The 223,553-nt window shown below is 50.9% G+C and overlaps 2 protein-coding genes and 1 non-coding gene across 6 annotated transcripts; 2 read left to right on the top strand and 1 right to left on the bottom strand.

Annotated features, from left to right (window-relative positions):
• The first annotated feature begins 23,486 nt into the window (after positions 1-23,486).
• On the top strand, positions 23,487-145,132 carry ZNF609 (zinc finger protein 609). 4 transcript variants are annotated; one of them, XM_005280945.5, is made up of 10 exons: positions 23,488-23,724; positions 43,929-44,806; positions 109,631-109,856; positions 131,855-131,942; positions 132,672-135,021; positions 139,118-139,484; positions 140,299-140,474; positions 141,678-141,894; positions 142,443-142,521; positions 143,071-145,132. In XM_005280945.5, the coding sequence occupies exons 2-9, from the start codon at positions 44,060-44,062 to the stop codon at positions 142,514-142,516; spliced, it is 4,245 nt and encodes a 1,414-aa protein (XP_005281002.2). In that variant the 5' UTR covers positions 23,488-23,724; positions 43,929-44,059; the 3' UTR covers positions 142,517-142,521; positions 143,071-145,132. The 4 variants fall into 4 exon arrangements, with proteins under 4 accessions (XP_042707577.2, XP_005281002.2, XP_042707576.2 ...); XM_042851642.2 differs by lacking the exon at positions 23,488-23,724 and adding an exon at positions 38,275-38,640; XM_042851644.2 differs by lacking the exon at positions 23,488-23,724 and adding an exon at positions 47,280-47,376 and having other exon boundaries at positions 44,792-44,806.
• Positions 145,133-163,797: 18,665 nt separating this feature from the next.
• On the bottom strand, positions 163,798-189,971 carry OAZ2 (ornithine decarboxylase antizyme 2). Its single transcript, NM_001290064.2, is given in 5 exon segments — positions 163,798-165,553; positions 168,758-168,843; positions 171,123-171,298; positions 182,740-182,888; positions 189,795-189,971. Coding segments are annotated over 5 exon segments (564 nt in total). The 5' UTR covers positions 189,815-189,971; the 3' UTR covers positions 163,798-165,419.
• TRNAK-UUU (transfer RNA lysine (anticodon UUU)) lies at positions 176,231-176,303 on the top strand. Its single transcript has one exon. It is a non-coding gene; the product is annotated as a tRNA-Lys (tRNA).
• Positions 189,972-223,553: the final 33,582 nt, after the last annotated feature.

Below are 223,553 nucleotides of genomic sequence, written 5' to 3'. Positions count from 1 at the left end.
TCTCCTGTGGGTGTAGGTACTCTACCTCCCTGACAGGCAGTAGCTAGGTTGATGGGAAAAGCCCTCTGTCTCTACTCAGGAGTGTGGATGCAATTATACTGACATATGTTTGTAGCATTGACCAGGGCTCCAGGTCAAGCAATAGCAAACATTGCAGAGCCCCAAAGATAAAGAAACTCAAAGACTGCAGGCATGTTGAATTGTTGGTAAATTCCCACTCCCTGTACTGCTCAAACAACTCTAAGAAAACTCCTTCACAAATAACCAGAATGGGCATAGAGTATCAGGGGGTAGCCGTGTTAGTCTGTATCTATAAAAACAACAAGGAGTCTGGTGGCACCTTAAAGACTATGGCCTGGTCTACACTACGGGTTTAGGTCGACTTTAGCAGCGTTAAATCGAATTAAGCCCTGGACCTGGAACCAGTAACCCCCGAACTCACCCAAGACCCTCAGGGCACACAGGAGACCTCTGGTGAGTGTACCTTTGTAAATATTACACATGGTTTAAAAGCAAGCGTGTTTAATGATTAATGATTAATTTGCCCTGGCAATCGCGGCCAGCACATCTACTGGAAAAGTCTGTTAACGTGTATGGGGATGGAGCGGAAATCCTCCAGGGACATCTCCAGAAAGCTCTCCTTCATGTACTCCCAAAGCCTTTGCAAAAGGTTTCTGGGGAGGGCTGCCTTATCCCGTCCGCCATGGTAGGACACTTTACCACGCCAGGCCAGTAGCACGTAGTCTGGAATCATTGCATAACAAAGCATGGCAGCGTATGGTCCCAGTGTTTGCTGGCTGGCATGCAGACACTATCCATTCCTTATCTCTCTTTGTTATCCTCAGGAGAGTGATATCATTCACGGTCACCTGGTTGAAATGGGGTGATTTTATTAAGGGGACATTCAGAGGTGCCCATTCCTGCTCTTCTGAACAGAAATGTTCCCCGGTGTTAACCACGCGGTGGGGGGAGGGGTGAAGTGATCATCCCAGAGAATCGGGTGTGTGTGTGTGGGGGGGGGTTTACTTGGGTTTGTGCCGCATGTTAACCGGGAAACCACAGCCCCTCCTTTTACATTGAAAACCCATTTTCAATGGCCAACCCAATTCATCCTTGATATGGGAAATGCGCTGCTGTTTGAAACCTTTCCTGCATGTTAAGAAGGTTAAAAAAGCCAAAAGATTGTGGCCTACCATGGCTGCCTGCAAGCCAAAATATGTTGCCTGGGGCACTGCGTGAGTGATCTCTCATACCAAACCGGCAGGCAGAGGAAAAATGCGACCTTGTAATGAAAGAGTGTACCCATTGTTCTCTAAAATGTGTCTTTTTTAACCACCTCTCCCTTCTCCTCCACCAGCTGCAAATGTTTCTCCTTCGCAGAGGCTAGTGAACATTAGAAAGAGAAAACGGAGGACGCGGGACGATATGTTCACGGAGCTGCAGATGTCCTCCCACGCTGATAGAGCACAGCAGAATGCGTGGAGGCAGTCAATGTCGGACATGAGAAAAGCACAATATGAACGAGAGGAGAGGTGGCGGGCTGAATGGCGGGATGAAAAGAGCAAGTGGCGGGCTGAAGATGATAGGTGGCGTCAGCTTGCAGACAGACGGCAAGAGTCAATGCTCCGTCTGCTGGAGCATCAAACTGATATGCTCGAGCGTATGGTTGAGCTGCAGGAAAGGCAGCAGGAGCAGAGACTGCCGCTATAGCCCCTGTTTAACCAACAGCCCTCCTCCCCAAGTTCCATAGCCTCCTCACCCAGATGCCCAAGAACACGGTGGGGGGGCCTCCGGCCACCCAGTCACTCCACCCCAGATGATCGCCCAAGCATCAGAAGGCTGGCCTTCAATAAGAGTTAAAGTTTTAAAATGCAGTGTGTCCTTTTCCATCCCTCCTCCCCCACCCATCCCAGGCTACCTTGGCAATTATCCCCCTACTTCTGTGAGGAATTAATAAAGAATGCATGAATGTGAAAAAACAATGACTTTATTGCCTCTGCAAGTGGTGCTTGAATTGGGGAGGGGAGGGTGGGGTGGGGTGGTTGGTTTACAGGGAAGTAGAGTGAACCGGGTCGGGGGGGGGGGGTTTGGAGGGTTCATCAAGGAGAAACAAACAGAAGTTTCACACAGTAGCCTGGCCAGTCACAAAACTCGTTTTCAAAGCTTCTCTGATGCGCACCGCGCCCTGCTGTGCTCCTCTAACCGCCCTGGTGTCTGGCTGCGCGTAATCAGCGTCCAGGCGAGTTGCCTCAACCTCCCACCCCGCCATAAATGTCTCCCCCTTACTCTCACAGATATTGTGGAGCGCACAGCAAGCAGCAATAACAATGGGGATATTCTTTTCGCTGAGGTCTGAGCGAGTCAGTAAGCTGCGCCAGCGCGCTTTTAAATGTCCAAATGCACATTCCACCACCATTCGGCACTTGCTCAGCCTGTAGTTGAACAGGTCCTGACTACTGTCCAGGCTGCCTGTGTACAGCTTCATGAGCCATGGCATTAAGGGGTAGGCTGGGTCCCCAAGGATCACGATAGGCATTTCAGCATCCCCAACGGTTACTTTCTGGTCCAGGAAGAAAGTCCCTTCCTCCAGCTTTCGAAACAGACCAGAGTTCCTGAAGACGCGAGCATCATGTACCTTTCCCGGCCATCCCACGTTGATGTTGGTGAAACGTCCCTTGTGATCCACCAGGGCTTGCAGCAGCATTGAAAAGTACCCCTTGCGGTTTATGTAGTCGGTGGCTTGGTGCTCCGGTGCCAAGATAGGGATATGGGTTCCGTCTATGGCCCCGCCACAGTTTGGGAATCCCATTTCAGCAAAACCATCCACTATTGCCTGCACGTTGCCCAGAGTCACTACCCTTGATATCACCAGGTCTTTCATTGCCCTGGCAACTTGGATCACAGCAGCCCCCACCGTAGATTTGCCCACTCCAAATTGATTCCCGACTGACCGGTAGCTGTCTGGCATTGCAAGCTTCCACAGGGCTATCGCCACTCGCTTCTCAACTGTGAGGGCTGCTCTCATCCTGGTATCCTGGCGTTTCAGGGCAGGGGAAAGCAAGTCACAAAGTTCCATGAAAGTGCCCTTACGCATGCGAAAGTTTCGCAGCCACTGGGAATCGTCCCACACCTGCAGCACGATGCGGTCCCACCAGTCTGTGCTTGTTTCCCAGGCCCAGAATCGGCGTTCCACGCCATGAACCTGCCCCAGTGACACCATGATTTCCACATTGCTGGGGCCTGTGCCTTGTGAGAGGTCTATGTCCATGTCAATTTCCTCATCACTCTCTTCGCCGCGCTGCAATCGCCTCCTCGGCTGGTCCGGGTTTCGCCTTGGCATGTCCTGGCTCTGCATATACTCCAGGACAATGCGCGTGGTGTTCATAGTGCTCATAATTGCCGCGGTGATCTGAGCGGGCTCCATGATCCCAGTGCTAGCTATGGCGCCTGGTCAGAAAAAAGGCGCGAAACTAGTATCTGACGGACCAGGAGAAGGAGGGAGGGAGGGAGGGAGGGAGGGCTGAGTGACGACATGGCGTACAGGTACAGGTACAGGGAATTAAAATCAAGAAAGGTGGCTGTGCATCAGGGAGAAACACAAAGAACTGTCACACAGAATGGTCCCCCCAAAGATTAAACTGAAAACCCTGGGCTTAGCAGGCCATTGATTTCACGGAGGAAGGGGAAGCAAATGAATACAGAACAAATCTATTTTTTACATCTTAAGCTGGCAGCTGACGGTGCAGCATGACTGATAGCCTCTGCAGTACGATGACGATGGATACCAGTCGTAATATACCATCTTCTACCAAAAGGCAAGGGGCTGCTGCTGTGTAGCAATGCAGTCCCACGTCTGCCAGCCCCACGTCTGCCAGCACCCAGATCGCCCTCGGCCTCTTCTGGGTGCTTAGCAGACAATACTGGGCAATTGGCAGAAAATAGTATACTACGACTGATAGCCATCATCATCGAGACAGTAGCATGTCTGCCCAGGTGCCCATGATTGACAGCCACTGCAGTATGACGACGACGGATATCAGTCATAATATACCATCTTCTACCAAAAGGCATGGGGCTGGTGCAATGCAGCCCTACGGCTGCCAGCCCCACGGCTATTAGTCATGCTACACCGTCTACCGCCAAAAGGCAGTTAGCAGCTGCTGCTCTGTAGCAATGCAGTCCCACGTCTGCTGGCACCCAGAGGACATATGGTGACGGTGAGCTCAGCTGAGCTGAGTGGGCTCCATGCTTGCCGTGGTATGTTGTCTGCACAGGTAACCCAGGTAAAAAGGCGCGAATCTATTGTCTGCCGTTGCTGTGACGGAGGGGGAGGGGCCTGACGACATGTACCCAGAACCTCCCGCGACACTGTTTTGCATCATCCGGGCATTGGGATCTCAACCCAGAATTCCAATGGGGGGCGGAGACTACGGGAACTGTGTGCAATGCTCCGGAAGTCGACGCTAGCTCCATGATCCCAGTGCTAGCTATGGCGCCTGGTCTGAAAAAAGGCGCGAAACTAGTATCTGACGGACTAGGGGAAGGAGGGAGGGAGGGCCGAATGACGACATGGCGTACAGGTACAGGGAATTAAAATCAAGAAAGGTGGCTGTGCATCAGGGAGAAACACAAAGAACTGTCACACAGAATGGTCCCCCCAAAGATTAAACTGAAAACCCTGGGCTTAGCAGGCCGTTGATTTGACGGAGGGAGGGGAAGCAAATGATAACAGAGCAAATCTATTTTTTACATCTTAAGACGACGGTGCAGCGTGACTGATAGCCCTTGGCATCTTTCTGGGTGCTTGGCAGCAAATACTGGGTGCTTGGCAGTTAGTGTATTACGATGGCTTTCAGGCCTATTGCACAATCTGCTGCTCAGGGAAGATTCTGCTAATGTGCGATGATCCAACTTGTAATAGGACGGTTACCAGTCGTAATACACCATCTACTGCCAAAAGGCAAGGGGCTGGTGCAATGCAGCCCCACAGCTGCCAGCACCCAGATCGCCGATGAAGACTACCAGTCTACTGCACCGTCTACCGCCAAAAGGCAGTTAGCAGCTGCTGCTCTGTAGCAATGCAGTCCCACGTCTGCCGGCACCCAGAGGACATATGGTGACAGTGAGCTCAGCTGAGCTGAGCGGGCTCCATGCTTGCCGTGGTATGTTGTCTGCACAGGTAACCCGGGTAAAAAGGCGCTAATCTATTGTCTGCCGTTGCTGTGACGGAGGGGGAGGGGCCTGACGACATGTACCCAGAACCTCCCGCGACACTGTTTTGCATCATCCGGGCATTGGGATCTCAACCCAGAATTCCAATGGGTGGCGGAGGCTGCGGGAACTGTGGGATAGCTGTGGGATAGCTACCCATAGTGCAATGCTCCGGAAGTCGACGCTAGCCTCGGTACTGTGGACGCGGTCCGCCGACTAGAGCACTTAGAGCATTTTATGTGGGGACACACACAATCGGCTGTATACAACCGATTTCTATAAAACCGGCTTCTATAAATTCGAACTAATTTAGTAGTGTAGACATACCCTAACAGATTTATTTGGGCATAAGCTTTCGTGGGTAAAAACCTCACTTCTTCAGATGCATAGAGTGAAAGTTACAGATGCAGGCATTATATACTGAGACATGGAGAGCAGGGAGTTACTTCGCAAGTGGAGAACCAGTGTTGACAGGGCCAATTCGATCAGGGTGGATGTAATCCACTCCCAATAATAGATGAGGAGGTGTCAATTCCAGGAGAGGAAAAACTGCTTCTGTAATGAGCCAGTCACTCCCAGTCCCTATTCAAGCCCAGATTAATGGTATTGAATTTGCAAATGAATTTTAGTTCTGCTGTTTCTCTTTGAAGTCTGTTTCTGAAGTTTTTTTGTTCAATGATAGTGACTTTTAAATCTGTAATAGAATGACCAGGGAGATTGAAGTGTTCACTTACTGGCTTTTGTATGTTACCATTCCTGATGTCCGATTTGTGTCCATTTATTCTTTTGCGGAGGGACTGTCCGGTTTGGCCAATTGTGACGGGTTGGATCACAGAAACCCCCCTGGGAGCTGCCACCCGATGTGCAAAGACTACCCCTGCTTCTGTTTTCCCTGCCAGCTCAGGACTCCAGCACCCTGTCTTGCTGAGCCAGACACTCCTGTTTGGCTCCAGACACAGACCCAGGGTCTGAACCACTTGTCCCAAAGCTGCAAGTTTACCTGAAAACAGCTCACAGTAGTGTGCTTGTCTTTAGCACTCAGATGCCCAACTCCCAATGGGGTCTAAACCCAAATAAATCCGTTTTACCCTGCATAAAGCTTATGCAGAGCAAACTCATAAATTGTTCGCCCTCTATAACACTGAGAGAGAGATATGCACAGTTGTTTGCTCCCCCAGGTATTAATACATACTCTGAGTAAGTTACTAAATAAAAAGTGATTTTATTAAATACAGACAGTAGGATTTAAGTGGTTCCAAGTAGTAACAGACAGAACAAAGTAAGTCACCAAGCAAAATAAAATAAAATGCGCAAATCTATGCCTAATCAAACTGAATACAGATATCTCACCCTCAGAGATGCTTCGGTAAGTTTTTTCTCAGACTGGACACCTTCCAGGCCTGGGCACAATTCTTTCCCCTGGTACAGCACTTGTTGCAGCTCAGGTGATAGCTAGGGGATTCTTCATGATGGCTCCTCTCTCCTTTGTGTTCTCTTCCACCCCTTTATATATCTTTTGCATAAGGCGGGAACCCTTTGTCCCTCTGGGTTTCCACCCCCCACCCCCCCACTGGAAAAGCACCAGGTTAAAGATGGATTCCAGTTCAGGTGACATGATCAGATGTCACTGCAAGACTTCATTACTCACTTGCCAGCACACACATATACAGGAAGACTCACAGGTAAATACAGCTATCTGCAGACAATGGTCCTCGTTAATGGGAGTCATCAAGATTCCAAACCATCATTAATGGCCCACCCTTTACATAATGACAATAGGCCCTCAGAGTTATATTTCATATTTCTAGTTTTAGATACAAGAGTGGTACATTTATACAAATAGCATGATCACACTCAGTAGATTATAAACTTTGTAATGATACCTAACAAGAGACCTTTTGCATGAAGCATATTCCAGTTACATTATATTCACTTATCATATTTTTATAAAACCATATAGTCTGCACAACGTCACACCAATGTACATGGCAGAGGGGCATTGCTGGCACATGATGGCATATATAACATTAGTAAATGTGCAGGTGAATGAGCCCTTGATGGTGTGGCTGATGTGGTTGGGTCCTCTGATGGTGTCGCCAGAGTAGATATGGGGACAGAGTAGGCAACGAGGTTTGCTACAGGGATTGGTTCCTGGGTTGGTGTTTCTGTGGTGTGGTGTGTAGTTGCCGGTGAGTATTTGCTTCAGGTTGGGGGGTTGTCTGTAAGCAAGGACTGGCCTGCCTCCCAAGGTCTGTGAGAGTGAGGGATCATTTTCCAGGATAAGTTGAGAACATAAGAGTTCACAAAGCTGAAGCATATACTGACATCAACACCACTGCTGCACATCTTTGATCCACTGAAGTGATCAGATTCTCCACAGACACTTCTGAAAGAGAGCTGGGAGCTGCATTGCTACAGGGACGTGGGGCTGAATGGCTGCTTGGGTATGGATGCTGCAAGAGTCTGAGGCAGAGAAAAGAGGAGGCATATGCAACGTGAATGCGAGACAGTAGGGCCTTGCATATGGCTATATAGAGTTTCATGACTTTCTCTATGGTCTAGCTTCCGGGATTGAAACTGACCATAAGCCACTGATTGCAATCATATGAAAAGACTTGAGGAAACAACGCTTAAAACTTCAATTACTCTGAAAGCATGATATGGCCCTGGAGTTCCAGCCAAGGCCTCGCCTAGTAATTGCAGACACACTATCAAGAGTGATGACACACAACCGGATCCTCTGGAACAGTAATTCTCAACATGGGGTACGTATACCCCTGGGGGTATGCAGAGGTCTTCCAGGGGGTACATCAACTCATCTAGAGATTTGCCTAGTTTTACAACAGGCCACATGAAAAGCACCAGTGAAGTCAGTACAAACCAAAATTTCATACAGCCAATGACTTGTTTATACTGCTCTAGATACTATACACTGAAATATAAGTACAGTATTTATATTCCAATTGATTTATTTTATAATTCTGTGGTAAAAATGTAAGCATTTTTCAGTACTAGTGTACTGTGACACTTTTTTATTTTTATGTCTGATTTTCTAAACAAGTATTTTTTAAGTGAGGTGTAACTTGGGGGCATGCAAGACAAATCAGACTCGTGAAATGGGTGCAGTAGTCTGGAAAGGTTGACAGCCACTGCTCTGGAACAAGCTGGAGAGAGAGGTAGCTAAGGAGTAAACCTTCCAGCAGTAACACAAAATAATGGATGGAGAGAACTACTCCTTACCTGCACATTTCTGGTATTTGCCTCTAAGAGCCAGGCTCTCAGGCCAGACTACACTTCCCATGACACCCTTCTCCAAGAAGGGAGACTGTGGTGCATCATGGGAGATGTAGTCTGACCAGAGAGCCTGGCCCATAGCGGAGAATGGGAGCGTGAAGCACGCGGCAGGGTTTCCAAATCAGAACAAAGTGGGTGGGGTGGGGTGTGGGGTTGGCAGAAAGTTTTTGATATTTGAATTTTAACTGAAATTTTTTTTTCCAGGGGAAAAACCGTGCCATTTTCTGACCAGTTCTAACACTTAGCTCTAGTCAGCTGCAGACTCACACCTTTGTACTTTCTCCCATGTGCTGCCCCTCAGCCAGAGCCTATAAACAATGACCACCTGCAAACCCACCTCATTGCTCTCCTTCAGTCTCTCCTTTGACAAAAGGCCAACAAAAACCCTGACAATCACTTGGGAGCCAGAGTGCTAAGATCACGGCCCAATGTTGTCTCATTTCCTGGGGCTCCCCTGTCTGCCTGTCTCTGCTGTTACCTCTGGTCTTCCACTTCATCCCTGCTTGAAGGGCTTACAATTTGTCTTTTTATTAGGTGTTCCTAGGTGCTGCTGCAATACAAATATCCATAAACAATAACATCCCACTGCAGTGTAGAAGAGTCTTTCTATGTAACAGCCACGTACCTATGGGATTATCAGCTATGGAAAATAACCAAAGCATGACAAATAACTGATCATGACAAAAAGATCAGGCAGAAGACATTTCCCACAGTTAAAGTACAGGCTGTTAGAATATGACAAGTTGGTCTCTGGCCAGAACAAGCCACCGTGAATGGAAAAAAAAAAAAAGTCACCTCATTGACATTCAGCTATCACACAAAGTGGAAACATTTTATGTGAATTGTAAACCTGTTAAAAAGCACCTGAGAAAGGAAATGAGCAGCTAAGAGTGAAGTGAGAGCAGATACAAAAAAATTTGAAAGAACAAAAAACTTCCTGGATTGACTTGGTTTCAGACTGGGTGAAAGAGACTGGGCTGTTAAAGGGGGTGGCCATGTCTAAAAGCACTTTGCAGAAGACTGCTGTGCATCCAAGAAAGCTGAGTCCTGAGGATACTGTGGTGATATGTTCAGTTGCTGGGTTCAACCAGGGCATTTAGGGAAAAAAATTGCAAAGGCTACAAAGAGTTAAAGCTTCAGCAAGAAATTTAAATGCTCTGAGCCCCACAGCCTGCAGGCCCCACTTTGCACCCAGACAGTGTCAGGAAGCAGTTGCAGGCAGGCAGAGAATACAGCAGCCAGGTTAGATCACAGCAGCACCGTATCCGAGGTAGAAACCAAACTTGAACACCTTAATGGGACTAAGTCGGGCGGACCGGATGATCTTCATCCGAGAATATTGAAGGAATTGGCGCGAGAAATAGCAGGCCCCTTAGCGATAATTTTTAATGAATCTGTAAACTCGGGGGTTGTTCCGTTGGACTGGAGAATAGCTAATGTGGTTCCTATTTTCAAGAGAGGGAAAAAAAGTGACCCAGGTAACTACAGGCCTGTCAGTTTAACATCTGTAGTGTGCAAGGTCCTGGAGAAAATTCTGAAGGAGAAAGTAGTTGAGGACCTTGAGGTCAATGGCAATTGCGACAAATTACAACATGGTTTTACCAAAGGCAGATCGTGCCAAACCAATCTGATCTCCTTCTTTGAGAAAGTAACGGACTTATTAGATAAGGGAAATGCGGTGGACCTAATATAACTTGATTTCAGTAAAGCGTTTGATACTGTACCGCACGAGGAATTATTGGTTAAACTGGAAAAGATGGGGATCGATATGAAAATCCTGAGGTGGATAAGGAACTGGTTAATGAGGAGACTGCAGCGGGTCGTATTGAAGGGTGAACTGTCAGGTTGGAGGGAGGTCACCAGTGGAGTTCCTCAAGGTTCGGTTTTGGGACCCATTTTATTTAATCTATTTATTACTGACCTCGGAACCAATTGTAGGAGTGGGCTGATAAAGTTTGTGGATGACACAAAGCTGGGAGGTATTGCCAATTCGGAGGAGGATCGGGATATTCTGCAGGGAGACTTGAATGACCTTGTGAATTGGAGTAACAGAAATAGGATGAAATTTAATAGTGAAAAGTGTAAGGTGATGCATTTGGGGATGACTAACAACAATTTTAGTTACAAGCTGGGGACGCATCGGTTAGAAGTAACGGAGGAGGAGAAAGACCTCGGGGTCCTTGTAGACCACAGGATGACTATGAGTCGACAATGTGACGTGGCGGTGAAAAAAGCCAATGCGGTCTTGGGATGCATTAGGCGAGGTATATCTAGTAGGGAGAAGGAGGTGCTGCTTCCGTTGTACAAGGCACTGGTGAGACCTCATTTGGAGTACTGTGTGCAATTCTGGTCTCCCATGTTTAAAAAAGATGAACTCAAACTGGAACGGGTACAGAGAAGGGCCACTAGGATGATCAGAGGAATGGAAAACCTGTCGTATGAAAGGAGACTCGAGGAGCTCGGGTTGTTTAGCCTGACCAAACGAAGGCTGAGGGGGGATATGGTTGCTCTCTTTAAATATATCAGAGGGATAAATACCAGGGAGGGAGAGGAATTATTCCAGCTCAGTACTAATGTGGACACGAGAACGAATGGATATAAACTGGCCGTGGGGAAGTTTAGGCTTGAAATTAGACGAAGGTTTCTGACCGTCAGAGGGGTGAAATATTGGAACAGCCTTCCGAGGGAAACGGTGGGGGCGAAGGACCTGTCTGGTTTTAAGATTAAGCTAGATAAGTTTATGGAGGGAATGGTTTAATGGGATAACATGATTTTAGTCAAAGGAACAGCGTGCCATGGCAGGTAAATAGTATAATGGCTAATGAGGGTCAGGCTGGAGAATCTTGCCTACGTGCTCGGGGTTTTACTGATCGCCATATTTGGGGTCGGGAAGGAATTTTCCTCCAGGGTAGATTGGCAGAGGCCCTGGAGGTTTTTCGCCTTCCTCCGCAACATGGGGCAGGGATCGCTAGCTGGAGGATTCTCTGCTAATTGAAGTCTCTAAACCACAGGATTTGGGGACTTCAACAGCAGAGTCAAGGGAAAGGGTTGCGACGGCTTTGTGGCCTGCATCATGCGGGAGGTCAGACCTGATGATCATAATGGTCCCTTCTGACCTTAAAGTCTATGAGTCTATCACTGCGGTGGGTATTTTAAGCGATTTCTTGTTGCCAGTGAAATTAGCATGAAACCTAACTCAGCCATGGTGGAAATACTATACAAAGTAGGCTGAGGGGGAGCTAGGCTGGGAACCCCAGCCCTTCAGTGCCAACATCCCCAGGCCCCTACTACTTGAGCTACACAGTTGATAGCAGTAACAGCAGGTCCTTTATCCCCTGTGTGGATCCCTAGGATACAGAGCAGCCCACCCCCAGCTCAGAGGGGTGAGACCTAGAGAAAGGAACCTAGTATCTGGATCAGGGTCTGTGTCCATTTGCAGCAAAGTAAAACATGATGACAGGAGGCTGCCAGGCAACTCTCCAAGACCACATTCTACAGGCCACTATCCTCTGATCCCACTGAGGAATACCAAAAGAAACTACACCATCTGCTCAAGAAATTCCCAGCTACAGTACGGGAACAAATCTACATGGACACACCCCCAGAACCCCGACCAGGGGTATTCTATCTGCTACCCAAGATCCATAAACCCAGAAACCCTGGACGCCCCATCATCTCAGGCATTGGCACTCTTACAGCAGGATTATCTGGTTATTTGGACTCTCTCCTCAGACCCTACGCTACCAGCACTCCCAGCTATCTTCGAGACACCACCGACTTCCTGAAGAAACTACAATGCATTGATGTTCTTCCTGAAAACACCATCCTGGCCACCATGGATGTAGAAGCACTTTATACCAATATTCCACATGAGGATGGACTACAAGCTGTCAGAAACAGTATCCCTGATGAGGCCACAGCAAGCCTGGTGGCTGAGCTTTGTGACTTTGTCCTCACCCACAACCACTTCAGATTTGGGGACAACTTATACCTTCAAGTCAGGGGCACTGCTATGGGTACCCGCATGGCCCCACAGTATGCCAACATTTTTATGGCTGACTTAGAACAACGCTTCCTCAGCTCTTGTCCCCTAGTGCCCCTCCTCTACTTGCGCTACATTGATGACATCTTCATCATATGGATCCACGGAAAGGAGGCCCTTGAAGAATTCCACCCGGACTTCAACAATTTCCACCCCACCATCAACCTCAGCCTGGACCAGTCCACACAAGAGATCCACTTCCTGGACACTACAGTACAAATAAGTGATGGTCACATAAACACCACCCTATACCAGAAACCTACTGACCGCTATACATATCTACATGCCTCCAGCTTCCATCCAAGACACATCACACGATCCATTGTCTACAGCCAAGCCCTAAGATACAACCAAATTTGCTCCAACCCCTCAGACAGAGACAAACACCTACAAGATCTTTATCAAGCATTCGTAAAACTACAATACCCACCTGGGGAAGTGAGGAAACAGATTGACTGAGCAAGATGGGTACCCAGAAATCACCTACTACAGGACAGGCCCAACAAGGACAATAACAGAACACCACTGGCCATCACATACAGTCCCCAGCTAAAACCTCTCCAGCGCATTATCCATGATCTACAACCTATCCTGGAAAATGATCCCTCACTCTCACAGACCTTGGGAGGCAGGCCAGTCCTCGCTTACAGACAACCCCCCAACCTGAAGCAAATACTCACCGGCAACTACACACCACACCACAGAAACACCAACCCAGGAACATATCCCTGTAGCAAACCTCGTTGCCTACTCTGTCCCCATATCTACTCTGGCAACAGCATCAGAGGACCCAACCACATCAGCCACACCATCAAGGGCTCATTCACCTGCACATCCACTAATGTTATATATGCCATCATGTGCCAGCAATGCCCCTCTGCCATGTACATTGGCCAAACCGGACAGTCCCTCCGCAAAAGAATAAATAGACACAAATTGGATATCAGGAATGGTAACATACATAAGCCAGTAAGTGAACACTTCAATCTCCCTGGTCATTCTATTACAGATTTAAAAGTCACTATCATTGAACAAAAAAACTTCAGAAAAAGACTTCAAAGAGAAACAGCAGAACTAAAATTCATTTGCAAATTCAATACCATTAATCTGGGCTTGAATAGGGACTGGGAGTGGCTGGCTCATTACAGAAGCAGCTTTTCCTCTCCTGGAATTGACACCTCCTCATCTATTATTGGGAGTGGACTACATCCACCCTGATTGAATTGGCCCTGTCAACACTGGTTTTCCACTTGCGAAGTAACTCCCTGCTCTCCATGTGTCAGTATATAATGCCTGCATCTGTAACTTTCACTCTATGCATCTGAAGAAGTGAGGTTTTTACTCACGAAAGCTTATGCCCAAATAAATCTGTTAGTCTTTAAGGTGCCACCAGACTCCTTGTTGTTTATGATGAGCACTGTGAGCCCCGCTCAACAGCCTCGTTTCCCCACGCAGGGGAGGGAAAACGTCTCAGCAGTAACCAAGGGGCACAGAGGTCCTGAGTTAGGATATGCTCTGTATGTGTGGCATCTCTGGATTAGCGCATCACCCTGGTATCTGAGCATCTTCTCCCAGGCGTTAGCTGGCAGAGACTGATTCTGGCACTGAGCTATGACTACTGGGTTTGGTTTGTCTTTTCTTAAATGGAAGCAGGAGGCTCCAATTCCAGTATCACGCTCCAGGGTTTCCTTCTCTGTCCAGCTAGCTGGATCCTAATGCAGGCTTTGGATTTCTAGAATTCATGCCTCTCTGTGCAGGTGAATGGGTCCCAGTTTATTGTCTGCTTCTGGCTTTGCCCTTCTCTCTCTGCAGGCAAGTGGTTCTAGGTTAGGTGCTGGGGTGTCCTTCTCAGCCGGTAGGCAGAGCTGTGCTAACTGGGGGTTCAGCATGCTTTGCTCATCTCTGAATCATCAGAGATCCCATTATTGCCCTCCTTCCCCTGCAGAGGCGACTCTAATCCTAGTTCGCCGAGTTTCTGAACCTGACAGCATTTCTCTCTCTGTGCTGAGATAACTTTTGGACACTGCATCCAATCAATTCCAAAATTTCAGGAAATGTTTGAGGCATCAATGGTCAGAACTCGGTTGATTTGGGGGGGAAAGCGGAAAACTAAAAGGGGGGAAATGGAGGCGGAACGGAGACCCTGCGCAACCACAGATGTTAGATTGGCTATAGCTCAAAGAACCATTAACACCTTCACCATAATATCCTTGCTCATCTATGCTTGTCCTCCCACTAGCTTAACGTATTGACACCCTGACTGACTTTCCTCCCAGACAGACAGAAGAGCAATGGCAGGGAGAGAGAAAAGGGAATGGAGGAGTGCCCACAGCCCCTGGAATGTGAGGGGAGAATGGAGGGCCCTGGTATGGGAGAAGGGGGAGACAAAGAACTCCCAGTATGGTGGAGGGAGGAGATTGAGGGACTCTGGTATGGGGGGAAGGGGAAAGGTGGGCACTCAGAGCCTCCTTCCTGGGGGGAAGGGGGTAATGAGGATTTGCATAGAGCCTCTGCCGGGGGTAAATAGCACAAAGAGCTCCTGCCATGAGGGGCAGAATGGAAGATACTGGAGGGGCATGGAGAGGACTGTGGAAATAAGAATGGGGGTGTACACAGAGATGCTGGTATGTGGGGAGAACAGGGGACCCTGGTATGGGAGGGAAGAATGGGGCAGCACACAGGTATATCTCCATATATTATCTCATAGTGCTGGAAGGGACCCTGAAAGGTCATCAAGTCCAGCCCCCTGCCTTCACTAGCAGGACCAAGTACTGATTTTGCCCCAGATCCCTAAGTGGCCCCCCTCAAGGATTGAACTCACAAACGTGGATTTAGCAGGCCAATGCTCAAACCACTGAGCTATCCCTACCCACTGTGTGGCAGTGAGGATATTGGGGAGAGCTGCAGGGAGTCCCTGAAATAGAGAAGGCTGGTAGTGTGGCTTATAGAGAGTCTGTGGGGAATGGAGGGCTGCAAGGAGCCCCTGGGGTGTGCAATGAGCTATGCTGATACAAGCTAGGAAGAGCATGATCCCCTAATATGACCACCCCAGCGCCATGTTTTGTGTCTGTCTGTCTTCAGGCTGGCAGCTCCAGATCCCCAGAGTAAAACTCCAGTCTCCGAGTCTGGCTCTTTCCTTGTACAGATTGCACTGCGCTAGGCTCTGAATACCGCAGCCCTTCAAAGGCCGCCTGCCCTGCCCTGTGTGCTGAGCTGCAGGGATTCTCCCTGGCTGGGCGGCTGAGTCCTGACCCTGGCACTGCAGTTCTCTCTCCATACACAGCTCTTCAGCCTGGTCAGAGTAAGGCCCTTCCTGGGACAAAGGCCTTCTGACTTCGGGAGGGATTCGCTCTCCAGGTTTTCACCCTTGTGCAGGGCCGTGAGTGGTTCACGCTCCAGGGTGCACAAGTGGGCTGTGCGCAGTGCTCCCTTCTCCCCCAGGCCTGGCAAAGCCTGGCACCAGCTCTCCACTGGCACGAGATCACGCAAGTACAGCACCTGGGGAGCCAGGCCAGGTGCACAGCTTTACCAGCCACAGTGGAACCAGCGCCCAAAGCGGGGCACTCACAGGGCAGACCCTTGGGTAGGACTCTCAGGGCTCGCCCCTTCCCTTCCTCAGGCCTTTCTGCCAATCAGCCCCCAGGAGTCTCCTCCCCCCACTCTGCATATTCCACATGGAAGCAAGCTGGACTCCAGCAGCCCCCAGTCTGTGGTGAGGGGAGGAGCCCAACCCCCTTTTGTCTCAGGAACAGCTGGCAGAGCTGCCCCATCGCCCTTAGCCCATTAACGAGGCTCGCAGGTGATGCTGTAGCTGCTGCTGGGCAGGAGTGGCGCCAGGATTTTTGCCACCCTAGGTGGCAGCGCTCCTCCTCTGAGCATTTGGTGGCGGGGGTCCTTCCACTCTGCGTCTTCGGGGCACTTCGGCGGCGGGTCCCGGAGCGAGTGAAGGACCCGCCGCTGAATTTCCGCCAAAGACCTGGAGCGGAAGGAACCCCACCGCCGAATTTCCGCCGAGGGCAGCAAAATGATGCCTCCCCAAATCCTGCTGCCCTAGGCGACTGCCTAGGGTTGCCTAGTGGAACTGCCAGCCCTGCTGCTGGGATCCTCCCTCTGACAGGTTCCCATAAGGGGCTTCACCCCCTGTGAGGGCACCTCCTAGTGGCCACATCTGGGATTAGCTCCTTTCAGGCCTGACACCCTCTTCGGGCTGTCCCCCTTCACTCTCCAGGACCCTCAGTGCTCCAGCCAGGTTGCTCTACAATCCTCCTCCTCTGGGGTATCAGAGCCCCACTGGATCCATTGTCCACATGCTGTTCCAGACAGTTTTCTGGGCCAAGTCCAGGTCCTGTGCCACTTTCCCAGTGGCTGGTAGGGAACCTGGGCCTGCCCATTACTGCGGGTTCCAGCCCAGGACCCTGTGTCCAGCAGCTGTGGACTGCTTGCTCCTAGAGCCTTTGCTATTTCCCTGGACTCATTGTCATTCCTATTTCCTTTCTCTATCTTCTGCACCCTGGGTTTACTGGCCCCAAAGCCTTCCTCCCATGGATTAACTGTAGACTACCTTACTTCTTTGACTCCTTTCAAATGCTGTAACCCCCAACAAACCTCCCTCCTCCCAGAGAGTGATTGCAGGATACTTCCCCTGCAGCTCCTTCCTTTCTTTGCCAGTCATTTTATGGCGCAGCAGTCTCAGCATGTTAGGCTATGACCACCATTTGCCACACTTATCACATAGAATATAGATTTTTTTTTTTTTTTCTCACCCAGCCATGTATCCTTCAAAAAATGCACTAATGCTTTCTTAATGCTACCCCACTTCCCCGGTGCCCTCACCAACCCTTTCAGACGCTGTCCTTTCACCTTGAGTAGTCTCAGTTCTTCATAAAGAGTCCTTCTTTCTGTGTTGTAATTCTCTCTGCATTGCAACAGCAGATGCTCAACTGCTTCTTGGATTTGCATGTATATCACAACCCATATTTGTGCTTGTTTAGTAAATACTAGTTACCATTCAGGTCACAGTGACCTGTTAACCCTCTAAATAGAGTTATTTCACTTCTTCTATTAAGTGTGCCACTATCCTCAAGGGTAAGACATTTCATAGACTCTTTGTCCTTTGTTCTCTTTGGTCCATAGTTCTTGCCATTCCATCTTATGTTCTCTCTTAACCAAGCTTTTGAAGTCCTATTTACTTGGTGGGATCTTTATAGCAACTGCCTCATTTTTAAAGCTTTTTATTTTTGCTGATTTTTCTGCCATTTCATTGCCCAGTATCCCAACATGCACTAGAATCCACGCCATTACTATATGTATACCTAATTGTACTATCTCTGCAGTTAACTACTATATTTCATTGACTAAATCCTTCCTGCTTTCTGAGGTGCCCTTTCTAATCCTCATTATACCTGATAAAGAGTCATGGATGGCAGTCATAGTTGGGCATATATTCCTTATGCAGGTCAATGCCAACAATATACCCATCAAGTCAGCTGTCATAATGGGCACAAAACCAGACAGTTTCATAGATCTCTTAATTCCAGATAGAGAGATACGAAAGGCCAGTCCCCCTCTACCTGTGTTTGCCTTGCTAGAGCTGTCAGTAGAGATTTGGCAATGCTGACCCCATTTGTCATTTATAAACTCATAAATCTTAGTTGTCATGTTTGATAGTCCTACTCTTCCCTTTGCTTTATTGTATAATTCCAAATCCACAACTGGAGAGACAACCATCCAGATAGAGTTTCATTTCCCATAACTAAGGATTTTAATTTTTTCCCTGCCTGCCTTCCTTCCCCCCCAAGTCTTTTACACACCTTTAGGCTTTTGGTAGCCCCCTTCTGGTCTCAGCTTCATCCCTTTATACAGGCCCAACGTGCTCTACCCAGCTGAACTTCTTTCATGAGGCTGTATTGATCCTTGGCTCTCCTCCAGGTGCATCATATAAGGTTAATTGATGGATTTTAACCTGCTCTGCCTTGGGTGGGGGTGGACACGGCATTATAGTAATCCATGAGGAAGCAAATACTGGGGTGAGGCCGTTGTATGCTGCTGAGCTGGGCCTGACAGATACTCTGATATCCCTGTGCAGCAGGTGGCTTGGGAGCCTGCCACTGGACTTTGTGCTCTGGAACTTCCTCTCTCCTGGTGCCAGGATTCCCAATCCATGGGCAGGCTACACCCCTGTGCTGTGTGATGATCATGCTGGCTCCATGATTGGAGTTTTCACTCTATGTATGTGGCTAAAGTAATAGGAATGGCCATACTAGTTCAGATGAGGGTCCATGGAGTCTGGTGTTCTGGTCTCTGACAGCATCCCCAATACCAGCTGCTCCTGGGAAAGGTGTCAGAATCTTTGTAATGCATAATACACTCATAGAGAAAAAGCTACTAACCCCTTCAGCCTCTTGTTGGCTTAGGCCTGAAACAGGAAGGTTTATATCCCTTATAATGTTTGATCCAATCCAAACTGACTTTGAGTGTTCTCACTAGCCATATAAGTGTCTAATCTGTTTTTGATCTTGCCAAGCTCTTTGCCTTACTGTGGCAGTGAGTTCCACAGGTTAATTGTGTTGTGTAAAAGTGTCTTTCCCCTTAACAGTCTTAAATTTTTGCCTCTTCACTTCATTGAATTTATCTTAGTTCTGGTATTATGACAAAAGATAAATGGAAGTGCCCCGTTTACCTTCTCTAGTTATTATTTTATAGGCAACTATAATGTCACTTATTTATCTTCTCTCATCAAAATAGACCTAACATTTCTGTTTTTTTCACATAGGGGAAGTCTTTTCATGTGTCATCAGTATCATAGAATATCAGGGTTAGAAGGGACCTCAGGAGGTCATCTAGTCTAACCCTCTGCTTAAAGCAGGGCCAATCCCCAGACAGATTTTCACCCCAGATCCCTAAATGGTTCCCTCAAGAATTGAGCTCCTAACTCTGGGTTTAGTAGACAATGCTCAAACCACTGAGCTATTCCTCCCAAATGTGTTACATTTCTGCCATATTTATAATTTTGAGATGGGTTGAGCAGAACTGAAAATTAGTGAAAGTGAGTACATGCTATCAAATTACATTAACAGGTTTTAAGGCCAGAAGGGATCATTATAACCATCTAATCTGGCATCTTGCATGAGGCAGCCAGAGTGTAAGGTGATGAGTCACGCCTGTGCTAGGCTACAGCCAATCCACAAGCCAAGAGCTGGTGGGGTGATTTTCAGGGCAGGTATTTAAGCCTCACAGGAGTAGCTCACTCTGCTTGATGTAATTCTACTTTTGGAACTCTATCCAGCCTGATAGTGGCAACAGATGGCCTAGGCCCAAGCCTGCGCCTGCTCTGGTCTTGCCCGTGCCCATGCCCTGGTCCTAGTCCTGCTCCAGCCTTGCTCTCACTCAGGCCTCATCCAACCCTGCTCTGGACTCCTGTGCTGACCACTAGGCATGATGATCCCTATTATGATTTCTGATACAGAGAATGTCATCCACTAATTCCTGCAGCAAGACAAATAATCCAAGGTTGAACTACAGCATGTGTTTCAGAAAGACTCCCAATTTTGTGGGAGAAAATGTGGCCTAGTAACTAGAGAATTGAAGTTGGACATAGGAGACCTGGGTGTTATTCCTGGATCTGCTGTTGAGGTACTTTGGACAAGTCACTTCACTGCTCCGTGCCTCAGTTTCCCCATCGGTAAAATGATACTGACTTCCTTTGTTATGCGCTTTGAGATCTATGGATGAAAAATCTTATATATTATTTGATATAAAGATTTCAAGTGATGGAAAATTGATTACATTCCTAGAATTTACTACATCACCACAACATTCCTAGATAATGTATAATCTGCTCAAATGCTTAATTACTCTCACTGCTAAAAATGTGCATTGTATTTCCAGTTTGAATTTTTGGGGGATAAATTGTGAAGGGCTTCAAAAGCAAGGGCCAAACTGGAAGACAACATGAAGAGTGCATGACACAGTCAAGGCGATGGACCAGAAAGATGACCTTGGTGGTAGCATTTAGAATGAACGTTAGGGGGGCGAACTGGGAGTATTTAGATGAGTCTAGAACAAGGAGCTGCAATAACCAAGATGATAAGAGCTTGGCCAAGGATTTTAGCAGAATGGGCACAGAGGAAAGGTTGGATCTTGGCGATGTTACGCTGGAAGCAGCAGCATGGTTTAAACATGGGCTGGATGCGTGAGTCAAAAGAAATGGATGAGTCAAAGATGAAGCCAAGACTGAAGGCCTGAGTGACATGGAGGATGGTGGATGACACAGAGGATGGGTGGGTTTAGAGGAAGATCAGGAGATTGGTTCTGGCCATGTTAAGTTTCAGTGGGTGACTGGATATTCATGTGGAAAAGACATAAGAACAAGAGCGGCCATACTGGGTCAGACCAAAGGTCCATAAATAAATAAAAAATAAATAAATTAATGGAGATCTCTCATCTCCTGGAACTAGAAGGGACCTTGAAAGGTCATTGAGTTCAGCCCCCTGCCTTCACTAGCAGGACCAAGTACTGATTTTGCCCCAGATCCCTAAGTGGCCCCCTCAAGGATTAAACTCACACCCCTGGGTTTAGCAGGCCAATGCTCAAACCACTGAGCTATCCCTCCCCCCCAAAATTTTTACCTCAGGAGATCATCTAGTCCAACCCCCTGCTCAAAGCGGGACAAATCCCCAGACAGATTTTTTTTTTTTTTACCCCAGTTCCCTAAATGGCCCCCTTAAGGGCTGAATTCACAACCCTGGGTTTAGCAGGCCAATGCTCAAACCACCGAGCTATCCCTCCCCATCGAGCTCAGTACAGTGGCCAATGCCAGGTGCCCCAGAAGAAATGAACAGAACAGGTAATCTTCAAGTGATCCGTTCCCTGTCGCCCATTCTCAGCTTCTGGCAAACAGAGGGTAGGGACACCATCCCTGCCCATTCTGGTTAATAGCTATTGATACACCTATCTTCCATGAATTTATTTAGTTCTTTTTTGAACCCTGTTATAGTCTTGGCCTTTATAACATCCTCTAGCAAAGAGTTCCACAGGTTGACTGTGTGTTGTGTGAAGAAGTACTTCCTTTTGTTTGTTTTATTCCTGCTGCCTATTAATTTCATTTGGTGACCCCTAGTTCTTGTGCTATGAGAAGGAGACAGACCATGATTTTGGTTTGGATGAAGGGAGGCAGGTCCTGAGTAGTGATTTGTGAATCACCTGCATAAAGATGGCTTTGTTCTTCTTTGTTCTCTCTTGTAATCAGTTTACAATCTGTGACAGAACTATACCACTTCCCCCAGGACTACTTAATTTCCTTAATAGCTTTTCTGAGGAACTCTATCAGAAGCTTTTTGAAAGTCCAAATAAGATCCACTAGCTCTTCTGCATCCTCTGCTTTGTTGAGTCTTTCAACAAATTCTAATGGACTGGAGATGCTGATTTCCTTCAGAGAGCTTCTTGTTGTTTATGTCTTTAGCTTATCTGCTCTTAACATTTCCATCTCACACTTTACCTATTTATCTACTACAGCCCTCCTAACAGTAGTCTCAGAGTGCCTCACAAGTGTTAATGGATGTTAGCTTTACACTCCACTTGGGGGGAGGGAGGAAGTGTTATCCCTGTTTTATGGATGGGGAACGCAGGCACAGTGTAGATTATGGGCAGGTCTATACTAGAATCATTACAGCGGTGCTGCTGTGCCCAGGGCCGGCTCCAGGCACCAGCTTAACAAGCAGGTGCTTGGGGCGGCCAAGTGAGAGAGGCAGCACCTGCGGCAATTCAGGGGCGGCAGGTCCCTCACTCCCTCTAGGAGCGAAGGACCTGCCGCCAAACTGCTGCCGCCGATCGCGGCTTTTTTTTTTTTTTTTTGCTTTGGGCGGCAGAAATGCTGGAGCCGGCCCTGGCTGTGCCGATGTAGCTGTGCTGCTGTAGCGGTGCTAATGCAGACGCTGTATGTCAACAGGAGAGATCTCTCCTGTCAGCATGATTGCTCCACCTCCCCGAGTAGCTCTGATGCTCTCCTGCCATTATAGCACTGTCCACACAGGCGCTTACGTTGGTGTAATTTATGTAACTCAGGGTGGTGGCTTTTCCACACTCCTGATTGACTTAAGTTATATGGAAGTAAAAGCTAGTGTAGACCTGCCCTAAGTAACTTTCTCCAGATCACACAAGAACTGTGAGGCTAAATTGGGACTTGAATACGGGTCTCTTGGCTTGCCTTTCCCACCAGACCAGCCTTCCCATCCTGTTATCGTTTTTTTTTGACTTGGTCTGAATCAGTGGCGTAGCTAGGAGTGGAAATTTGCGTGGACAGGCAATGCCAGACTGTGCTAGCTCACCTGATGCCACGCCCTCTTCCTGGCCCTGGTGCCCCCAGACATAGGGCTTCACCTGCCAAGTCGGGCATGCGCATAGGGTGGCTCAGAAAATGGCAAGGCAGAGCTGCCAGAGTGTAACTTTCTGAAGGGCGGGTGCATAACTCCCACCTGGATTTGAATGTCCAAGTGACACTCCAGGGTGGGCCTGGATGCTAAGTGCATGGGCCAGCCCACTGGTGGATATGCCCCTGGTCTGGATTTCCCTTTCCAGCTCAGCAGTGGTGTCCCCTATGTCTGTGTGGACGCTCTGGTGCCCTTCCTGCTGAGGTTCATGCTTGTCAGAGGGTTTGTCCCTCTGCCTTTCTCTGAGGGTCTGGCTCCATGTGCTCTGGGTTTCCCTGCCCTGTCCTGTGGGATCCCGATCTCTGGGGGGGATCCCGGTTTGGGTCAGTGTTCTGGGTTTGCCCCTCTGGGTCTCCTCGTCCTAGTTCTATCTCCGTGCTCCCCGCCTGGGCCCTAGGGCTGGACCCCGCGCCTCCGGCGGTCTGTGTGCACCGGGCATCCCGGCTCCGGGTTTTCCCTGCCTGGTGGCGGCGGTTCCGCGCGCCGGGTTTTCTCTCCGCCCGGCTCAGTGAGTCACGGCGGCTCCGGATCCGGGCTCCGCGCTCCGGGTCCCCCGCCCCGTGCGCGCTGAGCCGAGCCCGGAGCGCGGCGGCCGCTGAGAGCCCCCGGCCGGAGGCGCGGAGCGGCCTGCACTGAGCGCGGCGTGGCGGGATGGCGGCGGCGGTCCCGGGCCCGTAGCCGGCGGCGCTGGGAGCCCGGCGGCTCTATGGAAGAGACTTAGTAGAGCGCCCGGGACGGGACCGGAGCCGGGTGAGTCTGGGATCAGCCACAGGGCCTGGCGGGGGGAGGGGCTCCCGGAGTGTGACCCTCTCCCCACAGTGAGTCGCGGGGGGCGGCGGCGGCCCGGGAGTGTGACCCCCCGGTGAGTCGGGGGGGGGGGGGCGGCCCGGGAGTGTGATCCCCCTCCCCCCGGTGAGTCGGGGGGGCGGGCGGCCCGGGAGTGTGATCCCCCTCCCCCCGGTGAGTCGGGGGGGCGGGCGGTCCGGGAGTGTGATCCCCCTCCCCCCGGTGAGTCGGGGGGGCGGGCGGTCCGGGAGTGTGATCCCCCTCCCCCCGGTGAGTCGGGGGGGCGGCGGCGGTCCGGGAGTGTGATCCCCCCTCCCCCCGGTGAGTCGGGGGGGCGGCGGCGGTCCGGGAGTGTGATCCCCCCTCCCCCCGGTGAGTCGGGGGGGCGGCGGCGGTCCGGGAGTGTGATCCCCCCTCCCCCCGGTGAGTCGGGGGGGCGGCGGCGGTCCGGGAGTGTGATCCCCCCTCCCCCCGGTGAGTCGGGGGGGCGGCGGCGGTCCGGGAGTGTGATCCCCCCTCCCCCCGGTGAGTCGGGGGGGCGGCGGCGGTCCGGGAGTGTGATCCCCCCTCCCCCCGGTGAGTCGGGGGGGCGGCGGCGGTCCGGGAGTGTGATCCCCCCTCCCCCCGGTGAGTCGGGGGGGCGGCGGCGGTCCGGGAGTGTGATCCCCCCTCCCCCCGGTGAGTCGGGGGGGCGGCGGCGGTCCGGGAGTGTGATCCCCCCTCCCCCCGGTGAGTCGGGGGGGCGGCGGCGGTCCGGGAGTGTGATCCCCCCTCCCCCCGGTGAGTCGGGGGGGCGGCGGCGGTCCGGGAGTGTGATCCCCCTCCCCCCGGTGAGTCGGGGGGGGGCGGCGGTCCGGGAGTGTGATCCCCCTTCCCCCGGTGAGTCGGGGGGGGGGGGGCGGTCCGGGAGTGTGATCCCCCGGTGAGACGATGGGAGGGAGACTTTTCCTCCCACCCCGGAATATGCCCTCTTGGAAGCGGGGGGGGGGGTAGAGGGAGCTTAGGATCTCTCTTCCCTTGTGCCTGTTGTTGCTTGTAGGGCTCAGTGTGTTGGTGGCTGGGCTGGGGGCACCAGGGCCTGCGGGATCACAGGGGTGTGCTGGGCAGGGGGTGTAATGGGGTGCTAGGGTCTGAGGGGTTACAGAGGTGGGTGATGTGGGGCAAGGTTAGTGCTAAGTTGGGGAAGGGTGTGGGGGGCAGGACCAGGACAAACAGGGAGGTGGCACAAGGACAGATCTTTAGATAGAGGCTGGGTGCTGTGTCCTGGCTGGATATGGGGCATAGGATGTTAAGCACCAAGTGTTAGGCATGTGGTTGCTTGGGCTGGAGAGGGTGCTGGAGCAGGTGGTTTAAGGGAACCGGGTAGGGGGAAGGGATGAGGGCAAAGGGTAGACACAAGTGGCAGATTGGTTGGGAGAGTGATCTCAAATCCCAGCACTCAAGCCTCAGCGGAGTTAGTGTTCCCTTCTTCACCCATGTCCTTCACTCCAATCCTCACGCTGCCAGGAATTAAGAATTTGGGGAAACAAGTGAAGTGTCCCTTGGGGAGGTTTGTGGTGTCCTGTGCCAGGCTGCCTCCTGGCAGGCTCCTTCCTAACCTCCAGGCATTGTGCTGGCACTGCGGCTTTCTCCATTTCCTTTATTTGCAATGTGGGTTCGATCACTGTGCTTTCTGATGACTGATTTCCTTCTCTCCCCTTGGGCCTGTGCCTGATGAGGAGGAAGAACATCTGACCCGTGTGTGTGTGTTGTAGGGGTGTGTGAGAAAGAGACAGGCAGCAGCCCACAGCAGTTTCACGTCCCCAGTGTTGGGTTCACTGAGGGGAAAAGGACAGAGCCCTTCTGGGGGATTTTCTCAGCACAGATCACAGAGAATTAAATCCTCCAACAGACTCTTCACTGAAATGCAAACAGTCAATGTGGGAAGAAATCTTGCCTCTCCAAACACTGTTTCTCATGGGCGCCAGAGGCAGTGGCATCTGTGGGTCACAATCCTAGGCAAGGCACCTCAGATCACCTTAATTAAAGGCGGGTTTGATTGTGTTTTTTGATCCTCTGCTATCACTGCTTGGCTGTTCAGAGAAGTGCTACTATCTATCCTTGGAGCCCTGGTGCTGTTGTTCTGAAGCCTGCCCCCTCCTGCTGGGCCACAGGATCAGCTTGCCCTGCATGGCCTCCATCTGGATGGGGGCAGGGGAATGCTGTGAGTGGTAGGTGCCTAGAATTGGACTGAGAGGGTGAATCTGTTTGACTTCAGTTGTCTTCTCTCTTTTTCTGGAATGGGGCAGGGCCCCGAAGGGAGCATGGTTCCTGGCCGGAGGAAGAGTTGGGATTGGAATGTAACCCGTGCAAGGTTTATCTCGGCTGCTCTGGGGCCGGCTCCCCAAGAGGGGGTTATTTTCATTCCTTGATTGCAGGAGAAATGGCAAATATCTCTGGGTGACACCAGTTTGGGCTGTGGTGAGGAACAAACTAGCTGTGCTGGGAGCCCACAGTAATTGGTCTGATTTTATCTGAGTGAAGCAGAGGGGATAAAGCTGCTCTCTCTTGCCTGCCCATTGTATACACAGGGAAGGTCACGGGTTCAAGTCTTGTCTGTGAGACTTAGCTCTGCTCTGTCTGGGGAGCCTCCCAGCAGGCCATTTTGTCCCTGTACCAGGCAGGCCATTGCCACTGGTTGAGAGGTTGTACACAGATTTTTTTTTTTTTTTGCAAGGGACAATGAACATCTCATGGGCACATTCCCTCCCCCCTCCCTCCCCCCAGAAGAGTAAGGATGCCAGTGTCTGTGCTGAATCATCTGCTCTGCACAGCTGGCCATTGTGTGGCCAGCCCTGCAATGGGAACAGAGCACTGTGGGGAACAGGAGATTCCCTTCCGTAGTCTTGCCTGTCTGGATGTATTTACGTAAACCTGTTTCCATGCTCTGTGCAGTGACTCTGGCACAGGGTTATTCTGCATGTTCTCTTTGTTGGCTCACAGTGCTTGGAAAATCCAATCCGCTTATTTATTGATTAGCTTTCTTATAGTGTGATTTACAAGCAAAATGTTACCTGCTTCGGAATGAGAGCATTTTCATAAAAGTGATGGTTCAACATTTTCTCCCCCCTTCCATCCTCAGACATTCATTTGCCTCCCAAATCTCTGTGGTTGGGTATAAGATGTGGGAAGTGACCCATGTACACCCTTGAAATACTGCCACTTCTGGGGTGGGAAACGACAGCTGTTTAGGATTGCACAACATTGCTTTCCAACAGTTTAGGACAAGAATGCCGCATCAGTTAAAACCACCAGAGGAAGTCAGCAGGCAGGCTGTAATGACCTGAACTGGAGTTTAGCCAGGACACATCGGGAGTATCCCAAGCTGGATACTTTCTGTTGTTTGTTTGCATCTTGGAGACACATCTTTATGTGACTGTTATTTGAACTGCTCCTTATTCAGTCTTACATGCTATATATATGAGCATGCATAGACATGTCTATATTACACATGTGCACCTTCGTATTGCTCTACCATTCATTTAGGAAATAAACACTGCTCTTTGCAGGTGGTGTCATGGGATGGGACCTGTGCTGCTGTTTGGATTAATGTCCCAGACAAGGGCAGTAGCAGTTGTGAATATAGCAAAAGGGACCGCTCCTCCTCTAGTGGGATCACGGGGTAGCAGGTCCCCTCAGGCTTCCCCCAGCCTGAATATTGGATGTGTGTGTGATGCACTCATTTTCCTATACTTCCTGGCTCCTGGGAGAAACCCACTCTGTCTTTGATGTATTTATTGCTCTTCGATCATTAATCTACCTAAAAATACATTTTTTTTAATGAAAGAATAGGCAGAAATAGCTAGTAGTGAAGTATAAACAGCCAGTAGTCTAGCCTAAGAAATCCCACTGCGTGAGAGCCACCAAACAGGCAACAAAGTGAACGCAATAAATGAACTTTGAGAGGTAAGGGCCTGTGTTCATTAAGAATCTGATTTATTCTCTCTCTGTGCATCTCTCTTCAGGGTGAGGGGTGATAGCAACATATTGGAGTATGTGATCCAACCAGTACACTGGAAATTTTAACTGGACGCTGTTGAGATAGGTCAAATTTAATTTGGCCCAGCTTGGCCCAAGCTTTGCTTGCAGTGTCCAAATTGCTTTTGACAAAATTCCCTACATGCTGCAGTGCTATTTTCCCTTTTAATACCCCCACCCTCCTGAAAACCTACCACTAAGGCAGTACATACTTATGGGCAACCCTGCAATAACTGAGCTCTGTTGTTGGGCTGGTGTGGAGTCGTATGTTGTGTTACTCATTGGTGAGTGATACAGGTGTGACAGCTAAGAATGGGATTCTTTCCCTACGTGTAAGTGGAGACAGGTCTCCTGGGGTGATCTGAGGCTGTACTTGTGTGTTTTGGGTTCAGTTGGCGTGTGTAACTGTGATACACCCAGCGTTCATTGGCTTTGGGCTGCCCACTGTGCTTCTGAGCAAATGTTCATCAGGGAACCAGACAGAGCTGAGCCAATTTATGTCTCTTTTGACCTTGCACTTTGGCACACTTGAGCCAGGATTTCTGTAAATTCTTCAGGGCAGGGACTATGTCTCTTTGTGTGTTTGCACAGTGCCTAGCACAATGGGTCTCTGATGCTGATTGGAGCCTCTGGGCACTAGTGTAATAGGAATATTAAATACACTGTATTAAGTCTCTTTGTCCCTCTGCTACTGAGTATTATGTAAATAGGATGGTATTTATGGTTCCAGGTGCACTGTTTCTGGGATGCAACACATGGAGTGTGTGCACAGTTGCTTCCTTTAAGGCTTTTATGCCCCGATCCTCATTGTGGTTGGATTATCTGGCATTAGAAACAGCCCTGCCCAGAGAAAATTGTGGGCACATGTTTACACTGCGCAGATCACATGCCTATTCAGACAAAGGGAGGTGAGGCCTGCTGGTGAGGGTTTCGCAGGGAGCAGTTGCTTGTACACACAGAACACCCGCTTTGGCTGACCTGCAGAGCGGTGGTGCCAGAGGCCTGGGGCAAAGCAAGGTGAATGCTTGGCTGCAGTGGAGTGTATTCTGTTGAAATCCTTACACAGAAAATCTGTGTGTGGCTGTTGTCCCTAGTTTGGCTGATCAGTGTTTCCTTTATAAATTTGTAGATTACATGGGAACTCCCAGGTCAAGGGGAGATTTCAGGCATCTCTTTGGAAGATTCACTGGAAGATATGGACCGATGTTTTCCTAACCTTTGATCCATTCCTCCACTTCCGTGTTTAGAGCTCCTAAGAGCTTGTTCCTACAAATGCAGCCAAGTTCCCATCTACTGCTCTCCCCTTATTCTCACAGTTGCATGTAGGGTCAGGAGCCCTGGCTCCCACTCTTGTGCCTTTACCATTAGGCCATCGTTGTAGTGTATAGCCTTCCTGTTTTACTGATATGTTTATGCACATTTAATGTAGATATCTAAGTATCATGCTGCTTGCATGTCTAGAAAGGAGTACACATTGCAAAACCTAAAGCAGTGTTAAGGTTTCAGATCTGAACACAAAGGAGCCAGGAAGTTCAGTTGCCAAAAGCAAAGTTAACTCAGCTGCATGCATGTACTGTATATTATGTTCTGCACCCAAGTCTAAGCAATAGTTGAAAATAGTATTTGTGGATGAGTCAAGGTTCATGCCTGAGAATCTTGACTTTTGTGTTTTAAATTGGTAAGTTTTTTGCATTTTATTTCCTTCTTTTATTTGGGGAAAAAAAACTGCAAATGACTCTTTGTGCCTTCCCTGCCCTCAGCACGGTAGAGATGTGGAATGATTTTGCAACATCAGATGTTAAATACAACCACTGGTGTACATTACTTCTATCTGGGCCAATACATCTGTGCTGTTAAGTGGCTGGAAACTTTAATACATTTTATACAGTGCTTTTGTAATTTAGTTATTTTGTCTTTGTGTGCACACAGCGAAGTGGTTCTTACTGAAAACTGACCACCTGTGCCGCATGAGTGTGTGTAATGTGTTTTATCTTTTTTGTTTATAAAAATGAGATATTATCCTGCTTGGTTAATTTAGGACTATGGAAGGATTTTATGCAAAACTACCTCAGAATCTTATTTCTGTGATGAGACAAAAAGAATAGGCAGTTTTAGTCTTCCAAGAACAGTCCTTTGCGAACTTTCAAATGAATGAAAATGGGGCATTACATAGTGCTACTGTGAATACCGCTGTAGAGTAGAACTTCGCTAATCTGCACAAGAATTGTTGGTCTCTCCCCAAAGATTTAGTAGCAAATGCTGTAGTGAGATTTCTTGTTAGCAAGATTTCATTATTTTTGCCAAACCTAACATAGAACCTTTCCTAGCATTTGCAGTATCACCACAAGTAATTAAAACGGAACTACAGCTAACAAAATAAATGAGCAAAGTACATTTCAATGCATTATTCTTGCTTTTTATTGTATTCCTTTATGTACTTGCTAATTCACAAAATTGTGTAATTTTCAATGGGTCATTAGTGTGAATTAGCCAGGGTCTGATGTATATCATGGCTTTTCAAATGTGCTTTATTAATCTATAAAATACACCTATTTATTATCCCTCCCTAAAAAAAATCGCTGAAGGGGTTTTGTTGTCTAGTATTCCCTGCACTCGGATTTGTTCCTGCATGTCCGTAGACCTTGCTTTGCAGTCTGATTGGCCTCTCCCAAACTGCTCCTGGGCTGACGCTTGACAGCAAGAGAGATCATGAGTGCAGGTAATATACATTCTACTCCTGCAGATGAAGCCCTTGCTAGCTTTAGCCAAGGTGCACTAATTGGTTATTGAATGAAGGGAATTAAGAGCATTAATAGATGAAGTGGCAGCCCCTTCATTTTTGGAATCAGAGACATTTTCCTCTTCTGCTAAAGCATTTGAGGCTGCCAGTGCCGCGCATTTGTGGTCTCCCTAAGGAGGCCTAGAATTCTGCGTGTCTGCTAGATTGAAAGGCCTGCAAGCAAGACAGGCAGACAGGCAATCCTGTGACCTATTGAGAGGGGCAGGCCATCAGGGCAGTGGAGAGGTCACTCCCAGGGCAGTCTGGGGCTCTTTGCGCTGCACTGTACCTGGCCTGTGCTACTTGACTCCAGGATGTTGGGATCAAAGCAGAATCGTGGCTGGAAGCCATTGCTTTGCTGGTCACATGACTCATTTTGATCAGTCCAGTTATTTTCCCTGAATTTGGTGATGAGCTTTTGAAGTTAGAAACAAACTTCCCCTGTCATGTTTCCCTTCACGCCAGTTGGTGGTGTGAGCACCAGTGCTGACTCCAAGCTGCTTTCTCCCTGAATGTGGTGCTCACTGAGGCATGCTTGCTTTATCCTTGGCCCTCCCTTCCCCTGCTGGAGTCATCTGCTTGGGGAACAACTCCAGTAGAACAACAAGCAGTCTGGTGGCACCTTAAAGACTAACAGATTTATTTGGGCATAAGCTTTCGTGAGTAAAAACCTCACTTCTTCGGATGCAACTCACGAAAGCTTATGCCCAAATAAATCTGTTAGTCTTTAAGGTGCCACCAGACTCCTTGTTGTTTTTGTAGATACAGACTAACACGGCTACCCACTGATACTTAACTCCACTAGCCACTTGGAAACACTCTAATTACTGCAGCTATTATAATCACTGCCCAGATCTACCTCCCCCACCCCTTCTGTCTTCCTTCCCCCTCCTCTCCCTCAGGCAGCAGGAGCTGAACTGGAATCTCAGAGCACAGCCAGCTTGAAACAAGCCCTAGATCTTGCCAAGGCAACTGGAGCTGACAAGGCTGGTTTTTCATGGTAATTTTGCTATTTGCCTGAAGAATCCCATAAATTAAAGGTGAGAAGAGCCTATTCAGTTACACCCAGTTCGTCCCCTCCCTGCTCCAATACCAGCCAGGGCAAAGTTGAGCTGTAAAGTATGTGAATTGCTTCCTGGCTCTTTGAGCTGTGGTCAAGTGACCTTTGCCGGCGCTCCCCTGCCTGAGGGGCGCGCTACTGACCTTTGCCGGCGCTCCCCTGCCTGAGGGGCGTGCTACTGACCTTTGCCGGCGCTCCCCTGCCTGAGGGGCGCGCTACAGACTCTGGCTGGCGGCCGCCCCGCCGCTAATTCCCCGCTGACGGAGGCGTGACCCAGGCCGGCCAGTGACCTCGTAGCTCCCCACCACCCCCTAGCGGGTAGGTGGGCCGACGCCGATCACAGGTACAGAGGACAGGCATGGTAAGAGGACACTGGTCTACATCCGAAGAAGTGGGCTGTAGTCCACGAAAGCTTATGCTCTAATAAATTTGTTAGTCTCTAAGGTGCCACAAGTCCTCCTGTTCTTCTTTTTGCGGATACAGACTAACACAGCTGCTACTCTGAAACTTTTCATGGTAAAACAGAGTACTTGTAACAGCCAAGGCTCTGGCTAGGGCTGCCATGACGACTGACAAGGTGTTAGCCATCAGGTGTGCAGACACAATATTTAGAGTACAGCCATAGTGTGGGTTGGGTGTTGGATTTAAGAACCAAGACCTGTGAGAAGGAAACTGGCTCAGTAGTTCTGCACCCTGAAAACCTTTTCGTCCATGGTCATTGGGCTTCTCTGTGGGGTTTCTTTGTTTGAGCTAAGGCCTAGAGGCATTGCAGGGGGTTGTGGGGGCAGGGGAAGTTTGTGTTTTAGCTTAATTGCAGCTTTGGGGCTTTGAACCTCGGGGCTGCTCTTTAAGTGCTTTACTATGTTAAACTGTCAGGGACTTTAAAAGTCTGGCAAAATTCACTGCAGGACATTTGGGCCAGTGTAAAATTTCTCCCAGATGAGGAGGCAGTACCCTGCCAGAGGCCATGTTGTCTAGAGGTATGGTCACCTGCAGTCTATGACCACTTGCTCCTGACTGGCCTCAGTAATCCTCTCAGCTCCCTCTGAGGTTGAGAGCTATTGCTCATCTCTGTTTGACAGGCAGGAAAACTGAGGCCTGAAAAGGGAAGTGACTTTTTCAGGGTGACAGACTAGTGACTGTCCGAATGGGGTTAAATCACAGCTCTCCTGTGTACTAGGTCTGCTGGATCCACCTCTAGCGCACACTGCTGGTTAGCCTGTGTGGCTCTCCCACTGCAAAAGGGAGCTATTAATACAGTACCTACTGACCTTGGTTGCAGGCATGCCCTTGGCCCTCTTGTTTAATGCTAAGCTGACACTCGGTGTCTTGTTTGTTGGCTTGGGGTATCTGCACATGGGAAGCACAGGTCACATCACAACAGGAAAGGACCAGTCATATTGCCATGGATACTAGTGAGCCAGCGTTAGTGGAGAGGGTCAGTATTGCAGCAGCATCCAGCATGAGGTTCCCCAAAATCCCACACTGCATTGCACCAGGTGAAGGGTGGACCGTCTCTTGTGTCTCCCCTGACGCTAGGGCCAGTGAGCTGCATGCAGTTTGGGGTTGCTTTGGAGGCACTCTGGGTTGGGTTAGGCGTGGGCCCAGCAGACCAGAGACTTCTGTTCTGGTTTTGATGCTGGCTTGCAATGTGACATAGGGCATGTCACTTAACTTCTGTGCGTGCATGTCTTCCTAGCTGTAAACTGATGACAGTATTTACCAGTGTGGGGTGGTCTGCGGGCAGTAAGCAGTTAGTGTTTGAACAGCATTTTGGAAATGGAAGTGCTAGAGCAGGGGTCGGCAACCTACGGTACGCAAGCCGATTTTGAGTGGCACGCTGCCTGCCCGGTGAGAGGAGGAGGAGGAGGGGCGGAGGGGCCGGAATGCATCAAGCTGGGGGAAGAAGCGGGGGAGGAGGGAAGCTTGGCTGCCGCAGGCCCAAGCTTCTGCCTCCTGCCCCTGCAGGGGAGAGTGGTGGGGGGGGTCTCGGCCCCCCGCCCCACTCAGCCCACCCACCCACCGCTCTCCCCTGCAGGGGCAGGAGGCAGAAGCTTGGTCCTGCGGCAGCCAAGCTTCCCCCTTCCCTCGTTTCTTCCCCCAGCTTGGTACATTACGGCCCCTCCTCCTCCCCCCCGCCCCCCTGCTGGCGATGGCCCTTGCGAGGGGGAGGGGGAGCGGAGCAGAGCCGAGCGGCAGCGTGCTCAGGCAGAGAGAGGTAGGGACGGGCCTTGGGGAAGGGGATGGAACCCTGCACTTCCACACACACCCTAGCCCTCTGCCCTGACCTCCTCCCAACGCCCAGCCTTCTGCCCTGCACCTCCACAAACCCTCTGCCCTGACCTCGAGTCGCTTCCAACGCCCAGCCTTCTGCCCTGCACCTCCACCCCCCCGCCAGCCCTCTGCCCTGACCTCGAGTCACCCCCAACACCCAGCCTTCTGCCCTGCACCTCCACACACACCCCAGCCCTCTGCCCTGACCTCTCCTCAACAGCCAGCCTTCTGCCCTGCACCTCCACAAACCCTCTGCCCTGACCTCGAGTCGCCTCCAACGCCCAGCCTTCTGCCCTGCACCTCCACCCCCCCGCCAGCCCTCTGCCCTGACCTCGAGTCACCCCCAACACCCAGCCTTCTGCCCTGCACCTCCACACACACCCCAGCCCTCTGCCCTGACCTCTCCTCAACAGCCAGCCTTCTGCCCTGCACCTCCACAAACCCTCTGCCCTGACCTCGAGTCGCCTCCAACACCCAGCCTTCTGCCCTGCACCTCCACACCCCTCCCAGCCCTCTGCCCTGACCTCGAGTCGCCTCCAACACCCAGCCTTGTGCCCTGCACCTCCACACCCCTCCCAGCCCTCCGCCCTGACCTCTAGTTGCCTCCAACACCCAGCCTTCTGCCCTGTACCCCCACACACCCCCAGCCCTCTGCCTCTACTCCTGAACCCCCCACACATCCACCCTTCTGCCCTGCACCCCCACACCCGCCAGCCTTCTGCCCTGACCCCTGAACCCCCCCCACACCTCTCTGCCCTGACCCCTGAATCCCCCCACACCACCGGCCTTCTGCCCTGAACCCCCCACATCCCCACTGCCCTCTGCCCTGACCTCTGAACCCCCCCCACACCCAGCCTTCTGCCCTGCATCCTCTGCCCTGACCCCTAAACCCCCGCCCAGGTCTGGGGTCCCGGCTGCCGGCCCCTTGCCAGCCGGCGTCCCGGCCACAGGCCCCGCTCAGCCCACTGCAGGCCTAGGTGAACAAAACCCCAGGCTGGAAGCGGGCTGAGCAGACTGGCGACGTAAGATCAGCATTTTAATTTAATTTTAAATGAAGCTTCTTAACCATTTTGAAAACCTTGTTTACTTTACATACAACAATAGTTTAATTATATAATATAGACTTAGAGAGAGAGAGAGAGACCTTCTAAAAAACGTTAACATGTATTACCGGCACGCGAAACCTTAAATTAAAATGAATAAATGAAGACTCGGCACACCACTTCTGAAAGGTTGCCTACCCCTGTGCTAGAGAGATGCTGTTAGCTATCTCTGCAGCTTGGAGGAGCAGTGAGCAAATGGGCACATCCCTCTTTGCTCTGCTGCCTTCTCTAGAACTATAAGGGGAGCAGGAAAGCTTGGGAAGGGGTGGGGGGGGCATAGGGAGGGAGCAGTGTTTGGAAGAAGCACTTCCTTCAGCTAAAAACTGATTTAGAAGGAAAATGAGATGTTCCAGAGAGTAGAGATGGCATTTTTAGGTTCTCCTGGAGGGTGTAGCTTAGTGGTCTCCTGAACACAGGATTTGAAATATTCCCCTTCCACTTCTTTGGAGCCATAGGGTCAAATCTAGCCAGTTTGGCTCAACCCTTTGTTCTCCTCCAGATAATCTGTTTTGCATATAAACAATGAGGAGTCCGGTGGCACCTTAAAGACTAACAATTTTCAGACATGATATTTTAAATGGATGCCCCTCTTTGTGGATATTGGAGGTTATGATGCTTTTATTAAGAGCAGATGTTTGCCCCAGTGGTGGTGTTCTTTATACTGTTTGGCTGTCATTCTCCACCCCATAGGCTACTGAGGTGGTGTTGTATAGATATAAAGTATATAATATATAATTAATACAATATTTGATGCCTGCTTAATTGGAACATCTGCCGTAAAATTGATTAAATCTAAATATCATGTATGAGGATGATTCTTGCTCAGTTGTGTCAATATTAGCATAAATTCTGCTGGAGAATGAATTTAGTTAGTGACAAGTAATTAAAAAAAGTTTAGCTAGGTGTTAAATACATGTGAGATGCAAAACTCTGGTCTTCTGCCACACAGATTGCCAGATAAGGCTTAAGAGGTATATTTTGTTCTGTACACAGTAGGCTTTGGTCAAAAATTCCAGGGCTTAGGTGAAATCAAAGCCAAATAATTGCAAATCTAAAGAGCTATAAATCCCAGGAGCAACTTTTTTTTTTTTTTTAAAGGAAATTCTGTGCCATGAACTCAGGTTAAAGGCAACATTGAGTGACTTGCTGACGGTTAAAAGAAAAGTTTGTTTGTGCCAGTTTTTGCTACTTCATAATATATAAAGAAGGCCTGAAGGGGTAGGGTATATGTTTTTATGGTCAGGCTTGACAAAGCCCTGGCTGTGATGATTTAGTTGGGAATTGGTCCCGCTTTGAGCAGGGGGTTGGACTAGATGACCTCCTGAGGTCCCTTCCAACCCTGATATTCTGTGATTCTATGTATGGGTTTTTAACTCCAGCTTTAGTTCTTACCTCAGAAATATCAGCAATGTCAAGACTGGTCTTCCTTGGTTTTGTTGGAGGATTTCTTGGGGGTTATGTATTGGGAGTTCTTGGACCTCAACTGAAGGGATGAGGGGGGTGGGGTTGTGTGTTGCAATCTTTAAGCAAGAGAGTCTGCCTACTGTATTTTTCCACTCTATGCATCTGATGAAGTGGGTTATAGCCCACAAAAGCTTATGCCCAAATAAATTTGTTAGTCTCTAAGGTGCCACAAGGACTCCTCGTTGTTTTTTCTCTCCCCAATGTCTATTTGACATTGGAGTTAAATAAACTAATAAAAACAAGCTTAGAATTTTTAAATAATCTGACTAAGTTTTTTCTGAAGCTTAGACCAGACTGGTTCTGAAATGACTGTATGTTACTGGATTTGGTGTTTAATAGGAAATTCCTCTTTGTATGGATGTAATTGAATGTGGCTGTCAGGAATGGCCATATTTGAAAGTTATAAGCCTGGGAGGCAGACTCAAGGTTAAGTTTTTAACCTTAACTCTGCATTTTCTGACTTGATGCTGAATTTCTCAGCTGAAAGTTGCATTAATTTTTTGTGTGTAAAACACTAGTTGATGTTCAGGGGAGCTGTAAGTTAAAACTTCCAGCTGACATCAGTGTGGACTTGGCTGTGGTTTCCTCCCAAAGCAGCCTAGTGATCCATATGCAGACAAGGTCTTCTCAGAATGACTGTGCTGGTCTTTATCTCCCCCGACACCTCCAATTGCTTCCAGTTATCTGCTGCTCCTTGTCAAAGGGGTGATTATAACCAGAGGTGGAGGGAGACAGTAATGCCATATTCTGCACTTCTATAGCGCCTTTCATTCCAGGATCTCCGTGTGTTACAAATCAGACCCAAGAATGGCTTATGATCCAAATGCCATCCAAGGTCAGATTCCACTTCTAATATAAAGGTGCAGCCAAAGGAAACGATAGGTTCTAGCATGCATTGTTTTACTTCCAGCCAAAGGATCCGGCTGCATTGCATGCTGGGAGCTGTAGTTTTCATGGAAGTGCACCTCCATATTAAAAGAGGAGGGTGGCTCCATTTTATTCAAAGTGGGTTCAGCCTTCTTGCTCCTGGCAGGTTGCCAGCGTGGCCCTTGCTTGGGCAAACTTTGGTGGCCCCTGGTCGTTTGAGAAAAAGCAAGTGACATGTTAGCTTCCACTTCAAACCGAGCTTAATTCCAGAGATAACAGCGTGTTTTGAAACCTGGACTTCAGTGTGTTTTGGAACATCTTGGACACCCACTGTGTGAATGCGACACAGGAAACTTGCCCCAGTTGGGTGGCAACTCGCAGGGGTGTCATAGTAAATCTCCTTTGTCTGCTCCAGCTGGACTGATGTGTGGGGGAGAGCAGAACTCCCTCCCCTGCACTGTTCTTGATCTGAAAGCAGCAAGTGAGTGAGGAAGCTCCTTTGTGCAGATTTCTCAGTCTCCTCTTGTGCGTGCCAGCTGGCTCTTGTTCAACATTTTTTTCATCGCTAGAGAGAGGGGGCGGGGAGAAAGAAATATCTTAAAAAGAAATCTACAAAAACGACATGGGAGTTACTTAAAAAAAAAAATCCAACCCAAACAAGCCAGGCTGGGGGATTACAGAGGTAGCATTAGGAGTCGAGAGCAGAGAGCTGGCACTGCAGCTCTGGAAAGGAAGGCGAGTCCCCTCTTGAGTTTCTTTAGTCGTAAAAGGAAACAAAAAAGGATCTTGTGTGGAGGCAACATATGGGGAAAGCTGTAGGCTGGCTGCCAAAACTAGATGGCGGGAGAAAGGGCCTGCAGTACAGCATCCTCTCGCATTTCTGCATTGTCCCACTTGGAAAATTGGGCACCTGTGGGGCTGGATGGGGTGGGTAGTTGTTCCGTGCAGCGAGCAGCAGTTCCTACTTTGTTCTGACTGAGATTTTGCTCTTCTGATTCTACTCCTCCCTCCAACCGGTGCTGGGATTGCCTCCCACTCCTATCGTTGGGGCTGCTCTTGGACAGATGGGTGCGTTTGCTGGCTTGGACTGGGTCCAGTGAGGGCGAGCAGTTATTTGAAACCCTCCTCTGCTTTGGTCTGCTGTAGAGTGGCAGCCGTCTGGCCAGAGGAAACACCTCGCACAGGAGATTTCCCGTCGTCTTTGCTGTTCCTTGTTGCGGGCATTCCTGAAAGTTAATCAGGGTGAAAATTGCAGTCAGTCATGTCTGGAAGCCACCAGAGGCTAATCCCGGAGTGCTGCAGATTCGAGCACATGGGTAGGAGACAGTCTCTTTATGTGTGGGCTGGCTGACTTTCTGCCAGCGGAATAGCTTGCTTCTGGTTTTTGTCACCCTTGGGCGTTAAATCATTCCCTGTTTAGGTTTTTCTGCCTCTTGCTCCACTACAACAGCTCAGAAGGAATGCAGGCTCCTTGGGTTTACAGAAGATCCGCTGGGGTGTGTTCCAGCACAAAGAGCCCTGGCTAATGTGGTTTCCCAGGTCTCCGGCTGGTGCTGGTGTGTTTGAAATGCTCTCTGTCTGTTTGAATAGCTTTCTCTGGGTGTGTTTGCCAGTGGCTGTTAGCTCAGAAAGTGAACTTTCCGGTTTGTCTCTAATGCGTTGGCTTCTTCCCAGTGCATAGATGTGGATTGTGGAGGTTCCAGCACCAAATGGAGCTGAATTATTCATGTCTATGTGTGTGCAGCATTCCCCAGTGGATAACTGTCTCCCTGAAGAACCTCTGCTCCAGGCCCTCTCAAAATGCCTTGTTGGCAGGTTTCCAGCCTCACAGGTGACCGCATGCCTTTTCTGTTGTGTAGGGATCAAGCCTGCAATGGGAGGAGGTGAGGGGAAGACTAGCTGTGGCTGCATAAGCCTCTTCACTGTTTTCTGTGGTTCTGTGATTTCTTTGTCTCTTATCCTTCTCCCAGAGGAGGCAGAGTTTCTGATGGGCACCTAATGGGGGCAACTTGCCAGGAACCAGAGGGCTGTGCATAATGGGCATCAGTAATTAAGTTGTAATGAGTCTTCCTGAGTATGGAGGTGCAGCCTGTGATGAGTACAGGTCCCGGCATGCACCGCTTGCTCTGCCTCAGAGCGTGTGTTGCAGCCTGGACCTGTAGTCTGCACAGGCTGCATTCTCTGTGTCGGTAAAGGTGTCCACAGAGCCAGGCTGTGTTAGTGTCTCCAGATGTGTGTACTGGAGTTAAGTTGTCAGCCAGCACTGTGTGAGGGGTGGACATGATCAGCGCCCCCTGAAGTTCTCTGCTTTGTCTTGTTTACAGGGGTTTTCTCTTCTTTCTCCGTGCTGGGGGACAAGTCGTGCCTTCAATTACACTAGTATAATCTCATGGGCGTCCCTTGGGTTGCATGGGTGAGGCAGAGGGCACGGTGTGCATTGGGTAGTGTAGCTTGAAAAGGAGCATTTTCATGTGGGCAGACCTGTCCCTGCTGGGCACCAGCTCATCAGCTTTTGCAGGCTGCCATAGATAAATTGCTAGTGGCTCCTAGTTGCTTGGCTGCTGTGAGTCTCACTGAGCGACTGACCCTCTGAGGGCTATGTGTGCGTTCATTCCAGCTCTGCCCTGAATCTGTGATACTCTTCTTAGGCTGAGAAGCCACATCAGTGAGCTGGCAGCTCTTCATCGATGGATTGCTCTGTTGGAGTGGGACCAAATCACTTACCATCTGATGGCTAAGGTTGAGTTGGAACCTGGAGGGTAGAAATTGGGGGGTGATTGGGACTGAATGATCGTGCTGAGATGAAGAGGGCTGCTTTAGTTTAGCTGTCAAGTCATTCTGTGTACATAAGAGATAGTGGTGCAGGATAGCATAAAGGGATCTCAGGCCGTGTGAATTGCTCCCCTGGGGTGGCTCTAAAACATCCCTGCTGTTGGATGCCGGGGGAGAGTTTCTCTAGTGAGTGAGGTGTCTCCATCTCCCTTTCAGCTGGGTTCTTGCCTGAATAGCACTTGGAGTTACTTTGCTTTTCCTACCTTTTAAAAATACAGTTGAGAGGGCATAGAAATGAATCAAGCAGGAAGCTTTCTGATCCCATCATAGTCGCCAAGAGCAAAGCACAGGCTATGGAGCTGTACATGCGCTGTCCTTATTGTAACATGGCCATGTGAACTACAGGTCCCAGCATGCAATGCTCACTCTTGGTTACATGGCCTTACCCTCGCATCAACATGGAGTGTTGCATGCTGGGACTAGTAGTTTTTACAGGCTGCACCTCAGTATCAAAAGGAGGGGGGACAGCTACTATGTAGTCTGTTAGACATGAATCAGGTGCAGTCCCTTGGAGTCCAGACAAACTGTTTAAGAGGCCGTTGGTGTAGGGTAACTATTGGGCTCCCCGATTGGGAGGCTGGTCTGTATTTCACCAATAGTGCCCCATAGCCGTCATCACCCAGCAAAACCTTGGTCTGCATGTGCCGATAGTGCCCCATAGCCGTCATCACCCAGCAAAACCTTGGTCTGCATGTGCCGTTCTGCACGTGGGAGGAACAGAGGCTTTTGGGCAAAGGTCTGTTACTATATTTGTTATCTCTGAAGTGACCTGGTGGGATATCGTGCCCCCGGTCCTTGGGCTGATCCCATCCCCAAGAGGATTCTTTGTGGTCTAACAGCTTGGGCAGTCAAACTCATTATTGGCCTTGTGCATCTGGACAAAGAAATTGCTGAGGGCTGGCAGTACAAAGGCGATTCTCTGCACGTGGCGCCTGTGGTGGCCAGGAGCTGGGGGCTGGCAGGGAGGTTTTGTGCCGCTTTGGATGTGAAGAGCTTCTCCTTGTTTTGGAGGGAGGCTGGGGGGAGTGAGGTGAATTGATCATTGCACATCTCCGTCCCTCCCCCCAAGCTGATCCCTGCAGGGAGCAGCCTGTTTGTGATCTCAGCTGGAGGAACAAAGCACAAATGGCACTATCTGGCAGGGATGGATCGGGAAAGTGGCTCTAGAGAGGCAGGTAGATCTGAGCAGCTGGTGGGTTAGAGCTGAGGATGCTGACTGTTGTGCATGCTCCAAGCTGGGAAGTGGATTACCCGGGGGTGGGGGGGTTGGGAGGGCTGGGGCAAGGGAAGAGGGAGGGAAGAACACACATGGCGGCTTTTGAAAGCTGTTAGTGACTCCAATGCTGCATGCAGCGTTCTCCTGATTCTGCACTTTCTCTTCCATTGAAACAAGAGGTCAGTGCTTTTCATTTCCAGCTCGCGTGTTAGCCCCTGGCTCCTGGGGTTAAAAATCTCTGTAATGACCTGTCAGAGAGTGGATTATTAGGTGTACAGAGCCAGGGATGCTGTGGGGAGCAGATGGAAAATGGTCTGGCTGCTGCAGCCCGTCTGATGAAAGACTCCTTGGCATTTTTACAGTGTTTGTGTCTCTGAAAATGCACCACGAAGCTGCTTTCCAGGCTCCTGCCTGCTGGGGTTTAAAAGAGAATGTATTTTTTTAAGTCACCTGCTTTTGGAGTGTTGCTCAGAAATAATACAGTGGATCTGTGGGCCGTGTGCTCAGCAGGAGGAGGAGGAGGAGGACAATGGCACTCGAGAGGAGCCGCATTGAGAGGGGCGGCCAAGGGTTTCTCAGGAGAGCCTGGAGAGGGGTTTGCTGGGGCTGAGAGCCTGGCTCCTGGGAAGAACACTGTTTCATGTGTTAATTATGTCTGGTAATGCAATTGCCACTAGCTACTTTCCATGAGTGACTCGGGGGCTTTTTCTCCCCTTGCTACACAATTGCTTCCAGGGAAATGTGCAGTGCAGAGGTCTGAGTGTCTGCCCTGGCTTTAGGGCGTTCTAGGGATGAGGGAGAGAATGTTAGGTCTGAGGGGGGGAGGGGAGGGGGGCAGCAGTGTGTGGGCAGCAGAGTGTGGGCATGTGCAGTGACAGCTTCCTGCATGCAGTGCTGCTAGTGCCCCTCAGACCTGATTTCAGCCCTGGCTCCTACACAACACTGCCCATGCCCCTTAATCCTGACCTGCAATCCCCCTGCTATTCCAGCCCTGAGCTCCCCCTACCTCTGCTGCAGTTCTGCCAATATCCTTCAGTCCTCACCTGGAAGCCCCCACTCCTCTTCTGGCCTTGGGCCTCTCCTGATCAGTAAGTTTTGTTGGGTATTGTGTGGTGGCTTTTGAGTGTGGGAGCTCTAAAGTGAGCTGACATGTTGTGGTCTGTCACTGGAGATCGGAGGTGAGCTCTGGGGACAGAAATCTAGTCCCTGCCATTTGGCCCCGGTTGATCCCGATGGCTCTCACCTGGCTTTAACACTGTGCTCATTCTGAGGCTAGATGTCGGATTCCCACCAGGGCACTAAACTTCCCTGGTAGGTGACTCTGGTCTCATGCTGCACAGTGTGTGTGGGGCACACTGCTCTGATCAAGGTCCCCAAACCCCACCGCTGGCCCTGGGGGGGGGCACAGAGGGGAGGGGTCTGCCTCCATCCTGGGGCTGCGTGCAGGGAGTGCTCAGTAATTCAGAGGGAAGTGGCAAGCAGGGAGCGAGTGAGTAATGTCTTGTTGATGCTGAGAGCTGTGACCTGCCGGGGCCTGTATCAATTGAGGGAGCAGTGCCAGATGGTGGCTTCCACAGGGACAGCCAGGGTGCTAGGGCCTCTTCCGAGGAGCCCCGCTTTGGGACCCTGTGAGGGGCCAGCAGGATGGCGTGATGGGGCTGTGGCAGCCAGAGGGCAGGCTGGTGAGTTTCATGTAGCAGATCACTTTTCCAGGGCAGTGTCTGTGGTGGGGGCTGGAGGGAATGGGGTGTTGCGGATTGTTCCCTGCACAGGCAGTGGGCTCTGGTCAGCTTCAGTGTCTGAAATTGTGTACGTTCATGTGAGTGTTTCTTTGGGGTGAAACAAGGTAGGTGTGGGCAGCTGTGCCCATGGGCTCGCGTGGGCTGGTAATAGAGCACAGGCCCCTGCATCTGTCATGGGGTGTGTTTATGTGTGAGAGAGAGAGAGAGTGTGTGTGTGTGTGTGTGTGTGTGACAGCGTGTGAGGGCGAGTTCCGCTCCCTGTGTCTGTGGTGGTGAGTGTGAGTGACCGTGTGTGTGTGTGTGTCTCGAATTCAGGCTTCCTGTGTCTGTGGTGGGGTGTGTGTGTGTGAGAGAGAGAGAGAGATGGGAGACAGGTGAGATCAGGCCCCATGTATCTGTGGTGGGGTGTGTGTGTATGTATGTAAGAGAGGGGGTGAGTTCAGGCTCCGTGTCTGAGGTGTGCATGTGACTGTGTGTGTGTGTGTGAGTGGGTTCAGACTCTGTGTCTGGTGGTGGTGTGTGTGAGTGAGAGACAGCGTGTGTGAGAGTTCAGGCTCCGTGTGTCTGTAGTGGGGTGTATGTGTGTGGCAGTGTGTGTGTGTGTGGGGAGTTCAGGCTCCATGTGTCTGTGGTTGTATGTGAGAGAGAGAGAAAGAGGTGGGGGGGAGTTCAGGGTCCATGTCTCTGTGGTGGTGCACAGGTACCTGTTGAGCCCCTGTAGTGGTGAAGGTGTGTGTGCCTGTTCCAGGAAGATCACTCAAACAGGCTTCCCCGTGCTGCTCCGTGTAACACCTGTTCTTGCTCTCCCTTTCAGCGATGATGCCCTCACCTGGGCAGACCCTGACCACTGGAGGCCTGAGGACATAGCTGCAGCTGCTGCCTGGGATCCAGAGGTGTGGAGGCGGGGAAGAGCCTGGAACTCTGAGGTGGGCTGTGAACTCTAAGATGTCCTTGAGCAGTGGAGTTTCCGGAGGGAAAGGAGTGGATGCAAACCCTGTTGAGACGTACGACAGTGGGGATGAGTGGGACATTGGAGTAGGGAACCTCATCATTGACCTGGACGCTGACTTGGAGAAGGACCAGCAGAAATTGGAAATGTCGGGCTCCAAAGAGGTGGGGTTGCCGGCGCCCAACGCTGTGGCCACGCTGCCTGATAACATCAAGTTTGTGACTCCGGTGCCGGGCCCTCAGGGCAAGGAGGGCAAGTCCAAATCCAAGAGGAGCAAAAGTGGCAAGGACAGTGGCAAGCCGGCCCCAGGAACCTCTCTGTTCACTCCAGGCGAGGGGGCCAGTGGCAAGAAGGAGGTTCAGGGACGCTCTGGGGATGGCGCCAGTTCGGGCGGCCTGGTGGCTGCTGTCATCCCGAAGAGCACTGAGAAGTCGGCCAAAGCATCTCGCAGCGTGGCCAGCTCCAAAAAGGAGAAGGAGGGCAGCTCATCCAAGAGCAAGAAGGAAAGGAGTGAGGGTGTGGGGGCTCCATCAGAGAAGGAGCCCAGCGTGCTCCAGCCTCTTGCCCTGGCTGTGAGGGTGGGACAGTATGATGCGGGCCAAGGGCCAGAACCTGCTGCAGCTGAGCAGCTCGGGAATATAGCTATTGACACGGGAGCTGCGCTCAATCCTTTGGGAGTTAAATCGGAGATGGAGGATGGGGAAAGTGAGTGCCGGCAGCCGAAAAAGGTCAAAGCAGAGAAGGTAAGAGGCAGGCGAGTTGCCACCCTGCTGGGGTGGGGTGGAGGGACATTGCTGTGGAGAACAGGCAGCCTACGCAGCCCCATGTCTGCTCCCCATTCGAGTGGAGCGGTGCTCTGTACATGTTCTTCCCCTAATGCTTTGCCAAGAGCAGTGGGACTGCTCCCCTTCAGCAGCAGGAGATGGAGGCAGTTGCTTCCAGTGTCCTCTAGAATGCACAGGACTTGCTGCGTGTGCTACACTAGGTTCTGGTGAGCTGTAACGGGAGGAACTGGGAACAGCAAAACATAGGCTGTATTTTGGGCAAGTTGCTTGCCAGCAAGATGCGTTGGGCCATGAAATGGCTCCCTGGGCGAGGGGTGGAAGCTGGTTCTGGCCTCTTTAAAATGGACTGTACAGTGAAGAACTGTCCTTAGCCTCTGGGAAATGGGACTCTCCAGTTCCCCAGTCCACAGCTTTGAGTCACAAGTGTTTGAGATGAGGGAAGAGCATCTTACCATCCACTGGTCCTGTGTAGGATTGTTACTGACAGTCAAGGTCTGGTGTACTTTGCGGCAAGCGGGGAAGCCAGGGTACGTAGTTTGTGTTTTGTCAATGAGAAGAGGATGCAACTCTTTGCTTCCCCCTTTGTGGGAGGGCTGAAGGTGGCTTGAGCTCCTAGCTCCCCAGGAATCCTCAACAGCCATGAACTGCATGCCTGAATGCACCAGAACCTGTGATACTGGAGAGCTGTTCTGGGCAAATGGCTGCAGTTGAGGTCTGGAGCTAAGCAGGCTCTGCTGCTGATGGTACCACATGGGTGCTGTGTTGCCCTGGTCTCTGCTCCTCCCACAGATGAGCTGGGTTAATTGGTAATAAGGTATGCCAGCTTGTGGTGGCTTTGGCTTGGGGTGTTTGGGTGCAGGGCCCTGCGCACTCCATTCCTCCTGCAGCCGAGCGGGGCAGACGGACTGGCTCTCTGAGCTGTCTGATTGGCCGGGGGCGCTCTGTGCGGGCTCACCTTGTGTGGAGCTGGTCCCAGCAGCTGATGTATAAATTGATTTCTCTATAATTTCATCAGTTGCAGCAAGGGAGACGATGTCCATATGTAAGTGTTAATAAGGATAGAATCTGTCCCAGGGTGTGGCAGAGAAGCTGGAGCTGGCCTGTTCTCGTCCCTGCAATGCCGGGTGGGGTCATGGGGCCTTGTTCTCCCTCTACCCAAGCCTGCAGTTTGTACATTGGCCTAGTGGTACCTGTTGTCATCGTCAGCATGTGGGCATCAATATGTCTGTGGCTATGGGCAGTTTTCCACGTTAAATGCTATTTCGCATTGGCCTACCCTTGTGGCAGCTTTTAGAGATTATCATGGGTGAGTTGGCAGGGCTGTGCTGGGGGTGGGTAGGTATTGCCCCAAAACTACCCCCTTCTCTTTCAGATCAGCCTTAGGTGCTAAGATTCTGTTGCTGCTCCTGGCAACAAACACGTCTGGCTCTGGAGCTAATCCATCCACAAAGTGGGGCTGTGGAAAATTGCGGACTTTCTTCCTGCGCAGTTCCATGATCCTGCTGCCTTGTTCCTGCTCGTATGATCTTAGATTGCTGTGACACCAGTGGGAAAGCCGCTTCTTCTGGCTGCCATATGCAAGTAGTTTAACTCTTGAGTGGCCTTGTCCTTGCAAGATCTCTACTGCAGAGTGCAGGATGAGCTGATACAGCTTTTTGAAGGCATAAGACCATTCCAAGACCTGGCTCTAGAGGCTTGTCTGCACTAGACAATTTGGACGTTACCATCACTGCTGCAACCCTCTAGCACACCCATAAAGCACCACATGGCCGCACACAAGCACTTGCAGTGGTGGTGGCCAAGCCTGTGCACCACCACTGGGCTTGTGCTGACCCTGAATATCCAGTGGAAGAAACTGAATATGGTGCAGAAAGATCATATAAACCACACGCTTCACACGCCAGCTCCAGGGAGCGGTGCCATGGTTTGTAGACCAGGTGCAATGGTCCCAGGCCTGGCAGTGTGTGGAGGAAGTGCTGCATGTGGGTTCAGTGTGGGCACTTGGAGAAAGAGGCCCACTGGAGTGAGTTGGCAGTGCTCCACTTCTAGCGTGGCTGCAGCCTCCAGTCCCCAAGCAGGTGTTTCTGCTGATCAAATCCATGCTCTCAAAACTTGGCTATCTTCTTTCAGGAGCATGGGTGCATGGGGGGTGGGAGCAGCTAACGCTAGGTGGCTGTGAGAGCTGCTGAGGCCCTGCCTCATTCAAAGGGCTTTATGGAGCAGGCTGCTTGGTGCTACTGGGGAAATAAGTCCCAGGCAAAACCTTTAAGCTGGAGCCCAGCTTATCAATGCCTCTGGTACTGAAGGATGGAAATGTAAGTGACCTACAAGGGGGAAAAGACATGGGGTTGTGCCCTTTTTTATGTCCCTCTGATGGATTAAGCGGCCTAAAATGTTTCTCCTGAACTTTTTTTCTGATTGTTTCCATTAGGAGTTCAGCCTTTGAGTCTGCTTGCAGGGAATCGTCCTGGTGAAAAGCTCGTCCCTCTAGACGAGAGTGGCTGGGGACACAGGCAGGAGCAATGGCTGTAAGACGGGGGATATTTTACTGGGATAGCAATGTCAGTTGTGGGCGGGGAGAGGGAGTTTACTGATCTAATTATACTGGTACAGCCCCTCAAGTGGGTGCATTTATATCCGCATAGCTCATTCCTCTCCCATACCGGGGTAAGTGATCCCAGTATAAATGCTTATAAATGGATGTAACTGCATCCACACTATGGCGGGGTAGGGGGTCCTAATTAGAGTTAGTCTTTTGGCTGTAGACAAAGCCTTGGGAGCTGGAGTTCCATTTTCAGAAGTGACTTAGGTGCCTCAGTCTCTGTGAATGTAGGTGAGTTTAGGCGCCTAGGTCATTTAGGGACATTAGAAAATTCTACCTGGTCTCATTTGGCTCAGACTTGCCAGAAACTCCCCAGTGCAAGGCCTCAGCTGTGAAATGTTAGATGGTTTGGTTTAGGTTTGGCATTGCTGGAGGGAGGGTAAAACACAGAGGCTTAGAATGGGAGGTGCAGAGACACCCCTTAAAGCTGGGAGTGTGGGTGGACAGATGGCTGGGCAGCCTGCTCTCGGAGTCCCATCGCTATGAGTAGCTTTCCCTGGCCAATGACAGTCAGTGTGAAACAGGTTTGGCCCAGCAATTGTCAGAGGCTCATGTTCTGTGGGGTGAAGCCTAGGGCTGGGGATCCTATGGGCGATGAAGGTCTTGAAAAGAGGGCTGCAGACAGCATGGGGAGAACATGAGAGGGTGTCTGCTCCTGAGAGAAGGGAGTGTGCCCGCGATGGATGAGCAGGGCCTCGGGAACTGGCTGTCCTCAAAAGCTGCAAAGTTTTGCAGTAAAAGGCCTTGTTCCAAATCAGTGTGTCAGGCTCTGTGGAGACTGAGTGGAGAACAGAACCGACTGAGGGGGGGACTGGTGGGTAGCAGGAACGGGTACGTGTTCCTACCGGACCCCTGTGCAGCTCCCTGCATAGCAGGGGCAGGATTGGGAATGTTATATTGCCCATTTTGCAGGATCAAATGAGCCCAGGGGTGCTCTCCCAGCATCCTGTGTGTCCCCACGAGCCGCAAGTGTGGAACCTTTGTTTATTCTCCCAAATGCACACAGCCCGGACAGGGTTGGGGTATGGTGTGCTGTTATGGTGTGCTCTGTCCGGGCAGCAGCCAGCCTTCATGGGCAGGCCTGGACAGCTTGGGAACGCATGGTTGTTCTTGGGGAGAGGGTTTACCCAGCAGAACAGCTGTGCACAGTGAGAAATGGCCTGCAGGCTCTGAGGGGTTGTTTGCCGGGTGAGCTGCTGCCCAGTCACTGGGGATGGCTTGCTGGGCTGGGAAGGATAGTGAATGACGGATGTCTGTGTGGCACTGCTCCCTCTGCCCTCCCTTTACTCATCACTCTGTCCATGGCAAGCCCTTGCCGCTCTCTCTCTCTGCCCCTGCTGCCGTGGCTGGTGGCTGCTCCAGTGCAGAGCTCTCTGTTCTGTCTGCACGGAGCCCAAGGGGGAGGGGGAGGCACATCCCGGCAGATGCTGCCTGCTGCCATTGTCAGCGCAGCCCTTTGGAGCTGCCTCCTTCCTTCTGCTCCCCTCTCCACACGGGGGTTGGGGTGGGAGGGGATATTGAGCATTAAACAAAAGCGCCTCCCAGCTCTGGGCTGCTGCCCCGGCTTTGTTTTGTTGGAGAGCTTGTTGAGCAGGATGAGTGGCCAGATGTGACGCTGCTGCAACCGAAGAAAAGGCAAACATCAGCGGCTGGGAAGTCCGCGCTAGAGAAACCCCTCTCCATATTGTGTGTGGGGTGTGTATAGGCGCAGGGTGGGGGCTCATCACCCTTCCCTTCAAGGCCTGTGGTTACGGGGCTGCAGATGGATGTGCCCCCCCTCCCCCCCAGGTGAGCTCCCATGCTGTCAGAGCTCAGGTGGCATCTGCACTAGCCTTCTCCCCCCAGGTCCCCCACCATTGCTGATACTGAAGGGATGGAGAAATCTTACAGTGCGGGAGAAGCTGGAGTAAGCAAGGCCTATAATACATTAGCCATATGAACACATGGCTGAGGCTCAGCTGTGCCATTGCACGATTCCCTCTTGCCAGCATGGGGCACCTCCGTGTTCAGGGGCTGGGGTGGGTGCGTCTGTTTTGGGAAGCTGAGTGCCCATCTTACAGGAACAGCTAGCAGGGGTGCACTGGAGGGGACGTATCTCTGTTAGGTGAATTTCTCAGTTGTGCAGTTGGGAATGGGCTGGCAATGTTAGCGTTAGATGGTTAGCTGCAGTGGTGCTAAGCAGCTAGCTCGGAGCAGGCTTCCTTGACCCATGCCCAGTCTACACTAGGACTTCCATTTGTTGAACTGGCGGCCTCAGGCAGCTGTTCTGATACAGGCAGCTTTTCTTTCTAATATATACACACAGGCAGAAAAGGTGCTTCCTGAACATGGCTGTAAAGCTTTGTTCTTGTCTACACTGCCAGGAGTAGCCATTTTAAAGGAGAATGTAGCACAGATATTAGCAGCGGCACTCACAGAAATGTTTCTGTTGATACGCTCTTGCCCCAGAAATCCATAGCACGTGTCTCGGACATTTGTAACAAGGTGCCAAGTGTGGATGCAGATGCAGCTCTGTCACCACTGAGTTTGCTGGACCCGATTGAAAATATTGCACAAGCTCTAATGTGGACAGGGCTAGACTGAGACTGGAGAAGAGCGAGAATCCCAAATCCCAGTCTCTTTCCCAGACCTCCTCCCCTAAAAATTCCCACTATTGATACCAGTTTTGTTATCAACATGGGCTGCTGGTGCTTTAACTCCCATGATCAGAGAAGAACCGCTAATCACTTCCAAGGAAGCAGCGTAGTGCAGAAGGCTGTGGAGTTGTATCCTGCAGTCCTGTGGTGGTCCCTCAGCTCATCCTATCAGCAGGTGAAGGCCACTCCTGCCTTGGCCCTTTCTGCTGCTATATATCAGCAGCCTTCAACTACTCACTATCCTCTGGGTGTCTGTTGGTGCCCTTGAGACCTGCCCTGCTCTCCTTCACTAGCTCACAGCAGTGGCAGGAAAGCAGCGTAACAGAGTCAAATACCTCTCAATAAGAGTTTCCAGGTTCCCTATTCCAGCCAACTCCCCATCCCCATCTGTGTGTCACCGGTAGGACTTGATGTTCCACTGCATGTGATGGGTTAGTTATTCCTCTGAACTGCGCTCGAGTACAGGATGGTTCAAATGGCTTCTCTGCTCCAATCCCCACAATTCCCTGGAGAACCAGGCTGGTAACAAAAGAAGCAAATGGGTTCTCTATCCTGCCAAGTACTAGGCTGTGGCTCCTCATCTGTGTCTGTTCTGCTCTGAGTCCTGGAGGCCGCTGTGTCTTAGTGGGCACTCTGTAGCTAGCTGGGCTGGTTGCATATCCTGTGGGTTCCAGAAAGCGCTCCGGAATGCACTCATGTTTAGCTGCTTGTTTCTGAGGCATCTTTATAATAAAAGAGCAGTTCTAAGGGCTGTTAGCCAAGCTTTGGTCTTGCTGTGTCCATCTAGCTCTGAATTTACTTAGCAACAATGCTGCAGTATAGCGTAGATGTGATATCCTTAACTTGTCCAAGGCATTTGACTTGGTATCACATGACATTTTGATTAAAAAATTAGACTGATCTAAAATGAACATGGTATACATTAAGTGGACTAAAAACTGACTGATAGGTTTCAAAATGTAACTATAAATGGGAAATCATCATCAAGTGGGTGTGTTTTTGTTGGGATCCTGCAGGGATCAGTTCTTGGCCTATGCTATTTAATATTTATCACTGACCTGGAAGAAAATCTGAAATCAGCACTGATAAAGTTGGCAGCTGACACCGAAATTGGGGGAGTGGTAAATAATAAAGCAGACAGGTCACTGATACAGAGCAATCTGAATCATTTGGTAAACTGTGCACAAGCAAACAATAGGTGTTTTAATACAGCAAATGTATACACCCGGGAACAGAGACTGCAGGCCACGCTTACAGGATGGGGGTTCTCTACTGGGAAGCAGGGACACTGGAAAAGATTTTGGGGTCATGGTGGATAAGCTGCTGAACATGAGCTCCCATCGTGATGCTGTGGCCGAAAGGGCTAATGTGATCCTGGGATGCATAAATGGGGAAACCTTGAGTAGGAGCAGAGAGGTTATTGTACCTCTGTATTTGGCACTGGTGTAACCGCTGCTGGAATCCTGTGTCCACTTCTGGTGTCCACACTTCAAGAAGGATTTTGATAAATTGGAGAGGATTTAGAGAAGAGACAGGAGGATGATTAAAGGATTGGAAAACCTGCCTGATAGAGAGAGACTCAGAGTTCAATCTATTTAGCGTAACAAAGAGAAGGTGAAGAGGTGACTTGATCACAGTCTGTAAGTACCCACATGGGGAGCAAATATTTTATAATGGGTTCTTAGTCTAGCAGAGAAAGGTCTAACACGATCCAGTGGCTGGAAGTTGAAGCTAGACAAATTCAAACGGGAAATGAATTCAAACCACGGAACAATTTACCAAGAGTCATAGTGAATTCTCTATCACTGACATTTTTTAAATCAAGACTCGGCTCTTTTGCTAAAAGATAGTCCCTAAAAATTATTTAGAGGAAGTTCTCTGGCTTGTTCTATACAGGAGGTCCGTCTAGGTCATCACAACGGTCCCTTTGGCTTTCGAATCTGAGTGTTTCTATATGCCTTTGCTTTGCAAATTGCCCTGTGTAATGCAAAACCAAGACAAAAACAGAACAAAGCATGACTGCCCCATGCTCGTTAATATACCTTTGAGGGACCAGGTTAAGCAGATTAAAGTTGGGGAATTTGTAGCTAGGCCTGCGTTGGATCAGGCTGTGTTCTGAGTCTCCTGCAGAAACCCCGAGTGGTGGATGGAGTGGCCCTTTGAGTTTGGGATGCTCTCTTGCCAGCATCCACCGGCAGTTTGAATGAGGTACCCCCAGTGCATTGCAGAGCAGCGGCGTCCATCCCATGTTCCAAACGCATGCTCGTAATGTTGACTGAGACTTTGAAACCTGTTGGCACAAGCTGCCTTGTCACGTGATGGGCAGTGACTCTCGGACTGCTCTGTTAGGGGACACATGCAGCTCTCAGTTTAACAAACCCCTTGGAAGCTTGAATCTCAACTCTCTTGTATATTTCCCCGCATTGCACGTGTGCACTGGCATGTCACTGTCAGTTTGTTGTGGCTAAAGGGCATTCCCCTCTGGCTGCGGGATGCTTGTTCACAATGGATTAAGGGCACATGCTTGCACCCAGAAGATTTGGTCTCATGGTGACTTAGGAGGGTGTCCTTGTCCCCAGGGGAGAGGAGGTTGGCCTTATGGACATTTGGGGTTTCTTAGTTATGCCTGTGGGCTGGGAGCTGCTGGTGGTGGTTGGGGGAGCTTGCTGACCCTACTGATGGGTGCCAGTTATTATATGATAGGCCTGATCTACCAAAAATGTAGACAAATGTGATGGCCTCCCTGATAGGAGTGAAAGCCCTATTTTGAGTTCCCCATGCTGCTTTTGTCTCTTGAGCTGTGCTTGGGGAGAGGGGCTGCGCTTCTGGGGGACTGGGACCAAGATTTTTCAGTCTGAGCCGTTTCCCACTCCCTGCTTTGTGTAGATCTCTGCTCTCTTCCCAGGGAATGGCAGTTGGAACGGCTTTCACAAACCCAGCCAATCTGGCCAAGCAGGCAGGGCCAAGGGTTTCCGGGAGGCGTTGGGGAACATGTATCAGCAGCTGCTGGCTCGTCCCAGCTCCTCTCACTGTGGTTTCCCTCTTCTAGCCACGGTTGAGTAAGCTGCCTCCAGAGCTGCTGACAGGGCCGCGTTTGGAGGCCTTGGAAATTACACTGTTCATTTCCTTATCATTCCCTGACCTGCAGTGCAGAGCCTTCTGGTGCAGGAACAAGGCAAGAAAGCGGCATGCAGCCAACATGTGTCAGGAGCTACAAAGGAGGAAATTGGACTTGCTCACTTAAAACCATGGGGTTAGGCTTTGATTTTTGGCTCCCACCGAGAGGTTATTTCTATGTACTGCTTTTAAACTGCTAGATGTGGCAGGCTGCGGATTTCAGCAGATCCCACCTCTGGAGTTTTATAAGCAAGGAAGGCAGGGAAAATTGCATCTCTCTCATGTTAATTTCCCAGTTGTGCAATTGGAAATGGGCTGGCAGTATGTGCATGGGGAAGGGTAAATTAAAGGACCAGCTCATCTTAATACGCATTTATTCTTTACTGCTGTACCCAGTTAAACTGTCGTCAGCCCTGCAGTGTGGTGTTGCCTTTGCTGGAGCAGCAGCCTGCACCCCTCTGGGAACAGGGATTTGGGGACACCCTTGAGGGCACTGGCACACAGAACAAAGCTGACTGGCAATGTTGAGAAAAGGGATCAGTGTTTGCCAAGAGGGAGAGTGGAATGTTGCATGCAGTGGAGAGGAGGATAAAAGAGGCATAAAATCTCCTTGTGACTAAGTTTACACTCTGGTTCCAAGCTGCTTCCTCTCCTTGGGGCAGCTGTAAATCTGCACCATATGCATGCTTTGCAGCTCCCTGGAGGAGTTGTGATTAGAGATTTGAATGAAGGGTCCAGCTTCCTAGTGTGTAACTCGGCCTCTGACTCTCCACACCAAAGGAGATTTCCCCGCCAGTGGGGACTGTTGGAGAGTGGGTCAGATTGTGAGTCTGAATGGCTTCTGTGGCCCCTCAGTGTTCTTTGCTTTGCTTCCAGTCTGGTGGTGGCTGTGTGTTTGCTTAAGGACCCCATACCATGCAGGGCACATCTGTCTGACTGTTTCCCTAATGCTGGCAGCCCCTCCCATCCCTCTAGCACTGGGAACCCCAAAAGACTTCAGAATGAGACAGGTTGGTCTTACAGTGCTGCGGGGGAGCAGGAGGAATATGCCAGGTCTCATCTGCCAGTGACTAAATCTGCTCTTAGAGCCGTGCTCCTCAGGGACCTTGGAGTAGTTCCCACACTTACTAACGGAGACACAGCCTCATCATTGGGTGCAATGAGCATGCTGGTTCACCTTTCTTGTTCTTAGCTGAGCCGATGGAAGGGCTGTGATTCTGTTTGGGCCATTGTTGCCAGGCTGGGTTGCAACATAAAGAGTGGTGCTGGTTTGGGGGACTTGTGATCTGATGACCTATAATCAAACAGCATCTGAGTGTTTGGGGGCTATAACAAGGTGTGTAGAATGCGGGGAGGCCTGTTAAACACTCACTTGTTCCACGGAACAAACTCCCGTCTTTCCATGCCCTAACACAGAGCTACTTCTGCCGCCGGGGCACGGGAGCATACTACTTCCCTGGATTCTCCATTCAGCAGAACGCCTTACCGTGTGTGTCTGGGAGGGTGGAACAGCAGCGTAATGTACAATGCCTCTTGGGACTCTGCTGTCTCTGTTGGTGGAGACCAGGTACTTCAGAGGAGTGGTGCGTTTGCTGGGAGTGGGTGGCTTACCTCATGCTTGCTGACAGAGCAGGGTCTCTGATGCTGGCTTTGGAAAGGACTGTGCCTCCTCCCAAACAGCAAGCAGGTCTGGGGGCCTGCGTAAGAAAGTGGCCATCCCACATTGACTTGGTGGGTGAGAGGAAGCGATTCTCGAGCGCCGGAGCAGCTGCGCTAGAGTAGATCCTACCTCATTTTGGGGCATGGGGGAAGCTGCCACCTGGATCCCGCTTCACAGAAAGGGGACTCTCCAGTGGATCATGTTGGAAGGAGAAACCTCTTCCTTAACCAGGAGATGCTCATCTGTCCTTTCATCCTCTGAGGCTGGTTCCTCTTGGGCCAGGCTTCTCTTTCTCCAGGCTCACTGCAAGCACAAAGCCTACTACGTCCTCTGATTCCAGGTGTTTGCTAGGCTTGTACTAATGCAATTCTGTGGGTCCTCTGCTCCAGGCCTCTCATCCCCAGACACCAGTGGAGGGGTGCTGTGGGAGAGCCTGGTGGGGAGGGGAAGGTGTACCTGGATTCTTTACTAGGGGAAGGAGAAGGCCACAAGCCCCTTCCATGTCTGGGAGAAGGGGTGGTGCGTGGAGCACAGCTGGGATTGGGAAGGAGGCAGGAGAGGTATAGGAGACCCTGTGGCAGCGGGTGTGGCTGTAGTGGTGGCAGGGAGAAGAGCTGTGCCAAGTCATTCAAGGAGTGGAGGGGAGGGTACTGTCTGGGAGGGAGGTTGCAGTGCTGAGTTGGGGGCCTCTTGCCCCTTTCTGTGGCAGCAGCGCCCTGGGGATGGCCTTGCTGCATGGGGGGAGCTTGGAGTGGAGCTGCTTCAAGAGATGGAGTAACAGCGTGGGCGGCACAGTACGATATCCGTCACGGGAACTAGTGCCTAGAAAAGCTCTCCTCTTCCACAGGGACTTGCCTGTTGGGGCCCTGGTTGAGGAAGAGGCAGAAGCCGCTGCTACAGTGTTTGCTTTGGAAGGGGTTGTGTTTGGCTTTTGGTAGATTGATGTTTGTATTGGCTTCTGTGGGCTCTGGGGGTGTGAGTGGGGTGCATGGAACTGTGAGAGGGCCTGACTCTGCCGTTGCGGATAGATTTGCCTTGTGCAGTTGGTTCCTGTGTGTTTAGTTCTTGGCTGGCTCCTGTATTCCCATGGCCCTCCCAGAGTTCCCAGGGACTGCTGAGCTGACCAGAAGGGCTCTCTGCTTCCTCCTGCTTCCCGCTGCACTTGTCCAAGGAACTGCTTGCGATTGCTTTCTAGGCCAGTGGGAACTTAGTGCTGCGTGGTTCTCTCCTTGGTGCATGGCTGGTCAGACAGTTCTTCCTCCCACCTTTCCCCATTGCAAGCAGGGTTCTCCTGTCTCTGTCTCGTCCTCAGTGTTGGCTGCCTCTCAGCCAGCTGGCCTGGTGGGAGAGAACTAGCTCTCTGATCTCATAAAGGGCTTGGGCCTGTAGGGCTAAACCCACATGTGCTGGCTGGAAGCAGAGCCCTGGTGGAGATTTTCAGACCTGGATGCAACTACTTAACCACCCATTAACCTGGGGCTGGGGGGGCTGGGCAGCCCAACTGATTTCAGGGAGTAGGTTTAAGAGCTTCTGTGTGATGCCACTGGGGAGAATTAACCTCATGTGAGTTGGAGGAGCAGGGCATGGAGCCTGAACTGGTTTAAAGTCCATGCCGGGAGGTGCCTGTGCAGAGGCAGTGCTGGAGAGTCCTTTGCCCTGCACAAGAAAGGGGCAGATGTGTGGCCATTTTATCTGGCGTCGCTTTCCCTGGAAACCTCTGCTGTGGATGTCTTTAGTCTGGCATCAGGGTGAAGGACCTATTGACAGGACTCAGACTCGTCTTGGGCGTCATGGGGGCAGGTTCCCAATAACGACTCAGAGGAGGAGCCAAGAACTGCCTCACTTTATTTCTTCCTCGGGTGACTGCCCTCCTGCATATCCTCCTTCCCGGTGCCCAGCAGAAAGCTCTGTCTCTGGAGTAATGGTCTTGTGCTCTCGTTGGGATGGCCCCCGTCCCTTGGAGTTGCCAGTGTGTCCTGTGCTGTGAAGGCCACGCTCCCCGCACCTAACAATGTCATGCTCTACTGCTTGAGTTCCCCCTTCTCTTTCCTTCGCCGCTGCCTCTGCTCTTGACTCCTCCCGTGCTGTGTTTCTACCCTGGTGGCAGCAGTTCTAGTGTCCAACGCTAGGGATGCTGCCCCTAAATGCCAAAGGCTGAGCCGCTGGGTGAGGATTGTGCCCCCAGATGCAGTCCTATGGCCTGAAACAAACGCTGCATTGGCATGACTTGGCTTTTCCCCAGGCAGCTAGCACCAGGAGTATTTGGGAGAATGCCTGGGATATGCCACTGGATACCTGTTGTGTTAGCTGGGCAGCTTGCGGCTGTTAAACCCTGTGTTCTGTGGGAGCTGGCACCAGATGGCCCTGAAGCCGATGCCCAGGGCTCTGTGTGTTAGGCAGAAGTCACTCTGCTTGGAAGGGTGAAGGCTAGAGCTTGCCACATCTGAAACTCACCTGCAGCGGCTCACCAGTGGCAGGTGTCTGTACAGCCTACCCTTGCTGCTTCCTCCTTTTCTGGTTGGCAGTAGAGGGCTGTTGCTAATGGTGGTGGCCTTGGCTTCTCATAAAACATTCCCGTTTCTGTTATCTATTCAGTCTCTGATCTGGGGGCTCGAGAAACCCACAGTACCCAGTGATACAGAACGTAGCCAGACTCACCTTAATACACACAGTGTTCCTGCTGGCTTATCGACCAGTGGCTCGAATTCTGGCCGCTATATGACAGGTCCCAGAATGAAGAAGCTGGTTTCAATGTGAGAAGCCCTGTTACCTAGTGCTTAGAGCAGGAGACTGGCTGTCCGCACTCCTGGCTTCTGTTCCCAGTGCTGACGTACGTGCTTGAGTAAATCCCTTCATCTCTCTGTGCCTCCGTTTCCTGCTCTGCAGTGTGCAGTGAGCATCCTTGCGCCCCCTGTGGGGTGTACGGGGCTTGCTGAATGCTGGGGAATTGCTTTGCAATCATGCTATAGGTGGGTAAGGCATTACTATAAATACAAGCATGTCTTTCTTTGCCAGGCTGGACAGGAATTGAATTCCAGGGAGCCGGCTCCCACAGTTAGCTATGGAAATGAACTGTTGTGAGTGTCCCCAGAGCTGCTCTCAGTCTCCCTGCTCACTCCTAGTGCAGGGCCTGCTCCAGTTATTCTTGCTCCAGTTATTCTTACTCCAGTGAGCTGCCTTCACCTATGTCGGGAGCAACGCCTCCCCTTTGTGGCACCCTTGGCTGTGGCTTGCTCTGGAGTGAACTGGGTGACTTGTTTGTGGCTGGCTGCCTTTCTCAGGCTATCCTCCTCTGCACAGCTCCTGGGGTGGCTGGGAAGCTCTGTCCTTTGGCTTTGCCTCAGCAAAACAGTCTGGGTGTAAAGTCTGCCCCCAGATGGGGCAGACCAGGGAGATCTCTCCGCGAACTCTTCAATGAGAGGAGGTGGTGGGGAACTTGGACTGTGGCTGAACAGCTTCATCAGCTGCCCCTCTCATCCCAGCTCCAGTAGCCAGGAACAGTCATCCCTGTGTTGGTAAAGGGTCGCTTGCTCCCTCGGTCTGGGTCCTGGAAAGGGCCCATTATCAGAGCTTCCAGGGACATGCTGGAAGTTAGAACCTAAAGCATGTTAGCTTTGGGAGGTGCTGTGAACTCCACTCCTCGTCTTGATCTGCACAACAACTCCTTGGGGGTCTCCACACCCTCTGCCGTGTGGACCCAATGCTGGAAGAGCCTGTGCTGTGCATGTTCCCAAGCGTGTGTGTAAAAGAGGCTGGGAGAAGGAGCAGGGCCGGCTCTAACTTTTTTGCTGCCCCAAGCAGCAAAAAAAAGTGCTGCCCCGCTGAGCGCCGCGCCACTGGAAGCCCCCGCGCCGCCCCCCCTCCCCCCGCTGAGTGCCGCGTCGCCGGATCCCGCCCCCCCGCCGAGCGCCGCGCCGCCGGAACCCCTCCCTGAGCGCTGCGCACCGCCCCCCAGCCGAGCCCCGCGCGCCGGAGCGCCCCCCGCCGAGCGCCGCGCCGCCAGAGCGCCCCTCCCCCCCCGCAGAATGCCACGTCACGCTGCCCCCCGCCACCCCAAGATTGGCCGCCCCTTTCCAGGTGCCGCCCCAAGCATGTGCTTGGTTGCCTGGTGCCTGGAGCCGGCCCTGAGAAGGAGACGTTATTTTTGTAACTGTTCCTGTCACTTGGCTGAGTAACTGAGGGTGGAGGGGTAGGAGAAAGTGAGAAGGGGGAAAGCAGACTGGAGACTGTGATCCAGGCCCTAGCCTTGAGATGAGGGACAGCTGGGCCAGGCTTGACCTGTGAGGAGGCATAGGGAAGATCCGTTTGGAAGTCTGAAAGGTTCCTGTAGGGATAGGACTGGCTGCATGCCAAGGCACTCTTTGCGGTGGTAACTGACTCAGAAACAAGAGCTGGCATGTGCCAGCGACGTCTCTCACGTCCCAGCTGCGGGGAGACAGGCAGATCTATAGGGTGCCTTGTAAGTAGAAGGGTGTTTTAGTGTTTAAAGGGCTGTTGGCTGGCCTGTGGCTCGGAGGGAGGAAGGGAACCGTATATATATCCTGGGGCTCAGAAGTGTGCTAACAGGAAGGCTGCTTCTTTGCTTAGCATTACCATTTCAAGGTCCAGGAACTGCTGAGGTACGTAATGTTTCATGGCCTTTCCAGGGCTGGCTGTTAATATTCCATTCTGCCCACAGGGCCAGGGAGCTGGGTTGAGCTACTGCATCTCCAGAGCGGGGTGGGGAGCCCTCGAGCACTAAAAGAAACCAGTGTTTTCTCTGTAACCCTGCTGTAACCAGCATCACTGGCCTGTGACTGCCAGCGCTGAGAGCTGGAATGCCTGGCCTTGGGGAGGGTAAGCTCTGTCCTGGGGCATGAGGGGGCTGCTCTCTGCAGCCATTTCTGTGACTGTGCTTCAGAGATCAGATCCTGCTTTTGACAGTACCTGTGGTGTTTGCAGGTTTGGCTTCTGGCCATCAGGGGTCCTGACTATGTCCCGGACTCACTGGGTGACCTGGCATAAGTCACTTCCCGCTCTGTGCTGGTTGCTCTTACTGTGGTAATCATTTAATGATTGCAGATGCTCTGTGCAAGTGCCAGCTACCCTGCCCACCTCCCTGGGAGGCAGGCAAGTCCTGTTGTCAGCCATGCTCAGCTGTTCTCTCTAGGGGTGCTCCTCGGACAGTGGTGGAAAGTGATGAGGCGGAGGTGAGCTGACTTGTCTCTGGGTGCACCAGGTGCAAGGCCATGCTGGGATCAGAATTCAGCACCGCCCATCTCCAGCCCCCTGTTCACTGCACTCTGTGAGATGGACATAGCCTCCAGGGGCAGGGTCGCTGACTGCTTGCGCTCTGGTAGTGTCTTTCGGGTAAGGATTTCAGAGTCCTGGATTGCCTCTGCTCTGGCAAGGACAGCCTGGCACTGCTGGGGTCGGGTGTGGTTTTATAGCTGCAGAGGCTGGTGCAGTTACAGTGAGGCTCGTGCAGGGTTCCCATTGCCCTCCTTCCATTGAGGGATATAAATCTCCTTAGAGTGCTGCGATGTCGCTCAGAAGCCTCTGTAGCAAAGATGCCAGCCCACGTGAGAGATTGGAGCAGAAGAGGAACATGTCAAACGCTTACAGGGGAATCACCCTCGTCTCATTGGTGTCTTTGGGCTGCTCCGATCCCTGCAGCCAAACACCCTGAGAACGGAGGAGCCGCTAAATCCTTCTGCTGACCGCTCCGTCATTCAGCCTTTCCATCATGTTATTCCCACATTCCAAGTCAGTAGCAGGAAATGCCTGCTCCTTCCTGAGAAAGTGCTCCTGCCTGAGAAAGCGCTTAAGGATCTGTCCCTTGGTGAGGATTCAAGGCAGCCTGGAGATAGAGTCTGGCTTCCAAGCTTACCATGGCATCACGGTGAAAGCTCCCGTTAAGGCTGCAGCAGACTACTGGCCTACACGTTTGCCTGGCGAGAAGTACTGGTCATCTTGGATGCTGCTTCTTGGTGGTGGAGTTCCTCTTCCCTTTGGCCCGCTAGATATTTTGGGGTGTAGTGTAGGTATTATGTGAGCATGTTCTTTAGGCTGCTGAGCTTTGGGAAACCAGTGCCCCACAGCCTGGGAAATCTCTGAATGGAGAGGAAGGGCCTGCAAGAACCAAGCAGAGTGTCTCAGCGTGATTCGTCTCTAGGTTCTCATAAAATGGTGTGTATCTGCCAAAGATACAATTGAACTAGGATCCTGAGATACTAGAAGGGGAACCAAGGGTATGTTCTCAGGCAGGGAAACTGCCTCCTCGTCCTGGGGCTGTACTTGCATTTGTGACTGCATCATTCAACCGGGCTCAGTTCTGCCCAGACTCCACTTCCCTGGCTTTGTTTGGTCATGGCACAGAGGATGTGGTGTGCTGGGGGAGCACTTTGGTTGTGATGAGCATTACGCAGCATGTTCCAGTATCAGAAAGGGCTTGATACCTTCCTGAACTTATGCATGCAGCAGTATCAGAACTGGGGTCTTGTAATCTTCCTTACCACAGGTCACCCCCATTCTAAGGCTGGCAGGAGGCAGTGCCCAGGGATCTATCTTAGGGTGTGTTGATAGGTCAGGGATTGGAGGAATCATTACCAACAGGGCCATTAAGAACAGTCTCTCTGGGGAATTGATGGTCTATTAAGGGAGACAGAGAATCTCTTTCCATTTGCCATTTGTCCTAACAAGCGTGTGCGTGGGAGACACAGATGCCCAGCCTGTGTGTGATTATTAAATCTCCCACTCAGTGCCGATATCTGATCTTTGAAACTCAGCGTTTCTCAGTTTCTAGGAAATCAAATAAAGGAAAAACTACTTAGAAGGATTTTAATCAAAACTTGGCAGAAGAATTTAAGGAAATCCAAGAAAGCCTCTGACAGACAGACTTCACATGACTGACTTAGATTGCGGATGAAAGGAAGTTCAGAAAGCGGTGTCAGGGCCTGGGCTCTAAGTGATTGGGTGGGTAGGATTTCAGCTTCTGGCATGTTAATCTGATTATGTTAGTGTTCCTGCCCCTGCTTGCCATGTGATAGAAACAAGAAAACAAGCCTTTTTCCAGAGCAGTGGAGACTGGCTGCCAGCTAGAACTATGAGGCATAGCCTTGGGGGCGGGGGCTGGTGAGGAGAGGAACCCCAGATCCCTTAGAGATGGCCAGCCAGGAGTTTGGGGGGAGCTCTCACTTCCTTTAAGTTGCTGTCCTGTGTATGGGGGCAGGGGGTACCTTACACTTGGCTTTCCAGGAAGCAATTAGGAGTGATGTTGAGCATTATTGGCTATGGGGGATCTTGGTGTGGGGGTTCCATGTTCAGCAGACTATTGGAAAACAAATTGGCTCAAAGCCAGGAGTTTGATTGTAACTGCAGACTCTGTAAAGGGTGTCCCCTTACAGATCAGTTTGGGAACCCTTGTTTGTGTCACTGTGACACTGTTCATTGTGTAAATGGCTGTTCCAAGCCCTTGTTTGTAGTTGATCGTGACTTTTCCAGAATGTCTTTGTGGCTGAAGTGTCTCATCCTTGGTCTTGGCTAAGCTGTGACTCTGTCAATTTTATTTTGGAAAGTGATTGAAAAGCCATTGAGCAGCCTGAGCCATTTGACCATTTAGGGGCAGGAGGGATGCTGCAGCATTTTTCAGATGCCTCGCCTACAGATGGGTAACCCAGACGAGCTTCTGTTCTCAGACCAGGTCTGGACAGAAGCCTGGTTCAGGAGTGTGGGCTTTGCACTGTTTGGGAGGCGGGGCAGGGGAGGAGGGGTAGGGGAGAATAAGTTGTGGGCATTTGCTTAATAGCCTTCTGAGTCTGCCTGTACAGTTTTCCTATTGATGTACCAAAATGGGATTGCTTCTCAAAATGCCTTTTCACCCAGGAGAGGGGTTGGTAAGGGAGTGGGGACTGCTCCTGTATACCAAAGAAACCTTTGCTATCTGACCTCTGCTCAGTACCTTTTCCTGTAAGGCGCTCGCTACTATAATGATGGGAAGAAGTATAAACCCCGAAGATAGCATCCGTCCTTAACTTTCCAACTTGCCATCTGCGTTGGAGCTTATGAAAATATGAAGCAAGCAGTATAACCTATGCAAAGACTCTTGCATATCAAAAATGCTTAGTTGGGTGACCGTATGCTAATCAAAGAAGTCTCATTAAGTTGCTGTTGAAAGGGCAGTGGCTGAATGTTTGAAAGAAGGTGGCTCAGGGCTTGTCTACGCTTGAAATGCTACAGCATCAGCGCTGCAGTGCAGACACTACCAACAGAAGGGGTTCTCCCGTTGGCATAGGTAATCCACCTCCCTGAGAACTGGGAGCTAGGTCAACGGAAGAATTCGTCTGGTGATCTAGTGTGGTCTGCTCCAGGGGTTGGCTTAACTGTGTTGCTCAGTGGTGTGGATTTTTCACACCCCTGAGCGATGTAGCTTTGTGTAGATCAGGCCTCAGTAAGCTTGATCTGATTTTAAAGGGGGTCAGCAGGCTGCAGCCTGGTAATATACATTGATGTTCAGCTTACCATCTACATGCAATGAGTTGCTTTTTGCTGAATGAGGACAATGAGACTCGGTTCCCGTGAGTTAAAACACGGAGTAGCTGACATAATGTGTAGCTGGCATAGTTCTGGGGCGGTGATGAGGGTATAGTGATGGCTGCAATGGTGTTTCCCTTACTTATCTTTAAAGTAAATTGTATGCAAAAAAACAGCAGTAAAGCTTTGCTTTCAGCCTCTCTGAAGTCGGGATATGCAGAGTTAAGATGACCACAGACAGCCTTAATTTCTCTGATCCCTTCCTTGGGTGCCTTTCAGCAGTATTTTCACTACAAGAACTCACAGCTTCAGGCTGTGACTGTGCTTGGCAAGTACAGTGCACCGGATAGGAACTGCACTTTTTTCCTGAACTAGAAATGTATGTGCGTAGCGCGCATTCTTCCTACATGTTGTGTGTTCATGAAGTCAAGTACTTTCTTCATGCCCTATGCCAAGGGGGCAGACTTAGAACTGCTGTGGGGAGCTTGACTCTTTCCTGGCCTCTTCAGCCTTGCACTATATACAGTAGTTCCTTTACATAGAGGCAGGGAAATTGCCACATCAAGTCACCCCATGGCCTGTCTAGTACAGAATTTGTCTTTCATAGTAGTGATCAGAACCATGCTTCAGAGGGCAGTGCTAATGCTAGACATTTAAGGAATTACCTGGAATTCTCTATTTGTATGGTGGCTGAGATATGGCCTGGAGGCTGAGGGTTCATGTCCCTTATACTTATCTAATGTAAATGTTCATAAATCTAATCCTTTATTTAATCCTGCTGACTAGTTTGCAAACCAGTGCATGGAATATCTAAGGTGAGGCCTGTAGTTTCTTCCCTAGTGCTCAGACACAAAGCCGCAGGAGCACTCTGGGTATGGAGATGCAAATAGGCACAGCAGGTGTCCAACTTGACTTCAGAATCCTGCACTCAATGATATCCGCTGAGTACGTGGGAAGAGAATCCAATCCTCAGTCGTTCCCTGTTTCTAGCCTCATTACCGTGCAGGGTCCTGCTCAGAACAAGGAGGAACATTCCATGCTGGGACCTTAGGAAACTACACCTCCATAGTAAAGGTGAGGGGCAGGTCCTATTGTAGAAATCTGTGCACAGTGCTGTAGTTACCCCTTTCTTAGATTATTGGGGATGGTGCGAGCAGAAAATGGATACAGCGTGGCACCTCATTGCAAAATCATCAGGGCGGGAAACCAAGAACGATTGCCATATCACATGGAGCTGTTGTGCAGCATGCAGACCAGGGATGAGACACTGATAAATTGTGTCTGCAGCGGCTTTAATCATAACACAACCATGGATGAGCAGCATTTGTGTGCCCACGCCCTCATGCTGCCCAGCTGCATGGATCAGTGCACAGTGGGACAATCTGGACAGCTATGTTCTAGAGCAGGGTTCTCAAACTGTGGGTCGGGACCCCTCAGGGGGTCATGAGGTTATTACATGGGGGGTCGCGAGCAGTCAACCTCCACTCCAAACCCCACTTTGCCTCCAGCATTTATAATAGTGTTAAATATATAAAAAAGTGTTTTTAATTTATAAGGGGGGTTGCACTCGTCTTGCCATGTGAAAGGGGTCACCAGTAAAAAAGTTTGAGCGCCACTTTCCTAGAGCCTTAGGAGCAAACCGGGCACTGTGAGGGCACCTCGTGCAGCAGCACTGCGGGTTATGTCGTTGCGCGGAGGCTGGGAGAAAGGACCAGCCAAGCTGGGCACACAGGCACCAGTAGGGGGTCCATCTGTGTTGCACAGAAGTGTTAGTCTGGTTCCAGGGCAAATGCTGCTAGCTGCCATGGTTACTGAGCATGGGGTGAGAGGAGCGCAGAGTCACTAACTGGTTACAAACTCAGGGATAATCTCGCACATGTGGGGCCTACTCTGAATGAGAGAATCCAGCGCAAGTCTGGTGCGAGGCACTGTGTGAAGGGAAATGTCCCACTGAGTCCTGGCCCTGGCGGTGCCTGTGGGAAGTGGGGAGAGAGGTCTGGGAGAGCTGCTTGTTGCAATGGGAGTTGGCAGCATGATCAAATGGGAGGAGATGGAACCTGGGTAAGATTCACAGGCAGCCCCGTAGAGCTGAACAGCATGAGGCAGGGCCAGCGAGCACAGTCAGGTGGCACCAGCACCCAGGGGATCCCTAGTGTGCTAACCGTTCTAACGCAAAAATGTCTCTTCCCTACCAAAGCCCTAGTGCAATGGGGGCAGGGCTTGAACTAGTAACCACAGGACTGGCCAGGAGAACGTGTGGGGTTTATAGCAGGGCCCTAGTGAGAAGGCCATTAACGCTGCTGCCCCCCACCACACACACACAGGGGCTCTTGCATGGGGTACATGAAGCTCCCCACTAGGACACTGCCTGGACCCTACTCTGGGTCTCTGTTTTGTGAGTGTGCCGTGTCTGCCGGATGGCTGAGGTACCTCTCTGCCTTTCTTGGCTGCTGAATGTAGAAGCCCTGCCCTGTTGCTGCGAGGAATCTTCTCTTCCTCCCCACAGTTGCTGTTAGGGGAAGTGTCTGCCTTTCCCCTCCCATTCCCCCTCAGCTGCCAGGGGGAGGAGCTTCACTGAATCCTGCCCCAGTTCTGCCTTCTGAAGCTGGTGAGGGGAGAATGGAAGCAGAGTGGAAGCTCTCATCTCTCCCCTCTGGTTTTTCATTATTCCCACTCTTTCTAATGCTGTGATGTTTGTGGTCTCACTGGGGATCTGTTGTAGCGTGCAGCACCTCTGTTACTGGAGATACTGCACCAGACAGAAAGAATCCCATGTGGCTCTCAAAGCCCAGAGGGAATTTGCATATTTTTCCTTGTAAAGTGAACAGATTGGATGTGTAAGTGACTGTGACAATAAATACGGAAGGTGACTTGCAGATTAGAATGACACTGTAAGGATGAGGATTGTCTTGGGTCAGGCAGAGCTTTACAGGCTGTGTTTAGCCCGTAGGTTGCTCTTCCCCAGCCCCATCTGCAACAATGTGGGTTACCTTCAAAATGCCTGCTGACTGGAAGTGAGTCATCCAGCAGCAGGTCTCCAGATTGCGTGGCCCCCAGTGCCAGTTACTGTTACCTTTTGGTATCGCAGAGAAATGCAGGATGGGCAGCCATTCCCCCACACATCAGTGAGGAAGGACTAGGGAGAATTGCTTCTATTAGACGCAAATTGGTGGCACTGGGAGACCAAATCCTATTTCTCCTGACTAGTGAGGATGGATTTAAAGCTTGGTTGCATTGATGATCAGAGCACATCACCTGAGACCCACAAGGAGAGCTCTGTCTCCCTGCAAATGCCACCAGAGAGCAGATGAACTGGGTGCTTTGCCCCCAGCCGCCATGTTTGTAGATTCCTTCCCAGGCTCTGCTCACCAGATGCTGCTCTGTGGGAAGGCTGCATGTGGTGAACTAAGCACAGCTACAGAGAGGCTTGTGGTAACCCTGTTCTCTTGTTAGCTACATTTGAGAACCAGATTGTCACTGGGTGAATAACTGTGAAGTGGGTGGTTTTGTCTTGGAGTAATTCCAATCTTCTCTCTCACTTCCTGTTTCCAGACTGAATTGATCAGGGTTCCTTTCTCTTCTTCAGCACCCCTCCCCAAGGGGGGCTGTTCTTCCCCCCTGCTGGAACTCCACCTCCACGGACTCTCCTCTGCCTGGTGGCTCTTGGCTTGTTGGGAAAGCACAGGCCTGGACGGAGGGGTTGGGTCCAGAAGAGGGAAGGCGGAGGGAGCTTACCCAGTCTCATATTTGACCCACCCTTGCATATCTACAGTGTACAGGAGTTCCATTCCCCGCCCCCCCCCCCCCCCCCCACTCTGCCCCAGGCACTAAGGAATCTCTTGTAACAGCTCCCTGGGCATTGGTTAGTAGTTGATTTTGCTCTCCTGGGAGCTGGAAAATTTTCTTCCAGTGTCAGTGGAAGGGTTTGGTGAGCCCTCTCCCTGTCTGGGGTCCCAGAGCACCCTCTCTGCATGCCCGGGGCCACGAATGGGGTGGGAATGCTGCTCCTGGTGTTTTTGGGCCGTGACCCGGGGAATTCCATGGGGGCCTCTGCCAGTTGATCCATTTCATTTTACTACTGGGAAGCCCAAATTTGTTGTAATGGGAACAGCGCGGGGGGCTGTGGTTTTCAAGGGTGCAGTTTGGTGTGGAGAGCTGCCTTTCCCAGCTGTTCTCTCTTGGGACCCCTGCGGTGCAATAGAAAGACTCCGACATGCACCCCTTTCCTGGGCTCCTGCTGCCAGTGGGTTTGTCTTCAGTAATCCCTAGTAAGCTGTTAATCTGTATCAGCACTGATAGTTATTACAGCGGCAGATAAAACTCAGAGCTTCATACCCGGCAGGGTCCCCATGCTCTCCAAAACAAGCGGTGTGGCTGTGCCATCTTCTGAGGGACTATGCTGGTCTGATCCAACACCTGGAGGTGGTGAGGTCTCTGCTACCAGCAGATGGATCAGCCACTGACTCTGGAGGAGGCATCTCCTCCTGGTCCATAGACTCTGCCATGCCTGATTAGATTATTGGTCCACCTAGTTTTATGTTGGCCCTGGCTCCTCATGTGCTAGGGTCAGATGGATCACCCAGCCCAGTCCCTTGCTTCTGGCAATAACCAGTATCTCGTGCTTCTGAGGAAGGTGAGCCCCCAAAATGCAACAGGGCAATTATATGCTCCTCTCTGTGGAACTGAGTGGGGAACATCCTCGCAGGCAGGAGATCTGCTTCAGGATGTGAGCTGGCGGCTGGAGCCCGTGTCCATGGGTTAGCTGACATTGCTGCAAATGTTGTGACCTGGGTCCTGGTGCATTTACCAACACTTTGGGCAACCTAGTTCTTGATAGCCTGGCCCTGGACAATGGGGGGACAAATGTGATGCCTTCCTTGATCAGAGGAAACTGCCAGAAGGAGAACTATAAAATATAACTAACAAGAAATAAACGTAAAACCATCCGCCCCTGCAAACCAGGTTTCCCCCCAGCCCAACCACCCTGCCTGCGCTCTGCTTTGTTGCTAGTTTTGTTGGTGTTTACAAGTTCAGTTGTAAGCTCCCCAGGGCAAGGACCTTTTTTCTCTTGCCTGTCCAGTGCCCTGACACACCTGTGGCACTCTACAACCTGCTATGTCATATCCCAGCACTGCCCAGCAGGTTGGGGACTCTGCCCAGCAGGCTGCTGTGGCACTCGCTGGCCAGTATATAAAGGCTGTTAGCACCTCGGAGAGTTGCACCCCTGATTGAGTTACTGGCTATGTGCTTTCCATGTGCATAGCAGGCAGTGCACTTAGGTTCTTGTTGTCTTTGGTTCTCTCCCATTCGCCCCCACAGCTTCTCCCCAAGTGCACAGGTCACTATCAGGGTTTGCCCACAGTTCTCTCATCAGCAAAGCCACAGCTAATCCTTCCCTTAAATCCTTTAAGCTGTCAGCAAACAAACCCTTTCTTAAACTATTGGCACGCAAGCCCTGTGCCGGGAGGGAGCTTGGCTCACAAGCCCCATGTTTTGTTCAGCTCCTGGTCCCCCTTCCTGCCAGCACTTGAGCCTTGCTCCAGGCCATCCTGGCAGAACTGAATGCAAAGGGTTGGTCCGTTGCAGCATGGCCCAGGGTGATGTGCCCGATGCAGAGAGATGCAGACTCCTTATTGCCTAAGGACAAGTTACCCGAGCGCCTTGCTCTTCCAAGTAGCAGGGAAAGAGATTCCTTACAACGGTTAAATGGGGCTGAAGTCCCATCCTTTCTGGAAGCCTTAGAGCTCCCTATTGCAGAGATTGCAGGAGTAAGCTTGCATCGCTGCTGCCCAGCAAGGCAGCATGGCCCAGTGAATAGGGTTTGGGAGTGAGGAGACCTAGGTCCTATTTCTGATTCTGCTTTTGACTTGGTGTATGATCTTGGACGAGTCATTTCACTGCTTTGGCTGGAACTTTCGAAAATTGCTGGTGAGTTTTGGAGCATCATTGTTCAGGTGTCTGATTTTTCTGAAAGGGCCAACCACCCGCTCTCTGAAGATCCTGCTCCTCTAAGGCAATTCTTGTTGGGCAACCAAAAACTGAGGCACCAGAAATCACTAAATGCTACTGAAAATGCAAGGCCTTTATGTCTTGGTCTCCACATTGGTACAATTTAGCTTCCTTTGTAGACTGCTTTGATATCTGTGGATGAAATGCTTAGAAGTGCTGTGATTTGTTATTTATATTTAGTTTCCAGTGCTGTCAGTTAAGCACTGTGAACAGTCTCCTAAATTTTCCATGTGCCCCCCATCTAGGGAAAAAGCAGAGATCTATCCCAAAGAATATAAAATGGCACCTTGTTTAGAGCAGTGTCTCTCAACCTTTCTAAACTACTGTACCTCTTGCAAGGAGTCTAATTTGTCTTGCATACTCCCAAGGTTTTACCTTACTTTAAAAACTACTTGCTTACAAAATCAGACATAAAAATACAAAAGTGCCACAGCACACTGCTACTGAAATATTGCTTACTTTCTCATTTTTACCATATACTGTAATTATAAAATAAATCAATTGGAATATAAATATTGTACTTACATTTCAGTATAAACAAGTCATTGTCTGCATGAAATTTTAGTTTGTACTGACTTTGCTAGTACTTTTTATGTAGCCTCTTGTAAAGCTAGGTAAATATCTATATGAGTTGATGTACCCCCTGGAAGACCTCTAGTTACCCCCAGGAGTATGTGTACTCCTGGTTGAGAACCACTGGTTTAGCGCATTTGTTTCTGGAGATATATCAGTGAAACAAAATGAAGTGAAAAGGTTAGGATAGATCTCTTATCTCAGTAAATTAAGCTGTGCATCCAGGACCTGGGGAAGCAGGTACCAGCTCTCCTCCCCTGCTGCCCTAGTGCACATATGTGGGGTTACCTGGTGGGCTGCAGACACAACTGCTAAAGGGTGGAGCTCTACAAAAGCAGAAGTGGGTAATGACCAGAGGCCTGCTTCTCCAGATGGAGACCCAGCTAGGGACATGGACCAAACTGAGTGTAACCTCCCTATGGACACCTCGCAGGGAGACTACTGCCACATGCATTAGGAACTGCCCCTTCCTCCTCCACCAGGAGGTGGGGAATTGGGTAAGATGAGCCTGCTACAGCCAGGATGCTCAAGCAAGGTCTGCTGTGGCTTGGAAGCACTTCTGCTGAGCTGCACAGGGAAGTCTCTGCGATCTTTGAAGGTCAGGTAGTGGGGGAGTAGTTCTCTATTACAGATGATCCACTCAGCAGAGGCATCACCTAGATGACTGCTCCCTACATCCAGTTGTGAGAGTTGCCAGATGTACAGCACACTTCACAAGTGAACAAGTTACTGGCATCGTACGCTGGCTAGGAAGCTCATGGAGTGACCTTCATGGATGCCTCCCCCACCTTTTAGATGTTACCAGTGCCATTAGTGGAGCCCAATAACTCTGTGAGCCAGTGCTCTCTAAACCAAGATGGCTTCGTTCAGTAGCCACTGGCTGAGATGGGTGGGTAGTTTGTCATCTTTCCTTGGCAGTTGTCAATCTTGTCCAACAGATCAAACAAGATTTGAAAGGAAATGCTCTGAGCCTCAATCCCTCCCTCCCCACCCTCCAGCTGTTCATGAGAGTTAGGGAGAGGGCATGTGAAGAGGGACCGGGAGGGGGAGGTTTGGGAAAGCAGCTGACCCTTTTTTTTTTTTTTTTTGCATACTACCGATTTGTTGACTAAAAAGTTCTGCAGAAGTGTAAATACTGCCCCTCTGACTCTGTTAGTAGCTGGAAGGTTGATTTTTATTTTGCCCCTTAGCGCTGAGTGTCTGCTTTTCACACCAGGTATGCCGCTGCTTGGTTCCCTGCCTGGCTTGTGGCAGCAAAGCCCAGGAGATAGCTCTCCTGGTGCCAGAAGTTCAGCTGAGGGCAGGGTCAGTTGGCATCCAATGGAAGCAGTCCCTAGAGCAGCCTGCTTACGCTGCGAGGGCAGTGCTGCTGTTAGTGGTGAGCCAGGCCGTGCTCGGGGAAGAGGTGACTGCTCTGGGCTCTGTAAGCGCCCTCTGCCTGCATGGAGGCCAGGTGGGGCCGAGGAGCGGCTCTGGAGTTCCCGTTAGACATCCTCTCTCCTTGCCAAGAAGGCGAATGTGGAGTAGCCTCTCTGGGTGACGTTGTTAATGCAGGCTGCCAGGCTTGCTCACCTGCCACAGGCAGGCAAAGGCTGAATAAAGCTAACCTTGTGCATCGCTGCTCTTCTGCAAAAGAGCTGGCTGATCTTGGCTCGTTGGTGCGGCTTTGCTGTTGGCACTGCATCTCGCGGCGTGTGACAGATAATCAGCCTGGCTCACAGCCCACCTATCAATAGGTGACCTGGGCTGGCATGTCTTCCTCATAAATCATCACCCTGCTGCTCTTAGTGTAATAATAATGCTGTGATCTCCTGGGGCCTCTCATCCAAGGATTTCAGCGCCCTTTGCAAAGGTGCGGGAGCATTATTGTCTCTACTGGACATGGGGATGCTGAGCCACAGGAAGCTGGAGTTATTTACCAAGGCGTGTCATGACAGCCCTGACCTCTAGTCTCTGCTCCAGCCATAAAGTCTGCTGCTTCCCAGGGGGTGTTAAGCCACAGTTCATAGGAGGCCTGCCAAGGCACTCAGGGCCCTGTATGGAGCAATAAAATACCCAGCCTCATGGAAGGAGCCCACCTCATTGAAGTGAAATCCACCCCCAAGAGAGACTGAGCAGGAGGGTAAGAACTGAGGGGCCATCGAGGTCCTTCTGAAGCCTGGTCTGTCTTTGAGGGGGCAGTGGGATGAAGAGAGGAGAGAGCTTCTGGAGGGGCTTTGTAGACGTGAGGAGCAGTAGACTGAGGTGGATGTGAGGAGATGAAGGTTCATACCCTAGGATTTGATACAGCAAAGGGGGAGAGTGGGACCCTGAAAAAGCAGTTGGTATGTGAGCATGGATCCCCATGAGGCAGAGGAGGGAGGTTGCTCCAGCGTAGCCAGGGCCTACATGCTCATGTCAGGATTGTTTGTAGCCTGATGGAAATGTCCTGGATAAATCCCCACTTATCTGGAGTCCGCCTGGGGTTCCCCAGCTTTCTGCACTGGACAGGAACTTGGAGACTCTTGACTGGTTGGAAGGAGGGACAGATTCTCAATGGGTTTCTAGAATGTTAGAAAGTGAGGATCGTAATAAACGCTCAACCCCCTGGCCTGGCTGCCCTTGTCTCCCTGGGAGAGTACAAGTGTCTTGCTTGATGGCACCACCGAGAAGAATCGGGCAACTCCTCCAGAGCTCAGCAGGGCCAGTGACCCAACCAGAATCAATAGCTTAGTAGAGATGAATTGTGATTGGTTAAACAAACCATATGATGCTCTGTAGATGAGAGGGGAGGGGGCTGCTGAGGATGTTTGGTGGCGGTTTCACCGTAGCTAGGTTGATGGTGGTAGCTCTTCCCTAGTGCTTAGCTTTGGGAAATCCTGAGCTCCCTGAACTAATGCCCCAGCCCTGGGTTGGTTCTGAGCTGTCGTTCTGCAGTGGCAGGCAGTGACCCAGCTGGGACGGATCTGGAAGGCTGGAGGTGGGATTGTTGTGAACACTACAAGCTGTGAGTGTTTTCCCACTACTAAAACCAAGGGAAATCAAGGGAGTAAAATGACCTGCAGCTTCTTTATGGTTGCTGGTCAGGCTGTCCCTGCAGGCTTCTAGGAAAACAACCCCCACCTGCAGCATAGCCTAGCTCAGGCTTTTAACAGGCCACTTCCTGATCCAGACAGATTGGGGCACTTCTCAGAAACTGGCCATGGACCTAGTGCCCAGCTGCTTTCAGTGGTCCTGAGCCTACTTCCTCTGAGGTCAGTGCAAGTTTCGCCATTGACTCCACCAGGAATGGGCTTGGGCCCAGTGTTTAGCGGGCCCCATGAGGCTCCACGTACCATCCAGTACTGTGTGCACCGTTGCTGTGAACTGCTAGGCCTGAAGGAATTAAGGAGAGCCCAGTGTAACACGTGAGTACCTTACCTTTCTGTGCATGCCACTGAGGGCAGCATGGAAATAATCAGTGAGCCAGGCTGAGCAGTTGGAGCGGTATAAATATTGCATGTGCCGTCTCCCAGTGCTAATATAGGAGCATACGTGCTTATAATGCCTAAATTAAATGGGGATGTAGCAGCTTTGTCTTCCCTTCATCTTGATAGGTCTGTGAATGAGTTGAAAGCCAGTTTATGCCGCTGATTGAACTGCAGAGGGGTTTGTGGGGAGGGAGCGCAGTCAGGCCCTGAGCTTCCCAGGCACCCACACAACCTAAACAGAGCAAGTGTAGCCATGCCAGTCCCAGGGCATTAGTGAGGGAAGGTGGATGAGGTTCTGCCTTTTATTGAACCATGGAGCTCTTCTCTGTGTAGCTCCAACGTTTCTCTCTCACCAGCAGAGGTCAGAGCAAGGACTGTCAGTGCTTTTGTACTAGAGTCACCCCAAGGTCAGGAAGTGAGGCTGCCTGCCTGCACTAGGCTGGGGCATGGGAACACCACTGCAGAGAGAGTTGGCTTTGCTGGGGAGGGAAGCTGTGTAATGCTGGAGTGAGGAGTCATTTAGCCATGAGGGGGAGGGTTAGCTGAGGACACAGCAAGCCAGCTGGTGGACAATTACCACAAATGCTTCCCTCATCTGTGTCTGACTTCCTTCCGCCTGGCTCTTCCTGCTGGGAATCTGACACGCAGTTACCGTGTGATTTCCCTTCTTTTAAGGTTTTCTTTCCAGCTGTCACTGCTGCTGTGCGAAGGCTTTTCTTTGAGCATTCGCTCCTCGTTGTTAGCAATGCCAGGAACCTATTGGATAGTTTGGCCCCCACGGAGGCCGTGTTCAATCAGAAACTGGTACTGCATTCCATCTTCTCCTCTCACGACAGCTTCAAGAGTGAACTCTGGTCATGCAGCTCCTTGTGGGGTGAGCTCAGCCGTGGGAATTGCAGCCCCTCACAGAGATCTGTTAGCTCTTGTACAGAGTAACGTGTTGGGCTTTAATCACGAGGATTGCAGCCCCTTTCCTCCAAGGGAATTCTAGACACGGGCCAGAGCCTTCAAACCTGGGTGCATACCTTGTTGAGTGCCTGCAGCTCCACTGAGAGACAGAGCAGGGGGCCTCTGGGCCATCCCCCCTGGAGAGAAGTTAGTCATCCAGGTCCCCCCTTCTCTAGAACCATTGAGAGGCTGGGGTTTGAAGAGGCCCCAGCTGCGTGGCATGCTAGAGCCTGTACAGCTGAAGGGGAGGCGGTGCACCTGGGCCTGGGGTGAATGCCTGAAATCCCACCAGTGGGGGTGGAACTGTTGTACTGAAGACCTTTGGGAGCCCAGGGGGTGAAGGTAGCTGCTGTGCTTGGCCTATGATTGTGAATGAGGCAGGCCAGGCTTGTTCTTGGCTGCACAGCAGCAGGAGACTTTGTTCCCAGCATCCACCTCAGTCTCTCTGCAGGCTGTCCCTGGGGGTGTGTGTGTGTAGACCTGCCGTGCCTCGCTGCTGGGGGTCGTGCCAAATTTGCCTCAAGTGCTTCTGAGAGTCCCACTTGACACGTTTCTGTGGGAGGAGGGGTTGGGGGTTGACAGCTCTAAGCAGGAGGAGGAGCCACTCCTGGTGCTCTTGGTGCTGCGCTGGAAATGCTCTGGGAGTTCAGGTGCAGCGGGTGTTGCTCTGTCCAGCAGCAGCTGCTGTAAATAATGCTGCTGTCCTTGGGGAGAGAGTAAATTGTTTCCCCTGCCTTGCTTGTGTCCCTTTCTCTCTGCCCTGGTGCCCTGTCCCTCCTCCCTCTCTCTTCCATTAATTGCTTAGTGATTGCTGATGCAATTAAAACAAGATGTGTCTGCAGCCTCTGAGCTCCGCAGTCAAGTCCCCCTCTAGGGTTTTCATCTTCCTGCTAGGAATGGCTGAGCAGCTTATTCAGGAGGGGGGGGGGAAACCTGTGGCTGAGCACTGCTGCCTTCCAAAAGGCATCTTGTGCGCTTGGATTGAACGTTCTGCATCCTGATCCCTCCTGAGCTTCAGCAGTACAGGCCGCAGGATCGAGCCTGGGGAATGGTGCGCGTTAGTGATCTGTGATGCGGTGGGTAGGAGAGGGCAGGTGAAGTAGCTGGCCTGCAGCTCCTGAATTGTGAGGGTTTTTCCTGGCCAGAGGAAGAGTGGTCCTTACCCCACCCCCAAAGCAGGTGGCAGTGGGGGTGTCTAGCTGGACTCCAGCCAGTGTCCAAGGGTGTGCTAGGTTTGTACCCTGCCTTCATCTGGAGGCAAGGAGGAGGGTGGAATCTCGGTGCGCCAGCACAGGTGGCGTCTGCATTCTAACACAGCTCCTGGGAGAGACCCGGACCGGGCTGAGCTTCCAGAGTGGGATGTGCACATGTAACAAGCTCCGAGTGCGAAGTGGACATAAGCCTGGGCGTGATGCATCCTGTTGCCCTGAGTCGTGGGGCCCAGATGGAGGAAGGTCTGTGGTGATGCAAGAGGCTCACAGACCCCACTTAGGCCTGTAGCCAGGTAGGACAGCCCCAGCGTGTCATGAGGTACATGTCTGTGCTACCGTGTCTTCCAGCCCTGGTGGTAGCAGTGGCATCTGCACTAGTGTAGATGAGGCTCTGATGTCTTCACTGCTACCATGAAACCACAGTGCTGGAAATGCTGCTAGTGCCAGCGCAGCTGCAAAGCGGGTCCAATGCTGCGTAGGCTGGGTGAAGCTGGGGAGTTCAAGGGCTGTGAACAGCGGGGAGGGATAGCTCAGTAGTTTGAGCATTGGCCTTCTAAACCCAGGGTTGTGAGTTCAGTCCTTGAGGGGGCCATTTAGGGATCTGGGGCAAAAATCAGTACTTGGTCCTGCTAGTGAAGGCAGGGGGCTGGACTCGATGACCTTTCAAGGTCCCTTCCAGTTCTAGGAGATGGGATATCTCCATTAATTATTAATTATTATAACAGGGAGACTGCTGGTCTCCCATCCCTGAGGGAAGTGAGCGCATGCCAGGGCTGGGTGAGTTTTTGGCCAGAGGGAGAGATGCTTGAGGCCAGTTGCTCTGACTGCTGGAAAGGCAGGGAGTAAAGCTTTCCAGGCCTGGAGTGGCAGTGACTGCATCGTGGATTTTGCATTGCAGGCTGCTACACGGCTTCCTTCAACCTCCCTTACATGCGTCTGACGAAGTGGGCATTCACTCACGAAAGCTTATGCTCCAATACATCTGTTAGTCTTAAAGGTGCCACAGGACCCTCTGTTGCTTTTAACCTCCCTGTTTCATTTGTGTCACGACCTTGCATGGGTCACTGCCTCTCCAGCCGAGCTGAAGCCTGGGGCTCTTTCCTTGTGTTTCAGCGGAGTGTGTCTTGCAGCCACTTTGAGCGGGGTCACTTGATGGCTGATAGGAGATCTTGCGAGGCTTGGTATCATTCGGATAGCAGCCCAAGCTGGACACCTGGTGAGTCCTGGTCTGCCTATCCAAGGAAGGAGAGTGAAAGGCAGGAACCATAGGATACTCTAGTCTACAAGAAGAGCACCCCATCTTATTAAGCTCCCAGAAAGGCAACTGTGGAGGCTGCTGGGATTTTATTTTATTTTTATTTTATTTCCCCTTTCTATATGGGAATAGGGAAGCTGCTCCTGCCTGGTGAAACAGACATCCCATCACTGCATTATACCCCTGCCTCTGCACATCTCCCCACCCTGATTTGGCCACACCTTGCAACCTTTCCCCCCTTCCTTCTCTTGCCCTGCTCCCCCTGCAGTACCTACTTTATCTCTGGCAAGCTCACCATAGTTGAGACTTCCTCTCCTGCTCCTCCCCCTGCTGGAAGCCTGGCTCTCCCCCTCCGTAGCCTCCTCGCTCTCAGGGAAGTCCCTCCTCCCACCCTGTGCTTACAGGTGGTCAGCAGAGGTAGTGTGTTGGCAGCATTAGGTTCTTGCATCTCACCTCTCCCCTTCTAAATTCCCCTCCCTCTTCATGTCACTGTCATCCAATGCCTCATTGGTTCCTGCCCACTGTGGTTGTTCTAGCCACGTGGGTCCCAGGATATAGAGACACAAGGTGGGAGAGACAATATCTTTTATTAGACCAACTTCTGTTGATGAGAGAGACAAGTTTTTGAGCTATGCAGAGTTCTTCCTTAGGTCTGGGAAACTTAAGCCATGTCTACACTACCAAATTGTCAACCTAAATTACATTGGCATACAGCTGCCACAGTTATTGCATCGCTTGTGTGTCCACACTATGCTGCTTGTGCCGGCGGTGCACGTCCTCACCAGGAGACTTGTATCGATGCTGAGAGCAGAGCTATTCCACTGTGCAACTCACCCCCATCCCAGTGCAGGGTGTTTTGGGAAGTTTTTGCAATGCCTTGTGGAGCCAAAATGAGTCGTGCAGGGGTGACTGGGAGCATGGGTTCAATATCCCGTAATGCACTGTTCTGCATCCCATCATATTTCACGCCTCTTTTCAAAATCTCTGCAAACCTGCATGTCCCTCCTTGCAGTCTGCCATCTGTGACAGAAGCCTGGATCCTGCACAGCTCTGCACCATTGTGATGAGCGTTGTGAGCCGAGAGGGCCTGATCCTGCAGTAGTTGCAGAACTGGAAGAGGAGCTGCAGGGAATATAGTGATTCCTTGGAGGTTAGATTGTGGGACATAGAAAGAAACAATTCAAAGTTGTTGGTAGCGTTCACAGAGCAGCTGCAGACTGTGGAGCACCGGTTCTGGGCCCGAGAAACAAGCACTAACTGGTGGGATCGCATTGTAATGCAGGCTTGGGATGATGAGTAGTGGCAGAACCACACTGACAGTGGAGAAGTGAATGGCAATTGCACTGTGGAAACTTGCAATGCCAGATTGGTACCAGTCAGTCAGCATCAATCTGGAGTTGGGAAATCCACCTCTGGGGCTACGCATGACTGACTCTGGGCAATGTGCAGGACATAGTGGATGGCTTTTCAGCGATGGGGTTCCTGAACTGCAGTGGGGTCATAGATGGCACACATATCCCTACTTTAGCACCAAACCACCTTGCCACAGAGCAAGCACTGGTAGATCACTGGAGATGCTTTACTGACATCAGCGTGGGCTGGTCAGGGGCGGTGCATGATGCGCTCATCTTTAAAAACACAGGACTGTTCAGAAAGCTGCTAGCAGGGACTTTCTTTCCCGACCAGTGGATTACCATTGGGAATGTTGAAATGCCAGTCGTGATCCTGAGAGACCCAGCTTACCCCTTCCCCCATGACTTGTGAAGCTGTACACCAGCCACCTGGACAGCACCAAGGAGTGCTTCAACTACAGGCTGAGCAGGTGCAGAATGACAGTTGCCCCTCAATATTCTCCCCTCCAGGCCCTTATCCTTCCTGTGGCCCCCAATCATCACTGCCATGATGCTGCAGCCACTTCCTCTCAGATTTACTCTATCTCCCCCACTCCCAGTCCAAACTCATTGATCTTGCCCATCGCTTCAGCCATGTCAACCTCCCCTCCATGAGTCAGGCACTTCAGGTGCAGGCGTCTTGTCTCTGCCTCAGAGGCCCTGCATCACTGCCTTTGGCTGCATCTTGGACCTGGTGCCCTGTTGCACCTGTTCACCCATTCGCTCTTAATGACCACTGCCTTGACACCCTCTATCACAGGTGTCTCTGCATCTCCTTCTGTGCTGTCCCCAGGCCAGGAACACCCTCCCAAACCCTGTGCACCAGGTCTCCTCCCTCACCATCCTTAAACCTCTCCTCAAGCCCATTTCTCACTTCCGCCTTCTGACCTACAGGAAGTGGGGAGGCGGACACAAAAGGACTGACCCAAGGAGATGTGCCCAAGGCTTATTGAGTGGGATGTAGACTGTACGCTTGTTGGGGCAGGGTCTGGCTCTTCAAGTGTTGTGAGGTGCTTGGCAGGCTTCAGGGCTTGGGATAAATAATTGCTTTGGCCCCACTCACAGAAGGATCTTGGCATGCTTTTCAGACAGGTGACTGAAGCTTGTAGCCACCATGGGAGGTTGGACACTGCAGGGAAATGACTACTCTGAGATCACACAGTCACTGTCAGAGCTGAGAACAGAACTCACATTGCCCGACTCCCTGTGCTGTAACCACTGGACCACATGTCCTGTCAAACGTAGGAAACACCCATAATGTTCAGATCTCTCCCCAGAACAATGCACTGGCAGGTTTTTGTGTTTGTTCTTCGCACTAGCTTCAAAATAGTTATGAGCAGGGTGGATTGATTTAAATCAACAAGGAGGAAACCTTGAATTAAATCATCTATTTTAATCCTATTTTACTTTTGGACTTTATTTTCCTAAAGAGAGGTTGTTTCTCATTAGCTGGTGTGATTTGGTACTCTCCGATAGCCAGGACGATATTCTGTATCTGTATAAATATATTTAAGCAATTATGTAGTTGAACATATTTTTTTTCAGATTCTTAATCTTTACTTTGTAGAAAATGCTGAATGATGCTTTCTTATCTATTAGGTGAGGATGACAATTTTTTTACCCGTGATGTGTGTCATGTTGCATTTGGTTGGAAATTGGAATTAAATTAATGCACAAAACCAGCATTTTAAAATTGTTAAATAAAACTACCTTACATATGTGAGATACATGAGAGATCAAAATATGTTTTGCAGTTAAAAACTAAGCAAGTATAATTTGTAGTTAGTGAATTGAAGTGATTGTTTCTGGTCGTCATGTCCTTCAAGATTTTAGAACTTGTAGATCTCATCCTCTCTTACATAGCTTTTAGCCACAGATTAGAAGAGGAAGAAAAGCTTTTCTACTTTTTCAACTTCCAACTGGCTTCTTAACTTTGAAGAGCTAGTCATTGAACTGAACTAATTGAATATACTGACTGAGATGAAGAAAATGTTCTCTCTGCACCTGAAGAGGAGGCTACTGCTGTCAAAAGCTGGTTTAGCCCTTCAACAAACTCTAGTTCTAGGTGCTTAACCAGTTCAGTGGCTTGATGTTACTTAAATCTTCAGCAGCAAACATTTACTGCTTGAATATTTAATTGAATTGAATTTAAATTATGTTAACAGATATTACATTTAGGGCTTAACATAAGTCATCATAATTTTAAGTTTAATTGTAAATAGTTTATTTAAAAAAAGGTATTTAATTGAACTTAAATCTGATTTAAATACAAATTTATTAATTTTTTTAAAGAATCCTGGCTTTTCATCTATCCTGCTTGTGAGTAATGACAGATGAGGAGCCTGCCAAACCTGCTTCAGAACCTATATCCAATACAGCCACAGCAACACAGACAAAGCTGCCCATTAGTAAATCTATACATGCATTTGTTACTATCTAATGTCGATGGCTAGACCTATTCCTAGCTCCTTTTTAATCAGCAGAACAGTACTTTTAGCCAGTAAGCCTGTCTCTGAAGCCATGATGAATGGGGGGCAGGGAAGGTGCAGTAGGAAAGTGGGAATACCTCACCATAGAATATCCCTCCCCTTGCGGGCTGGATAGAGCTGCTTTCTCTTAGGGCAGTTATCCCCAAACTTTTCACATCATTCCCCCACTTGCCTCTGTACACACTCCCCCCCCCCCCCCCCCCGAGCCTTGGTCAGGAACCGGGAGTGGGTGAGGCATGGGCAGAAGTAATGGTAATGGGTCTGAGGCTGGGGGCCAGGAGTAGCAGCTTGGGGTGGGACAGGAGAAGAGCTGGCAGCAGAGCAGGGCTGGGTGGCGCTCGCTGTGCCCTCCCCCCCCTGAATGTTCCCTCCCTGCCCTCTAGGCGGGCGTGCCCCACAGTTTAGGGACCTCAGTCTTAGGGTATGTCTACACTTAAAACACTGCAGCACTTCAGTGTGGACCCTACCTAGGCTGATGGGAGGGGTTCTATCAGCGTGGAGTGGCAGTGGCTAGGTTGCTGGAAGAATTCTGTCTGCGAGGGCCTTAGTTCAGTTTAACTATGCCATTCAGGTGTGTGGTATTTTCACACCCCTGACAGATGTCACGAAACTGACCTAATTTTCTAGGGTAGACCAGCCCTTAGCTTAGACCAGGGTCGGCAACATTCGGCACGCGGCTCGCCAGGGTAAGCACCCTGGCGGGCCGGGCCAGTTTTATTTACCTGCTGAAGCGGCAGGTTCGGCTGACCGCGGCCCCCACTGGCCGCGGTTCGCCGTCCCGGGCCAATGGGGACGGCGAGAAGCGGTGCGGGCGAGCCATGTGCTGGCCGCGGCTTCTCGCCGCGGCCAGTGGGGGCCGTGATCGGCCGAACCTGCCGCGTCAGCAGGTAAATAAAACTGGCCTGGCCCGCCAGGGTGCTTACCCTGGCGAGCCGCGTGCCAAACGTTGCCGACCCCGGGCTTAGACCATATCTACAGCAGGGCAATGACCCATCCCTGACAACCACCATCAGCCCCCAGCTGCAAGGTGCTGCAAGCCATCTACCAGTTGAAGGCATTCTCAGTGCTGTTCCAGAGAGCCTGATTGAAGAGTTGGGATGCTGGTAGTGCTCTTCTCTGCCAGTGCCGAGAATGGGTTTGTCTTGTTTGCACTAGGGGTGGGATTTTCAAAAGCATTCCGCTCCCATTCGCTTCAGGGTAGACCAGTGCTGAGCACTTTTGAAAACCCCATCCTGAATGGCCTTCAACTCCACGTGGGCTGGGGGCGAGGTAGTTCATTGCTGGCAACCATTGTCAGTGCAGGCTCAAGTCCCTTGTGTAGCCAAGCACCGCCTGGGGCAACTGGTTCTCATCCCAGCAAGCTGCCTGGTGTCACGGAACTACCTCTTGGCAGTCTTTGTGCCTTTCTACCATTAATCCAGACTCTGCGCTTCCTGTGGATTTTCAGTTAAACAAACCCTGCTGCTTCTTCCACTGTAAGTTTTGGCTGTTGAACTCCCTACTCCAGACCTATCCTGTGCTCCGGTTTCCTCCCTTGTGAAGCGAGGCCAGGGAAGCCAGTGGAGAGCAGGGTGTCCCCATGCAGGGTGAGCCCACTAGAGCAGCAGTTTGTCCCCGTATGCTTGTCCCCCAGGATGCAGGCACTGAGCATGCTCATGAGCGTCAGCCTCCTGTGTTCAGTGTCTGTGACTCATGTGATAAGTGCCTTTCAGATTCTAAACTCCCTTGGGCAGGGCTCATGCCATCCTCTGTCCTGCAGAGCCAGGTATGCTGCTGGCACCCCGGTAATGTTTAGCCAAAGGGGATTGCTTTGTGGTCCAAGAGAGAGGTTTAAAGTTCAAGTCCCTGGAACCACAGCTTCAGATCCTGGCAGGGTCATTGCCCTTCACACTTTTGGGTAGAGAAATATATATCCATGTAGCTTACAGCATGGGCCTTACAGAGGAGACCTTAATAATAAAGGTCCTGTCTGATTTGTAGGGGTATTAAAGATCCCAGAGCACTTCTCGGGGAGGGTTTCCTGTCCGAAACGTCCTGCTGTGGTGTTGGCTGGCTGCTACCCTCTACCCAGAGATGACTTCATTAGTGTGCTGCAAGCAGGTGATCCTCTGAAGGGGCTAGAGAAATGCAAGCTCCGATTTGGTCAGCTGTGTGGGGCTGGGGGTGGAGGGGCAGTATGTTTGCATCAGGGCAACAAGGCAGAAATGTTACACCTTTTACAGTGCCAGCCACCTCCAGGAGCATTAGCCGAAGGCCTTTCTACACTGGGGTGCTGCACCGTCTTACGCGTGTGCCTGGTAGAGCTACCCAGTTAAAAGAATAAGCTTCCTGGCTGGCTTAGTGGTCAGTGATCTGCACTGCCAAACTGAAGAGCGGGATTTGGTCCTTGGTGCCTGTGCCCAGAGGGCTCGGAGTGCTGCATCAGGGCATCTGCCGGGGGTGTAAGGGGATCTTCATTGCTTGATTTTGACTGGGGAGGGGGCACAGCCCAGATCGCAGTGGGCTGTCCCCCCCCCCCAACAGGGTGTAACACTGGCCTGTGCCTAGCACAGAGGAGCCCTAGCTCTGACTAAGCATGGGGGGTTGCTGGTAGGATTCTGCAACCACTGGCCTGTCGCAGTTGTCAGGGGTATTCTGAGATCTCTCGGCGCGAAAGAACTTTTGTAAATGACATCGTTTGGAGGAAACTCACAAAGGGAAGTATTCAATGATGGAATTATCTCAGAGCCGGTCGAAAGTATAAAGACTGGAATCCAAAGAAGACCAGTCACAGAAACCACAATGGACCAAGCCAGGCCCTCAGTAGGGATCAAAGGACAATAAACATGTATGTGGGACTCAGTATTGCCCAGGAAGGAAGGTAATATGGTTGTCTATTTAGTTCTAGGGCAGTGAGTTTATCTATGGATGGGGTGTCCCATACTGTTACACTAGAGGTTTATAGACAGGACAGGGGGATTATGCCACCGAGCAACAATAGAAAATCTCCCAGCCAAACCACTTTATAGGCACCCTCTACATCAGAGGTGGACAAACTACGGCACGCGGGACCTTGAGCTCCCAGCCAGAGAGGCTAGTCCCCGGCCCCTCCCCCACAGCCACACCGCTGTGCGGGCAGCACTCTGGGCGGCAGAGCGGTGCGCTCCTGCGGAGCAGAGCGGCAGCTTGTCTAGCTCCAGCTGGGTGGCGCGGCTGCCAGACATGCTGCTCTGAACGGCATGGTAAGGGGGCTGGGGTTGGGGGGTTGGATAGACGTGGGAGTCCTGGGGGGCCTGTCAGGGAGCGGGGGTGTGGATAGGGGGTCAGGGCAGACAGGGGGTGGGGTCCCAGGGTGGCAGTTAGGGGCGGGGGGTCCCGGGAGGGGACAAGGAGCAGGGGGGTTAGATGGGTCGGTGGCTCTGGGGAGGCATTCAGGGGGTGGATAGGGGGAGGGGCCAGGCTGTTTGGGGAGGCACTGCATTCCTTACCCGCCCTCCATATAGTTTTGCAACCACAACGTGGCCCTCGGGCCAAAAAGTTTGCCCACCCCCGTTCTACGTACTCTGGTGCTGCAGTTTCGAGTGCCATAGAAAAGCTTACAAACTAACTACCCAGGCTGTAACCCCTTGCCTAAAAGGCAGGCTGGAGTGTTGGTTCAGAGCGCTTGCTCCGAGGCCAGGGTTCTGCAGGCTTGGGGTGGTTGGTTCCTGGAGAGCATTGCTGTGCTATTTGTGAGAAGGGACCAGAACTTTCCAGCCAGACATGCTCGTCTGAGTGGCACGGTAAGGGGGCTGAGGGGTTGGAGAAGGGGTAGGGGGTTCTGGGGGGGGGGGCAGTCAAGGGACAGGGAGCAGGGGGGGTTGGATGGGGCGGAGGTTCGGGGGGGCAGTCAGGGGACAGGCAGCAGTTGGATAGGCATGGGAGTCCCAGGGGTTTGTCAGGGGACAGGTAGGGGGTGGGGTCCTAGGGGGGAAGTTGGGGAGGGTCTCAGGAGGGGGCAGTTGGGGACAAAGAGAAGGGAGGCTAAGATAGGGGGTGGGGTCCTGGGGGCCAGTTGGGGCAGGGGTCCCAGGAGGGGGTGATCAGGGAGCAGGGGGGTTGGATGGGTTGGGGTTTCTGTGGGAGGGAGTGGATGGAGCCAGGGTGGGGCTACCCTCCCTCCCCGTGGAGTGTCCTATCTTTTGAATGTTAAAATATGGTATCTCTACCCTTCCCAGTGCAGCTCTCCATTCACAGCAGACTGCAGCTGAGGTCTCAGCTTCCTCACTCCCTCCCCCTCTTTCCTGTTGGTAGTGGCCAAGAGAATGCTGTGAAATGTAGTTCTATCCCTGCTCCAGGGCTGGCTCTATAGGCAGGGAGCTAACCAAGGAACTACACCTCCCAGGGCCCCCTGTTGGTTCTCAGCTCCCATACTGGATCCCTGCCACCCCTGCAAATGGGCTGCCCCAAGCATGTGCTTGCTTTGCTGGTGCCTAGAGCCGCCCCTGGCCACACTGAAGCACAGTTGCAGCACTCTGCTGTGAGGCCTGTGTAGACAAGGCCTAACCTTCCACATAGCCTCTTGGACAGATGCTGTTCTTGGGAATAAATTCCCTGACCTTCCTGGGGAGGGAGATGCTCTGGGCTGGGAGGTTTCAATATAGAGCTTTGTCTGCTGGTGGTCTTCATAGGGCTAGACTAGAGTCTTATGTGTGAGGGGTACTGAGTGAGGAAAAAAGGGGGTCCCTGGCAGGGGCATGGAATCTTTCCCACCTCCAAGGAAGGATGGCTCTAAACCCCAGTGTGCCAGTTGGGAATGGGCTACCTGTCAAACATAAGAACAGCCATACTGGGTCAGACCAAAGGTCCATCTAGCCCAGTATCCTGTCTTCCGACTGTGGCCAATGCCAGGTGCCCCAGAGGGACTGAACGGAACAGATAATCATCAAGTGATCCATCCCCTATCACCCATTCCTGGCTTCTGCCAAACAAGAAGCTATGGACACTAATAGCCATTGATGGACCTATCCTCTATGAACTTACCCAGTTCTTTTTTGAACCCTGTTATAGTCTGTGCCTTCACAACATTCCTCTGGCAAGGAGTTCCACAGGTTGACTGTGCATTGTGTGAAGAAGTACTTCCTTCTGTTTGTTTTTAAATCTGCTGCCTATTAATAAGAGAAAGGAAGAGATTAACCCAGCAGTGAACTCTGCAGCTCACCTCAGGAAGGCAGGTGCTGGGTCAGAGGATGTGCATTAAACAGATTCCTGGTGCTTACTCCCTTGCAGGGCACAGGGAAGTGTGGGGCAGTTGGGCTTTGCCTGAATTGTAAGGGCTAGTCCATTATTCAGGCAAGACTGGATTCCTCGCTGCTGCCTCTGTTGCTAGCTCTGAGCCCTCAGTGTTTCAGGGTGAGTCTGCAGGTTTAATTATCTGTGGAGGGACAATTAGCTTGGAAAGCCCTGGAGAGCCAGTACTGTCTCTCCGACCCTTCCCTCCACACCTCTCATTAAGGGAGGAAAGCCAATCTCAACTGAGCACAGGTATCTGGAGTGCGCATGTGGCAGGAGGGAAGCTGCAGGAGAAAACACACAGCCAGCAGGTAATTAAACCAAGCATTTGCTCCTTGTTGACTTTCTCTCTCTGAAAAGCTCCTTGCGTCAGTGGAGAGCAGCTGTGTGCAGAGCTGGCAGTCTCTGCAGGGGGCTGCTTCTGTCTGCAGTGGGGTGCTTCAGCAATCCAGCAAGTTGCTCTCACCTCTCTGGCACCGAGGTGGTTCTGCTAGCCTGCCTGGGGTACTTACAGTGCATTCCTAGCTGTGCCAAGAGCCCCTGTGTTTACCCCACAGAATTGGATTTGGAGCAGAGTGCTCCAAGAGCAGACGTGCCCATTCAGGGCTAGGCGCTCACAGACGTGCTACGTGGACATACTCCTCGGTGCAGCCTCCTGGCGTCTGCGTGTATCTTTGGGCTTAACCTGAATTAAGCAGTGCGAGCTGAATGCAGTAGGTCTCTGGTAAGGAGAACAGTACCTGGCCGATCAGTGTGTGCAGTAGGGAATGTGTTTTATACTAGTAGTGGGAGGGCTTGTCAGGCTTCCGTTTGACACCTTGGAGCTGGGTTTATAACTGGCCCGGGACAGATGAATTGCAGCTGATTTTACATGTAGAACAATGTTTGGTAGGGTAGGGTCTCATACATTTTCCTCTCAGGCCACGTTCATTCAAATCAGCTCAGCCAGTGAAACCTATTGCACTTGAGGGGAGGCTCATGCTCTGCAGAGCTGTTTGTCCAGTGGTCTGTCCCCTTGCACTCAAACAACTATCTCTGTATCTATATCTGGCCATCTTGTCTAACAATGGGACTGCTGCTTCCTGCTAGGCTAGAACAGAGATGATATTATTGGTGTAAAGGTGCTTAGTTAAACTTGAAATGAAAATTCAGGTTTCGACTGGGAAAAATTAACATTGAAAAACAGCTCAGTAGGGTGCTGGGGGAAGTGTCAGACTTATTGGTTATTAATGTAGCAGAGTCCTTGTCTTATTTTAGGGGGTGACGGCTAGAAACTCGCTTGGTGAAGTTCACTAGAACACAGCCACGTTCCCTTTTTGGTTTGACTGTCAGCAGCATCACTGTTGGTGCACCCTCTTCCACATCCGTTTATACATGCTGTCTGAATGCATATGTATAGCCCTGTGCTTGTCTTCCAAGGTACAGTGGCTGCTGTTCTTGTCTGGGGGTATCTGACACGCTGTTTCCCTCTACTTAAAATAGGAAGTGGCTATACTATTGTGGGTACCACTGTGTGGTATTTCCTGTTCAGTATGTCAGAGATCTCTGTGTAATGACTGGTAAATACTGATTCTTTGATGGCAACTACTTCCTGTCTTGTTAAAATTGGGTGTTAAGGGTTAGGCTTCAGCTCAGTGTGAAAGTGGAAGAGTTCTCATTTTGAAATGTTTGTTTCCATTCTGTGACCCATGACTATTCTTTGGGTGTCCCTGGGTTAGGGGGTGAAAAGCTGTAGGAAACTTTGATTTGACTGGAACCAAACTCAAACTTCTAGTTGTGTAGGTATTAATGGAAGCTGTTCAACTGCCCACCTTTGTTTGTGGCTAGTCCATCTAGACAAGCGACTTAAACTGGGTCCCTTGAAAAGAGCAGCCTGGAGAATTTTGCAAAGCAGCCACTCTAGGATTTAATCCATTGACTTTACAGCACGCAGACAGGAAGGCACTGTGCCTGCTTAAAAGCCTGTGCTTTTAATCTCAAGTCTGTTCTCTCCCCTTAGACCTGCTAGAAATGCATCCCCCTCATCTCCACTCTTCCCCGCAGTCTGGTTGAGTAGGCAGTCTGCAGATAACAGGCCCTTGATAGGGTGAGCTACAGCCTGCCTTTGCTCTAGCTAATTTATATCCCCACTGACACTCAGCTTCCCTATTAGCAATCGATTCTGCACAGTTGGGCTAGTTGGACTGTTGGTGGCTGTCAATTTTTAGCATTAACCCACTGAGTTGGCTGGACTAGTGAGACCCCCTCGAGCACTGAGCAGTATTTAGTTCCCTGTCCCTGGGATTTCTGTGCAGTGCCTAGGCACAAGCTCCGTGCTTGGTGCTATTTTTGTGCCCAGTGTTGCTGGCAGGGCAGGTAAAGGAGAGCCCCTTGCCAGGAGGAACGCTGGGGGCCTGACTCTCAGGTTTGCATAAGTCCAAGTGTGAGGGAAGGTGTCTTGCCCTGCATTATAATTTGTGTTCTGTGTGTTAGATTGGCTGTGTTTAATACCACAGCTCCAGGCAAAGCTATAATTATCGATTGGGGGTTCACTAAATAGATTGGTACCGTAGGAGTGTTCATTGCAAAGCAGCATATCAAACCTCATCTCACTTAGTGCTGGGACCTGGCAAAACCTGTGTTCCTGTTTATAACCATCTGCCTGTACAGAACTCTTCAGCCAGGCCAACTAAGTGAGACCTGTGGGTCCTGCTGAACATATCATGGCTCGCCTGCCCTGTCAGCTACTCTGGAGGCACCAAGAGGGATTTGATCTGAAAGGGAAAATGGAGAGCCTGGGTCAGACACTTGGCTCTCACCTCCTGAGTCTAGGATTTAAAGCCAAACTGATGTTACATGATATGAGTTTGCTGGTCTCAGTTTAGGCTCTGGTGGTCAAGTCTCTTGTGACTCCTGTCTGTTGATTTAAAGATAGTCTAGGGCATTGGTCTCCAAAGTGGGGTGTGCGCAAGCGGATCCTTGGGGGTGTGCGGCAGGAGGAGCGCTTTTTTTTTTTTCTTCGTTAGGCGGGAGTCCAAGCAACTTTTTTTTTTTTTTTTTGCTTTGGCAAAAATGGTAGAGCCGGCGCAGCAGGGGGTGCATGCTCAAAATTTTTTTCACTGATCAAAAAAGTTTGGAGACCACTGGTCTAGGGCTCTGGGGCCAGAGGGATGGCAACATGTGCAGGATGCAGTCCTTGAGACTCCCCCAGCTCTGAGCACCAAGGCTGGGGTTAAAGGCAAAGAGGACATGAGCTTCCACAAGGTGATGTTCTGTTGTAACCGTTCCTGTGGGGGAAGAGCCTCCTAGTTCATGTACACAAAAGAATGAAAATGCTGAAGGGGCAGGCAGCAGCCAGCTGCAGTTTGTAGGCAGGGAGCATGTGCAGTGTCTGAGCACGTCTTGTAACAGGAGGCAGGAGGTGCTGTCCTGAGAGCGTGGGGGATAGAGACATGTTGATCTGATTCAAGTGAACAAAACCATCCAAAACCCACCCTGAAGAGAACTTTCCACCCAAATCGCTCATCCTGCAGCGCTGCAAACCTTCCACCTTCAGCAGACAGCAACCAAAGCAAAATGCCAAACCAACTGGTTTGCTATCCGAATGCTGCTGCGAGTGCAGCAATCTACAGCCATACAGCCCCCTTCTCCCTTCGTCTCTGGTCATTTTATTTGCAAATGTGTGCACCTCGCATCCTCCACCTGATTCCTGTGGACATGTGCCTGCCTGAGGAGATCAGTGTATTAGCTCAGGCACGGCGGGGGTGGATGAAGTGTGATCCCAAGATGTGCTAATTGGTATGTAAAAATCATGTTCCTTTTTAAAAAACATACATTCCCGAGCAGAGTCTGGACTACGGATGGAGGTGCTGGAGTGCTGGCTGGAAGGCATGTCTTTGAGGGATGAGAGAGAGGTGTAAAGTGTCAGGGAGCTATTCCAGGTATAGGGCACAGCCTAAGAGAAGTAGTGAGTCCGTTGGAGAAGAACATAGCTCTCTTGAATCCCAGCCCTCTGCTTGCTCTTAGAACACAGCTTCTCTTAGCTGTGTGTGGCCGTATCTGGAAGCCACACTTGTGTGGGGTATGCACAGGACTCCCCAGTACATCATGTGATTCAGCTTATTTCTTGCTCACCCTCCTTCCCTAATCTCCCAGTCAATCAGACAGAGCTGGCTTTGTGACTGGAAACCAATAGAATCTCGCCTGGCAACTTGAGCAGAACCTACAGAGAGGAAGAGATAAGAGAGCAAGCGGGCAGCCTCCTAAATACGCAGCCTGCAAGGACTGGAACGTGCAAATCATACCAAAATTTGGCTCTTTAATATTTAATAGATGGAAGGAAGATGTCTTCTCTCGCCTGAGGGATAAATAGATCTGAAACGCCTTCTAGACTTCACCGCTTATCGCATCTGAAATACACACGTCTGCCTGCAGCTCAGAAATTATCCATCTCCTCGTTCCTAGCCATATATGTATATGGGGTGTGTGTGTGTGTGTGTGTGTCTGTAAAATACCTTTCAGTATGTTTATGCTGCACCTGCACAGTGTACAAAGAATTCTTCACGCACAGGACCCAGAGGAAATCTCTCTAATCTGCTTATAGATCTGAAGTGTGGGGTTCACACACCGTGTCTGTATGGGGAGGATGCCTCGCTGTCTAAGATGTCAGGCTGAACGCGGATATCAGGGGATCTCCTATTGCCCTTTAAAGCCAAGTTCCCCCGAGTGGTTGTCATGTCATAGGATCTCTGCCAGGTGACCTGGGAGAGAGAGAGCTTTGTTCATGAGGATTTATTTTAAATGTCTTTTTATTAATGGTTTTTCTAGCTATTCTAAGAGGCATCAGTGTTGAGCACCGATACTTGGCACCTGATGCCCTAAAGCCGCCAGTCTACAAACCCTTAAATACATGTTGTTTTACCCAAGGGCTATCAGATTTCTTCAGCAGGAAAGCCATATTTAAAATACCCCGGCTAACCAGCCTCCCTTTGTAATGTAAAATAATACATCAGGTGGGGGATTTTCTTTTGTCGTCCTCTCCTTGGGGTTTATGCTCCCCATGTCCAACCACAAAGGCATGTTGCTTTACTGTGATACCACAAAAGCAGTTTCAATGGGGTTCTGGATCATGGTTATGATGTAACATGGAAACTCTCCGAGGGTTCCAGCAGAGAATGGTCTTGCAGAAAAGCTGCCAGACGGAGACTTGGGATTCTAGGATCGATTCCGAGCCCTGTGCGTGAGCTTGGGTAAATCACATGATCACTCAGTTCTCCCTCAGTAAAACGGCAGTAATAATCCTTCCCTGTCTCACAGGGAGGGTGAGGATAAATCCATTAGTGCCTGCAAGATGCTCAGCTGCTGTGGTGGGGGTTGCAGGGGCAGAGAAGCCCCAAGATACAAGTAGGACCATTCCGCCAGTGTATTTTAGGATTTGTCCATTGTTCTCTATAAATGGTCAGGTGACGAGGGCTATTCCTTGGCCCAGCAGATTGCATGGCCACGAAGTTTTGCCTAACTTCCTTCTGAAATACTCCCTTTCTTAATTCCACCCATTTCTCCTATTTACCTCCTCCTCGCATCATCCTAAATAATTCCCTCTCTCCTCTGGTGTTTACATCCTTCCCGTGATATAGATTAGGATCACATCCCCACTTAGCTGTTGCTTAACCAAGTTATCCATATTTAGCTCCTTTAATCTTCGCTTCTAAGTCAATCTCTTCAGCATCCTCGTTATTTCTGTTCCTCTTCTCTGAACTCCCTCAAATTCGTCAATATTTTGGGTAATGAGGGGTCCAGAACTGAATGCAGGTGCTATCTCCTGAGAACCCCCCGGAGCAAGGCTGCTTGTTCTGTGCTGTGATGCTCAGATTGCATTGGCCTCCCCCCCAGTCTGTCCCAGCAGTATTGCTTTCTAGGTTATTCCCACCCAGATGTTAGTGAATGGTTTAGATAGAACATCCTATTATTTCCAGCCCTTGATCCTGGTCACTCTAGGTTTCGATAGACTCTACCACTGTTGGCAAATCTTCGCAGATCAAACTGCGGTTGAGGAGTGCTTGGCTTGGCTGAGGCTGGGTGAAGCACACAGCGGTACTCTTTGCTACCCCTGATCCTGGGGCCTCTTTGCGCTGGTCCAGTTGCCTGATGCAGACTGCTCTAACCTGGGCCAGCTGCCTGCAGCCTCAGTGGTTTGTTGTGGGCTGGCAGAGAGGAGGGTTAAGGCATGGGGAAGTGCTAGGCATAGGGCTAGTCTACACTGACAATGCTAAAGTGCTGTCATGGCAGCGCTTTAACGTGGCTTGTATGGTCGCGGCAGATCACTGGGAGAGAACTCTCCCAGCACTGTAAAAAAACACCTCCACGAGGGGCATAGCTCCCAGCGCTGGTGCACTGTCTACACTGGCGCTTTACAGCGCTGAAACTTGCTGTGCCCGGGGTGTGAACACCCCTGAGCGAGAAAGTTGCAGCGCTGTAAATTGCCAGTGTAGACAAGCCCATAGTCTCTTCCCTGGCATTGGAGCTAGTGCCAGCAGCTCTGTGCCAGTTGAGGATCCCTCTTGGCAAGGGAGATTCTTGGGGGCTGCTTTGCACTCATGGTGCTGCACAAAGGAGTGGGTGTGCAGCCCAGGGCTGGGGCGTAGCATCACCTGCAGGTGTCATTGATGTACAGTTTACTCCCCCTTTCAGATCAGGAATGGAAACAATAAGTACGATTGTCCCTAGCCCCAACTCCTATGGTGCCCCATGTGATACCTCTCCCCATACATGCCAGCTCAATGTGTCGCTGCTCAACATTCGCCTTAATCCCATCTCCCGTCCAAGTGACGGTGCAGAGATCCACCTCGGTGTAATATTTCAGCACAATCTGTATCAAAGGCATCTTGAATGCCACATACTCAGTCCACTGCATTTCCTCCACACACCGATTTGATAGTTCTATCAATAAAAGCAATGCAGGGTGTCTGGCAGACTGACTTTTTATAACCCTCAGTGCAGCCTCTTTGTCCTGGGGCTTTTACTCTCCGGAAATCTAGTGGCCTTTGTATCTGCAGTTATTTTACTAGGGAGTAGGAGTTGGATTTACAACAGAGAAACAGGACCACTCTTCGTGTGCCTTCAGAGCCAAGTTTGCCATTCCCACATCAGGCTTCCTTCAGCTTCTGCAGCTTAGGAGGCAGGACCAGGCTGGTCAGTCGAAGGGCAGTGGATACAGGCTTAGCTCCACTTACGTGAGAGGAACTCCCTGCTTATCTTCTCTCCTTGTCTGAAGACGAAATGTTCCACTCCCTCTTCTCCCATCGTGTTATCTCTGCTGTTGTCTGTCACTTCTCAAGACTCCAGTAATGGACTGAGTTCATTAGCTAGTGCCCTACGGTATGGTATGGCCTCTTGGGCTGACTTGGGTGTGCTGCAACTATCCAGGGATCCAGATTTCTAACCTGTAAGACACTGGGCTGGATGGTAAGGGGCCCGTGGAGCTGTTGACCAGTAGGTCTGACTGCAGGCCAGGTGGTAGGCTAATCATTGGCTCCTGTGTATGTGATGGAGCTGGTTCGCTGACCATTTCTTAGGGGATGTGATCGCCTCCCCAGACACTTATTACCTTTGGCACTAATTGTCCCCCTTGCAGGGGCTGAGGGCTCCAGCTGGGGGTATGGGCTCTGGGGTGGGGCCAGGGATGAGGGGTTCCTTGAGCTCCTGCATGGTGCTAATTAGGCTGTTGTGCAGCCATGCAGCTTAGAGGGAACTTAGGTCGACAGACTCGGGCTAGTGGGGCTCAGGCTAGTGCTCTAGAAATAGCTGTACAGACAGCGCTTTGCAGTTGTGGCTCAGATTCTGAGACCTAGGGAGTGGAGTGTCCTGCAGCAGAAGGGACCCTCCTTCATTTGGTGCCTTGTAGCTGTAAATGCTCAGAACTTGTAAAGGCCCCAGTTAATGCCCTCTTCTCCCACCAGCAGGGCAATGCTAGGATGAGCCATCTGTGGGTGAGCAGCCTGTGTGTGTTGGGGCAGGCCGATCAGGGCAGAGAGGGTTGTGCTGTGTTCTCTGTAACATAATGGGACCCAGAGCCGTCTGTGAGCACAGAACGTCCAGCGAGCCCTGCACTGGTCTAGGAGTTATCTGCGTTTGCCTGTGTGTCCTTTATACCCTGTTAATCCTGATGGAGATTTGCAGTTCAATTTTGGACTCTTCATCTCCAAAGAGCCAGCCTGTAGCCTTTTATAATCCTGCCTGTACTTAAAAGGGTGCTGTGCTCTCGCTGACTGCTTGAAGGTGAGCAGAGCCCAGAGCAAGGTATCTGCCAGAGGGGCGGTGCTTTCTGAACAGGGCTTAGGAGGGGATTTGTGCAGGATGCTTTAATCATGGCAGGAAGCCTGCTCCTGGGGAAGAGCAGCTCTGTGTGTTTGCCTGTTAGCTCTTTAACTGGGGTCATCGTGGAAGCACTTACAGAGTGTAAGGGGATCGGGCTTTAACTTTCTATTCAAGCGTATTATCCTCCTCCTTAAAACAGAGATTAACTGCTTTCCTCCCAGCCTCCCGGGAGTTACAGGATTACCAGCATTTCTTCACTTGCTGACCAGTTGATCTGCCTAAAGGAGATAGTGAGCCCCGTTGGGAAATGCAGCTTGTCCCTCCAGGTCAGAGGGACCCCAGTTCCTGGTGACAGTCAGTGCCTGCTGCTTCTGGAGTTAGCTCGATTACCAAAATTATTGTTCATCATTTGTGTTAGAGCAGTTGCTAGGGGTTGGGACCCCATGGTGCTAATCGCGGTACAAACATGGAATAAGAGTGTCCATGAAGAGCTTACAGTCCTAGTGACCTTGCAAGGTTTCAGCAATGGAGGGACTGTCTGCGCCACCTGGGGTTTGGGTTTATCTTTAGTTTGGCTCGTAACGAGCTTTGAATTCTTAGTCATTTCTGTTGGTGACCACAGAGCATTAGAGCCCTTCCAGCGTGGTGTAGATGAGAGAGGCTGGATCAGTACAAGTGGAAGGGTCAAACACCCTCTGGAAACCCACCCCTAACTTTCTATAAGATCCCAAAACTACCAAAGCCATTGGAGGAGCAATCAGTTTGGAGCTGGAGACATTGGCTAGAAGGTGCTTATAAAATTATTTAGAGCAGGGGGTTCTAGACATTTTCCCCAGAGGCCCCTATGCAGCTGCACTAGGCCCTGTGGCCCACTATTAACACGTCTGGAGGAACGTTATTAATTTAATTATTACAAACACATGAATGATACATACCAGCAGGGGGCCAGAACTTACAGATTTGTCTTTCCCCTTCCAAGCTGCAGCCTGGGGGCAGGTTCCACCCCTCCTCCCACAAAGCAGTGTACCCCATTGATGCCCAGCACCCCTTCCCTTGCAGAGCCAGGGGCAAAAGCCCTGACCTCATTTCCCCCCTAGCCCCCAAATCAAGCCAAAGCTCCATGTTGCCCTCTTACCATAAGCTAGGTCCCCCTGGCCTCCGCCCCCCAGGGATGCTGGTAGGGGGTGACTGAAGTCCCTTGGTGTTGCCTGTCAGCGGTGGCAGGCATGGCACATTCTGCTCTGCCCTGGGACTCCACAGCTCCAGCTCATCCTGTATGGCCCAGTTCTCCTCCAGCTGGGGAGAGACGGGAGGGCAGAGAGAGGAGGCAGAACCTGTTACCCCAGTCAGAGCAGGGGTTCAGCCCAGAGAGCCCCAGCTTGGCCATGAGGGCTCAGCCACACTCCAGAGCAGTGGGGACGAAAGTGTAGGTGATGGTGTGAGACACTGACAAAGGAGCAAGTGAGGCTGGCGCATGGTGTGTGTGGAGGAGGCATGGGCTGGTTACACCAGAGCAAGCAGTTGGCATGTTGGGGGGGGATCTTGAAGCTGAGGAAGAGAAATTTCAATGTGGTAGATTTGAATGGGAAGCCAGTGGAGGGATGCAAGAAGTGGGGAGGTGTGGTCGGAGCAGCAGGCGATGGGCGTGATCTAAGCTGCATGTTAGTTGGCTGAGGAGATCAGAGGGGACAGGGTGGGTGTTGGGGAGACTAGAGAGCCGGCAGGGGCTTGCATGGGTGTAATTGATCAGAGTTTACCAAGCGGGAATAGGCTCCAGCAGAACTGATTGCAGACTGGCTGTGCAGAGCTGAGAAGGAGGGAACAGTTTTACGTAGTGTCTCTGCACTTCAAGGATATGTGCTTGCTCCCTTGTCAATGGGAGGTGCTCATGTGACGCAGTAGGGAGCGGGGCGGACTGACCTGGGAATGTCTGTATGGGGGATGGCTTTATGTGAGGGAAGATACCTGAGCCTGTAACCTGAGCCAGAAGGAGGGTGGGGCCAGGTGACACCTTGGCCCCGGGGAAACTGGACAAAGGGAGAGGAGGAGCCGGGGGGAGGGGAGTGAGTGGGCTGGAAGGGTTTTTGGTTCCAGTTTTGGGCTGGCTGGGAAGACACAGGGAACCCCAAGTCTGGGGTCTAAGATCCTTCCCCCCCCCCCCCCCCCCCCGAGGGACCTGGTTGAGGGGTCCTGGTTGTACCTACAAGCCCTGCTTGGGTCTGTGTTCCTGTTGTCTAATAAACCTTCTGTTGTACTGGCTGGCTGAGAGTCATGGTGAATCGCAGGAAGTAAGGGTGCAGGGCCCGGACTCCCCCACACTCCGTGACAGCTCAGCACAGTGCAAGATGGGTCCAAGGGAGGCTGGGTCCCAGGAGTCTACGTGTTGGGTAGCCCTGCATTGATGCTTGCAGCACTGCATCATAGATGGCATGGAGCCGAGACCTTTGTTTCAAGAGCTTCCTCCTTTAGTGGTGTGCAGTACGTGTGCCTGCATGGGACTCCTCCCTCATTGCCAAACCTGAGTGACTCTAGGAGCAGCGGTGCTGGGTTGAGTCTGCTTTGCCCCCTTGCTGCTGCAGCCACACAGTAGTAAGGGAAAGTTAGAGAGTTCCCAGAATTCGCAATGAAGTGAGTAACCACAGTAACCAGCAGCGATGCCCTGCGTCCACTAATAGGCCTGCTCTGCCTCCAGTGTCCACACGTGGTCAAAGCAACAGGGCACAGCCTCCTTGCTGGGATGGCAGCAGGTATCTTTCCATTGTAGTTCGTGGCTACATTGGAACAGACTCGTTCACATTTTAATTTGATAAGCAAGGGAAGCCTCTGGCACCAGGGCGAGTGCTGGCTGAACCCGGAAGCCAAGAGGTGCTCCTGTTTCCCATCAGAAACTGTTAAAACTCTCCTCAGAGCAATGTGAGTTCTTCACCAGCCCATCAACTGACTGTCTGCTTCACTGAGGGTGTGTCTGCATTGGGAGTTATTCCTGATTAACTCCCTGGGTGGACGCTCTTACTTCCCCATTCCTGCTGCTGTTCTCAACTTTTGCTCTCACCTGGCAGGAGATCTCTTCTATTTTTAGGCTGATGGTGTGGTCTGCTCGATAGAGCTGGTGACATGGGTTCTATCCCTGGCTTTATTGCAGGCCCTTACACTAGGGAAGAGTTTGTGCTTCGACAGAGTCTGCCATCTGGTGTTCTCAAAGCATTGTAAGCAGTGAATTAAGCCTGTCTACACTGCAGGGGAGGAACTTATCTCCACTTTCCAGCCCAGAGAGGGGAAGTGACTTTCTGAAGGTAACAGCAACTAAACTAGGAATAGTTTTGCCCCTAGTGTAGACAGGGTTTAGCACCATTTAAAAACATGTTAGCTGGTCCCTAGGGGAGCATAGTCAGCCAGGACCAACCAGCATTTTTAGGAGTATTAAGCCCTGTCTACACAATGTATAAAGGTTTTGTTGTTTGAAAACATTGTTATGTTTAAACACACTTGTGAACTTCCTAGTCTAGCTGGGGCCAGTGAGTCAGTGCCAGAGGCAGGGATAGAACCCAGATCTTCTGGTCCCCAGCCCTGTGCTCTTACCTTAATCCTAGCCTGCCTCTCTAATAGAATGTGTGCTTCTAGGAAGTCTCTGAACCTCTCTGCTCACCGGCCCCCCACCCCCATCCATTAGAAGGTGTGTCTGCATGCTGGGAATCACCCCAGAGGATGGGCATCTTCATGTTGGAGTGTCCTAGACACTGTGTCCAAGGACAGGTAGTGTGATATGGGGTAGGATCTGTCATATTGCCGCCCCACTGACAAATCACAGACTGGCAGCTAGAGTAGAATCGACTGCCTGTGTTAAATACTGAGCTGCTCAGGGGGTCCTACTGCCTTTGCCAGGCTGTTTCCTGTGATCTTTCAGCAGCTGCTCATAGGTAGGGGATGGCCCTTCCCCCATCCCCTTCTTTCAGGTTTGAAGGGCTCGGGTGATCTTCAGCTAAGGGCAAGAGAAATCGCTGGGTGGTACATAGGGGCTGGAATGAGGAGCAACAGGATACAATGGAGAAATGTAGACTCTATATCAGGCAAATCTGCCTGCTGGGGGGATGGTCTCCCCATGGAAGGATCTGGAGCCCCTCCCCCTGGGACACTTGGAACAAAGCGAGAGAGACAGGGAGTGTAGGGTGTTGGCACAATCCAGCACTGGACATGGGCTGATGCCTGGAGGATTGAGTAGGTCTTTCCTGTCTTCAGCTCCTGGAGTTGATTCTGGCAAAGGACAATTGTTAGATCCCAAATTCAGAGGAATCATTGGTGGCAGGGATGGCTGTTCACATCCTCTGTTCACATCTGCTCCACACCCTCAAGGGACAGCTCCAGTGGAACTCAAACTCGGTAGATGTGCTTGGAGAAGAGCTTCCAAGTCATATGGTCATGGCCAGGGCTGTTCCCCTCCCAGCTGAGGCGAGGGCTTCTGTGAGACTTAGCTGGCAAGATGGAGAAATGCTGTGAAGCTGTTGAAGCAGCTTCCATTCTGGGCAGGAAGGGGTCACCTTGCCAGGCTGCTGAGTGCTGTCTGAGCTGAAGCAGAGATGTGGCTGTCACTGATTTAGAAGCATTTGATGCCTGATCCAGTCAGAGAGTCTTTCCACTGACTCCAGGATTGGATCCTTGGCACCAGCCATTCAGCACTGCTGCCCCCAGGAAGTCCAAACACCCGCCCCTGACGGTTGCGCACTGGTTGGGTTGTAGTTAACAGATGTGTCCCCCAGTGTGACCATGGCGCTGTTCCCAGTTGCAGCCAACCAGCACAGCAGTCCTGTGGCGCGATCCCTGGTGAGGACAGTGTGATGCTCACGCACGCGAGTAAGGTGGCATGTTGTGGAATTGCTAGGAAAGGCTTTGGCTTTTGTGGTTGCCTCATCTCCTACTGTTGCTGCTAAGGCAGGTTTTCCAAGGTCTGATCCCAGCCTCCTGAAATGTCTTGCCGCTTCTGACGAGTAAGAACATTGGGTTCTGGTGAGGCTATTTCCCCTGGTCTTGTGTTGCGCTGCCCATGGTATGGAGCCTGTAAGATGGGCTTGGATTGTCTTTGTTAGTGTATCTTGGGGTGGTGGAGGGGCTCTGCTTTCCCTTGGGAAAGTGGAGCTGTTTCCTTGAGAGTAACTTCCTGTGTGTGTGGAGCAGCTTTGGCCAGCTGCATCTGCACAGTACAGTCAAGCAGCTGCCTCTTACTGGGACATGCACAGAGAGAACTCTGTCTGTAGAATGGGTGACTGTGTTGTGTAATGGTTATAGTAGAGGCTCGGGAGTCCTGTGTTCTATTCCTGACTGCCACTGACTTGCTGTGTGACCTGCGGCAACTTCCTCTTTGCCTCAGTTCTCCCATCTGTATAATGGGGATAATCCCATTCCCTCTTCTAAAGTCCTTTGAGATCCTAGGACCAGAATGCTACATGTTAATTGCAAGCTGTTTCTTTTTGTTACTAAGGTTGTTAGTGTGAAAAGCTAAGTCTGTCCTAAGATCTCATCCACTCCTGCTGCTCCTGACATGCTCAGAAGGGGTTGCTCTGCACAGGTTGTCAGAGCAGGGTTCTAGGTGTGCAATAACTGTCAGTTGCAGCTGATCTCTTAGAGATCTTGTCTCCAGAGGTGAGCTGGGGCTCTCAGATGAGCTTCTAGTGAACAGATGTGCAAGTCATCAGACTCACCAGGACCGTGGGCACAGCACTAATGGCCCTTCTTGTGGGCTATCTCCATAGAGATATCTTGGAGACTGATCCCTCGTCTGCAGGTGGCCTGTCTGGGGAGGGGTATTGGTGTGTGTAGAGCCAGCAGGCAGTGCTGTCTGAGCTCGCACCAGTACCAGCTGGGTGAAGTGGAGGGTTACGACTCCCTTTTGCACAATAAACAAGAGCAGAGTGTTGTAGAAAGAAGGACCCAGGGCACAGCAGAGGGAGCTCAGCAGGAGGTGGGGATAGGGAGAGCTGGGGAAATGAATGCAGTGGGGGAAAGACCTTTCCCAAACTCTTCAAAAGCTGGTGAGCTAATTCTTGTGCTTCCCTCTGAACTAGGCAGAGGATGTGAGGAGTTGTCAGCCTGGTGGGGGATGGGAAATACAAGCAGCCTCTTGCAGGCAGGGCCCTATCATCATCCATCAGCTGCAGAGTTAATGGCCTTGTTGATGGGAGATGCTGTGAATCTCAAGCAGTCTGAGGGATTCTAGGGTGAGAGCAGGCAGTGACAAGCACAGTGGGCAGACTTCATCCAGCAAAGCCTGTGCCACAAGAACAGACGCAGGAGCAGGGAGGCAGAGGCTGAGCCTAGGTTCTGCGATAAGGTTTTTCTTTCTCCCTCCCTCTGTTTGTAAGGGAAACAGCCAGGTTCCCAGGTGCAGTGCAAATCGTAGCCATCTGGATTGGTGAGCTTAGCTTCTCCATTACAGCACGCTGAGGAATTTAGAGCTGGCACGAACACTGCTTGTGCTCTACCTGCTGGGAAAGAAATTCTGACTGCTCCCCCTTCCTGCGTTCGCTTCTCCTCCCTGCTCAGTGCACTCGGAGCAGAACATGGCAGGAGCTGGAGCAAGTGCCCTGGGTTCTGTGGTTGCAGTGCTGGGCTAGCTACCGGCACTCATTGAGCAGATGTTGTGTTCTGATGTCTATCATATTCATTTGGAGAGCAGTATTGAACTTTGCTCCATTTGTGGCGGTATTGGCATAAAAACGGCACTTTTTCTCTGACTCTTCCTTGCTGTGGTGTTTACTGCTTCTTACTACGGAAACTATGATCCTCTTTTGGAGCAGCCACAGTGAAATCTGCAGCCATTACAGACTCTCTGTTAACAGGCTTTGTTGCTGTTCAGTCCAGTTTTTAAAAACTGCATTGGAGCTCCAGCATTGCTTGTTACAGATGTAGCATAGTAAGGATATGCCTTGCATACTTGGAACATTTAAAAACTCCTGCCTAACATCAGAACTGTGCATGCTTTCAGGGTTCATAGGAATGTCTGATCCTTTTTGGAATCTTGCTAAGTTCTAGGCTCATGGTTGTCTTGTGGCAGTGAGTTCCACAGGTTAATGATGTATTTTATGTGTGTTTAAAATAAGAGGAATTTTTAAAAACACTTCCTTTCCTTTTTATTGAATGTCCCATTGCTTGTATATTGAGAGAGAGTAAACAGAAACACCTGATCTACCTTTTCTGTGCCATTCATTATCTTGTATAACTTCTATATTCTTTTCAGAGTAGCAGCCGTGTTAGTCTGTATCCGCAAAAAGAACAGGAGTACTTGTGGCACCTTAGAGACTAACAAATTTATTAGAGCATTATTCATCTTCTTTCTGAACTAAGCAGATCTACCTCTTTGGTCTCTCCTTGAAGGGCAGTCCCTCTAGGTCTCGACTACTCAGAAAATTATGACAATAATTTACAAAATTCACAGCACTGAAGCTTCTCCATTCTTATAGCAAGTAAATGATAAACTCTTTTGGTCGTGATAATTATATTTAAGGTTTCTGGCTTTATACTTAAGCTGGAATTTATTGAGAAGATCTTTCATTTGGGGAGTGAGGAGAAACTATAATTCTAAAACAATAGTTTACACCAGGGTGACAAATCTGTCACATTTCACTCCTGAATCTCTCCACCCCACCCCCACAGGGGATGGGAGACCATCAGGAGCAGTGTATGAAATGCCAAGAGGACGGGGCTTTCCAGTTATCACCTCCACCATCATGTAGCCAGCAAGGTTTCCTGTCCTTGTGGATCATGCGGAACTTGTGTGGCTGAAGTCCCAGTATTCAGTGTGCAGATGGTATAGATTTGGGGATATAAAATGTATGGGCAAGAGGCTTGTGATCTGTGCTCACGGTGCACAGGGTTCCTATGTAGGCATGGGTGAAAGTGTTCACAGCTCTGGCAAATAGTGAGAGCTCTTTTCTCTCTGAATATCCCCATACCATGGGATGTGAGAGCTCTACTGGCACTAACCACCTCTGCAGGTGGGACAAGTCACTGCATCCTTCTATGCCATGGTGCCCCAACAGGGTTAGCATTAGTGATGACATTGCTCTTTTTGGCTGGGTCAAAATAGAACATTACGCTTGTCAATCAGTCCATGAGGTTTAATGGCCTCTGCATGTATGGCGTCCAAGGGCCACGGGTTAGCCTGCCTCCGTGATGAGTTATGCAGTGACTGCACCACTGTTGTATAGTCAGGCATGAGCACTCCCAGAAGACACCGTACTTCACTGGCATTCTGTGGTGCTGACAAGCTTTGGTTGGCTGCTTTCTTGTTAGGATCTGGTGCTATTCCAGCTGCAGAAAAGATGTAGCCAGAAAACACTAATGAGGATTTATTGCACTCACGTTTAGCTCCATGTAGGGTGAGGTTCTTCTCCTGGAGTCTTTTAAATACTGCTTTGAATGATCTGTCATGTGCCTCCCAAGTGTGTCAGACGTCCTCCCTGGGGTCTGACTCCAGGGCTGCCTGGCAAAACCTGCTAGAGTGTGCTCTGGAGCACATAGGCAGTGGAACAGGTGCCAGCATTGAGTCTTCTGTGTGCTGAAGACCAACGTGCATTGACAATATCATAACATATCTTCATGTTGTTGATAAGCAATGTGGAGGTCAGGCTTGGAGTAGACTCTGGTTCCTATTTGAGGTTACTGATGGTACCATCCACAGTGGGTGGAGCTACCACCTCCCAGAAGACAGCAGTGTGGGGGAGATGAATGTCGTCACACAGTGTGACTCTCTGGGCTCTGAAGTTCTCACGGTTGGCGATATCCATGGGCTCTATGGAGGAGTCCATGTGTCCGGTGGCATGTGAGCTCAGAGTGGAAGCCTCCGAGCGCCTCGGTTTGGGTATCACTGGAGCAGTTGGTCAGTGGTAATTGCCACGTGTCTGGAGATGTTTGAAACTCCTCTGACAGTGTGAAGGGATGCGAGTGCTGAGGCCCTCATCTCTGAGCCAAGATCCAGCAGTGCCTTGCACAGTAAAAACACTGCTTTAGCGATGCTCGTTCAGTCTGGGCCATTACACGTAATGATGCTGGGAATCCATAGAGGGGCTGTCTTGCTGAGCTATGGTTCAAGCTGCTTCTAGGCATTGTCAATCTGAACACTGATATGACTCCTGAATCAGCACCTGATGGGGAAGTGGCAAATATAATTCCAAGCTTCCATTGGCTGGAACATATGGCGCTGTGTATTATATATGCATGGGCTGCCGGGGGTGGAACGAGTCATATGGTGAGTTCAGTCTTCCAGATTGTGTATCTGAACCAGGCGTGTGGTCTGGAGAGCCTGTGTTCTCCCCAGAGCACCGTGTTATCTGGAACCTCAGGGTTCCGGGGTCGTGGATGTGGGGGGGAGGGTTCTCTATGCTGTGAGAAGCAGCGGTGTGCAGTGGCCGGCCTTGCAGCAGGATCTACAGATTGCTGCTCTGGCGGGACCGGATGGCTGTCCCTCCTGGTGATGGGCGGGGTGATTACAGTTCCAGCATCCTGCCTGGAGAGAGCCTGCATCTGCCTTTTGAATTGCAGCTTGCGTTGTGTTGATGGATTGCGGCATGTTATCAATGCCTCCTGCTTGTGGGTCTGACGCTCTAGCAGCACGGGCAGCGGGTGTCTCAAAGCCGTACTGTGTTCTCTGTACTGACAGGCTGCTTGCCCCAAACCTTCCCCTCCCAATCTCTTCACCTGAGTGTCACTTCACACCTTGCTGCTCCTCTCCTTTCCCTTGACTCCCTCGCCCCCTGCTCTTTTCTTTGTATGTGGCTGATCCCCTCCTCGCTACACCCACCCAAAACAAAGATTGGGAAGTACAGTGATGTTTGCCACCATCCCAATGTTCACTGTGCTTGTGTGTTCCACCCTTCCCAATCTGTCTGGTCTGTTTAGACAATATTGTCCCATTGTTTCCTTGGACTCCCTGGTCCATCGGCCTGTATCCAGCTGTTGTCTCTTGTCTTATACTTGGTCCATAAGTTCTTTGCAGCAGAGGCTGTCTCTTTGTTTTGTGTTTGTACAGCACCTAGCACAGTGGGGTCTTGGTCCATGCCTGGGGCTCCTGGGTGCTATGGTAATACAAATACTAAGTAATCATGTGCAATTTAGGACAATCTCTGATCTTAGCTCTGGCCCCGTCCATGTTAGGAGACTTGCCGATCCTGGCTAGCTGGTCGTGGTTGGTGTGTAGTGTCTCACTTGGCTTTTGCTGTGTTCAATGCTCTTCTTGGAGTCGGAGGATTCTCTGAGGCTCTCTGTTGATGAGGAGAGTAGGTCATGTTTAGAAATGTCTTAGCTAATTCCTTTTACCTAACTGGTTTGGCACACTACTGTAGCCAGGGGGTTAACACATGTTAGCTGCTGTAGTGCTGACCACAACCAGCTATCTCATTTGAAAATGTGCTAAACTCTGGTTATGCTAGTGTGTTAACATGTGTTAACACTACCTATGTTTCTAGTGTAGACATGGCCCAAGTTTCTTTACTGACACTGCTTAATCGTCTCCAGTGTCAGATGTCTCAGACCTGTTGCCCTGAAAAGTGCCATCACACAGCTCACTTTCTGGTGTTACCAATACCTTTAATGTCTGATGCTATCAAGAAATTTCCAAAATTGGCTTGGTGTTTTCTGTTTGGGTCAATGTGATGTCGGGGTCAGGTATTATAATCCAGCCTTGATGTCAATCCTGTTTGATTTTTGTACCATATACCTCTGTTTCTCCAGGTTTAACTAACTGCTGCTGTGTGTACTGATTAAGATGTGCTGGCCCTTTAATGTGAATTATCTTAAAGACACCACACGGTAGCATGGCTGCTGGAGGCATCTTGGCATGGGCTCAGGATGGCAGACAGCTGACTTCTGTGCACGTCCAGAGATGTCTGGCCCTCCCCGTGTCAGCACCTGGCTGGAAGTTCCCCTTGCAGAGGGGTTTGGCATGTTGTCTGTGTGTGGTGAGCAAGGCACCAGAAACACCACCACTTTGCACTGGTAGCGTGTTTCCAGCAGCATGTCTGCTTTGAGCTCTAAGCCTGCTGCCAGGGAAAGGTTTCAAGATCCTTCCTTAATCCCCCAGTCCTGTTCTAAGATTTCTCTATGATCCTTGCAGCTTCTCGGGGCTGCATTTTCTGTCTTGTTTTCTCCATTCAGCAGCCTTTGTGTGATTTTCTGAGTCAGCTGTGTTACACTCTGGTGACTAAGACAAGCGTCTGAAGTTCCTGATGTTGGAGAAGAGACAGGGCTCTGGTGTTGTAAACACAAAGCGGGTTCTTCATTGTGGCTGGTGGACAGACACAGACTCTACCACTCTCTGGCTTGCGCTGGGGAGTGAAACGTATGCTGCACGGCTATCACCCAGGGACTGTCTAGCGCCTCGGCCCCGGGAGAGCAGTCGTTGAGCCCACAGACGTTAATAGCTTTAGCCTCAGGACCCCCAGCAGGCAGGATAGCCTCCCTGTACAGAGAGGAACTGAGACAGGCTTTGTTACATGGTTTGCGTGAGGTCACACGGGGAATCTGTGGCTGAGCTAGGAACTGAAGCCGGATGTGAGTCACATGCCGTGAAGCCTGCCTTAGAGGACCTGCAAGGTTTGTTATCTGCATCCTCGCTCAAAACTGCCAGGAGTCTGAAGGGGGCTTTAAAGTGGTTGCTTAAGGGGTGTGCATGTTGGAGTGCTACCTAATGAGCATGCTTCCTGCTGCAAGTCTCCCTGCCTGGAGAGCTGCGTCTAGAACCGGACTGGCTGGTGCTGAAGTGCTGGCCTTGTGGTGGGGGTTTGATGTGACTAGCTGAAGGGGAGAGAAGCTTGCAGTCCTGGCTTTGCACGGCCTTCTGCTTGCTGCTCACAGTAGGGCTGGCTCCAGCTGTATGTGGCTCTGAGCCTGGGAGGAGATTCATGGCTAGTGACATCGCTGTGCTCAGGAGGAGGACACTGTAATTACTTCCCATGGTGAGACTAATGAGTGCCTGGCTCCTTCCTTTCCCACATCAGTCTCTGTTCACAGGCTGTCCGCCTGAGGCTTGTGCAGTGACCAGCAGGCCGAGCCTCTCGCCTTGTGTCGGGCTCGATAAAAGATGCAGGATGAAAAGTCCTGTCGCTGGGAGATAAGACACAGGTGTTAGGTGAATTCAGGGACTGATTTGTCTCCAGCACTGGCCCACTTCTCAGCTCTGTTCCAAGTCTTCCCAGGACCCGGCTGCCTGGCTGCCAATCGCCTTGCTGGAGGGAGGCGTTGTACTCTCTCTCCTTTGCCTTTGTGGGTTTTTCTCTTTCTCTCTCTCTTCCCCCTAATCTAAAGCTGCTGCCCCTCCTGGTTTCCCTTTTCTCCGGATGGCTGATAAATAAGGCTTCATTGGTTCCAGTACAGAGTGAAATATGAAATCCCATAAAGCCACCTCGCTTATTAGATGGGTCTCAGCAAACTGCTTATTATGCACTGCGGCATAACGCAGATTACAAATGTGCCCAAACGATAATTAGCAGAGCTGGAACTGTAATTAAACACGCCTGTGCTGCACTGTGGTTTCTGTTGCAAAGTGGAAGGAAGCTGAACGGTTTCAAAACCCACAGGTGCCCTTCCTTTCCTCTGCCACACAAACAAGCGATCAGCCACTGCTCCCAGCGCTGACTAGCAAATGACACTCGGGGCTGAATGCTTCCCCACCTGACGCTCCATTTCTGCTAGTCCTGTGCTGTCAGCCAAGTTGTGTCAATTGCACATGGTTCCTCTCCAGCTATTTCACTGCAGGGGACTGGCGTTAATTTGTAAATGGATGGGAGTTGGAGGCAGTCTCTTTGCTTGTGCTAGGGGCTCAGGGAGAGGGGTTTTCTGGAGCTGTTTGCTTTCTTGGTCCCTAGCGATTCCCAGGGACTCGTTGTTTACGTGAGATTTGCTGAGGTGCCGAGTGAGGCCCCCCCCCTGCACATGTGGCTCCAATCTGCCCCAGTGAGGATCAGCGCCCCCTCTTGGGCAGGGAACTATGTGGAAGGCAAAATTCTTTCATCTCCGATCCTTCAGGGAGAACAGGCCCAAGGGCAGCGCCAAAAGGGGCTTGGACAGCACAAGTGCGGGGTGTGGCAGTCTCTCCAAAGGGTTGTCTCAGAAATGAAGGCCAAGGGCCTGGATCCTGAGGGATTTGGTGCTGTCAGCAGAAAGCCAGGCCTTCTGTCAGGAGAAGCCCTCTGCCGCTGAGTGGGGGGAGACTGTAGCTCAGTCACTACGGAGGAAACCTTGGGGCTGTCTTTAATGCTTATCACATTGGATTCGCTTTGATGGGCTGTTCAGAGGAGACGGGGACAAGGAGCTGACTGCAGGCCAGCGGTGCTTTGCCCTGTCTGCTTTAGTAACATGGGCAATGGCAAATCCATCCACCCAGCTTCTCCTGCCATCATGTGGTGAACTACTACATTTTACACCGGTGCTGCCCACTGCCTTAGAACACCCCTTTGCCTCCTGCTCCTCCAGCATCGGTGGCACGAAGCTTGGCCCCCTCCCCTGTTCAGCCTGGGGACGCCTGCTCCTGAGAATTCAAGGGGGCTTTTCAGACTGCTTGGTGCTAATGGAGTTGCAAATGTCCCTGAGGTGGGACTTGGGTGTGGGGAGATGCGGGAACTTAGGCCCCACAGCAGAAGTCATGTGGAGTGAGGCTGGGCCTGATATGGCAGCTGAGGTTCAGTGTGTGGTCTTGTACTCCAGCTAACAGTTTCATAAAAAGGCAAGCTTAGCAAAGGTCTCTCTCTCTGTGACAACAGGCAGCTAAGGATAATGTTTTGGCAGCTGTTCAGGGACCAGAATTTGTCTCAATGGGAGTCTGAACATTTTGTAGCTGTTGACAGTTGAGTGCCACAAATAGCGATGACTTTATGGTTGGTAATGCCGGTAGGGCCGTCCCCAGCAGGCAGGGCACCTCCTGGCAAGCAGCTTGGAGACCTCTTCTTCCTGCCTCTCTGGGGCTGAGGACAGAGGGAACAGCCAAGCTTCCCATGGTTCTAGCTCCAGGGCTGTGCCAAGCAGCAGGCTTGCAGGGGCATCTCCTGGCTAGTTCACTGCTGGATGCTGTGGAGGTCTGTCCCAACTCCCGGAGTGGCTGCGTTGCAGTTTGCTAGCTTGCTGGTGACTTGCACGGGAGTGGTTTCCTTAGTGTCTGCTGCTGCTTTGAGCTGCTCAGCATCTTATCGAGATCAGAAACCCTACCCCCGGGGAGGAGGTCAGAGCACAGCCCAACCAGCCAGCATGGGTAGTGCTGCAAATCCCCATTGCAAGGGTACGGTTGGAGGGCTGATTGAGTGTGGGTGGGAAGGCTGCTTTAGCTGGTGGGAGGTGAGAAAATGAGCTATGCTGTCTGGGCACTGGAGACACAGGCTATATACCGAAGCATTCCTTTGGCTGGCAGTCTGGACAGGGCTCTGAAATGAATCAGCCCTTTGACTTTTCTCTTCTGTCACACGGTGCTGGACCACGGAGCGTCAGCTGGGGTGACTTTCTAACCTGCTCAGCCATCTGAGCAGGCTGCTTGCATAGCCGAGAGGCTGTGAGCCTGGTTTACTGAGCTGGGGAGTTGGGGTGGAAAGGGCCACAGGGTTTGTCTGTGCTCCACCCAGTTCAGCTGAGTTCTCTGCTTTCCATGCAGACCTACCCCAGCTCTGGCACTGAGGAAGTGACTTTCATGTGCGAGAGAAGCAAGATGGCTGGGTTTCCTCTTCAACATGAGAAACCCCCTGGGTCATCCCAGCAGGGCTCTGGTGCATGGAAAGCAGAGGTGTAGGGATTAGTCTATAAACAGGCAGGGAGGTTGCTGGGGGTCAATCTGGCCTGGGATAGAGCTGGGGAGAGGCCATTGGGATGGAACAGGTATCTGAAGGCTGCCAGCTGCCTCTCCTGCCTTGCCCCAGCCAGCCTGGCAGAATTCTGTGATTCCTTCCGTCAGATCCAGGGCTGCTTTTCTGGGTGTTGACGTTCAGGCAATAGCCAAACCAGATCAGTCGCCAGGCAGAGTGACTGGCTGGCTACGGGAGACTGGGAATCCTGTGCTGGAAAGGCTTTTCATCATTGAAAGCATCCCAGCTAGAGGCTCTCCGGCAGGGCTGAGGTCCAGCAGGTCTCCAGCTGAGGAACATGGGTGGGGCCTAGACTCTGTTTGTAAAATGCTGTCCTTGCAGTGGGCTGTAGTTTATAGGCATATCGGGACTGGAAAAGACCTATTAAGTCCTAGTCCTGTGATGGAGGATGGATGGGCTGTCAACCTGCTCCGAGCAAATGGGTCAAATGGGAGAGTGGCAGGAGGGGGGCGCCCTGAGTTGTGTTCTCCAGGAAGGCAGGACAGCCTTGTTGGTGTTTGCTTTCTCCTTGGTGCTCTCCCCAGTGGTCACTGGTGTATTTCTCCTTCCCCGCAGATGGAGTCTCCAGTCTCCACGCCTGCAGTGTTGCCCTTGCATCTCCTGGTCCCAGTTGTCAATAATGACATCTCATCGCCGTGCGAGCAGATCATGGTACGCACTCGCTCTGTGGGGGTGAACACCTGCGATGTGGCATTGGCTACCGAACCAGAGTGTCTGGGTCCTTGTGAACCTGGCACCAGCGTCAACCTGGAGGGCATCGTCTGGCAGGAGACGGAAGATGGTAAGTGCCTTTGGAGAGCTTGTCTTTCCTCTTCCACAGTTGGATTGTTGTTTGTCATACCGTTGTGTTTATTGCCAGGTGCGCGCACACTGCTGCATCCCCAGCACTACCCTTCCAGGCCTAGGAGGGGTGAGGTATTCTTGGAGGACTGTAGCTGGGATGGGAGGAGTTCAGAGGGCATGTCTCAAGGGTCACTTCAAAGTGTCAATCTATACAGCAAATCCAGTAACAGTAACAAGTGTGTTCCCTTAGCCCATAGCCCAGACAGGGAATAGAAACACCCAGCGCCCAGTAGTGCCGTTGTCACATGAATTAAAACTGATAAAGAAGGGAGCGCACCAGGCTGCCTCCCTCTTCCAAACTGAGCTTTGTTCATGTTCCTGAATCTCTCCCAAGGCCACACGTAACCAGCGAGGCAGCAGGAGGCTCTTGCTGAGTAACTGATCCAGTCAAGCTCTCACAACAGGCCCTAGAGGAGATCAGGGTTCCAGGCCAAAGGAGCCTTTTTCAGCTGGGCGCTGATCTGGTCTTGTGCTCAAGGCCTGGCTTTGTGTTCCCAGTTCATGAGAGTTGATGAGGTTTAGCTGCTGTTGGACCCCTGCCAGCACCTCTGTCCCAGGTTATTTGGAGAGCTCAGAGCACAGATCTCTCCAGGTATGAGAGGCACAAACCTGTGCTCGTCCCTGAAGTTGAGACCAGTTGTCATCATGAGCTCTCTCCACAGCACCATGTGCCTCTTTAACTGCCTCTGTAGGAGTGTGTAAATCTGGAGGCTGTGAGGTGAGCACAGATCAGAGCAGTGTGTGCGCGGCATCCTGGTAGTGCTGTGGGTGAGTTCAGCTTCCCCGCAGCTGCCATTGTTTAATGGGGCAAGGGAGGGTGCTCCAAAGGCAATGCAGAGGTGCTTAGAGAGGAGAGCCATTGGCGAACCAAGGGAGTGGGCTTGGGCAAGCAGACCTTGCGAGACCCAGGGTGTGCATTCTCCTCAGGCCAGGTGCCAGGCTGGCTGAGTGATGGGATCGGCACCACCTTCTCTTTATGGTCTATTCCTAGTCTAGAATTACTACCTGTGTGCACAGGAGCCAGTCCTAAGGTACCTGCCCTTTTCCTGACTCCCTCTGAATTGGCTGTGTGCAGTGCTGGGGATTACTTTTCCGGGGTCAGTGTATTGAAAAGATCTGGAAGTAGATAGCCCATTGCTGTGTTTCCCTTGCATTTGCTTGGCTCAGAACATTCTGGATTTGCCTTTTTGAAAGTGGCCTTGTAGCTCATGAAATACAGGGGCTATTCGTGTGAACACCCATGAAATGAACGTTGGGTGAATGTCACACAACTAGTTACTGAAGGAAGCACCAGAATGTGGCTCCTTGTTGGAAACTCCTCAAGCTTCAAAATTGGGTTGGAGAGTACAGAAGACCATCCTTCTCTATGAGACTCCAACTGCCTCCTGCTTCCCGGGAGGCTGGAGGTACCTTGCGAATATCCTTTCATGTGGCACATCTGGTCCCAGCTGGAACTGGGATGTGGGAACAGAACCCAGAGGGGGTGGTGGCAGCACTTAGTGACAATCAGATGCCTCAGAGAAGCTCATTCCTAGAAATGGACACCCCTGCGTCTGCTCCTCCCTCACTAATGTCTGTTGGGGACTGCCGGGGGCATAGGTAGTGCTCTTGTGATTGCTAGTACAGAAACTCCCTTGGTTGGCTCAAATGATCATTACAGCTTAAACCTAAATCTCCATAGGCAGGGGTACGCTGTGGCAGTTCAGCCAGAGGTTGCTTGTTCCAGTGTTGCAGGCAGAGGTTACAAGCCACATCTACAGCTTGTGTGTAATTTTGCTGGAGTTCGTCGCTTTGTGTCAGTCTCCAGTACATAAAATGATACATGGGCAAAACCAGTTCTGTGCAGCCCTCAGTATCGTGTAAAGATCATGGACTGGGCCCAATTCCCCTACCATATTTTTTAATGTGTGATTGGCCCATGGCCAAATGGTGCAGCTACAACTGTGCAGCTTATTAGTATGGAGCATATTCCCACTGGGATGAGAGCGAGACCTGAAGCAGTTGGGAGAGGGGAGCTTTGTGGGGTGTCACCTTAGAGCCTGAGTCCCAGTGGGGTTTGGCCAGAGCACTGAGGCAGGAAACCGTCTGTTCCGTGCCGCTCCATCCCCTCCATGGCTTTCTGCTCAGTTGTGTGGTTGGAAAGTTTCATCAGATTCGTGGTTAGCAAGGAATTGGAAGTGGCTTTCTCTAGTGCACCTGAGGAAGGAGGGAGCAACTATGTTGCAAAATTAAACCCCGGAGGATTCCTCCTTTCTTGGCTAGTGTTGCTGGTGGGGAGGAGGAAGCAGATACAGACCTTGGGGCCTGGATTGTGGAAGTCGGTGTGTGCTGGTGGAAGTCTGTGCTTGCAGCTGTCAGTCTGTGGCATAGGTAAAACTCACTGAGAGTGCGTGAGCCAGCCGTGCTGCTGGCTGCCCTTTCCACTCTGTGCTCCTAGGATTGGATTGGGGAGACCTGCGGGAAAACATAGGGCTTTATGCTGATAAGCCCTGCTTTTGGGGTAATTTTAAAGCACTAGTCTCTGTTGAGTGTCCAATCAGCTGCCTGCCAAGGTCTCGCTCTGTGAAGCAGACTTGGCAAACAGCCTTCGCTTCCCTCCAGTCTACCCCAGGAGTCTGTGAGCCACTGCCTAGTCCCCACGCGTGTACTCTGTCGCTTTGGTCCCACGTATCTATGCCGCAGTCATTGCCTCACATTTCAGAAAAGCCGCCTGTGCCTGCAAGGCCTGGAAGAAAAGCGGCTTGGCTGCACTGTGTGTAAGATCTCTTCCCTCTCACCTACCCCAAACTTATTTCCTGTCTGCCTATAGGATCATGATCCTCCCCCTAGAGTCCCAATGTCAGGCTCTTGGTTCCTATTAGGGATGTAAAAGGTTAAATGGTTAACCGGTTAACTGGTAAGCATTAGGCTTACCGTTAACCAACCTTAACCGTTAACCCCAGCGGCCCCGGCCAGCCAGAGGAGCCCCAGCCCCCGCCGCACCAGGCCAGCCGGAGGGACCTTGGTTAACGGTTAACCAGTTAAATGATATAATTTTGATAATTTAACCAGTTAACTTTTTTTTTTAACCGATATTTACATTCCTAGTTCCTATAGAGGAGCAGGCATCTTGTGCTAGCCCTATTGTCAGCCTCTCACTCGAGATGGACTCTTCATTCAGATCAGGGCCAAGCAGGGCTTAACAAACCCACTCACTAGTGGTAAGTAGTAACCTCTTTCCTGGTGGGTGAGAGGGAATTGGGGGAAGCCAAGGCCATCGATTTCTGCCAAGTGTAAGCTTTCATAGAAAAGAGAAAAATTCGGGATACTAGTAAAGAAAACCATTCCAGTGTGTCCTGATGCAGTGAGTTCCTGAGTCTGCCGATAGCCCCGGTGCCTCTGCTGCTTCTCAAAGCTTTCCCCAGGCTACAGCAGCATGAAGCTGACAAGACTGGTTAATTCACTGCTTTTGAGAGCCCTGGGAGCAACCATGAAACTGACAAATTGGATCTCCCACTCTTGTGTCAGGAAAGCTGTGAGCAGAGGCAGCACTGGAGCTATTCACAGGGGAGGGGAACATAAAAAGAGTCTGGAAGCAGGGTTGAGTAGGGAGACCACCAACTTCACAGCAGCAGCCAGGAGGTTGAGGGAGATTAACCCACCCTGCCCCATGAATAGTCAAGAGGCTCTGGGGTGGAGAAGGAACAGATGAAAGCTCCTGAGTTCTTCCAGGGTTCAGAGGAGGGAAAGGCCTGATTGCTACCCACAGCTCTCAGCGAAAGCTGCTGCAGCAGGCTGCCTGCTCCATACAGATGGCCACTTTCTACTGCACTCATTTCCAGTCCTCTCTGATTCAGGCTTAAACAACTCCTTTAGCCTCAGTGCCTGGTATTTCTTTTTCACTCCCCCTCTGTTCCATGCCTCTCCAGTCTGTGCAGTTCTGCAGCCTGTCTGCCTGTCCTTCCACATTATTCCTTTTTTGGCAACCATTGTTTCAGATTTTGCCTTGGAGGCATTCTGCAATTCCTGCTGCTTGGCTATTTTTAGTCTGCAGTAATTCAATGAACTCTGCAAAGATTCTTCTCAGCCTGGCTCCTGCCGTCAGGAGCAACGGCTTTGCTGCGAGGGCTGTGTACCTGGTATTCAGGGCTCAAGTCCTGTTGTCTCCGCTGGCCAGTCCCAGTCTTCAGTGCAGTGCTCCCGTCGTGTGTGTAGCTAGCAGACTTCGTATAGAGAAGAACTGACTAGAACCTCTTTGGATGAAGCTCTCCCTAAGAACACACCCACTCCACTTCTGTCCCCTGGCCTCAGCCCACAGTGAAAGGGTGTAGGGGCTCTGCTGTAGGATTATGGCACACGCCTTGCTTACATGATATGTGAGGCTAGGGTTTGCAAAATGCCCTGAATGCATCTCGAGTGACTGGTCCGTGACCCCAGATGTCCCCAATGGTTAGAGGGAGCTCTTGCTCCCCTGCTGGTGGGTTGGGCAGCACCTCTCTCTCTCTCTCTTCCCCTTTTTATTTGCTTGATTAATTTTTCTCCGCTTCCCACCTCTGCTCTGTGTTTGGTGTCTCTTCTTTAGTCCATCAGTGCTGATGCTGCCCCTAGCCCTGCCCAAGTGGAACTCTCCCGCATTGACAGTTTCACTTTGCTGCTTGGGAAGCGCTCTGGGCTGCAGTAGCACCCATGGTACCTGTGCTTAACTCCCAGTAGCCACAGAGCGGGGGCGGTGCTTTTACTGTATGTCTGAAGCTAAAGTTCATGGCTTAAAATATCAGCCCCATATTTAGCTGATTGCAGGAAGTGTGTGATGTCAGCGACGTGGCTCTGTGACAGGGAGAGGGGTTTGTTGCAACATATGAACTGGTGTTCCCAGTTTCCTTGCACTGTTTCCTGAGTGGGGTTGATAGATTCGTATGTGCGTGGGCTGTTTTATGCCTGGATAAAGACTAGTCTAACCAGGCACAGGACTGAAAGGGCCTTGCTTCCTTAGCTTAACTGCTAAGCAGTTACTCCGGGGAGAGATGGCCTCTCCTGACATCCGGTGAGCAGCACTCAGGCTGTTTCAGGCACTTAAACCCGAGACAGAGGTGGAGAGAAGCTCCTAGCAGGATCACTGAAGCCTGCTTCTGTACTTGGGAGAAGCAGCCAGATGTTCCCTCCCCACAGCAGCTACAGAACATTGTTTGCTCTGAGTTCACTGTAGTCCTCCTGAAGAAGCTGTTGTGAGTTCCCAGCACTGTACACTTGTGGATTCTGACCCATGCCTTTCCCAAGTGAGTCTCGGGGCTTGTCTACCCTTGCAGCACTGGAGCTGTGCTGCTGCCATGCTGTGCTCCCATAGAGTGAGAGATGGGTGGAAGGCTCTGACCTGGTGTGTGACAAGTCCCTGGCAAACTGGCTTTGCATCGGACTTGTCCCTCGGTAATCACTCCCACCTAGGCCTTCCTGCACGCTCAAATCTCCCAACTGCATGTTTGTCCCTCCCAGTCTGAGCTGCTTAACATCATATAGTGCCAACCAGGCAGAGGGAATTTGGGCTCATCCAGTCACATAACTTCCTTCTTCCATTCCTGGGAGCTGTGTCTGCAGCCTACCACTGAACTGTCTGGGCGCTGTGTGCATGAACTCGTAGCTGGAATAGACTTTCTGTAGCATCTGGGCAGATGATACTTGCCTGCCTTGGCCACCTCTGGGAAGGACAGCAGCAGGCACACAACAATGGAAGGAGGAGGGGATGTTTTGGCTAGAGCAGCCTCCCCTTCCAAGGGAGGGCATTGCCTCTCCCTGTCCTGTGGAGTCAGGAGGTTGGTTTTAAGCGCTCATGGAACTCCTGTATCAGCCCAGAAGGGTAAAAGTTGGTGTCAGCCCTGCTAGGAGGTAACCCTGGGATTCCAGGGGCTCGGAAGGTTTTACAACTGATGCTTAGACATTCAGCCTTCCCCTCCACCTAGCACTGGCAGACACAGCCATCGCGCTGTAGGAGAGCGGCCCTTAGGAGCCCTCTGAAAGAGCTGGAAGAAACAGATGCCTGGCAAAGCAAACTAGGGCCTATAGCAGGCTGCTGAATGGCCATAGTTTACTGGCCTCAGTGTCCCTTGGAAACTCTTGGCTCGGGTTCATCCCTGTGATTTTAGCTGTGTGTGACACAGCACTCTGCTCCCTGCTGGTTGTACTTCCTGGGCTCCTCACTCTGGGTGACCCCTCTTTGAGTGGCGGCTGCCCCTCCCTGCCTCTCTCGCCTGCCCCAGGAATGTGTTGTGTTAAATGCCTTTCATGGGAGCAGCTGTCTTGGCAGTTTCCTTAATTCTGTTAGGTGTGATTCCGATCTGCCAGAGCTATTAACAGATCTAATTATACTGGAAAGCAGTGCTCTGCTTGCTGCCTCGTTAGCTGCTGGGTTTCCTTTCCCTCTCGCTTTAATTAACTTCACCTGGAGTGGAGTGCGCCAGCTGGGCAGAGCCTCCTGGCCCCCACTCACCTGGATGTGATGGGCATGACCAAGCCAACTCCCGCAGTTTCCCATCCCAGTGCCATGGCGACTTGCCGTGGAAACACCTTAGCCAATAGCAGCTTCATTTTGAGCCAAAACAAGCCATTGTCTGACATGCAAACCTTCATAGCAACAAGGCTCACCTCATGGCAACAGCAGCTGCTGCACAAAGGAGACTTCAGAGCTCTCTCCCTGATCTGTTTGTTCTGAGGGGCAGGATGGGGGCTGCTCAGAGAGGGATGCAGAGGGCTTTGCTTTCTCCCTTGGCCCCTGTTTATTGTAGGTGGCGGTTCTGTTGATATTAGAACGGCAGTGGCTCCAGCAATACACCTGGGACCCAGGTTTGAATCAGTGCTGCTCCTCTTCCCGGGGCTCTGATGGCAGGGCAGAGAGCTTTAGGAACCAGCAATGCAGGCCGGTGCAGTCAGGAATACAGCTGCTTACAGGGAGTAGTGAAAAGCTGCAGAGCCCTTGCTCGGAGCAGATTGCAAGGATGTGTAAAAACGTGTGTTGTTCTTCTGTGCCCCCACCTCCTCTCTGACTAGACATGCACCCTTTCCCCTCAGTACAAAATGCGGCTCCTCGGAGCACCTTCCCACTTCTTGGTCTGACATGGCTCTCCAGCCCCACTGGCTTCCCTTTCTCCACTGCATCAAACTAGTGTCTTGGAGCCTTCCAGGCTCAGCATACTGCTGCTTCTCATCTCCTAGTATTGCCTCCTACCCACCCGCTCTGCTAGTGATGGCAGCCTCAGCTTATCCCCTCCCCGCACTTGTCTGTCTCTGTGCTTTTTTGCCTGCTGCACCGTATGCATGGCACACCTCTCTGAGCAGGCCTGGATTGCCTTTCCCTCACTTAGATCCCCCCTGGAGACCTACTGCTTCTGCAGTGCCCACAAGGTACCAGCTGGCTCCATCACATGTCTCACCTGCCCAGCTCCTCCTGTCTATGGAGGGAGGGGCCCAGAGGGACACACAACTGGTATGGGAGAATGAGCTGAGAGTTATGCAGCAAGGCTTGGTAATTCTGAACACAAACTAGCCATGTGCCTGTCCTTGCCTTCCCCCGTATCACACCATCTGTGTGGTGGGCTACCCGCAGCCTTCCTCTGTCTTTCAGGTTTGGGAGCTTTGCAGGGGCTGGGAGCATCTCCCTCTGTGTTTGGAAAGTGGCTAGCATGGAGCAGGAGTTGCTGAATTCGAGGGCCAGCATGGGATCCCCATTCTAATCATAGTGCCCAGCAGAGATGCGGCACTTGCTCTCTGAGGAGCTGTGCTGTCCCAAGGGGAGATGGATCAAGGCAGGGAAATGAAGCACAGAGTTGGGGGAGGGACTTCTCAAGGGTCGCACAGTCAGTGAGGAACAGAGCCCAGGAGTCCAGATCCCCTCCTTTAACTGCTAAGCATTGGATTACATTCACTGGGTATCTTACAGGGAGATCCGTGGCCCTAAATTGTTGTCCCGTGCTACTAAGCTGTTGTCGCATGCTTTTCCAGTGAGCTTGCCAGGCTGGGGACTCAGCTAAGCTGCGCTGGGTTCCTCTCCGCTGCCACCTAGATTGGGTTGGCAGCTGTGGGACGGGAGCTGACACAGCCATTTGGAGCCTGCTGGGCTGCACCATGCTGCTGCTCTCTGCCCTGCCTGCAGGGCTGTGAGAAGCAGAAGGTGCTGGCTGTGGATGGCAGTGGAGGTAGCTTCGGGCCTTGTGCTCTAAATGGGTAAATGCCCTCCTCAGGATGGAGCAGTTCAGCCTCGCCCCTGGCAGGGATGACTGGCTTACTTGTCCTTCCCCGAGCCCCTCTCTAGCCCCCACTTGCCCACACCGTGGCTGTCTGCTCTAGGCAGGCGTGTGGCTGAGCCGAGCCCTCCTTGAAGTGAGATTCAATCCCAGCTTCCGAACTGGTGCTTGGCATGCGGTCACCGGATTCCAGCACTGACTCAGCTGCGCAGGGTGCAGACGCCCTTCGCCAGCAGTGGTAGGATGGAGCTCCCAAGGGTTGGGCACCAGAGAACTGCCTGTGCAGGTGGCTCCTCAACAGGGAAGCTGACTTCTGAGCCCCCTGGCCCCACGGCGACTAGCGGCAGGGTTTGGTAAGGGGTTTCCCTGCAGAAGGGAGGCGCTTGCAACCTTTCAGATCTGCCTGGTACTAAAGGCCTGATTTGTGGGCTTGAGGACTGGCAGAGGGACATGGGAGACCAATTGCCTGGGCAGGGGTGTGTGAAGAAAGGGACTCCTTTCCAGGGGGTCCCACGGGGATCAGAGCTTTGCCCAGTGCTGTTTAATGTCTTTATCAGTGACCTGGAGATCATTACTGATAAAGTTTGTGTGTGACATACATATTGGGGGAGTGGTAAATAATGAAGTAACCGGTCACTGAGTGACCTGGATCGCTTGCTAACCTGGGCGCAGGCAAACCGTTTGCATCTCAATACAATATCTGGGACACAGACAGCAGGCCATACTCACTGAATGGGGGCTCTGTCCTGGGAAGCCAGGGACTCGGAAAAAGATCTGGGGGCCGTGGTGGATAATCCGCTGAACATGAGCTCCCAATGTGATGCTGTGGCCAAAAGGGCTCATGTGATCCTGGGACGTGTAAATGGGAAGCTGGCGGAGGAGCAGAGAGGTTATTGTACTTTTCTTTGGCACGGATGTGACCGCTGCTGGAATCCTGTGTCCAGTTCTGGTCCCCACAATTCAAGGAGGATGGTGATAAATGGCAGAGGGTTCAGAGAAGAGCCCCGAGAGTGATTTAAAGGATTGGAAAACCTGCCTGATAGTGATAGGCTCAAGGAGCTCAGTTTGTTTTGCTTAACACAGAGAAGGTTAAGGGGTGACTTGATGACAGTCTGTAAGTACCCACCTGGGGAGCAAATATGTAAAAATGGGGTTTCAGTCTAGCAGAGAAAGGTCTAACACCATCCAGTGGGAGGAAGTTGAAACGAGACAAATACAGAGTAGTGGTCATGGTGGATTCTCCCAGCCCCATCTGCACAGGTCTCATAGAAGCAGCCCTGTGGTTTCCCTCAGCCCAGCCCGGAGACTGCGAAAGTGACAGTTGCAGTCACTAGCAGCAACAACTTCTCCTCAGCAGCAGGCCTGGCCCTCCTGAGCTGAAGGGGCCCTGATGGTCCCCGTGCTGTGGGCAGGTGACTTTGTCCCACAGTTGGGGGCGCCACTGATTCCAGCCCCATCCCCCTCAGATTGTGGGGCCCCCTGCTCCCCATTAAAGCTCGTAAATCTGGCAGAACATCCCGATGGCTCCTTGTCCTCGCTGAAAGCCGGGGCGCTTTGAGTGTGTCTGCGGCGGGCTGGGGCAGCTTGGTGAGGGAGTCAGCACGGGGCGCTGGCTTTGGTGGTGGGAGCCTCCAGGTGAGGCAAAGGGGCTGGTTCTGCTCTGCAGCCATCCTGTCCTTGCTGCAAGTGTGCTGCTGGGCACCAGGTCCAGCCATCTGGGTATCCTGTTTCTGCTTGCCCGGGGGTAACCAAAGCTATTCATCTCCCCCAATAACATGCCCACCCTGTTACATACAGCCCTGATTTACAGAGAGAAGGCTTGGGAGCCTGATCCAGCCAAGCGATGCTCTCCTAGCCAGGTGTATTCACCGGAGACTGCTCTGGAGGCTGGGACAATCACTTTGGCCTTTTGCTTGGCAGAATTGACATCCCCCCGCCCCCAAATCCCTCCCTGGCTCCTCGGGAAGCACCACCAAACGCCCTGCACTGGTGAGCTCCTCACTGGTGCTTTGGGGTTGTGATCCCCCTGCAGCTCTAAGGCCTCACTTACCTGCTGGTGCAGAGATACAAGTGCAGCTCTCCCGGCACACCCTCCTAGTACAGACGCAGCAAAGGAATGCTTTGGGTCATCCAGGGCTGGGTATGTGACTGCAGGGCCAGCTCATGCCTGTTCCCTCACCAGCCCTGCTTTGCTGCATCTACACAAGGGCTTTTGCTGGTGTAAAAACTGCACCCTTAACCAGCATTGCTGTCCTAGCAAAGGTGCCAGTGAAGCCCTGGTCTAAACTGTCTCTCCAGGCAGGTGAGGAGCTAGAAGGGCTCTAGAGGGGTGGATTTGAACTTGGGTTTTCATGAAACCCACCAAATAAATGACTGTAGAGCCCCTCCCCCTGGTGGGCTCGAGAAGAGGCTGGCTGCACTGGGTTACTGCTGTTGTGGGGTCTCTTGCTCTCCTCTCTGGGCGCTCGCCGGTCCTGAGTGCTGGCTTGCTCTTTCCTCCTGGTTCTGGTTACTGCTGAGGGTTTGGCCACCTGGGTGTATCTCATGTTCTTTGGGGTGGGCAGAGCACACCAGCCTGTGACCGAGGTGGGGCGAGCAGCCTCCTCTTTCCTTTCCTGGGCTAGTGGTTAGCCCAGAAGACTCTCCTGTTTGTTAGTGGTGGTACAGTGGCACCAAGGCCCCAGCTGAGCTCCAGGCCCGTTGTGCTGGGCGCTGTGCAAACCTAGAGTAAGAGACAGGGCTGCCCCAAAGAGCTCACACTCTAAATAGACACGGTGTGCAACGGGCAGGAGAGGATGGAGGTGCAGAGAGGAAGGGACGTTCACTGACTCACCCAGTGAGCCATGGCAGAGCTGGCACAGAACCCAGGGCTCTTGAGTTGGAATCCAGTGCCCCAGGGGGAGGGCTCCTACTTCGGTGGGGTGTATGTCTTCACACATGTATTGTAGGGTACTCTGCTATTTCCTAGGCCCCAGATCTCATACCCAGCTGCCAGCCTGGGCTGCCAGATGCTCTCAGCTGGCAGCAGTAGCTCTCTAGAGAGGCTAATAGATGCAGTAGCACAGGATGCCTGGACAGCATTCTCTGGAAGGGTTTTACAGCCATTCCTAAGCTTGCGGTGACTGTACTGTGGGGCCAGACTGCAGACGGGTCACGTGTGTGTGTGTGTGTGTGTGTGTGTGTGTGTGTGTGTGTGTGTGTGTGTGTGTGTGTGTGTGTGTGTGTGTGTGTGTGTGTGTGTGTGTGTGTGTGTGTGTGTGTGTGTGTGAGTGTGAAATAATGAGGGTTGGTTTGGGTTACATGGCTTTCCGGAGAATCACGGGTCAACTGTACTTGCTTCACTCTGTATTGATCTTACTTAGAAATCCCCCTCCATCCTCTTACACAGAGAAGGGGAGTGTCACGGTGACTAGAACCAAGCTGGCCTGGCCCCTAGGCCACGCTGCCTCGGACCAAATCCCTTGGGAGGGCGTCTTTAGCCTGTGCACCTGCACATCCTGCAGCAGGCCCTTGGTCCTGGAGTTCAGGGGAAGTTCTGGGGGTGGAGGCTCCTGCAAGCAGGCAGGACTGAGACTGTTGGTTTCTCCTTTCCCCTTCCCATTCAGACACTTCCATGGCCTGAGACATGGAGCAAAGCTGGAAATAACATAAGCCAAGCAGCTAGCCCCTGAATGAAGATGAACCCAGGGCCCACTCCCTCTGGTCCTGGTCCAGCCAGCTCTCAAAGCCATGGGCCCATTCAGACAGTTGCTGTTTGCAAGCTGTGAAATGATGACTGTGCTAAGTGAGAGCCATCCCCCAGGGGCTGATCCATCACTGTCATCTCACACCCAGAAATCTGCAACCCCAAGCGCAGACTCAGGTGACCAGAGATCAATTCTGCTCTCAAAGATCATTGCAGGCAAATGGAACAGTTTTCCAGGCGGGCATTGAGGCAGCTTCAGCTGTCAGTGCTGTCTCGCTGGGTGCTGGAGCCCCGCTCTAATTAGCGCGCTTTCTTCTAGGCTTATAAACCAAGCCGCTGCCTCTCTTCATCTGTACTGCCTCCCTTGACCAACGGTGCGGGGAGAGAGCTCTGCACCTGGCTTGTTAAATGCAGGCTATGCTGGTGGGGCCCCTTCATATAGATCCCAGGAGGAAAAGGCAAGTGGTGCCAGCTTCCACCTTGCCAAATGGGCAGCAGCTGTGTGCTGTAGGCGTTCTCTCCATCTCTCTTCTCTCCTCACTCACCCCCGGCCTCCTCCACTCATCTGCCATCTCACCCGGTCCTCTGTCCTCACTTCCCACCAGGCCCTGCCACCCTCTGCCTCTGCCTCCATCTCCTGTCTCTTCTCCTCTTGCTTGAGCCAGGCCCATCTCTACTGCACACAGGATGTCACTCGCTCTAAGGCCCTTTAATTGCTTAATTCTGCCCTGTAAACTCCCTGCCTCTCTGTGCTCAACAAGGACATGGGCATTGCCTTGATCTCTCTGAGCTGCTGTCATGGTTACAGGAATAGCTGCGCCTCTGCTCTGTTCTGGTCTCCCGGAACGGACCCTTGGGTGTTTGGCCTCTATCCCAGACCTGTCTGAATCTCTCCGGTTCTGCCGCTCACACCAGGGCCTGATTGTACTGACTGTGTACATCTGGCAGGCCCAGCCAAGTTCGGGCACCAGTGACTAGTGATGGTGGCCGACAACCTGCTGAAAACAAAGGTGTTTTATTTGCTAGGTTGTAGCAAAGATTCAGAGAGAGAGAGAAAACACCCACCCAAGGATTTTAAAACACCCGCCAGCCAACCTGCATATTTAACCACATCTCATCTGCTTCCCTACAAGCTATGGGAGATCGGCTACAGGAACAGAACCGAGCCAGTGTGCATTGCTGTCACAAGTCCACATCCCCTGGTTTTCTCTCTGGCCCACCTTGCCCAAACCTTGGGGGCCAACCAGGCTCGAGCCATGATGGCTCTGCACCCGCTCAGTCTCAGTGAGAACGGGCCTCCTCTCCCTTTCCTTGGGTGGGCAGGCTCTGCTCCCGTCAGCCCCCTCGGGTAACAGAACTGTTCCCATGTGATACAGACCCCCTATGCTGCCGTCCGATCCAGGGGCAACGTTCATTACCAGAGAGCACCCGCATCGACACAGCTGCTCTGTAGGCTTCTAGCTAGTGGGTGTCCTGCCTCCTGCACAGGGTGTTAGTGTTACAAGGGGATGTTAGCAGACCATCTCTGTGGAGCTGGCTGCATAGCTGCACATAGCTGGGCAGGAGGCTGCACTGAGGTGCCCTACAGAGCAGGTTGCTCAGACTCTGACTGCGGGACCATGCTGGAGCTGGCCAGGAGCCTGAAGCCCAAGCACACTTTTGCACCTCCAGCCCCCTTGTGTAAGTGGCTCTAACTGCATTGGTTGGTATCTTCCCTGCTAGCTGCCTAGCAGCTGCTTGTGGGCTGAGTTCAGAGCAGTGAAGCTAGAACAGGGCCAAGCGAGAGCAAAGGGTTAGCTCTGCAGGCAGCACTCCTGGATCTGTGCTCTGACCCTTGGCACAAGTACAGGCCTCATCAGGCCATGCTCTGGGCACCGTGGGTGGAGGGTGAGAGCCCAGCCCTGTCTCCGTCATGCTGCCAGCGCTGGCCTTAAACCAGCCTTGCCTGAGATGTACCAGTGGTGGTGGGGGGCCCCACAGTGTGAGTGCTTTGCTTTTCCTGACATGCGGGCACGGTGCCCCATGGAACGTGAGTTCTGCTGCTTCGATCGCCACCTCAGAGGTTCTCTCGGGTGTATGTGCGGGTTGCCTGGGAAACCTCTCTGATGTCATTGCTAATAAATCCCAGCCGATGCAGGTTGGGAATGTAACAGCCGAATCACAGGAGCGCTCTATTTTTGTTCCGTAACTTAATGGAAGTTCCAGGAGGCCTGATTTGCTGGGTTTGGCAGCCCCACAATCTCTCTCTCCCTGGGGAGCAGGCACTGCTGGAGCTGCCGGCTGGCACCGGGGAGTGTGATGTCATGGTACATAAGCACTTGTGTTGGAGAGAGGTGGATGCAAAACACAGCTCAGCAGAAAATATGAGTCGCTTCCTCAAGGGCTGAAATGTAGCCTGCCTTTGGGCTGGAGCGGGGCCTGAGTATACGGCGCCCAGCACCGCAGCATGCTGATTTCTTTTGTGCAGGTTGTTTCTTCTGTGCTGCAGGTGTGCATGGGTGGAAGGATGCAAACTGCCGACAGCCCCTCCTTATCAGGTCACGAACCAAAAGTGGTCGTGAGATGCTTCTCAGAAGTGCCCCCAATGGAGGCAGATTGGGCTTGGGGGTCCGAGCACAGCACTGGGACTCAGGAAGAGAGCGTAAATCTCCTAGCTCTGCCACTGCCTCACTGTGTGAGCGTCAGCATTTCACTGCCCCTCTCTGTACCTCAGTTCCCCAGCTGCAGATTGGAGATAACTCACTGTTTGAGGTCTGGGGAAGATGTAGAGAAATGCCCAGTGTTGTTACACCACTCGGAGCTGGTCATCCCTGGCACCGCTGGCTCACTTTGGGTCACTGCTGTCTCCGGGACTTGCCATTTACACTTTTTCTTGCAGACTTGCCATGTTCTGCTGCTTTTGTCTCCCGCCAGGGAGAAGCTTGCCCTAGAATCAATACCTTATTTCTAAGCAGACCCTAGACAGGGGTCTCTCCATTTCCCTTTGTTCTGGCATTTCATTCTCCTGCCAGACACAACCCTCCCCTCCCCCGGCACCAGCATTAGCACTTAGCATCTGGGAACCCCAGCTCTGTAAGCTCTGAACACTTTAAGCAAGATGTCTGTGGCGGGTGTTGTTCATTCCAGAGAGTGGTTTTGTGACCTCAGGAAGAGGAGAACAGGTGTCAAATAGATGCTTGTGAAAGCAGGAGCATCCCCGGTAATTCAGGTGTGATGCAGCCATCCCTATGATGCTAAGGAAGAGCAGCCTGGAGGACAACCGCCACTGAATGTAGACTCTGACTCAGTGACCACACATCCTTTACCTTCTGTTCCCTGCCTGGCCTCACCGGCTTCTTGTCCTGGTGTCCACAGAAAAGCACTGATCTGGAGTAAAGAGGAGGCAGAGTCATGAATTGGAACCCACTTGAGATGCCGTCAGCCTGACTTGACATTGCCTCCTGGAGCATGAGGGAGGCTGGGTAGAAGTGGGGAAGGGGATGCAGCCACTTCCAAGGGCCGGGAGCCAAGGGGCTGTGCCCAGGTACGTGGCGGGGAGGCACTGACTGCACAAGCATGTGCAGAGGCTGCTCTGCGCCCAGCCTAGGCCCGGGGAGTCTGTTGTGCGGAGAGGGGTGTGCAGTGGGGGAAAGGAGAACAGCATGACACTTCCTCTCCCTCCACTGCAGTTTTCCGACAAACAGCTGGGAGGGCTTTGGGTTACCATAGACCCCTTGTCGCCTACACTCCCCAACTGCTGAGCAGGAGGCGAGCTCATACAGACAAGCCAGCAGCCAGGTTCGCTGTTCTTGTGACCTGTCCTTTGTCCTTGTTTGCAGTGGGATTGGGGCGGGGAATGCTGTGGCTGGCCTTATTCCACTCGCAAACCCACTCAGGTGAGCTTATGCCCCCTATATAGGGGAGGGACTAGGAAACCAAAGCAACATTTCTGTGGGTTCGTTTTCCTTGCAGCTGTGGCCAGGCCTCCCATCAGTATGGGTGAACAAATGGCTGCCCTGAAACACAGCGTTAGACTATCCCTGTCTCCTGCAGAGACCGAGCCCCTGCCCGCTTGATCAGCAATGAGGGCTCACTGCTGCACCTGTCCACAAAGGGCCGGCAACTCTCCCACTGCATGGGCATGTGCTATCATCCCTGGGCCGTGTGGAGCACCTTCAATGCTGCGAGGAGGCAGCTCTGCTCCCCTGGCCCAGTCATCCCCTGGGGAAGCCACTTTAAAGTCATGAGGCTCTCCGAGGACTCTGGCAAAAGCTTGGAGCAGCTCTGCAGATGGCTCTAGTTCATGCTAAAGATGGCGTGGTCCAGGGTGTGGAACGAGTGCGAGGAGCAGGGCAGACAGGACAAGGAGAAAGGAGCATAGCGGGCGGGAGAAGTGGGGGCAGGGAGCAGCAGCCAACAGCACTGGGTGACTGTGGTAGGGCGAAATGGTGCCGTGAGAACCAGACAGGCAGCGAGATTCTGAGAACGGGGTGGACAAATCAAAAGGGAGAGCCAGGCAGGGGGAGCACGGGGCCCCGGGGCGGGGTGAAACTGGAGCCACTGTGGTGTTGGGGTGGAGGGGGAGAGGCACGGTACAGCCTGCATGAGCCACCCAGAGCGGAATAGCTCCGTTCCCCAAGGCCAGTGTCATGTCCAGGGCAGGCCCACACCTCCTGCCTGCATGGTCGCGTGCGTCACTGTCGCTCTCCATTGTGTTGACACGGCTCCACTGTGCTGTGTGCTGTTAGTGTGTGAGCAGTGAACTGTGCTGATCTCTGGGGGACGCTAGAGGGGGTTCCCAGAGAGGAGCCACCCCCTGCATGCACTACTTTTGGAGTGACCTTGCTGACCTCACAGCTGGCCCTGGTCACCAGCAAACCACGTCTGTTTTTTCCTTTTCTGTTTTTGCTTCAGGCGGCAAAAGCCTAGAGCCAGCCCTGGCAGCAGCAACGCGTCGCCCTGGGGCCGCTGCGGTTCGCGACACGGGGGAGCAGCGCCCACACCTTGTGGTGTGGCTGGGTTGGGCAGGCTCCTAGCGGGGGACACTTGGGCTGGGGGCCGCCCCGCGGGGCACACTGAGCCGCCTGCAGATACCGCAGGGCTGGGGCGGCAGGGGGTGCAGTTGGGGTGGGAGTGAGAGCCCAGGGGTGGGGTGGGGGGGGCAAAAAACCTAGAGCCGGCCCTGCTGGCCACCTGCCCTGCAGCAAAGGAACAAGCTGGAGGCCTGTAGCCAGTTCCTCCTGTTGTCAGGGCAAGACAGTGTCCCTACACCCCCCCACCCAGGTCAGGATGTATGCTGGGGGAGGGGACCCTGCTCTGAGCCAGGGGCAGGTCCCCACCTGCCCAAGACTTGCTGCTCTCTGCAGGCTGTGTGAGGGAATCGCCACTCGCTCTCTGCTCCACGAGGCCTGTGCTGTGGGCCCCCAGCAGACCTTCCTCCGCTCCCTCCCACCCCATGCAGGAGGAGGGTGCCTCTGAGCCTAGAGTCTGATCAGTGAAAGGAGCACCTACCCCCCTGAGTAGGGACTGCAGTGCTGGGCTGGCCTCGTTCTGCTGCTTTCCCGGGGCATCGCCTGAACCTACCCTCCATGTCCAGAGCCGATGGGGGGGGGGGGGGGGGGGCTCTGTTCTGTACCCCTCCTCAAGCACCGTTCCTCCTGCACCAGTGCGCAGGGAGTACTGTGTTAGCACTCATGGCCTGGGCCCCTGCACTTGCTTCCCTCTGAGCTGCTCCTATGGGGCTGATTCTCCTCCCGCCCCCTCCCCCCCCAACTGGGCCCACTCCAGGCACTCTGAAGGGGAGGGGAGGTGGTCTGGAATTCCCACACCCCACTGGCATTTCCCCTAGAAACACCCACAAACACAGAGCTCCTGCGAGCCCCAGCATCCCGCTGGGGTGGCTGCCTGGGAATGGCTCCCCGGCTGCTGTTGCCCTCATCCCATGGTGGATGGTGGCATGTGGGGCTGCATCCTGCCTTTGCCTAGCCTTGCTGTGCCTGAGCAGCCTGTCTTCAGGGAGGATTACGCTGGAGTTGTTAATGCACAGGGGAGAGCAATTGAAAGCTGTGATGGCTGGAGGCACACTAGTCCCAAACTTCCCGCTGCAATCAGACTGCCCCATGGGGCCCCGGGGACGCTGCCCTCGTTATCTGCTGGCTTGAGGGGATCTAACGAAGTACCCCCAGTGACGCTTTGCCATGGCGCTGTGCTGTGAGTTGCTGTGGAAGGCAGGGCGGGATTGATGGCACTGGCTCAGCATAAAGCTGCTAACGAGCCATCCCTGGGGTTTACATTGTCCTAGCTCGTTGCCACTGGAGGAGTAGGGTGAGTTTTGTGCAGCTGGGCACTGTGGATTAAACGTAGGGCAGTGTGTGTGAGAAGGGTTAATGGTAGCCCTCTGTGAGGGTGTCTTTGTGGAGGGAAAGGCAGCGGTTGCAGCCGCTGCTGAGGGCTCTGGCTTGCTTCAGCTCTCATCTCTCCCCTGTGATCATGGCAGCGGGAAAGCTGCCAGAACGTCCTTCCTAATCCACATGCCAGCCAGCGCAGGGATGTGAGGAGCCCCTGGCGTCTTGTCACACAATTAACTTCTGACGTTCCACAGGAGAGTGGAGCAGGAAGCCAGTGCTTAGGCCGTAAGGGGCATGTTTTCTTCAAAGAGCTCTTGAGCTGGCGTGATGAATGCCGGCTCCTCCTTAGGGACCTGTTGGGTGGGAGGCAGAGAGTAGCTGATCCTGGCTCAAAGGGACGTTCAGTTCCCCGGCTGATGGGAGGAGAGCTGGAAGGCTGTAATGAGCGGCTGGGGCAGGGTCTGCAACCATGCACTTGAATTCCAGACCAGCAAAAGGGGATCCCTGTAACTGTGACAGTGCTAGAGGTCATTCCCCTGCAGCCCTACCTCCAGCTGCCTCCACTCTCTGAAGACACTGCCGGTGTCATGAAGGGCCTGTTAACATGGCATCGGGAGCTATGTCACCCGGGTCCCGAGGGGGCTGAAAGCAGGACTCCCTCTGAGTCTCCACACGCTGACTGTGGTAAAGGGAATGCCTATGGGATTTAGGCCCCAAGCTCTGTGCCTGGCCTCTGTCCCTCCTCCTGTGCTTAGGGGTCACAGTTCCATGCAGCTGTGCTGAGGCTCTCTGCCCACAAAGGGGCCAGGGGTTGAAATCGTGCATCTAAGGCAGGGACACTGAAGTGTTTCTTGGCATAAGCCTGTAACAATGAACAGGTTAGGGGCCAGTGAGAGGCTGAAGATGGTGGTTCTAATCTCTGTCCTTGGGCCACTTGCCCAAGACCTTGATAATGAACATGGAGAGAACATGAGCGGTTCCCCACTTACACTCTTTACTCTTGCGTTTGGCCACGGGGCTGGGAAACTCAGGTGGGCAGTTTCACTCCCTCTTTCTAAGTGTCACTGCATGATTCTCAGACCTCACCAGGGTGACTTTGAACATTGAGGGACCCCCTAACATCCCCCCTTTTCCATTGAGCGTGGATCCCCCTTCCATTGAGCAGGATGGGCAAGGCAGGGTGGTTTTAGGCCTCAGGTGGAGAACCCCTGCGTTAGTGTTGTGCTGTTTGTCTGGTTTATAGGCTTTTCCCTGGCTCACATCTTTCTAGTATCAGAGTGCCTCACCAGCTAACCAGCACACCCTGGCAATTCTCCTGGGAGGTGGGGAGGTCCCCTCTCCATTTGATGGGCGAGGGTCAGAGGAGTCACGCAGGAATTAATGGCAGAACCAGTCACTGAACATGGAACTTGAGTCCTTTATGCAGATCTTTTCTCCACCTGCTGCTGCTTGCGTTGCCAGCGTGATGCGGGAAAGGTTTGAAAGAAAACTAAAAAATGGCTTTTCCTATTGCACCCCCAACCCTGGAGCCCTTTCTGTTCCTGGGTTAGGGCTTTAGCTCCTTCCTTTCTCAGGTAAAATAAAGCCTGTGTTTTGGGTCTCAGCTTTGTGAGTGTCCCTTGATTCACATAGTATTTCTCAGCTGTCTGCCGGCACATTACAGCAAGGGAAATACGGACCAAGATTTATAAATGTGCTCCAGGCACAGCTGTTCAGGACTCGCTGAGCTCCATTCATCTTCTGATGCTGTGTGGCTATATATCTAGCTGCGTTCATGTGCCCTTGTAAATGAGATTTCTATCTCCCAAGTTCTACCTTGTGCAGATAAATGCGCTCCGTTCAATGGACTCTGCTCCTGTTCAAATTAGTTATGCAGTAATCGGAGCAGGCCATTGCTGGGAGGAAATATCCACTTGAGTTCTCTCTGCTAATGGCCCGAGATTATATAGTGTAATTGCTTTCTTATGGACGGACTTGCAGCCCGCTGGCCACAAGAGACCTGACAAGATGGGATTGCTGGAGTAGACTCCAGGCTGGGAGTGAAACTAGCTGCCCCATGCAGCATGCAAGGAGAGATTGGAAGATGACAGAACGGAGTGCCGCTACCTGCAGCAAAGGCTGGGCAGCTCTCGCATTCCACAGTATTTCCTTCTCCTGCTGACTCTACGCTACCTTCTATTAGGGTGACCAAATGTCCCGATTTTATAGGGACAGTCCCGATATTTGGGGCTTTGTCTTATATAGGCACCCGTCCCAATTTTTCACACTTGCTATCTAATCACCCTACCTTCTACAGCCCCTTTCAGCCAAGGAGGGCTGAGTGCTTTCCAGTGCTTAAGCCTCCTCATCATCCTCTGAAGTAGATATCTCCATTTTATAGGTGGAGAGTCCCTCTGGAGCTGGGGCCAGGCAGCCCAGGGGTGTAGGGCCGTCACCCAGTCACTTTGCTTCACTTCTCGCCCTGTTGGGGCCTCCCTGCCTCGGCTGCCTTTGGAACAGAAGGGCTCATGAAAACCGTCTGTGGCCAGTGTGATCACACTGTGCCCATGTGATGGGCTCGGTCCAGCCAGCGCTGCTGGCCTGGCCAGGTTTAGGGGCAGCCCAGGGCACACAATGAATTACAGCTAAAGATGGGAAGCTGGCCCTCCGCTGAATTTGGTTGCAGAGCATGACACCTAGTGGCCAGAAGACTCTGCGTTCACCAGCTGTTCACAATATCCCTCTTCCTTTCAGTCCCCCAACCATTCACACGGTGTCGCCAGCCCCGAGAGATCAACAGCCAGGAGATGTTTAAGATGTTTAAAAATAACAAATGTTGGGTCTTGGTCTTTGCCTTCTGGTGTTTAAGCTATTAGGGGGTCACTTCCCAGCTTTCCTCCCCTGCCACAGGGCTAGCCTGCTGAGATTCTTGGGTATTCCCATGACTCCAGGAGTTGGGGCTTTCAGAAGCACCCTGTATATGGTGGGAGTTGTGCTAAGATGGCGTGTGTACCCCTTGGGTGGCACAACGGTGGCACCAACCCACTGAGGGCTCTGGTGTGGTTTGTCGGGTGGGAGGAGGAGGAGTCAGTGTGTTCCTAGTTGTGGGCCCTAAGGGGAGGGGCAATAGGCTCAGGAGCTGCACTGCACTCCTGTGTCACCCCCACACTCATGCTGAGCCAGTTGCTTCTCTGGGCTCTGCTCCCTCCCCAGGATGAGACCCTGCTCCCTTTATGTGTGTCCCCTGCCTCACCTCCCTATGGGGCCCTACCCCTTTGGTGGGGTCGCCTCCTCCCTGTGTCCCCAGCTCTGCTCACAGCCACCTGTGACCACTAGGCTTTGCCATCACAGCTCCAGGGTGGGGAGGGAAGTGGGTGGGCCCTTGAGCTAACTTCACTGGTGATGCAGCTGAGGCCCCTCTCCAGCAGGCCACCTGCTCCCCTCCATGGTCCCTGCTGCTGAACAGGCAGGGGTGGGCCCGAGCACCAAAGCAGTTGCCCCGTTCAGCGCCTTGCCCACCGCACTGCTGCCGAGCAGCCTCGGGGACAACAGGACCTGTGGTGCTGGCCATGGCACTGGGCGGTGCGGAGCTGGGCCCTGGCTTGGTGCTGATCCCAGCTCCCACCCAGAGCACAGGCAGGCCTGTGGTGGGTGTGGAGCTCTTTGCCCTGGCCCCTGCAGTGTATAGCCCCGGTTCCCAGAGGGGCTGAGGGTGACCCGTCTCCTTGTCTTACAGGTATGTTGGTGGTTAACGTGACCTGGAGGAACAAGACGTATGTGGGTACGCTGCTGGATTGCACACAGCACGACTGGGCGCCCCCCAGGTAAGCATCGGGAGACTCAGGTGCCGGTCCAGGGAGCCTCGACTGTAGAGTGTCCTTGCATCTCTCTGGGCTCCCCAGAAGGGCTTTGGAGCTGCAGTGTGCATGGGCAGGGCCCTCGCTGTGTGGGTCTGCTTCCCAGCCAGTCTGCAGGCCCCTCAGGCCCCTCCAAGCAGACCGACAGAGAGCATGGGCCAGCACTTCTCCTTTCAGCTGGCCCCACCACTGCCACCATCTCGGGGACAAGAACAGAGGCTTCCTCTGCTGTCTCTGGGCCACTGAAGTTAGGCTTGACTCAAGCCATTCAACCTGTTCCTGGCGGGTCCTGTCCCTTGGCATCCCTCCATCGCACACGCAGGGTGGCCTGACACCAGGCCGGCCCCCTGGAAGTGCACTGTGAGTAGCAGCAGCAGAGCTCTGCTGGCTGGCTGCAGCTCCCAGCTAGCCATTTTGGGGAAAGCGCAGAGGCAGGCTCTGGGGGTTGACCTGTGTGTGGCTGTTGCCCCCATGTCAGCTGCCCCCGCCCATGTACTGTAAGCCTCCTTCGCAGGGAGCGCGGGGTGGGGTGCGGGAGGAGCCCCCAGTGCTCCGAAGAGGGTGACTGCGCTGAGCAGAGACCAAGCTCCTTACGCAGGGTGCCCCCCCCGCTCTGGCCATGGCACTGGTGTGCCTGTGCACTGTCCTGCATGCCAAGCTCTGGCTGGTCCTGAGCATGTGTTGTTTCCTCCCCAGGTTCTGTGACTCTCCCACCAGTGACCTGGAGATGCGGAACGGCCGGGGCAGAGGCAAGCGCATGCGCCCCAACAGCAACACGCCGGTGAACGAGACGGCCGCTGCCTCGGATAGCAAAGGGACCAGCAACAGCAGCAAGACACGGGCGGGGGCCAGCAGCAAAGGGCGCCGGGGGAGCCAGACCTCCTCAGATCACCGCCCCCCGCCCAGTGGCGCTGCCGAGGACGTGAAAGCCAGCCCCTCCTCAGTTACCAAGCGGAAAAGCAAGCCCCTTTCCGACATGGAGCTCAACTCCAGCTCGGAGGACTCCAAGGGCAGCAAGCGCATCCGCACCAACTCGATGGGCTCGGCGGCAGCGCCCCCGGCCGGGGTCAAGGTGGAGCCTGTAGGCCTGGACAGGAACTGCCCCTCCCCCATCCTCATCGACTGCCCTCACCCCAACTGTAACAAGAAGTACAAGCACATTAACGGGCTGAAGTACCACCAGGCCCACGCACACACGGACGATGACAGCAAGCCGGAGGCGGACGGGGACAGTGAGTGCGGTGAGGAGCCGCCCCTTCACACCGATGTCAGCAGCTGCAACGGCTCCCAAAAGGGCTCCCTCTCGCCGGCCCGATCGGCCACACCCAAGGTGCGGCTGCTGGAGCCTCACAGCCCCTCCCCATCTGGCAAGTTCAGCACCAAGGCCCCCTGCAAGAAGAAGCTAGGCGGGGAAGGCGACATGGACCCCGGAGCCCTGTCCAACGACGGCTCCGAAGACGGCCCCTCGGTGGCAGATGAGACGAGCAACGATGGTTTTGACTCGCTAGAGAAGAGATGCCTTGACAAGGAGAAGTGCAAGAAGCCAGCTGGTGCTAAGCCAGATAAGCTCCCTTCCAAAAGCTTAAAGTCCGCCAGACCCATTGCTCCTGCTATTCCCCCACAGCAGATCTACACCTTCCAGACGGCCACCTTCACCGCAGCCAGCCCCGGCTCTTCTGCCGCCTTGACCGCCACCGTCGTCCAGGCCATGCCCAGCAGCCCCCAGCTCAAGCCCATCCAGCCAAAGCCCACGGTTATGGGGGAGCCCTTCACAGTCAACCCTGCCCTGACCCCTTCCAAGGACAAGAAGAAGAAGGACAAAAAGAAGAAGGAGTCCAAAGAGGTTGAAAACCCCCTGACTCCTGGGAAAGTCTGCCGAGCAGAGGAGGGCAAAAGTCCCTTCCGAGGGGAATCGGGGGAGCTCGGGACCAAAGGGGAAGGCCTCCTGAATGGTTCATCTGACCCACACCAGAGCCGGCTCGCCAGCATCAAGGCTGAGGCAGATAAGATCTACAGCTTCACGGACAACGCGCCAAGCCCATCCATCGGGGGGGCCAGCAGGCTGGAGAATGCTGCTGCCACCCCAGCTCAGCCCATGACCCCGCTGCACGTGGTTACCCAGAACGGGGCGGAGGCGGGCTCGGTGAAAACCAATAGCCCGGCCTATTCGGACATCTCGGATGCGGGGGAGGATGGGGAGGGCAAGCTGGAGAGCATGAAGGCCAAGGACCCAGAGCAGCTGGTCAAGGAAGGCGCAAAGAAAGCGCTTTTCCCTCCCCAGGCGCAGAGCAAGGACTCCCCCTACTACCAAGGCTTTGAAGCGTACTACTCCCCGGGCTACCCCCAGTCGAGCCCTGGGCCCATGAATCCCAGCAGCCAGGCTGCCGTGGAGAGCCAGCCCTTGAAGATGAAGAAGGATGAGGAACAAGAGAGCCCGGAGGTGAAGGTGAAGAGTGAAGGCTGTGAGGAGAAGAAGGTGGAGCTCAGCAGCTCCAGCCAGCAGCCCTCGGTCATCCAGCAGCGCCCCAACATGTACATGCAGTCCCTCTACTATAACCAGTACGCCTATGTGCCCCCCTACGGCTACAGCGAGCAAGGCTACCATGCCCACCTGCTGAGCACCAGCCCAGCCTACCGGCAGCAGTACGAGGAGCAGCAGAAGCAAAGGCAGAGCCTGGAGCAGCAGCAGCAGCCCCGCGGGCTGGAGAAGAAAGCAGAGCTGGGCCTGAAAGAGAGGGAGGTGGCTCTCAAGGAGGACTGGAAGCAGAAGCCGTCCGTCCCTCCCACGCTCACCAAAGCCCCTAGCCTCACGGACCTGGTGAAATCGGGGCTGAGCAAGGCCAAAGAGCCGGGGGCTGCCGACATGGCCAAGTCAGTGATCATCCCCAAGCTGGAGGACTCCTCCAAGCTCCCCAGCCAGGTGGCTGAGGGACTCAAGGTGAAGCTGGCCGAGGCCAGCCACCTGGGGAAGGAGGCGGCGGAGTCCAAAGCGGGCACAGAGTGCGTCAGGCAGGCAGAGGTGGACCCCGTCCTCTGGTACAGACAGGTAAACGCTGCTGCCTGGGGGGACACTGAGGGCAGCAAGATGCTGGCACGGGGTGGAGTGGTGGGCAGAGGGCTTTGGGCACGGATGGCCAGGCCAGTGCTTCCCTTCCATATCCTCCACACCACGGTCCCTCCCTGCAGCAGCTGGAGCGTGTCCCCCTTGTCTGCTCCGGCGAGGAAGGAAGTGCGCTCGTCACAATGCAGTGGGGCAGCTGCCTGGCTGGGGCCCCTCCCCCGCCAGGCCATGGGGGCCATATCTCCCCTCTCTCTGGCTTTCAGGCTGTTTGGTGGGGCTGGACCTCCCCTGCCACTTGGCTCCCCTGCAGGAGAGGGTATGATCTGATGAGAACCAGTCAAATGAAAGAGTCACATTCAGTTACATCATGTAACGACAGGCAGTTAAAAGTGAGGAGTGCTTATATACAAATGTGCTTATATGCAATTGCTAGACGTCTAAATTATAAGATGGATAAACTAGAGTGCCTCATATTAAATGAGGCTATTGATATAATAGGCATCACAGAAACTTGGTGGAATGAGGATAATCAATGGGACACAGTAATACCAGGGTACAAAATATATCGGAAGGACAGAACAGGTCATGCTGCGGGAAGTGGGGAGTGGCACTATATGTGAAAGAAAGCACAGAGTCAAATGAAGTAAAAATCTGAAATGAACCAAACTACCATAGAATCTCTATGGATAGTAATTCCATGCTTGAATAATAAGACTATAGCAACAGGGATATGTTACTGACCACCTGACCAGGATGGTGATAGTGATTGTGAAATGCTCAGGGAGATTAGAGAGGCTATAAAAACAAAAAACTCAATAATAATGGGGGATTTCAACTATCTTCATATTGATTTGGTACGTATCCCCTCAGGGTGGGATGCAGAGATAAAGTTTCTTGACACCTTAAATGACTACTCCTTGGAGCAGCTAGTCCTTGAACCCACAAGAGGAGAGTCAATCCTTGAGTTAGTCATAAGTGGAGCACAGGATCTGGTCCAAGAGGTGAATATAGCTGAACCGCTTGGTAATAGTGACCATAATATAATTAGATTTAACATCCCTGTGGTGGGGAAAACACCAGCACAACACTGTAGCATTTAATTTCAGAAAGGGGAACTATACAAAAATGAGGAAGTTAGTGAAACGGAAATTAAAAGGTACAACACCAAAAGTGAAATCCCTGCTGCATGGAAACTTTTTAAAGACACCATAATAGAGGCTTAACTTAAATGTATACCCCACATTAAAAAACATAGTAAGAGAACCAAAAAAGTGCCACCATGGCTAAGCTACAAAGTAAAAGAAGCAGTGAGAGACAAAAAGGCATCCTTTAAAAAGTGGATGTTAAATCCTAGTGAGGAAAATAGAAAGGAGCATAAAGTCTGGCAAATGAAGTGTAAAAATATAATTAGGAAGGCCTTCAAATTCTTTGTTGAACAGCTAGCCAAAGACTCAAAAAATTACAGCAACAATTTTTTTAAGTAGATCAGAAGCAGGAAGCCTGCTAAACAACCAGTAGGGGCCACTGGACGATTGAGATCTAAAGGAGCACTCAAGGACGATAAGGCCATTGCAGAGAAACTATATTAATTCTCTTTGGATTGGTCTTCACAGCTGAGGATGTGAAGGAGATTCCCATACCTGAGCCTTTCTTTTTAGATAATAAAACCTGAGGAACTGTCCCAGATTAAGGTGCCAATAGAGGAGGTTTTGGAACAAATTGATAAATTAAACTGTGATAAGTCACCAGGACCAGATAGTATTCACCCAAGAGTTCTAAAGGAACTCAAATGTGAAATTACTGAACTGCTAACTGTGGTATATAACCTATCACTTAATCCGTATCTGTACCAGATGATTGGAGGATAGCCAATGTGACACCAAGTTTTAAAAAAGGGCTCCAGAGGTGACCCTGGCAGTTACAGCCCAGTAAGTCTAACATCAGTACCGGACAAATTGGTTGAAACTACAGTAAAGAACAACATGGTTTTTGTAAAGGGAAATCATGCCTCACCAATCTTCTAGAATTCTTTGAGGGGGTCAACAAGCATGTGGACAAGGGGGAGCCAGTAGAAATAGTGTACTTATATTTTCAGAAGCCTTTGACAAGGTCCCTAACCAAAGACTCTTAAGCAAAGTAAGAAGTCATGGGATAAGAGGGAAGGTCCTCTCATGGACTGGTAACTGGTTAAAAGATAGGAAACAAAGGGTAGGAATAAATGGTCAGTTTTCAGAATGGAGAGGGGTAAATAGTGGTGACCTCCGGGTGGGTCTGTGCTGGGACAAGTCCTACTTAACATATTCATAAATGATCTGGAAAAAGAGGTAAACAGTGAGGTGGCAAAATTTGCAGATGATACAAAACTACTCAAGATAGTTACATCCAAAACAGATTGCAAAGAGTTACAAATGAATCTCACAAAACTGGGTGACTGGGCAACACAATGGCAGATGAAATTCAGTGTTGATAAATGCAAAGTAATGCCCATTGGAAAACATAATCCCAACTCTACGTATAAAATGATGAGGTCTAAATTAGCTCTTACCACTCAAGAAAGAGATCTTGGAATCATTGTGGATAGTTCTCTGAAAACATCCGGTCGATGTGCAGCAGCAGTCAAAAAAGCGAACAGAATGTTGTGACTCTTTAGGAAAAAGGGATAGATAATAAGACAGAAAATATATTGCTTCTATATAAATCCATGGTACACCCACACCTTGAATACTGAGTGCAGATGTGGCCACCCCATCTAAAAAAATATATACTGGAATTGCAAAAAGGTTCAGAAAAGGGCAACAAAAATGATTAGGGGCCTGAAACACCTTCCATATCAGGAGAGATTAATAAAACTGGAACTCTTCAGCTTGGAAAAGAGATGACTAAAGGGCGATATAATAGAGGTTTATAATATCATGACTGGTGTGGAGAAAGTAAATAAGGAAGTGTTATTTACTCCTCATAACACAAGAACTAGGGGTCACCAAATGAAATGAATAGGCAGCAGGTTTAAAACAAATAAAAGGAAGTATTTCTTCACACAATGCACAGTCAGCCTGTGGAACGCCTTGCCAGAGGATGTTGTGAAGGCCAAAAGATTAATAGGGTTCAAAAAAGAACTAGATAAGTTCATGGAGGATAGGTCCATCAATGGCTATTAGCCAGAATGGACAGGGATGGTGTCCCTAGCCTCTGTTTGCCAGAAGCTGGGAATGGGCAACAGGATGGATCACTTGATGATTACCTGTTCTGTTCAGTCCTTCTGGGGCACCTGGCATTGGCCACTGTCAGAAGACAGGATACTGCACTAGATGGACCTTTGGTCTGACCCAATATGGCCATTCTCATGTTCACTCCCCTCTGATTTGAGTGGTTTCCAGAAGCTTGGTACCAGCTGGATTTATATCAGAAAAGCAGCTGGCCAAGGAGCATGGGAACTACCAGCCGGGTCAGCAAAGCAAACCTGTGCAGTCTGTGAGGATGGGCTGGGGGCCACGGGCACCAACAAACTAGTGCCGGGACAGGAATGGCCTGGTCCCCTGCAGGGCTGCATGCCACGCTGGCCACTTGGGCCCCAAAGGGACGGTGAGGTCGGAATTGGGACATGAGAATGGAGGGAAGCTGGCAGAGCCATCTGCCCTGTGGGGGGAGACAGACAAGGCTGGTGGGGCATTCTCCTTCCACGCCCACACTCTGTTTGCCCCTTTGCCCTTTAAGGCTCCTATCACTTTGCAGGCCAGCGAGCACCAGACATGTTGGGGGGAGGGCGTTGGCTGCCTACCCTGTATGGTGGGTCAATGGCTCTTGAAGTGGGAGAGAGCTGTGGGTGCCCATGGTGCCCGGCCTGTCATTTTGCTGATGGCAGTGTGATGGCAAAGCACTTTGCTGGGAGTGGGGGTAGATGCTGGCTGGGAGAGGCCGCAGCCACCTTCTCCTTCCCTAGCCGCTGTCTGGCCCGCAGCCTGCGGTGCCCGTCGCCCTCTGGCTCGCCCCGGGGAGCAGCACGGCGGTGAATGCCGGGGCCATGGCCGCACGGTGCAGCACTGGGATGCAGCGACTCTGACGAGCTCTTTGGTTGACACAGGAAGCAGAGCCCAGGATGTGGACCTACGTTTATCCCGCCAAGTACTCGGAGCTCAAGAGCGAGGACGAGAGGTGGAAAGAGGAGAGGGATAGGAAGTTGAAGGAAGAAAGGAGTCGAAGCAAAGAGGCCGGTCCTAAGGAGGATGGGAAGGAGAGCACAAGCTCCGAATGCAAACTGACATCCCCTGAGGAGTCCCGCATGGTGGCAAAAGACCCCAGACCCAGCGTCCACGTACCCGTGTCTTCGCCCCTCACCCAGCATCAGTCCTACATCCCCTACATGCACGGCTACTCCTACAGCCAGTCGTACGACCCCAACCACCCCAGCTACCGGGGCATGCCCACTGTCATGATGCAGAACTACCCAGGTATGGGCGCAGCCGCTGTGCTGGGGGCTACCCGCTGGCCCCGGGCCCAGCCAGAGGAGTAGATTAGACAGCAGGCCAGGGAGAGTTCACTCCATGTGGGAGGCTTGCGTCTCCTCCCCTCCCCTGGGTGTGTGTCTCGGGGCCTGAGTCAACCATAGAGGGGCTGGGTGCAGCGAGCTGAGTGGTGCTTGTAGTGCAGTCCCACCATAATAACTCAGCCACCACACAGCCTCAGACTGGTGCCTCTGGGAGGGTCCCCAACGGCTGAGCTTGGCAGGGGTCCCGACAGCCACAGGAACGGACCGGCAGCTCAGGGCAAGGTGGGAAGAGGAGGATTGAATCTGACTGGAATGGCTGCAGAAGTGAATGCCGGGTGAGCGGGGGGCGGGGGAGAGGGTCGGCCCTTCTGCAGGGTGCCCATGGCCCTGCCAAAGGCCCAGTCCCAGTAGCAGGGTGGCAGAGCGATGGTGCAGCAGCTTTTGTTAGCACTGCATGTGCTGCAGGGCAGGGGCTGCAGGCCGGTCCTCCAGCTGTCCGCCAGCCGGCTAGCTGGTTGGGCAGACGTCCCTGGGCACATTAGGGCCATGCTGGCTCATGGCCCTCGTTATGGGTGGCCTGGGGGAGCGTCCCTGCCGAGCCCATGTGTCTGATTCTCTGCCTTGGCACAGTGATGCATGCTGCTGTCATCCTGGGCTCAGATGGCAGGAGCCCCCTGCCCAGCAGGCAGCCTGAGGGTGGGAGGCCTGTGGGGGGAGGGAGGGGGCTGGCGCTGGCGTTCCCTCCCCCAGGCTCTGACTGGCCTCTCCCCTCACAGGATCCTACCTGCCCTCCAGCTATTCCTTCTCCCCATATGGCAGCAAGGCCTCCGGGAGCGAGGATGGTGACAAGGCACGAGCCAGCCCCAGCGTGAGCTGCAAACCCAGCTCGGAGTCCAAGGCCCTGGACATCCTGCAGCAGCATGCCAGCCACTACAAGAGCAAGTCTCCCACGGTGAGGGTGGGATGGGGCTTCCCTGGCCTGGGGCCCTGATGGGAAGTGGGGTCTGAGCCCCCTCTGCCTGCAGCTGCCCTGGGAGTGAGAACCGCACTCAGTGCTTCCTCCTGCCCCGGCTGCGGGGGGGCTTATGGGCCCCTTCTCCTGCCCTTGGAGTTACTCTGGCACAGCCTGTCCCAGACCCGTCACGGGGACCCCTGGAAGGCCCAGGACCCCAGCGCTGCATGTGCTGGCCCATGGCGCGCTGGGCAGTAACCCCAGCCTGCAGGGCAGAAACCAAGGCCCAGGATACCCAGTGAGTCAGTGACGGGGCTACTCCGTCCCATGCACTAACCACCAGACATGGCTTCCCCTCCGGCCCTGGGGGAGGCTGGGCCCAGCTTGGGGCTGGGAGTCCCTGGGAACGCCCAGGTTTGTGGATCCCTCCTGGAAGACACGGGGAGACGTTCCTTTGGTGCGGCACAGCCCAGAGGCTCCTCCTGCGACTCATCCTACAGGGGCTGAGGGTTGGAGTCGTTTACCTCCTAGTGATGGGCTCGCTGGGGCCTACAGGCCAAGCGGTGAACGGAGGGCAGACGGGAGCTGCATTAGTGCAACCTGCCGAACGTGCCTTTGCCATGGTGCTATATGGCCCACCCGCAACCCCTTCCCCCGCCACTGGGGGGAGCCACCCACTTCACTGCACAGCCTGTCGGACAGGAAGTGGAGAATACCGTGTCTGGGTAGGGGCACTTGTGGGGAAGAATAGAATTGTCTCAGTTGGGCCAAAACACTGGGCTCTGCTGAGACAAGGCCCCACTGGACTGGCAGCTCCCAGCGCCCCCTGGCAGTGTAGCGGGACCTTTGAGAGAAGTGCCCCAAATGAGCCCTCGTGTGGGGGCCTCCCTGGCGCAGCTTGGGCCAGGCCCCACCCCGGGTGGAGTGAAATGGCTGAGCCTGGCACTGTTCTGGCCTCGGCCATATTGTCGGGGAGAGCCGTGGGGAGGGGTTTGGCTGCTGGCTTGGCTGTGTTTTGCGCTCTGAACTCGGACAGCATTGGCTGCTCCGGCACAGCTGGCTGGAATTGTCTCCCCCAGGGTGGCCTGTGCACCGTGCCGGCCCTTCTGATCTCACTGGGTGGGAGTCCTACCGCTGCCGGCTTCCCAGGCTGGGCTCTTCCTCCCCTGCCCTCCTCACTGGGGTCTGTGCTCTCCTCTCCAGATCAGCGAGAAGGCGTCTCAAGAGAGGGAGCGTGGCGGCTGTGGGGTGGTAGGAGGGGGCGGAGGCTGCAGCAGCGTTGTGGGAGCAGCAGGAGGAGAGAGGAGCGTAGATCGGCCCCGGACCTCCCCTTCCCAACGCCTGATGTCAACACACCACCACCACCACCACCTGGGGTACTCCCTGCTGCCAGCCCAGTACAACCTGCCCTATGCAACAGGTGAGAGCAGCCTGTCCGTCTCGCGCGGCGGCGTGGGCAGCCCCTGCTGGGCTCGAGTTGCGGCACAGCTCCCAGTGGGAAGGGGAGGCACGCCGGCGTGTCTGCCTGGGGTGTGGAGCCTGGAGAAGAGAAGGGCTGGAGGGAGGATGGAAGGGTGGGGCAGCGGGTGTTAGTGGGCCTGCAGCTGGGGCAGTGGAGTATGCAGATACAAGCAGTGGGAGAGTGCCTCCTCCTGGCTGATCTCTGTGAAGCAGCGCATCGGTCTGGAATTGAGCTGGGGAATGCAGTAGTACAGACCTCCCCTGAATGTACATGGTGAATAGCTCCCAGTGCGGGGCTCTGCCAGCCCAGGGCTGAAGCAGGCAGGGGGCTGCTCTTGGTTCAGCCCCAGAGCCGTCCCCATCCCGGAGCACACTTCAGAGCAAGTGGCGATGACGGGAGGGTGGCTGAGCTGCCAGCTCGCCCCCTGGCACCACCCTGGAGCTGGCACCTTCCCGTGGCACCGCTGTAGGCACCAGGTCACTTTCCGGCTCTGCTTCTTGCTGCAGGTCTCTCTTCGACAGCCATCGTGGCCAGCCAGCAGGGCTCTGCTCCCTCCTTGTACCCGCCTCCCAGGAGGTGAGAATGGTAAGGCTGCTGCATCACTCCCGCAAAGGGGATGGGGGGAGAGAAAGACCCAGGGAATGGGAACAGCTGAGCAGGGAGAGCCTCCAGCCGCTGGACAAACGTTAACATCGCAGTGGGGTCGGGAGAGCCTGGGGTCTCGGGGCAGAGGGTAGAACCAGGCAAAGTGTGGGGCAGGGGCTGTCCTAGGTCCTTTGCTCTGCTGGTGCCCCTCACTCCTGACCCGCAGCCCCCTGCTAGCCCAGCCTGGGCTGCCTGGTGCCCCCATAGCTCTGCTGGTGCCCCTCACTCCTGACCCGCAGCCTCTGCTAGCCCAGCCTGGGAGTTCCCTGGACAGCCATTCCTGACTGCTTAGTAAACACTGTTACCGGGCCTGTGTGAGTGGCAGCTGTTTGCTTTGCCCACCCATCTCTGGGTCCTGGGACTCTGCAGCTGCCGCAGGAGAAGGGAAGGAGGAGGAACCGTGTCTCCCGGTTCCTGTGGCTGGGGCGCCCCTTGGTGGATGCAGCAGCATTGGCACTGGAGTGATTTCTCCTTTGATTTTTCTGGCAGGATGCGCTGTGATTGGATGACAGAGTCTGTACCAAGTCATGTGACTGGCTCACATGAGGAAGCGCTGGAAATTCCATTAGACATCAGTTGAATGGTGTTAATTGTTCTGTTTGACGTTCCTGCCCCTAATCTGAGGCAGACTTTCCTCTTCCCGATGGGACACACGGAGTCCCCACCCACTCCATGCCCCTTTCCTTGTGAGCCGGGGAGCTGGAACCTACAGGAATATTTATTCTTCTGCTCACAGTCCCTGGAAAGGGAAGCAACCTGCCTGCCTGGTGCATATGAAGAGGCAATGGAAGCAGAGAGGGTTTCTGGTGGATTTGATTCAGTGTCCCTCTGGAGGTCACTGCTTCGCCAGGGTCTGAGCAGCACAGCAGCGCAGGACACGGGGTAGGGAGGGAGCGCCAGTCGGGCCTGCTCAGCACGCAGCCCTCCCGCCAGCTGCACTTGGCTCCGTGGGAGCGCAGCCCAGATCGCTACAGTCGAGTTGCCTGGCCACAGAGTCGCAGTCCCAGGGAAGAAAGTTTAGGGCTCTTTTCATTTGTAGTAGTGCTGATAGGATACCAGCGAGGAGTGTGGTGGGGTGTGTCTCGTGAGCGAGCCTGCATCCGCCCACGGACGTGTCAGTGCGGTGTGGGGGTGGGCTCAGTGCACAGTGTGGGGACAAGTGGGCTCGTGCGTCTGCAGTGGGGAGGAGAGCACGTGTCAGTGCAGCGGGGGGGGGGGGGGGGGGGGTGAGCGTGCGTCAGTGCAGCAGGTGGCGCATTCACACTCCGGCCGTGTACTTGGCCGGTACCCCGAGTGCCATGCCCTGTGTTGGGCAGGTTTGTCTGTGTCCAGGCAGCGCAGAGAGGTGCTGGGCGCCCAGACTAGTCCAGCTGGGGGGGGTGAACAGGCGTCACCAGCCAGGGTGACAGTTGCTGTTCTGGCCCCTCCAGGTGCTCTGCTGCCAGGGATTCTCCCCTCAGTCTCCCAGTGCCCCTGCCAGCCTTGTCTCTTCTGCCTCCTCCTTGCTGCCTCCTTTCCACTCATCTTCCTCAGACCCGCTGCAGCTGCTGGCAGGGGGCACGGGTTGCTGTGGCACAGACTAACCCTGATTTGGCACAAACAAGGCCATTGGGTGGGCTCTTCCTCTCTGAGTTTTGTGAGCATTCTGCCCCCTGCTCTGCCTGCAGGGTTGATTGGCTGGGTGGCCGTTCCTCCCTGCACAGGCCTAGCGCCCCCTATGTTTGCGTAGGCGGCAGTGTGTGTGTGTGCGAGCGCTAGGGTGGGGGTTGTGCCGGGCCTGCTCTCGGCTCCGCACGTGGGGGTGGGGGGACCGGAGGCTCCTCCGACGCTGGATGAAGTCGAGTCTCCTTCAGAGGTTGGCCAGTATGTGCAGGTGGGGGACGGGTCTGCTCCGGGCTAGGGAAGCAGCCGGTGGCAGCACCAGCATCTCTGCCTGGCTGCTGCAGGGGCCTCTGCCTTGGGCATGCCAAACTCCAGTTCGTTTGGCAGGTTTTGAATTTCGGATTCCCGAGCTGTGAGGGGCATGGGTGGTGAGAGCACAGAGCAGTGGGTCCAACACGGCTGGGCCCATCCCCCTGCCCCTGGTGTGTGTGCTGTGAACCTCTCCCGCCCATGGACGTAGATGCCCAGGCAGTGGATGTAGCACTCTTACCGCTTTGCCAGGCTCCATTAGCCCAACTGGTCCTTGCCCTCCCCACTCAGCTGGCCTTGCTGATGTGCTGTAAGGACCGTGCTCCCTGGCCTACGGGCAGCATGGGGGTGCTGCTTCGAGGGGCTGATCTCCAGGAGTTAGCAGTCACTCGAAGCTGATCCCAGCCGGCCTGTTCCACCCCGTGCTCGTTGCTTTCACTCTGAGTCTTGGGAGGTCCCCAGTGGAGCAGGGGGCTGGCTCGCTCCCCACTGTAGGCTCACCTCCAGCCTGTGCAGTGTCTGGTGAGCTGTGCTGTCCCTGACCTTGGGAGCTGTGTGCATGGTGCCTGTGTCGCCGTTGTCCCGGGCTGCGCGCCGCCCGCGGGGCGCTGTACATACTGTAAAAAGGAATTGTTTGAAAGCTGTTGTTTTGGTTTTTGTTTCTTTCCCTGTGGGAGGAGCCCAGCCCCCCACCCCCCGGGTGCAATCAAAGAGGAGCCGCTGTTCAATGTGTCAGCCCTGGTGTCCAATGAAGGCAGTGTGTCCACGCAGCCCCGCCCCCTCTGGCAGCTGCCCTTCATTGGACTGATTCTTTTAACCTTTTCATTTTGTCTGTCAAAGGAACCCGGGCGCTTGCTCCGCTTACGGCCAGACTCTGTCTGCTGGATGGGAGGTGCCAGCCCATCCTCCCCCATCTCCCGCAGGGCTCAGCCAAAGGGCCGAGGGTGGGGGTGGTCTTTCCCCAGGTTCTCGGGAGCGGGAGGCTGGGAAATGCTACGCTGCCCCCCGGCACCTCCAGGACACCCGCAGCTTGGCCGCAGCCAGAGCAGAGAATCCACCTGCCACCGCCCAGAGCAGCTGCCCTCTGGTCACTTGTCTGGTGTAATGGCCTGGGGCCCAGGCGGGTTTCCTATGGCCTGTCAGGGTAGGGAGGGTCGGATTGGCTGTGAGGGTGGGAACTGCCTGGCTGGGGTGGTTGGGAGGCAGAGCCCCATCCCTGGGGGAGTCCTGGGCCTAGCCTTTTGCTCTGCGTGTGGCCAGGCAAGCTTCTCCCAAGCTGCTGGCATGAAGTGACCCTGCAGAGCCACCGGGGGCCCATGGAGCCCAATTCCCAGCAGGGGGGCGGGGACCCATTTGTGTGTGTGTTGGTACCAACAAGGGGGTTGGATGGTCCGGGTCAGGTGGCTTCGGGTTCCTTATGGTGGGGCTGGGGGTTGGTCTGTTCCTGGTACCTTGGGGTGGTGTCACCAGCCTGCTCCCCAGCCGCCCCCCACCAGGCACCTTGGCTCTGACAGCTGGGAGACCGTCGGGCAGCCTTGCCGGGCCTGAGATCTCCTGGGGCTGGGCAGCGCCAGCTCCTGGCCTAGCCGCTCGGGGGGTGGGGGGACGAGGGGCTGGCAGAGAGGGTTCTGGCATGGTTGAAAACGGAAGGGTTTGGGCTTTTGGGATGATTCAGCACCCTGTTCCCAGCTGCTGCCAACAATCGCGGGCAAAGGGTTTCCCAGACCCCCTTTCGGAAGTGCCACCTGCCCTTAGGTGTTAATTAAAGCCACGGTGTAGTAACCCATAGTTTTGAGGTTTGACATTTTCAATGTTCCTAGTGGGCTCCTGCTGCAGCAGCAGCGCCCCCTGCTGGGGAGTGGGGTGGTCAGCTGGGTAGGACGCTGCAGTCCTGTCCCTTGTAGCAGTGTCTGTTCAGTGAGTTACTCCCCCCATGCCCTGGAGCACTGTGATCAGGGGTCCCAGCAGGGCGGTGAAGCGTTGATGTTCTAGCTCTTGTTTCGGTTGGAGTTGCTGTGTTGGGTTTAATTTCAGTCTTCCTGATTCTGCCCTTCTGTAAAGTGTACATTATTACCAAGCTCCTTGTTTTTTATATATATATATAAATATATATATACACAACCTGCTCTCCCTGCCCGGGGCCAGTCAGGCAAGGAGAGAGAATAAATCTTTTTAAGAGACAATCACAAATATATGAGGGTTGCTTTTTCTTTCTGCCCATCCCCCATATGCTCCCCCACTCTCCTCCCGTCCACCACACTCCTGCAGAGCTTGGGTGACATTTGCTGTTTGTAGCAAATTCCCCCTCCCCTCCCCTCCCCTCCCGCAGCTGCCGACCCGACGCCACGGCGAATGATCATGAGCCCTGCCGGTGGTGCGCCTCCTGCAGGTGACCATAGACAAGGCTAAAACCAGGAGCCCCATGGTTTTGTGCTTGCCAGGCCGGCAGGGAGCTTGCCTCAGCTGGACATTCCTGGCAGGACCCACATGCTCCGAAGGGGTCGTGTGACCAAGCTGGTCATCCCTGCGCAGCGGCAGAGCCAGGCTGCTCCTAAGAAAACGCTGGTCCCATGTCCAGCACGGAATGAGCAGAATGTGCCTGGCGGATTCCGGAGGCACCACTAATTTCCAAGGACTGTTGCCCACCTGCCTAGGACAAGGCCATGGACAGGGAGCCTGTGGTAAGTGGCTTAAATCCCCAGGCAGGCTGGCTGCTTTCCAAGGGCTGGTGCCTTGCGCAGTGTTCCTGAACTCCAAGCCTCCCTGCTGGACTTCCCTTCCTTTCCAAAGGCTCTACCGTGTTACAGCTGCTGCTCACCATACAGTTGTCTTAGGCAGCATCTGGAGGCCATAAAGCAAGAGCTAAATGGCTAGGCCATGCACTGCTAGGCTCGGGATGGCTTACCCTACCGCAAACTTGTTCAGCCGCGCCACCTCACCCACAATTACTTGTCATCCAAAGTAATCCCTCACTTCCACAGTGCTGCCTTCAGAGCTGGGTGGCCAGACAGCAGCAGCTGCTGGCCAGGGCATTCATGTCTGTGACGTAGGAGGACTTTTTATTTAATCCTGCCCCACCATACCCACTCTATTTTTATCCCATTCCTGCTATTATGGCTGTGGGCCCCACGGGATCCCAGTTTCTTTGTTCACCTCCCTTCCACCCCTGAGAACTTCTTGCACCCCCCAGTTTGCGCACCGCTGGCTAACCCGCCGCTCTGGCTTTGGGCTCTTCTCCTGTCACCATTAGCCCTCATTTCTCATGGGCAGCTGCCATCTAATAAATGTCAAGGCCAGAAGGGACCCTGATGACCAGCCAATCTGGTCTGCCTAGCACAGGCCAGAGAACTTCACCTAAGAATTCGTACATCTAGCATGATTGAACTTGGCTCCTTTTATAATAGATTCCAGTTCACAAACTGCCATCACCTTCCACTCTACTGCCCCTTACATAGGGCCAATACAGTGGGCATGTCATTCTTCCCCCCTCCCACCTCCCCCAGTCCTTCCCAAGTAGGTGCTGGGAAGTCACTTGCTTCCAGACCCCCAAAGAAAAAACACTGCCACCCTCCCTCTCATTCCTCTGCAGCGCTCACACACAGATGGCTATTGCACCATGGCTGGATTCTCTCTGGGGAAGGGGGAGGCGCAGCTTCTGGGACTGAGGTCATGACCATCTATGGGGTAGAGTCTCCAGATGAGACTGGGTGTTCATGAGCATCAGCCAGTGCTGGAAGGGGAGATCCAACAGCTACAGCTGAGCCCTGCCCTATCTGGGGAGGACACAGCTTGGGCAACTGCTGGCTGATCAGCACGGAATCCAAACCGCCACAGCTATGTCAGAGAGAAGCATGGGCCATGAATGCTTGGAGGAGAGAGATGCCCCCCATCCAGCCAAGGACTAGCACATCCAGCCTGATAAACCAGCTCTCCTGCCCCAAAAGCGGCTGTGCCACTGAAGGTGCATGTCACCTTGTGATGCTCTCCTGCAGTAGGGCATGCTGCACAAAGGGGTCTGAACATTAGGTCAGCCTGACCTAATGTGTCTGTGATCCAGGAAGAGACTTAGGACTTGTCTACATGGAAGCATCCAGGAAAATTAATTCACATTAACCAAAATTATGAATCTGAAGTGGATTAGTTAAACTGCATTAATAAATCTCTGTGAACATCCTCATTCAGAATTAAAGTGGCTTTAATTCAGTTTATTTTAATTCACTTGCAAAGTGAATTAAATTTAACCAATTTAAGGCCTGGGGATTACAGTGGATGGGAAGCTGGATATGAGTCAGCAGTGTGCCTTTGTTGCCGAGAAGGCCAACGGCATATTGGGCTGTATTAGAAGCATTGCCATCAGATTGCGGGAAGTGATTATTCCCCTCTATTTGGCACTGGTGAGGCCACACCTGGAGTTTTGTGTCCAGTTTTGAGCCCCCCACTACAGAAGGGATGTGGACAAATTGGAGAGAGTCCAGCAGAGGGCAACAAAAATGATTAGGGGGCTGAGGCACATGACTTACGAGGAGAGGCTGAGGGAACGGGTTATTTAGTCTGCAGAAGAGAAGAGTTGGGGATTTGATAGCAGCCTTCAACTACCTGAAGGGGGGTTCCAAAGAGAATGGAGCTAGGCTGTTCTCAGTGATACCAGGTGACAGAACAAGGAGCAATGGTCTCAAGTTGCAGTGGGGGAGGTCTAGGTTGGATATTAGGAAACACTGTTTCACTAGGAGGGTGGTGAAGCACTGGAATGGGTTACCTAGGGACGTGGTGGAATCTCCATCCTTAGAGGTTTTTAAGACCTGGCTTGACAAAGCCCTGGCTGGGATGAGTTAGTTGGTGCTGGTCCTGCTTTGAGCAGGGGATTGGACTAGATGACCTCCTGAGGTCCCTTCTAACCCTGATATTCTATGATTCTAAGGCCACTTTAATTCTGAATAGCAGCATCCAATCAGGGATTTAATGTGGTTTAACTAATCCACTTCAAATTCACACCTTTAGTTAATTTGCATTGGATGTCCCTGTGTAGACACGCCCTTAGCCTAAAGTTCGGTGGGGTATTTTAGCTGCCTTTTGCATGATGGTCCCTTCTTGAGAAAAGGCATCCACATAAAGTAACCTCGTCCTCTCTCCATGGAGAAAGTGACAGCTGGTGTCCTGTGAGTGGAGGCTCTCAGCTGGCTGTGGAGCTGGAATAGTGAAGATAAGACCTCATAGCTCAGTTCATGTGAGAGCTACACAAACAGCACTGCAGGCTCTCAGGCAACAGCAAAGGAGCCTGAGAGTCCTTGACATGCAGGCCTCGGCTGGTACTCCGCTCTCACAGTCAGTCTTGGCCACGCAGAGGCCATGGGAAACAGGAGGAGACAGAGGGAATGGATGCAGAACGTGCTGCCCTTGTAACTTTCATTTGAGCACTCTACTGCCTAGCTGGAAGGGGGGCCAGTGTGGCAGAGAAGGGCTGGGCCATGTGAGTCCAGAAGAACGGACGGATTCCCAAGGGCTTCAGCTGCTCCCTGGCAGAGGCAGAGCAGGGCTGGATCTGAGCCAGGGCAGAGATGCCTAAAGGGAAGTGATCTTACAGCAGGTTTGGAACATGGACAGGGGAGTGGGATCAAAACCTGCCCAAGCTTGGAGGGCCCTGGGTACAGCTCGAATTGGCCCATTTGTTGCAGCTTTATGTGCTGAGTTGTTAGTTCTGTGTCCTTGGCTTGGGGCATGGAAGGGGTGTTGGCTGGGAGAATGGGCTGTGAATGGCTGGAGCAAAAGGAGCAGAAAGCAGGGCTCAGGGATCTGAGAAGTCTGAAGGCTGCCCCAGAACCTGACCAGTGCTAAACCTCTACCCTCACGGAGGGGGCACAGTGTAGCCAAGCCAGGGGAAGCTCCCCTCTGCTTTTATCACCAGAGGATCCTGTGCTTCCCTTCACTCCATCGCTATCAGTAAGGGGAGGGGGCATGTCCACATTGTCTCTATGGTGGCTGGAGAAGCCGAGGGGCTCCAGGAGGGATCTGAGGAGCAGAGGGGAGTGGCCATGCATGACTAGAGAGGAGGGTCCATGGACTGGGGGGGCCTGGAAGAAGGCACCTGGGTCACTGGGCAGAGTGAAGCAGCTGAAATGGGGAGGGGCTGGTGGTGCTGGCAGAACAGGGGTCTGGGAGTGGGTACGTAGGGCTGTGAAGCTGAGCATGATGAAGTGTGAGCAGGGAGCCAGGCACGGGGGTGAAGTGATCAGATCAATGGGGCAGGGAGGTGACTGCTCTGCCTTGTACCAAGTGCAGGCCCTGGGGGTGGTGGGGAGGCTGCAGTAACACAGGCTGGAGAAGAGGGTGCAGGCTGGAATGTTTCCCATCTGGATTGGGAGGAAAGCTGGACTCTTGTGGCAGAAGGGGCTGGATTTCACCAGTTGCATGGAGTGAGGGAGGGTGCTGCAGGCCGCCCACCCGATATGGGCCTGAGTACAAGGCACATGGGGGCGCTGGCAATGACAGAGCGGGATAGGGAGTAGGAGAGACCTGCAGGTGAGCTTGGGCCATTCTGATGGCGAGGCAGCCAGGAGGGGACATGGGGCCAGGCTGGGATGTGGGACTGGATGGGGGAAGAGGCTGCAGCGAGAAGAGGACCCCCCAGGAGAGCAGATGAGGAGCCTGCAACTGGAGGGGGGGGGGGGGGAGAGTTTGCAGAGCAAGGAGAACCAGAAGCGACAGGAGCCCGGGAGGGCAATATCTTGGAGGGGGGTGTATGAGCAAGTCTCTCCCCTGCCACAGAGGGCAAAGAGCAGGAGGCTGGACTAGAGCTATCAGTAGCCTCAGGGAGAGCTCTTTCCACAGAGTGGAGAGGCTGGAGGCTAGGGTGAGGAGCTCCAGGATGGAGTAGGAGGAGAGGAACTTGTGGCAAGTGCTGCAACTGGCCTGTTAGAGGGGTTTTCAGGTGATGGGGGGCTGGAGAGGCCCAGGCTGGGGGATGCACAAAGGTGTGTTCGCGGATTATGCAAGCTATCCCCCTGCAGGTAAATGCTGCTGGCCTGCAGTGGCCCCTCCATCCAGCAATCCCCACGGACGGGCTTACAGACAGGCACAGAGCTGGGAGGCAGGAGATCTTAGGTCTGTCAGTTGGGACAAGTCATGCCCTTCTCTTGCCTTAATCAAGGAGACTATAAAGCATAGCTAGCGTGGTGGTGACTGTTGTAGCAATGCCTCTAAATAAACCGCATGCTTGTACACAGGAACTGCTCCCTGCACCACAAAATGCAGCCACCTCTGGGTTGGAACATAGCATCTTTTTAACAGCTACCTGTGATGGGAATTGTGTATCTGACTGTAATGAGCCTGCTGCATAGCTGGGCCTCCCACTGAAGTGGGGTGAGAGGTTTGGCTACTCATTCCTCCAACCCCAGCTGGTGGTAATTTTGCAGAGTTTTAGACTAGAAGCCCAGCTGAAATTGTAGGACTGGAAGCAGCTGATCTGGCCCAGGTTCAAGGGTTTATTGAGTGTAGTTTGGCAAACACACAACATTCTTGCCCTAACAGATGCCCAGATCCCTTAGCTTGGCATTTCATTTCTAAAACATTAAATTGCTCCAGGGGCCCATGTTCCTGGGTTACACTGGGAGGACTTTCAGCTCTCAGAAACTAAGGCAGCAGTTGGTGCCCAAGGGGGCCAGTGTCAGTGGGGTTGGGACCACTGGAGGTCGGCACCATGGTGCTAGACGTATGAGAGCGACATGCCCTTTCTGTGTGTACCCCTGCGCGTTCTGCTATCCCGCAAGCATGGGGGCGCTGGTGCTGGAGCCCTGTAGTCCCAGACGGCCGAGGGCTGAGTGGGTAAATGGGTGAGGGAGGTAACAGCATTTATTGGCCTGACTTCTGCTGGGGACAGAGCTAAGCTTTTGCGCACTACGGCTACCCGACCTGAACGTGAGTGGTGTCCCTCGGAGGCTAGGCCCTGTCACGCACAGAAGTTGGGCCAATAAAGGCTCTGACCTCACCCAGCTTGTCTGATCATGGCATTTGCATCCGCATCTCAGCTTTAATTTAAAAAACAAACCAAACAAAAAATCAGGTCTAGCCGGTCTGTGTAAAGAACATAACCTCAACAACCAAGACCTAAGTGTACCTGCTACCTGTGTAAATGCCTGCAGCGAAACACTGGCTGAGCGGTGTGACCAGCCCGTCAGCTCATGCAAGGGGCCACGTATGGTAATTGTGCAGCTGTGAACTGTAGCGTTTTCCAGTGTTAGCTCCGAATCCATTATGTCCCTGCACCTACCATGAACTGTACCATCAGGGCCAGGCCCTACCTGCAGCTGTCTCTTCCCTGCACCTTTCCCCACAAGGCAGAGCTACGTGGGGCTCAGTGCAGACCCTTTGCCCTGCTCCAGGGGGCTAAGCTGCTGAGGGCCCAAGCAGTCAGGATTGGGGTGGGGGACACCAGAAGTGCAGGTAGGGCATGTGGGCAGTTAGAGCAGCAGGGGCGGCATAGGGCCCAGCGAAGCTGACCTGTTGAAGCTCCCCACACTTCCTTGGCACGCTGGCGGATGAGGGGGGCGGGCGTGTGCGCTGGCTCTGGGCTGATGGGCCAGTGTTGTGATGGCTGGGGCCTCGGGAGCGGGTGCATGCAGCTAAAGAACAAAATCCTTTTTCACCCATAAGCCTCCTGGAATGTTACGTCATGGTGTAGTTTCAGCTGTGAGCCTGCCATGGGTGCACTGCTGTGTGTGTGTGTGTGTGGGGGGGGGGGGGCGCTACACATGAACTGTGCCATGGAGCAGGGAGGGGGCCTGTCCCACTTTGCCGCTGGGCTGGGGGTTGCCATTAGCACTGTGCTGCTTCATGGACACTGTGTCCCCGCTCTAGCTGCCTCCCGTCTCTGCCGCATGGCCTGTGGCCCAGCCTGGTGCACTCCAGTGCAGGCACCCGGCCGTGGGGCTGGGCTGGAAAGGGCCTGGCAAAATGGTCCATCTACCCTCAGGTCGCTCAGTCAGTCCCTGGGGGCTTTCGGGACACAAATAAATCCCAGGTGCTGGGAGCCGTGTAGAGTGCACCCTCCCCGCCCCCCATCCTGGCGCAGGTGTCAGCAGCAGAATTGCTCCCTGTGGTGTGAGCATGGGGAGCGTTGGCAGAGCAGGCTGGGAGAGAAACCGTAGCTGTGATGTAAGTTGAGCAACTGCCCTGGCATCTGCCCCAGGCATGTCGCAGTGCTCACGTGCCCAGGTCCCATTGCAGCCCTGACCTGGGAGCCCCGCCGGCCCATCCTCCACCCTCCTGCTTTGCCAGGTGTTGGGCACTAACACATGAGGGCAGGAGGAGGTGGAGGATGCACAGACCTGCCCTGGGCCGCTTGGTTTGTGCTCCAGTTCAGATCCCCCGCCCCATGCCACTCTTTTCCCTGTGTCTCTAGGCTCCCTCCCCCACCATGCGGTAGGATGAGTGGTGCCTGAGCAAGGTGCTCGGTGCATGGGCCTGTAACACATGTGGGCTCTGCCTCCTACCCAGTCAGTGATGCCGGGTGCTAGCCAGGGCCCCGTGGCACTGGTCAGTGACTAGCCGGCCCACGGCCCAACGTGCTGGTCAGCCCCCACTGACCTGGAGCACAAGCAGGACTCCGCCACACAGGAGTGCAAAGGTTAAGAGGGTTTGATGACATCTGCAGCAAGGCTTAGTGGGCTGCAATCCGGTCAAAGTGCTAGTGCTGTCTGCTCCTGAGCCGCCCCGTGGAGTAATTAAGGCGCTTACCTAGCGTTGTGTAACGGGCTGAGGCCAGCCGCTCGCCCACCCGCCTAAGTCCGTCCGTGGGGCACAGCCCCTGACGCCCTCTGTGCTTCTCACTCAGGTTCAGCTGGTGCCATTGCAGCAGCGGGAGGGAGGGCCAGCGCTTATGCCGTACTTCATGGGGGCATCCAGGCCCTGCCCTGCCCTGCCCTGCTGGAGTTGGGGGGGGGTAGCTCCCCCCCAGGCATGCACCTGGCTTACAGGTGGGGACAAAGGGAATGTTGCAGCCAGCAAGGCAGTAGAAAAACTGGCCAGTTGGCCACACTGGGCAGCAGTGGGAGCACTGGCCTGGTCAGAGCAGTCCTGGGATGTTCCTGCCCAGCCCCCACACTGCACTCACCCACCGCACTGGTGTGCCGAGCCAGCGGACGGGGAGAAGAGCAACTGGCACCCAAGAACGGTTTCCTCACAGCCCGACACAGAGGGTGAGGGCGGAGCCACCTCACCTGGCCTGCCAGTGAGCCTCTGGCAGGGGACTAGCGGCCTCATTCTGCATGTTCTCCTCAGGGCTCCCCGACACTGTCCCCTTGGCAGTATTCCCTGAGCCTCTGCGCCCCCCCACCCCCTTGGTGCTGTGCCTGTGCACCCTGCCCTCCCCCCCTTGCTGGCTAGCTGGAGGTACCACTTCCTGGGGTCCAGGAGGGACCATCCTGGCAGGCTGGTAGCATGGCTCTGTCAATGCAGCCTCCCATCAGTTTCCGCTCCCCTGGGGCACTGGGGGAGGAGGCCAGGGGCAGACACTGGAAGTCAGTTATTGGGGGTTAACTCCGCCGCTGCATTTTATTCCTGTATCTTTGCTGCTCACACCCCCGTGGGGGCCGTAGGGTTGTGCCAGCCTCTCCCCCAGAGCACCTGGCCACAGCTACAGGTGCAGACAGCTAGATGTGCACCAGGTACAGCAAGGTTAGCATCTAATGCACACTGCAGTGGTAGAGCGAGTGCCATTAAATAGACACACCCCACCCGCTCCCTTCCGAGGGGTTAGGCTCAGCACACAGAGGAATACATGCAGAAAGCAAGCCCCCTCATGCACGCCACCACTTCCCAGCTGGGAACTATCACAACTGAACCCAGTCAGCACTTTTCATAACCCCTCCTGAGCCGCTGCACAAGGTGGGTGAGGAGCAGCTGGATTCAGGACTCCACTCCACAGATCCTATAGCCAGGAGTGTTTGGAATGATCGTGGACCTGGGCTTTCATCATGGAGCTTTAGGTGCCCAAAGTTTGGCTGCCGTTGTTTAGGGTTACCATATTGAACAAATAAAAAAAGAGGACCCTCCACAGGGCCCTGGCCCCGCCCCTTCCCCACCCCACCCCGCCCCTTTCCCCCCACCCCGCCCCTTTCCCCCCACCCCGCCCTAACTCCTCCCTCCCACTCCCAGCCACCTGAAAAGGGCTGCTACCCTGCGCCCCCGGCCGGCACTTCCCCAGCACAGCTGGAGCCCAGGAGGGGAAGCGCCCAGCCGGGGGCGCAGGGTCTGGAGGCTGCCTGGCAAACCGTGAAGCCGGTAGCACTTGGGCTTCGGGCAGCCCCTATGCCTCTGGACCCTGCGCCCCCAGCCGGGCACTTCCCCTCCCGGGCTCCGGCGGCGCAGGGTCCGGAGGTATGGGGGCTGCCCAAAGCCCATAGCGCTTGGCTCTTAAACAGAGCCAAAGAGTCAGGGGAGGAGCAGAGCCGCCGTGGGAGGGGAAGTGCCCAGCCGGCATTTTCCCGGACATGTTCGGCTTTTTGGCAATTCCCCCCGGACGGGGGTTTGATTGCCGAAAAGCCGGACATGTCCGGGAAAAACCGGACGTATGGTAACCCTACTGTTGTTCCTTACCTGCTCGTGTACTGCCTACTCCACCATGACACAACCCGAGGGAAGCTCAGGCAATCCCGAGCGAGCCTGGGGTGTGAGGAGAAGGACACAAGCCGCAGCAGAGGAAGAGGCAGTAGAAGATGAAGTTCTGTTGCAATAAGCACCTTCGTTTGAGCAGTGGGAGGTGAATTAAAGCCATACTGGGGATCCATGAGCTCCTGTTTTCCTGGCAGTTGTTACGGGCTAGGACAAGCAGTCCTGTTCCTGCACACACACTAACTGCAGCCACGCGGCCCTCAACTTCTGCACACGTGCAGTTTTCTTTTGGGAGTGGCTTCTCATGCGGTCTCAGGAACTGATCAGCTGGGCTTGCCCCGTGCCCAGGACTGCCTTCCCTGCAGCTTCCGGACCTGACACTGCTGGCCCAGTCCACCTCCCTGTGATGCGTTGATGAGGTGAAGGACTCTGCAAAGGGAGGTTTCCCACTGGACAGGCTACTTCTCTGAAGGTCCCACCTTGCAGGAGTCTCAGTCTGGTGCCTGATATCCCTCAGTGCTAGTCAGGCACAACTCCCTTAGCTCTTCCACAGCCAGACCCTGGAGGAGCCATGCTAGGGCCAAGGGGAAGTGAGATATCCTCCGGGCCCAGGTCAGGTCAGGGTCTACTTTCTCCCTCGCTAGCTCAATCCATACACACACCCCCTTAGGAGCAGCGCTGCCCCCCAGATTGGAGCTCGCTCACGACACTGTGCTGACACCAAACAGCCCCTCTGGCACAGGCAGGGGAAGTGCTGCCAGGATGCCGACAGGCTCACAGAAGTGGAACTAACACACTCTCAGACTTCTCAGTGGAGGCCTCACAAAGCCAGGTGCATGGTGGATCAGTCACTAGGGCCTGAAGCTCTCTTGCTCTGTGAGCCAAAGTCACCCTCTCTAGAAAAACAGTCTTCCCTGAAAAGAGCGAGCCTCACTTGCACTGCATGCTTCACAAGGAGCCCAAATAGCCCAAGGCATAGGGGGGATTTTAATGGGGAGTTTAAAGCATTTCAAGCCCCACCAAGGGGCTGCAGTGGCCCTGCTCTGCCTTTCAGCTGTCGGGATCCCCTGGAATAGCTGCTGGTTGCAGTGAGACAGGTGAAAGGTAACACAGGCAGGCTTGCATCTATACTCAGTCTTTTCTGCTTGGAGGCATAGAGCCTTTTGGGAGATAGCAGAGGGACTAGAGCCTCCACCCTGACCTCGTGGAGTGTGGTGGTGCTGGGAGATGATCTGGAGACCAGACTCCTCCAGATATGATTGTGGCCAATAGGGGCCCAGGAGGTTCAGCAGACCTGCCACTGCAGAGTTTTGCCAGGACTTTGGCTACCAGCATGACTGGTGCACAAGCAATACCTGGTAAGGTGAGAAAAAAAAAAACTCCTGCAGCCCCAGCAACGAGCACAGAGAGGGAAGGAAAATACTTTTCTCACCTGTGCTAGTCCCCTGTAACTCTAGCAGTCAGTCGTCCCTGCTGTCTTGTCACTTGAACAAGCAGAGTGTGAATTTTATACGCCCTAGAAAAAACAGCAAGGGGCTCACAGGGTTTGGAGGCCTAACTCCAATCACCTTTGAGCAGGAAATGGGTGCCTAAGTCTCCTAGCCCCCCCAACCTTGATGCACTTCAAGTGCACCCTGGGGAATAGAAAGGAAGGGATTGTTAGTTCCACCATTGAACACTTGAGGGTTTTTTTTTTTTTGCTGACCCCCTTTTAACCCAATCACTTGTCAGCCGGTGGGAGCAGAGACACTGGCTCGCCCAGCCCTGCCCCGGGGTGGAAGTGGTTTTATTTTGTCACCTGGAGAGCTCTCTCCCCACAGTAAAGAGCAGCCATCTAGCTCACCCTACACTGGCGCAGCTGCAGCAGCACAGCTGTGCGGTTGTAAGGTGCACAGTGTAGACTTTATTTGCTTTTGCACGTCCCCTTTAAGGGGAGAAGTCACACAGAAGGTTAAAGTAGAAAGTTTTATGCAACCTTGTTTGCATTTGCTAACAACTTCCCAAAGCTTTCACCTTTCAGGCTCAGATTCTCCAGCCTGTCCCTCCGCTTCACATCTACGCTCGGCCTATGGCTTTGCTTTGGGGTTTTTGCACTAATGTACAACCCCTGAACTGGTTACACTCACCCATGTAAGTCACCAGGGCAATCACCCTCTTGCAGTCTCTCTCCCTTAGGGACTGCTCTCACTGTAGTCATTTATACCAGTGCCAACCCCCTTACTCCAGCCAAGCCCTAGCCCGGGCTGAGTGTGAGATTTCTGGGTGTTGGAAGCTGAAGTGGACACAGGCCAGCTGTTTTTGAATATGAAAAGGGGAGTATGGAGAGATGTTTCTGCAGTGTAAAAATATACCTATGACCTCTTTAAACAGCCCTGCAGCTATAGAACTAGCCTGCGGTTAGAAAGTCATGAGGTGGTTCTCGTGAAAGCCTGTTTTGACTGGACAGTGGTGAGCCGTGGTGTATTGCAGCGACACTCTCGGTCCGGGTTTTGTTCTCAGAAAGCTGACAGATTTTGAGTCGAGAGGTCTGAATGCCTGTAGCTGTATTCCACAGAGTCTAGCATCAGTGCACATGGGCCGAGGAGGAGAGAAGCTCCAGCCAACTCTATAGCATGGTGGACAGTGGAAGACACCTCACTGTTAAGCACAAGCACTTTATGGAGTTAGGCAGCAGCCGAAGATGGCGTGCAGCACGGGAGACTACACCAAGCACAGACCCTTTTACTTGGCTGTAGCTGCTCCATAGATTGTCACTGTAAATGCAATTAGGATTTGGTCAAATTTAGCTTTAATTTAAATTGGAAAGGTGAAGGCAGGAAGCTTCTACCCTTCATAGGAGAGGGGGCTCCTGCTGCAGTCTTCCAGTAGTGTGTAAGACAGGCCAGTCCCAGGGGTATAAGTTATCTATAAAGCTACCCTACCACCAGTTTTTGAAAACCAGCAGCACTAAACTCCCTTTCATACAGGTCATCTAAATTCACAGCTACGTTACTGGCCTAGTTAAGGGGCCTGCATTGTAGCTAAAGGCTGTGCTATGCAGAGCCTAGGTGAACAGCTAAGCTAGCTTTATGAAGTGCCTCCTACCATGAAATGCACCTTTGGAAGCAGGGCCGGCTCCAGCCACCAGCTTAACAAGCAGGTGCTTGGGGCGGCCAAGAGAGAAGGGCGACACCTGCGGCAATTCAGGGCGGCAGGTCCCTCACTCCCAGTAGGAGTGAAGGACCTGCCGCCGCCGCTCACGGCTTTTTTTTTTTTTTTTTTTTTTTGGCGCTTCGGGCGGCAGAAATGCTGGAGCCGGCCCTGTTTGGAAGGGCTGCATTGCTAGATACAGACCAAGTGCCTGACACTCACTCAGGTAAGAAGTTCTTGCTATTTATGTTCCAACACTCCATCCCAATAGCAGCCAGCAGGGGTGGGACTCCTTACCTTTGAGAACAGATGTTAACCATACCCTATTTTCACTGTCATGCTGACTCACTAAGCATAACAAGTTACAAGCTGCTTTGTGTTTATCTCCAGCTTGTAGAAAGACTATATTTAGGAGCTAGTATATGACCCTTTCCTTACATACAACATGGTAATGCATATGCACAAGGGGACAAAGTTGCTCCTTAATTTGTCCAAAAAACCTGCTTTAGGTGTAAGGTTCTTAGATAGTGTATGAATTCCATGTTGCTTGTCTTGACCAGGGCTGTGGCATGAAGGAATAAAGCCACAAGCAGCTGGCTCCAGGCTTGATACAACCACACCGAATGCTAGGAAGGATGCAGGATTGGAGTAGGAGTTATAAAACCTGCACCATTCTGCCTGCACATCTCAGGCCAGAGGGGGCAAGCTCCTCTAGAGCTCAGCCCAACACAATCTCATTTTCCTCCTAGGGCAGGGGTTTAAGCTGGAGTTTAGCTGCATGAGCTGAAGTGCTCCCCACAGCTGGTTTGTAACGATTCAGAGGATGCAGTAGCTAAATACACAGGTAAAGGAGCTCCCCTTTGTATCGCATCATTCCTTAGAAAGACTCCTTTACTTTGCTAAGCTCCAAAAACACATGGCTGCAATTTCTGCAAACACTCCTAATATGCTGTCAGTCATTTCCTCCCAAACAGGGCCATGCACTGATCCTCTAAAGACTAGTGTCAGGCCAAAGTCAACCCCCCCCCCCCCCTTTATTTTTTAAATGAGGGGGAAAATTTCCCCCCACTGAATGCTCAATCAACGCCACCACTCACTTTCTGACCATGAGGAGGAACCACTACCCCAATATTCCCTGCATGAGGTGTGCCCTCAGTCCATGGCTTTTAGCCAAGCATTTCAGCCATTAGCCCAACACATTTAAAGCTCTTGGTTTCCAGCCAGTTACTAGTGAACTGTAACAATACAAAGGTTGGGGAAGCCACCCTGCAGCCTCTACCACCCGGATCATGGTTTGATAGCAGCTTAGAAATAAGGCCCATTGAGCCCAAGCTGCGCCCAGGCTGCAGAGAACCATTAGTGCTCTTGGCCTGAAAGCTGGAAAAAGAATGTACTGAATTGGCACTAACCTGAGGATTAAACCCTACTGATCAGGGTGAATGCCTGCAGCCTGTTCTCCCCACCCCAATGCAAAGGAAGAAGACTCCAGCTTACCCTCACTGGTGTTTTTCTGTTTTTTCTTCCCTCTAATAAATCTTTTCCTATGTTGTCTTCATCTCCCCATGGTGTGTTCTCTACCTCCTCATGTTTTCTCCCCCTCTACATCCCCTAATTTCCACTGGACTTTTCTAGTTTAGCCCATTACACACACCCATTTCCCCTAGGATGTGGGCATTTTATTAGGTACCTTTGCCAAAGGAGTAAGCAGAAGACGGATGAGAGAGATTTGGTCTGTGGGACTGTCCAGGAGCAATCCCCAAATCAAGTCTTCTACCACCATTGTGTGAAAGGAATCCTTCAAGAACCTGCTTAGCAGCTCCAGGTTTTACCTCAGCCTCTGGCTAGTATGTATGGTAAAGGTCAAACTCCTACCAGTTACTGGGGAAGAGTGTGTTCTTCCTTCCAACGTCCCACACATCTCCCGACTGCTGTGAGAATGGGAGGTCTCCACTACTCTACCTCTCCTCCCCTGGATTCTACTACTGAGTCCTCCTTCCCAGTCAACTTACCTATGCAGCTGCTCAGCTCCATGGTACATACATAGTGGATCATTTGACGACTACAATTCTAGTCAGGAATCACAATTTTTATGCAAGGTGGCAAGTTAAAGCATGGCAGAGTGCTGTATAGAGAGACATGACCGATGCTCATTGTCAAAATGCTGCCTCAAAGCCTCCCTGATTCAAATAGTCCCCCATTGTGCCCCTCAAATAGCCCTCATATCTGGCTGCTCAAATTCAGCAGCCAGGCGATCTGCCTCCATGCTCCACCCTGGGGGAAACTTTTCACCCTTAGCCTCACAAATATTGTGGAGCACACACCTGGCTGCTATGACCATAGGAATATTTTCCTCATTTAGGTCTAACTTGCCATAAAGGCAGCGCCAGTGTGCTTTTAATCTGCCAAAGGCACATTATCTGGTCATCTGCACCTACTCAGCCTATTGTTGAAGTGCTCCTTGCTGCTATCCAGGTTTCCTGTGTAAGACTTCATGAGCCATGGGATTAAGGGATATGCTGGATCTCCCAGGATCACTATGGGCTTCTCAACATCCCCCACTGGAATCTTCTGGTCTGGAAAGAAAGTCCCTGCTTGGAGCTTTCTGTATAGGCCAGTGCTCCTGAAGATGCATGCGTCATGCACTTTTCTGGACCACACCACACTGAGGTCAGTGAAATGGCTACAGTGATCCACAAGCACCTGCAATACCATAAAGAAATACCCCCTTCTATTGATATACTCCATCACAAGATGGTCCGGGGCCAAAATTGGAATACACATGCAATCTATCACCCCTCTGCAGTTAGGGAATCCCACTGCCACAAAGCCATTCACCATCTCATGCACATTGCCAAGAGTCACCGTCCTTCATAGCAGGATGTGATTAATGGCTCTGCACACTTGCGTTAATGCAGCCCCCCCCAATGGTCAACTTCTCAACTCCAAACTGATTCGTAACTGACCGGTCACAGTCTGGATTCGCCATCTTCCACACAGTGATCGCCACATGCTTCTTCACCAAGAGGGCAGCTCTCATTTTGGCGTCCTTGCTCTGCACACAGTTCCTGGAAGGTGGCTTTCTGTATCCCAAAGTTCTACAGCCACTGCTCGTCATCCCAGACCTGCATAATGATGCAATCCCACCACTCAGTGCTAGTTTCTCAAGCCAAAAGTGACGGTTCACCGTATGCAACTGCTCAGTGAATGCTGAAAGTAATCTAGTGTTGTTTCTTTCCATGGCACACAGCAGGTCAGGCAACTCTGATTCCTGTTCAGATTCAGAGCTCATTATATACTGCATGACCATCCGTGATGTGTTGATAACAGTGACCACAACAGTAGACAGCAGCGCGGGATCCATCTTTTCACACAGAGATGGTGTGTGCACAGTAAACAGGGGCACATTGAAATATGCCGCAACACACTGTTGGAAGCCCATGGAATGCTGGGACGGAAAGAACTGAATCATGGGACAGAGTCAAAACCCATGACACACTGTGATCCACTCCGCCTTCCAACAACTCCTAGCTGCAGGTGGCGAGTAGCACAGTGGGATAGCTACCCACAATGCACTACTCTCACTGTCAATGCTAGAACACCAACTATGAACGCACTCTGCTGACAAAAGGAAGGTTGTGTGAACATGCACAAACAACATAATTATACCGATTTTTGATTGTCAGCTTTTGTCGACAAAATTCGTTACAGTAGACAAGGCCTTAAGGTGCAGTTTATCTTCCAGCTCTTTGAAGGTGATATTAGAACAATCACACATGGCCAAACATCACTGCTTACTGCTCCAAATTTGGATGCTACACTATTCACACCTACTTACAATTAAATTGTTGGGTGACACCCATCCATCACAATATAACTTTACACAGGAAGTTACCAAGCAATTTTATCAAGATCCAGAGAAAACCATTTAAGTAGCAGAAAAAACAACAAGGTTTTAAAAGCTGCCACATTTCATGCTATATGAATAAATGTAAGATACTTTTAACAGTGGAGAATTTTAGGTTTTGGAGAGAAATCTGCAATCTCCTCATTACTCAAGAAACTCTGCAAGACAAAATACATTGTTGGGTGTGCGAGTTAATACAGCGTGGAATTCCACTACAAATTAAACTGCTCTGCCTGCTCATCCAGGAGATCAGCCGGTCAAGTCTCAACAGGGACAGTGCAGGGTAGGTCCCTTCAGTACATTTCAGTGAGTTTAGTTTTACAGCTCCTACCACTTTCCTGATGGGACCATTCCACAGCTTTGTAAGCAGCCCTGGAAGGAAGTCTCATAAGAGCAGACTAAATAATAGAATAATTTTACTGTAAAATATAGATTCGAGGATGATGGTTAAATGCCTTTCAAAGTCTCACACTCAGCTCAGCCCTGGGAAAACCTGGCCCGGCTACACGAGAGAGAGAGAGAGACGTGGAAGTATCCCCTATCCCTTGTCAATACCGAAACTCAGACAATCCACACCCGGCCATGGAAGGCTTGGACATCCAAGCCAGCATCCAAACACTTCCATCTTGGGGGGGGGGGGGGGGGGAGGGGAATGAGGGAGACAGACGCCAACTTTAAAATCATTTATTCGCACACTAACAACATGTGACCCAACACCCCTCCCCGTCCTCCCCCCAATAAACAGTGACTATGAAAGTCTATGGAATGGCTTCAGCTTTCAGACAACATCCTCCACATAAACATGAAATCAGAACAAAGCATACAAGGACAATGCAATGGATAAGGCAGCCAGGTCAGCAAGAGAGCTCACAATACATCCCAAATGGAGGATTTATAAATATATATTTCTCATGTAGCAGTCAAAGAAAGCCAGTCAGATTAAAACCAAATGGCATCAGAGGAGCTTAACTCTCTTCTCCAACATTAGAAGTGGTGGAGAGAGACAGACAAACTACAGCCAGCAGTTCCACGCTCTCCCACCCCGTCCCGTCCCCAATGACAGTCACAGGTGGGGAGAATTGCAGAATTGATCTGAGAGGAGGAAGGCAGTACAGATGGAGTCTCCTTCACCATCGTGGTCCTGCTGCGCTGCATTCTGCTCCCTTTGGTATTTGATACAGAGCCTGTGTTAGCAGTGCCTGAAGTCTCCAAGGGCCTCTCTGGAGCTAGTAACAGAGGCACAGACCTCTGCTTTGAGATGAGGAAGATCATGAAGGAAGTGATTAATTAAAAACTAAAGCCTCCTTAACCAGTCTCACCAGAGACTTTAAAGCCAGTGACCCACATTCAGACCAGGATAGCTCATACCTTTCCTAAGGACTCCCAACCGCTCCACACAACTAACACACGAGCAGCCAAAGAACAGCTCACCTGAACCAGAGGCAGTGCCCCAATGCTCCTTTTATTCAATGTAAGGAGAGTACCACTGCAGCACTGCCAGAGGCCTAGGCAAAGGCTCTTCTCCTTCTAAAATAAAGCACCAGCTGGGTAAAGTTAACCTGAATGCCCCTTTGTTGAATGCTGCCATAGCGCAGAGTAAGACTGTTTAAACCAAAGCTGGAAGAGCAAGAAGCTTTTTTTAAAGAGGGGTAAGCTGTATATAGCATTGGTTACCCCAGTGCAGAAACGTATAGGGTTTTAAATGTAGTGTCATTAAGAGTTAACTCAAGCACATCCCTTCTGTGTGTCTACACCCAAAACATGCCTTACATTTAAGAGTCTGAGTGAACATAAAAATAGACAAGTCTTTAAAATGTGTGCCACACATCAGGTGATCAGGAAAAAAAACCAACACTGATTTAAAAAGTCAAGAAATTGATACTGCTTCTAGCCACTGTGTTCTCCCTGGCATGCCAGGCTTCCATTCACAGCCCAAGCACGAGGCACTGCTAGGCTAACAAGTATACCACACCGCTGTATTTAAAGAGCTTCTATGCCAGTTCATAAACATCTTCCATTTACTATTTGGAGCTTACGCGCGCACGCGTGTGTGTACGTATGTATATATATCTATATCTATATCTATAGATATATATAGATAGATAGATATAGTTCTCTATGTAACACATTTCAATGAAAAGTCAACTCTGAGGATATACAGGCCAATCTAACAATGAGAAATGCAGTTTCAGTCCAACAGAAGCTTGTTTTGCCTTTCCGCATGAAAGGAGATTTAACCCCTTCTCCCCTCAAAAGCATCTTCAGGTCACGCTGACGTACTCCACAGGGGCTATTCTTCATCAGAGGAAGAGTTCTGATCCAGAGAGTACACCATGAACATCACGTCGGGTCGCGATGGAACGCAGGGGTGGCCAGGCCTCACAATCTCAAAGCCCAAGAAGCTGAATGTCTTCAGAAGTGGAGCTACCCAAGGGGAGAAAGAGAGAGAAACCGTTAACCTTAGGAACGAAACACCTTGTTAGCTGTATTCCGCAGCACAAAGTCCAGGTAGGGAATAAACATGCATATAGGCTAACTCCACATTTTCAGGGCTGCACTGCTCACCAAAAAAGGAATTTTTCGGTGGGCTGACCTTTTAAATTCAAAGATTCATGGTTGCCTTGTCCTTTCCCTAAGTCTCTTTATCTTCACCTGTATCTCGTCTGTTCTTTATGCTGTATCTCCATTTCCCTCTCCCTGCTTCCTCCACTCCTTTGGGTATCTAGAGCTCATTGGAGCAGGGACTGAGTGTACGGTGCCTAGCACAACAAGGCCACGATCCGGACCGGGTACTCTAGGTGCCAATGCAACACAGTTGCAGAAAATTTGTGTACCAAATAGGAAGGTGGTAATATCACTGTAGCACCTCACAATGAACTAGCCCCTACTTCCCAGGGAGGCATAGAGAAATATTTACAGATGGGCAAGCGAGGCCCGGGAAGATTAAGTGACTTGCTCAAGGGTACAAGGATTCTGTGGCAGTCACAAATTCCCCAGAGCTCCAAGTCCAGCGCTCTTAGACACAAGCCCATCCTACATCTATTGGTAGACTCTAAAGTGTAGTATACACCCTAACACAGTGCAATCTTCCTACATCACCTACGAAAGCAGTGGGAGTTGTACAACAAACTAAAAGAAATCCTTTTAGCCTCTGCAGAGGGGGCAATGGGTCAGTCCCTGCTCATTTTATCTCACATAATATGTAACAAGGACAAGCCTCCCAACATTCGCTGTGGTCTTCGTAAGCCACAAATTTATTGCTAACAAATTCAGGTGTGCAGTGTTGTGTTGGTCCCAGGGTATTAGAGAGACAAGGTGGGTGAGGTAATATATTTTATTGGATCAGCTTCTGTTACCTCACCCAACTTGTGTCTAACAAGTTCAGGTAGTCATTTGCTTCTTCCAGCTGCCTGGAAGACGCTATTGTGGAGTCACTCCACACCACTAGGTACAATATTATTTGTAGACCAGACTGTTAATTGGGAGTCTGAATACATCTTCCCTGGCAGATGCAAATTTGAGATGGGAAGCAATGGCTTGAACTGTGAGTGCCACAGGATTACATAAAAATAAGCTTAACCAGCCAAGAGCATTCTTGCGGGGATGTGGGGACACAGGGCATTTGACACACACTTAGTGGGCTTGCCCGTGATGAAATCCTTTGGGCCCAGATGAAGGTCACACTCACTCTGTTGCAGTTAAGGACCAACTAATGATGGCAGCCAGAGGAACAAGGAAGTGCCCAGCATCTCCGCTCCCTTATGCGCAAGCAAGAAGCTGTTCCTCCCCCTTCCCTGGAAAGAAGGAGAGAGGACCCTGCTGCAGCCATCCCAGGCCTGGGAAAGAAAGTGAGGACCCCCTGGAGCTGCAGCAGTGAGGCTGGAGGAGGCAGAACTGATGTGGCAAGTGGGGGGGGGGGGGGGGAGAACAGGATTGATTTTAGGGGCAGAATTAATTGCTGGGCCGGGGGACAGGCAGATGTGGGGGTGATGACTGACCTCCCTTTTTTAGGTCACTTGAAGCACTGATGGCCGCCAACTGGAACTTACTGGCAATGCCACAATTACAGGGATTATTTACCATGGTTTGGGACATTCTTCCAGCCAAGCAGCTTGCTGTCTTACCACACTGTGCAGATTTTGCCACCAAGGCATCATTCATACAACTCAGGCAGAGTGGGGTTAGCCCAGAAACCCGTATTTTGACAAGTTATGGACAAACAAAGGCAGATAATTGGGTACAATGGATACACTTGTTACTAAGAAACCACAGCAGTGTTCCTCTGGCATCTACACCGGGGTGACTCCCAAGTACTCCTTAACTAACCTACCAGTAACAATTAGACATTCTAAAACCTCCGTGTGGGCTCACTCAGTTTAACTGTGCCACAGGACTTTAAAAAGAGGAAGACTCATTGTGGCAGATCTGTTCTCTGTACTGAAGTATTTAGCAACTGGAATGTGAGCTGCAGATCACATGAGATCACACGAGGAAGAAAGGGTTTGAACACTGACAGTTAATTGTTTCAGGACCAGGTAAGAAATTTCACTGCATCTCCCAGAAACCAGCTATTACTGGTCTCCACAGTGGGTAACTCAAGTGTGCTGCCAGCTTTCTATTCACGAGAACAAAAACTCCTCACTTCCAAAAAGACACTGTTCAGCTAACCTATTTTTAAAAATATTTTCCTGTGTTTAGTGCAAGTGAGGGGCTCCTACCAATCTGAAGATTAAACAGTGATGCATGAAGACATATAGAATAATCCTTTTTTGAAAAGCAGAGGATTAATATTGGACTTGTAAGAAGAATTTTGTTGCATCTATTAATTACTCCTACCATCACAAAGCTGTTTGATTACTAGATAGTCACTCACTCATGTCTGGTTCAATACTGGCTTATTCATAACCTTGTGCTTTGCCAAAATTCCCCCAGGCTTCCTTGTTCTAATCACCTATCCAATACATCTATCTTTAGATACTAGCATAGCCCCCTTAAGTCATGAGTACCTACAGGCAGGATAAGTATTACCCACAGGTCTGGAAGAGAACAGAAGTGCTGGGAGATCAACTGGTCAAACATCCACTCAAACAATGAAAGGGATCAACACCGGGGCACAGAGCCAGGCACAACCCTCACTAAAAGTGCTTTAGTTCCCCCATGGGGTAGGACAGCCACCCCACTGCAAATCACGTGAACCTGGCAGTTTCATTTCTTGGTGGGAGGAAACATTAAATGAGCCTTGACTAAAGATATTAGCGATCCTGCATTGCTACTGAAGTAGTAGGGAAAGGGCACTTTTCTGCGTGGCAGCCTTACGGTCTGACAGCTCAATTCCTACTGATGCAAGTTACAATGGACTTCCAGCCACAGAGAAATCCAATATCCCTTCTTTACAAGAAATAATCAGGCATTCAAATAAGTCAACAGAAATAATTTCCTACTGGGCAAGTACTTTGCAAGAGAGCTAATTATGACAGTGCTTGTTGTGCAGAGATCGATCACAACAGGAAACTTCCTACTGGCGGAAGTGGCCTGGTGAAGCCCTGCAGATGACAGTACTTCGTAGAGCAGCTGCTGCTTCAGTCTATTCCGAGGGAGGAAAAAAACCACAGAGGCGAAAGTTCTCACCTCTATCTTCTCTGCTTTTTCTGAAGCAAATAAAGACGTAGTTTGTTTTCATTTTCTCTTCAGCAAATTCCAACAGCGCTAGCAATCTGTCAGGGAGGAGCAAAGGGCACATCAGTCACACCAAGCTATCAGTCCCAACTGGGTGCTGTCAGCCTGACTTATGAGGAGGAATTGCTGAGGTGTTCTGAGGCACAAGAGATGCATTCACATTGATACCTGGGAATTATGCACTTTGGTTAACGCTGGAGGAAGAAATCCTGCGATGAAGCCCTGTTGAGGCAGGGCCTGTCTTTTTGTTGTTTTATTGTCCCTACATATTGGGGTCCTGATCCATAACTAGGCACCACAGTAATCCAAGTTAATAATATGAGTCACTGAGTGAGTCTTCCAGCCCTTTCATTGCACATGAGGGAAGTGTTCATGAATTTCCTTGACAATAGACAGGGTGAGCTCTCCCACATTCATGCCAGTGCACTAGGCACGGATATCTGTCCCACCAGAACAACGGCTAAAGTCTGGGAGGTAGGCCTGATCTACATTGAAAAGTTTCGTCAGCAAAGGTAGCTCGGTCAGGGGTGTGAAAAAAAGCCAGCCCCTGACTGACACAGCTATGCCAATCCCCCTTGCCCATCCCTGGTGGACACAGCTAAGTCAGTGGAAGAGGACATCGCTAACTACATTCATGGAACTGGTGTTTCTACACCCACAAGAAAAGCCTTCTGTCCGGTGTAGGCTGCATCTATGCTACGAGGGTTTGCCGGCACGGACATGCTGACATGGCTCAGACATACCTTTAGTCTGAGCTGGCAGGGAAACAGTTGGTAACCAAGAGCTCCATAGTTCAGAAGCAACAGTTCATACGTAAACTGCTATTGATCCAACCGTGCCCTGTTCGCTCCCCACTTAACCTTTAAATGATTTGTGAAGTTTCCCTTACAAAAAAGGAGGGGGGAGGAAGGGAAGGAGGCAAAGAGGAAAAATTGCCTCGCTGAGCCAGTGAGAATTTTTGCATATTGTTCACAGAACAGGTCTTCTACTCATGATGCAATTTTCCATCAGTGCCATTCTGGTGAGGTGGCAGAAAACTTTGAAATATTTTCTACCTACTAGTAAAACGTAAGTTGCGCTGAGCCAAAGTACCACAGCCCCATGGATCAGTTTAGTCTGGACTCTTCCATCAGTCACTGACCTGAGACTCTAGTACCGTACCACAGGAACGCTTACTAATAGGAATTTCAAGACCTAATTAAACAGCAGCCAGCAAGATTGGAGAACACCTACGGGGATTAACTTGGAAGGGATTTTGTTAATATGATAATCATCTATTTTAATTATAACCTCCAAGGCTTATTTTAGCTAACTAAAAATAATCTATTACAAAATTGTGGCGACTTGGGCAGACAAATACCCTCAGAGAAGAATCTGTGCCTGTGGGGGTTGGGAGCGCTGGAATATTTATAAACTACAGAAGGATACAAGGATTTCTCCAGATCCCATTTGTGCAGTATGACATACAGTGCAGGTGTACACTGAATACCCTGCTAGACTGTGTACCAACATGTTTAGATAGTATATAAGTTGGATCCAATTTTTAAGGCACACAAATCTACATTTGGGATCAAACAAAAGAAGTGGGAAGGCAAATGATGGAAGGCTATGGAGGAAAAAGGGAGATCCTGACATGCTGCCTGCTAAGGGCCAAATGAAATTTACACACAACCTGTATAATTAATCTGTGCTGTCCACTTCAACATGAAGTTATGGGATCTCAGAGTTCAGAGATACTTTAAAGGGTTCTGGGATGGCTACAGGAGAACAACAGCCAGCTCCACTAAGAGCAGGCTAACAAACTGATGACAAAGGAAAATTATGCTTTGGGACAATGTAATTATCTGTAGGGAAATAAAAACGTTCACCCCCAAAAGCTTGTCTAATTGCTCAAGAGACAAAAATTTGGGAAGATAACCCCTTCCCCATAAGCATCTACTCACCAGCCCCTGCTAGAGGCAGGTTACCAGAGCAAGTTCACTACTGGTCTGACCTGGAATGGGAAATACTATGTACCAAATAATCATGTTGATCCTTTATACTATTTGAATTCTTATGCTAAAATGGAGAAGGGCAAATCTCTTTTGATCCCTAGGCGAAAAAAAATACACGCAGAACCACAAGAATAAGGAAGCTTTGGTGTAGAAGGGAATAATGGAATATTTATATTTACAATCTAAGAATGGAGGTATAGCATAAATCCCTTCCCCCTTTATCCTGTCAAAGCAATCCCCCATGTCACATTGGCTATAAGCCATACCTACTTCCACAGGCAGTTAACCCTGCATATGCCACTCAAACATCTTCAGGATCTTACCCTTCTTTGCTCCCGTCAGCTAATAAGCCATCAGGGATTTCCACAAAAAGGCTCTGATTGGAAAGCACTGCATCCCAGGAGGAGATCTTCACTTCCGTAATCTTGTACTGGAAGTGGACAATGTGAGGTTTCCCTTCATGCACTGGGACATCTTGGTTAACAGTGAGCTTCTCGTCCTTCAGGTTTTGATGGGGGGAAAAAAAGGGAAGAGTGAAATACAGTCCAAAGGCTTTAAAGGCTTTTAAATTAACATTTATAATGAACTAAAATAGAAATGCTTTTTTAGAACTGACTGAATGGGGTCTTGCTTGAATTTTACAAATTGCTGCAGGTAAAGAACAAAATACTAAAACTGTTTGGCTCCAAATTCTTTCCAGATAGGATTTCCCCCCTGATTTCACCACTCCCTTTATTTCTAAAAATAAAGGCTCGACGCGCTAGTACCCACCTGTGAGAAGAGACACCCAGGATTACTAGCCACTGAGAAATTAAGGCCAAAAAGAGTTCTTAATCTACATTCATCTAGCACAGTGTAAAGGGGAGGGATAGCTCAGTGGTTTGAGCATTGGCCTGCTAAACCCAGGGTTGAGAGTTCAATCCTTGAGGGGACCATTTAGAGATCTGAGGCAAAAAATCTGTCTGGGGATTAGCCCTGCTTTGAGCAGCGGGTTGGACTAGATGACCTCCTGAGGTCCCTGCCAACCCTGATATTCTATGATTCTAAGTGAATGAATGAATTTGCCAAATCCCTTGGTAAACATGTGCTTAGTCTTAACTACAGAGAATTTGCTAGAAGATTCGACTCTTCCACTGAAAAGTTGTATTAGCTATGATTGGACTGGCCATGGTCTGGGCACATGTAATCAGAAACATACGCGATATCAGTACTGTAGCTAGGTTTAAAGCTCTCCTGGACACTTTAAAGCCTAAAAACAATAGTATACACCTATCCAATGCTTTTCTAGAATATTCTATTTTCAATCTAGCCTAAAATATGAACTTCAGAAAGATGAACATTTAATACAGGGTTTTTTCTACTACTAAGAATTGTGAAGTAAAACCTGAAATTCTAACTAGGAAAGAATAATTAAAAACTCAAACAGATAGAAAACAGTCATTTTGGCAACTGAAGCCTATAAATAGGTAAAGAACATGTAAATAAAAAATCCACTCTATTTTCAGGGTGTGTTTTTTTAAACATTGTCTGATCCTAGAGTAGACAGTGTGTTGACATACCATAATGATCACTGTAAAGAGAACTCAAGTTTCCTCATTCAAATTCCCTCCAGTTCAATTATAACTTGTTTTGCTGATACCACATGTTCAGAATTACACTTGTGAACAGCAGTAATGCCATTTCACTCCACAACAGGTTACACTGACAAATCTGAATAATTAACTATGTCCCAGAGAACACAGCTCTCTTCAATCCCAATACTCATCTAGTAGTTCAGAGTATCCGCTAAGGTCTGACCAGTTCTGTGCCCGGTGGCATTCCAAAATATTTGCCCAAAGTCAGATTTACAGCTCCTAAATCTGAAGTCACTGGCCAATTCCAGTGCACATGCATCTGATGGTCAATCTCTGTTGGGGTTCTTTGAACTCCTGTTCTTGCATATAACGTGAGTGAGTGAACTCAAGAGCATTTCCCAGAACTTACTGCCAAAGCAGGGGGCATCAAATGAGTATTAAATGGCACACAGAATTCTTTAGCGGTCAAATTGAACTGAAGCGGTAATGAAAGGCAGGCTATCAGAATTCATGTTTAGTGACATCTCACTGACAAAGATGTCAGGTCAGAAACACTATTTGGATGCATTCTACACTTCAAATGTATGTCCAAAAAGATGCCATTTCAAATATATCAACTGCCAGTTACAGATGTAAACAAAATGAACAATTAACAGAATTTTAATTATTAATGGCCTATTTGTCTTAAGGACTTTCCTGCGGCTGAAAATTTACATTCACTGTTCCTCTCTATTACAGATATAGTTACTGTAGCATGAAAGAGATGACAGTATTGCTTTCTTTGGATTTTGCCTAAAAAAAACCTCTTGGGAAACACCAAGAACAGCTTGAGACTAATAAGTCAGAGATGCCAATCACGTAACAAATAGAAAGGAAGCATCAGTTTTGAAAGTGAGACTATGGCAAGGCCTGGGAACATTGCATTGCTAAAAGACTCCTAGCTGATCCAGGAGAGTTGACCGGCAAGAAGGAAACAGCATCCAGCACTCCTCAGCCAGAAGGTAGCATGTCTGGGAAGAACATGTGATACCACCCCTTACAAGGAAGAAAGGCTTTTATTAAGAGGAATGTTTCAATGGCAGGGTTCTGTTCACTCTACAGCACATTAGACTCAAGTTCATCTGTGAGGTTCTACAACATAGTGCTGCTTTCTGCAGCACACAAACTCCTGGTGGTAGCATGTCAAAAGTGTATTTTTTAACTGAGATACTGCCTTGCATTCTCGGCTTCAAACAGTTGCCTTGTGTGGACAATGCAGGTATGCTAGAAATCAGTAGGGAAGCTGGAGTTTTGACAACTGGGCAGAGGGGCAGTTGGGGCTTTGGCCACTGGGAAGAGATGGGCATCAGTTTGGATTTTTATTTAATGAAATTTATTTTGAAAGTGTTCCCACCTGAAGCATGTACACATGAACAACATTTAATACAAAAAATTGGAAGCAGTCTGCAAAGTATGAAATCCTCCCAACCTGGCGCCCCACCTAATACTTTCCTAGCAAAAGACTGGGAGAAAGCGCTAGTTTTACAACACAATCTAATGGTCAGCAAATTTGGGTTCTGGAAGGACCCTCCTCTCCAAACTGTCTCAAAAACCCTCCCAACTAAGCGAGCTGACTCTGCTCAAGTGCCTCACCTGCTCTCAACTGACCCTCCTCACACAAGAAATGGTCTCTGAGGGGCTTAAGCCATTTAAGGTTATACAGGTTAAAACCAACACTGTACTGTACCCAAACATTAATGGGAAGCTGTGTTGATTATGGAATACAGGTGTCACTTGCTGTTTTCAAGCACCATCACGAAAGCAAGCAGGAGGTGGATTCCTGGTGATGTTAGTGACCAGCACCATCTGGTCTGGCAGTGATAAGGCATGGATTACCCTGGAGAGGTCCCACAACCACAGGGAATGGTCCTGGCCAGGGGTAGAAGATAAAAAGCATTCTTAGCTATTGAGGCTATTTTGAGCATCCAGGAGATGGAGGAATATTGTGGAATTGGGGAAGGTATCTTTCCCATCTCTCTTGTGGACAGGAGAAGATCGGATAGTCAGTGAGTTTTGTTTTGTTTTGTAAATGGGAATTCAACTCAGTTCTCACCCAGCAACTCTCGACAGCAACTAGCTGCTCCATGATTCCCAATCCTAATCACTTCTTCACCCCATCTGTCATAGATAACCACCACAGCTGCACTTTTCTGCTAAATGATCAGCTTTGAAATCGTTAAGGATGGCACTGAAGTCACTGTTAGGTTTCTGAGTCAACACTCCTTGGAGACAAATGGTGCCAGTCACAGCTTTGAGGGTTATTGCTTCAGTTTGTCCGGTTACAGACTCAGGAAGACAAAAACAATACCCATCAATCATGTTTGTAATATCTGTGCAACCCCAAAGGCTAAAATCTAATCTGGGAAAGAGTTTAGAATCTGCAGCCAACTTCTAATTTAGGGGGCAGACTCTAAGGACAAATCTGCTGTTGAATCACAGGAGGAGGGGAAAAAAAAAAAAGACCCCCAGAGAGACTCATGCCCCCTCACTCCCTGATGGTATCAATGGATGATGGTGTAGAGTTAGATAAGCACACTTTGAGACCATTCAGTCAATCAACAGAGTGCATAGTCCTCTGAAGAGGATGTAACCTGAAGAAGTGAAAAAACCCATTGCCAATGTCATAACTTATGCTGGACTCTTATTTTTAAAATGTCAGATTACTTCACCAAATCAGTACTAGAACTCCCACCTGCTGCTGATTCATTTTATTCTATTAGCCAGACCTAATACAGCGCACACGGCAATGAAACACAGTAATACTGCTACAAACACCATCTAGTGAAAACAGCCATTATAAAAAAAAAAAAATATTGTCAGGAGTATGCATCTATTCTAGCCAATAAGCCCATATTACAGTGGCAACTATGCTGGTGACAATCAATTTTAAGTGCTAGTATAGTTTAGAACAGGGGTCTCAAACACGCGGCCCGCGGGGTGATTTTCTGCTGCCTGCGAGCCCCCTCCCCACCCTCCCCCAGTGTTTACCAGAGCAGCTCCAGCCGGACATGCACTGGGGGCAGGGCATGCTCCCTGCCTGCCTGCCCTGCGCAGCTCCGGGAAGAGACTGGAACGTGGGGAAGGGGGGGGGGGGGCGGAGGGGCTGTGTGTGGCTGTTGCTTCAGGCAGTGCCCCCAGCAGCTCCAATTGGCCGGGAATGGGGAACCGTGGCCCATGGGAGCTGCTGGAGGCGGTGCCTCAAACAGAAACACACAGTCCCTCCGCCCCCCCTTCCCCACATTCCAGCCTCTTGCGGGGGCAGGGCAGACAGGCAGGGAGCCTGCCCTGCCCCCGGTATGCGCCAGGCCAAATCCTGCCCCTCGAGCCCCTCCTGCAGCCGAACCCACTGCCGCACCCTGCACCCCTCCTGCACCCCGACCCCCTGCCTCACCCCTCACCCTTCCTGCATCCCAACCCACCGCCCTGAGCCCCATGCCGCACCCCTCCTGCGCCTCGACCCCTGCCCTGAGCCCCATGCCGCACCCGGCACCCTGACCCCTTGCTCCCCCTGGGGGCAGGGAGGGGGAAGAGTTGGGGTGGGGATTTCGGGAAAGGGGTTGGAATGGGGGCAGGGAAGGGGTGGGAAGAGGCAGGGCCTCATGGAAGGGGTGGAGTGGGGGCGGGGCTGAGGTCAGCAGGGAGGGAGGTGTCAGTAATGTGGCCCTCGGGCCAATGTACTAGTCTTCACGTGGCCCTCAGGGTCATTTGAGTTTGAGACACCTGGTTTAGAACCAATGAGGACTAGGATATTTTCCACCTCCACATAACAAGAGCGCCCGGATAGCTCAGTAAGAGCGCCCGGATAGCTCAGTAAGAGCGCCCGGATAGCTCAGTCGGTAGAGCATCAGACTTTTAATCTGAGGGTCCAGGGTTCAAGTCCCTGTTCGGGCGCAAAAGCTTTGGGGGGAATGGATAGCTCAGTGGTTTGAGCATTGGCCTGCTAAACCCAGGGTTGCAAGTTCAATCCTTGAGGGGGCCATTTAGGGAACTGGGGTAAAAAAAAAAATCTGTCTGGAGATTGGTCCTGCTTTGAGCAGGGGGTTGGACTAGATGACCTTCTGAGGTCCCTTCCAAGCCTGATATTCTATGAACTACAGAAGCCAAACTGTGGTACATACTAATCTCCCAGGTAGTCAAGCAGCACAGTTTTAACAGTTGCTAGGGAAAATAGAACAAAATGGTGTGCATTCCTCAGTGTGACTGTGCTAGCCACTGTTCAGATGTCTTGCTAGCACAGTTTCAACCAAAGAATGGCCCAGGTCTAAGCATTACAGTAAGGTGGATGCTACAGCCATAACTCAACTGCACTAAGCCTTTGTTTACAGATGGATTTGAGGAGTGTCAGCCTTAAGTTTACATCCTGACTAGTCAGCTTCGGTCCTAAAACGGTATTAAGATCAGATCACCGGTGTTTGATTCTATTAAAACTCAGAGGATTGTATTTGATTATAGCATCCAATGCTGGATCAGATAGCCTCTCACATGTAATCAGACTGTTTTGGGTTTGCTAACTTGAGAAAAGGAATTACCATCTGTTCTGAATGCACAAAACACAGAATAGCAGTACTGAAAAATGGGTTGACATTTAGTCAGACAGACTTTTCCTATGGGGAACAGGTTTAGTCATTAGATGTGAAGGGAGAGTGCATGGCTGCACACACCTCACCACAGATACTTAAGTTTCTTTACTGCAAAACAACCCCCCATCCCCACACACTACTGTCATAACCTGGCCCAGCTCATTCCAATAGTGCATCATAATTACATGGATTAACTTTCCCCCAGTTGTTTGGGAATTAAGTTTTATATAAGCCCTCTCTCAGGTGGCTGTTTCTTTATCCATGTATATTAAAATACAATTAAACCACTATCTCCCCAGCTCAAAAACCACATGGAGTTGGGAAGAAAAAAGTTGGTTTCCAGTAATGGGAAGCCTATCAGGCGACTTCTGAAATCTGCTCAAAGTGAAGTTCTATTTATGCCACTAAAGTTTGGTTTCAGGTTAACGCAGCAGGGTACATGCAAACTGTGTTAGAGGAGTTGGTGTCAAGATAGGGATGTTTTTAAGACAAACCCTTTACCTCATGTTACTACAGTCTTGAACTAAATCTCTCAGATTAGAGGCTCAAGGATAAATTTCCATTTTAGGGAAAATTTACTGTGCACGACACATCTAATCTGGTTATATTTTTTCATTAATCCAAGAGGAACAGCAGGAAGGACCACGCGTACTGAGTTTATTGGGCAGAAAGGATGTTATGATCCACCAGAGCCAAATGACTTGAGAACCCCATGTGTGTAGTTTCCTCTTGGCATGTACAGCACCCGCATCCTCCCGCCAAGTTTACCCACCCAGAGCATGTACTTCAGCACATGTCCTTGTCTGCAATACAATACCAGCTCTGACCGCTGACTATGTTGTGCGGTAAAGCCCTCTTGATTAAAGAGTTGAATCGTTTAAGTTTCTTAACATGAAAAATGATGATAAAGAAAGGCAGTCTAACCCATTCAATTTATAATACTGCTGGATACAAATACCATGCATTTAACATTCTAGTCTCAAATGAGGGAGGGCAGGCAGATTCTCAGGAACAGATGCCCAGGGTCAGAAGTTAACATTTCATTTACAGCTACTTTGCACCAACCCAAGTGCCATACTGGAATAAACCATGTTAATAAGGAATTACTTGCTTTCAACAGAGGGCCTGTGACAACCCATAGGAGCAAAGATTAAATGGATTTTTGCCAACAGCACCCAAGGAATTAAATTTAATACAGGTACAAGAACTAAGGGTCACCAAATGAAATTAATAGGCAGCAGGTTTAAAACAAACAAAAGGAAGTATTTTTTTCACACAATGCAGTCAACCTCTGGAACTCCTCGCCAGAGGATGTTGTGAAGGCCAAGACCATAACACGGTTCAAAAAAGAACTAGATAAGTTCATGGGGGATAGGTCCATCAATGGCTATTAGCCAGGATGGGCAGGGATGGTGTCCCTAGCCTCTGTTTGCCACAAGCAGGGAATGGGCAACAGGGGATGGATCACTTGATTACCTGTTCTGTTTATTCCCTCTGGGCACCTCGCATTAGCCACTGTTGGAAGAGAGGATACTGGGCTAGATGGCCCTTTGGTTTGATCCAGTATGGCCATTCTTATGTGGGACATAAGACATGTATTCTTAGACAGCAATTAATGCCAACACCCCTGCTGGAAATCATTTCAGTATCAGTGGCAGGCGAGAGCAATTCTAAATACTAGAGCCCCCCCAAACCATTATGTTTTTCAAAAGTGTCTTCTCCAGAGTGGGCTTCATTCCAAGTGATTTTGTCAGTGGCATACACAAAAAAAGCTTGAGGCAGATTAGTGAATGAATGACAACGGCGTTGGCGAAGTGAACGCTCTTCAGAGCCCCCTGATCTCCTACCCACTGTTTTCTAGGCGACACCCAAGAATTCCTCCAAAGTCCACTACTGACGCCCTATCATTTTTCTCTTCCTCTCTCTAAACTGATATCAACTGTTACTTTTATGTTAACTATTTAAAGGTAGCTGTAATAGACATGGCCCATAGGAATCACTCATACTACTGGATTAATAATCCTAGCAAGCATTATGTTGCCTTCTCTGCAAGTACCAAAGGGCTATATAGCTTACCAAAGCTGACATTTATAGCAACAGCACAATGTTTAACCACAAAAAGCTCCTGCTAGAACACAAAAGAAAAAAAACTAAAAAGTTCACCATGCTCAAATTAAAAGAAAAGTCATCCCCAAAATAGGTCAGATAAAATGACTGAAGTGTCTTATTCTCTCAAAGATTCCAGCAGGATATTTTTGTGACTGTGACGATACAGGGCCTATTTTTCCCCCCGACAGTCAAAGTAGATGTTTCCTAAAGAGCACACAGTTAAATACCTGTCTAGCACAAAGGACAAATCAAACATTTCTGAATTGGTAGGCACAGCATGCCTTCAGGATTCCAATCACTAATAGATCCTTGCTCCTTGGGCTGATGGGAGGTGTCTTGTGGCAGGTTATCCCATAAAGGAGAAACATTTGTCACTCAAAGATAACCCCATAAAACTATTAAGGAGTATGCTATTGATGGACTTTGTAGGAAGAGACAGACAATTCTCAATGGCCGGAAGTAGAAGAGGAAAAAACAGAACTAAGGGCAAAAAAACAAAAAGATACAGATCGACTGGAAGGGACCTTGAGAGGTCAAAGTCCAGCCCCCTATACTGAGGCAGGACCATGTATTGTAAACCTAGACCATCCTTGACTGGTTTTTGTCTATCCTGTTCTTAGAAACTTCCAATGATGGGGATTCCACAATCCCCTTTGGAAGCCTAATCCAGAATTTAACTACACTTATAGTTCAAAAGTTTCCCCTAGTATCTAACCTAAAAATCTTGCTCGCTGCAGATTAAGCCCATTACTTCCTGTCCTACTTTCAGTGGAAATGGAGAACTATTGTTCATACTCCTCTTTATAACAGCCCTTAACATATTTAAAGGCTTATCTGGTCCCACCTCAGTACTCTTTTCTCAAGACTAAACATGCCCAGTTTTTTCAACCTTTCCTCATAGGTTAGGTTTTCTAAACCTTTTATCATTTTTGTTGCTCTTTTCTGGACTCTCTCCAATTAGTCCACATCTTTCCACTGGAAACAGTACTCCATTTGAGGCCTCACCAGTGCTGAGTACAGTGGGACAGCTGCCTCCTATGTCTTGCATTCAACACTCTTGTTAATGCACACCAGAATGATGATAGCCTTTTTCACAACTGCATCATATTGCTGACTCATTCAATTTGTGGTCCACTATAACACCCACATCCTTTTCAGCAGTACTACCACCTAGCCAGTTATTCCCCAATTTGTAGTTGGGCATTTGATTCTTTGTTTCTAAGTACAGTACTTTGCACTTGTCTTTATTGAATTACCATCTTGCTGATTTCAGACCAATTCATCAAGGTCCTTTTGAATTCTATTCCTGTCCTCCAAAATGCTTGCAACCCATCCCAGCTTGCTGTCATCTGCAGACTTTCTAAGCACACGCTCTACTTCATTATCTAAGTCACTAATGAAATCACTGACTAGTACCGGACCCAGGACTGCCCCCTGCAGGACCCCACTAGATATTATCCCTCAATTTGGCAGCAAACAATTGATAACTACTGTGAGTATGGTCTTTCCAAGCAGTAGTGCACTTACCTTATAGTAATTAAATCTAGACCACATTTCCTTAGTTTGTTTATGAGAATGCCATGTGGGACTGGGTCAAAACCCTAACTAAAATCAAGATACATCACATTCCCCCCATCCACTCGGCCAGTAACCCTGTCAAAGAAGGAAATTAGATTGATTTGGCATGATTTATTCTTGACAAACCCATGTTGGCCATTCCTTATAACCCTATTATCCTCTAGATGTTACAAATGGATTGTTTAATAATTTGTTCCAGTGTCTGTCCACACTGAAGGTAGGCTGATTGATTTATAATTCCCCAGGTCCTCCTTGTTCCCATTTTTAAAACAGGTATTATGTGCATCCTTCTCTAGTTCTCTGGGACCTAGCTCATCCTCCATGAGTTCTCTGAGAGAAACGCTAATGGTTCCGAGGTTGCTTTAAAACAAAAGCTCCAGCTACAGATGTTTTACTATGAAACGTATATAGGAGGAGAATGCAAACAATACCTAGGGTAGGGGTTGAAAGTGGGGAAGCAGCCCGCACCCTTCCATACTGCTATCATCAGTAATCTCTAGGACACAGCATTCCTGTCTAACCTGTAAGATTGTCAGCTACTCCGGTTTAGCATTTTATCTTTTTGGTCCCTACTTCCTATTGTTTAGAAGATGTTTAGAAAGTTACTTCATGTGTTTATACACCAGCCTCATGGATACCACAAGGAACACAGAGCTCTGGGAATAGTATTGGTGAGTTAATTACTCAAAGCAGACCAGCAGGGAGAACCCACTTATTTCTCAATTAGTAGGTGGTGTTTTTTCTTTAAAAAGAACAGCATTCAGGCCAGCATTTCTACCTGACTAACCTGGCAGTGTCACTTTAAGGGTCTTACCTTATTTACCTTATAACTAGTGCTTGAATTATAGTGGAAAGAAGTAGGGTAGCCATTAATGAATGGGGACACCACAGCAAGTGAGATGCCAGGGTATTCCTTGGCCTGCTCCTGTGTTGGCATCCTCTGCACAGCCAAGCCAAGCTCAGCTGCACAAGACTGCCTTTTCCTCTCTGCCCTCACCATCCCCTCCCCCGCTTTCTGCCCTGCCTCTTTTCTTAACCTCAACTGCCCTTCCTCTACCCAAAATAGGCCTTCCTGCCCTACCCCTAACTCCATCACCACTCCTACCTGTTACTGCCAACCTTCTGGCCCACCTCTTCCCATAATCATAACTCCCCCTTCTGCACCAACCCAGCATCCCCTCTACCTGCCACTTCCACTTCCACCCCATCTGCCTTTTGACCCCACCTACTGCCCTTGACTTCCCCAGACACTGCACCCACCCAACTGCTCCTAGCTCCCCTGAGCCCTGTCTATGGGTTCTCCCTCCCACTCTGACTACCCACTCCACCCATGCTTCTCCCAACATGTAGTCCCTAAAAAGGACAGGGATGGATCTTTGCCCCCTTCATCTCCTGTGGTGGCAGCTGCCATTTTCTGCTCTTTCCCTCTTGAAGCGTTCCTGGCTTGTGCAATTTCACCCATCCACCTCTTCACAGCCCATGGCCGGAGGAGGAGAGGATGGGACAGGACGCGGTAGGCTTGCTCCGATCTCTGCCAAGCAGCTGGCCAGGGTGCTGGGCAGCACCTCTCGCTTCCTGCTGGGATGAAGGGGCTTCTCTAGAGGAGAGTGTCGGAGCCCGTGAGACTCCAGTGAAGCATTGAGCCCAGGCAGCAGGACCTGCTGTGTTTGGGGGGGGACCCCCCCCCCCAACAGAGTGGTGGCACCGGGGCCCCCTGATCATGCAGGAAAGCCTACCAGTCTCTTCGCAGACCATGCCCTTGTGGTGCCCCAGCTCCCGCTGCCATGAGGCAGGGGCACCTGCTGACCTCTCTGCAGCTGCTCCACGCCCTGCTCCTGGCTGCACAGGGAGAAATGCCAACACACTACCGCCTGCGCCTTTGATTAAATCCGAAGTGGGGTAGCCCCTAAAAGTAATAAGGCAGCCCAGCCCCCCAACGCCCTAATCTGAGCATTGCTTATAACAAAACAGTAGCATTTCTTTAAGTGCACAGGAGAACCCAGAGCTCTCAATTATAACAAAACAGGTAATTAGCTCTCTACATATTGAATCAGGCTCACCTTATATATCAGAGAAGGATCCCTGCAACCCCCTCGCCCACCGGGGATCTTCGACAGTGGGTGAGGGGCATCAGGAGCACCACAGAGGCCCTGGAACAATGTGCCTGGAGCATGGTAGCTGGGGATTGTTACTCAAAGGTAAAATACTACTGCAAGAGAAAAAGAACAGCACAAAGTTATATTAGCAAATGTTTAGTGGTTCAGCTGTCAAGACTCCAAATGACAATTCGAGAACACTCGTGACAGAACGTCAATGACAAATTTCATGTTTCTAACACGGACGTACAAATCAAAGATACCTGAGCTCTGTTTTACCAGAAAAACTGCAGTGTTATTTGAAATGGGGGAGGGGCTTCTTGTGAAAAGTTGGGAGTGTGCTGAGCAACCTCCTACCAATAAGGAAAGTTTGGAAAACTGCCAATAGCAGATGGCTGGAAAGGCAGGACCAGATAAGCACACATTTTCTATAAACAAACACCTACAAATAGATAGGATCTAGAACAGGGAGGTTTAAATTTCACATTTTCCAAGAGGGAGGAGGAACAAGAGGGCTAGTTCTCAAAACATTGTAAGTGCACTATAAAATGTTTAAGGTGTTGACATTTTCATACTCTAATGAAGCCTCATGTGAGATCCAATGTCAGGCTGAAGGACATTTACAAAGTTTTCCACATGCACTTGTCCCCTAAATGTTGTTGATTTCTTGTGGGGCGAGCACAAGAGAGAAGAGTTCAGAAGCTTGTTACTTGGGTTAAGAAAGCTTCCCTCACACTTCATGCTTTAAAACATAGCTAGAGGTCACTGAAGCAAAGACTAAGAGCACGGCTATACTAGGAAGTTTACAACAGTGAACCTGCATCAATGCAGCTGTAAACTCCGTGTAGCTGCTCTAAGGCTATGTCTACACTAAAGCTTATGTTGGCATAATTTACAACGATTGGGGTGTGAATATTAATAGAGCTTCTCCTGTCAAGTTAGCTACTGCCATTTGTGGGGGTGGTTTTATTATTCCAATGGGAAAGCTCTCTTCAGATGTGCTACAGTGGTGCCGCTGCACGTATAGGCATGGCCTAAGCCAACGGGAGAGAGCTTTCCCATCAGCTTACCTACTCCAGCCCCCACGAGTGGCGGTAGCAGCTTTACCGCCAACATAGCGCTGTCCACACCAGCACTTATGTTAGTATAACTTATGTCACTTGGGGGGTGGTTCAGTCATATCCTGAGTGACATAAGCTGAGGGACATATGTCTATATGTAATGCAGACATATCCTAAGTCTCTTTCACACTACACCTGACAGTCCAAGACTTTCAGCAAGTCAATGAGGGCAACTGTTTTACTTCTGGAATGTTGTTTCTTCCACTAGCCTTGTAATAATAGCTCCTTTTGCTGGGACACTGCTTAGCAACATTACACCAACAAAACCTGCAGAAACCATGCAAAGAAGCAGGAGGTCATTCTTTACGATTCCTGTTATGAAAAACCTCAGTATGAGGTTATATAAATACCACCTTCATAGTTCCACTGAAAACAATGGTGTTTTGAGTAGCTCTGGAGAGGGATAGTCAGTAAGGAACACAACACATTAAAAATGCAAAAAGCAGCATCCACATTAAAGATCCTAAGTTTGCAGTAGGTCCTCCCACACCTTTCGTACACTTTTTGTACAGATTAATCTAGTTGCAAAGTAATGTTTTCCAGAATTTTCTCTCCTCTGTGCTATGCAAGAATCATCTAAGTTTCCAAGGACTGAGTCCTGAATGATACTCTACATCAGGGCTGTCCAAACCAGTTTGTTTGCATGAAAGGGGATTGTTTGAATATCACGTGACTGATGAAACATTTACAAAAGAGCCAAATTTTAACTTGTGAAGGCAACCGTAAACTCTCTGGCAAAATACACACTGAAAAACTCTGGCTACAGTACTACTACAATACTGCAGAATTTAAATCTTCTTCCCCTCCACCATTTCAAATATTTTAACATACAACATGCTTTGGCACTATTCTGAAGGGGCAGTAGAAATGAACTCTGTTTCAACAGACTGTCTGTCACCAGACACAAAGCAGTGACATATGGCAGGCTCCTCTACACACATGCTCAGTTGCATTTTGCATTAACCTGGTCCTTCCTCACCACCCACATCACTGGAATAATCAATCAATTGTCACACCTCTCTAGCAGCTACTGACAGAGCTGCATGACAAAATGCTTTGCTCTGCATCACCCATTCCCTCCCACAAAGAAAGCTGTTGGCAGCTTTGTTATCCCCTGCCCCCCCCCGCACCAGTGAGCAGTACAGCACTGATAACTCCCCCTTCAAGTCATGATCATTGTTTCAAGAAGCTGAATGATGAAGTGAAGTGATGAAAACCAAATATTTTCACCCAAAGTAACTCACATGAAACATTTCCTAATTTCACTTTTCTTGGTAAGTGTGGAATTTATTACACAGGGGATAGTCATACTTCCTAACCTGAATCCTTTATGCTATGCCAGGCCCTTCACTAGCATCCACAGCTTGGACAAAGAAAGCTCAGCCGAAGTGTTTACAGAACAGCAATTTATTAGACCTCTTCCACTGCTATGTTTTCTTGGACCTGCATACTACTGCCACACCCCACCCATCCTCCACTCTATCTATGCCCCCAGAAAAAGACCCAAACCAATCTAGCCAGGGTACAAAAGCTGTACCTCATGCTACATGCAGAGTTAGTACAATGGGGCAACTCGGCTCTCCTTCTAGGGGGAAGTAGATGTGGAAGGAGCAGATTAAGAAGCATCTTCTCACTTTCCCAAACCTGTACTAATGGCAGCCTTGGAAGGAATGGTATACAAGTCTTAGCCTCAAACCATCTGAGAAACGTAGTGTCTTGTTCCCAGCATTCATGAACAACGTTTTTATACACTTCTTAAATCTCTCACATTTTCACTTTGCATTCATTTACTGAACACCATGAAGATTATCCTCTTCTCTATTGCTTCTGCCTTTCTCCTTCTCTTTTCCTGGTGCTGGCTCTTTTTTGTTTGTAAAAAGCTGCACTCCTTCAGTTACAACATACAGTTGTGTATTTATTGACATAAAGCCTTTTAGCTAAAAAGACACTAGGTTGTCTAAAAAGCATACGTCATGTACTCTCTAACAGAATTCTAAGTATAAACTTCTTTGTGTTAAGCCCCATGCCAAATATGAGCTATTTTCAAGTGTGCATCGGTGCGTAGTGGACATCATTTTATCCTGCTAAACCTTTAGATATCCTAAATTGGTAACCAAAATACCGGTAGGACAGTAGTCTTCCCCCTCCCCTCCCCCCAAAGCTTCTTTGGCCTGGACAACAGGGAGGCATTTGGAGCGATAGCTCATCAACTCTGGATCCCAGACTGGGTCAACTCCACAGCGTGCCTAGGGATCCATTGCACCAGAAGCACCTAGATTGCTTTCTAATCCATGGCCACCACCAAGATACCTGTTTGGCTCTTGAAATCCACGTGATATATAGATAGAGATATAGTTCCAAATGGAAGCTTTTCCACTTCAATTTCCACATCGCTACGGTGGAATTAACCATGGAGACTTTTTTTAAACTGCACATAATAGGTTCTGGGTAGATATGGGAGTGTTCATTTTTGAATAAAGCAACAGAGGGTCCTGTGGCACCTTTAAGACTAACAGAAGTATTGGGAGCATAAGCTTTCGTGGATAAGAACCTCACTTCTTCAGATGCATTTTTGAATATGCTCCTAACAAAGAAGATGTTAGTCTGTTTATAAACTGACTTGTTAGGGTTGAGTAAGTGTCTTGTTTGTCTCTTTAAATAATATTAAAGAGATATACCATGTTCATAGAATGTCTCTTCAAACACATCACACGGAAAATAAGTCAGATACACCCTCCAGTCTCTATTATTGTCTGCACAATTCTGATAATTGTAAGAACCAATACACAGTTTATTCAGGACTCAAAACTATGAACTGATCCAAGTAAAAAAATATCCTTGTTGAAAAAGAAACCACTGCACTTGAAGATATGGTTGGGCAAATGTATCACTACTGATTATGAACTTTTGTCAGCTGACAATATGATCAATCTTTATTCACTGGATGAGTAGAGCCCTGCAAATCTGTGTTTTTCTGCTTTATATCTGCCAACTATGTCTGCAGATCAGATGGAGATACAAATTTTGTATCCACACAGGGCTCTACAGATGAGGCTTGAAAATTGCTGCTCTTTAGAAACTCCTTCAGAAGTTAAGCATTGCTCTGACTTTCAGCTTTATTCACCATCTAATGAGTAAAATTTAACTAGGTTAGCAAGAATTGCTGACTAAAAGATAACAACTAGATCTGCATTATAATCTTGGTATCAGAATTGGAAAAAAGCAGCCTGAAGGGAGAATAGAGAGGATCAGCCCTGGAATGGAAGAGAATTAGTTAAAAAAAAACCCAAACCATTCCATATCTAGTTTAGAATGCAACGTGAACAGAAAAATGCTAGCCTTTTCTAGGGACATGCAGTACCCTGTATATCATTCAAGTGTGAAAAGTAATTGCATCATCCCACTAAAACCACTAGATGAAATATACATATTCTCCACGTGTTCTCACCTAACATGCAGGAATAATCCATACAGGAAAAATCCATGCATAAAATAAGTTTATCCCAGATTTGCAGAGGAAAGATTCTCCTACTCAGAAGCAGTCCTGATTCTGTTTTGTAAAGTTTTTGTTTTTTTTAACATCAGTTCTCTTTTTAAGACTACCAAAGGCTTAATACTCTCTGGTTTCCATTACTTACCAGGGGAGAGTCATATGACAGTCAACTCACTGTACATACTGTGCTGGGCAGAAGTAAAACTCATTCCTGTGTCACGTTAATGCCTCTGTGGGAAGCCTCCACTTTTCCCACTTTAACATAAGCAATCGCCATTAGTGAAAGGTTTGAACACTTCTTTTTTTTCATGCACATAAGATGCTCCCAGGAAACAGGAATACTTTCTCTGGTGACCCACAACGCCTACCCCATGACAGACAAGATCACAAAAGTATTTTAAGATGACTGAGGTTTAACAAGAAATCCAGAGATTCAAGTTTCAGGATACAAAAAGAATACTATACGGTGGTTTTATAAGGGACATTCACCTAATGGAAGATCAATTTTTGAAAAACAGGAAAGACTGAGGGAAAGTGTTAAATAGTAATAAGTGGAAAAACAAAATATCAACTATCAGTTTCACATTAGTAAACACCTGCCTCTAGATATTACACAGATTAAGTCATACAGCTGTAAGAACCAGCTCATAAGTTACTAAAGGGTTCAATTTTGCTTCTGTAAGGAATGGACAGGATCACCTACCAGATCAGAATTTCAAAGTTAGGCATGTTAACTTGCACACAAGTATCCCAGACACAAATTGGGTGAGGTAATGTCTTTTATTGGACCAACTTCTGTTGGTGAGACACACAAGATTTGGAGTTTACAAAGAACTCTCATTGTATCTCTCACCAACACAAGTTGGTCCAATAACAGATATTACCTCACCCACCTTGTCTCTAATATCCTGGGACCAACATAGCTACAGTAACACTGCATACACAAATAACTTGACATGCATGGGCACATTAGCCTGGCACCCAAATGTATGCAGTAAAATTGCATGGGCATGACTTTGAAAATATGGCCCTATAAATCTTTTCTAGCTGTAGTTTTTATAATCCCTTGAACTGGGTTGTACCTTCAGGACAGAATGTATATGCAGGATGAATATATGGGTAAATTTGGGTGTTAATTTTTTTAGTTAAGTTTAAAAGGAATGCGAGACATTAAGAAACACTAAGTAACAAGCCTTTAAAAATGTGTGTACAACAGCATGACATTTCTCATGCCTTACATAGGATTGAAAATAAAAGACTTAAAATGAATTATTTCCCTTTGTGGACACTCAAAAGCTAGACTAAGTGTTCATGTCTAATTCTAGTGAATGCAAGCAAAGACCATCACCTCACTGCTGACCTGATTTCTAGGTCACTGGATGGAATTAATTTATTGTTTACATAACACTTAGGGCCTTCAAAAATTTTTTTTCCAAAACACCTGTGACGAGAAGTCTCATATACAAAGTCATTTTGGCTTTATCACACCTTTTTATGTTTAGAAACCACTTATCCAGCCCCGATGTAATGGCAGAATTAATACTCATACTGCAGAACCCTTTAGTTTAGTATGTCCTTTTTTATTTGAATGCCCAGCTGCCTGAGTCTATATCCTGATTATACCAAAAAGAAGGTTATTAAGTCATAGTCAGATCATTTTTCCAAGAGTAGTGACACTTTATTATCAGTTTGCAGTGGAGACAGCAAACAGGTGTGACCCCCTTAATACTGCTGAGTCAGCATTCAGCTTAGGTAAAAGCTAAGACTCGCTTGAAGGGAACATTCATAAACAAAATGCCTTCCTGCTTTGCCAAACATGAAGTATATGTTCAAAAGCGCCTGTCACGTTTGGTTTCCAGTGCAAGCGATAAGCTGGTTCGCAGACAGGCCATCAGAGCGCCGATCCTGCTCGCCCTTCTAAACCTCAACCCAAAGGAGTTAACGTTTTGCTTGGGGGAAATGCGAGTCTCTCTAATGCCTCTTTCAAAGCCGGGGCATGATTCGGTTTGATGGCAGCAATTCCAAGCTCCGCTGAGAGGCCGAGCACTGGGTACCCTCCCCAACCTGGGCTCTCCCAGCCAGATCCACCTACCGAACAAACCCACCCCTAATACGCCCCCTCGATTTCAGGGGTCGGAAAGGCGGCGCTTAGCAGCGCGGCCCAATGGCAAGCCCGGGCTACGGCCCCTCAGCTCTAGCAGGCCCAGTCCCCCCCTCCGGCCCCCGCTGCAAGCCCGCACCCCGAGGAGGTGTCACGCTGCACAAACGGGCTCCCGGGACCCGCAGCTTCCTCCGCCGCCCCAGCGCTCCCGGCTAAGGCCGCACCGGGGCCACCAGAGCCCGGGAGCCCCCCGAGCTGGCGCGGAGGGCTCCGGCCTGTTCCGCAAGGCGCCCGCGGCCGGTACCTGTCCTGCGTGTTTATCATCCTCGGCGGCTCCGCGCGGCGCGGGCTCTACGCGGCTCCTCCTCCTGTAGGGCCGGCCGATGTGCCGAGCTGCTGTGGGCTCGCGCTGTGTCTCGGGCCGCTCCGCGCACAGGCCGCACGCCAGCTCCTCCCGCTCCGAGCGCCGAGCTCCGACTGAGCCGCGCGGCGCCGCGACCGCGACCACGCCCCCCTCTGCCTGGCCACGCCCCCGCCGCCGGGGCGCCTGGGAAACCGCGGCCTAAACAAAGGCACCGCTGCGCTACATCCCCCTCCTCCTCCGTGCACTGCGCACGCGCCGAACTCCCCGGGTACCGCGGGGCTTTCACCCGATGTAAGCAGCGGGGGTGAGGCGCGGAGCCGGGGTGTGAGCGCCCTGCGTGGCCGTGCCCGCCCGGGGGTGCAGCTCTGATGCGTGGGCCGCCAGGGCTGGCTTTTCTAGTGAGGCTGCAAAGCCAATGCCTGCGGGGTACCCTGAGCTGCCTGCGGGGATCCGAGCCCTCAGGGTTTGTGGCTTCACGTGTTTCTGCAGAATCACCAGGGCTAGGCACTTTGTAACCAGTGGCAGCTGAGAGGCTCATGTGATAACGTGACTCCAGGAGCTGGGGCTTAAGAACACCAAATATCTAAATCAGGGGCGGGCAAACTTTGGCCCGAGGGCCACATCGGGTTTCGTAAATTGTATGGAAGGCTGGTTAGGGGAGGGGGTTGTGGCCTGGCCCCCACCTCCTATCTGCCCCCCTAGGATTCCTGCCCCATCCAACTCCCCCTGTTCCCTGATGGCCCCTCTGGGACCCCTGCTCCATCCACACCCCCCCGCTCCCTGTCCCCTGATGACCCCCGGACCCCTGCTGCCCTATCCAACACCTCCTCTCATTCCTGAAGACCCCCCCCCCCCCGGGACCCCTGCCCCATCCAACCACCCCTTCTCCCTGTCTGCCCCTGGAACCCCTGCCCCTGACTGCCCTCTGCTGCCCCATCCAAGACCCCCCTCCTTCCTGACTGCCCCCTGGGACTCCTGCCCCCATTAAACCCACTGTTCTCCCCCCCGAATGCTCCAACCCCATCCACACTCCCACCCCCGACCACCACACCAGACTCCCCTGCCCTCTATCCAACCCCCCCACTCCCTACCCCCTTACTGCGCTGCCTGGAGCGCTGGTGGCGCTACAGCCGCGCCGCCCTGCTGGAGCTGGGCCATGCCGCCACTGCTGCCACCACACAGCACAGAGACTGGGTCAGGCTGGGCTCTGCAACTGCGCTGCCCTAGGAGCTCACAGCCCCGCTGCCCAGAGCATTGCACCAGCAGCGGAGCAAGCGAGCTGAGGCTGCCGGGGAGGGAGGACAGCAGGGGAGGGACTGGGACGAGCCTCCTGGGCCAGGAGCTCGGGCACAGGGCAGGACAGTCCTGCAGGCCGGATGTGGCCCATGAGCCGTAGTTAGCCCACCTCTGATCTAAAGCATAGGCAATGCTGCAGTCGAGGGCCAGGCTTGCAGATGTGACCTACCTATATGACCACCCCCACCCATTACTGTGGGCTTTGAGCACCTCTTGACACCCATGAGGTAGGGCATTGCTCCTATCTGCCTTGTACAGATGGAGAACTGAGCCCAGAGAGACCAAGTGACTTGCCCAAGGTCACACAAGAAGTCTGTAGCAGAGCAAAGAAGTTGACCCAGGACTTCTGACAGCCAGGCTAACATCCTAGCTGTTGGAACACCTTTCCTCTGCTTTGTTCCTGCTTTCTATTATTTGAAGAGATGAGCAAAGGGTTGTAGACCGCATAGTTTCTATTTGTAGCTGTTAAGGCTGCTGTGTGCCCCACAGATAGCACTTGGGGCCTCTCTGACAGGTGTTCAGCCCTTAATGCTTTGTGCTGAGCTCTGGTGAACCTGCCTGCTTCCTAACCCGTTTTTTCACTCTAATCCATGACAGAATTTGGGCTGCCAGCACAACTGTGAGCTTGGCTTTGACATGAGCTAAGAAACCGATTCATCGGTTTTCAGGACAGAAGTGAGTATGGTGATCATTGTCTAGTCTGGCCTCTAGCATAACACAGTCCAGAGAACCTCATCCAGACACCTGCATCAAGCATAGAACTTCTGGTTGAGCTGGAGCATTTTGTAACCTGCAAGCTGCTCTACTCAGGCAGACCCATGCACTTCATGGGGATCCAATTGCAGGTACAGGACCTAAATCAGTAAGACCTCAGTGTTGCCAAGCCCCAAGAGTCTCACCATATTTGCATCTTTTCTTCAAACCCCAGATGCTGGAAAGAAGAGATTGCGTGAGAATCACAGCTTGTGTTTAAAATCAAGAGTAAGTTTCTAGCCTTCATGTGAAAATAAATTCACTAATGTTTGCAAACCACTCATATGCTATAGTCATGAACGCCATAGAAAAGCCCAGGATAGATCACTACTTTTGCATTCAGTGCAGGGTTTGAATAGAGTGTAGTAAATGATGCATTGGACCACATTGGATTATGAGGCTAAAATAAAATATTGAACAGCTACTCATTGAGTGAGCATCAAACATCCTGCGTGCTAGTGATGTAGGGGTCTATGGAAAACAATATGTGATCATGTAATTAACATAATGCAACAGGGGACTGAAATAATGTTGCATGGGCAGCCTTCATTCTGGCATTTCCTAACTTAGGAGTGCTTGACTTTGCAACCATAATATTCTTTGACATTTTTTGTGTGTGGGGAGGGGAGAATTAATATGTACATAAGCTCTAGGAATGGGGTTATGTACAACTGAGGACCATTAATGTAACCTGGGTATTAATTATAAAGTTAAAGGTGATCCAGATAGAAGGTAATGAGCAAACTGGAAAAGGCCTAAACTGAATCTTGTGGGATGTCACAGAGAAAGATTCTTGGTGCAGAAGTGATGCTGAAGTCAGAGGTAGAGACCTTGGCAGCAGAACTGTGATACGGTAGAACCAGAGATGCCTTCATGAGTGTTGAAGTGGTCCACCTTCAGAAGACAGAAAGTATCCAACCCTGTTGCTACCCCAAAATCACAAAGCAAGGCAGTAGCAGAGCTGGGAATAGAATAGACTCCCAAGTGCTCAGCGCACATGACAACTCAGACAATATTTACTGTACTGCTCCCAAAGGACTCCAGGTTCCCATAGCTGACTGCTGGGCCTGGGGCCTGCTGGCTTCCACCCCAGCAGCACTTTTGCATTCACCCAGCAGGAAGTGACCAGCAACTGTGCAGGAAGTTGAAATCTAATCAGAGTCCTAGTTCAAACGGAGCCCATTATTGCCCTTCCCGCTTCCTCCTCATTTAATGTCATGCCTGCAGCCGGAACGCTATTTATAATACCCAGGAAAAACAAACTGAGCCTTTCCCACAGTGCCTGCTTCTCACGCTGATTGTTATTGGGGAAGCTGGAATGTACTGGGTATTATTTTTGTATCCCCATGGGAAAAGGACTTTATCGCATGTCACTCCGTGTTCCCATCCAGGCCCAGGGAAGCACACTAGGTATGCTGTCTCTTTACTACTAGTTGTATTTCTCAGATGGTTTTACCAGCTGCCTCTCAGAAACTGGCTTAGAATGATGTGCACAATTGCTTTGAAAGAGGGGGAAAGGGAGTGCATTGTCTAGTGGTTAGAGCAGAAAAATGGGAGTCAGGCCTTTTGGGCTGTTCTGTGCTCCGGACAGGAGTGTGTTCCAGGGAGTAGAGCAGAAGAATGAGACTCAGGCTTCCTGGGTGCTCTGTTTAGAGAAAGAGACTGGGACCCAGTATGCCAAGGTTCTATTACTGGCTTTGCCATTGATTTGATATATCTGACCTTGAGGTTACTTCATTTCTCTGGGCTTCAGCTTCCCTGTCAGTAAAAAGGGGATCACATGCCTCTCCCTCACAGGTGACAGCTGGGAGGATTCATTGGTGCTTTGAGATCCTCAGCTGGGAGGTGCTAGAGAAGGGCAGCGATGGGAAGGGTCCAAAGGCAGATGTGCCAAGCAACTCCCGAGAGAGGCTTGGAGACTCTGCTTTAGATCTGTGCTCCCCTTTCCCATCAGAGGAGCTGTCAAAGTTAGACTCAGGGCTCACAGTTTGTCAGACCACTCTGTTTTATTAGCACAGCACTCTGCTAATACATTCAGATAAGGTGAGCCCCATACAAGATCCAAACAATCTTATTTTATACAGATAAAAAGGGCGCGAACTTAACAAGAGGACAAAGAAAGTAGAACTGACAAGTTTACCCGAGGCTAGACATACATATTCAATTACATACTAACTTTTACAGATCTTCGACTGATGTTCCACCATTAGCTTAAGTGGACTCATTGTTTATGCCTTAAATGTTCCTTTTCCTGACACCTGTATTTCAGCATTCCTTATTTCTGCTTAAAGATACATACAGCATTTCTTTAATCCATTCTATTTTTACAATATAATTCATTTTACTTTCACAATCCCTCCTTTTGGTCAAGCTACGCTATGACCAACAATTACTGGGTTCCACCTATTAACCGTTCTTTATCTCTTTGTTCATCAGCGATATTCAAAATCATCATATTAGCACTCTGTTTTGGGGCAGTCACCTGGGTGGCATACCTTACACAATTCTGGATACAACAGGAGATTAACTGAAAACATACAAAAATCATTAGGATTCCAAACAGGATAGTTAGGACTCCCCGAAACAACCAGTTTCCTATGCCAGAGAAATTGAACAGGTTACTTAGCCACTTCCATAAAGAACTCGGCTCTTCATGGGAAAGATATACGATTTGTTCTAAGTGGCTAGCGTGATCTATTACCTCATTGGTGTCGTCAGTTATAAACACACAACATTCTTTTCCAATGAGAGCACAGGTCCCTCCTTTGGCTGCCAGCACTATGTCCAATGCCTGACGGTTTTGGAGGGCCATCTGTCGGGATCGCCCCTGTTTCTTTGGCCAGGGCTCTTAAACTCTCTCCAGTTTCATTCGCCATTATTTCAACTACTGCTTGTAACCTCAGGAGCCTTTCCGCATGGTGTATTACTTCCCCAAGTGGGATAAGGGAACTGCCAATGGCTTCTTCCCAGGTTAAGGGGCTTACATTATTTACATACCATTGGGCATCTGGTAAGTCCCTTCTTCGCCTGAAATTATGGAGGCATTCTCGTGGGAAGGACCCTAGCACTCAGAATTGTGGGAAGAGTCGGGCAGGATAACAGATACCTGACCAGTTAGCTGGTAATGCAGTATAAGCTTTGGTCCCACAAACCCAATGATGGCCTATTAAGGCTGGGAAGGGTCGGTTGAGCCCATTTGTCACATGGGTGCCTGCAAAGGAGGAGTAATATCCTTGAAATACATGAAAGATTGTATTGTTTTCACTAAGATTACTGTAGGGGGAACATGAGATTGATTTTTCTGTTTGATCCCAGGTCGAGAAAAAATTCATATCCCCATACCCGGCCCGCCACTCTTTAGTTTTGTTCGAATAATCCCATACACCATTGGCCACAATATGCTGAAGGCAACGGCTTTTTCCCAGATCCAGCCCTGTCTCATTACACACCCAACACCAATGACCTTTTCCCTCCACCACACTTATCCATTTAGATACATTTATTCCCACTGCTTCCCAAGTGTCATTGCTGTTCCATGTTTTGTTAAACGGACGAGGTCCTCCAGTAAGGTCTGGGGAATTGAGTGGGACTGACAGGACAGGAACACCAGCTTGAGAGTGGGCTGGGATGTGGCTGCAGACCCAGCAATTAGAAATATTAAGGGTCTGAGCTATCCACACTTGCTGCTGGATAAAAGAATTGTCATCGTGGATTCCCCAGACCTTAAGACACCAGCAGCCAAGGAACAGGCGCCACCAGAGGCGCATGTTGGAGGCAAGGCCCTTCTGGTTCTGACAACCTCAACTGAGGGAACCACAGTCACGGTTTTATGTCCACCAGGCAGCAGGCGCTAGGCTCGCTACTGCTTCTTTTTGGGCCTTGCTTTAGGTTGTCGTCTGCTTCTGGCAACCCTTACGAGAGCGTAGATGATAAGGTATTGCAGGCTGTTCCTCTACGTCTTCTTCTGAAGTCAAAATTGACTCTGCATGGTTCTGAGGTGATGATTGGTTCACTGGGGATGGTGCCTTCTTACACTGCGAAGCATGTATCCACATGGGATGCCAGACAGTTTAACAGCCATCTGGGTAGTAAGCAGTACCTGATGATTCTTTGATGTCCTTTAAGTCTCTTTACTTTTTCTTCCTTGACTCTAGCAATAACAATGGCCTTCACACCTTATGTTTCCCTAATGCATACATTCCTCATTCACACAAACAGAGTGAGAATACAAACAGTAGTATTTTATATGGAGCAAAAAGGCATTGCAAATTAAACCTTGCTAAGTTTTACAATCAATAACCAAGACAATTTACATTGAGACCCAGGCCTTCAATGTTTCTCTAATTTACTTAAACATAGACACAATAGAGAATCCTGTTTCTTACTGACTAAATCTTAAAACAAAGAGTTAAAGAGGGCCCAATTTGTAATGCATATGGGAAAACAACAGAGGGTCCTGTGGCACCTTTAAGACTAACAGAAGTATTAGGAGCATAAGCTTTCGTGGGTAAGAACCTCACTTCTTCAGATGCAAGATGACTTGCATCTGAAGAAGTGAGGTTCTTACCCACGAAAGCTTATGTTCCTAATACTTCTGTTAGTCTTAAAGGTGCCACAGGACCCTCTGTTGCTTTTTACAGATTCAGACTAACACGGCTACCCCTCTGATATGGGAAAACAGAATCTCATAGTCTCAGAGGGTCATTTCTTTCTGCTATTCAAAAAGGGTGACTAGCAGGATGAAATCAAATCATACGTTAATTCTTTTGGGACATTATAAAATCCTGCTCCTACATGTCCCCCTTTTGACACTAAGATTATTCATCACCAGTGTCACTTCTTATTTAGTCCACGTAATAGAAAATACTGGGAGGTGATTTGGGCCTGTGGCTCTAGCTTTCCATACATTTGTTTTAGCCAACAGCACATTGCAAACATTTCAATTAAACACATACAATTTAAAACCAAAAACAATTAGGGGTAGTATCATTAGTATGCCAGTAGAAAATATGTTATATGAATGGTACGCTGTTATGTCTTTCTGCAGTGGCAATTCTTAACATGTCCCCATTTGCATGTATAATATGAATGGTTTGGTTTCCCACATTGCCTTTTTTTCCCCCCTAGGAACTATGTTACCTTTTTACCTTTTAACAGATGATTGGTAACTTTCTGCCATTCAATGCCAAGATTGATAGAGAACTCAGCTAAATCAGTGTTTACAGTAAACTGAGATTTTGGATTCAAAGCCATCAGCAGACAGAATTAACTTTTATCAGAGTTTTGATTACCTTTAACTCTTGCTTCCAAAACACACAGAGATCTGAAAAAGAAAACACAATCTATTGTGGCTCCATTGGAGCCCTGATAAGATTTTAATTAAGTAGCATGTTTCACTTGCATTTCTCCCCCCCTCCTTCTATAATATACACTGCACATGTCCTGGGGAAAATGCACATTCTTTCTATAGTTTAACTTCTATACATATCAATCATGTACTCTTATCAAAGTGACAGTCTGATTACACAGAGCCATCCCAAGGTTCAGTGTTTCTAACATTGCTTCTTTTTGTTTTGTGCACCTCACCCCTGCTGTTGCTTCAGAGGGGCACTGTCTTTATTCTTTTACTACAGCTTTCATCTGCTATTTTGTTACAAAAACAGACAAACAAAAAGAATTCAGAATCTCTCCCTATTCTTCTGATTTTGACTGCCCTGCTGCAGCCATGACTTGGTCTTTATTTAAAAACATTTTAATTTATGTAAAAGAATCAAGTTACCCCTTAAGAGTTAAATGCCAAATCCCAAAGCCAAACAACACTGATTACCTGTGTTTGGCAAAAGGGTCTTGTCAGTTTTGCAACTTTGAATTAAAGAGTCAAATGGATTTTTAGTGGCATTATTAAAAACAAAACAAAACCAATTTATCTTAAACCTACAAAACAGGAGTTTTACAAACCAGGTGTGTTGGTTTAGGTTCTTAGAACCAAACATATTTCCACAGACAGATACATACACATTTTCTTTTCCTTAACATTTCTTCTACACTGCTCTGTTTTTACATAGCTGTATATAGATTATATTTCCTTTATAAATTTGGGTCAGTTAAGTTCCAATAGAAACCCCCCCCCATGTTTTTAGCAAATTTGACTAAATTGTCCATCGTCAAATGATTTCAATCAGATAGTCCTTTTATTTGGATTATTTAGAGACATTCTTTTGGAAAAGGGCCCATTTCCCCTTCAGAATGGCTGCAAAGAAACCAAGATTTTTTTTTAACAAGATCCTTAACATTTTTACAAGGTTTAACTGCTTAATTCTTTCCAGCCTCTGTAGAGTTAACTTTTCACTCTCTTTCCTTAAATCACTTGTTTATCTCCCAAAATGACACCTTTATCAACTCACCATTTTAAGTACTGTTCCAGGGGTTCATGCTTGCACTTACTGCTTTTCTTACTCCTGACACTATGCCCTTAGGGCTTCCAACCTGTTTTTCAGTTTCTTTATCTGTTGCTTGCTTGCTTGTCTGGGCCCGATCCTGCTTTTTCCAATGAACCGTTTTTGTGAGTGATATTGTGGTCATTTCACAATTTTGAAAGAAATGTTTAAGGAAAGGGACCAGGAAGGGTGGGGGCTAGTTGAGGAGCCCACCCTCCTTGCTGAATTGATAGTGGAACATTAAAGAATCCGTTTCTGAGGCAGACAATGAAGGGGAACAGAACAAGGGGCTATTTGTCCTTTTTACAATGAGATGGGAGTATGAAGGGGGTTGGGATCGATCCGGGGTTGTTGTTTTTCCGGAGAACGGGGTAAAGGGGAGCGCTTGGTCTGTTGGTGGGAGAGGAGGCTTTTAATAAAGCTTTTAACTTATTATTTGAATATTTGAGAGAGGAGAGTTTTGATTTTGTCCACCTACGATTTGCCTCTTCCCACCACTGCATGAAACAATTAACCTCTCCTTTAGCCAATTTAGTTTTAGATTGGCCGAGTTTGTCTTTTAAGACGTTCACTCAGTCTTTGTTCCAAGATTTTAACAGTGGCCGCTGAGTTTTGGGATTCCCCTGAGTTAACCTAGACCATTTTTCCAGAAATTTACAGGAGTCCGGACCCTTCCTAAAATACATAAAATGAGCTGGCGTTCCTTTAGGGAACTGTCCCAACTTAGACGTCTGGTTACCCATACAGGAGGACTTTACACACACCAATCACACAAGAAGAAAATTCAGGTTCATCAGAGCGATGCCTGGTGCAACACTCAAAAGGAGCCCACAGGCTACTGCCTCAATCGCCCTTGCTTTCACACCAAGGGTTTTACCCAAGGTGTGGTGCGGCTGCGATTGTGCAGATTTCACTCACTCAGACCGCGGGGACAGGAACCCCTTGGTTGGCCGATCCCCGGAAGGAGATGGCACCCAGACTCAAACACTCCACAGGAGGACAGATAGACACAAAGACAGGACAGTCCTCAGTCTGGAGAAAACACAGAAATAATTACCTGACCAGATTCCTGATGTCAGATCCCGGGATCCCTACCAGAACAGAGTGGGAATCAACAGGTTCAATGACGTAGACTTCATTGTAGTCGTGCGCCCTTCCGTTCAGGAGGAGGACCGCTCGGGCCAAATGCCCAGGTGCCGGCTGCCATGGTCATCCTATAAAAACGGTCAGGAATCACACGGCCCCAGTGAAGATGGTTGCCATCTCGGTGGAACCTCCAAATTGTCAAAGTTAGACTCAGGACTCACAGTTTGTCAGACCACTCTGTTTTATTAGCACAGCGCTCTGCTAATACATTCAGATATGGTGAGCCTCCCTCCATGACCACACTGCCTTATTTTATACAGATTAAAAGGGCGCAAACTTAACAAGAGGACAAAGAAAGCAGAACTGACAAGTTTACCTTAGCTAAAGCTACATATGGGGAGAGGGATAGCTCAGTGGTTTGAACATTGGCCTGCTAAACCCACGGTTGTGAGCTCAATTCTTGAGGGGGCCACTTACAGATCTGGGGCAAAATCAGTACTTGGTCCTGCTAGTGAAGGCAGGGGGCTGGACTCAATGACCTTTCAGGGTCCCTTCCAGTTCTAAGAGATAGGTATATCTCCATATATTATTATATTACAATTCAATTACATACTAACTTTTACAGATCTTCAGCTGATGTTCCACCATTAGCTTAAGTGGACTCATTGTTTATGCCTCAAATGTTCCTTTTCCTGACACCTGTATTTCAGCATTTCTTATTTCTGCTTAAAGATACATACAGCATTTCTTTAATCCATTCTATTTTTACAATATAATTCATTCTACTTTCACAGAGCCTATCCCTGTCCTAGAAACAAGGGCCAAAAAGAACAACAAAAGAAACCATGTAAATGAACTTAGAAAAACAAACCCAACTAAACAGCACAGGAAATCTGCTGTGCACCCAAGTGCTGGGCGTTTAGCCCCCACAGGGCGATGCACCAGCTAAGACTGGGTTCAGCACATTGAGCAGGACAGGAGACTCCAAGAAGTTCACAAGGGACTTTGCTAGTGATTTTACATGGAAGGTGCCCAGATGCGGCAGGGATGAGCAGCAGTATAAAACCCTTCGATGGGGAGATGTATGGGATGATGAGAGAATGAGAGAGGCTGGCTGGTTCAGGGGATTGGGAAGGGGCATATTGGAAAGATGTTCCCATCTGACATTGTTTAGTGGGCTGGGGTAGTAAACTCATTTCTCAGCAGCCACCCAGCAGGATCAGGGGGAGCATCTTTTCAAGACTCTAGAGTGGGGGCAGATTTGGCGCAGTGGTGAAACGCTCCCCAGGCTAGTTCTTTCTGGACATCACACTGGAGCTAGGTGGCCCCAGAGGCATAAAGGTCAAAATGGGAAAAGCAACAGTCTTTCCCTTTGTGCTTGTGTTCAGACTGCAAGGGAGTGACTGGACTAATGCCCCTTTAGCAGGGGAAGGGCTGGCGTATTACAAGTGGTAGGAGCTGTGGCAGCTGGGAGCAGGGCTGGCTCCGGGGCTTTTGCCACCCCAAGTGGCGGGGAAAAAAAAGCCGCGATCATGATTGGCGGCACTTTGGCGGCAGCTCCACTGTGCCACGCTTTCTTCTTCAGCGGCACTTCAGTGGCAGGCCCTTCCCTTCGAGAGGGACTGAGGGACCTGCCGCCGAATTGCCGCCGAAGAGCCGGACGTGCGGCCCCTTCCCCCTGGCCGTCCCAAGCACCTGCTTGCTGCGCTGGTGCCGGCCCTGGCTGGGAGCAGCAGTCAGAGCCATTGGTGGTGGAAGTCATGGGCTGTGCTGACTGGGAGCTGCTGGCTGGTTCCGGTTTGCTGAGAAGAACTGTTACTACCAGGGCTCTCAGGGCTAGCCCCACAGCCTGCTGAAATCGGCAGGGGAGGGGGGACTGTCTGTTGATTTCAAGGGCTTTGGATCAGTCCCTTAGAGAGAGACAAGTAGGGAATGCATCCAGAGGCACAGTCGCAACGGCAAGTCCTCGTGTATGTGTTGAGAGGTAGGAGTCTGGGTATGTTCCCTTTCATGTGGAAAGTCCCAGTTCCCTGACCGAGCAGGGGAAAACGAGGGTTGCAGCTGTTAACAGCTTAGTAGTGAAAGGGAAAGCTTATTTATAAATTGGGTTTTAGGAGGTAAAGCTCGTAGGTTTGGATTTCTCCACGTCACACAACCCTCCAAGGAGTGGCCCAGGGCCCTGGCCTCCTGCCAAGGAGTGGCCCGGGGCCCTGGTGCTCTGCCCAGTACTAATCCAGTCGTTAGCACCATGCCCCGCAGTGGTGCAGTTGCTAATAGTCCCACCCAGCAGCAATCCCCTCGCTGTGTCTGTGATGGTGATATTGTGACACTTTTCAGGGTTATCTGAGGTGTCCGGGATGAATTGCTGCCACCTGCTTACAGTGTGCGAGAGCTTTGTCTGTGGCCTCCAGGGAAAACCTTTCCCAACTACCCAGTGCTAGCAACACAAGCGATCTGTAAGCCCCATTTTTTCCTGTTAGCCATTTCCACACCCCACTTTGTTACACTTGGGTGCCCAGGTCCTTATCTCCTGCACACCCGCACCGGGCACCAATCTGCTGCCTCCCTAAAAACACCCCACTGGTTTTAACTTAGTTTAACACTCTCCTGAGCACAAGGCACTTAGGGCTATTGTAAAACTAAATTGAAGTTTATTTAACAGAGCTTGAGAGAAAGATTCAAGTAAAAGTATTTGGAAACATAAGGTTACAGGTAAAGGAAAAACATAAAACACAAACTATAGCCTACATTTATTAACAAGTTCCTTTCCTGTCTAATAAAGTCTCTCTCATCCACAGGTCAGTCCTTGTAGTGCGGGTCCAGTTTAAAGAGCTGGGATCCACCTTTTATGACACTCCACCCCACCCCACCCCACCACTGGCAGAGTTTCTTCTCTTGGGCCATTTCTTCTGCTCTTATACAGCTACAGTTTATTGTTTCTTAGCCCAGGGAGCTCTTCCGGGGTTTGTCTTTGTAAATGCCCCAGTCTCCACCTGGTCCAGATAGTAATCCAAGTGCTGTCTCCACGGATGTCCATTGTTCTCAACATTGATGGAGCTGTCCCTGAGACACCATGTCACGAATCTGTCCTTGGCAGTGTGCCCCCTTTAGGAGATGTGTGGAGTGCAAACATGTGGGTTCAATTATCTCCATCCTAGCATAGGTGCAGATTCCGTGGGTGCGCCAGGGCTGGTGCAGAACCCATGGGACTCAGAACCCACCGGCAGCCCCACCGATCAGCTCTCCTGCTCCCGCCCAGCGCCTCCTACCCACCAGCGGGCCCCACCGATCAGCTCCTCCCCCTCCCCCTCAGCGCTTCCAGCCCGCTGGCGGTCAGCTATTCAGCGGTGTGCAGGAGGCACTGGGGGGGAAGGGGGAGAAGCGGAGGCAGGAAGAGCCAGAGCAAGGGCAGGGTGCACTCGTGGGAGGAACGGGGCAGGAAGAGGCAGGGCTTGGGGCAGAGGGGGGTCAAGCATTCCTGGGGAAATTAGAAAATCGGTGCCTATGCATCCTAGCAAATTGACACTCAACTCTCCAGTCATGGCCTCCTGGCTGTTTCTTTCCCTCTCAAGGTCCCAGGTGAAGAAAACAAAACAGTCCACACAGCCAGGAAACCAAGGTTAAATAAAAGCATGATGGCAAAGAAAACCAATAGACAGGTTCAGTAACAATGCTGCCTCTTACTTCTGAGGCCCTTGGACGTATCACAGTCCCCTTCAGAGTTCACTAGTTTCCAGTACAAGTCTTAGGCTCATTCCCCATCTATGGCACAGAGACCCTTTGGTGGGTCACTAGTCGGTGTCAGCAAGGACCATAAGGCCTGACAAACTCATTAAACCTAACGCATTGCAGTCATGGTATTTGCCTGTCAGAAGGTCATGTGAAGAATCAAATAAAAGTTTATATCACATGGTCACCATAAGTATTGCGTGGTGTATGTGTGGGTGATAATTAAGAAGTTATATGTATTTACTAAAAATATATTGAAAGCATGTGACCAGGCAGGGATGACAACAAGTTTGTTCTAGACAAAAGAATGTTGATTTACCTGTCTGCATAGGTCTCCGATGTAAATCTAGCTTCGTAAAAACCAAAACATAATGAGAGCTACATTTGCACCCGAGTCAACAGGAAAAGCCAGGTTGACGGCGGTGGGTGGGCGGGATGTGAAATCAGCATGGGAAGACATCGAAGACTAAAACCACAAGGGGGTTGTCTTGTCTCTGAGGTCAAAGCAACCAGTTTGGGGGAATATAAGGAGAAGCAAGAAGATATTTTTTCTTCATGTCACTGAGGAACACTTTTGGTGGAGGGGAGTGATTTGCGGCCATTATGGATCCTGGTTGTAACTGAAAACAAGCAAGTTCTGCAGACAGACTTTGGTGGTGAGAAACTGCTTTAGCCAACGCCTCTGACCTGCTCTTAGAAGCATGTTATACTTTTGGTGTATTTGTAATCAATTTTGTTTCAACTATCCTTACTCAGTATCACTTAAATCTCTGTTCCTTGTTAATTAACTTATTCTTGATTTTATTATAAATTAATCTCACTGGTGTTATAGGAAGTAAAATGTAACTCCTTAGGTGAACCAAGCAGGTTCGTGTGTGCCCTGTCTTTTTGGAGATCGCAAACTTGGTAGTTTCAGTGAGTGTCCAGTGATAGGGGCTGGATCCTACAGGGCAATGCTTTTCAAGGGGGTTTGAGGTGCATATAAAGTTAACCTGCAAAGCAAAGTAAAGATTGATAGTGCTTCTAGGATTGTCTGGGTGGCTAACAGAGTGGCGTTCCCAGGAGCTGCCACCCAGTTTAGCACAAGCAGGTCTCTCTCTCGCTGAGGAAGGGGAGGGGTTATAAAGTGACTCAAAATCCTGGGTGCCTGAGAAAGAGTCCCACCTTCTTAGCCTGGGACTCTGTGTCCCTTGTCTGTGAGGGCAGGGGCTGTGCTGTGCTGGCTGTCAGCCTCTCTCACTTGGAAGTACAGCAGCCTGCTCCCTTCCCAGGGCTGCTCCCATCTGAGCTGAGTTTCCTCCATTTAACTCCTCCTCCAGTCCCGGCATGATTTGCAGATGTGGAGGGGTGAGTCTCCTCCCACCCAGAGCTGCTCCTTAACCCCGTCCATGCCAGTGCGGAGTATATATACCCTAGCACAACCCGCCTTGCCTCAGGTGAAGAGTTTCATTTCAACAGTTTTGCAGCCAATACTCAACATTTTCCATGTCTCAAACTATTTCTTGTACAAACATCTCACAATAACCATGTCAAGCAGCTAGTTCTTATCTTTCAGCAGAGACCCCCTTTGATGAAATATTGAGAAGATAGTAGGACACAGGGTAATATACTTCCTGGATATGTCTGTCACGCCTCTCCCTGCCATTGATGTAGGGCTAGCTACTGGCTATTCTGAATGCATTTGCTCTGGGCCTTCTTGCCTGGACAGAGCCTGGTCCGTGTCCTCCAGCGGAAACCTTCCCCAACTATCAGCTGCTGGCAACACAAGCGCTCTACTCTAGGCTCTGCGAGCACGCAGGCTAGCAATTTCCATACCCCACTTCATTACACTCAGGTATTCAGGCCCTGATCTCCCAGACACCCGCAGCCTGCACCAATCTGCTGCCTCCATAAAAACACCCCACTGATTTTACTTTAGTTTAACTCTCCTGAGCACAAGGCACTTAGACAGGGCTATAGTAAAACCAAATGGAAGGATTTTTAAACAGAGCTTGAGAGAAAGATTCAAAGAAAAGCAAGTAAAAGCATTTGGAAACATAAGCATAACCCTTCTGCCAGGTGGAGTCAGCAGCAATGAGGGCTGGGTTCAATATCTGTGGGTTCCTTTTGTCAACACAACACAGAACCGGCTTGAGCTGCCATCCAGTAATCTGGGAAAATTACACACCACCCCTGGGTGCCTCTAAGACGCAACACTTCCCCACTCGCAAGCACTGAGTCTGTGTATGGAAAATAAAACTTTTAATAAAAGGGGAAAGGAACACGACATTAATTTCGGAAAACACAAGCATGATTCGAAAACATGACCATGAGCAAAACACCCAGCCCAGAGTATTCTGGGCAGTGTCCTTTGCCTCACTCTCACCCCTTGTAGTGCGAAAGTCCAACAAATAAACATCCCTTTAAGACACTGCTCCCCTCTCTTTCCACCGCCCCCCACTCACGGTTGCTGTCCTTGTTCAGCAATGACCAAGAGTTCAGAGATGCATTCGTGTGAGTTCGCCTCCCACCCCAGGTGGGTGGGGAAAGGCATCGAGCAATGCCTCAGCTGCTGCTGCCACACTGTTCACTCCACTGCTGGCTGCTCACTCCACCACCAGTCGCTCTACTGCAGCCTCTAGGAGGTCTTGAGATCCCACCACTTATCACAGTTCTCAGCGGTCTCAGTTCTCAGTGATTTCAGTGGTTGAGGAGAGCCTCACAGCTAGTGCAGGGTGGGAAGTCTCTTTCACCAGAGATACTGTCCCATAAACAGGCCTAAGGTTTAGCAATGAATCAGTGATTTCAGCTCTACTGATCCACAACCACAGGTGGAGCATAAGTCTTCCATTTCAGGAGGTTTACACATGAGACCAGAAGCTCCCTAGGGATGGGGGGCCACGGGTGCCTGGACTGTTGATTCCCTCCTCCCCCTGAGGCCCTGCCATCGCTCCATCATTCTCCACCTCTCCCCCCAAGCTCTGCCCACTCCTCTCCGTGGCAGGAGGGGCGGGGCCTTGGGGGAAGAGGCCGAGATCTCCCATTTCTAAGGAGCTTCGCTTCTGGTGCTCCAAAGGTGGCGGGTCAGTGCACCTCCAAAAGAAGGTGACCTGTGCTGCTTCCGGGGCATTTTCCCTCCTGCATGGCCAGCCTTTTTTGGAGAGGCTTCCCCCAGCCTCTTACATGTGCCCACAACAAAAGACTCTTCAGCGAGTCTTAATCAGGTCTGTCCTTAAACAGAGGAGGGGGGGAGTGTCAATGGTGCCTAGGGCCCTTAGACAGAGCCCATGCCACCAGGCAAAAAACACCTGTTCCCACCCTCTCTCATCTCCACTGAGCTTTGACACCCCTACCCTCTGCTTAGCGAGTCCAGTTCAGCTGAGTGTGAACCCCTCAATCAGGGAATGTCAAGCACAGTTCTGCTGCCCTTTAGTCACAGAAGGATGACACTTTATTACCCCTGCACCCAATAATAAAATGACTAGCAATCCAACTCCAGCCAAAAGTGATCATTTGGGCAAAACTACTCCATCATGCTGCGCACCTAGGCAAAGTGGGCATGTCTATGCTGGGTGAACATATCATCTCAAGATGTCAGGGGAGAGCTCATTCAAACCCTGCTTACCTCAGGTTACAGATAAAAGAAACCCCCCCACAAACTAGAGACACTTATTAACAAGTTATTGAGAGAGCTCTTCTGGGGTTCGGTTGTCTTTGTAAATGCTCAAGGCTCCACCTGGTCCAGACAGTAAACAAAGTGCTGTCTCCACGGGTGTATATTGTTCTCAGTGTTGATTGAGTTAGCCCCGAGATCCTGCCTAGTCTGAGGTGATCAGTCTCACTTCAACTGGTTTGCCGCCTAATACTTTATATTTCACATAGCTCTTAAACCATTTCCCTTATGTAAGCGGGGGAATGGTCCCGCTACTGTGGGGAACTTTTCTGGCTTATAAATTACCTAGTGGAATTGGCTAGCAAAACGATACGAGTCCTTGTTGCCACTCCCTTTACTCAGAGACTTGCCTGACCTCGAGGACTTCCCTTCCACTCTCCTATGTGGCAGAGTCCTCGTAACCCCAACAAGGCTGGGCCCAAGATTCCTGGGGGGCTCGATCCCCAACCTTGTCATGGTCACTTAGGACAGGTGTTAGGGTGTTCTCTTCACTCTGGACACTTTCCTGACCCACTGATCATTGCCTAGAGTTCAAAGCAAATACAATTCATTAAAGAGCAATCAATTAAAAAAAATAAGGAAAAAAATGGGAAAGGGGAAAGGAAAACATGTCACCCAGCTCTGCGGCATGGAGACATCACAACCAGTTGTAGCTGGAACGTCAGGGCAGTTCATAGTCTGTTCCTCACATGTTCCAAGCCTCATGCCCAGGCCCTGGCTGTGTTGCAGGGATGCTGCGGATTGGACACTTGCTTTGGCGGTGGCCACACACCTCAGGCTCTAGGTGGCAGGTCCTTCTTCCCAGCATCAGTCCCACTCCTTCCCGTTGGAGTTACGATCCCTCTCCAAGTCCGGCCTGCAGGGCCTCTTGGCTGGGGATGTCTGCCTGCGCTGGGCCCTCTGCCCAGCCTCCCCCTCGCTCTCCGCAGGTGCTCACCACACCTGGCTCTGGACTGCTCCAGCCCCAGCCCCAGCTCCACTCTGCCTCTGCTCCAGCCCCAGCCCCAGCTCCACTCTGCCTCGGCACTGCTGCTTCTCTGCCTCCAGCCTCCTCCTCTGGCCCTAGTTGCTGCACCTCTCCTCCCAGCGCAGGTCTGCTCCCTGGGCTACTTCTGTGGTTCTCTCTGGCCAGCGTGGCCCTGCTCCCCAGCTTAGCGCAGGCCCCTGCTCTCTCCTTAGCTCGGCCCCTCTGTTCCAGGCAATTTCAGCTCACAAGGAGGATTGGACCACCCTGGCCTCCTGGGACTCCCTCATTAGCTTGGCTGCCCTGCCAGTCAGGCTGACCTGGAGCATTGGCCTCTCCCCATTGCTACTGGGGACTGTCAGTCTCAGGGTCCTGATTTCCCATCGACTCTTCCCCTTTCTTTTGGTACTGGGAGCTAGCCAACCAAAAAATCCCCACTGAATTTCAGAAAAGCGCTAAGGAACTGCTATGTATTACTACATTGTGAATAGTGCACAAATTCAGCATTTCCAATTAATCAGCATTGGACTAACAATCTCGATTAGCTCTTAGGATTTCAGTAGAGCTGTGTATTGTCACTCATGTTGGTTATACGTATGGCTCTAAAGGTTCATTGACAGAACTGCATGACGCTAGGAATCAAATATCGAACTTTCATGAGCTTTAATTTACCCATATTTAAAGAAAATTAGAGATTTTTCAGGATTTGTGAATCAGACCTTAAGCCCTGCAAGCACAGATCTAATGAACGCACTAAGTCAAAAGCCTGCTGTATTTGAATGAATAGTTAGAGGAAAATTGAGTAACAAAAGTTTTGTTTCAATATATATCAAGCTCTGAGCTAAGTAGAGTTAATAAAAAATGCTTTAGAAGCCTAGAATCAGGAGGTGGGTAGAGAAGGAATACAGGAAGGATGGCAAGAGATATAGAATAGCTTCTTCGTTCTGCAGTATAGAGACGGGACATTATTTCACTCTAGGGTGACCAGATGTCCTGATTTTACAGGGACAGTCCCGATTTTTGGGTCTTTTTCTTATATAGGTTCCTATTACCCCCCACCCCCGTCCCGATTTTTCACATTTGCTGTCTGGTCACCCTATTTCACTCTTCTGTACGAGTGGGACTTAATCTTAGTTTAAAAAAAAAAAAAAGGCAGCGATCTGCAGTGTCATTCAAGCCCAGGGGTATGCTGGAGGGAGAGCTGGGAGTCAGAAGGTTTCATCCACTGTTATACAGTGGACTGTACATGGAAGCACAAGACTTGATTCCATGGCAAATTGATTCAATAAGCCAATTCATTTTGCTTCATGATTCCATGCATCCCCAATGAAATTTCCTTGAAGACACCATTGTCTGGATGCTGACACCCTGGAGTAGCACTTTACTCCACTGAAGTCAGTAGGACCACTCGTGGAGTAAGAGACGACTGAATGTGAGCAAGAGGAGCCCGGATTTGGCCCTTAGTGATTCAAGCCTAACTTCAGTACCAGGCAAATTGGGTGAAACTATAGTAAAGAACAGAATTGTTGGATACATAGAATAACATGATTTGTTGGAGAAGAGTCAACTTGGCTTTTGTAAAAAGAAATCATGCCTCACCAATATTAGAATTCTTTGAGGGTGTGTGGACAAGGGTGCTCCAGTGGATATAATGTACTTGGACTTTCAGAAAGCCTGTGACAAGGTCCCTCACCGAAGGCTCTTAAGCAAAGTAAGGAGTCACGGGATAAGAGGGAAGGTCCTCTCATGGATCAGTAACTAGTTGTGACGTTATTGACATGAACTGTGACCGTATAGATTATTGTTGCAATCAAGGTCCTATAGTTGCACCAGATCTTGTACAAATGAGGTCCAGTAAGGTGTCTATGGAAAGGTTATGATTTACTGGTTATAATTATGCTATCTGTATGTGTGTATCATTTTTGTAGTTGAAGTTATAAATATTGGCTATGTACTTGTATCTCAATGTGTTTTGATTCTAAGTTGCCTCAGTGAAGCATTTGATCAGCTTCTTGAGAAAGGACTATTCTCAGTAAGTGCCCAATCAAGAAACACTTAACTGACAATGAACTTTGGGAGACACCAATCCACATGTGAGCTTTCCTGGGAATGTTCAAACTAACATGTAAACAATGGCGTTGGCCTGTAAAGAACTGAGTCATGCATGGATATGTGACTTGCCCATGTGACTCCAAACTCCATCTTGCTTCTGGGATTTTCCACAGTAAGAAAAAAGGGGTGTCCTTCCACATGGCAGAGGATATAATAGGCCCTGGAAACCCCTCCATTTTATCTTCAGTCCTGCTTCTTACTTTTGGAGGAACCTTGCTACAAACTGAAGCTCTGAACAAAGGACTGAATGACTCATCCCAGCTGTGGATGTACTCCAGAGACTTGATTTGAACCTGCAGTTTATTCCATCACTGCTGCAAGCCTGAACCAAGAACTTTGCCATTGCTGTATGTAATTGATTCCATTTAACCAATTCTAACTCTCATCTTTATCTTTTTCTTTTATGAATAAACCTTTAGATTTTAGATTCTAAAGGATTGACAAAGTGTGATTTGTGGGTAAGATCTGACTTGTATATTGACTGGGGTCTGGGGCGTGGTTCTTTGGGATTGGGAGAAACTTTTTTCTTTTATTGGGGTATTGGTGTTCATAACCATTCATCCCCATAACGAGTGGCACTGGTGGTGATACTGGGAAACTGGAGTGTCTAAGGGAATTGCTTGTATGACTTATGGTTAGCCAGTGGCGTGAGACCAAAGTCCTCTCTGTTTGGCTGGTTTGGTGTGCAAAGGACCCCTAGCTTTGGGCTGTAACTGCCCTGCTCTAAGCAATTTGTCCTGAATTGGTACTCTCAGTTGTGTCCCACCAGAGGAAGCCTCATTACACTAGTTCAAAGATAGGAAACAAAGGATAGGAATAAATAGTCAGTTATCACAATGGACAGAGGTAAATAGTGGTGTCCCACAAGGATCAGTACTAGGACGAGTGCTTTTCAACATAATCATTAACCATAATCATTAGGTGGCAAAGTTTGGAGACAATACAAAATTATTCAAGATAGTTAAGTCCAAAGCTGACTGCAAAGAGTTACAAAGGGATCTCACAAAACTGGGTGACTGGGCAACAAAATGGCAGATGAAGTTCATTAAGTGCAAAGTAATTTACATTCAAAAAAATGATCCCAGCTATACATACAAAATGATGGGTTCTAAATTAGCTGTTACCATTCATGAAAACTTTCAGTCATTGTGGATAGTTCTCTGAAAACATCTGCTCAATGTGTAGCAGCAGTCAAAAAAGTTAACAGAATGTTAGGAACCATTAGGAAAGGAATAGATAATAAAACAGAAAATATTATAATGCTACTGTATAAATCCGTGGTAGGCTCACACATTGAATACTGAGTGCAGTTCTAGTCACCCCATCTTGAAAAAGATATATTAGAACTGGAAAAGGTGCAGAGAAGGGCAATAAAAATTATTAGGGGTATGGAACATCTTCCATAGAAGGAGAGATTAAAAAGACTGGGATTGTTCATCTTAGAAAAGAGATGAGTAAGGGGGGATATGATAGAGGTCTATAAAATCATGAATGATGTGGAGAAAGTGAATAAGGAAGTGTTATTTACTCCTTCACATAGCACAAGAACTAGGGGTCACTCATGAAATTAATAGGCAGCAGTTTTAAGGATGTATTTCTTCACACAACACACAGTCAACCTGTGGAACTCGTTGCCAAGGGTTGTTGTGAAGGCCAAAAGCATAACTGCGTTCAAAGAAGAGTTAGATAAATTCCTGGAGGATAGGTGCATCAACAGCTATTAGCCAAGACAGTCAGGGATGTAACCCCATGCTCTGGGTGTCTCTATGGGTATGTCTACACTATGAAATGAGGTCAAATTTATAGAAGTCGAGTTTTAGGAAGCGATTTTATACAGTCGATTGTGTGCGTCCCCACTAAGCGCATTAAGTCGTCGGAGTGCGTCCACAGTACCGTGCCTAGCATAGACTTTTGGAGCGTTGCACTGTGGGTAGCTATCCCATAGTTCCCGCAGTCTCCACTGCCCATTGGAATTCTGGGTTGAGCTCCCAATGCCTGATGGGGCAAAAACATTGTCACGGGTGGTTTTGAGTACATGTCGTCAGTCGCCCCTCCCTCTGTGAAAGCAACAGCAAACAATTGTTTCATGCCTTTTTTCCATGCAGACACTATACTGCTTTCAGCAGACGGTGCAGTAGGACTACTAATCGTCATCATCCAACCACTGCGTCCGCTGCAACTCTGCTCTCCTGGTGCCATGAATCCACCTCGCAGGTCCTCTCATCGTTCGGTATAAATATCTATTCTCGTGGCATCTGTCGTCATCCACTGCTTCCGGTGCAACTCTGCTCTCCTGCAGATGCCATACCATGGCAAGCATGGAGCCTGCTCAGCTCACCACTGCTGTTGTGAGCATTGTAAACACCTCGCGCATTATCCTGCAGAATGTGCAAAACCAGAACCTGCAAAAGCAGGCGAGGAGGTGATGACAGCGCGGTGACGAGAGTGATGAGGACATGAACACAGACTTTTCTCAAAGCACGGGCCCTGGCAATTTGGACATCATGGTGGTAATGGGGCAGGTTCATGCTGTGGAACACCAATTCTGGGCCTGGGAAACAAGCACAGACTGGTGGGACCGCACAGTGTTGCAGGTCTAGGATGATTCCGAGTGGCTGGGAAACTTTTACATGAGTAAGGGCACTTTCATGGAACTTTGTGACTTGCTTTCCCCTGCCCTGAAGTGCAAGAATACCAAGATGAGAGCAGCCCTCACAGTTGAGAAGCAAGTGGCGATAGCCCTCTGGAAGCTTGCAACATCAGACAGCTACCAGTCAGTCGGGAATCAATTTGGAATGGGTAAATCTACTGTGGAGGCTGCTGTGATCCAAGTAGCCAACGCAATCACTGAGCTGCTTCTATCAAGGGTAGTGACTCTGGGAAATGTGCAGGTCATAGTGGATGGCTTTGCTGCAATGGGATTCCCTAACTGTGGTGGGGCGATAGAAGGAATGCATATCCTTATCTTGGGACCGGACCACCTTGGCAGCCAGTACATAAACCACCAGGGGTACTTTTCAATGGTGCTGCAAGCACTGGTGGATCACAAGGGACGTTTCACCGACATCAACGTGGGATGGCCGGGAAAGGTACATGATGCTCACATCTTCAGGAACTCTGGTCTGTTTGAACAGCTGCAGGAAGGGACTTACTTCCCAGACCAGAAAATAACTGTTGGGGATGTTGAAATGCCTATAGTTATACTTGGGGACCCAGCCTACCCCTTAATGCCATGGTTCATGAAGCCATACACCGGCACCCTGGACAGTAGTAAGGAGCAGTTCAACTATAGGCTGAGCAAGTGCAGAATGGTGGTAGAATGTGCATTTGGACGTTTAAAAGTGCGCTGGCGGAGTTTACTAATTCGGTTAGACCTCAGCGAAACCAATATTCGAATTGTTTTTGCCGCTTGTTGTGTGCTCCACAACATCTGTGAGAGTAAGGGGGAGACATTTATGGTGGGATGGGAGGTTGAGGCAAATCGCCTGGCCACTGATTACGCACAGCCAGACACCAGGGCAATTAGAAGAGCACAGCAGGGCGCGCTGCACATCAGAGAAGCTTTGAAAACCAGTTTCATGACGGGCCAGGCTACGGTGTGACAGTTCTGTTTGTTTCTCCTTGATGAAAACCCACCTCCTTGGTTCACTCTACTTCCCTGTAAGCCAACCGTCCTCCCCTCCCCCCTTTGATCACCACTCGCAGAGGCAATCAAATCATTGTTGTTTCAAATTCATGCATTCTTTATTAATTCGTCACACAAATAGGGGGATAACTGCCAAGGGGAGCAGCCCGGGAGGAGTGGGGGAAGAGGGAAGTACCGGGTGGGGTGGTGGATGAGGGGAGGAGGGAAGGACAAGGCCACACTGCACTTCAAAACTTATTGAATGCCAGCCTTCTGTTGCTTGGGCAGTCCTCTGGGATGGAGTGGTTGGGTGCCCGGAGCTTCCCCCCCGACCATATTCTTGGGCGTCTGGGTGAGGGCAGGTGGTTACATAGGGGCAGCAGCGGCGGTCTGTGCTCCTGCTGCCTTTCCTGCAGCTCCACCAGACGCTGGAGCATATCAGTTTGATCCCCCAGTAGCCTCAGCATTGCATCCCGCCACCTCTCATCTTGCTCCCGCCACCTCTCATCTCGCTTGTCTCTCCTGTCCTCACGTTCATTTTCTGCTTTCCTGAACTCTGACTTGTTTGCCTCCATGCATTCTGCTGAACTCTTTCAGTGCGGGAGGACTGCATGAGCTTAGAGAACATTTAATCGCAAGTGCGTTTTTTCATCTTATCTGCGCTAGCCTCTGGGACGGAGATGATAGGGGGAGCGTTGAAACATTTGCAGCTGCGGGAGGAAAAAAAGGGAGAGTAGTCTTTAAAAAGATGCATTTTAGAGAACAATGGGTAGACTCTTTCACAGTGAACCAAGCTGTTAACATTACATAGCACATGTGCTTTTGGTACAAGGTCGAATTTTGCCTCTTGTATTGAGGGCCTGCCAGTTTGGTGTGAGAGATCACACACGCAGGGCTGGGCAACAGAATTCAGCTTGCAGGCAGCCATGGTAAGACACAGTCTTTTGGCTTCTTCAACCTTCATAACACGTGGGAATGGTTTCAAACAGCAGCGCCCTCCTTTCCCATACCAAGCACCCGTTGGGTTGGCCAATTAAAAGGAGGGGCTGTAGTGGCCGCGAATGCATCCCAAGTCTTCAGGGCAAATTAATCATTAAACACGCTTGCTTTTAAAACATGCATTATATTTACAAAGGTACACTCATCAAAGGTGCCTTCTCCGGCTTCATGGTCCGTGAGCCTGCCTTGGGAGGGTTGGGAGGGTATTGGCTCCAGGGTGATAAACAGTTCCTGTATGTTGGGGAGAATGGTTTCTCCATTTGCATACTGTGCACTATCCTCATCCTCCTCACCTCCTCATCTTCCTTGTCCCCAAAATCCTCATCCCTGATGCATGAAACTCCCCCTCCCGCAGGTGTCCACGGACAGGGGTATGGTAGTGGTAGGGTCCCCTCCCCCCCCCCCCCCCCAGAATGGCATGCAGGTCATCATAGAAGCGGGGTGTCTGGGACTCTGACCCGGAGTGGCCATTTGCCTCTTTGGTAGGCTTGCCTGAGCTCCTTAATTTTCACATGGCACTGCTGTGGGTCCTTGTTGTAGCCTCTGTCCATCCTGCCCTTGGAGATTTTTTCAAATATTTTAGCATTTCATCTTTTGGAACAGAGTTCTGATAGCACGGATTCATCTCTCCAAACAGCGATCAGATCCAGTACCTCCCATTCGGTCCATGCTGGAGCTCTTTTGCAATTCTGGGACTGCATGCAGGGCTGGCTCCAGGCACCAGTGCAGGAAGCAGGTGCTTGGGGCGGCCAATGGAAAGGGGCGGCACGTCCGGGTCTTCAGCGGCAATTCGGCAGTGGGTCCCTCAGTCCCTCTCAGAGGGAAGGACCGGCCGTCGAATTGCCACCAAAGGATGAAGCGGCACGGTAGAGATGCCACCGAAGTGCCACCGATCGCGGCTTTATCTTTTTTTGTTTTTGTTTGTTTTTTCTTCGCCACTTGGGGTGGCAAAAAAGCTGAAGCCAGCCCTGACTGCATGGTCACCTGTGCTGATGAGCTCGCCATGCTGGCCAAACAGGAAATGAAATTCAAAAGTTCCTGGGGTTTTTGCTGTGTACCTGTCTAGTGCATCTGAGTTGAAAGTGCAGTCCAGAGCAGTCACAATGGAGCACTCTGGGATAGCTCGCAGAGGCCAAAACCGTCGAATTGTGTCCACACTACCCCAAATTCAACCCGGTGATGTCGATTTCAGTTCTAATCCCCTCGTCGGGGAGGAGTACAGAAATCAATTTTAAGAGCCCTTTAAGACGATAAAATGGCTTCGTCGTGTGTACGGGTGCAGGGTTAAATTGATCTAACACTGCTAAATTCGACCTAAACTCATAGTGTAGACCAGGGCTAAGTCTCTGACTGCCAGAAGCTGGGACTGGACAACAGGGGATGGATCACTTGAAATTGCCCTGTTCTGTTCATTCCCTCTGAATCATCTGGCACCGTTCACTGTTGGAAAACAAGATACTGGGCTAGATGGACAATTGATCTGACCCAGTATGGTCGTTTGTCATGGGGTACTCTCACTGCTACGGCACTTCCTCCTGGCTACTCTAGGGATTAGCTCCTTCCATGTCGGACACCCCCTTCTGTCACTTGTTTGTGCACCCCGCTGCCGCCCCCCCTTCCCCCCCTCCCTGTGACTCAGGCCACTCTCTCTTCATGGCTCGGCCCTCAGGCCAGGTCACTGTGTGCTTTCCACAAAGCCCCACAGAATGAACCATGCCAGGTGGCTTCCAAATCCACTGTCCTGACTGTTCCACTTCCCCAGTGGCTGGTAGGGGAACCCAGGTCCACAGTCTACTCTGAATTCAAGCTCAGGGATCCTCTAATCTGCAGCCATGGCCTGCACTGTCTTAAAGCCTGCTGCCATTTCCCCGAACCTTTTAATGTCTCTCACTATAACTCCCTTCTGCTGCTAGCTACCTGGTTTTGTCCTAGCCCCACCTGTTCCTTCCCACCATGGTGGGGTGGGAGCAAAAGTCCCGTTGCTTGCTCCGCAATCTGGGCACTTGCCCCGCTCTGCTGGCCGCTGCTCTTGCCGCCCCCGCCGGTCACCTTCTTCTGCCACCTGCCTCTCTGCTGTGACCTCTGCAGGTCAGTCTTTTGATTTTCCATTCAACTCTTAGGCCTGGTCTACACTAGGCGTTTATGTCGAAGTTAGCGCCGTTACATCGAATTAACCCTGCACCCGTCCACACTGCGATGGTATTTAGTTCGACATAGAGGTCTCTTTAATTCGACTTCTGTACTCCTCCCCGACGAGGGGAGTAGCGCTAAATTCGACATGGCCATGTCGAATTAGGCTAGGTGTGGATGGAAATCGACGCTAATAGCTCCGGGAGCTATCCCACAGTGCACCACTCTGTTGACGCTCTGGACAGCAGTGCGAGCTCGGATGCTCTGACCAGCCACACAGGAAAAGCCCCGGGAAAATTTGAATTTGAATTCCTTTTCCTGTCTGGCCAGTTTGAATCTCATTTCCTGTCTGGACATCGTGGCGAGCACAGCAGCACTGGCAACGATGCAGAGCTCTCCAGCAGTGATGGCCGTGCAGTCTGGGAATAGAAAGAGAGCCCCAGCATGGACTGATCGTGAAGTCTTGGATCTCATCGCTGTGTGGGGCGATGAGTCCGTGCTTTCCGAGCTGCGATCCAAAAGAAGGAATGCAAAGATCTACGAGAAGATCTCTAAAGACATGGCAGAGAGAGGATACAGCCGGGATGCAACGCAGTGCCGCATGAAAATCAAGGAGCTGAGACAAGGCTACCAGAAGACCAAAGAGGCAAACGGACGCTCCGGATCCCATCCCCAGACATCCCGTTTCTACGAGGCACTGCATTCCATCCTCGGTGCGGCCGCCACCACTACCCCACCAGTGACCGTGGACTCTGAGGATGGGATACTGTCCACGGCCGGTTCCTCGGACATGTTAGGGGACGGGGAAGATGAGGAAGGAGATGAGGAGGGCGAGGCAGTCGGCAGCTCTCACAACGCTGATTTCCCCGACAGCCAGGATCTCTTCATCACCCTTACAGAGATCCCCTACGAAGCGTCCCCAGCCGTTACCCCGGACACAGAATCTGGTGAAGGATCAGCCAGTAAGTGTTGTAAACATCTAAACATTTATTTTTAACAAAACAGGAATATTAACAATTAAAAGAATGGGTTGTTCATGATTAGTGTGCCCTAGGCGCTTAACGGTTTAGTAATGGGCAGTGCAAGTTTTGAAAAGAAATCTAGCAATGTCCGGTTTTCAGTGATTGTCCTGCACAAGCCGCTCTACTGTTTATTCCCTGCTACTGCAGCTACAGTAAAATGCGGTCTATGTGTCCGGGGATAGAGCAGTAATCCTCCTGGGACATCTCGATGAAGCTCTCCTGGAGGTAATTTGAAAGCCGTTGCATGAGGTTCTTGGGGAGAGCGGCCTTATTGGGTCCTCCGAAGTACGACACGTTGCCGCGCCACGAGATTATCAAGTACTCGGGGATCATTGCTCTGCACAGCAGGGCGGCATACGGCCCTGGTCTTTGGAGGCTTTCCCGGAGCATTCTCTCTTTGTTGCTCTCGGAGATCCTCATCAGGGTGATGTCGGCCTTGGTGACCTGCTTTTAATTAGGTAGGGGAATGTTAGTGTTGGGACTGCTTTCCCGTTCCTTTACAGAACTGTAACCGCTGGTTTGCAGCCACGCGGTGGAGGCGGGAGAGGGGCAGCCGAAAGGGATCGTTCCCGGGGACAGCCGCGAGGGGGTGGGACAGGGGCAGAGTTCCCGCTTGCCGGATTGCTGGCAGCAGGGACTGACATTGCTTTAAATGTGAAATGAGGCCAGTGGTAATATAAAAGTTTTAAACTGCCACAAGTGTACGGCTTACCATGTCTGCCTGCAACAGAAATTCCGTTGTGCTGCCTCGCTTCTCAAATGTGCTGTTCAAGACCCCAGGCACTGAATGCGAAGGCCGAGAATTCGACCTTGTGCTGAGTGCGCATGTGAAAGGTGCTGTGCATGGTCTTGTTCACAGAGAAAGACTATGTTCTTTGTTCACAACTACATTTATCTTTCTGAGGAATTCACTCCCTTTTTCCCATTTCCACAGCCCCGTCTGCGACTGTCTCACAACCTAGCCTGGAATCACACTCCCAGAGGCTAGCGCGGATTAGGCGTAGGAAGAAGAGGACACGGGAGGACATGTTCTCTGAGCTTATGGCCTGTTCCCAAGCCAAGGCAGCACAGCAGACCCAGTGGCGGGAGAACTTGACCTGAATGCACCAAGCCAACATGGATCGGGAGGAGAGGTGGCGGCAGGAAGACCAGCAGGCGACTCAAACGCTGCTTGGACTACTGAGGGAGCAAACGGACACGCTCCGGCGCCTTGTGGATGTTCTGCAGGAACGGAGGCAGGAGGACAGAGCCCCGCTGCAGTCCATCTCTAACCGCCCTCCCCCGCCACCAAGTCCCATACCCACCTCACCCAAAGTGCAAAGAAGGAGAGGCGGCAGAGTCCCTGCTAAGTCTCACTCCACCCCTGCAGAGAGCTCTAGTAGCAGAAGGCTCTCATTTCCCAAAATTTGAAAAGTTCTTTCCTTCCCGCCTGACACAAGCCCACGTCCAAGTTTCACCTCCCAATGCCATGTGTAGTTGATAATAAAAAATTCGTTTCTGTTAACTACTGTTTCAATCATGTTCTTTTGGAGGAGGAGGGGAAAGGGGGTTGGTAATTGGACAGGACAGTCTCCTTTGGCAGGGTACCTAGTCGGGGGCAGGCACAGCAGCAGGGCACATACACAGTGCAGTGATGCAGTGACTAGTTACCCCGGTCAGTCTGGGAGGTTGTTTTGATGTAATGTTGAGGGTGGGTGGGTTGCTCTGTGACTTTGTGGCGGGGGAGGGCAGTTACAGATCTTAAGCGCCGGTCCTTAGGCAGGATCACAGAGCCACACAGCATGGGATCTGTAACCGTCCTCCCCCTGCCACAAAGTCACATAGACCCCCCATACACACAGTCCCGATCAGGAGGGGTGACAGGCTCCGTTGAAACAAGCATCCCACCGCAGCGGAGCCTGTCAATCCTTGAGTTTAGAAGCTGCATTCGCGTCACAACACTACACCCGCTCCGCACCACAGTCTGCGTCCCAGTTTTAAAAAATTCCCGCGAAAACAGTATTAAAGAAAACGGTGTGCTTTAACAAAGTAGAACTATTTTTATTTCGACACGTGTGTTGGAGGGGGGGTGAAGGGGGTATGTAACTGGATAGGATAGTCAACATTAACTGGGTAAAGAAACGGGGGCAGGTTTAGCTTCTCAGTACACAAACTTTAAAGTCACAGGTTACCCTGCTCACTCAGGAACTTTGCTTTCAAAGCCTCCCGGATGGACAGCGCTTCCCGCTGGTCTCTTCTAATCGCCCGGCTGTCTGGCTGTGAGTAATCACCAGCCAGGCTATTTTCCTCAACCTCCCACCCCGCCATAAAGGTCTCCCCCTTGCTCTCACAGAGATTGTGGAGCACACAGCAAGCTGCTATAACAATGGGGATATTGGTTTCGCTGAGATCACAGCGAGTCAGTAAGCTTCTCCATCTCCCCTTGAGACGGCCAAAAGCACACTCCACCACCATTCTGCACTTGCTCAGCCGGTAGTTGAAGAGTTCTTTTTCAGTGTCCAGGGCGCCAGTATAGGGCTTCATGAGCCAGGGCATTAGCGGGTAGGCTGGGTCCCCGAGGATGACTATAGGCATCTCCACATCCCCAACAGTTATTTTGTGGTCCGGGAAGTAAATACCTTGTTGCAGCCGTCTAAACAGACCAGAGTTCCTGAAAACACGAGCGTCATGAACCTTGCCCGGCCATCCAACGTAGATGTTGGTAAAACGTCCCCTGTGGTCCACCAGTGCTTGCAGCACCATGGAAAAGTAGCCCTTTCGGTTAATGTACTGGGTGGCCTGGTGGTCCGGTGCCAGGATAGGGATGTGAGTTCCATCTATGGCCCCACCGCAGTTTGGGAATCCCATCACTGCGAAGCCATCTATGATCGCCTCCACGTTTCCCAGGGTCACTACCTTTGGCAGCAGTACATCAACGATTGCCTTCGCTACTTGCATCACAACAACCCCCACGGTAGATTTGCCCACCCCAAACTGGTTCGCGACTGACCGGTAGCTGTCTGGCGTTGCAAGCTTCCAGAGGGCTATGGCCACTCGCTTCTGTACACTCAGTGCAGCTCGCAACCGGGTGTCACTGCGCTTCAGGGCAGGGGACAGCAACTCACAAAGTTCCAGGAAAGTTCCCTTCCGCATGCGAAAGTTTCGCAGCCACTGGGATTCATCCCAGACCTGCAGCACTATGCGGTCCCACCACTCAGTGCTTGTTTCCCGTGCCCAGAATCGCCGTTCCACGGCATCAACATGACCCATTGCCACTGTGATGTCCTCGGCGCTGGGTCCCCTGCTTTCTGACAGGTCTGTGCTACTCTCAGACTTCAGGACATCACCGCGGTGCCGTAGCCTCCTCGCCTGACTTTTCTGCATCTGCCTCAGGGAAACCTTTATGATAAGCTGCGAGGCGTTGAGAGCGGCCACAACTGCAGCAATGGTCGCAGCGGGCTCCATGCTCGGAGTACAGTGGCGTCCGCGCTGTCAATGACTGGAAAAGCGCGCGAACTGATTTCCCGCCGGCGCTTTCAGGGAGGGAGGGCGGGAGTGATGGACGGATGACGACAGTTTCCCAAAAGCACCCTGGACTCATTTTGTTACCCAGAAGGCATTGCCGGCTACACCCAGAATTCCAATGGGCAGAGGGGACTGCGGGAACTGTGGGATAGCTGACCACAGTGCACCGCTTCGAATGTCGACGCTTTCACCGTTAGTGTGGACGCACAAAGTCGAATTACTGTCCTTAGTGTGGACACACACGTTCGACTTTGCAATATCGATTACAAAAATTCGATGCAAGTAAAATCGAACTACTCTCGTAGTGTAGACAAGGCCTTAGTGATTGTGAGCTCTAAGTGGAGGAACCTGAAGCAGGCTGGGAGGAAACGCTGTCCCACCACAAGTGATTTCAGCTCTATTGAGCACTTTACATAACAAGAGACTCTTAATAGTGGGGAGGAACAGGTTAATCAGACCACGGACTCTTAGGCAGAGTCCACACCTCCCAGCAGCGACACTGGTCCCCACCTCTAATTCCTTTCACAGGGGTCTGGCATTCAAGCCCCTGGCTTAGTGAGTTCCTTTCAGCTGAGGACAGGCTAAGCACAGTTCTGCTGCCCTTTACTCATACAATAAAGACAACAACATTGATAACATTTCACTACCCCTGCATTCAGTACTAAAGTGATTTGTAACCCAACACCAGCCAAAGTTGATCACTTTGAGCAAAACAGTTCTATCTGCTGGATGTCTAGGCAGAGTAGGTGTGTTCATGTAAATACAGTTTGCTCCTGAAGTCTTTCCCCCTCCTCAGCTAGCTGACAAGGGAGAGCTAACTCAGACCCGGTTTACAACGCTGTATCCCAAAAGCCAGGGATTCCCAATGCATGGCCCTGGGCTTGCTGTATGTTCAGTGGACCATAGACTATGCTACTAGAAATGTGGCCAGCTTGTCTCTTGTGACATAGCCCCTTTGCAACTCAAAAAGAACGGCTAGCCCCTCCCGTGGTGGGGGCTCAACAGAGACCTGACAGAGAGCTGGCATAACCAGCATGGCTGGTTTCTCCTTTGGCTGAGCAGCAGCTGAGATCTGTAGGGTGGTTTCCTGGGGCATGGTCTCTGTCATTTGTTGAGTTACCATATGTACAAGAGCCCCATGTCCCTGAGCAGTGGTAGGACCAAACTACACACAGAAGCCACAGCCAGGCACATGTACCCTGTCCCAAGAGATGGTTTTCTGCCGGTTTCTCTCCAGTGGCCCCACACAAGCTCACAGCGGAAAGCAGCCTCTCCCTACTGACAGCTCACACAGGTTCTGTCCCACCTGAGCGGTTGAAAACCCTGCTGGTTCCGTGCTCTCCTCTCGGCCACATGGTCTCAGCAGGTGGCTCCAGGCATCAAGCCCCCCTCCCCATTTTGCCTGCTGCTGTTTTTACTATGCAGCGTTTAGGGCTTAACGATGCTCCTATTTATTGTAACGAGATCTGTGGTCACCTTCGCTTCCATGACCCCTTAATGCCAGGCTGCTAACAGTAGCTCTTTCATAACAAGCTCTTGTGCCCTATGCCCCTGCAGCTCCTGGCATATGGGGACCACCAGGCAGTGTGGCTGAGCACTCCTGTGCTCTGGCAGTCCCACACTGGGATCCAGAGGCAACTGCCACAGGACTGGCTTCAAGATCAGGGTGCTGCATCCCACCCATCCAATGCCACAGAGAATCTAGCCCACACAGCAGATGGGGTGGGGGGTTTAGCTGCGCCTTTCCCCTTCTGCCCTCTTTGCACACACCCCTCCTCCTGCTGCTATCTCCTTGGGAAGCCCTGGGGTGTGGCAACCATGATCTGGGACACAGGAGTGGGAGCCCAGGCCCTGTAAGGAGAACGTAAGCAGCTCAGACTTCCCCCGGCGTGCACAATGTGTTTTTATGGGGACAGGCAGGGAGAGGTATCTTTCCATTTGGATCCCCTGCAGCCCCAGTCCTGGCACGAGAGCCCTCAGCTCAGTCACTGCCTGACCCATTACTCCGAACAACGTTCCCAACTCATCCGATTCCCCAGCAAGAGGGTACACGACAGGTGGTAAGTGTGACGGGTTGGACCACAGAAACCCCCTTGGGAGCTGCCACCCAATGTGCAAAGACTACCTCTGCTCCTGTTTTTCCTGCCAGCTCAGGACTCCAGCATCCTGTCTTGCTGAGCCAGACACTCCTGTTTGGCTCCAGACACAGATCCAAGGTCTGAATCACTTGTCCCAAAGCTGCAAGTTTACCTGAAAACAGCTCACAGTAGTGTGCTTGTCTTTAGCACTCAGATGCCCAACTCCCAGTGGGGTCTAAACCCAGATAAATCCGTTTTACCCTGCATAAAGCTTATGCAGGGCAAACTCATAAATTGTTCGCCCTCTATAAC

The sequence above is a fragment of the Chrysemys picta genome, chromosome 10 (genome assembly GCF_011386835.1).
Source record: "Chrysemys picta bellii isolate R12L10 chromosome 10, ASM1138683v2, whole genome shotgun sequence".
Lineage (NCBI taxonomy): Eukaryota > Metazoa > Chordata > Testudines > Emydidae > Chrysemys > Chrysemys picta.
This window is presented reverse-complemented; position numbering and strand designations above follow the sequence as displayed.

Excerpts from the sequence above, each read along its gene's own strand:
- ZNF609 (XM_005280945.5), top strand. The coding sequence starts at position 44,060 with ATGTCCTTGAGCAGTGGAGTTTCCGGAGGGAAAGGAGTGGATGCAAAC. Across the intron at positions 44,807-109,630 it reads AAAAGGTCAAAGCAGAGAAG|ATGGAGTCTCCAGTCTCCAC; the intron begins GTAAGAGGCAGG and ends CCTTCCCCGCAG. Across the intron at positions 135,022-139,117 it reads CCGTCCTCTGGTACAGACAG|GAAGCAGAGCCCAGGATGTG; the intron begins GTAAACGCTGCT and ends TGGTTGACACAG.